This window comes from Lissotriton helveticus, chromosome 1_1, assembly GCF_964261635.1.
Source record: "Lissotriton helveticus chromosome 1_1, aLisHel1.1, whole genome shotgun sequence".
Lineage (NCBI taxonomy): Eukaryota > Metazoa > Chordata > Amphibia > Caudata > Salamandridae > Lissotriton > Lissotriton helveticus.
Genome location: NC_136057.1, coordinates 1,884,048,080 through 1,884,336,437, shown reverse-complemented (window position 1 = coordinate 1,884,336,437; position 288,358 = coordinate 1,884,048,080). Strand labels below are relative to the sequence as shown.

Genomic DNA, 288,358 nt, shown 5'->3' with positions numbered 1-288,358 from the left:
CCTTCAGTCATTTTGTATTAGTTTGTCTAGGAAAGATTAGAAAGAAACATGTTTAAATGTACAATAACTTAGTTATAGTTTGACACATTTATATTTCACTGTTATACTTACAGTTGGTATAGCTTGTTTTGTGAAATGCAGAAACTGTGTTTTCAATTTATTTCTTTTCTGTTCTTCTTGTTTTCCTGTTAGTATGAAAATTTATCAAATATAAGTGAATTTCAAAAAAAATAATGATTATTTTCGAGGAGAAAGCTGTATTATATTAAGCTTTTTAATCTTTTTTGTGAAATTATTCGATATACTTACTTGTTTAAATTGTTGAGTGTTTGCCTTTGGTGGAGTAGATGCAGGTTGTAATGTGAATATCTGTAGAGAAGGTAGAATAAACAAGAAATGCTTATGAGTAAATAGATTTATAATTTTAGGGACTTTGAAGAAGTAAATACATAAACTTACTTGTTTAAATTGTGTAGTGTTTGCTGTAGATAGAGTAGATGTAGGATGTATTCTGAATATCTGTAGAGAAGATAGAATAAATATTAAATGGTGTTTTAAAAATAGCTTTAGCAATTTAGGGTCTTTTTTATGAAATGTAAAATATACTTACTTTTTTTAATTATATAGTCTTTGCCTTTGGTATAGTAGATGTAGGATGTCTTTAGAATATCTGTAAGGAAGATAGAATAAACAAGAAATGCTGTTTAGAAAATAGCTTTAGTATTTTAGGCCCTTTTAGGAAATGTACACATATACTTACTTGTTTAACTTGTGTCATTTTTAAATTTAGTCGAGTAGAAATAGGATGTTTTCTGAATATCTGTAAAGAAGATAGAGTAAATAATGAATGGCTATTCCAAAATAGTTTTTAATAACAGCAGTTGGTGTATTAGAGAACATTTATATATACTTACAATCAGTAATTAGTGGTAAAGAAATAGCAGCACGTTTTTTGATGTGTTTAGGAGATGTCTATATAAGAAATGCAGAATGAGAGAAATAAATGTTATTAAAACAGTTGGGAGATATAGTTACATTTTTAGACTACTACTTCTGTATTCCCACAAAAAAGTTTAACTTACTTGATTAATTTGGTAGCAATCTTCTTTTGTAATGTAGATTCATCAGGAACAATTTTGCCAAAGTGTTGCCTTCTTCTTTCGATAGAGTTAGCAGCAGCAAATGGTAGTAGGCATGTACTTCTTATATAGGTGTTGATTCCGATCCGGTAAAAAGCGCTCCGAATTGCTGTTCGGAGCGTTTTTCCCCGTACGAATCGCACCTGTAGGCGTCCCCGTACAATTCAGCAAGTACGATCACAAATTAAAGCGTCACTCTGTACGACTCGTAAAAAACACCGTACAAATCGGATATCCATACGAATTGCATTTGGCTGACGCACCACGCAGCGTCCGTACGTAAATAGACCGCGCCTTCCGACCCAGGAAGTACGATCCGTGTCGAACACACTCCGTACGGCTCTTTTGCTACGAGAGCTCTAAACTACCGTAAACCCACACTCCGGCAAAACCGGCACCCGGTACACGACAAGCAGGACATGAACGCCATCGTCCGTGTCATCCCTGTCCTGTACGCCCACCACCTCGTATTTAGAAACCGACGACGGCGCAGAAGGTGAGTACAACGAACTCCAACATACCTGTACGTGTTGCCACACGGGCACATCTCCATTGCACGACTGTCATGTCTGGGTACGTTGCACCACACACTCCCGCACATCACTAGTGTAATACGGATAGAGGCCGCACCAACGTCATTGACCACGGGGTACGTTACGTCACCACACAACACCATTGTAATACGGGGACGGGCCCACCTACGTCATCGACCACGGGGTACGGAACGTCACCGCACATCACTAGTGTAATACGGAGACGTACCGCACCTACGTCATCGACCACGGGCTACGGAACGTCACCGCACATCACTAGTGTAATACGGAGACGTACCGTACCTACGTCATCGACATCGGGGTACGGTACGTCACCGCACTCCACCAGTGTCATACGTGCCGCATGTACGTCATCCAGCTCGGGGTACGGTACGTCACCGCACAACACCAGTGTAATATGGAGACGTACCGCACCTACGTCATCGACCACGGGGTTCGGAACGTCACCGCACAACACCAGTGTAATACGGAGACGTACCGCACCTACGTCATCGACATCGGGGTACGGTACGTCACCGCACTCCACCAGTGTCATACGTGCCGCATGTACGTCATCCAGCTCGGGGTACGGTACGTCACCGCACAACACCAGTGTAATACGGAGATGTACCACACCTACGTCATCGACTTCGGGGTACGGTACGTCACCGCACAACACCAGTGTAATACGGAGACGTACCGCACCTACGTCATCGACATCGGGGTACGGTACGTCACCGCACTCCACCAGTGTCATACGTGCCGCATGTACGTCATCCAGCTCGGGGTACGGTACGTCACCGCACAACACCAGTGTAATACGGAGACGTACCGCACCTACGTCATCGACTTCGGGGTACGGTACGTCACCGCACAACACCAGTGTAATACGGAGACGTACCGCACCTACGTCATCGACATCGGGGTACGGTACGTCACCGCACTCCACCAGTGTCATACGTGCCGCATGTACGTCATCCAGCTCGGGGTACGGTACGTCACCGCACAACACCAGTGTAATACGGAGACGTACCGCACCTACGTCATCGACTTTGGGGTACGGTACGTCACCGCACAACACCAGTGTAATACGGAGACGTACCGCACCTACGTCATCGACTTCGGGGTACGGTACGTCACCGCACGTCACTAGTGTAATACGGTGACAGGCCGCACCTACGTCATCGACCACGGGGTATGGTAAGTCACCGCACATCACCAGTGCAATAGATGTATGGGACATACGACTGCCATATCAACGTTTGTCTAACTGGTTTAAAGTAAACACATCCACCACTTCCCCCCACTGCCCAGCATCAGAGTGCCCACCATTGCCCAGCATCAGAGTGCCCACCACTGCCCAGCATCAGAGTGCCCACCACTGCCCAGCATCAGAGTGCCCACCACTGCCCAGCATCAGAGTGCCCACCACTGCCCAGCATCAGAGTGCCCACCACTTCCCACCACTGCCCAGCATCAGAGTGCCCACCACTGCCCAGCATCAGAGTGCCCACCACTGCCCAGCATCAGAGTGCCCACCACTTCCCACCACTGCCCAGCATCAGAGTGCCCACCACTGCCCAGCATCAGAGTGCCCACCACTGCCCAGCATCAGAGTGCCCACCACTGCCCAGCATCAGAGTGCCCACCACTTCCCACCACTTCCCAGCATTAGAGTGCCCACCACTGCCCAGCATCAGAGTGCCCACCACTGCCCAGCATCAGAGTGCCCACCACTGCCCAGCATCAGAGTGCCCACCACTTCCCAGCATCAGAGTGCCCACCACTGCCCAGCATCAGAGTGCCCACCACTGCCCAGCATCAGAGTGCCCACCACTTCCCACCACTTCCCAGCATCAGAGTGCCCACCACTGCCCAGCATCAGAGTGCCCACCACTGCCCAGCATCAGAGTGCCCACCACTGCCCAGCATCAGAGTGCCCACCACTGCCCAGCATCAGAGTGCCCACCAGTGCCCAGCATCAGAGTGCCCACCACTGCCCAGCATCAGAGTGCCCACCACTTCCCACCACTTCCCAGCATCAGAGTGCCCACCACTGCCCAGCATCAGAGTGCCCACCACTGCCCAGCATCAGAGTGCCCACCACTGCCCAGCATCAGAGTGCCCACCACTGCCCAGCATCAGAGTGCCCACCACTTCCCAGCATCAGAGTGCCCACCACTGCCCAGCATCAGAGTGCCCACCACTGCCCAGCATCAGAGTGCCCACCACTGCCCAGCATCAGAGTGCCCACCACTGCCCAGCATCAGAGTGCCCACCACTGCCCAGCATCAGAGTGCCCACCACTGCCCAGCATCAGAGTGCCCACCACTGCCCAGCATCAGAGTGCCCACCACTTCCCACCACTGCCCAGCATCAGAGTGCCCACCACTGCCCAGCATCAGAGTGCCCACCACTGCCCAGCATCAGAGTACCCACCACTGCCCAGCATCAGAGTGCCCACCACTGCCCAGCATCAGAGTGCCCACCACTGCCCAGCATCAGAGTGCCCACCACTTCCCACCACTTCCCAGCATCAGAGTGCCCACCACTGCCCAGCATCAGAGTGCCCACCACTGCCCAGCATCAGAGTGCCCACCACTGCCCAGCATCAGAGTGCCCACCACTGCCCAGCATCAGAGTGCCCACCACTGCCCAGCATCAGAGTGCCCACCACTTCCCACCACTTCCCAGCATCAGAGTGCCCACCACTGCCCAGCATCAGAGTGCCCACCACTGCCCAGCATCAGAGTGCCCACCACTGCCCAGCATCAGAGTGCCCACCACTGCCCAGCTCGTACATCAAAAACATACCATTGTCAACCTCATTACCCTCAGGAGATAGACACATTTTAGTAGACCTAAATGTGAACATCACACCAGCTCCCAGGCACCCAGCAGTCACAGACATCATCACACAAACTACAAATCTGAAAAGGAAAAAATTAGCTTTATTCAGCGGAATCACAAAAGAAAAGCAAATGAGAGTCCTCGCTCATTAAAGGCCAATGGCCAGTCCAATACAGTCTCTGCAACAGTTTGTGCCTCCATGGGTGTCATCTCACCCAAACCTGCCTGCACATGGCGTTTAATCAGCTGTGCTGACTACGGGGGCACCATCTGTGGAATCCTCCGGCACCGCATGGACAGGAGAGGGAAGGACAGGTGGAGTGGGTGCAGGTGTAGTGGATTCATCCACACTGGTTGGGGCATCGCCGAAAGTAGATTAAAAAACCTGGCTGCACACCTCAGCCAGGGCGGAAAAACTACCACCTGAACCCGGGGACACATTGGGGGTGGAGGTACAGGGCTGTGAGTCAGTCCTACTGGGTGTGTGGATGCATGTGTGAGGTGTCTCCCCTCTCCCTGTGGGTGTGCCTACTTGCCCTTGAGACTGTGTGCGTGGTGTTTTGAGCTTCTTATGCTGTGTGTGTGCGCTGGGTGTGTCTGACCTGTGGCGTGTGCGTGTATGCTGTGTAGGTATGTGAGAGGCAGAGGTGGATGGCTCTGAAGGAGGGGGGGGACAGATGCTGCTGGGTGTAGAGAGGTGCCGTCAGTGTTGATTCAATGGCAGCCACACTCCGACGCAGATCAGACATGGCTGATGACATGCCCTCCATGAACGACACCACCTGTGTCATCAGTTGTGTATGTCCATGGAGGACAGACAGCATGGATGTCTGACCTACTGCAATCTGCCGGAGTAGGTCCACTGTCTCAGCACTGAGGGCAGCAGGGGACACAGGGGCAGGGGCTGCGGTGCCGGGAACAAAGGAGACACGGGGGCTAGCACGGACCCTAGGCACCCCAAGGACTGGGAGGTTGGAGATGGGACTGGAGGAGGGGAGGGCAGCCAAAGATGAATGAGTGACCATTGCTGCATATTCCCCCCCCCTCCTGAGAGTCTGTCTCAGATTCGTCGGCATGGTAAGATGTGTCAGTCACATGTCGTCCGGCCTGCAGACTCTCCTCACACTCTGTGCCACTGCCTCCCTCTGACACCTCAAAGCAGGTGGCACTGTCGGTGTGTCCCTCCGCCTGGTCCGCGCCTGTGTCTCCTCCAGATTCAGATTATGATGCTGTGAGCAAGGAGAAGAATGAAAACATATCAGTCACCTGTACACATCAGACATATCAGCTGCAAATCATTTGGCCTCATTCCTCAACATGGCATGCATCATGAGTCACATGACACAGAACTCTGCATAATGACAATTCTACTTGTGGACAAATGTCAGAGACACAACGCTCAATGTAAGGTAGGAGACAAGGTATAGGCAAGGAAAATACTTGTATGAGAGACACAATCATGATCCACTGCCTGACAACAGGATAGCTGATGATGCATAACAGTTCATTAGCCAACCCTGCCACCCAAATCAAGACCTGGTCATGTTTGATTCGCTTTGACTCTGTGCCACATTAGAAAAGTCCTGGGCGAACTGCCATGTGATGCCATCCTGGGACCTGAAACAAGTCTTCCATCACCTCACACTGCCATCACCGCTTTGTACATCCAAAGTCACATTGTGTGGCAGACCATCAATACTATGTACAAAGAACATGCAACAGATGTTGAGAATATGCACACACGCACTGCCCAGTGTGAGTATGCAGAAGCCCAAAATATAGCACATGTACATTGTGCACCTGTAGCTAACACAAGATTATTTGAAAGTGTACCATGGACAAAGGCCACTGAGGCAGACTTGTGCATAAAACACTTGTTGAGACTCAAGAACAGTGCCACAATATGAAGAAGGGCAGACATAGTGCACATGTGGTGCTACATTTAAGGTACGAACAGGTGTCACATACCCCCCTACAACATGATGATGTGCAAAGGAAGATGCAATCTGAGACACTGCACCATAGGAGTACATGTCAAAAACAAGCATTAGCCAAAGCAAAACTCTAATGTGGAGTAGGGCAAGGCATGTAAAGAAGCAGCTGCTGACAGAGGGACAATCAAATTCCAATGCATGAACTGCCTGTCTGACCACACCACTCAAACTATGGGAGAGTGACCATGCCTTAGAGCTCTTCAGGTACCATTTCACACACACATGACTACAAACAGACATGTACATACCCCCTTTGTGCTGCTGTCCCTCCTGCAACTGCCTATGGAGGTCTGGGAACACCACTTCCAGGACCCGGAGCATGTTGGGGGTGAGGTGGCGGCTGCCGCCATGCCGGCGTGGAGCTTCCAGCTTCAGCTGGACTCGGGCGATGCGGCGGCTCCAGCACCGGATGTCCTGCCACCTCTTCTTTATGTTTCAAAGCCTCCTGCAAGGCCCCCCCTCTCTCCGGACAGCCCTGGCGATGTCCACCCAGATTTCACCCATCTCATAGGCAGATACCTGTCACAAATGTAAAGTTACAGAACATCAGTATACCTGGTGCATGTTCCCAAGACACCCATATGTGCACAAAATACATGATGACAACAGGGCATCGTATGCCACACACATTTGCATCATTGTCCAGGAGTATGTGGCCTGTGTGCAAACACAACTGCTTTGCATGACATTGAAAATCTACAGATGACATGAGGGCTGCAAAACACTCTTTGAGCATGGCACTCACTGAACAATATATGCTATATCTGGGTGCAATGCAGCACGTGACATGCTGTCACACACCACACTACAACAAATAACTCTCTTCTAACAACACTGTGCACCCTGGCACTTACTCACAACAACATTGCATCTATCCCCTATTACTACACAGTGGCTATGATGTCACACACACAACAGGTGCACACTCCAAGGTATTGCACAAATCACTCACCTGATCCTCTGGTCTCCCATACAGCTTGCTGAAGTTTAGCAGGAGGGCATCCAGCAGGGCCTTGTTCTCACCATCAGTGAATGCAGGTGCCCTCTCCATGTTCAGCTAATCAGGGTCCAGAGGATTCAGAGACAGCAGCTGTGGTTAGCACACCAATGTTGTGCAGGCAAGTGCCCTCCCACAGCCACATGCTGCCTTATATCTGTGCTGCAGAGGGTCTGTGAGTCCAAGGAGTAGTGTGTGATAGGCCACCATAATTTGCATCCTATGTTCCATCCAATCACATCACACCTAAGCCCATGACACACATATGCATGGTTTGAAAATAGAGCCAGAGCTGAACAACAACTTTCGCAACATTGTATACTTTTTCCCAACTGATTCTTCCAGGACACCTGTAGGAGTTGAAAAACACTCCGTATCCATGACAACCTGGTTGCATTTTGAACAGTACACTGTTCCCCTAGTTGTTCCCTATGCATTTTTTAAAATTCACACACAAGTACGGTGACATTGCCATTGCCAATGCTACACATTGAATGGTGTAACGATGCATACACACGCACGTACCATTGGGGTACGCTTAGGTCGCGTAGAGCCAAAATGCGATAGGGAAACGAGGCCGACACACGCACGTACCATTGGGGTACGCTTAGCTCGCGTAGAGCCGAAATGCGATAGGGAAACGATGCGTACACACGCACGTACCATTGGGGTACGCTTAGCTCGCGTAGAGCCAAAATGCGATAGGGAAACGAGGCCGACACACGCACGTACCATTGGGGTACGCTTAGCTCGCGTAGAGCCGAAATGCGATAGGGAAACGATGCGTACACACGCACGTACCATTGGGGTACGCTTAGGTCGCGTAGAGCCGAAATGCGATAGGGAAACGAGGCCGACACACGCACGTACCATTGGGGTACGCTTAGCTCGCGTAGAGTCGAAATGCGATAGGGAAACGATGCGTACACACGCACGTACCATTGGGGTACATTGCGTCAGACATGGTCAAGTGAACGATTGTGTAGGCTGCGTCCCTGTCCACCTTCATGTCACCATTGGGAGAGTTACACCAGGAAATCACACAGCAGGGATGTAGTCTACACTCATGTCAACGATGTGGATGCATACATCAGCATGGCACACATACATCAGTATGTGCCAGGTGTGGCAGACATTGAAGAAGCACAGGGATTGTGACCCTGTGCCTCAGTTGATGTGTGAATAGCTTAAACAACATGTCATCAATCATGATGCACATGTGCATCACATGCATTCAACAATTTCAACCCAATTAACGTCAGCAACATGTAGCGAGGCACATGAACACTCGAATGGCCCACAATTCAGTACAGGGAACTGGCACATGATGACAGGAACATGCCCACTGTCACAGAGGTGTCATAGCCGCACAGCATGACCCTGTGTGACCACGTCCTGTGTGTGCCATGTGCTACATTGTGCATGCTGTTAGCATATGCCATGAACAGGTCAGTAACGTATTACTCACCTCAGAATATCCCCACATGTCATCCTGGACATGGCAATTTCCGTAATACCGTACACTTGTGTGTTGGTGTATAAATCCTCTGGCTCTGCAAGTATCCTTGGCGTTGTGTGTGCCCTGATGACGTTATCTGAGTAGTCATATGTCACCTCTGCGTGCACACGTCAGGTCCTCTGTTTGTTTCTCAACACCAACGCAGGTCCGGTCTAAGTTAAAGCTTACACATTTTGTACCCTAAATCATTGTACTAACACTTCTGAGCATTTACCTTTTATTGTCATACTCAAGACCGTGCCAATAGGGATGTCACTTACAAAGCCTGTGAGGAATGAAAACGCCTCATGTTGGTGAGTGACCCTCACCGTCTGTGTCTCCACGGTTTTCACGTCAGGCACAACAACAAGAGCTGCTCCAATTGCGGGGAGCAGACATATGAATCCAGGTGTGATATGTCCCACAAGCCACTCAGACTCCAGCAGTTGGCACAGCACCACAATAGCTCATGGTTGGGATGTAGGACGAGTGCATGTGTGTGGGTGTGGAGACATGTGAGCCCCTTATTAGTACATCATTCCCCAGGCCAAACTCGTCAGGTTAACAAAAGACGTCAGAGATGTGTAATTGCATTAACAAATAACCACGATGCAAGTGCAATGCTGCATGGGATTAGGGTGACAGCGACCACACGGCTCTATCAGAATTGCAGCCGTCGTAGCCAGCACCACGACCTACGGTCCCAGCCCTGCATGTGACACAGGAGGAGTAAGTGCACTTCCTCATGTCCATGATGTCCCTCACCCCGCACACTGACTCAGCGTCAGCTTCTGGCCCACCGTACCCGTCTGGGGGCAGTTGCGCCTCTGTTGAAATGCCCCTGACGCCATCACTCACTGAGTGACGGACGCAGGCGGTGCATACGTCCCAGAACCGCTGTGACAGACATGATCGGAATGTTCATCCTGGTCCCCGCTGGTTCAACTCACAACCTCACTGCCAGATCTCCCCCAGGTGTCAGCCCTGGCGCCATTCTGGGGTGGTGCTGGCCCCGATACCACACACTGTACGGCTCCGCTGTGGTAACTGTGTGGCAGAACACCGCTCTTAATGCTGCCTGGGAATGTAAACATCAGTGAGCTGGCCACACCTCATTACAATTGGCACTAATGAGTATTGGGAGGGTAATGAAGACCCACTGGCACTGAGTGTCAGTCCCAAGACCACAGGACAGGTGGACTGGGGGATGCGAGTGTTGTGGACACCTAGCCAGACACTGGTGATGTCTCAACTCAAAAGATGTATTTGGATGATTGGGCAACATTCAGTGTAGTGTTTATGTGGGCGGTTGGAACCATGGCCCTTCATCTCCCTGTTGCTGCGGTGAGGACCAACTTGTCACTCAGGTCCTTCAACTACACTAACGCTACGCTGAGCCTCTGCAGGCCTATCTTGATGAAAGTACTGTATGTATATTGGCAAGCATGTACAGCCACGCAGCATGTTTGTCTGTAGATAGGCACGTTGTCAGACCCCCACTGCCCTACCCGGACTGACCATGTTCCCTGTCCTACCACCCCATCCCAGGAAGCATCTGCATCCAGGCCTCAAAACCACAGAACACATTCCCGTTAGCTACGCTGTAGAGGGTATCCAAGAGGTACAGGCACTGCGCAAAGATGTCATCATCCTCCCTGACTCTGGGAGTGATGTTTAGCTACTTGACATCCATCTTTGCCTGCTACCCACACTCTCTGTGGGATATGTTTGTGTAACAGCTGCCAGTGTATGCGTTGTAGGTACGGCCAAAACGTGGCCACGCCCTTGTCGGATGCCAATCTACAACACTGGTTTTGTTCCGGTGTGGCCTGGATAGCCACCACTCACTGGTCAGATCGATGGCACCCAGGGAGGCTAATTAGTCCTAAGCTATGTATGTATTGAAATGTGACACTTTGCTACTGCCTACTGTTCCTTACAGATATTGGTTTACAAAAGGTAAGTAACTAGTCCTTGAAAGTTCTGTGCATCTGCTGTAGGAGCATCTATGTTGTGTCCTTGCTGTGATGGCAGGGTGACTAATGTACACACACCATGCCACGTGTGTTAATGACCCGTTCACATGTGTGATGGCATCACAGACCATCAGTGACAAATGTAATTATCATGCTGTATGATGATGGTCATGTAATTGTCACTGAAAGTACACACCGCAACATGACTAAGGCTGAACAGTGCAAATGATGGCACATGTGGTGTGTGTGTGTGTATTGCAGTCAGCCGTCTGGATGTGCAGACAACCTCCTACTGACATTGACATGACATGTCTCACTGACATGATACTTTGTCATGCTCACTAAGACCTTTCCATCTGATCGTTTGTATGCATGTCACATCCATTCCACACACTACAGGTATTTTCCTTCTCCACGGAGGAGTGTGTGGGAGCTGGCATCAGTGTGTATCCCACGCCACACTCCAAATTGTCTACATTATTTGAAGCAGTGTTGCTTGTGCCATGTACATTGTTATAGTCTTAGTCAGACAGTTGTAGACATTTCCTTAAAATTGTGTCTTGCAGGGCACCCCCTCTGGAAAGGCCGTTGCCTGACTTGGAAGCCATGAGGGAGCGCAACTGCATCCGTCGCTATCGGTTCGGCAGACAGTTGATCAAGGACCTGACGGGCAGGCTTGAGGCTCACCTACAACCACGCCACAGGTATCCAACTGCACTGACACCCAAGGTAAAGGTGATGGCAGCCCTCCATTTCTTTGCCACAGGTACCTTCCAATTTACCATAGCTGATGTGGGAGGGATGTCTCAGACCATGTTTAGCCGGGTATTGGGTGATGTTTTGGGAGCAATGTTGCTCCACCTTGATGAATTCATTACATTCCCTACTCCAGAAGAGTTGACAGATGTCAAGGGGGAATTCTATGCCCTGGGCCGCATGCCACATGTTATTGGTGCAATTGATGGTACACATGTTACTCTTGTCCCACCACAGGCTCAGGAGCAAGCGTATCGCAACAGGAAACACTACCACTCGATAAATGCCCTTGTGGTGTGTCTTGCCAACATGATTATCTCACATGTTTGTGCACGTTATCCAGGATCGTGCCACGATGCTTTTATCATGAGGCGTAGCAGGGTACCACAGATGATGCTGCAGCTGCACAACCACCGGGCATGTCTAGTTGGTGAGTATACACTGTGAGCTCTGTATGTCAGTATGTCACAACTTCATGATCTGCATCATATGATTCACTCTTGTACATGATGTCAAATTGCAGGAGACGCTCGATATCCAAACATGCCGTGCCTAATGACTCCGCTACGCAACCCCAGGACAGCTGCAGACCAGCGTTACAACAATGCTCATGTGAAGACCAGGCAGGTGATCGAACGGACCTTTGGACTCCTGAAGAGCCGGTTCAGGTGCCTGGACAAGACAGGCGGAGCCCTCCAATACAGCCCACGCAAGGTGTGTGACATCTTCACTGTGTGCTGCATGCTACACAACATGGCAGTGGAGAAGGCCGTGCCACTCTACCTGGATCCTGATGAGCTGGAACATCCGCCCGTTGAGGATGAAGGCCTTGGCCAGGATGCCAGTGACGAGGAGGGTGAAGATGATATCCGCGGTCACCTCATCCGCAACTTCTTTTCATGATGGTGAGTCATTTCATCTTTTATGTAAAAGATGGACTATAGAGTTCCATGGGTAGCATGCTGTGTATGCAACAGACTGTAAGCAAGATCACTTGGATGTGTGTTGTGCTGTGTCACATGTTCAGTTGTAATGCTACACACATACGTGCTATGTGTGCACTTGGAATGTACAGGTGTCATACTACATCTGGCTATTCACCAGACATTGACAAAATGACATTATACAGAACTTGACCCCTTGTGTGCCACTCTCATCCACAGCTCGCCCTGCCTGTTGTCCGTTGGGGTACATCGTGGTCATCCTGCTACTGCTCATTATGATTGCAACGTCAGCCACATCAACGGAGCATGCTTGGACATGTGGAGAAGTCAATTTGGGTAAGGACTCATATGAGGCTGTTTAGCGTTGGTATCTGTAGAAACGTGTGGTACATGTTCATGTGCATGTAGTGTCACCTTGCATACATGCTACTCCATTATGTACCTTATGACATGTATGGCCACTCCCATGACAGGATAGTCACCCCTTCTGTCATCTGTTGTACTTTGATACTCTGGTGAATGCATCAATGTGTGTAGACATTGCCACAGCAACATTGCACATACCATGGCATGACATTGTGTCAGAGGTCACAACCACGGACTCTGTGGGGGATTGCAGCCTCACTGTGTGCATTAGAATGTGACTGGATCCTCACCTCCAGCTTGTGGGGCAGTCCAGTGTGATTACCATGAAACCATGTGGTGTCGGTGTTGCCCAGTGTATGTTCCACATCTTAAGACAACTGTCCTGTGAATCAGTTAACATGGATGACTTGCCCCTTGCAGCAGTATATCATGTCACTGTCATGTCGTTACCTCAGTGCAGGTTGAGAATACTGCTACGCCAGCCTTCACAGTGAGTAGCAGTGATGTTTAGATGCACATGATGCCATGTATGTTTAGCATGACTAAGTAAAAAGTGTGAAAGATGCATATGTGATTTTTTGTGTTGCACCAGTGGAGTGCGGTCATTCACATGAATCTCTGGTCGCCGGCACCATTACTGTGCTATGGTAGGGTCTGATTATGTCGCTTGGATGGACATCACTTGCACTTAATATTTATTGTACATGCATATCATGTTTAGCATTGTGATGCATACTTGACACACCAAAAGACTGGCTACAGAGTGCCTTCATTGCATGTCGATCATTAGCTTCCTCATCATATGTGATACTAACAGCTGTAGTGGATTTGCTCAAGTTAGCCTACATGGCCCTTATGGCTAACCAATATCAGATACAGATACTTATCAAAAAAAGCTCACTTGATCCGACGATAGTTGCCAATTATCGTCCTATCGCCTGTCTCCCACTCCCTGCCAAAATTGTGGAAAAAATAATGAATACACAAATTTCAGATTTTATAGATCAAAACAACTGCCTGGACGAAACACAATTTGGCTTCCGGAAGGGACACGGGACGGAAACTGCGCTTATTAAAGCCACAGAGGAAATCAGGAAGTCTCTGGACAGTGGAGGATCAGCAGTGCTCATTCTGCTGGACCTGTCTGCGGCCTTCGACACGGTCGATCACTCCACTTTGATCGACCGTGTCGAAACGGCAGGCATCACGGGTGCAGCGAAAGAACTCATTGCCTCATTCCTCACCGATCGAGTTCAATCCGTTGCCTTTGGCAACTTCAACTCACCTCCCTTCACTCTTCCTTGTGGTGTTCCCCAGGGGTCCTCGCTAAGTCCCACATTATTCAACATCTATGTGTCAGACTTAGCGAGGACCATAAAAATCCATCACCTGGCAGTTACATCCTACGCCGACGACACCCAGATTGTCCTAGCCATAAACAAAAACGGAGATGAAGTGGCCGCCAACTTTAATCTGGGAATGCTGGCAATAAGTAATTGGATGGCAAGAAACTGCCTGAAATTAAACTCCGATAAAACGGAGGTGATGCTGTTTGGCAATCTCTCCCCTGCTTGGTCTCCCACATGGTGGCCTGATGCCCTGGGACCCCCCCCTTCCCCTGTGACCAAGGCAAGAAATCTCGGAGTTATACTGGACACCAAACTCACCTTCATGCACCACGTCAACACGGTAGTATCCTCCTCATTCTACACCTTGAGAATGATAAAAAAACTCCTACCTTATCTTCCCATGAATATGACAAAAACGTTGATTAGCGCACTCATCATGGCCCGCATTGACTATTGTAATGGTCTGCTAGTCAATGCTCAAGAAGGTGTTCTAAAGAAATTACAACTGGTGCAAAATGCGGCGGCCAGATTGATTACGGGATGTCCTAAGTATGCCCCCATTTCTGGGACACTCCGAGAGCTTCACTGGCTGCCTGTAAAGAAGAGAACTAAGTTCAAGGCCCTCTGTATTGCCTTTAAAGCAATTCATGGTCAAGGTCCAGCGTATTTGAAAGATTCCTTCTGTCCTTACAAACCTGCTAGATCCCTAAGATCCTCAACCGCTGGACTCATGCAGGTTCCCAGGACTAAGAAAGTCTCCTGGGGAGACAGATCTTTCATAGTTACCACTTCTAAACTATGGAACAGTCTTCCACATTTCATCAAAGCCTCCACATCTCTTCTCTCTTTCCGCAAGCAGATTAAATCCTGGCTGTTCACGCAATAACTCCTCATGGACCAGTTCTCTCTCTCAGCGCCGAGACACCCACGGGTAATTGAGCGCTTAATAAATCGCCTAAAATAAAAATAAATAAATACAGACTTTAGAGTTAGCGGTAGTTGGATTTCCATATGTTTACATTTGTTACTGAGGTCCACCTCATCTGTGCCTGGGAATGTGTTTATACTACATAGATCTTTTTGCATGGGTGCTCACTTGTGAGCGTTACACATGACTCTAATGGATGACAGACTGTCCCAGTTTTTATGTGTCTGTGTCACAGCATCGTATCTCATGTGATGGCATGATTAATCATCATTATTTTTCACCAGACAGTACACTTCACAGGTGTGACTGGTACAGTGTAGCTAATGAGGTTTTTGAAGTGTCTGTGACATGAGAATGTTGTCCTAATGCTTATTTGCCTCTGTTTCAGGTCTCCCTCCCAGCAGTTCCCATCCTCTCCTTCCCTCGCCTGATCACCCTTTTGTGTCTGTTGTTTGTACTCAGACCAATGGGCTATTTGGAGGTGGAACCCTTTGAGCATCACACCACTCTGATGAAGAAAGGTACGGCCAGTCGTTGACAGCCTTGTAGGTATTCGTAAAGCGGCATTACAGGTGACATCATGATTAGTGTAAATTGGACTTATTGGCAATGCACATGTATGTTTGTGAAAGCTCCATGGGCTCACAATGTAAATTATCATGTTGTGCATGACGTCTGACTCCTACAGAATATAGTGCCTGCTTGTGGCTCAACACACATGTCCGTCTAATGTGCACATATACTATTTTGAACGTAGTTACCTCATGCTTGTTAGGTGTGTAACTGTATATTGACCACACGCATGGGGTGGGTGAAGGCTAGAATACTATGTTGTGTGTGAGGTAGATGTCTTTGTTGGTGCAGTTTGGATTTGAACACACTAGCTCTTGTATACACCTGCTGACGCTGTGTGTCTTGTGCCCCACTTGACCGTAAGGGCCCTGATCCAGTGACTGTGATGTGTGGTGATTACTGTGCCATTTTGTTGTCAGTGATCCTGAGTGAGGCAGACACTCCTGCCTTCACATCCACATGTCACTTTGTGCATTGCGGGTGCCCTTGTGTTATGTGTTTGTTTAGCAATTAGTCACACCCCTCCTGCCGTCATGTCTTCACTCATTGCTGCAGCTGCATACACCACCACCATGCAGCGCACACTATCCAGGAACACAGACACCTACAGGATGACCCTCCTTCCATCCATTAATAGAGCATGCTCCTGCCACCCTACACACAGACAACACCAGACATTCACCCTCGTGCTATAGAAATGCTTTGTACTCAGCCATAGCTGCTGCTATGCGTGTGTGTGCAACACATACTGGCACGACTATGCAGATTCACATGACATTGGGTCTACGTACCACCAGGTCATGTGCCGTGTCCAACACACACACACACACCTTACATAGGCACAATATTGTACAGTGTTAGCTTGTCAACACCACTAGATCAGAAAACTGTTAGCTTACAGTCACGTGCCAGAACACAACATGCTCACACCACTTCAACATTGCTGTCACAGTCAGTCAAGTTGGCACATGGGACACACACCATGACCCTGTCTCTTGGGTGTTGTGTGATTTGCCCGTTCAGGGGTAGGTATTTGTCTGATGTGTGTCGTTGTTCTGTATGCGTTGCTCCCATTACAGTAGTATAGTACTTGTAGCTCCATAGGGGTAGGTCACCTAATCAGGTGTGCTTGTCTAGAGTGCTCCAGCCCATTGCCCACAGTCTGTCCTGCCACCGTTATCCTGTGCGGCATTAATCACATACACAGTAATGCATCATGCTGATGGTAGCTCACATACCTGAGGACACAGTTGTAGGTACTCCCTACATGGACTACTACTTTTGTGACACTGACATGTACTCCTCAAAGTGACTCTCCTGGGCCTGCCTGTGCTAGCAGTATTGTGATTCAATCCCCCCTCCAGCATTGACTGTCCCACACAGGTGTGTCTTACCATCCATGTATGTAGTTTGTGGAAATTTCTGACCAATGTGTGTCCTCACTTAGATTCTGATCCAAGTGTGTGGATGACTGCTGTTTGTTGTATACCTTGGATTTTTGACATTTGCAGACACATATACATGTATGCTGTTTCAAAGATTACTCACCAAATGCGTATGATGTTTACATTATTTATTGGGTGATCTTGTGCATGAAACGTGAATAGGTGCTGTACAGAAAGAGGGGAATCCAAAATTCACACCTGGAGATGAGATGCCTTACAGTTTCAGTCAACAGAGTCCAAGCCACAGTGACTGACATCATTGGGCAGACTGTGACCAGCAAGTCCATGTGGGAGAGTCTCATAGGGGATGCTGTTGCACCCAGGGGCTATATGCCAGGTCCAGTGTCCTGGGAGAAGTCCATGGGCCACAGGCCCTCAACGTCTTCGCCGTGGACGACCCACCTTCCTTGGGGGACCCTCATGTGCAGGCATGGACGGTGCATGGGACGCTACGTCAGAGGGTTCCTCCTCCTCCTCCCTCTCCTCCCTCCCTGTGGCTGGTGTTGCACTTTGCCGTGATGTTGCTGGCCTTGTGACACAGGGAGGGGGCTGCATGTTGGCAGCCATCTGACGTAGCACATTGACGATGTCCCTATGCACCATCAAGAGCTGAGCCTGGTGTGCCTCCACCCGTCCATAATGCAGGTCTTGCCTGGCTATTTGCTCTGCCTGCTGTTCTCTGAGCTGGTTGAGGGTCTGCGCAAGCTGGCTTACCTCACTGGTGTCCCGCCGGTATGCCTCAAGGATGTTACTGAGTTCAGCCATACCGGTCCCTGCAGCTGACTGGCCAGATTCTCGCCTCCGCCTTGCGCCACTCCCACCTCCCTGACCCACATGAGCATGGCCTGCGCTTGTGGGCACATCCGATCGACGGGCCCCCCGAGTAATGGGAGGGTGGAGGTTGTCACCAACCTCAGGGGCGCCCGACAAAGGGTGTCCCTCATTTTCAGACTGGCTCGATTGTGAATCATGGGCAGGGCTCTGACCTGTCTGCTGGGATGTGGTGGGAATAGGTCCGATGGTTGGCAGAGATGTAGCTGGTACAGTTGCTGCAGGGGTTTGGGATCCAGAGGAGCCAGGTTGGTTGGGGTCATCCACAGTGCGTTGAGGGACGGTGCTGCCGGTGGGGTCTGGGTCCTGCTGAGCCTGGGACTGGGATCCTTGGCCCCCCTGGCTGGGGGGGAGATCCGCACGTTGCCCTGTGTGTGGGAGAGACAGACACTGTTAAGGCAATATCAAGTGACATGTGGTTTGGTTATCCATTATCAGCATCACTGTTCCACAAGCTATACATTGTTGACATTGTACAGTTGTGTATTTAGTGGTAGAAAAAACAATTGTACGATGGGGTATTTACATTCTTCCAATCTCTTGTCAATGACTGACACAGCCATTGCTGTGTCTTGTGTTGCCGGCACCACACGTGTAAAGCATTTGTAAGTTTCACGCAACATCCTGGATACGGTGAACATTCTTATGTGTGCATCAAGCATGCACAGAGTTTAGATGCAGCATGTTGATGTAAGAGACAGAGCATCATTATTTAGCATGTCAGCTACAACTTTGGATGTCTTTTGCTGTTCCATGCTGGCCAAACAATGCCAACACCGCTGGACCTGTACACCCACTTCTAGATCATGGCTTTAGAACTTGGCACTTCTCTAAGACGCATCACCTTGTCAATACCCATGTCCATGTTGGTACTTATGTGCATCCACAAAGGTAATGAGATGGGGCACGTGCTTTTTTAGAGAGGCACAATCGACTGGAGCTTCTGTTATGTGCATGTATGAGTTGTATGCATATTCATATGAGTACGTGTTTTGTTGTGGTACGTGGCAATTGGGACAGTGTTGCAATACGACGCCTGTCCCCCGGGGATGAGTTTCTGTAAGGGGTGTGTACAACAGGCCATGCTATTACTTTGTTTGTGAATTGCAAGCGTCCATTGTTCATGATTTGGCTGTCCCCTCATGTGGCATGCTGCCATAATGGTGGATTTGTGTTGGTGCACAGGATGTGTGACCTTGTCCTGGTGTTTGTGTTTGCAATGAGCACAGGAGGGACTTGTGCTGCCTACACCTGTGCCCATTGTGTGCTACAGAGCTTTCTGAGATGTGTGTCCTGACACAGTACAGTGTAGACAGCAAATGGTGGGTGTCTTACTGGCACATAGCAGATGTTTGCTGGTACTTGTGAGATATCCCTTAACATTCTACTCTATGGAGTTTGTGAGGCCTGTGCAGTGCTTGTGTGCAACTGTGTGTGTGCCCCAGGGATGTGCGTTGAGGTGACAGAGGGACGCACACTGACTGATGGAGACAGAGGGAGAGGGAGAGGGAGACAGAGGGAGAGGGAGACAGAGACAGAGGGAGACAGAGGGAGAGGGCGACTGAGGGAGAGGGAGAGGGAGACAGAGACAGAGGGAGACAGAGGGAGAGGGAGAGGGTGACAGAGGGAGACAGAGGGAGAGGGAGAGGGTGACAGAGGGAGACAGAGGGAGAGGGCGACTGAGGTAGAGGGAGACAGAGACAGAGGGAGACAGAGGGAGAGGGAGACAGAGGGAGAGGGAGACAGAGACAGAGGGAGACAGAGGGAGAGGGCGACTGAGGGAGAGGGAGACAGAGACGGAGGGAGACAGAGGGAGAGGGAGAGGGTGACAGAGGGAGACAGAGGGAGAGGGTGACAGAGGGAGACAGAGGGAGAGGGCGACTGGGGGAGAGGGAGACAGAGACAGAGGGAGACAGAGGGAGAGGGAGACAGAGGGAGAGGGAGACAGAGACAGAGGGAGACAGAGGGAGAGGGAGACAGAGGGAGAGGGAGACAGAGACAGAGGGAGACAGAGGGAGAGGGCGACTGAGGGAGAGGGAGACAGAGACGGAGGGAGACAGAGGGAGAGGGAGAGGGTGACAGAGGGAGACAGAGGGAGAGGGAGAGGGTGACAGAGGGAGACAGAGGAAGAGGGCGACTGAGGGAGAGGGAGACAGAGACAGAGGGAGACAGAGGGAGAGGGAGACAGAGGGAGAGGGAGACAGAGACAGAGGGAGAGGGCGACTGAGGGAGAGGGAGACAGAGACGGAGGGAGACAGAGGGAGAGGGTGACAGAGGGAGACAGAGGGTGAGGGAGAGGGTGACAGAGGGAGACAGAGGGAGAGGGCGACTGAGGGAGAGGGAGACAGAGACAGAGGGAGACAGAGGGAGAGGGAGACAGAGGGAGAGGGAGACAGAGACAGAGGGAGACAGAGGGAGAGGGAGACAGAGGGAGAGGGAGACAGAGACAGAGGGAGACAGAGGGAGAGGGCGACTGAGGGAGAGGGAGACAGGGACGGAGGGAGACAGAGGGAGAGGGAGAGGGTGACAGAGGGAGACAGAGGGAGAGGGAGAGGGTGACAGAGGGAGACAGAGGGAGAGGGTGACTGAGGGAGAGGGAGACAGAGACAGAGGGAGACAGAGGGAGAGGGAGACAGAGGGAGAGGGAGACAGAGACAGAGGGAGACAGAGGGAGAGGGCGACTGAGGGAGAGGGAGACAGAGACAGAGGGAGACAGAGGGAGAGGGAGAGGGTGACAGAGGGAGACAGAGGGAGAGGGAGACAGAGACAGAGACAGAGGGAGAGGGAGAGGGTGACAGAGGGAGACAGAGACAGAGGGAGACAGAGACAGAGGCCGACAGAGGGAGAGGGAGACAGAGGGCGAGACAGGGATGGAGACAGGTAGATTGTGCTTGCTCTCTTGCTACACTGCCTTACTTTGTCACAAAATGATGCATCTCTGTAAGGTGTGTCAGCAAATAGTAAATATTTAGAAGCTGTGGTGTAGTGTCTTGTGTGATATTTACCTATCCCTGTGCATTGGTCATTATGCTTGTGTGTGTCCCTGGGACATATGGCATGAGAGCAGCCTCTTACCCTACACATTGCACCCTATGTGCCTCCCCCTTGCAAATACCACCATTTGGTAGTGTACTGCTTGGACTCATGGCCACCCACCCCATGCTGCTGGGCACTGTTGTTAGTCTACCCATGTAGCTTGTGTTTTTTGTACACTCACCAGACTCAATGGCTCCTTCTATTCCATGTACTCCCACCGCTGGCAGTAGGACCATGACCTTCTCCTCCCAGGGCTGGTATACAGCAGGTCTGCGGGGACCACCGCCTCCAGTGTGGTGTGCATTGGCGTAATCCTGTGCCATCTTCTTCTTCACCATCCTCCGCAGATCGTACCACCTGGCCTGGCATTCATCCCTGGTGCGCCTGATGGGTGCAACAGCATTGACCCGGTCTACAATCCTCTCCCACAGGCGTGTTCTTTCTGCCAGGCTGGTCTGTCTGACCAATGCGCCAAACAGCTGCGGCTCGACTCTGATGACTTCATCAGTAAGTATCTCCATCTCCGGGTTAGTGAATTTTGGATTCTTGTGTGTGGTCATGGTGTGTAGTGTATGTGATTGAGGGGTTGATGGTGTGTATGAATGAGGGTGTTTGGGTCAGAATGTGAAGGGGGTGGTGTGGGTGTAGATGAGATAGGGTGTATGTGTGAAGGTATGTGTCTGCAATAGTTTGTGTGCTCTCAGTTTCCTCGCAAGAATGGGTATGTTGCAAAGGATGATGGGTTGTATGTGTGGTCCCTTTTATTGGTCAAATGGTGGGTGTGGCTTAATTTGAATTGTTGGGGTGGGTGTTATATGGGGTGGGTGTTGGTGTTGTCCTCTGTTTGGCTGTTTGGCTTTGACCAGGACATTGATTGTCAAAGGTGTGTACACAGGAGACATGTTCAGTGTGGTAGTGCGACTCGTTAGCAAGGTCCTTGTGGTCGTTTTGGTGTTGGCGTTATGTGTGCGTGCGGTACTTGTGCGTGCGTTTGAGTAGTACGGGCCGTTGGTGGGTGGGGGGGTTCGCGTAGGCTTGGCCGAGGGGTGTGCGTGTCGTACTTGTGCGTGCGAGTGAGTGGTACGGGCCGTTGGCGGGTGGGGGTGTTCGCGTACGCTTGTTGGGGGGGGTGCGTGTCGTACTTGTGCGTGCGAGTGAGTGGTACGGGCCGTTGGCGGGTGGGGGGTTCGCGTAGGCTTGGCCGAGGGGTGTGCGTGTCGTACTTGTGCATGCGAGTGAGTGGTACGGGCCGTTGGCTGGTGGGGGGGTTCGCGTAGGCTTGGCCGAGGGGTGTGCGTGTCGTACTTGTGCGTGCGAGTGAGTGGTACGGGCCGTTGGCGGGTGGGGGTGTTCGCGTACGCTTGTTGGGGGGGGTGCGTGTCGTACTTGTGCGTGCGAGTGAGTGGTACGGGCCGTTGGCGGGGGGGGTTCGCGTAGGCTTGGCCGAGGGGTGTGCGTGTCGTACTTGTGCATGCGAGTGAGTGGTACGGGCCGTTGGCGGGTGGGGGTGTTCACGTACGCTTGTTGGGGGGGTGCGTGTCGTACTTGTGCGTGCGAGTGAGTGGTACGGGCCGTTGGCGGGTGGGGGGGTTCGCGTAGGCTTGGCCGAGGGGTGTGCGTGTCGTACTTGTGCGTGCGAGTGAGTGGTACGGGCCGTTGGCGGGTGGGGGGTTCGCGTAGGCTTGGCCGAGGGGTGTGCGTGTCGTACTTGTGCGTGCGAGTGAGTGGTACGGGCCGTTGGCGGGTGGGGGTGTTCGCGTACGCTTGTTGGGGGGGTGCATGTCATACTTGTGCGTGCGAGTGAGTGGTACGGGCCGTTGGCGGGAGGGGGGGTTCGCGTAGGCTTGGCCGAGGGGTGTGCGTGTCCTACTTGTGCGTGCGAGTGAGTGGTACGGGCCGTTGGCGGGTGGGGGGTTCGCGTAGGCTTGGCCGAGGGGTGTGCGTGTCGTGCTTGTGCGTGCGAGTGAGTGGTACGGGCCGCTGGCGGGTGGGGGTGTTCGCGTACGCTTGTTGGAGGGGGGTGTGTGTCGTACTTGTGCGTGCGAGTGAGTGGTACGGGCCGTTGGCGGGTGGGGGTGTTCGCGTACGCTTGTTGGGGGGGGTGCGTGTCGTACTTGTGCGTGCGAGTGAGTGGTACGGGCCGTTGGCGGGGGGGGTTCGCGTAGGCTTGGCCGAGGGGTGTGCGTGTCGTACTTGTGCGTGCGAGTGAGTGGTACGGGCCGTTGGCGGGTGGGGGTGTTCACGTACGCTTGTTGGGGGGGGGTGCGTGTCGTACTTGTGCGTGCGAGTGAGTGGTACGGGCCGTTGGCGGGTGGGGGGGTTCGCGTAGGCTTGGCCGAGGGGTGTGCGTGTCGTACTTGTGCGTGCGAGTGAGTGGTACGGGCCGTTGGCGGGTGGGGGGGTTCGCGTAGGCTTGGCCGAGGGGTGTGCGTGTCGTACTTGTGCGTGCGAGTGAGTGGTACGGGCCGTTGGCGGGTGGGGGTGTTCGCGTACGCTTGTTGGGGGGGTGCATGTCATACTTGTGCGTGCGAGTGAGTGGTACGGGCCGTTGGCGGGAGGGGGGGTTCGCGTAGGCTTGGCCGAGGGGTGTGCGTGTCCTACTTGTGCGTGCGAGTGAGTGGTACGGGCCGTTGGCGGGTGGGGGGGTTCGCGTAGGCTTGGCCGAGGGGTGTGCGTGTCGTGCTTGTGCGTGCGAGTGAGTGGTACGGGCCGCTGGCGGGTGGGGGTGTTCGCGTACGCTTGTTGGAGGGGGGTGTGTGTCGTACTTGTGCGTGCGAGTGAGTGGTACGGGCCGTTGGCGGGTGGGGGTGTTCGCGTACGCTTGTTGGGGGGGGGTGCGTGTCGTACTTGTGCGTGCGAGTGAGTGGTACGGGCCGTTGGCGGGGGGGGGTTCGCGTAGGCTTGGCCGAGGGGTGTGCGTGTCGTACTTGTGCGTGCGAGTGAGTGGTACGGGCCGTTGGCGGGTGGGGGTGTTCACGTACGCTTGTTGGGGGGGGTGCGTGTCGTACTTGTGCGTGCGAGTGAGTGGTACGGGCCGTTGGCGGGTGGGGGGGTTCGCGTAGGCTTGGCCGAGGGGTGTGCGTGTCGTACTTGTGCGTGCGAGTGAGTGGTACGGGCCGTTGGCGGGTGGGGGGGTTCGCGTAGGCTTGGCCGAGGGGTGTGCGTGTCGTACTTGTGCGTGCGAGTGAGTGGTACGGGCCGTTGGCGGGTGGGGGTGTTCGCGTACGCTTGTTGGGGGGGGTGCATGTCATACTTGTGCGTGCGAGTGAGTGGTACGGGCCGTTGGCGGGAGGGGGGGTTCACGTAGGCTTGGCCGAGGGGTGTGCGTGTCCTACTTGTGTGTGCGAGTGAGTGGTACGGGCCGTTGGCGGGTGGGGGGGTTCGCGTAGGCTTGGCCGAGGGGTGTGCGTGTCGTACTTGTGCGTGCGAGTGAGTGGTACGGGCCGCTGGCGGGTGGGGGTGTTCCCGTACGCTTGTTGGAGGGGGGTGTGTGTCGTACTTGTGCGTGCGAGTGAGTGGTACGGGCCGTTGGCGGGGGGGTTCGCGTACGCTTGTTGGGGGGGTGCGTGTCGTACTTGTGCGTGCGAGTGAGTGGTACGGGCCGTTGGCGGGTGGGGGGGTTCGCGTAGGCTTGGCCGAGGGGTGTGCGTGTCGTACTTGTGCGTGCGAGTGAGTGGTACGGGCCGTTGGCGGGGGGGGTTCGCGTACGCTTGTTGGGGGGGGGTGCGTGTCGTACTTGTGCGTGCAAGTGAGTGGTACGGGCCGTTGGCGGGTGGGGTGGTTCGCGTAGGCTTGGCCGAGGGGTGTGCGTGTCGAACTTGTGCGTGCGAGTGAGTGGTACGGGCCGTTGGCGGGTGGGGGTGTTCGCGTACGCTTGTTGGGGGGGGTGCGTGTCGTACTTGTGCGTGCGAGTGAGTGGTACGGGCCATTGGCGGGGGGGTTCGCGTAGGCTTGGCCGAGGGGTGTGCGTGTCATACTTGTGCGTGCGAGTGAGTGGTACGGGCCGCTGGCGGGTGGGGGTGTTCGCGTACGCTTGTTGGAGGGGGGTGTGTGTCGTACTTGTGCGTGCGAGTGAGTGGTACGGGCCGTTGGCGGGGGGGGGTTCACGTACGCTTGTTGGGGGGGTGCGTGTTGTACTTGTGCGTGCGAGTGAGTGGTACGGGCCGTTGGCGGGTGGGGGGGTTCGCGTAGGCTTGGCCGAGGGGTGTGCGTGTCGTACTTGTGCGTGCGAGTGAGTGGTACGGGCCGTTGGCGGGTGGGGGTGTTCGCGTACGCTTGTTGGGGGGGTGCGTGTCGTACTTGTGCATGCGAGTGAGTGGTACGGGCCGTTGGCGGGGGGGGGTTCGCGTAGGCTTGGCCGAGGGGTGTGCGTGTCGTACTTGTGCGTGCGAGTGAGTGGTACGGGCCGTTGGCGGGTGGGGGTGTTCGCGTACGCTTGTTGGGGGGGGGTGCATGTCGTACTTGTGCGTGCGAGTGAGTGGTACGGGCCGTTGGCGGGGGGGGGTTCGCGTACGCTTGTTGGGGGGGGTGCGTGTCGTACTTGTGCATGCGAGTGAGTGGTACGGGCCGTTGGCGGGTGTGGGGGTTCGCGTAGGCTTGGCCGAGGGGTGTGCGTGTCGTACTTGTGCGTGCGAGTGAGTGGTACGGGCCGTTGGCGGGTGGGGGTGTTCGCGTACGCTTGTTGGGGGGGGTTGCGTGTCGTACTTGTGCGTGCAAGTGAGTGGTACGGGCCGTTGGCGGGGGGGGTTCGCGTAGGCTTGGCCGAGGGGTGTGCGTGTCGTACTTGTGCGTGCGAGTGAGTGGTACGGGCCGTTGGCGGGTGGGGGTGTTCGCGTACGCTTGTTGGGGGGGGGTGCGTGTCGTACTTGTGCGTACGAGTGAGTGGTACGGGCCGTTGGCGGGTGCGGGGTTCGCGTAGGCTTGGCCGAGGGGTGTGCGTGTCGTACTTGTGCATGCTAGTGAGTGGTACGGGCCGTTGGCGGGTGGGGGGGTTCGCGTAGGCTTGGCCGAGGGGTGTGCGTGTCGTACTTGTGCGTGCGAGTGAGTGGTACGGGCCGTTGGCGGGGGGGGGTTCTTGTAGGCTTGGCCGAGGGGTGTGCGTGTTGTACTTGTGCGTGCGAGTGAGTGGTACGGGCCGTTGGCGGGTGGGGGTGTTCGCGTACGCTTGTTGGGGGGGTGCGTGTCGTACTTGTGCGTGCGAGTGAGTGGTACGGGCCGTTGGCGGGTGGGGGGTTTCGCGTAGGCTTGGCCGAGGGGTGTGCGTGTCGTACTTGTGCGTGCGAGTGAGTGGTACGGGCCGTTGGCGGGTGGGGGGGTTCGCGTAGGCTTGGCCGAGGGGTGTGCGTGTCGTACTTGTGCATGCGAGTGAGTGGTACGGGCCGTTGGTGGGTGGGGGTGTTCGCGTACGCTTGTTGGGGGGGTGCATGTCATACTTGTGCGTGCGAGTGAGTGGTACGGGCCGTTGGCGGGTGGGGGGGTTCGCGTAGGCTTGGCCGAGGGGTGTGCGTGTCGTACTTGTGCGTGCGAGTGAGTGGTACGGGCCGTTGGCGGGTGGGGGGGTTCGCGTAGGCTTGGCCGAGGGGTGTGCGTGTCGTACTTGTGCGTGCGAGTGAGTGGTACGGGCCGTTGGCGGGTGGGGTGGTTCGCGTACGCTTGTTGGGGGGTGTGCGTGTCGTACCTGTGCGTGCGAGTGAGTGGTACGGGCCGTTGGCGGGGGGGTTCGCGTACGCTTGTTGGGGGGGTGCGTGTCGTACTTGTGCGTGCGAGTGAGTGGTACGGGCCGTTGGCGGGTGGGGGGGTTCGCGTAGGCTTGGCCGAGGGGTGTGCGTGTCGTACTTGTGCGTGCGAGTGAGTGGTACGGGCCGCTGGCGGGTGGGGGTGTTCGCGTACGCTTGTTGGGGGGGGTGCGTGTCGTACTTGTGCGTGTGAGTGAGTGGTACGGGCCGTTGGCGGGGGGGGTTCGCGTAGGCTTGGCCGAGGGGTGTGCGTGTCGTACTTGTGCGTGCGAGTGAGTGGTACGGGCCGCTGGCGGGTGGGGGTGTTCGCGTACGCTTGTTGGAGGGGGGTGTGTGTCGTACTTGTGCGTGCGAGTGAGTGGTACAGGCCATTGGCGGGGGGGTTCACGTACGCTTGTTGGGGGGGTGCGTGTCGTACTTGTGCGTGTGAGTGAGTGGTACGGGCCGTTGGCGGGTGGGGGGTTCGCGTAGGCTTGGCCGAGGGGTGTGCGTGTCGTACTTGTGCGTGCGAGTGAGTGGTACGGGCCGTTGGCGGGTGGGGGTGTTCGCGTACGCTTGTTGGGGGGGGGTTGCGTGTCGTACTTGTGCGTGCGAGTGAGTGGTACGGGCCGTTGGCTGGGGGGGGTTCGCGTAGGCTTGGCCGAGGGGTGTGCGTGTCGTACTTGTGCGTGCGAGTGAGTGGTACGGGCCGTTGGCGGGTGGGGGTGTTCGCGTACGCTTGTTGGGGGGGGTGCGTGTCGTACTTGTGCGTGCGAGTGAGTGGTACGGGCCGTTGGCGGGTGGGGGGTTTGCGTAGGCTTGGCCGAGGGGTGTGCGTGTCGTACTTGTGTGTGCGAGTGAGTGGTACGGGCCGTTGGCGGGTGGGGGGGGTTCGTGTAGGCTTGGCCGAGGGGTGTGCGTGTCGTACTTGTGCGTGCGAGTGAGTGGTACGGGCCGTTGGTGGGTGGGGGTGTTCGCGTACGCTTGTTGGGGGGGGGTGCGTGTCGTACTTGTGCGTGCGAGTGAGTGGTACGGGCCGTTGGCGGGTGGGGGGGTTCGCGTAGGCTTGGCCGAGGGGTGTGCGTGTCGTACTTGTGCGTGCGAGTGAGTGGTAAGGGCCGTTGGCGGGTGGGGGGGTTCGCGTAGGCTTGGCCGACGGGTGTGCGTGTAGTATGTATTGGTGGAGCTTGCAGTGAGGCGAATGTCCCGTACGAATCAATGTTGAAGCGTGAATACTTTGGCCCGTACGTATCTCGCTCAGGCATTTCGTTCCGAATCGGAATAGTGAGTTTGTACGGACTGATAACGAATCGTACGGTGGTCTGCCCGAGGCTCATTCGTACGGGTAAACGGATGTCATTCGTACGGGTCGTAGCAAATCGTACGGAAATCAACGGTAACGGATCGGAATTCGCTGGTCGGACGGTAGTTTCCCATTCGTACGGAATCGTCTACGAATACGATTCGTACGCCGGAATTTTTTACCGGTGCGGATTCGACCCCATAGTGTTTATGCTTTGTGTTCTCTCATTTAATTGAATGATTTAACAAAGGGAGCATTTTATTGGCTAGTTTGAATTTTTTTACAATTAATTGGTTTGTTTGTTGATGTGGGAATGGTGATTTGTGAAGAGTTATGCATTAAAGCTGGTTAGTTATTTATTTTATATTAAATATATATAATATTAATGTGATAATATATGTATAATCTTTTCGAAATCTGTATATATTAATTGCAATGTTTTAATGATATGTTGGAAAAATGTTAACACATTTAAATGGTTTAAAAAATATTTATCTAACATGTTTTATGTAATTATGATTGTGTAATGTATTTTATACGACCATTTATATTGTATTTTACATATTTTATGTTTATAATCCTAAGTCGATATTCATAAAATGACGATATTTTTGTTGTCTATATATTTGCTGTCGATATTATTGTAGTGTTAGGTTTATTTAGCTTAAAAACTATATATTTGTAGTCGATATATTTGTTGTCTATATTACTGAAGTCGATATTTTATAGACTCGATATTTTTTACTCTATATTTTTGTCATTTCTTAAATAAGTATATGAACTCTATATTATTGTAGTCGATATTTTGTCAACGATATTTTGGCAACTCGATATATTGTCCGTCGATAATATTTCAGTGATCCGCGTTGGAGACTTATGAGCATCCCCTCCCCCAACATGTTGCTGAATGGCTTCTCCAATTCTAGCCCTATTGTCAATGCTGGGCCTCCCCCCTTCATCTCCCATGTTATTATTAGTATTAATATCAGACTCTACCATCGTAGGGAGCAATGGAGGAGACATACCTTATTTATCCCCGAGATCCCCGAGAACGTCGTCATACTGAGTCCGCGTGCTCAATTCAGGTGCCATACTGTTATTCTCCTCCGGAATCAGTGATTCGGGGCCCCCAGGGGTGCCAGAGACATTTGGGACATCGGCCGATATTGCCGCAGTATCAAGGTGTTCATCCGGTAGTAATGCAGCGGCAGCCAGTTCGGCCGAGTCTCCTGCTTTGCTCTTCCCTCCATGACCCGGAAGTGCTTGCTAACCTCTCGAATTACTTGAAATGAAATGAAAAAGCTTTATTCGATTTTAAAATACATAAAATCATAAAAGCAACAAATTCAATATTGCACATACAATAATTCATGTAGATACATTAAGAATGTTTAAAAAGAACAATTAAATTTAGAGAATATTTAAGCTTTTCCTTTTTTTATTACATTTTTTTTAAAAACTGTCATTACGGCCGCAGTGTGTACATCATTAAGAGATAAAAGAAACAGTAGGGCCGGCCTGCATTGTCTCCATGTTCCGGACTTTTTTAGAAGTGGTTTAATCCACCTCAACCTTTCATCCACATAAAATTTACAGAAGCAGATAACTTGCAATGTAGATTGAACTGACATATTGTCACACGGACAACTACATAACATCCTGTCCCAGTTGTTCATATTTGGGAAAGTTACTAAACGAAAAAAGATGTTAAACCTAAATCTTGTCAATAAATATAGATCGAAACCATTTGAGCACCAGTTTAAATAAGGTTGAATAGAATATGTCACTAGCGTTACTTGATGATGAGTCACAGATTTCTTAACCAGTTCTACTCCTGCCCTTAGGGTTTCCAAATGGTTCCAGCAAAGCAGCTTCAAATCCTTCCTGGAAATATTACACTGTGATTCAGGTGTATGATAAAACTCAGGTCTCCCTAGATCATTAGCGAACTTACGTATATAGGTCAACCAGGGGATTCTAGTAGCCCGATCTAGGCTCATACAGTCAGTAACAATGTCTCTGTTCAGGCTGAGATCGGGTGAGGTCCATACTCGGTGCCACAGCAATAGCGGTTGCATGCTAATAAGATCACTTATATACCGAATGCCCAACTCTGCATGACAGTTAAAATTAGGTGTACTTTGGGGAACAACCAGAATAAATTTAAAAAATGCGTTTTCTATCTTCTGCATGAGTGTTGAGTCGGATATTCCCCAGACTCCCGCCCCATAAATAGCTGTGCTAATAGACTTAGCTTGATAAATTTTCAGCAATATATCTGTGGGTCTTTTCCCCATTTTTTTGAGAATATCATCAAGGCAGATGTTGCTCGTTTAAACATCAAAGACCTGGATCTTATTGCAGGCCCCCAGCTACCCGTATCTTCTAATACAATACCCAGATAGGAAAAAGTTTTGGTAGGGGCGGTCCTCTCTTTCCCTGCTAGCAGACGACACTCTCCATTCCTACGTCTACCACAGGTCATTACAAATGTCTTTTTTACATTTAGTTTCAACCCCCTCATGTCCATAAAGTTCATATATGTATTTAAGGCCGTTGTAGCCCTCTTTGAGTTCTGGCCATGACCACAGCGTAGTCAGCATACTGGAGTGAAACAATTTGATTATGTTTGACCTGGGGGGAATCGTGCACCTCAGCCTTGAAATCTTTCTCTAAATCATTGGTGTATAAGTTGAAAAGAAAAGGGGCGAGGACACATCCTTGCCTGACACCCCGCCGGACATGGAACGACTTAGTGCATTCGCCGTTGGTACCAAATCTAACTTTTGCCCTGGCTCCCACGTAAAGCTGCCTAAGGAAGGAAATTAGGGCCTCGTCCACCTTCAACTCCTTAAGGATCTTCCATAAATGACTGTGATTAACACAGTCGAAGGCAGCGCTTAAGTCTGCAAATACAGCGTAGATTTTCCCCTCCCTTGCCTGGGTGTATTTTCCTAGGATTAATGAGAAATTAAGAACTTGTTCAACTGTGCCCCGACCTTCCCTAAAACCATATTGGACTGGCGACAGAATTTCTGCTTCTTCTGCCCATTGCCGCAGTCGATTCAAAATTACTCTCCCAGTTATTTTCATAAAAGAGTCCAGGAGCGATATAGGGCGATAGCAGGAAGGGATGTTTCGGTTGCCCTTTTTGAAAATAGGGATAATTATTGAATCTGACTATGTGTCAATAAGACCCAAATTGCAACTGGCCTCAAGCACATGTGTAAGGAGCGGGGACCATAACTCATTCTTATATTTAAATAAATCGATGGGTATTACATCTGCCCCCGGAGCTTTTCCTCCCTTACTTTGATTAATAGCCTCTGTGATTTCTTTGGCAGTAATAGATAGAGACATGGGGGCAAAGCTATCCTGATTCCCCTCTATTAATGGCCCGGTGTCCACAATATTGTCTACCACCCCCGGATTGTATACTTCAGAGAAAAAGTAATCCAAAACTTTTCGGGTATTGCCACCTCAATTTTTGCCTGGTCTCCTGGGTTAAAAAACTGTGCCCTGACTGCCGCCCAGAACGCGGAACTATCCCTATTTTGTGAGGCTTCGTGTAAATTCACCCAAGCCTCATTTTTAATTTCTTGTTTACGAGCCTTCCTTGCTGAATTATACTCCTTCCTACACCTCATTATATCTGCCTTGTTTCTTGGGGTTTTATGCAATGCCTTTAGCAATTGTGAGTTAGTCTTTGTGCAGGACGCGTCAAACCACCTAACATTACCAGGTTTCTTCTTTCTTATGGGTCGCTGAAGATTAGCTTGTATTATCCTGGTTATATCAGCAAAAGAGTTTAATATTTCAAAATATGAGACCTCGTCCTGCAAACATTTGGTAATAGGTACTAAAGCTTACTCTATAATTTTTGAGTTCATTACCTCAGGGTTGCATTGTGCCTCACTCAAGGCGTAACCGTTTTGTCTGGCCAATGTGTACCCAGTGGTCCAAGCCAACCTTTCCACCAGTGAGCGGTCTCTAACCTTAGGGAGTAAAATTCAAAAACTGAGTGGGAGATGGTCACTAATTCCTATAGTGTTGGCTGCAAAATCTGCCACCCAAGTTGCATAGGAATTAGAAATTGTTATGAAATCAATCAAGGTACTGTAACCTCTTCCTACAAAGGTGGGGCTGAACTCCACTGGGGGTACACAAAGCAAGTTGGCGAAGCCCAAATTGTGGGTAGCCATCAACTCATTGAGTGCATCGCCCCCATTATGGTGGGCAAAGTGTGGTTGAAACTCAGTTTCATCTTCAGCATAGTCACCACATCCGCTCTGAAAGTGTTGGCAAAGATTATGATTGAAGTCACCTCCCCAGATAAAAATCGAATCCATCCCTGATTTAGCCGCTATATTCCTGATCACCACATTAATGGAGTGTACCATTTCATTTACTTTACCCTTGTCTAAACTGTTATACATGTTAACAATGGTTAGCTCCACCTTGGGGGAGACTTGTATTACAACAATTTGATATTGGATGCACGATTTCACCATGCCAATTGTTACTGCCTCAAGAAGATTGGAAACATATACACAAAGCCCCCCCTTACATCTCCTGTGACTGGAGGGATCTGCAGGGACATGGTAAGTTATAAAACCATCTAGATGGATTTCCTCAAGAGACCAAGTCTCTTGGAGGCACAGAATGTCTACATCTTTAATAAAATCTACCCAGATGCAATTATTGGTCTTTGCACGAAGACCAGCTATGTTCCAGAAGGAGACCCTTAAACCTATCCCTGTCTGTTTGCCTTTTGTAATCGGTGGAACCAGTAACTTATCCTGCTTTCCCTTACTGTGTACCATTACATGATCTGTATGATGTTCCTTACTCTTACGACCCTTTGTCCCAATGTACTTTCTGATAGTCTGCACAGAGGATGAATTCTGTGCAGAGACAGAAACTGCAATAGAAGGTGACCTTATACCCCCGGTATTATTCTCCAACAGGTCGGTAGCTATAACTTCTGTCAGAGGGTGGTTGGGAGGGGGCTCCAGACTATTGTAAATAGAATTCTGCTCAGGGTTGGAGTGGAGTGTGTCAATCACACTCTCGCCTCTGACCAAATCAGTGCCCTTATGGTAAAGTCAATCCACACCCTCAAGGCCTGAAAGGGCCTCATAGCGATTACTAAGAGGGACGGGACGATAGTCCCAGTTACCCATTAGGGGTCTGGGGTTGACTATAGGAAGCATGGAGGGTCTTGGGTAGAAGTAGGTCAGATCACAGGCTATTAAGGGGCTGGTGCCATATTCGGGGGGCCAGTCTAGGATGTGTGTAACTGCTCTGCGGTCTCTAAATTTAATTATAATGATGTCCCCCTGAATGTCCTTTTTTCGTTTACCCATCCAAGGGGCGCGCCGCACATGAAGGATATCACTGTTTAAATTAGGGGGTAAGGGTCGGTTTTGGCTAAGCCAATAAGCGACTTTGTTTTTTAGTTGGAGGTATCCTTCTCTCTGACCCTCTTCCAGAGTGGGGACTCCCCTTAGAACCACCACCAACGGAACAGCTTCCTGAGGTAGATCTGGACACCTCATAGGTTTTACTGCCCTACCTGGACTTTTACTCCCCAATTTAGTTAAACCCTTAGCTGAGTGTGGTTGTTTCTCCCCCCCTGTGTCTCACTGACCTTGTTTTTAGTTGGGTGCTGTGGAATAATTGGAGGCGGCTGCTTCTGGGGTTTAGCTGTAGTTAAAATATTATCTTTTATAACCTTTTGGGTTATGCCCTTAGAAGATGGTACAGCAGGTAATAAGACAACTGGGGGCGCTTGGGCAGTCTTAGCCATATTCTCAATTAGCCCTGTATTTTTGCCTATAGCCTGTTCTAAAATCCCTAGCCAAGTTTCAATTCTCTTGAATCTCTCAAACAATGGTGATGTGAATGATCTAAGCAGCTGCTCAAGGGTCCCCGCTATCTCGGTACTAGGTATCTCCGATGTAGGGCCCTGTTCTAAAATAACCGAACCAGAAGGTGTAACTGAATGTGACGGGTTATTATCGGGAAGTTTGCCAAAGTCCGCATGGCTGACCTTTTTATTTGGTGAAACTTTCCCCCTCCTTCTCCTTTTTCTAGGTGGTGAACCTTTTGCTCGGGATCGATTAGCGCTTATGTCTTTGTTTTGTATGACCTCTTCTACGGGTACCTGTGAGTCAACTAGGACATCGGCCACCATGCTCACATTACGAGGAGAGGGAGCAATGATTATAGGCGTTTCCTTATTAGACCTTTCAAGGAAAGAAGAAGCGATAGTCTCTCTCAAAAGCAGTGGGATGCTATCACTGCATGCTGTGTCTAAGACCTCTGTGTCAGAATGATTGCTCGTGGACAGTAAACTAGCAGACTGCACTAGACCCAGGGGCGAGCGATTATTTTTAATAGATTCCACTGAGCGTCGCTGCTCTGCCCGACGTTCCGCCAACATAGACTCTCTATCAATATCCACGTCTTTAACTGCCCTCAAGAAATAGCTATCAAGTGTTCTCCTACACCCTCCTCTTTTCGGGGACATGACTCCTTTAATAGGACTCAAGGACATTGTATGTGGCGAGAGTGATTGCTCACAGTTTTTAGACTATCAGGCTGGACGGTCTTTGGGTGAGGATGAGGTTAGAAAGTGGGCCCAGCCCGGCCTCCTTCGGCTACTGAGGGCCTCAGAGGGCCCGCCCTTTGCCCGGGCTTAGCCCGGCTGCGCCCGCGCCGCCTCCCGTGACGCATGAGTTCTAGCCTCGTTTTAAAGCGCCAACTGGCGCGGTATCCCTGTGGGCGGGGTCAGCCGCGGGGAGCGCTGGGGGTTGTGCCCTCTCGCACTGCCAAGACACCAGCACAGAGGCTCCACTTGCAGGAAGGCTCCCAGGTAGGGAAAGGCTGCTCTGACAATATGAGAGTTCGAAATTACAAAGTCCGACCGTTCCTCAGCAGTTCTAGCCTCGTTTTAAAGCGCCAACTGGCGCGGAATCCCTGTGGGCGGGGTCAGCCGCGGGGAGCGCTGGGGGTTGTGGTCTCCCCCCTCGGCGGCCGCGCACGGATGGAAGGGTGCAGCAGCGGCGGGGGAGACCAGTAGAACCCACCGGATGTTTTGCACGCGTCCCCCGCAGCCCTCTCGCACCGCCAAGACACCAGCACAGAGGCTCCACTTGCAGGAAGGCTCCCAGGTAGGGAAAGGCTGCTCCGACAATATGAGAGTTTGAAATTACAAAGTCCGCCCGCTCCTCAGCAGTTCTACCCTCGTTTTAAAGCGCCAACTGGCGCGGAGTCCCTGTGGGCGGGGTCAGCTGCGGGGAGCGCTGGGGGTTGTGGTCTCCCCCCTCGGCGGCCGCGCACGGATGGAAGGGTGCAGCAGCGGCGGGGGAGACCAGTGGAACCCACTGGATGTTTTGCACGCGTCCCCCGCAGCCCTCTCGCACCGCCAAGACACCAGCACAGAGGCTCCACTTGCAGGAAGGCTCCCAGGTAGGGAAAGGCTGCTCCGACAATATGAGAGTTCGAAATTACAAAGTCCGAATTACTTAAAGACAGGCACCAACTGTTACCTTTCTGTTCACAGGTATCATCAGTGAGGCTCTGCATTCTTCCTCACCAGACTTTAGAAAAGCGTGAAAGGCAACAGAAGATAAGGCATTGTTCCAACTAAAAACACTAGCAACACGTGCGTAAAGTGTGGCCAGGTAGATCCCTGCTGTGTACTGCGGGCTAGGCCTCTGGATATCATCTTTTCAGGGACCCCCAATGTTTTCTTCAAGTGCTAAGTGATGTCAAATGATGTTAAACCTCTGAAGGTACACAATAAAAGCCTCAACGATTCCTTTGAAAGTATTTCTGGCGCCTGCCTCAAAAGGAGCGCAATGCATGATAGTTATATACAAAGACTAACTGCTTCGCCCAGAAACTTCAAAGTTTTCCAATCCAAGAACTTTTGATAAATGCTAGGACAATGCCAAGAACAAGGAGGGTGGAGAGAAAGTGGCCAGCCGTGCCGACAGCAAAATTGTCCTCAGTTCCAGGAACAATAGTAACTGGAGTCATTATAATTTTTGCAAGGAGCATTGAAATACGGTTAATTAATTGCCAGGTTGGGCAGCTGGGGATAATGGATATTGGTAATTGTAATAGGGATAGCAAGACTAATAATGTTGTATATAATTATCAAAGTTTATTCAGCATCAATTTCAGCTTTGGCATCCAGTTGCGCATGATGTGTGCCAAAATATAGAGTGCATGAACACCACAAACACAGAACTGACCTAAGTTATGAAGGGACTGAAATGATGCTGAGACACAATGCAAATTAGTGATTTGGTATCAGATGGGGTAATGTGGAAACCATATTTTATTAGTGATGCCAAATGTCTAAGATTTCAAGGCCCTGTTAAGTTGACATAACATCATCAGACAAATGCTTGTACTTTTCTACAGCACAGAAGTAAAGCTGCTTTTGTAACGCAAGGCTTTCCCAAGAAAGATACGAGAACAGCACAGGATGCTAGCTTAGCCACAAGTACTTCAGCATATCATATTTATAAATAGTTCTGGTATGTGCCATGGTACTGCAATTATTTGTATGTAATAGTACCAGGGCTAATACATTGCATTACAGTAGAAAGTCCCAAAGCTGTCACATATTCAGGACACGTGGTCAGCAACAGTATATTTCGGACCATAAATGGTATAAATGCAGCCTAGGTCTTTCTTGATAGGACAAATATTGAATGCTTACTTTGTGTTACGTGCATTATGATACTGTTTCCTCTGTGGTTTGTGTCAATAAATGCTGTCAGAAACGTCACCTCTTCGGACACTCAGCGGCTATGCTGACTGTCTCCATACTGCACGTATTTGTATTATCTTGTCTTCTATAATACATTTTCTCTATCATATGTGCTGACTGCTATTTTTTCATTAAGGCTTTCACACTCTTAGTGACAGATGATGGTATGTAAGAGGAGAGTGAGCCTGAGTCAGTGGAAGGTGCTATTTCTCTTCTACCATGACCCCAGAACAGCAAAGGGACTGCTGTCATCTGCTGGGGAAGTTTGCCTCCCTGTGCTCCCTCATCCCTAGGCTTACACATTTGTGTACCCATGATTTTGATACTGGAGACAAAATGCCTGTAAAGAATATAATTTACTAACTGTCTCACAAGGTGAAGGCAAGCATTAAAGAGGTGGTATCCAAGATACTTGAATTAGAGGTGACTGAGCATTCCAGTAATCTCTGGTCCAGCCCAGTGGTGCTGGCACCCAAAGTCATCCTCCAAGTGCTACCCTAGAACTCAGCTTCTGTTAAGTTTACAGGGGGATTCAACTCAGTTACCAAAAACTGATGCTTACCCCATCCCCCAAGCTGATGAGCTCATCGTCATGCTGGGAGCCGCAAGTTCTTGAGCACATTTGCTCTCAAATCAGAGTACTGGAAGATTGCCCTGATTGAGGGGGCTAAAGTTCTACAACATACTGGTTTCCAGAAGAAACATGCACACAAGTAAATTGGAAGTTTGACCACTCCAAGGTATCTGGCAGAAAGGCATTCACCTTATGCGGTCTAGGATAGGTAGTACTAGGTAGGAGTGCAAGTATATGTATTCATATAATCAATGCAATAATGATAATGGTTTAATCATTTATCTTTTTCATCATTCTTGTAATGCAGGTTACAATGCTCTGTTTTCTTCTACTCATCATTACATTATACAAGAATCCAATTGCTTCAATAAATTCCTAAAATGTCAATGTGTGTACTTCTTGTGTCTCTCTTTGGGCTTGCTTGAGTTACAATGAAAGGGTAGATCTGTCTCCATGTTTTCCTTGGGGGAATTAGAGTTGTCATGTTCTCTGGTTGCATAGACCATCAGGTACTCGTGTAGGTTTATGGGTCCAGATGGTGCACTTCCAGTTCCCAAATGCACAGTCTTACTAAATCAGTAGGAACTGAATGACAGCCTGTATTGTCTAAATCAGAGGTCCACTTCCAAAATTGTGTCATGCTATTTGGACTGAAGAATGTCCTGCAACATTTCAGAGGTTAACAGAGTCCTGGCTGGGACGGAGGCATTCCGTGCTGCCTATTTGGATGGCAAAGCTGTCTGCAGCTCCAGCTGGCATGGTCAACTGTTCTGTTAAAAATTGCAGGAATCGCTGTTAGCATGAGCTGAAAGCCATTTTGTTCTTGGCAGCCATTTTAGTTAGCCATGTGCTCACCATGTGCTTTCTCCCTCTTCCAGAGCCTTGCACATGCTCAGAAAGGCTTAGCTGGTAGAATGCACCTGCTCCTAGTGTAGAACTGTCAGGCTATTCTTACTGATGTGTTCAGTTTAGTCTCCCCTCCCACTTTGATGAGCAAGCGAATTTTGTATACCCATATTAGTCAAATAGTATTCTTGTATGCGCCAGAACCTCCCCTTGGTTTTATGCTGACTATGTAACAAATGCATATATAAGGCCCCTGTTCTCTGTACTCCTTAGACTGTCTCATACAGTGGCCTGATGGTACTGCGTGACGCAGTCTCCCTCATGTGAGGTTAATAAATGCCTTGTTTTTATATTACAGCTTCCGTGCCAATTTCTTCTTTGTTGGTTTAAATGACCAGGCGTATCAGTGAACCCCTTAAAAGGTTTTTTTTCCTTCAAATGGCACCCAAAGGTGGACCTCATCGGAGTGAAGGACTGGACTTTTAACAGTACCAGCGGTGCCAGGGAACAACACCTATAACCTTCATGGGATACCTGTTTCGGCGCACAAACTACAGAGACACGGGACACTTCCTTTGGCGTCAAAGATCAGCGTTTATTACTGCAGGGAGGCAAAAGTCACAAGAAGTACAACAGGGTGTAGGTTCTGAGAGTCTGCTTCAATTTGTGTTTGTAGGTCGCTCTCTTTTATACATAATGTTGCCATTGCATAACATGTGGACAAAAGATTACAATCCAGTTCCCACAGTAAACTTCAAAAAGGTCGCTTTCATGTGTTCAGAATCCCGGAACATGATTACAATAGCCATGCCGGTTCCCAACTGTAAAAGTACATCTTCCCACCATTAGGCACACCCATTAGAGTTGTAAATGACAAAGAAGAAGAGACAAGAGCAGCTGCAAGGAAGTCAGACACGTGTAGAGAAAAGAGTGTGGGGGTAATATCAGAAGCATGATCGTAGGATCAAAGAGTTGGATCCATCGCCTGCAAGGCTGTCACAATAAGCCGGCACGACCAGATTACCCTCAAGCTGAGCCATTTGCCTTTGCTGTGTCATTCCTCCGGCCATAAAGACGCATGAAAGGAATATGCGTCTTCCGCAAGGCTTGGGAACTAGAGGGTCAGGGGGCGAACAGTTATCTGCTCGCTGACTACGTGAGGGCAAGAAACAAAATGGATGCTGTATCTAAAATGGAACCCGAGGGTTCAGATGAAGAACACCTAATATTAGACGAACCCTGGCAGGTAGTGTAGCGAAATTTCGCACACTTGCCGAACTCATCATTTGCGGTTCGTAGATACCAAACTCGTCCATATTCGGCAATGCCCAGAACATCGTAATAATTTTTACGGAACCTCAGACGGTCCTTTTGCCCTCATGTAGGCAAGCACTAGTCGGAATCATAATCGATTTCGATACTCATCAGATCATCCAGATGTTGTTGGTACATTATTCTGCTCTTCAATGCTTCCTTGGTGACAACGGGCTGTCTTATACACGTCGTAGCACAAAGGCCACATAAGGCAGGACCACATTGCACACAAAGACAACATGAGAACAGAAATGTCACAACAACCCCTATGATCATCAGAATCTTCCAACCCCAAGTCGATATCAGACCCCAAAACCATCCCAGAAGCGTCCAATTTCCTTCGTCCACGTGTATGGACTCCGAAATTTTGTGCAACTTAGAGATGGCTTGATAAACCGTTGGAGCGTTATCAGGTATGAATATGCAGCAGCTCGAATGGATGCGGTGGCGAGCTTTTAAGCTGCCTCTCACCCACTGATAAGCTGTACTCAGCCTCACTTAGTTCCTTATATGCTCGCATCTCTTCCTCTGGGATGAGCGATGCGTCAAAAATATCTCTATCTAAGTCTGCAATAGCTCTCGCCAGAGTCTTGTGGTACGGGCCAGGACCAGAGTTTGCTGAGCGTGGTTCTCGATGGGGGTAGGAATCTAGTGCGCTACGGAACATAGTTTGTAATGCTCGAGCTGACCCTTGTGCACTATAAGGCAGAACTAAGTACGGAATACCCTTATCCATGGTATGTGGCATTAACCCACACACCCAACAGTTGGTAATGTTTACCACCAACTGATGCTGATGCAGGAGTTGGATAAAAGAGTTGTTTCTGAATTCCGCACGTCTGACTTGTTCGTGTTGAGGCAGAGGATAAAAGGAATGTGGAGAGACAGTAGAAACGAAATATAGATCACGAGATGGGAGAGTAGATGTAGCAGAAGACAATAAGAACTGAGACCCATAATATATTCCTCCTACCAATAGTATAGATATGGTGAGAAACAGTATGATTACTTGTGAGAAAAACCATTTTGTATGACATATTTTCTGCAATCTAGATCTTTGCGCCAACATTTCTTCTCTTTTCGACAGCTCAGACAATGATGATTCCATCCCCTAACGACCGTCCGCTACGTTCTTGACGCACTTCGTTCTGAGTAGCGGTTATCAATTTCCAGGAGTTCCCAGAAATCGATAATAGAAACCATCCTTGTGTCGATAGCTGCTAAACAGAAGGAAGTACCCGCACGGCCTTACGGTCAACCTGGATGGTAGGTTCTAGCTAAATAATGTTCTTGGCTGTACGAAAAAGAAAAAGATACACAATATATAATGTCCACTGTTTTCAGAGCAATGTAGAACCTATAAACAAAAAATCTTTTTATTTATGGCTTGTTCGTGGACGAAGAAAATATCGGCTACTTCCAGGGCGAGTCTGATCTTCAAACAATGGATTGGACGGCAAAGGAGTGTTCAATTGTTCAGGCAATTGTTCAACAGTCAAATTTTCCAAGGTTGACGTGGAGGAAATTGTTTGAGAGGAGTCAGCAACGGTGTCAGATACAAGCCGAGCTTCGCTGAATGGAACGAAACGTGGTGCAGTGTCGGTCTCAGATGAAGAAAGACCTCTTCTTATCCAGGTGTCCGATGGCAAAGGAAGCGGGACTCTCTTCGTGTGGGTAGCATGTACCCAGTTCCGACGTCCGTGTAGTCGAACCGCCGTCCTCGTAGCCAGCTGTACCTGAAACGGGCCCACAAATCTTGGTTCAAGGTTTCGTTTTCGTCCGTAGTTTCTGACGAGGACCCAGTCCCCTGGTTGAAGTCGATGACCAGGACCCTCTGTTTGTGATGGCAGAGCCTCAAAGACCTGTTGATGAATCAAACTCAATTTAGCAGTCAGATCATAGAGATAATCGATCAACATAGGGTATTCAATTCTGTCAACTTCCTTAGGTCTTGGTACTCCCCATATATTAGCAGGACGACCGAACACAATCTCATATGGGCTGAGCCCTACTCGAGAGTGTACAGTTGCCCTGGTCGACAGGAGAGCCAGAGGCAAAGCGTCGGGCCAAGATAAACCAGTTGTTGCCCGAATTTTAGCCAATTTCAGTTTTAGAGTGCCATTATATCCCTCCACCAAGCCTGCTGATTGTGGATGGTTTGCACTATGAAATTTTTGTACTATCCCTAAACCGCGACACACACTCTTCATCACACTCCCAACAAACTCACTTCCGTTGTCCGACCATACGACCCGAGGCATTCCGTAGCGGGGACATGGGACAACAACTTGCATATACCTTTCGTGTTGATGTGCGCCATACCATGAGCCATTGTAACAACAGCGAGCACATACGCATCCGATAGATCAACCCAACATCCATTCTCATCCAATCTTCCCATGCTCTCTCTCCATTTAGTCCTCTCTGTCTCAGTGGCTTCATTCTGTATTCCTTTCACACTTTCAAATGTGTCTTCACACATACCAGTCTCTGTTGGCCATCTCACTGAGCTCGTAACATACATTCTGTTCGTCAAATCTTTAGCCGTCTCTTTAGCCGTTTCATCCGCAAATGCATTACCACGACCCACATCGTCCGTTACTTTCTGATGTGCGCTACATTTGACTATGGCCACTTGTTTAGGCAATGTGAGTGCATCTAAAAGATCATTTACAAGCTGACCATGTTGAATCTTCGTGCCATGCGACGTAAGGAATCCTCTCTCTCTCCACAGTCGTCCAAAACTATGTGCCACACCAAACGCATACTGACTATCTGTAAACACATTCACCCGTTTATTTTTAGACAACACACACGCTCTTGTCAAAGCGATTAACTCGGCAGCCTGAGCAGACTTCTGACTTAGTCTTTCGCTTTCCACAATCGTTCTCAATGTTACTACAGCATACGCAGTCGTCACATCACCGTTCGGCAACTTAAAACAGGAACCGTCCACATACAAAGTACCATCGGGATCTGTCAATGGAGTATCTTTTAAGTCAATACGACCCTTAGTTTCCTCCTCAGTTCTGAGATAGCAGTCATGTACTGCTTCACCACTTGACTCTGTGTCGATCGGCAGCAATGTTGCTGGATTCAACACATTACATCGTTTTATCCGTATGTGACTGGCCAGCAACGTCAACTCATATCCAGACAATCTTGCGCTCGTCAGATGTTGAGTTTTCGTTCGATTCAATAGAGTGTCAACTGCATGCGGAACCATTACCGTGAGCATATTATTCATGACTAAACCTGCGGACTGTCGAATGGACGCCGCAGCTGCCGCTGTTGCCCTTAAACAACTTGGCAAGGCTCTTGCTACTGGGTCTAAAGTCGAAGAAAAATAGGCACATGGGCGTTGTTTGCCACCAAAAGGTTGTGTCAGAACACTCAACGCGCAACCATCCCTCTCGTGAACGTATAGTGTAAACGGCTTACTGTAGTCAGGAGTGCCCAACACAGGAGCCGAACACAACGCATCACGCAATTCCGAAAAACTTTTCCGACACTCTTCAGACCAAGGCAATGGGGATGAAACATCCTTGCACGTAAGGGCTATCAATGGTTTCGCCAACAATGAAAAATTTGGAATCCATTGTCTACAATAGGACGTAATACCTAAAAAGGCGCGAACATCTCTCTGGGTTTTTGGCACAGTCATTCGGGAAATTGCTGCAATTCTCTCTGGGGTCAACCTTCTCCCTTCTCTTGACAATAAGTGACCTAAATAGGTAACTTCTTGACAACAATATTGTAGCTTTGAAGGCGGTACCTTGTGATGTAAGTCATGTAGATAATGCAATAATGATACTGTAGCCGTTTTGCAAATAGCTTCTGTATCAGCTGCCACTAAAAGATCATCGACGTATTGAATCAAAGCTGCACCTTTAGGTAATACAAAGGCATCAAGTTGGCCTTTAAGTGCTTGGCTGTAGATTGACGGACTCTCACAGTAGCCCTGTGGAGCGCGTTTTAACCTAAAACTGCGACCACCTAATGAGAATCCGAATAGGTCTCTGCTTTCCTCGGCAATCGGAATACTAAAGAAGGCATTCTTTAGATCGATCACCGTGAACCAGGAGGCAGATGCCGGAATCATTGTTAGTAGGGCCGTAATGTCGGGAACCACAGGAAATTGTGGAACCACTATTTTGTTCACCTCTCTTAAATCTATTACGAAACGATACACAGGAGGTTTAGTTGGATTAGTTCGTTTCAGAATTGGTAATACAGGGCTATTACACACATTTCCACGAGTTTCTTCAACAACACCTTTTCCAATGAGATCATGAACGATTGCTAACAGCGCTCGTTCGCCCTCAAGAGAAATACGATATTGAGGTAAACGTGGTAATCGCGCATTTGGTTTTAATTGAATCACATAGGGTGGAATGTCTAACAGGCCCACATCGTTGGGACCTGTGGCCCATAGGGACGCAGGGAGAGAACTCAATTCCGGTGGGAATTTATCGACCGACAAATACATGGGAGAGATCACTCTCCGTCCCAATGTAAGCTCCACTCCTTCGGGGGAACAATACAATGTTGCATATAATCGTTTCAACAAATCCAGGCCCAAAAGATTTTCACCACAACCTGTAGATAGAATCAGTGGAGCCGTTAGCTCACGAGGACCAATCATAAGAGGCAAAGGACTAGAGACTGGGTTACTAACAGGGGCGCCAGAGAATCCAACGGAAACGTTCGTTAAGCCAGACAAAGGTGCGCCAGGGAGTTTCGAATGCATGATGGAACTTTTCGTCGCACCAGTGTCTAACAGAAAAGGCTCAACTACACCCGATGTAGCCACTGCAACGTAAGGCCCACTCTGATCGACCGGAACTGACACTACTCCCTCTCTTTGTCGTTGGCTGTTCTAGTAATGGTCATTTACAACAGTCTCATGCTCTACGTAATAATCATCCACATTATACTGTGCAGATCGGACTGACCCCATATTTCGCTGGTCAAAACAATTATTCGCATCCGATTGATTTTGATGACGATCAATCTGATTGTGGGATGAACCACGACCTCTACCACGTGGTGCCTGTTGGAGGTTACCACCACGGTTTCCACGTGTCGACACACCATTCAGGCGGTCCCGTAAGGCAAGACAATCATATTTTAGGTGTCCCTCTTTCCTACAATATGCGCACTGATTATACCCAAGTGAAGATCTATAATCAAAGTTATCAGAACGCGGCTGCATCCTATCAGGCTGTGCTCGTGGTCGATACGGCTGTTGTGAATCAGTTTGGTTTGATCGTGGAGGGTATGCTTGTTGCAACAAAACCTTCGTTTTGAGCTCTTTCGTTTTCTTCTCTACACGATCACTTTCTTCCTTTTCCCTATTCTCATAATACTGGGCCGTTGCTAGTATTTGCGCAGGGGTTGAAACTGCCCACGCACTCTCTGAATTCTTCAATTTGTTGCTTAGTTCAGGCAACAGATTTGATTCAAACTTGTCAACAAATAACCGCTGGCCTCCCTCAGCGCCCATGTCCTGGCCGCTGTGGTCGACAAACGCTTCCTCAAACCTTGTAAAGAAATCCGAGACACTCTCGTCTTTCTTTTGCTTACAAGCTGATAACTTATCCCAGTTCACCTTCATCGCTGGCATGATAGTTTTCATGAGCGTAATGATTTTCTGCGGCAAGTCTAAGATTAGCTGGTCGGGCTTAGCCCCACCAACTTGTAATGCATCAGCCGCTAGCAGTGCAGCCCAATCACCCCCTAATTCAACTGCGTGATTGGCTTGACGAATTTTAGCCCAAACTGGTTGCGGTACAACATTGCCAAACAACATGTCGATGTCGGCAAGGTTCATAATAGAAGCTTCTACCAGTTGTGATAACTCCTTATAATAACCAGCCGGATTTTTACGCGGATCGGGTAAGGATTGCTTCACTTGCAAAACTTCCGATCGTTTCCATGGAAGATGTATCCATACCCTTCGAAAATGCGGTAGAATTGGAGGGTTAGCAGCAGGGTCACCAGGCACCCAAAGTGGCGGAACCTCTCTCATAGGATACTGACCAGGAACCGCTTTCCAATTCTCAGTGGTATCATCTGAGGACACCCGAGAATGTGCTGTGGATCTAAACGCTAATAAGCGTTCCACGGCACGTCGTACATCGTCTCCTATAATCATACCGTTCGAAAAGTGACTCTGCAGTTCAATTATGTCGGACGGTACATTATCTACATCATCGTTATACCATTCTTCCCTCAAAAAGTTACACATCTCTTCAAACACGAATCTCTGCGTAGGCTCATTAAACTGAGAAAACGTGTCAAAGACCACACGAGGAGTGTAGTTGGCAGGATGTCTTATCCACCTATGTGCCATTGTTACTAACGTCTCTTTCTCTTTACCACTAGGGATCTGACTCCGTCTCTGAGGAGTTTCAGATAAATTAGACGAAAATAATGAACCAGAAAGAGGTGAATAAAGGGTAGCAACAGAGTTAAGAACACGCTTACGAACAGAAGGGGAAAGAAAAACAGGGGCAACAACACCAGAGGTGAAGGAAGACATAGTAGGAACGGACAAGGTAGTCGGAGTAGCAGAAACAACAGTCTGCGAAGATACAGGTACAGGAGCAGTAGGAACAAGGACAGGTGGTGGAACAAACGTAGGGTTAACAACGGGCTGACCTGCAGCCGCTGGAGCAACAAGGGGTACAACAGGAGGTACTACAGGAGCAGCTACAGGAGCAGTAGCACCCTGTACATAAGGAGGTGGTGATTTCATCAAATATGACAACAAGGAATCCTCCTTCAAATCTTCCTCTTTCTTTTCTAGATTATTCGGTAAAACCGGATAACATTTATCTATTTTCATGTGCTGCAATCTAGTAGAGATTTCCATTTCCTTTTCTTCTTTGTCCTGTCTACATTCTCGTATAGTTTGCATTATCGGAACGAACCCTTGCTTTTGATCCTTTTTAAGTTGTTTGATTTCTTTCTGCTTGGCCTCTGGCCTAGCTTTCTTCAAAAATAATTTAGCCTCAAGATTGTCTAAAATCGAAAGTTCAAAAGTTCCATGTGGTGGCCATCTAAGGTCACCGTCTTTTTTTGTATAGCGGACCCAGTAATCATTATATATTATAGGACCCACCCCATGTCGACTATAAAGATCATGTATCGGAGTTCCAACTGGAGGTATCGGACACGAGTCCTCCAACCGGGAATCCATTGCGCAACATTGGAAAATACGAAACAAACCACTATGGCTAGGCATCATGCACACTAACCTAGTATCAAACTTCAAGGATTACCGAAGCAATTAAACCTCGTGTAAGTCAAAACCCTCGGTTTTTGGCAATTGCAACTGTCAAATAATACTAAGAACCAATACTAAGAACCACAAATGCAATGGAACCATGCAATACAACAAAGCCTTAAGGCTATCACAAAGCTCGGAGAGTTAACCACAAAGCCTGAGGAGGCTATTACAAAGCTCGGTGAGCTATTACGACAAAGCCTTAAAGGCTAACAACAAAGCTTTCAAAAAGCTAGAACAACCACTAAGGACTGGGAGCGACCCACAAATACTTAACTCAGAACTTCAATGGCGTCACCAGGAAGGCCCGTCTGTCGTCTCGCTTGTACATAAGGTCTGCGCCGGGCGTCGAAGACAGGTCGACAGTCAGGGCATCGGTCCGTCGCAGCCGTCAGGAGGCGGGAATCTTCGCAGGGAAAAACTTCGGGCCACTTATTTCGACAACAGGATCGATGAAGCGGGGTGCACCTTCCCTCGGAGATTTCACACGAAGTTCCTCACGATCATCAGGCTTTGGACCGGTACCGCTGAAGTCGCCCCACGTTGGGCGCCAACTGAAGGACTGGACTTTTAACATTACCAGCGGTGCCAGGGAACAACACCTATAACCTTCATGGGATACCTGTTTCGGCGCACAAACTACAGAGACACGGGACACTTCCTTTGGCGTCAAAGATCAGCGTTTATTACTGCAGGGAGGCAAAAGTCACAAGAAGTACAACAGGGTGTAGGTTCTGAGAGTCTGCTTCAATTTGTGTTTGTAGGTCGCTCTCTTTTATACATAATGTTGCCATTGCATAACATGTGGACAAAAGATTACAATCCAGTTCCCACAGTAAACTTCAAAAAGGTCGCTTTCATGTGTTCAGAATCCCGGAACATGATTACAATAGCCATGCCGGTTCCCAACTGTAAAAGTACATCTTCCCACCATTAGGCACACCCATTAGAGTTGTAAATGACAAAGAAGAAGAGACAAGAGCAGCTGCAAGGAAGTCAGACACGTGTAGAGAAAAGAGTGTGGGGGTAATATCAGAAGCATGATCGTAGGATCAAAGAGTTGGATCCATCGCCTGCAAGGCTGTCACAATAAGCCGGCACGACCAGATTACCCTCAAGCTGAGCCATTTGCCTTTGCTGTGTCATTCCTCCGGCCATAAAGACGCATGAAAGGAATATGCGTCTTCCGCAAGGCTTGGGAACTAGAGGGTCAGGGGGCGAACAGTTATCTGCTCGCTGACTACGTGAGGGCAAGAAACAAAATGGATGCTGTATCTAAAATGGAACCCGAGGGTTCAGATGAAGAACGCCTAATATTAGACGAACCCTGGCAGGTAGTGTAGCGAAATTTCGCACACTTGCCGAACTCATCATTTGCGGTTCGTAGATACCAAACTCGTCCATATTCGGCAATGCCCAGAACATCGTAATAATTTTTACGGAACCTCAGGAGATGCGGCTATTCAAGGAAGTGGTCTTGATGGGAGACAGGAATCTACTGAGGGGGACAAGACAGGACTCTACTGAGGAGGTACCCTGCACACGGAGATTCGTTGTCTCTGCAGCCCAGTATATTTCTGCTTTTTCCGATTTGATGCTGCAAGTGTTTGCCGCTCCCGACTGAGAACCTCTTTGGCGTGTGTATTCTAAAACGACTGTTAGGTCACTCAAAACTTGGCAGTGAGAGGCTGGAGATGTGTGCTTGGTAAGGTCGTCGACATGTGATTTGTTTTGTTTGGCCACAGACTTTGGAATTTGGAAATATATGTAAATTGCAATTTATGTAGGCAGATAATGAGGAGATTTTTGTCTAACTTTTGAAAACTTGAACAGCACACATTGAGTTAAGTGCCACTTGGCAAATAAAATTGTATATGCTGCAATATTCTGGGCATGCCTGTTTCAAGCGCACATCAAAGAAAGTGCTGCTTACTTAGAGGTACCATTGTGAATCTTGAATGAACTCAGCCGGTTTCCCTAGAGGAGATACCTAAATAGGTTTAGGTATAAAAAGGTATTTCTTCCTTGGTGACTGAGAACCCCATGGAACTAAATATGTACATAAAAAGGATCCTGATCTGCGCACTTAGTGACATTTATAAGTGGTGATATGCAGAGCGCTTTTTGAGTGTTCTGCCAGCCAAATTGGCAAATTTGGTGTATTTTGGCTTCTTGAACATGGAACCATCTTTGGGCTGTTTTTGTGCAGTCTTTAGGACTACTTTTGTGAGCTTTTCTTGTAAATATGACTTACAATTAGTATTTACAAACAGTTTGGTTTAAGTAAAGTCTGTGGACTGTCTCTTGGTTTTGTCCTAAGTGTTGATTTGTGGGTTGAGTGTAGGGGTGGGCGGAATTTGTGTAATCGCGTTACGCAAATCTCTGCGAAACGGTAAAAAATCACCGCGAACACGCAGAAATTCTGCAAACACGCGGAATTGCTTGTTCGCGATGCTTTTTCCCTGTTCGCAGTTGCTGTTTGCGTGTTCGGGGGAAATATCTCACGCACACGCATTTTGAGAACGTGAACAAGCAACAAATTTTGCAAAGTCGTGGAACGAAGAATTTTGGGCAATTTCGCGTTCTCCACGGAACGTGAAATTATCCAAATTCCGCAAATTTCGTGAGCAGAATGGAATTTACCACCCAGGCCTAGTTGAGTGTGTGTTTGAATGTCTATGTGGTTTGTGGTTTGACATCGGTGGTACTTGTGTGAGTAAGTAGCGATTGTGCTCTTTGTGTAAGAATGGCTAGCCTTAAGCGCGCTGTATTGTGTGTTCTGAGTGTTTGACTCTCTTCTGAAAATGTCTGGAATGAGCTCAATGTGTTTTTTTATTATCATTCTGTTATGCAAATGTTATTGAATGAATTACATTTTTAAAAAATCCAGAGATGAATTATGTAACATATGCTAAATAGCTGCACGCTACCATTAAAATTCACAAAGTAAGAAACTATAGATATGTGCAAATTGCCACAATGATGAAGATAAATTAGAATTCACATTCAATAAGAATAAAATAAGCCTCATAGAAAATAAGAAAAAAAGGAAATTGTGTGCTTTACAATAACTAGGACTAAAATACAAAATTGTACAGCATTTATCCTTATGTATTAGATATTAAAAGGCATTCACATCATCTGAGTGAATTGGTTGTTGCTGAAATAAACACGACATTACAGAACGATAGATTTGTGCTGACTTGAAAGGCATGAGATGTTAGCACCTGCTGGTCAGAGCACAGCTGTGTCAATAACACATGGCTATTCTTGGTCCCAAGCCACACAAGAAAACTGCTGGGTCAACTAGATCTTAAGTTAGTGCAAACCTGGTATAAAGGCGTGCATTAAAGACTGCTGATTTTAAATGTTAGAACAGACAGTGTCATTATTTTGGATAACAGAGAAACAGATTAAAAGTAGGCATTTTCTTTCTTAAAGCCTTTTTAATAAGCACATCCATGATTCTGATGTTAAATAATTACTGTCCTTTAAAAGTGACGCAGACTTTTCGTGTTTCAGTAAGGCTTTTGTGCTTAGTGTTATAAATAAATGCATTTAAAGGTGATAGGAAGGAATGAGGCTTGCTTTTCCTATGTGGAACCATCAAAAGGGTTGGTGATCATTATTAAGAAAAGAAAATGCTTTGATTGCATCTGGAAATTATTTTTATTAAAAATAAATTGCATGAAAATCGTTTTTGATCCTTAAAATATCTAATAGTCCTACTGTGAATAATATATAACTCCTACCATCAACGTTGGAATTTTAGCAGTATTTTAACCGCAAGGTGAGGAACAATAATGAAATATCACTTTACCCAGGCATACAAAACTCATTTTTTAAGGGTGTACCTTATACATTTTTGATGCCCCATTCCTGGGGTATCTAGAGAACACTCTGGGGGTCCCTAATATACCAAAACATTGTAGGTTATTCATTTTTAAGTGCCCCTACCACCAAAGTCGAATTTGGGCAAATTGTACATTTTAAAAGCAGTTCTACCACTCAGGGCAGTTTTTAAACTGATCTCAGGCTTCAGTAATGCACACATGTAAGTATAGAACGAACAGCTGACCTCTGTACTGCTTGAAAAGCACACCACACACAAATGAAAATAAGAATAAAAAACCGGCAGAAGTTATTATCCTACCTTTAAATTATTGGCAAACAGACAGAACAGGACTGCCTTTCAGCTGTGATTCTCCATAGTTGCTTTGAATTGGAAAGTCCGCATGGCGTAGCCCTTCTCAGACAGGGGACAACAGGTTTAAGGGTCAAAGGCCAAAGTCTGTTTTTAGAACTAACCAACCCTACTGAACGTGCAATTTTCATGAAGGGAGCGATTGTGACAGTATGTGATTTCTTTGTATTACTTAAATATCCTGATTCTCACACTGTAGGGTAAAGCACTATAAGTAATGTTTTAGGTAACATTATCTAAAGGAAATATTGCATATTTTGTTAGGAGCACATGGGGATATCACTGTTTTCCTGAGATATAATACAAGTGTAGGAAATGTGCAGGTGGGGTTATCCTATTGAATAACATTATCAAGGTATAGCAGCATTTGTAAGCCATATGCAGAGAATAGCTCTGCCATGTTTATAGCACTAATGCTTTTAGTTTAAAGATAACTCTGCAAGGGTTGAGATAAGGAGGCAATGGGATTTAGTTTGCATTCATTCGCCCTCATGTTACACTAGTACAATTGCTAAAGGAATTGGTGGTTGGTTATTGATGTTTTCTAGCTAGCTCAATGTGCTATTTACCTCCTACAAGTTTGATTGTGCCCAGGTGCCACAAATAGGGAAAACAGCGTTTACTACGCAACTTTTACAACGCTGTGCCTTTACGACGTAACTTTTACAATGCAAGTCGTTACAACGACTTGCGCTGGGGGGCGCTCCAGTAAAGGGAATAGATTAATTTACTATCCAACTCCTTCCCTACTATCCACGGGGACTGGAGTTGGAATAGTAAATTAAACTATTCACTTTCAAGCGCCCCCCAACGCAAGTCATTGTAACGACTTTTGTTGTAAAAGTTGCGTCGTAAAGGCATGCGTTGTAAATGCATGCATAGTAACGACATACATCCCACAAATAGGGGTAGATAGTGTTGACAGAAGGTAAACCTGTTTCAGGTTTCCTACTGTCGAAATGGGGGAAGGAGGTTAGCTCCTGTGCAAATTAAGGGTAAGCAAATTTATGTTTTTTCTCTCTATTTATCACTCTTTTTTGAGCCTGTCTAAGCTGTCTAGGAAACAGCCATGAGACATTTAATTGGCTATTCAGTAATACTGTTTTAAAAATTGTTAGCATTAATAAAATGAATAAATAAATATGCCATGTTACTGCCCATACTGTCTGATGAAATTATGAAAGGATGAGTAGTCTAGATTGCTGTTCCCTTCTTTGACCTTTAAGGGGAACTATATGTTATTCTCATGTTATATACAGTTTGGAAAGGCATTGTTAGTCTTTTATTAGCTAGTCTGTGTAAATAAGCTGACATCCCTTATTAGAACTGATGTTGCATAGTTTGGATCGTGAAAAGTAGAATGCAGGAAAGATGCCCATGTGATCCTCAGCAAACATTTTTGAAAAGAAAAATATTGTTTTATAGGAGTTTGTTTGTCACATGTTCTGCTGGAGGAATGTATGTACCCACTATGTTGAAGTTTTTTTTAGTTCTTTATGTAATAAGAATCCCTGTTAAATTAGTGATTTTAGATTTTCTGCTTCAAATTGTGTAATAGGTTCAGGGTTTGTTTTACTCTCAGATAGATGAAGTGGTTCTTGGGTGCCTTGCTAATATATTGGGTGCCCCAAGACTAGGAAGTGTTCTGAGAATATCCTCTCTGTTGATAGATTATTTGTATGCCTTGTCTAAAGACCTTTTGTTCTGTCCACCAATAGATATTTGCTGCCTTACAACCATTGCTAGAGGGGCCCAGACATCAGATCCAGCCTGAGGAGTCAGCGCCAATCCAGCTTGAAGCCAAGGTGAAGTTAACCAACACAGGCGTTGCTGTCATCTAGGACCTCAGTGAAGGTAGAAGGCCGGAAGCACTAGGATGTGAAGTGTGAACCCCTGCCACGGTCTTGGGTGAAAGATGGGGTCACAAATCAGAAAGGAGAAGTCATGGATCCAGTTTTTGATGCTCAGCTGAGAGAGTCACAGACCAACAAGGATGGCAAGGAGGCTTTTGCTTGAGGTGACCCCTTTGAAACAAGGGTTGCTTCAGGCCTCTGAATCCTGGCCCCAAAGTGAATGCAAGTCTGCGCCTTTGTTTGTTGATCAAGAGATGCCTGGGCACACTGGGTACAATCTGTGGCCCCAACAAAAGAGCAGTGCACCAGCGGAGCAATACAGGAGTTAGGGAAGAACTTGAGTTTAGGGTACAGGTTCTTTGTCTCTTGGTGCCTGTTAGATTAAAGTGAAGAAAACTGGTGCACTGCCTGAGACACTGGACAGGATCTTTGAAAGACTTTTTCTTCTCAAACTGAGCCATGATTGTTTTCCTGAGTTGCGAGTTGTGCAGCTCCACCATGGGAACAACAAGAGCCTGTCTGAGAGGCTCAAACAGACACAGGGAGAAGACTCCCCTCTGGCTGTTTATACAGCTGCTTCAATTTCCCAAGGACTTCTTTTTGTTAGTGATGTACCCTTTTGGTTGTCCCATTTTTGAGGAGGAGCAGCCCTTTGCGTCTCCTCGTCCTAATTCTCATGTGTGGTACTCCTGGTCCCCTGGAGCCCGGATTGTTTTTGTAATAATATGTCGGACAGCTTTATTATTTGCATTAGGAATAATGTTTATTCTGCAAGAGAAACGTTCATCTGAGCAGTTGACAAATGTTACTTTGCCCTTTCCTTGACTATAATGATTGATACTCTAGCCCTCATAAAAGGAACACTGGAAAAGTCTATTGAAAATGTTTTTTACATAGAATTGGACTAGATGGTTGTAGGATTTTCTTTCTGTTTAGGGTTGAAAGATATTGATGGTTCTGTTTGTAATAATAGCCATTACTCTCTCCTGCTATCTGTATGTTAATTATGACCCAATGCTCTGTTCCATTTGTCCTCCTGCGTATACCTTATATATACCAGCTTAATGAAATATATTTGGAATGAAAAATGCCCAATTAGCAATGGATTGGGATATTGATGAATTCATGAGAATAAACGTGCAAAATATTTTCTATGTTCCTACTAGATCACAGGAATGTCTTTAGCTCATGCTAAAATGACTATCTGTTAAAGATTGCAGGAATCACTGTTAGCATGAGCTGAAAGCCATTTTGTTCTTGGCAGCCAATTTAGTTAGCCATGTGCTTTCTCCCTCTTCTAGAACCTTGCACATGCTCAGAAAGGCCTAGCTGGTAGAATGCACCTGCTCTTAGTGTAGAACTGTCAGGCTATGCTTATTGATGTGTTCAGTTTAGTCTCCCCTCCCACTTTGTTTAGCAAGCTAATGTTGTATACCCATATTAGTCAAATAGTATTCTTGTATGTGCCAGGACCTCCCCTTGGTTTTATGTTGACTATTTAACAAATGCATATATAAGGCCCCTGTTCTCTGTACTTAATAGATTAGAGGGTACTGTGTGACGCAGTCTCCCTCATGAGATGTTAATAAATGCATTGTTTTTATATTACAGCTTCCGTGTTAATTTCTTGTTTGTTGGTTTAAAGGACCAGGTGTATCAGTGAACCCCTTAGTAGGTTTTTATTTCTTCAGTTCCACCCCCAAGTGGTGCTTCGGGATCTGCAACTGACAGGTATGGCTTTCAAGGCCAGCAGGTGCTAGATAGGGCAGAGTTTTTGGTGTATCTGGGCACCTGGTGGGTGGGGGCAAGGTGCAGCCTCTCCAAGCCAAGATTAAGACTATCCTGGTCAGGAAACCCCCTAAACCTCTGACAGAAGTAAGGGCTTTCTTGGGCCTCACTGGTTCCTATAGGTTTGTCAAGGGGATGGCACCATTGTAGCTTCCTTGACAGAGCTGAGAAGCAGCCCACAAAGGTGATCTAGATAGGGGGCTGCAAGTTAAAATTGCAATTGGCACATTTTATTTACTTTTAAGGCCCTAGACAAGTGATACTACATGTACCCAGAGCCTGTAAATAAAATGCAAGTAGTGAGCCTGCAGTGCCTATTGTGCCACTCACCTAAGTAACTGTTTGAAACAGGTCTATTACAGCCTGTGTGCAGTTTTAACTTGCAAATTTGACCTGGCAAAATGACCCTTGTGCCAGGCCTAAGCCTTCCTTTTTAATACATGTCACACCTAAGGTAGGTCGTTCACAGCCCATAGGACAGGGTGCAGTGTGTTAAAAAAGTTGGACAAATACTGTTACGGTTTACATGTCCTGGTAGTGAAAATGTTTTACATTCATTTTTCACTACTGCAAGGCTTACTTCTCCCATGGAATAGCATTGGGTTACTAAGGTACATTGCATAAGTGATACCTATTGATTGGGAGCAGGTCGGCATATCATGCTTACAGTCACAATTTGTAATGTAAAACCCTCATTTAAGGTAAGGTTAAGTAAAACTTCTGAAAATGCCACTTTCAGAAAGTTGGCATTTTATTGCCTTGAACCATTTGGTGGCTGCAGCATGTACCCTGGGTCACATGGCAGGGTGTAGTTTGCACTTGGCCTTTGTGTATCCCTCCCAGACAACAAGACAAAGGGGAACTAGTTGTTGTTGGGATTGGCAATCTGGGGCAGAGCTGTTCCTTGCCCTACTTACATTTCAAAGGAGCTGCCTCAGCACACTCACAAAGAACTTGAAACCAGGCTATTGTCACTACAGGCCCCTCGGACCTCGGGCAGGGAAAAGAAGGAATTCCAGAAGCTGATGTGGGGGAACGTCTTGATGTTTCTACCACTTAATAGCTCACACCAGGAATAAATTGTGGATCCTCAGACCACCTTTCCAATACACTCCAGGACCTGTGGACACTACAGAAGAAGGACTGCCCTATTGCTAGAGAACTGTCTTATTGCTTGAGGCCTGTCCTGCTCTCTGAGAAGGAAGACTGGACCTGGTCCCTTCATCGCTGCCTTCCTGAGTATCTCCAAGGGACAGCAGACTGCCCTCCTGTTCTTGGCTACAGGGACACAACAAGCTCCAGAGGCCTCCATGCGACTGACCTGTTGCAACAGGCCCTGTCTGAACCTGCCTGAGTCCTGCTAGCCTCTCTTAGAGTGGGTCCCGGATCCCCAAGAGGTGTCTTCCAAGGTCCTGGGCTCTTGGCTTGTATAAGAATGCACTCCTCTGAAGAAAAGGAAGAAATCCTGAAGTTTGGTCACTTCGTGACCATGAACAGGCCTATTCGCACTGAGATCTTGCTGACCAAGCCAACTGCCAACACAAAGCTCTGGTGATCCAGACTCTTCACGCTATAGCTCCATCAGCAGCTAATTGCAACACTAGATCTGCACTTCTATCCTCAGCATTGATAGTTCGGAGTGACTGCCAATGCAAAGCTCCAACAGGATCTTCGCACTACATCGCTGACTGTCCGTGGCCCCGGCCTCTTCTACTTAGACCTGGACACTTCAGGCTGGACTTAAGAAGGTAACATTTTCAGCATAACCAACCTGGTCCCTGTATCCAGCCCTCGCACCATTGCAATCAGCCTGAACTTGAGATTTTCCCCCTGTCTAGCATGTCCAGATGACCATAAGTGGTGCTTTATGCAATTAGGCACTATACTTACCTAGGGCTAGATGTAGGTAATAGCAAATTACCGAATGGTAAATACTGAATTTTACCGATTCAGTATTTACTAATCGGTATTTGCTATGTAGGTAAAAAAATCGGTAAAAATACCAAATCGGTAAGATTCGGTAATTACCGATTCGGTAATTACTAAATCAGTATTTGCCATTGATTCCTATGGGCCTTGAAGCCCATAGGATTCAATAGCAAATACCGATTCGGTAATTACCGAATCGGTAAAATTACCAATTTTACAAGGGGGACAGGGTGTCACTTTGACACCCTGTTGCACCCCTGTTTCTGGCTTGTGTGCCATGTGACACACATACATGCCCTTAGAGCATGTCTGTGTGCCACATGACACAGGTGTACATGCACAGATGTGCATGTTCACTGGAATTCTTTATTTACCATGTAATAGTATTACATGGTAAATAACGAATCGGTAATGGCCTGTGGCACTGTTTTTAGTGCCACCTACATCTGTATTTACCGATTCGGTAAATTTACCGATTCGGTATTTTACAGAATCTGTAAATTTACCGAATCGGTAAATATACCGATTCTGTAAATTAAGCCTACCTACATGTCAAATCCCAAAAAACGGTCGGTAACGGCCGAAATCGGCCGTTACCGACCAGTAATTGGTGACCTACATCGGGCCCTAAGTTCTTTAAAACGGCAAATCTCTGGTTTTACTGATTGGGTTTTTGTAATTTTGGTCTCAATGTATCTATTACATTTTACTCTATTTTTCTAAATACGTGTGGGATTTATCTTTTGATTTGTTTTCGCTTTATTAAAGTTTGTGTGTCTCTTAAAAACATTAGATTACCTTTAAATTAAGCCTGTCTGCTTTATGCCAAGCATATGGTTAAGCGTAGGTTAATTAAGTGACTTTTGTGGTTCACCCTGACAAGGATTGTGGTTGTTGCTTGAGAAGAGTTTTCAACCTCCTCAAACAATCACCTTGTTTCTCACACAAAGGTTTTCAAAACATTTATCTTACAAATCCTGACAGGCTGGTTTAACTCCTTCAGCATATTTTCTCGTGTCCAACATGGCTTCTGTCGAGGCTTTTCTAAACTGGACAAGTAATTAAATTGACCCGTATGGCCCCCAAAAAATATACATGCTTTGTAACTTATTTTTCTAGATTTCACAGTGGACTCCAACAGGGTAAACAAAGAAAAGCTGCAGGAACAATGTAAGCATGTGTCTATTGAGTAGCCCTTCATCAAACAGTAAAAAAACACTTCTGTGACAGTGCAGTACGAATTGAATAAAAAGATAGCAGACACATTTATGCAAAAAGGGGTCAAACAAGTCGGTTAGCTATTTTCCACACACATAAAACAGGGACCTATTCACAAAGACCAAGGTAAGTTGCACCAACAAAGCAATAAATGTTCCATGCCTGACACGTTTCAGAATTCATCTTTCTTTCTCTGAGGCAAAACAAGCATCATACACCAAGCATTGACTGCCGATTCTTTCCCTCTTTATAACAGACACATCATCCTCAGGGGAGCAAAAGCATGTGCTAAGCATTATGGGATCGGTAGTCACTTGTTACCCCTGTGTGTTCGCCTCAGTTGTATGTGCCAATAAGTTAGTTTTCTTGCCAGTGCAACTTACACCACAGTAACCTTCAGTCCGTAGCACGGTCAGACTGGCCGTAGCGGGCAGCGGGTGTTTTCCCGGTGGCCGGTTCTGGACTGGTGGAGCCATTTTTGTTATTGAGGGACAGTTTTGCAGCATTGCTGCAAAATCGGCCACCTGCAACAAAAGTGCAGCAGTTGTGTTTTCCGCCAGCACCCCCACATCTCCCTCCGGGAGGGGTCGGTCCAACGTAATTGCCAGGGCTAGTTTGCTTTCCCAGTTTTTATCCCTGTGGGTTTGCCTCAGTTGCATGTGCCAATAAGTTGGTTTTTTTGCCAGTGCATCTTAAAGCACAGTAACCTTCCCGTCTGTAGTGCCCTTTGATCCACCCAATATTGCCTAACTGAGCAAACTGTGGCCCGCAAGGATCTCACAGCGGTGTATTTCACTGCCGGACCAGCCGTGTTAATGAGAAGAAAGAAGTAGCCCCCAGGCGAAATTTACTCCTCAAAAAGGGATTTATATATATATATATAATTTGATACTGCGCACAATCACTGGGGTATCTCGCAGCACAGTCAACTCAAAGAAACCTAACGTAAGATCTAAAACAGTTCTGTTTAAATGCTTTTCTAAATTTGCTGTAGTCAGGGCAGGTTTGGAAAGAAAATGGCAATTTATTACAGAAAGTGGGAGCCAAGTAAAAGAAGGCTCTTCCACTAAATCTAGGGGCCTCATTTATGAAAAGTGACGCATCGCTGTGTGAAAACAGCGATGCGTCACTTTTCACTGCGCTCTCCCTGCGACATGATTGATGCGTCATATTTATAATATGACGCATCATGTCGCAAGGAGTTACAGATACGTCAGTATTTCTGACGTATCTGTAGGCGCAAAAGTGACGCATTGCTGGAGTGTGTCACAAAAGTGACGCAACTCCAGCAATGCTTCCTTTCACATGGGGAAAGCCCCATGTGAAAGGGCTTGCGTCAGTCTTACGCCTGCTGTGAGGCAGGCGCAAGATTTTGACGCAACAGCGTCCTAAAAGTGACGCAGTGAAATCTCATAGATTTCACTGCGTCACTATTACGAGGCTTTTTGCGGGTGAACGCCCCCTCTGCATACATTATACCTGACGCAAGTATAATGTAGCGCAGGGGTTTACAAAGTGACGCATCCGCTTAGATGCGTCACTTTGTAAATAGTGCGCATCAGGAGGCATGTTTTACGCCGCCGATGCGTCACAAAAAGTGACGCATCGGAAGCGCAAAACTCGCGCAAGGGCTCATAAATGAGGCCCTAGATCGTCAAATGCGTGGGACCAACAGAAGCTCCTTATCCCTGTAATGCAAATTCCTAGTAGGGTGATAGTACTTAAGCCTCCGACAAAGATGCTGAGAACCTTTCCCCTGCAGAGCTTTATAGGTTAAGCATATTTTAAAGACTATTCTTTTTTTCTGGCAGCCAGTGTAGAGATTGTAGAAGAAGTGTGGAGGCTGTTCTTGGAGGCTGGTTACAGATCATTTGTGCGGCCGTGTTTTACACTACCTACAATTTAGACAGTAGTGACTCATTGGTGGAAGCCATTAATGCATTTCTGTAAGCCAGCTACCTTAGAGCCTGTACCAAGGTCTTTCTGGCTGTCAGAGGAAAGAACATCAGGGTTTTTTTCAGTAGACGTAACATGTAAAAATAGGTGCCTGTTGAACTGATAAAACTTGTTCTTTCATATTAAGTTCCTGGTGTACCCTGACTCCAAGGATTTTTATTACCTTACTTGGGGTGGGGTCTTTGCCTAACTCCGTCGGCCACCAATGTGGAGTCCACAGATCTTGGACTTTCCCAAACAGAATAATCTCTGTTTTCTCTGGATTCAGCTGGAGAAAGTTATCTAGTATCCACCCTGCAACAGCCTTCATTCCGGCTAAGAAGCAGTTCTTTACTTTGACGATATTCTCATCGAAGGAAATGACCAGCTGTTTCACATCTGCATATGACAAAGTATCAAATCCATTTGCTCTGATGAGTTAAGCCAGGGGTGCCATATAAATGACCCTGCAAAACCAATCTCATGCAAGCTTAGAAGTAACTTAGCATGGGACACCATATTGAATGCTTCTGATAGGTCTTAGAGCAAGAGCATGGCTAGGATGTCAGCATCCAGCGGGCATCTGTCAGTCACGGTAACCAAGTCCGACCAGGTGCTATGCTTGGCTATAAAAACTGATTGTGAAGAGTCCAGGATCCTATTTACTTCAATATAACCAGTCAGTTGTTTATCGATTGGACCTTCCAGCAGCTTACCTAAAAGCTACACGAAAGTCAGTCCTGTCTACTAGGCTATCTGTCGGGGGTGATTAACCCCCAACCGATAGCCTGGCAGACAGAACTGAGTTGAAAAGGATCCTTATGAACTCCAGAGAGTTCCTTTGAAGTCACCCCTATATTAAAAGCACTTTTGGGTACAAGTACTAGGGCTCTGGCTCTACCAAATCAGTGCACTACTGGACCTGGGAAGATCTCTGTTTGAGTTAAGACTGCTATGCTGGAAGGATTGCCACCTTGCTGTGACTGAGTGTTCTGAGGAACTGCTTCTCTCCATTGCTAAGCTAACCTGCTGCCTGCTGATCTCTGCCCTGCTGAGGACAAGGACTGGATCCATCTCACATGAACCCAGAGTGACTCCAAGGTCTTGCTGGCTTGCCTTCTGTTTTCTGCTGTCTCAGGGACGCAAAAGACTTCCTGCAATCCTGCTGGTGCTGCTGGACTCCGCCATTTATGAGTCCTACACTTGCCTGGGGTGCCCCTCCTGCCTTGGACCTCAGAAAGTGGGTTCTGAAGCTGATTTCTGCAAAAACTGATGCATTGCTTGACTGTGTGAGAAATTTCGCTACATCACCCTTTGATGCAGAGGCTGCTCAGCGACAACAGATCCACAGCCTGTGCAGCTCAACAACGACGATTTACGTGGCTCAACAACAACGCATTGCATTCACTTCAATGGAGCTCAACCAAGACGTGAGACCACCTGTGCACGGCTCAACAACGACACAGTAGGCTCTCAATGTTGATAAAATCTCCATCCAAGGTATTTCTTTAAGCAGGACCTGTCTGGGTCCTGTAGCCGGCCTGCCCTGTCGGCCTGAAATTTGAGCTTGCACCAGTTCCTCATGATCTCAAGTAACCTTTTGCCCGCTTGTGACTTTTAAGCACTGTGTTCACATTTAATCTTTAAAAATGAATATCTTGACTTCTTTCTATTGGATTTTTGTCATTGTGGTCTTGCTTTACTCAGAAAAATCTTCCCTATGTTTCTAACATGTGTGGAGTCTTTTTGTGGTGTTATCATTGTGTTACTGTGTGTGTGTGTGTGTGTGTGTGTGTATGTGGGTGTATGTGTGTGTGTGTGTTACTGTGTATGTTACTAGATACCCTATTTCTAACGTCTCAAGCAACAAAATCTTTCAAGTAACTCTTTACTATTCCCCTAAAAAAATCTATCAGGGAGACCTGTCTCTCAGAGGTGATGCTGCTGGTTGGTAAAGTGGTGTTGTTCTTCTTCCCTGGCACTTCTGGAGGAATTTATCGTGATAGTTCATTAACCACAACATAATTAGAGGGGTGGGTTTAGAAGGCAACACCCACAAAAAAATCAATCCCTCTCCTGTGACCAACTACAACCATTCACAACAAGCCTGGAACTTTATGCAGTTATTGAGGTCCCATGAAGGAGTACTTTTAAAGTTCACATAAAATGACTACCAAATGCCTCCATGGTGGTCACTTTCATGCATTCCCGTGGCTGCTGACAATGATACACAGATGGCAAAGAGCCTTGCAGACATCCACTTTGGGTGAACTCTAGATTGAGTTCTGTGCCTCTCACATCTTTTCTCAAATGACCAAATCAATCATTAGTGGATACTGGGGCCAGCATCCCCCTTGTCATATGGGCCTGGTGGGGCAGTCACAAGTGTTTCTTTCTGTTCCTGAAAATGTGTCTCCACTGCTTCTGCTTGTACATTTCACTCTTTATGGCAGAATGGTGCACACATGCTGGGCTTGACAAGATAGTGTAGAGTTGTTGATCTTTCTTTGACCTCGTACAGGTTGAAACTTTTAAATAATGATACATTTTTTCAGCTTCTGGGAACTCATGGGTAAACCACTCCTACTCACCCCATAGGCTTCATAAAATTCAAAAGGTTGTGTTTGCATATTATGCTTAATGACACTATCAAAGATGCTTCAGAGTAATGTAAGCGTGTGAATGACTTGTGGTCAACTCCTCTAAGTCTTCCCAGATCTATTCCATACACCAACCACCCTTCACATAAAATTAAGGCCCCTGTAAGGGGATGAAAATGGAGATGCTGCCATCTCCTGTCACAGAATAGGCTTCCTAATAGTTCCAGTTAACTCAATGGAATTATGACAGATATGGAAACTCTTGGTATCATGTACTGCAGAAACAAGGATATTGCTCATAGGGGAGTGTGACCTACTACTGCATTTATAAACATAATCATTTTAACCATTACTCTACTGGTTGAGACCCACCAGCACAAGTGAGATGCAGTTTACCTTGTTTCACACCACCACCAGGCAAGAGGTAGCATTTGGAACTAACCACAAGTGGTGTGAACATTGCAGGAAGTCCAAATACAAATAAATCATTGCAGTGGTCAATTGTTGCATTAATTGCTTAGGCAAAGAATTCAAAGCTGGCTTGGGATCTGCTTTGCCTATCAAGTATGGTCGATATAGCATTCCCCACAGCTCAGGTTGGAAAAGGAGACCCACAGCTGTAATGTTAATAGGGACTCAGTGATTTTGACTACCCGATCCATTTTCATTTCATGAACACAGTCGTGAAAGAAAGAGTGCAATACATAGCAAAGTGGTTCTCTGCTTTCAGCCTTATTTTTATTCAAGTTGTCTACTCCTTTTTCATACAAAACAAAAACATTTTTTTTGTTTAAAAAAACAATTAAATAGATACATTATTTTATCAAATAAATAGCAAACGAACACCTCTGTCATTCACAGTTATCGGCGTATCGCTGTGTTCAAACCGGACATGGTGGGGGAATGGTTTGGCGACTGCGGGTATCTCTAGGGCCACAGAAAACGGAATGCCAAGGTCATTGGTGGTTCAGCATAGTTGCTTTTAAATCCTGCATTGACCAACTTTGCCTATGCACACGAATGTTGTCATGAAGCAGTTTTTTATTTAATTATTTTATAACATGTACAAAGTTCCCGTCTTGTTTAAAGACTGGTCCGCTCTATTCTACCAGGGTTAACATAATTAGGGTACAACCTAATGAAATATGTTATAGATGCATAAGAAAAGAATGGAGTGTGATATTGTCACAGGAGTCAATGGTGATGATGTCACGGGTCAAGTCATCTAGTTTGGCTGCTGTGCTTTACCGACAGCCAGAAACTAAGGAGCTGCGGGGCATATTATCAAGGGGGTTTACCTCTGCTTTTTTGGCTTTAAAAGCCAAGAAAGCGGAGATAAAATTATCTCCCTATTACCAAGCTGTCGCTAACACCAGTTAGTGACAGCTAATAGGAGATAGCGACCATCTTGGGCCCCGCTTTGCATGTGAGTGATATTTATCACTAATGACATGCAAAGTGGGCGTGCCAAGATGTTAGCGACTGGAAACAGTCGCTAACATCGCTATCTCCTATTACCAACTTTTGGAGATATTCGCGCTAAGCGCGAATATCTCCAAAAGCTAACACCTGCCCTGAGCAGTTCTTCACCATGTTATCCAATGGGAGGTGGATAACATGGCTAAGAGCATTTGCTCGATAATGCATGAATATCGCTGACTTTTCAGCGATATTCATGCATTGCGGCCGTTTTTTATCGCATTTGCGATAAACCTTGCTAATAGCAAGGTTTATCTGCGATAAAAATCGCCGATGTGCGACGATAATTTTTGTCTCTAAACAAGTTAGAGACAAAAATTATCGCTAGTTGTTGGTAATATGCCCCTGCGTGTTTTATGCAACTCTACATATTGAACATGGTCCAGTAACCTGTATGAAGTAGGCCACTAGAAGATAAAGCTTTTAAGAACATGACGAGATTAAAGCCAGATCTGGAACCCCGCCTCAGAAGAAAGGGATGGTGTCAGCAGAGGAATCAAGTATCTGCGATTACAACAGATCTATATTAGCCAAAGCACAGGCAAAAAAGGTATTTTGAAGAAGAAACCGGAAATGAACAGAATAGTAATGTGGGATGTTTTAAATTTGTGAAATTGACGTTTGCTACTATAGCACCCTTTTAATAAACAACTCCATGAATTTCGCAAAGTTAAAAAAATATCGTGCGTGAAAATGCACTAAAATGTATTATTTCCAAGACTGGAAACACACAAAACATACATTTTGCGAAAGAGGTTGCTGGGGAATTAGTTTTGTGATAAAGTAAGCCTGCAGGTGACGTTTCAGAAAGTCACACACTTTGAATTTTGTCAGATTCGCACAACTTCACCAATGAAATTATAATTTGGCACACCCCACAATAATAATACAGTATCGATAATGATCAATGAATCACATGAAGATGACGATAGAGGGGCACAAATACTCTCTTCTATATGAGTGTACAGCAGAAATATTTTTCCTATAGACTAGAAAAAAAAGAAAATACTTTGAAAATTGTGGAATACGAACATTAATGTTAACCAATATCACTGCAGAGTTTCCCAAGAAAAGCATAGCTTGTTTCACTGTGGTGCTTTAAAGCTTGTTAGGTCTAGCCTGGGCAGCACATGCACTGCTCTGCGAGGCATGCTGTATTGAGGTAGGGACTTAAAGCTCCGCCCACATTTTCTATTGGCTTTTGTCATTGTCCACTGTAAACTGTGGCTGTTCATTGGTCGATAGGCTTAGTAGTCCCTCCTTAGTACTGCCTTGTCTCATTTTGTAATCTCCAATGGCGGCACCCCCTGTTTCGTGTGTTGTTACTCAGTAGGCTTTAATTACAGCCTCCAAGCACTATTTTCTCAAATAGCTTTGCCCTGCTAACTGTTGCAGGCAGGACATGCTCTCTCCTAACGCGTTTTATTTAATTTCATAGCACGGAGGGTGGCATTTACAAATGCGAAAGTTCTCACATTTGTGCGAGTTTAAGCTATTGGCATTGTAAATGACAATGCCTTTTATTTATCTGTTTTAACAACAACACATAAATAAAAGGCATTGTCATTTACAATGCCAATAGCTCAAACTCTCGTAAATGCGAGACCTATTGCATTGCAAATGCTTGTTATCTAGGGGTTTCTTCAGAATGGACTGACCACGAGGCTCAGGGGACGTGATTAAAAGGCTTGTGGATAATAAAGTTAAATAATATTTCTGCGAATTATGGTGGTCAGACAAGGGAATTCACAAGCTGAATGGGAGATGCCCTTTCCAATTTATGTTATAGTGCTAGGAGAGGCTGGAGTGGAAGCTCCCACTTTAGCTCATTGGTGACATTTATCATATTAGTAGTGATATAATTTGGTCATATTAGACGGCAGGTTAAATTGTGTAACTGTTCTTGGAGCTCAGTTCAATGCTTTTATCAATCAACCTAAAGACAGTCGAGATAGCACCGTCTTTAGATCGGGTCTGAGGTACTTTGGCTTCTGGAGCTACAGGGAAGAGCCAAGAAAATAACAGGTGTATTAGAACTGGAATGTAGCATGTGCAAGCTGCCATCTTGGTGTTGGGAAGTCACATCTGCCATCTTGGTCAAGCTGTCCCTCATCGTACACCCATCAATGTATAAGATCCTATCTGCCCTTTGGGGCACAAGAATTATAAAGCAACAATAAATAGGGCTGATGACCTTTAACAGAGAGCAAAAGCTGCACCTTGTGTGGAAGAAACAAAATACATGTAATTTGATATACAGAGCTTATTGTTGAAGGTTCATCAAAGAAGAATTGCACACATCTTTGTTCCTTTCATAAATATCTAGCTTAATGTTGAACATCCAATATTAAGAGTTAGCACATTTGAATCAGACTATCTGTGGTATGAACTGTTCATAATGTACAGACATAAATGAATCCTGAGCATGTCTTGTTTTTCAGTGGCACACATGGTTCTTTTGAGCAAGTCTGTTCAGTTTCACGTGCCTTCAGCATTAAATACTTCATTCAATGGGAATGCATGGCTCATGGGAAAAACTAATCTACACCTTGGAAATTTCCATCTACTAAGGTGTAGGGTCAGCCTCATCAAGCGGAATCTCCAACAGGAAAGTTAGCTTTAGGGATAAAATGCCCAGTTTAGCTTCGGAGCCGACTGTGACATTCATTGTGTCTCCCTTATAGAATGTTTGAAGGGTCAACAAATTCATCACTGTGTTGGTCATCTGCTCCTCGAGGATGAGTTCTGGCTTTTCACCTTTTCTGTTCCTGTAGGCCTTGATGTCTGTCTTGTCACCCTCGCTCTCAAGACTTCCACGTACACATATAAGGTAGCAGCCATCTTTGGTGATGTTGACCGAGTGGTTCTCTATGTTGTTTTTGCCAAAGCGCCAGATCAGTTTGCGGGGCTCACCAGGCTCTCCTAAAATAGAAGACAATGAAGAGATTGACACTTTTCACAATCAACCCGAGCTTACCATAGGCATCTTTGTATGAGTGCAATAGCATGAGAATATCTTAAAACATTTGTCTGAAACGAAGCACTTTTTTTTACCCTTTATTACGCTGACAACAGAGATCAATCCACCAACTGCAGTGGAGTATACTTTCTATAATTGAACTAAGTCCTAGTTAGCAAGCTAACCACAAAATGCCTACCAATAGTATATTCTAATAAAAGGATTCTCAACTCTGGCAACCCTTCTCTAAAAGCACTAACCGTTGACAAAAATCTACACCCTTCAGTGTTAGCAATTATATTAACAGAAACAACAGGACAACAAGACCAAGGTTTAGCACAACCGAAACACTAGTCCAAATGAAATTAAGAATGGTGCAGCACACTTCCTGCGCCCGTTGTCCTTGGGCACAAAAAACAACCAAATATAAAACAGAATGGAAGGCGCACTCAAAGGAATTAGGCTGGAACTTGTGATCTTGAGTTTTCTTTTTCTTCATTTAGGTAATTTTACCAAAAAGGACATACACAGCCAACGCGTTTCGTTACGTGTTGTAACTTCGTCAGGGCTAGGTCAATGATGTTCGTTTGGAACCGTAAATGACCAGCGAAGTATAAGTAATTTCAGGTATGAAGCAGGTACCGAGGCCAATGACAGAAAATCTAAGTCATAAACCGGGTAAGGCTGCTATAAATTGACTGGTTCCAAGAAAGGTAGGCTCAGAAAAGCCGCCGTTGTTAAGAGTTGATAACGAAGAATACAAAGATCTTGTCACTACGAAATAATTAATGAAAAACTTTTATCCTGGATGTCACACAGCGACGTGTATAATACTCTCAAGTAGTTTATGTAAAGCGTGCTCCTGGACCGCGTCACAAATAAGGACAACGACCCTCTGGACACAATAATCCCCCCAAATATGGCAAAACAGGCTCCCGGCAAGGTAGCTCGGGTTCGAAGGAGCATGTTAGCAATTATGATGATGTCCTATGAATAAGCCTTTGAGATATTTCTGTGACTGGCGCAAGTCCGCTATGGATAACTTTCATGAGGCCCTTATATGAGTCTTTTGAACCACTGCGGAGCTATGCTCCAATGTTCTACTGGCCACCCTGAAACTAGTGAGCCATTTAGACTAAGTAAAACTATTGCAGTGATATATTTGGACTTAACTGAGGCTAGTCAGCAGAGCCATTAGGATTAACCTAAAGGTATTGTAAAATGAAGGTAATCTACTGATCTAATTCAATTATTCTGAAACTACGGTGTGGACTAATTGAACAAATTTACACATATACCGCTGGCACATTTAGAATAATCTATACCTCTGTCACGGAGCCATTTGCACTACTACTTGTGATAAGTCCACAGCCAAAATACTTAAGCTGCTCAAATTAAAATCCACTCTTTTCTACCGCTGTACCACAATGGAAACCCACACTCCAATAACTGACAAACAAATATATTCGATTATCATTAAATCGGAGTAAAAGCGCCATTGAGATAATCATAAGCACTAACCTCTAAGCCAGTACATCATCCAGAAACCTACAACTGATACATTGTAAAGTAGATCTATGAAAGGGTGCAACAAGGACAGAGCAACAGCCCTGCTGTAAACCAAAGGATACCCTCTAGCCCTGTTTTTGAGACAGTTGGACACAATTCAAAACTCCCACTAAACTGTCAGTCCTGTGACCCTGCAACTGAGTTTCTTGATAATAGTGGTCAAATAATATTTCATAAATGTTTTTAGTCAATCAAAATGACATGTTTATCATCATAAGATACAAAAACGTACACCTATTAAAGCACATCAAAACTAAGGACCTCATGCATGAGGGTATGCGTCACTTTTACGCCGCCGGTTCGTCACTTTTTGTGACGCACCAGTGGTGTAAAAAATGCGCCTTGTTGCGTCATATTTACAAAGTGATGCATCTAGGTAGATGCGTCACTTTGTAAACCCCTGCGCCACATTATACCTGCGCCAGGTATAATGTATGCAAGGGGGGCGTATTGACGCAAGAAAGGGTCGTAGAAGTGACACAGTGAAATCTATGTGATTTCACTGCGCCACTTCTAGGACACAAATGCATCAATTTCTTACGCCTGCCTCACAGCAGGCGTAAGACTGACGCAGGCCCTTTCACAAGGGGCTTGCCCCATGTGAAAGGATACATTGCTGGCGTTGCGTCACTTTTGTGACACACTCCAGCAATGCGCCACTTTTGCGCCATACAGATACGTCAGAAATACTGACGTATCTGTAACTCCTTGCGCAATGATGCGTCATACTGTAAATATGACGCATCATTGGTGTTGCAAGGAGGGCGCAGTGAAAAGTGACGCATCGCTGTTTTCACGCAGCGATGCGTCACTTTTCATGAATGAGGCTCCAAATAAGTAACTGCTTAAATAGCACAAATGGCGCACTGCTGTTCACAGAAGACCAACAAGGGGTCAATCATTGTGTGGGGGTTTGGTATAAAGTGTTTTTTTTTAAGAATATACATTGGAAGCGTGAGAAACAGTAGATTAGTGCAAAATAAGTGCACTGAAGGTATAGCACATCGAAGATATTTAAATGGTGCACCTTCCTGCACAAAAACAATCCTGCATGCAATGCAGGCACCCTTGCACAGGTGCAAGGGTTCCAGCGCTGGCGCTAGGCTGCCGAAAAGGAGCCTGCACAGGGGGAAATGACTGGAATGCTTAGTACGGCATAGATATGCCGCATTCCTGTTCATTCACTTTGACTCGGTGCAGTCCAGCACTGTGGCTTGCTGTGCTTCCCTGCACCAAATCCACATAAATATGCCACGATGAGGTTGGAAACCCAGAATACGTCACACACAATCTTTTACACTCATTCTGAGGACCCTCACAATTAAGTGCAAATTTAATTACATTGCGTTTTCTCCAAAAATCTGATGTCCTCTTCGATGGTTCCATGCCTCCCCCAAATTTTTTTTTAACCTTTCTCAATTCCTGAAGCCCTGGAAAAAGACACACTGCATGGGATACATGTATGCAATCGTGTGAGGCAACCAAACAAATATCAAGCAAAGTCACAAAATAGGTCAGTACAAACGACACAGGTTCAATCTTCTGCTTGCATGTTTTTCTTTATTCAAGCTTTTCTTTTTTCTTTTCTTCACACATAAATAGACAAACGCAGCCAACGCGTTTACCAGCACTAGGCACCTTCAGGGCCTAAAAAGAGTATATTGGAAAAGTTCATCAATTCTGGTCCACACCGTCACGCAGCAATTCAATATTTCAAAAATACCCGAAAATACAGTGTACATTTCCTATATTCCATCTCACATCAAATCGCGTCAAAGTACGCCACACCTATCCGAAGGTCGTTTACTATGCTGAACACGGCTTGACTATTCCACTCATCTGATACTTGGGAGGTATGTTGCTTCAGGATTCACATTGTGGGTTCAGCAAAGAAAAAGATTGACATACGTTAATTTGCGAGCAGCGTCATTTTGATTGCCACTAAGGTGTACATTGAAAATACGTTTGGACTTATTTTTTAATCATTGAATTGCTGTGTGTGACAGTGTGGACCACAATGCTGTACGACTAATGGTGGCTAGGCATTTGAGGTGGGCAATCAGTGTGGCCGAAAATTACTGTGATTACATTGGGTAGTGCTGCATATGTTTCACTTGCTGCCAGAATCTTCTCACACACTGCATTGGTCAGGGTTTGCCCACCCACATTGCAAAAACATTAAACAATTTCTTCCTTCTTCAAATTTTTGTCATGCCCCTGTAAGGTCATGCCTAGTTAAACAGCAGAACCAAAAAATCCCAAAACCATACAGTATTCGAACAGACATTAGTATTGTGAGGTAGCCCAGTAAATTTAATTCATGGTATCTTGCAAACATTGTTTTACCGCCTTAGACCTTCCTACAGAGCTTAAGGTCACCTGAGAAACTAAATAGTTCCTTTGAATTCTTAATACAGTTTTTTCACCCATTTACAACCATTGCAGTCTATTTTCTTTAGTGGTCCTTTATGTATAGATTAGAACTTCCTTTTTGTAGATTCGCTGTACAACCACGGTAGGCTGGTAGTGTGTTCACAGCTAAGTATTATAGACACATATAGTAATCAATTGGAAAGGCAATCTCATTGTTATTTAATGTTACTTAACAGTCTTATGCAGCACTGCTACACATGGTGGTATTAGCAGTGCCTAATTTGATAAACACATAAGTGCCAGGGCCCAACGTTTTGCACACAAGTCAAAGGCTGAAGTTATTGAATGTCAGTATGCCAAATACCAAGGCTGTTCAATCTTCATTCCACCTCTTGCCTCTTTAACCCACCACCAGACAATACCTGCCCACTTATCTCACTTGTGCAAGTTCCTACTTTCTTCATTTGTCATGGTTTTTCCCATCTTTCTCTTCTTCCTTCTTTCTGCCTTGCATAGTTTTTACAGTCTTGGTCTAGGTCTGATGAGCAACAATCAGTGCCAGTCTAAAAAAATGAGTGCTGGTGGCCCCACCTTCAAATACCGGGGCAAATGAAACACTGGAGGGCCGATTACGATGCAGCTCATTAAGGCTCCAACCTACGGTCAGAGCCTTTACTTCCGCATCGTAATGGGCCGCTCAGCTTCCTTTCCGACCACCTCATTACGATGGAGGTGGTCGTAAAGGAAACTGACCAGTCATTCCAGCTGGCTTCCGACAGACTCAGAGAGTCCGTCCGCCAGTCAGAAGCTGGGTAGGAATCTCGAGGGTGGTCCTTTCCACCCTTGAGAGTACGCTGACAGTTTCTGACATGGTTTCCATGCCGGCCTGTATGACATGGAAACCATGTCGGAAAGCGTGTTTGGGGGCCTCCAGCAGGGTATCCTTGGGTACATGGCCTCCGGTTCGAGGCCGATTGGACTCCTATGGTGCCCCCGTCGATCCCTGCACCTTGTGGCAGGCACCTTGTGGTGCCTGCCACAGGGTGCAGGGATGAACCGCACCTCCCATTTCACTATGGGATCATGCATTGCAGCCGATTTATGGCCGTACTGCATCTTCCCGTAGTGAAATATAGGAATGCGGCGGAACAGTGTTTGGTTGCATCCTAATGGGACGAGGGGGACCGGCGACCGGGTGTCGGTCGGTCGGTCGGTCCCATGACCGAGTCGGTGTCGGGTGGAAGCGATTCTGCCCAACATCGTATTGACCCCCTGGGTGTTACAGCACGATACATCATAATAACAGGGTAAATGGAGGCAATAAGAGAATGTTTAGGAGGAGTAAGAGGTGAAGCGTGAAGGAGGAGAGCGATGGAAGGCAAAGGATATAAATTGATCGGACAGATTAGCCTGCCAACAGAGTTGTATAGTAGAGTTTAGTTAAAGTACTGATTGGACAAATGGGTGTTTAATCTCTTTCTGAGGCACAAGCGGAAAGATTGGGTTCCTAGTTGTTTGGGTAACAAATTAATTTTTTTATTTATCACTCCAATACTGAGTACAGTTAAATACATCCAAATTCTAAACAAAGCAGAGCTTGAAATGTAGAACTGTGGTGGGCATGGCTTGGAAGCTCAGGATGGCAAGCACAGTTTAGTGAGGGCTGTGGTGTACAGGACCTTCAGAATGTAGTGGCATTAGGATGACTTGTGACTGCACAAAATAGAATAAGATAATAAGGCAACTTGTGCCACCAGTTTCCTTGAAAAAAAGTTTATTTTCTAGCCTGTTAACTGACATGTAAAAAGAAACAGGATGTGTTTGTTTTAGTAAGTGTGGGCGCTTTACTCCAGTCGGCTTTTCAATATGTTATGACAGATTTATTGAAGAGTGAGCATGTTTATCTATTCTACAGAAATGTGAAATACTTCTTTAAAAAATCCACAAATTTATTTTTTTGAGTGTGTCATGCCTGTCATATTTTGGAAGAAGTGCTGAGGTAATTTACCAGCTTTTTATGCTCTCACTTTATCTCTACTGCTGTCAAAGGCTTCTTTCACACAGATTTAACTTTACAGCAGGACAAAGATAATAATGATTTAAAATAATACTGCTCTGCCTTTCAATTCAATGCATCTTCTAACTAAGCAAATCTTTTGAAAGCCTTTCTGCAATCATTGTAACGCTCTTGTCTTGCTGCTGAAGGAGGTTTTTATTAACAACAACCAATGTTCCCTCTAATTTTCTTCCTCTGTGTGCCGCAGAGTAAGGTCTCTGTGTGCTGCAGCCCAGGCTATGTGCGCCAAGAACCCGACTGCACATGTGGGCCAGGGCTTTAAGTGGGATGAAAAAAGTAGGGGGTCTTTCAAAGGGGCATGACCGATGCAATTGGCTTAAAACCAATTAAGCTAAAAATCTGTGCTTATCATAGTGTGCCACCCGACTGATATTTTGCTTCTTCTGTCATTGCATCCAGATATATAATACAAGTAACACTACACCTACAAGAAGCCAGGACTATTGGCTTTGTCAATGGTTGTTTGTTGCATAAAGTTGCATAAAGTTGCATATAATATTGAAAATGCTTCCGCTCTTGTGGTAGTGGTTGTGGCTTAATGCTGGAGCTGCCGACTTAGGAGATGGGTTTTGAGTCTCAGTCTTGGGTCAGATTAACATCCTGTGATTCTCTGAAAATCAATGAATCTCTCCATGCATATAAACAAATAAATAAATCACGTAAATTGCTCCAATACTTTTGGGATGAGTTTGCACTATATAAAACGTTCTTATTTTTTTTCTAAATGCGGGGCTGGTGGTTTGCCTTTGAAAGAATTTATGTTAACTCAAGCCCATTAATGACGCTGTGATCAGGGGAGCAACTACAAACGAACTTTGAGGGAGGCTAACACTCCCAGCCAGGGCTAGCCCTAGCACTGGTCGCACACTGTGCAACACTCTTTTTTGGAGCCCCCTCCCCCATTTCCTCCTTCTCCATGAGTTCCCTCACTACCACTGACCAACAATGCACCTCATCTCTCTATAGCACCTTTCTGACAAACATTTTTGTTTTATCTACAATCTTTTTATTGAAATATTTCAAAACATATCATATACATAGTGCCATTCCAGCCCCTTCATTCTCTTCACAAAATGGTAGGCTATAAGGTGGTTCAGTTGCTTCCTTTCAGAGAAGAGAAATACAAATAACTTCAAGAGAGACAGCACAATAGCACTATTAATCTTTCTCATGCAATAGTCAGTGAACATTAAAATCCCTCTTAACTTCCTGCTCCACCCCATAGCCCCCATCTTAAGGGTGCACTGAAGTTCACCGAAGTGCATTTGAACATAAGGAATGCCTGAACATTAAATGTTTTAATATTGCTGCTCATAGTTTACTCACACTCAGTTCTGTGATCTGCAGTGTACACGTTCTTTGTAGCAGGCACCTTAACCCTCCGCACTGGAGTGCCCATGTGAGTGCAAGGTAAGCGATGCGACAGTGTAAGAGTAGGGTAAGAGGAGTGACTGCAGTGTGAGTGAGGTGATCATATGAATTTGGGTGCGGATGTAAGTGAAGAGTGGGACGAATTAATGCATGGTTAGTGATGGGCTTGTTTGAGTGAGATTGCAGATTGAACAGTGAGGGGGACAGGTGAGTGAAGTATCACAAGTGCAGGGTGAGTAGTGTGCTTGTGTGACTGCAGGGTGAGGTACAGGGTGAACCGCACAAGTGTATTGTGAGTGCAGAGTGATCACTGTGTGTGCAGGGTGAGCGTGTGAATGATGTGAGTGCTTGTGATCAGTGTGAATGTCTTGTGATCACTGTGAGTGCAGGATGAGCAGGAAAGTGAAGGGCAAGAATGAGGAGTGAGTTGTCTGAATGCAGGGTGCATTCCCTGACACTTGAAGTAACTCAGCTTGTCATCGACAGCGGCAATGGTTTCAGATATAAGTTAAACTATTGCTAGTATAGCATTAATCAGAGATCGAGGGTGGAGGAAATAAATAATGTGCTGATCCTGCAACAAACTACCAATCTTATAATTAGGGTTGCCAGCTTTTTATTTTGATGTCTCAGACCGTACAAAAAAAGGCAGTCACCTAAAGCCATATTTTCAGCACATCGAACAGCAAATATAAATAGAAAGCACTTTTAATTATGTTCTAGGGCTGCCTGAATGATCCATGACTGATGATTAAAGGGAACAAAGACAGAAACGTCACATTACAAATGAATACATACTTTTTTATTTATAACCCTATTTAGTGTCATGGTGAGGTCTTTGCAGGCTCTTTAAACAACACGACTGGCATTTTTCTTTTGACAACCCTACTTAATATTCCTTTTCATTGAATGCATTCTCACACTATGGCAGTAAATGTAAAATACAAATGTAAGGAATAGGCAAAGTGGGGGCCCAGTGGGTACTGGAACCATAAAAAAACTAAGCCTCTATAACCACTTTGTAAAGGTATATAAATATGCAAATGGTCTTTAAAGACCTGTGAAAAACTCAGGCGTGCCAGAGTAAAGACTACAGACACCGTCCAGCTCGAGCTGCAGCAGCCCAGGCTGAGACACACGACTGGGTGGGGCTGAAGCCCTTTTATAACTATGGGCATTGCAGCAAGTTTAAAAGCACAAAGTGTGCTTTCAGGATCCAGGATCATCTGAAAGCACATGTTGTGCTTTTAAACTTGCTGCATTTCTTTTCTTAATGCAGCACAGCTGCAGGGCTGACTGTGGGCCTTTTGAGAGTAGTCATGTTAATCACAGTGTCCGTCATAGGCTGCATTCAACATAAATACTTTCAAAAGGTAAACAATCAGCCCCACAGCTGCGCTCTATTTAGAAAAGAAATGCATCATGTTTAAAAGCACAAACGCGTGCTTTCAGATGATTTTGAAAACACACCTCGTGTTTGTGGACTTGCTTCATTTCTTGTTTGCCTTTTGAAAGTATTTATGTTAAATGCAGCCCTTGACGGGTGATGTGATTAACATTAAATACTTTCAAAAGGCCCACAATCAGCCCGCAGCAGTACTCTAGTTAGAAAAGAAAGGCAGCAAGTCTACCTTTTGACGCAAAAATGCTCTCCAGGGATGTGTCCCGAATGTGTGATTCACACACAGCACTGCGCATTCGGGAGGACAGAGGTGTGCGTGCGTGCACCTTACAGGGAACAGTGACAGCAACACACTGAAACATTTCTGAAAGGTACAATAACATTTCTGAATGCAGCATATTTTGGCTAAGGCCATTTGATTAATGGGGAAAAAATTGTTGCAGCTTGCTTTGTTTTATTTCTCTTTCCAAAGCTAAAGACCTAGCACTTTTGTTTAGCTTATTTATAAAAAAAAAAATACTCTCTGCCTATTTTTTATGAAACTTCAGCAATGATGTGCTTTTACTTCAGTGTCTGACTTGACATGCACTCTCTTAAAGACGCCAGTTTAATTTTTGTGCTAGCGTGTGGAGTTATTTGCTCCTTCACCTACCTGGCAACAATTTGAGGAATATTTGTGCCTACCTTGCTGCAGTTTTATTTCTGGATTGAGAAGTCATTGGTGGTCCTAAATGTTGCTAGATACCACCCCTTCATAACATTGATCCTGTTTCTTCTATTGGCATTAGTTGCCAAGTCCAGATTGAGAGCCCTTACTTAGAATCATTTTGACACCGCTATTAACCTGTTATTACTTGAGCAGTTTGGCACATGCTGTTCTTTCCTGTGACCTTTTGGAGAGATCTCAAAGAAAGATGCCTGCCACAAAACCTACTTCTTTTTCCTTTAAATCTCCATCCCTTATCAAGACTAAAAAGTATCAGAAGGATCTTTATAACATACCTTTTGGGGCCAACATGGAAGAGGAGGTAATTTTCACAAATGTGCTCTGATTCTCCTCAAGTTTCAGGGGAAGATTCTAAAAAGCCTAATGCCTCTACCTCTATTAAAAGGCCCAAAAAGGATGTGGACTCTCCCTTCAAATCACTCCCCCCTTGACCTTCAATGATCTCATGGAAGAGATTAGAGCCCTGAAACATTTTGCAGTTCAAACCAATGGAGCTCTTCAAAGAATTCAGGTAAAATGGTCTTTTCACGATAAGAGAATATCTGTTATTGAACAGAGAGTGAGTGATATTAAAGATTCCATGCCGGAAGTTTCCCATATGGTCAAGGAAATTGAACAATATTTAAAAGAAAACTGGTGAAACAGAAACATGACAAATGATCTTTGCCTGTATGGCATACCAGAGGGATCTGAAGGTTCCAACATGATCTCATTCTTACAAAATAATATTCCCTCATTTGTTCACCTAATAGCTCGTGGTCCAATGAACATCCAAAGGGCTCATTGCTTAGTCCCTTAGGTATGTTGTTCGTCTAGCCCATGGACTAGGGGCCTCATCATTCTCTTCCTGCAGTACACAGTATTGATGGATGTTTTTTCAGCAGGTAAAGAAATCAGAGAATTGTACTGCTCAGGGAACAAAGTATTTTTTCTCAAAATGTCTCCAAAGCTACAGCACTTAGGAGGAACCAACTTCTTGTATATTGCCGACAACTGAAATCCATGAATACTAGAAATGGTTTGGTGCATCCCTGTTTTTTTAATTTAAGGTCACGTACAAAGATAATACTTTAACTTTTGATCACAATGGCAACCTCAGAGATTTTATCAGACAGCACAGACCTGAAGATATGGAAGTGAATTCTTCTATTACTTCATGATTTTGTTGTTCTGCTTAACCACTTGGATGCTAATGACAAGGGTAACTCGTCATGGAGTGCCCATTCATTTCAATGGAAATTACATTGAAGTGGAGCAAGAAGCTTAGCATCCAAGTGAAATGTTTAATTGCATCTTTGGAGGTATCTTTGGGTTTTTTTATATTTCAGACTGGATATTTGTATATTTTCCACCTCCACTTGTTGTTTGTTTCCTGGTTCCGACTTGACCTATCCTTATGTAATTACTGGAAAGTTCAGAGACTTTTGGAAAATTGTCATTATATTATTTTTCAAAGGTTCTACTGTGCTCTATTGAGCCATTTGTTAATCCAGGCATTAAGCCTTTTGTATGTAATGGATGTGAGAGGAAGGTTGTATTATATGCAGACGATTTGATGGTTTATCCCTCAGATTTGGCAGGATCATGCCCCATTATGCAGCAGAAAATGGAGAGATTCAGTGAGGTTTTTGGCGATCTGGTGAATGTGCTAGAAAATGAAATTATGGCTTGAAACATCCTGTGTGATAGTTCTCTATTAAAGAGAGGGATATGGTATCTTGGTGTTTTAGTAGTGCAAAAGTTGGACTGGATGGAAGTCAACTTCAGTAAAGCTATGATGGAGGCAAACAAATTGTTAAAAACATGGATGAGTCTCCCGTTGACAGTTATAGAGTGATCCTTTATTTTATAGATGTTGGTAATACCCAAGTTTACCTTCCTTTTTAATGAAATCCATTATCATTTGAAAAGGAGTGGTTTAGGAAGTTGCAGTGGGGAACTGTATAGTTTTATTTTGGCCTCTGGAGGTATCAGTATTTCATGGAAATACCTGCGCAGGAGAACGGCGAATGGAGGTATAGCAGCCCGATCTTCCAAATTTGCTTTTGGCGCTTCTAACCGAAGAATGTTAGAAGGTTGTTACTGGGTGTGGATCACTCACAGATAGGCCTCATGCACTGAGCAAAGTTAAAAATGCTGCAACTGGGCAATACGCATTTTCTTGACAAGTTTGATGATGCTTTACAAAGGTTCGATCAAAAACTTTGAGCACAGTAATTAGGCTTTGGGAACATATTAGACACGCTTTAGGGATATCATTGAGTTGGGTAACAATAAACATTTGTTATTCAGCGCCAAGATAATTTTGGGTGAATGTGCGCTTTACACATACACATGTTATATTATGTTATATCATATTATAGTGAGTTTGTCGCATTTGAAAATCACCTAGAAATCCGGAGTGTCTACAAGGCTGTTTAGCAAAGCCCCTTAGAGAGTCTGGTATAAATAGGTGGAGTAAAATTAGAAGGAAGTTTGCTATTCTGGGAAGATATCTCATAGATACCAGAGGATGGGTGTCCAGATTTAAATAATAATAATTGGTCAGTTGGGCACCTGGACTGGCCCAGTAAGGCAGAGATAAGGCTGATTTGGAATATTAACTACATGATGGTTCTCCCATAAAGAAGTAGGTGGCTAAATGGTATTGGTTGATACTGGAAGGCTTGGGTGGAGGTGTCACCTTGCCAGAGGAGATCTGGAGAAGGGACCTGCCAAACCAGAGCTAACAAACTTCTGGCAAGTATCAATGTCTACCTTGTATGAATCAGGGAAATCCAAACTTTTAAAGAAGAACCATCCGCTCAAAAAGTCTATAGAGGATGGGTAATCAAGCGGTGAAGTGAAGTCACAAATGTGGTACGGGGAAGGAGGATGATGTGCACATGTTTAAGCAATGTCCCAGTATTCAGCTCTTTTGGCAAGAAGTGGGTAAGGGGATCACTGAAATATTATCGACGGCCAAAATATCGAGTTGCCAAAATATCGTTGACTAATTATCGACTACAAAAATATCGAGTTTATATACTTATTTAACTAACTACAAAAATATCGAGTAAATAATATCGAGTCTATAAAATATCGACTTCAATAATATAGACAAACAATATATCGACTACAAATATATCGTTTGTAAGCTAAATAACCCTAACACTACAAAAATATCGACTTCCAATATATAGACTACTAAAATATCGTTTTTGTGATTTATCGACTTCGGATTATACACATTATATATGTAAAATGATACATAAATAGTCAAGTAAGTAAGTAAGTATTGTAAAGTATATATTAATTTTTTTAATGTATATTAATTGAAATTAATATAATTTAATTTAATTTAATTTAATTTATTTAATTTATATTTAATTTTATTTTATTTTTACCCTGTACCCCTGTACCCCAAAAACCCCAAACTGACCTGGCCTGAACCCTAAAAATACCCCTTTACCCAAAAACTAAAAACTGACCCTGAACCCTAAAAATACCCCTTTACCCAAAAACTAAAAACTGACCCTGAACCCTAAAAATACCCCTTTACCCAAAAACTAAAAACTGACCCTGAACCCTAAAAATACCCCTTTACCCAAAAACTGAAAACTGACCCTGAACCCTAAAAATACCCCTTTACCCAAAAACTAAAAACTGACCCTGAACCCTAAAAATACCCCTTTACCCAAAAACTAAAAACTGACCCTGAACCCTAAAAATACCCCTTTACCCAAAAACTGAAAACTGACCCTGAACCCTAAAAATACCCCTTTACCCAAAAACTAAAAACTGACCCTGAACCCTAAAAATACCCCTTTACCCAAAAACTCAAAACTGACCCTGAACCCTAAAAATACCCCTTTACCCAAAAACCCAAAACTGACCCTGAACCCTAAAAATACCCCTTAAAAAAACCCAAACATATTACATTTTAAACATAATTATATACTTACCAATACTTACATTGTAATGGTATGCGTTGTAAAGGTACCTACGTTGTAAAAACATGCGTTGTAAATACATGCGTTGTAATGGTTTTTGCGTTTATATTTATAAACATTTGTATTTTTTAAATTTTATACTACATTTATAGATTTTTACACTTTTTATTACATATTTTTAAATTACTCCCCACCCTTATCCCCTATTAACCCAACATCCCGCTCCTAAACATTAACATACATTTCTATATTTATATAAATATATATATTATTTTTTATATTTATTAATAATATTTTATTAACATTTTATCTATACTTTTTCGATATTTTTTACTATTACTACATATCGCTATTAATACTACTCGATATTTTGACTCGATATTTTTGTACTCGATATTTTTTTCACATTAAATAATACGATATTTTCTACTTCGATATTCTTTTTTTCGATATTTTCCTATACTCGATATTTTTGACTCGATATTTTTGTACTCGATATTTTTTTCACATTAAATAATACGATATTTTCTACTTCGATATTCTTTTTTTCGATATTTTCCTATACTCGATATTTTTGACTCGATATTTTGGCCTTTCGATATTTTGGAGTCGATATTATGACTAGTTACCGGGTAAGGTTATGTCTGAGATACTGGATAGAGAAATTAAGGTAAGCCTTGTATTGGTGATTTATGGTATCCTGGAGGAAAATGGGTCAATAATTACATCACCCAAGAAACAGAAATTGCTTCTACTTGTACTAATTTTGCTGGTGAAAAAGAAACTGTGTATAAAATGGGTATCTTCTATCCCGCAGGGGTTATAGAGTGGGCACAATCAGCACAATGTGTCTGTACGATCGATAGCAAATGCCCACCTTCGAGAAAGGCGGGATGGGGCTGCTCCTATAGCAGTGGTAGGAGAGGCAGAACTCAGTAAGGGCAAAATAGTAGAAGAGAGATATCTTGCTCAGGTTGAAGTGCGCCTGTTGGATCATGGAGATCAACGATCACTCCGGAGGGTAACCACCACTTGCGTGCGGGACAATGATGACATGCAAAATAAAAGACCAATTTTTTGCAGCAGGTTATCCTAGAATATGACTATAAACACATTCTTGGGATCTGGTATTGTAATTCTATGAGGGATACTCTGAAAATCAATACAAATGAAATAATTATTAAAGTCTGTCAGCTTACACAAAAATAGTCTCCTTTATTTTTTATCTTGGTGGGGTCTCATTGATACAATCAAGATGATGAATCTCCCAATTGTAAACCTTTTTCTTATGATGCTGCGGGTTAAAAAATATGATGTTTTTTGCTGCCTAAGAAATCATAGTTTCTACGTTTCTTTGGAATGGGAAGAAACCTAGATTTTCCCCAGTTAGTGTGAAAAATCTCAAAGTGTGTGGAGGTGTTACATTTCCAGATTTCTCCACGTATTACAGGGATTTTGGAATTAAGAAAATTCAGGATCATTTAATGGATGCATTTCTGTAACATTGGCAAGTTATGGTTCTAACGTCCTTTTTTCTCACAAAAATATTCTTTTTATGGCTAATCCACCCAAGCTTTGGTTGCCATCTACTGTATCACATTCTTGTTCCTTATTGAAACTGTTTATGGTTTCATCTTTGTCAAAATTTCTTCAGTCTGTTTGGTATAGTAATTTGATTAAAAAAATGGTAAAACCATATTGTAGAAAAAGTAGACAGTTACAAGTATTTTCACCATTTCACAATTATTAAAGGATAACTCTAGTGTTTGCTTTTCAGAACAATCTTCCACATACAATCTCTCAATGTTAGAAATGGGGTCTCTAGTTGGGAGAGGTATGCACCCAGTCAAAGTAAGGGCCACCACTCTAGTTAGGGTGAGTGTAGTACAAACCAAACGTTGCCCGTGCTCATCCTCTGATAGTTTGGCACAGAGCAGTCAGGCAAAACTAAAGAGGCAATGTGTAACGCATTTATGCACACACACACACACAGTGGCACAGTGAAAACACCACAAACATATTACACACCAGTTTAGTAGCATAGCCAATGTTTATCTGAGTAAAACAAGACCAGAATGACAATAATCCAACATACACAACTCAAGATATGAATTTTACAAGATTAAATCGAAATACGGTGCTTAGAAGTCAAAAGCTCCAACTGGGGCTGTCTGCTCATGCCTGACGAGGACAAATATAAACGTTCAGTGCGACCGCGATGGAACGGGGTCGGATACAGGAAAAACACAGAACCCCTTGCAGTACCTTGGATGCATCGGAAATCAAAGACGATTCATGGCGCAGAGAAGGTGAGGTATCACGTGTGATGGTGAGGGGTCAGTTCCTGAAAGCAGTGCAAGGTCGTTGAGGCTTTGGCACTTGGAGATGATGCGTTCTGCAAAGGAAGTGATGCATTGGTTGAGAGTGTGAAAGCTCGGTTGATGGAGGCGAATCGGCATCAATGATGCGTAAATGTCAAGGGTGCGATGCATTGAATCCGAGGAATTGAAGTCAAACTGCTGTGCCAAAGGCGATGCATCAGTCAAAAGCATCAGTCAAAAACTGCGCAGAGTCAAGACTGTGTCAGTGTTGGGACTGTGCACCACAGACGTCGGTGATACAGTGTGCAAGACTCACGCAGTGGCCATTCTTCAGAGGTGTCAGCAAAGTCAGAGCTGCATTGAATGTTGAGGTCAGTACATCATGCACTCAATGAGCGGTGACCATGGCTTTGGAGCAGGCAGCAGTGAATCGGCGATTTCAAAGGGATGTGCCAGTTCCAAACTGACACTTTCGGTTGATGCATCAGTTTCTTGTTGCAGCACAAAAACTCACTTCCAACAGCCCAGGACTGAATTTGGCAACACTTGGTAGAGCAGGACTCACAGGAAAGGAGCCCAGGTGCTGGTAGCACGGTGCAGGTGAAGTCTTTGCTGTCCCTGAGACTTCGGCAACAGGAGGCAAGCTCAGTTAACTCCTTGGAGAAACTTTAGATGCAGGATGTAGAGAGTAACGTCCAGTCCTCTCACTCCCAGACAAGATGCAGCAGGCAGCAGGCCAACACAGCAAATCAAGCAGCAAAGAGGCCATCCCTCTTGGCAGCACAACAGCTCTTCTCTCTTTTATAATGTCCTCAGTTTGAAAGTGTTCTGAGTATATGGTGTCAGAGGTCCAGTACTTATAGCCATTTTAGCCTTTGAAGTAGGGAGACTTCAAAGAAAGGTCTTTGTAGTGCACAAGACCCTACCCTTCCTGACCCTTGCTCCAAACTCACTATAAGGGGTAATGCATCTCTTTGTGTGGGGATAGGTACAACCATATTCAGGTGTAAGTGTCAATTCCTCCCACCACTCTAACTCAGGAAGCTTCATCAGCCTTGTGATGGGCAATCAGTATATGCAGGGCACACCTCAGCTCCCTTTGTGTGTGACTGTCTAGAGTGGATTCACAAAGCCCAGTTGTGACCCTGTTTTTAAATTGGGAGTCCAGAGGCACCAAACTCCAATTTTCTATCTGCTCTCAATTGGAAGATACACCAGTAAAGTGTTACAAGGCAGCTGCAGTGGCAGGCCTGAGACATGTCTGAAGGGCTACTTTTGTGGGTGGCACAATCAGTGCTGCAGGCCCACTAGTAGCATTTGTTTTACAGGCAGTGGGGTTATGTAGTGCGCTGTACTAGGGACTTACAATTAAATCAAATATGCCAAATCATGGACAAAACTAAATGCCATTACATTTTATACACAGAACCCATGCACGTTAGCGCTGATTAGCAGTGGTAAAGTGCCCAGAGTACTAAAACTAAAGGTGCTCAGTGTACTAAAACCAGCAAAAATGAAGTTCAGCACACAGTCACAGACAGGAGGTCAGAAGCAAAAAGACTGGGGAAACCACGGCAAAAGATGCCAGGTCTTACACTGAAATAATATATTTACACAAAATAATGAGCTAAAAGGTTCTCTCCACATTTCACTTGGGTCACTCACCTCTTGTTACCTTGCAGCTCCTCATGTGCGGAATAGTCCGATTTCTAAGAATTTGCTCTCAAAAGCTGCTGTCATGTACAAATTGCAGTGACCATTCAATATGGACAGACCGAAGTTTCCTAACAATACTTTATGGGAATTGAAGTTGCATTGTACTTGGCTGGTTTCCATCTGGGATAAAATGTGGGCCAAAGTGCATTCTACAGATAGCTCCACTATTTTAACTCAAACTTTGTTTTTTTTAATATGCTATTATTTTACACTCCAGTTTTCTTTTTAAAACTAAACTCGTTCAACAAGATATTTGTTGGCTGTGTGATACACATGCTGGTTCATACTTACATATGTTTTTTTCTCTTCCACATGTATTCCGAAATCTGAACTCATGTTTGGCAAAAGGTGGAAGTTATTACCAATGTTTCCTCACCTTTTTCATTATATAACCGTTTTTTTCAAAGGGGTATACTCTGGTCTCATAGCATATTGCTAGGAAAACTTGTAGACCTCTTAATAGCAATTGCTTGACAGGTAATTATTCTTAACTGGAAATCCAAAGAAAATATTTCTATTAGTTGTTGGTGGAATTTAGCATGTCGCAACCCCAGATAGGACAGATTAAATCTGAACTCCCTACAGTTAGCATTTAAATATGACAAACTGTGGTTACCAATTACCAATTTTTTATCTCATAGTGCTATTGTTAATGCTACTATGTCTTCACAAGACTAACCAGCTTTTTATGATGAATTTCATCTATGTTATGAGTTATTAATCATGGTATATTACAATAGAATTGTAATAGGATATTTTGTTACCATCTCTTACTTTATTATAATTGTTTCTCAATATATAATTTATATCCTTATTACTTTCCTCTTTCCACTCTCTTCTTTTTCCTTCCCTTTTTTCTCTTTCTAGCTTTCTTTCTTCTTTTCTATTATAATATCATTCAGTGTATTGACTTTTTGGTGACTCATTCATTTTGACCTTTTTATTTGACTTAATTTTAATAATCTGTTCACATCCTACTAAATTGCTGACTAAATGACGTATTGGTTTATATTCTGATTTATTGTTTTAATTCATCAATAAAAAACACAAAATAAAAAAAGAAGTGAAGAACTGTGAAATCCAAATTAAAGGCACAATTACTTGCTTTTAATGAAGCTCATTTTGCAACCAGCTATGTCATTATAGATATTGGAAGCACAGATCAAAATTAAGGACTTCACTTGAAAATGCCCTCATGAGAGGGAACGTCGGTGGATCCACTTTATTACAATTAAAATGTCTTGAGCCAAGTTGACGTTGTCCATCAGTACCACACTCTAGAACTCCCGGTTCAAATTGGGAGTTAAAAGCTACCCCAAGAAGTTATATTGAGATACTAGTTAAATTGGCTATATTATGGTGAATGTTAGTATCAGTGGTAGCAGCAATAGTAGCTGAAGTAGCCACAGTTGTATAAGTATCATTGTTATCACTATCAGCAATGTCATTTTATTATGACTCTTTGTATTATGATGATGATGAGGATGTTTATTATTATCAACAACAACAAACAACAACAACATTTATTATAAAAAATTATTATTAATATTAATATTATTTTATTTTTATTATTGTTTGTGGGTTTCTAACAAGCTAGCTTGAGCAGCGTCAGAGCTTAAGTGTCTTTAAAGCAAAAGTAACATCATCCAACATTTAGATATTAAAATATACATACCTTCCATGAGTTCTGATTCAGTATACAGAATATCTTCTTTTGTCTCCTAAAGAAAAAGAAAACAATCTCCATTTAAAAAACGAATTTTGAAATCTAATGCAACATTCACAACACAAATTTACTTGAAGGAGTACTCCTCCCTGATAACCTTAGAATATTCATATTTCTGCACTCCGAATTCTCGCCGTAACAGTTTTGGTCATTAGTCAAGGCTCACAGTTTAAATCTGGACTCATATGAAGCATAGTAGCACCCTTTTTTGGATCAAATAAAGTGAGTACTGGAAGTGCAATGTTAAGCCTTGATCTCTGCCACAAATATGGACCAACGGGTGCTTTAAATTGGTGAGCAACTCCTTAAAGTGTGGTAAATAGTTGTTGGCACTGGAACATTCTGTTCTGTTTCTGGCTGAAAAGTAACAGCATTTTTGGTGGCTGAAAAGTAATAGCATTGTTGGTATCTTTAATGGAAAATTTCAACATGATAACTCACCACAAAATAAAATAGCAGCACAGCAGAAACATAGCAAGGACAACACACCAAAGCAGTCAAAACAGAACAAAAATCAACAAGCTCAGAACAACACAATGCAGCCTCAATATTAAATATTATAGTAAAAAATAACACAGTATATCATCACCAAAACAAAATGTCTCACAACAAATGTACACAAATATTATTATCACATATTAGTAGGGTCACTGGAATTATGTGATCTTGCAGCTGGGAGTTTTTCATCCTGCATTGTACAGTTTCCCAGAGTATTCTGCTTTTAATCATGCAATAGGGAAGGAGAAATAAAGAGCTTTCAACCTCCTTCCTGTACAATTATTTCTTCGTAGGTTCCCTGTGACTTTACCTCCAGGGAGTTACATTTTTCAACTCCTCAGTGAGAAGTGGCCGATGATGATGCATGTTGCCTCAATGAGTGAGGGCATTCACCCTTTTTAGGGAAGACCCTTAGATTTGGGCTTCTTCCATCTAGGTATCAAATTCTCATAAGCAGGATCCCAGTATCCCATTTAAACTCTTTTTCCAAGTGCTTTGTTTGTGTTATTCTTATTTTTTATTGAGGATGTGCAAGAATATTTACATTACATCACAACATTTCTTGAAAAAACAAGCAAATAATAGCGACATAATTGATCAAAATTCAATTTTTAACAATTTCCGAGACCTACTAACTTTGAAGCTTTAAGCTACTTCACTAAATCATTTTCTCAGGATTTTAAAAAAAGTATTTCATTATGTTGATGCTGAGATGGCTGATCTTGATCATTTTCTCCTATCATTGAAGAAGTTTAGGTGCGGTAAGTAGATTTCCATAACAACAATATAATAGATTGGGCAAGAGTAATAGCTGTAAAGAACATGAGGCCACATAGACAAAGGTAAGTGTTTACGATTACTTAATAGAGACTGTTTGCAATTTGCTTTTTGGTCATCGCAAAGACCCATGTACAAATGTGTGGTTTTCACATTTTGCGATGGGACGCAAATAAATCTACCACATGAGTATTAGCTAGGCCTTGGTTTGCGACCCACTTTTAATTGCAAAAATAACAGGGATAGTGGCCAGCTGGAGTCAGCAGACCACCATGTCTGTGATTGCTTTTAAATAAAGCACTTTTCTTTTAAATGCATCCTGTTTTCCTTGAAGGAAAACAGGATGCATTTCAAAAAGAAAAATGAAAAGTTGTCTTTTCATTTTTTAAGAGGCTGCAGAAGTCCATGGGACCACTGCAGACTCTTAAAAAATCTTTTTGCAACCATTCACAAAGGAGAAGGGTTTTCCTTGGGGACCTCTTCCCATTTGCAAATGGGTTACCACCTACTTACACTAGGCAGTAAAATGCAAATGTTTTGTGACCGCATTTCTGTCACAAAACATTCACTCATACTACTGCGGTTCGGTGTTAGGAACGGGTGCCCTAAACACGCCCCTTCCGAATACCAAAATGCATACACCATTTGCGCTTCAGTTATTGGTTACCAAATTGTAAATAGAGATTTGTACATTTCAAAACATTTTGTGTTTGCAACTGGACCGATTCTGTGAATCAACCCATTTGCGAACACAAAAATGCTTTGTACATGTGATCTATGGTCTGCTTATGAATATTCATCCAAATATCATGCTCTAATGAACCAAAGCAGACAGCTCCAGGAGAGTGGCGTAATTGAACCCCAGATTTAGAACCCAATTGTCTAAAAATATTTTGCCAATAGTTCTGTATTTGGGGACATACCAGGAACATATTCCACCAGTCTTCAATTAAATTATTAGTGCATCAAAGACATGCAGATGGAATAGTGGTGCAAAGAGTATGTATTTGTTCAGAGTGTACTCTAACATCCATTTTTTCATAAATAATAAATATTGAAAGCTGGAACTATGTAAAGCTGTATATGATATTCTATTAAGTCTCAGCCAATCTATATAAGTAAAATATTTCCTTCACCCAACCACCTATTTAAATATTGGCCATCTTCATCACCCCAACTTGACTACAGTGTGCTAGGCAAGTGAAGGATACAACTGTTAATAATTCTTGTAGTTCAATCAGGGGAGTCTCAGAATGTAAATTCTGAGTTTGCCATCTCTAGAATAGTCTAATGTTTTTTTAATGAAAATTAACCAAACTCTTATATCTCACGTTCTTTTGAAGTTTCACTAATTTAATAAAACACTGTGAGCATGCTATTTCCTTGTCCCTAATCATTCTAAGTATAACTGAATTACCAGAAGCTATCACATTTGTAGCAAGGGACCTTAGGGGCCCGTAGTGGGCCCTCCTTCCCCCCAGCTCTCAGCTGTCGGTTTTGTGCGGCACCTATGGTGCCCCCTACATATACAAAAACAACAATTGATGGACAGAATGCAGAACAATGTCATACATTCACCCCAGTACAGAGATCTGGGCCTAAATCCATCAGTTTTTTGCTCACCATGCCATTCCAGTTTGAACCCAGCCATATGCAAATCAGTCTTGACCCTGTGCCCACTGGCAACGTGAGCAAGGGACCCCCGTCCAGCATGCCCAGATCTCTGTATTCGGGTGAATGCATGACATTGTTCTGCATTCTGTCAATCAATTGTTGTTTTTGCATTTGTCACCCCGAGTAGGACAGGTATGCCCAGATGTGGGTCCCTTGCTCACTTTGCCAGTGGATTCAAGCTAGCCTGGCTGATGAAGGGTGTTACCCAGAAACCGGTCCCAGAATGCTTGTTTCTGATTCAGGGAAGACCTGGCTAGGCAGTTCGGTCTGGGCTGCTCCCATGAGGTACAGGGTCAAGACTGATTTTCATATAGCTGGGTCTGACTGAGGTGGTGGAGTGAGCTAAAGAATGATGATGAATTCAACCCAGATCTGTGACTGGGGGTGAGTGTCTGAAAAGTTTCAGCGCTCCATCCATCATCTCCTTGTGTTTGCTTTGTTGGCCCACCTACATATCGCTGCACCATGTGGCATGTACCGCTGTTAGACTTTGGTGTGTTTCCCATGTCTTTTTGCTTTCTGCCCTCCCAGGTTTTGACTCTGTTTTGCTGGTTTTGTGTCTCGCCGCACTTTTTCACTTCTGTTCGGTGTTGAAGTGCAAGTGCTCCTGTTGTAAATTGTGTTATGGATTGATGTTTCCATGGCTGGCATATTTGATTTATTGCTAAGTCCCTATTAAAGTGCCTCTGAGAGTGCCAGGGCCTGTAAATCAAATGCTACTAGTGGGCCTCCAGCACTGATTGTGCCACCCACAGAAGTAGCCCTGTAAAGGCAACTCAGACCTGCCACTGCATAGTCTGAGTGCAGTTGTAAACAATGATCCCTCTAATTTTTCTTTCTTATGTGCGGAAATAGAATGTTGGTGAGCCCTCTTTTATTGCCTGTGTGCGCAACTGAGTGATAAGATGTGCAACAAGGCAAGTCGATCCGCTACCACTTATAGGTAAATAACAAGCATTGGCACTGTCAATAAGCCTTGCTTTTAAATTAAAGTGACTTCTTGCTCACTGATTGGTTTAGGCACTGAATAAGTCATCACACATGCACCCTGTCAATCATCCTTGCACTTGTGCATCCATATATCACTTATTCATTCTTGCATTCACCAACTTACAGAACCACAATACAGACCATACACAAGTTGAGCCACATTTGCAAGATAAATTGAAAGAATAAAAGTAGAAAAAATACAACATGCTATCGGCTAAAAATGGCAGACATATGTGTGCAATAATAAAGTTAAACAAAGCAGCTCATTTCTTGCCCTCTGTTTATGCCTTCTCCGCTCATTTCTTGCCCTCTGTGCCTTCTCTACTCGTTTCTTACCCTCTTTTTGTCTTTTCTGCCCATTTCATGCCCTCTGTTTCTGACTTCACTGCTCGTATCTTGCCCTCTTTTTGCCTTTTTTGCCCGTTTCTTGAACTCTGTTTGTGCCTTCTCTGCTCATTTCTTGCCCTCTTTTTGCCTTTTCTGCTCAATTCTTGACCTCTGTTTGTGCCTTCTCTGTTTGTTTCTTGCCCTCTTTTTGTCTTTTCTTCTCGTTTCTTGCCCTCTTTTTGTCTTTACTGTTCACTTCTTGCCCTCTGTTTCTGCCTTCTCTGTTCATTTCTCACCCTCTGGTTGCCTTTTCTGCGCACTTCTTGCTCTCCTTTTTGCTTTTTTCTGCTTGTCTCTTGCCCTCTTCCTGCCGTTTTCACCCTCCCGCTGCCTAGCGCCCCTCCTTTCCCCCCAGGACACCTTCCATGGCGGAGTTCAGAAACAAACCCTAAACTTGGCTTTTTGACGGAGGCCTTGCATCCCAGCACCCAGATATCCTTAGGGGTGACAGTGCTGCACACTAAAAATGCTGAGTGATTGATTGATTAAAATAAAGATATTTTAAAAAAGGTTATGATTGTTTGAAAAATGTTGATTTGCAATGTTTCTAATGGAGGTGAGTGGGAGAACTTGGTGAACTGGTTTGTGGGAAAAGCCAAAGGCCTATTGTTTGGGAAGTCCATTGCCAGTCCTTGCTTTCTGGCTCACGTTCCGAAGTACTTGACGTTTGTTTTTATAATCAGATAAGTAATATTACGAACTCATTCCTCAAATTCCCCTAAATGCCTGATGACCTTTTAAGTACTTAGTACCTGGGCAAGTAATTTCAGTGGCCACTTAGAGTGTACTCTCTGCTAAGCCTAAAATATTTGCCCTATTTGTTCATCTTTTACTTTGTCATGTGTATACAGTTAGCAATAACCTGTTTCGCTAATAAAAGATATGAAAAGGGCATTCACTTGTTCCTACTCTGTCTGGGCCCCCAAAAACCCTTGAACTAGCCCTGCGGCTGTGTGTGTAATCGCTGCCTAAGTGTCAATGGCACATACTGCAGAGCTCCTGGCAGTTTCGAGAAGTGGAATGAAAAACTAACATATTGAGCAGTTTGAGGCGGGAGACACGAATGTGAATGGCAGCATGCAGTAGGGCGCATTTTAGGAGTCACTGCATATGTAACAGAGTAACAATAACAGCTGAAGGTGCTGTTCTGGATGGAAGCATCTTACAAACAGTAAAAGCACATGTGAAGCCAGTGACGCCACACTGTGCAAAAAAAAGAGAAGAACTGGAGAAATCTAGAGGTGGCCTGGTCGGAGGCAGTGATATAAGGTGCAGCACGCTGGTGAAGAGTGTTTAACAAGTCACTGCAGAGGTGAATGGCCAGCAAAAATAGCAGAGGCTGCTGAACTGAGACAAGCCAGCATACCGACTGATAAGGCCTCAGACAAGCATGTGTGACGCCACAGCCAAACACAGAAGGAGAAAACAAAAGGAGGAGGCAGCTCTGCCAAGTACCTACGCATCAGGCGTTAGACTAACGCATTTCAGTGTGGTGATCCGCATCACCACACTGAAATGCCAACTCATGCATTATGCAAAGCTAAGGAGTTAGGTCCTGGGACATGGAGTAGGCTGGACCGTATATATTTAAAAAAAAAAAAAAATCGCCTATAGCATTGTTACTTTCAAAAATACTTTAAGGAACAAACAAAAGTAATTCTTAGTTTGTCCGGGTACTTTTATTTATACCCTTTGAACTATCCAATTCTTTTTATATTTTCTTTATCGCATTTGTGTATGAAAAGGAACGTGTACGTGTTTAAACGGTACACGTAGGATGTATTTTGTCTAAGTTTCATTAATGAAGATGTGGATTGTAAATATGTGTTTGTAAATATTGTTGTATATATGTGTAGATTTTGTTGAATGTATAATTGTTCCTTTTCATACACAAATGCGATAAAGAAAATATAAAAAGAATTGGATAATTCAAAGGGTATGAATAAAAGTACCTGGACAAACTAAAAATTATTTTTGTTTGTTCCTTAAAGTATTTTTGAAAGTAAGAATGGTATAGGCGATTTTTGTGTTTTTTGAACTCATGCATTATAGCGCTTCAGTTGTAAAGCTGAGAGCACTGCTATAATTATAAAGCACCATAGATGCTGTTGCGGCGGTGCGCAGTGTGCGCTGCTGCCGGCAAATTAAGGGTGCTCTTTGGCTGAGCTATAGCTTAGTTCAGCTGTACAGAGTGGTGTGCTACAATGTTACAAAGTTACAAATACACCACCGTGCCGCGATATCCCTTACGTCAGAGGAGGACGGGTCAGAGCTCAATGGCTACCTAGTGTCTTGACTGACAAGTGACTTTAGGCGGGCCTGGCTCCAGCTTCCTGAGGTGGGAACGGGTGGGCCACCACGCAGATCCAGGTTGGCTGATGGAGCAATCATGATACCGTCCCAATGGCTGACTACCGCAAACAATAACGGCTTACTTTTAGTAGCTTGCACACCTGCGTTATCCGGCAGCTGCTACCGGCCCCGGCCCCACTGGCGCCATCATGGATACAGGTGTGTAATCAGGGCTGAGCAGAAGAATCATTGTCACAGGACTGAGCCAGTCAGTCCACGGTACTCAGCATAATCATTGCTTACAGCCAGCGGGGCCACCAATTGCTGTTGTCCGTGGTCCCAGTCAGGTCAGTGTTTATTTTATATTGATATATCCTCATGGCCTGTGTTTCGCAGCACCTTGGGTGTTTCTCTGTGGAGCCTTGAGAGAGCGGTTATCTGAAGCGATTTGTGGCTTGTTTTATTTCTTGGTCAAGTAGCCCCCTCTCCCCCCCCATTTCTTGACAGCACCAGGTCTCTCTTCCTCACAGGCAGAGGGAAAAAAGTCAGAAGCCGCACATGAAGGTGGATTCTTCACTTAGGTAATCCAGAAACCCTCAGTCTGCCCGGCCAGATCAGCTATCACAGCACAGCAAACCATTTTTCATACGAAACGCATATTTATTAGAGCGTCTTGTAAAATAGCATAGGCTGTGTCTGGTTTATTCTTGGTGCCCAATTAAATGGCACCGTTTACTTTCGATTTATTAGGGCATCTTCTTAAAATACAAAGAATTTCGGGCAATTATTCTAATGGAAATGGACAGTGCAAACATAGGTGCACTGCTCACCCAGTTATACGTGGACAGTGTGGATCATGTCAATCACAGTGCCTTCCCATAAAGTACAGCTGCCTGCTTAGTTGTGACCTAAATGTGTGTCTCCCACTCTCAGCTGATGAATGCAGCTGTGCTTACTGCTCATGTCGCTGTGTGTGAGTCTGCGAGTCACGCAGCTTTCAGTGTGCCTTATCTTTTGTCTGCAATTTTGGTTAGAGTCTGATAAAGCGAAGTTGTTTATATTTCTTACGTTTTGCAGCAGTTAACTTAGTTTCTCGTTGCTCAAATTGGTGATCTTTCTGATATTTATGTGTTCCCCTTGTCTTCATTGCTTGATTTTGCTTGCGATAAACTGAATGCCATTAGTTTAGGAAACAATAACACCTGTTATATAGAGATGTGAGAAGAGCCAAAAGTGCAGTGAAAAAATGCTATATAAAAATCAGCGTATTATTATGGATTCTCTAGTAAAGCACAATTTACTAGTTTCCTTTTCAGTGTGGTAGGATGCTATATTTTTTTATTGGACTTAAAAAATAAGTTTAGTATTGCATCTTAAATACATGAGCTTTCACAACGCTCCTCTTCCTATGCCAGACCAGTAAAATGAATCACATACGAAAACGAACATGCAGGCATCATTTTCAGATCAGTCGGGTGACAAAAAAAATGTATCTGACACAGCATGTAATGCTATCACTATCTGTTACATGAGAGCGATTTAGCAATACACATTTTTAGGATCGATATATTTATTGGAATAGTGGATAAATATCTTTTGTTTTAATTTCTGAATGTAATCGTTTCAGTTAAGGGCACCGCTGTCCTGATTAACGACAGTCTAATTATATTTTACACCACCTTTTACTTCACTTTAAAAGCTTGAAAGATTTCTCATATACTTTCAGCAAACAATATTCTCAATTTTATTTATAATGACATACTCAGTGTCACTCATAGTCATTAAAATTCACTCATAATTACTCTAAAATTATGAAGATGTCACAAGTGGCAACCTGAAACCTTGGCAGCTATGTGGAGGAGCCAGAGGTCCGTGGACTTTGCAAACAAAACTCAGGCTGCAGAGAAAGCTGTGGGAATTCTCTCCTGCTGTTTAATGACAGCGTTGCAGGCATTTAAACATCCCCCATTAGCATTTCAAAAGACGAAAAATACGTCTTTAGAAATGCATTTGGAAGCGCAGCAGCATCACAATGATCCACAATTCAAAGGCTCCACTGAAGTATTTACTGAATGCATGGAATCCTTTGAAGTGCGCGCTGATTGTAGTGTCTGCGCGGAGGGAAACCTAGGTGGGTGCACCCGCTCAGGCACGCAGTTTAGGGGGAACCATGGTTGTAACTGCCATTTTGACCTGGCAAGTGCACGCACGTGACAGGCCCTAATCTTCCATTTTCCTACATGTTAGTCACTCCTATGGTAGGCCCAGGTACCCCTGTGGGCTGGGTGCACTGTATCTGAAAGGTAGGACATGCCCTGGTGTGTGTGGCATGTCCTGATAGTGAAATAATGCCAATCTAGTTTTTCACTAATGCAAGGCTACCTGTTCCCATAGGATCGAACAGGGAGTTTGCTTATAACATCTTATAAAATACCTACCCCTGGCAACCAGGTAGGAAAATAAAGTTTAGTATACCGGAACTCAGAAAGTTAAAATTAATAGGTTAGTGAACATGGCTTTTATATTCTGTGTTTGAAAATACCACTTTTAGAAACTAGGTATTTTCTTTCTTAGCCATCCAGTGTACCTCTGCTAGGATGTGTATTGACTGCTGGCTGTGGGGTTGACAGGAGATGGGGATGTGCAGTGGCTCCAGGGAGTCTGATGAGTCAGGGCTGGGCTGAATAGGCCTGGGCTGCATTTAGAGTAGGGGGAGGAGACATCCTTTCACCTGAATGGGCCTGGTCTGCCTTCCACAATGCTGTCTCCACCACCTGCCAGGAAGCTGGGCCATGGAGGACAGAACTGGTTTGGACTAAGCACAGGCACTCTCTGCCTGAGAGAACAAAGAATTTTGTAGTATACATACTGGGTCCCAGACCCCAGAACTTTAGAACTCGCTGGAATTAAGGAACCGGACAAGAAGAAGAGCTGGAACAGCTGCCAGGAGGAGTACTGCCCCTTTGCTGTGTTGTTGCTTTGTTGGGTTGGCCTGCAGTTGCTGCTTCTACCTTGGGCAGTGAAAGAACTGGACTGGACTGAACTTTCTTTACTTGGGATGAGTAGCTCCAATGGCTTGACGAAGAGCTTATCTCCTGGTCTGAAGTCCCAGGGGTTGCAAAGACTACTTCTGGAAACAATGTTTCAGTTGCCACAGAGAAGGAAAACACAACTGACTCTGTCACCGACTCCGTCGCTGGCTCTGTGTCCTGACAGCATCGCAGAAGGTTATGTGCAAATGCTGTACACACTACCTCTGATATAAGCCTGACTGCTTGTGCCAACCTACCAAAAGGGTGAGCAGGGGTTATCTTAGGAGAGTAACTCCCTTATCCTGAGTAGGAGGAAGGGTCCCTACTTGGACAAAGGTGCAAACCCTTGCCAACTAGAGACCCTCATTTCGAACATTAAATGTCAAACTCCCATTAGAATCCATTCACTGCAAATTGCAGATTAACAGTGCTCTGCAACAGCCTGGAATCACTGTGGTCTCTACTGTAAATAAGGTATTAAAAGGTTGCCATGCAAACATTCCGCTCATGATTTATAAGCAACTGCACAGACATGGAGAAACTTTGCATCCACACTCTTGTGAGCCCACAAAGAGGCTCCCAATCTTGGCAGTCACACTACTGCAACCAGTGCTGCAATGTAACGTGTTTATCTTCTCTTGATGTGGTCCAACTTAAGTGCCTCCCAATGCAGAACCTGGGCATTAAAAGCTCTGCTCAACCGATCAAGAGGTAGAGTAAGATCAGGATGGTGAGGGGATTCTGCAGCTTCCTGAACCTATTAGAGGAATACCAGTGTCTTGCTCTGTCTGTGCAGCAGTTAGCCTCATTGGGTGGGAAGTACTGGGCTGGGAGGTCTGCCTAACAGGAATACCTGTGTACAAAAAAATTGCCAACTTCACCTTACTTGACACCACCCAATTGAGGAAAACAAACCAGTATTACTATATGGTCTGTTTGGTATATTTACTTAATACCTTTTTGCTTTTTATTTCATTATATTAAAAAATGTTTAGGTACAAAAAAGACACTTAAATACATTCAACAATTCCAACATAAACTTTCAAAGCCGAGTATAAATCTGCTGTGTCCATTGGCCTCGCGGCCATCTTGTAACGTGTTATTTATATGCATGCCTACAATAGATGGGGGCCATCTTGGAACGGACTAGTTTCCAAGCTTGATGGGGGCCATCTTGGAACGGACTAATTTCCAAGTTTGCTAGTGTGTTGTCTTGCTGTACCCACGTTTTATTATTCAGTATTCCAGTAATGCCCCATACTTTTCAATGTACATATGGCAGTCTACAGAAGTTAATTTATCAGATTAGTTCGGGGGTCAGTCATTCATTATAATCGCGAAACCTCAGACAATGTATTTAGCCCGGTTAAAGCGCTGTTAAATTTCAAAATCAGATAGGCCTCTTTATGCAGAAGTAGCTTTTCTGAGTCAATCGGACATTTTAACTGATTCAAGATGGCCGCGAGGCCAATGGACACAGCAGATTTATACTCGGCATACACAACAAAGAGGTAAGATGCGTGATACATTTATGCGAATAGATACTAAGCTACATGCATCAGACACTTAATTTGTGTTTCCGTGTAATCACAGGAGAACAGCGACGGAGGGGAACACTGCAATTGCGAAGTAAAACAAGATGTTTTTTTAAATACAGCGCGGGACCGCGCATTTAAAGAAAGCAAGTATGCCTTACCGATTTAGAAGCAATGCGGAAACATTTATATAAAATGAGTGCACACGGGTGATAGAACTTTCCCCCGTTTGTCTTTGAATAATTTGTAGGAACACGAGGACCACTCCTTCCGTTGTATAAAATAAATCCGAGACGTGCAGCACCCCGCGCATGAAGGCGCTGAAGTAAAAAGAGGTATGCCTTTAAAATCGTCTTTATGGGAGAACTAGCAGACAAACAAACTTAGTGGAAAAACTTATATTAAATTAAATGTTTCCATTCCTTCACAGTTATCGTAATTATTACGAAAAAATCTATCAGGGTGCAAACACGAACATAAAGATCGTAAAAGGTAGGCTGTGTAGCAATGCTTTTGCATACGAACTCCCGAGCTCTCAAAGAAAATAAAAATCCTGATAATGATACTTTACATTATAGATAAAGAAACACATGATCTAGAAAGTGAATTCTAGAACATACGACCAGCAACGATTCAGGTACTGGTTTCGTCATTTCGCGAATGGTAGAGAGGTGATTGACAAGAATTCTATTCAAATACTAAAATAGAATTTCATTTTTAATTTTTTACATATATCCTGTAGATAAATAAAAGAGACAGAGCCCTGATGAGAACCCATAAAGTGACAGGAATGGGTTCGAAACGCGTCGGCTTTTGAATCAGGAATGCATTAATTTCAGCACATTTAATGACTTTGACAAATTTAATATGCATTAATTTGCTACTTGTTTAATAATAGTATCTAAATGTTCACTTTGTCCTTTGTTTAGTTAGATATCATTTATGTGAGTCTAATTGTTGATCCAAATGAATATGGTGTTTATATATGTAATGTAATTTATGTGGTGTTTATATATGCAATGTGGAATGTAATTTGCTTTGAAAATTTATGTTGGAATTGTTGAATGTATTTAAGTGTCTTTTTTGTACCTAACCTTTTTTGAATATAATGAAATAAAAAGCAAAAAGGTATTAAGTAAATATACCAAACAGACCATATAGTAATACTGGTTTGTTTTCCTCAATTGGGAGGTGTCAAGTAAGGTGAAGTTGGCAATTTTTTTGTACACATTTAATTGATGGTCCAGCTGACTTCATGGTTAAGGACCTAACTCCTTAGTGTCAGATAACAGGAATACCTAGCATCCCCGTCATGCTATGTACTTTAGTCTTAGTCAGGACTACCCCAACCAATGGCAATTGTTGCTATCCTTATCACCCTTTATTGTGTTTCTATATCTAAGATTACATATCACATCACCATTACCCCTATCATGAATATTGCACAATGGAATTTGCCACTTTGTAGTTATACGTAAGCCAGAGTTTCCATAGGAAGAACATTTTTGGTTCTACCAATAACTTTGGCACCATATGATGAATCTTCAAGAAACTTTCCAAAAACAAAGTTCATCCACCTCGACTGCTAGGAGAGATCCCCACATTGATACACTCAGACCAGATGAGCTTCATGCCCCAAGAAACTACTAAACATAATATCAGACAAGTTTATAATGCCCTAGCCTTGGCGGAAAAACTGAGTTGGCTGAGGGTGGTCTTCTTGGCGGATATCAAAAATGCTTTTGATTAAATGGGATGGGACTATCTGTTTTCTTTTCCCCACCACATTAATTTTTGGCAGTAATTCATTACATGCATTAAATTACTGTATACAAATCTCACTGCCTGTGTCTGAATAGGTAGTGCAACATCAGAGTCTTTCCGGATTTACAGGTGGACAGACAGGGATGCCCGCTCTCACCACTTCTGTTCGCCATATATCTCCTGGCAGAGTGGCTTTGTATTGATGCCCAGGTGTGAGGCTTCAAGTGGGATGCCTGGATTGCAGATAGAGTAGCCATATATGTCGATGATTCGTTGACTTTCCTGATGGATCCTGACTTATTGGGTCCACAGTTGATCCAGAGACTAAAGATTTTTGGGGTAACATCAGCCTTTATGTTAATAAATCCAAGTCACTGGTCTTTCTGGCCAATTCCTACCACCAGTACCTCGACTTGGTGACGGAATTGCAAACTATCATGAGCGGGTTTTGATACTTGCGAGTGTATGTCACTCTAAACGCCACAACAGTGAGGAAAATGAACCTTCAACTGTTGCTGGACAGATTGGCTACAGATTGGCTACGGATGAAATTGTGGCCAGAGCTCTCCTTGTAGCTCCTGGGTAGATCGGGCATTTTTAAAATTGTGTTGCTCCCCGGTTCCTATAGAAACTACATAACAACCCATATGCAGTTCCTATAGAAACTACATAACAACCCATATGCACTTTAACAATCCATCTTTCATAAACTAAACTCCATTCTGTAGCGCATTTTGTGGAATCTAAGGAAATGCTTTGAGTTCACCTTTGAGGGTGGAATTGTAACACGTGGCTTAGAATCATACTATAGGGCATCCCAGTTGGTGATCATCAATTAATGGTGATATGACAACCAAGACAGGTCCACTTAAGCCACTGAAAGGTGGGCACTATAATTCAACACTTACTATACGGAGGCAGGATGCAACCACAACTCCTACGACGACCCAAGTAGTCATACAAATATGGAGGTTTTCCCTAAGATGCATGGAGTGGCTAAACAAACTGATAGAGTCAACCTTTCTGCAGATGGCTGATGTGTTGAGTCAGGTGGTTGCATTAGGGGGATTTCGTGGGTGGGATGCCATTGACATCTCTACTCTAGGGTACCAAATGCAGGGCACAGTACTTAAAACCTCTTGGACCCTGCAGAGGGAGGCGGACCTCCATCATAGCCAGTTTTATCTTTACCTGCAAATTTGGCATGCTCTGACGCAATGCAATTCAAACCTTGAAACACTTCTCAGATTTAGCCCTTTAGAGGAGAAACTACTTAAGGGTGAACTGCCGGACCATAAAGTGACACAACTTTATCAAATACTGGTTCATCATACCCTTTTGAGGCGCTTCTCTCAGCCTAGGAGAGAGATGTTGATGCTCTTGGAGATGAAAACTGGGCTGAGGGTATAGGAACTAAATGTTGCTTAGTGATCTGAATGAATGAAATTAGACTTATAATGCACACAGCTTCTCAACAGAGCATCCCGGTGCAGTAGCCAGAGGTCAGAATTTAGCCAACCATCATTCAAATCTGATTAAAAAGCCACGTTTTTAAAGGCTGATTGATTAGATACAGCACACAAATCAAACGGGAGCTTGTTCCAATTAGTATCACCCAGAATAGCCAAAGAACTGTCTCTGGTTCTAGTTTTCTGTATTCTAGGAATCACAACCTATAATTTATTGGCACACCTCGGATTTCTGGTAGGAGAATGGAAGCTGAACCTGGCTCTGAGGTACACAGCCCCAGATTGATATAGGGCATCATGTGTCAGCACAAGCGCCTTGAACACAATTCTTTTCCTAATCAAAGCCAGTGCAGAGCTTGCAAATATGGAAAAATATGCACTCTCACAGGCAGTTTCAAAAGGAGGTGGGTTGCCATGTTCTGCACCACCTGCAATCTCTCCAGGAGGTATTCCGGCAGGCACAGGTAAAGTGAATTACCATAGTCAAGTCTTGATGTAATAAGAGCTTGAATTATTGTTTTTTTTCATGCAGAGTAATACAGTAGGTGAAAGAACTTTTTCAGTGATCTCAGTCCGGTTTAACCTACACAAATGAGGGATACATCTCACATGACACAGACTGTGGTGGATGGCGGTAATATTGTCCCCTTCTTTTCTCAGATGCTTGCCACAGGCGGGGGTCCTTCTCCACACAACATAGAGCTGTGATACGATACAGCCATACTAAGGTCGGGTTCTCTCCTGCATGGACTTGGTCCTGGGGTGGAATTTACAGTTGGACCTTAAATTAATCCTTTTACATGAAACCCTGACTTTGACGATGCCTGTCTCAAATTGACACTGATTTTGATGGGATTAACTGTGGCAAAGTGTAACATCACTCACCACTGGAAGAGTGAAAAACTCCCTTCACTTGTAGAGTGGCAGTAGGGGTTAGACCCTTGCATGACTGTGGAAAAACCAGTGTACGAAGCTAGGGGCTGCCCCCATAAAACCTGAACATATGGGGGTGGTGGGCAGAATTTAGATGTGGAAATCTGAAATTATGAGGGCTAGCCACCTGCAGTCCCATGCAAACTGCCACAGAGTGGTTCCTGCTATGGGGTAGAGACAAGGACTACTGGTGGGAGGGGATGGGAATAAGGAAGGGTTATGGGAATATGCATATTGGTTCTTCTTCTTGGACTTCTGTCCTGACATTCTTATGTTTTGTTATGACTCTCTATTTTTCAACACAAAATCCAATATAATATGTTGGGGTTTTTTTTTATTGTAAGAGGTGGCATCGCTCGAAGACTCTATAATTCATAACCTGAAGCAATCCGAGCTGCTGTCGTATGGGGAGGAGGCTACCAGAGACCCTGTTCTACCATAACTCTACTTCGTTGTCCTGAGATCTTCCTTCTAGGTGTTTTCTTTTCTTACTGTACTTGGGAGGACACGTCTCAATGCTACAACTAAGTTACACATTAATTCTGACTGTTTCTACCAATTTAACTAGAGGGCGTTTTCATTTGTGTTAGCAATGGATCGACAGATGCTTCTAGGGATGAAGTATAGGGTGGGGGAGTTACGGTTGTGATTATTTTTGAAACATTAGCAGGCTCTTCACAGGCATTTCCGGACAGACCGCAGCGACTGTTTTCCACATTACAATGGAAGGGGGTGGATATATTGACTCATGAGAACGTTAGGCTCCTCTCTTGGAACATAAATGGACTAATAGTTGCACTAAGAGGGATACAGTCATGCAGTTCTCTAAGTGATATACACCACAATTTCTAATACTGCAAGAAATGCCCCTACAGGAACCATTTGCACATTCTTAAGTAGACAAGGGTTCAATAAAATGTCACATACAGGCTTACAATCCAGCTCTGCGGGAGAAGTGATTCTGCTCCATAAACCCTTCTCCATGAGATCCAGAAGGCTGTGGCAAACTAGGGTGCAACATCTTTCTCAGGGGTTTAATACATGGACGCACCTGGTCACTGCTGTTGGTTTACGTCTCATGAACTGTGCCTAATCATACTTTCACTTCGATCAGCAGGGGGAAGGTTTGTAATTGGGGGGGGATTTGAATGCAGTTATGGAACCTGATTTTGACCATGACACCATTGCCAGCCTTCTGGTCTTTGGTCTACTAAACTTGCTTAGTGAGCAGCTTCCATGGGTTTGTGGGACACCTGGCGCCTATGGCATGGCAGGGAATGGGCTTTCTCAGGTAGAGTTGGAGAGAACTTCAGTGTGCATGTCGGTTTGGCCATCCTGAGACGGCCAGCCAAACCCACATGCACACTGAAAGTAGTGTCTGCAACCACTCCCCTCCTTGCCTGTTGTTCTAATCACAACATGACACAAAGGCAAGTCAAGTAATAAATAGGTTTATTCTCTTCAGCACATAGCATCGCAGCGTCCCCTGCGCCTCAACCGGCAGCAACTGTCAAACTGACTGGTCGCGAGGAACACCACACAACTACAGAACGTTAGCACAGAAAGGTTCTACAGAGGCGTGCGGCCTCAGAAAGGAGTGAAATCAAAACATACCCCCCTTTCTTCTACACACAGGTAGAATCCAACAATAAAGAAGATTAGACATAAAAGAATAGGAAAGAAGCAGAGGGAACAAAAGAAGATGAGAAAGAAAGGTACGTGGGGCAAGGGCATTGAGCAATAATGCAACAAGGAATAAGGACTAACCCACCAGGAAATCTTACAAGTGGTGAGGAGGTCTCTTGACCCGCAAAGGTCTCTGACTCACCATGCGCTAACATATAACCTGGACAAGAATCTCTACCCACAATAATCCTGGCTGGTTTGTCTTGTGAGCAGTACTTGGCTACTCTGCGTAGATTCCACTTCTCTCCATTAGTCAACACAACGTACCACTGGTGAACCTCCTTAACTTGGAAAGGACCACAGAACTTACACAAACCCTTGATCGAACGACCAGATCTGACTTTGACCCAATTTCCTGCTAGAAGATTGGTGGGGGACTTCAACGGGGAATAAACGAGAGTGGGTGCAGGAGTAGGTTTAGATAAATCACCTAGTATACACAACAGGGGAGTGATTCGGTTGCGGAATTCAGAGGCTGGAATCAATATGATATGAAGTTTTAAACAAAGTGTTGCCTTAGATTCAGTTTGACTTTGTACCACAGATGTTTTATTAATTAACTCTGGGTTACCTTATTTTTCATCTTTTTTCTATACTTTTTTACAATCAAGGATCCTATTATCGACTATCTTTTGAGTGAACCCTAGTTGTTTTCTTTGTAGCAAAGCAACAGCATATGCAATATTTACAATACTTACATATTATAAAGACATAGACATCCCAATAAACATTTTTTTTCACATAAATACACATATGTCTTTGCGATCAAAATACATTACAAAACCAATCACTTTACAGAAGAATAGTGTTCTTTTAAACACTCTTGTAGTCCTACTTATTTTGATCTAATATAGGGACATTTTATTTTTTCGTCCTCAATATTTGCTTTTCCATAGGTCCTGTAGGGGTCAGAGACTATTTACACACTTCTAATTTGAGCGTATTCTTTCAGCTCAAAAATGCCTTAGCTGTTTGCCAAGAATTCTAGTCCTTGTTTACTCTTGACCTCATATAATGTGGTAGCCAACGCGTTTCGACCATCGTAATAGATGGACCAAGGAGTTTTTTATAAGAAGGTCTTCATCAGGGCGGGACTATTTTTCATGTAGGACATCTAATACGTACTTAGTATTCCATTCTCACTTGGGTGCGGTTATTCACAACCGGCTCATGCTGCAATAGGTACTTTTCATGACCGTGGACACCTTGTCTCTTTTTTATATTTGCCTCCAATATCTCGGCAATCTTGCTCGCAGATTCTTTTACAGTCTTGCGTTCTATATAATTCCTGACATGACCTCTCCTTCACTTCGAAGTTCCTCACCTCAATGTAAAAAAGTATAGAAAAAAGATTAACAATAAGATAACCCAGAGTTAATTAATAAAACTTCTGTGGTACAAAGTAAAACTGAATCTATGGTTTCTGAGGCAACACTTTGTTTAAAACTTTAGATAAATCACCAGCACACACACACTTCCCTTTCAATAACTCACTGACCCAAGAGGGTACTAACCTAGCAGAGGGTTTCCTTCCACGTAAGGCAACAAAAGGAACTACACCTGTAGTAGAATTTTCAGTGGTACGGTAAACCCACACTAATTCATTCAAGGTTTTGTCAACATCCAGGTTATTGGCGAGGGCAAGACCTATTGCACCTTTATTCTTACGGTTGGCTCTCTCCACAATTCCATTGGATTGGGGATAATAAAGTATCGCTCCTCAATCTTTTATTTGTAATAGTCTGCCCCAGGTGTCCTTCATGGGCTATGTCAAATAACCTCTTTCGAATGCCAAATAAAGGAACAATCTTATAACCCCGCTTGACAATCTGGTCAGCAACAATGGATAATTCATTGATAACGACATTAAAAGATCTCACATTACAAGACAAGGTGCTCTCTCTTCGCCCGCCTTTGAGCATGAGGTTAAGAGCGGACTTAAGAACCTCATCTTGCAACATAGCATTCGCCTACTCTTCTTTGCTGACCGCACCACAACTCCATTGAACAACATCTTCCACACTAGAAATTGCTCCTTCCCTTGCACTCTGTGTCGCAGCAATATTATCCACTTTCTCCCACTCCAAAGGCAAACGCAACAAGCAGTCTGCTTGAACATTATGCCACCCAGAAATACACTCAATCTCGCAGTTTGTACTTTGCAACCTGGAGGCCAGGCGAGCTAGTCTGGCTGACCCTTTTCCTGCCCCACCTGGTGACAAAATTTTAAGCAGGGGCTTGTGATCAGTACAGAGAAGAATCTTTCGCCCCCAAACATAAGTTCTGAAATATTCAACACCCCAGGTGGCAGCTAAAGTTTATTTTTCTATTACAGAATAATGACGTTCAATAGTTGGCACGGTGCTTGAAGCAAACGCCACAATTTTTTCTGAAGTACCATCATTCTGAGACAAGACAACTCCAATACCAGTGTCACTGGCATCCACTGTGACAATGGTTTTGGCGTTAACATCAAAAGGCGCAAATATCCCTGCATCACAAATTTCAAGCTTGATGTCTTCAAAACAAGTGTGCTGATCTACTCCCCAAGTAAAGTTTGCACCCTTCCTCATAAGTACTTTCAAAGGTTCTGTTTTACTTGCAAAGTTCTTAACAAACTTGGAATAATACTCGATTAACCCAAGGAAGGAACGCAATTGATCCCTGTTAATTGGAATAGGAGACAACCTTATGGAAGCAAGCAAAACTCTTTTTGGTTGAACACCTTCAGCAGAAAGGGAATGTCCAAAGTATTCGACCTCCATGACCAGGAAAGCACATTTTTCTATACGCAATGTTAAACCAGACTCCAAAAGTCTTATAATAGCTTCTTGTAACGGTAAGTTGTGACTTCTCTCACTATCACCAAATACCAGGATATTGTCCTGGAAGTAGATAATATTTTTCAGACCTTTAAAATCTTCCAACACCATTCTCTGAAAAACACTAGCAGCCGAGGACAATCCAAAAGGCATCCTAGTGAATTGGAAGATACATTCCATGGTAATGAAGGCTGTCAAGTGTTTAGAGGAGTCATGTAACCGTTGTTGGTGATAAGCGTGATGAAGGTCCAATTTTGAGAAAAATTTTGCACCTTGCAACAAAAGATTAGCTTGTTAATGTTAGGCAGGGGAAAGGTATCGGGAATGATATTTTGATTTAAACTCCTCAAGTCAACACAGAAACGTAAATTTCCATCCGCCTTCTCTGTGATGACAAAAGGAGAAACCCAAGCAGAACACTCAACAGGCTCAATAACCCCATTGGATACAATTTTATCCAACATCTTCTTGACTTCACCCCTCACCATGATAGAAACTTTTGTATGTTTATGCTGAACGGGGATTTCTCCAGACTTTAGTTTCATTTTGTGAACATAACCTTCTAGGTTTCCAAGTTGATCTCTGAACACTTCCTTACCACCCTCCAAGATGTCCTCAACAGTGAGGTCATCCACCACCATCACCTGTTCAACACCATTGGGTCAATCTTAATATGCGGGTCATACTGGTGGTACCAATCCAAGATGGGAGACCCAGAGTCAGCCACGTAAACTTTTCCCTTGACAGACCTATTTTTAAAAGAAATTTCCACCAAAATATAACCCAGTATGTCTATCTGCTCTCCTTGATACCCACCTGGATTTATATCTTTGGGCAACAAACTCACATTGGGCCATTCTTGTTGATAAATCCTCTTAGTTAGGATGGTGTATAACGACCCTGAATCTACCATGAGGTCAACTTATTTGTTCGCAATGACAAACTCTGCCTTGTGCCTGTGTCTTCTCTTATCATCTAAATATGAAGAGCTAGTAAGAAGGACCTCTTCATTGTCACCTACTTCAATTTGAGATAATTCAACACAAAGAATTCTATCAGGCCTAGACAAGCACTCACTAAAGTGTGTCTCCTCAGACAACAAGGCCACCTTTCCTTTGTTGACTTCTCTACACATTCTAGCGAAATGACCTTTGCGGCCACACTTCCTGCACTCTTTGCCAATGGCCCAGCAATTTTTTTAATCTGTTGTGTGATAAGTGCTACCACACTTGCCACACATCTTATTACCAAACTTGCTGGGATACAACCTGCTGCCAGACAAGCTCTTTCCACATTTGACAGAAAATCTGGTGGACGCAGCCACCTCCCCTTCACTTCCCTCCACTACAGATGTTTCCCCTTCACCAGTAATGTTCAATTTTGAATCTCTTCAATCCATCTCCTTCATACAGAACTCTGAATCTTCCACTATTTTTGCTATATCAATGGCATCCTTTAGAGTAGGGTCTTTGGAAGCCCACAACTGTTCTTATGTTTTCCTGCTTCTGCATTGCACTATCAGTTGATCCCGTATCATATCCTCAGCCATGGGACCAAATTTACATTTATGGGAGTCTTGTAATAAAGTCCTCAATCGATTCCGCAACCCTCTATAGTTGAGTATAAATTTGAACCTCCTCATGACAACATTAGTCTCCTTCGCAAACATCTTCTCCAACCTTTTACGTGCATCTTGATAGACATCTTCAATGGGTTGACCACGTTCATTAGTGACAACAGGAAGGTACTTGAAAATGTGTTCACCCTCTTTACCCAGATTGGTAAGTAAAATCGCCCTTTTCCGACTGGAGCTAAAATCTTGAGCATCCAACGCTTCCAGGTAGTTATCAAAGATGTCAATCCACTCATCCCATTCTATACTAGGACTACCTGGTTGGGTGAGAAAATGAGGAGAAGAAACCGCTGTGAAATCCAATGCTGTGACATCCATGTTTAAATCTAGAATGTCAACAAAAGGAAAAAGATAAATAAAGGAGTAATGTCTACATTCTAGCAGACCAAACTTTGTTGTCTTTGACTTTTGCGGTAAACTAGCAAAGGTGTCAGCACACAAAGATCAACTTCTCCTTTAGTCACATAAAACAGATTAAATTGCAACTTGAGATAATCTTGACTCAGTTACAAGAAATAGCCACTGGTCCTTCCCAACAGACAGTCAAAGCCTGTCTCTTTAAGAAAAGAAAACTCCTCCCCCGTAGGCGTGTCTCATTCAGCTGCCCCGCGAGTACACACACATTTCCCTCAGAACAACCATTTTCCTCACAAGCTGCAAGACGGTCAGTTGGAACTGCAACAGAACGAACGTTGCGGGGACAACGGGTCCAGACTCACCAGGTATACGCGTTGACAGCGCAAAACATCCTCCATCCATCTTTGTTACGGTTCTACACGCCTCTAAAATGGTGCTCCCCACTGACAGGTAGACACTGATGCAGAGCGTTTGGGGGTCGCTTCACACACTTTCTTACCCCGCAGCACTTCCGCCTTTGTCACGGTGCCATACGCCTCTACTCCGTTGAACAGTGCTCTCCACAAACAGGCAAACACTAATGCGGCACGTTGGGGGTCGCTTCACATACCTTCGTCGCCCTCAGCATAGACGTCATTATCGCAGTGCGTCACGCCTCTTCAACTCAACAGTAGAGTAATAAGGACAAGGCACACGTAGATTCTCCGCTGCGCACTATGTGCCTCACTGACTGAAGCTCGTCGCCAAAAACATGTTGTAATCATAACATGACCCGAAGGCAAGTCGAGTTATAAATAGGTTTATTCTCTTCAGCACATAGCGTTGCAGCGTCCCCTGTGCCTCAGCCAGCAGCAACTGTCAAACTGACTGGTCGCGAGCACCACCGCACACCCATAGAACGTTAGCACAGAAAAGTTCTACAGAGGCGCGCGGCCTCAAACATCAGTGAAATCATAACACCTGTCATCCCCCCTGGCCCCGCCCACCAAAACTCGCCGGGAAACAAAATAAAACGATAATTACCCTGGGATTACCATTGTTTTCTTTTTCTTTTTTTTTAGGCTGCTGGTAGGGGGGGGGACGATGCTCCGGAGGAGCTGTCGCTTCTGATGAGAGGGTCAGGATACGTAGCTGACTATTAAGAGATTCTTGGGAGAGCCAGGTTCTCACAGGCACAAAGCAACACACAGAAGCATGTGTGAACACACACACGCTATAAACATGAGGACAACATAGCTTTGCACAACTCAGACACAGGAGGCACACCAGAAGTGAGGTACAGAGGGACAGCGAAACAACCAGACAGATGAACGACAAACTAATTGATCCTTGTTCTCACTTGAAGCGAGCTGCCAGCAGCAAAGCCTGCTTCCCGGGGGCTGTCCTCCTCGTCTCCATTGTGATGCTTCAGCCCTCCCTACCAATCTCTGTAGGTTTTGGTGAAGACTCTCTAGTTGGACCTTCCCTTCCACCCGGCTGGACTCTAACCACTTCTGATATCTACTTTCAGTGCTTTAAGAGACTGCAGTGATGTGCAGGCACATCAACTCTGTATAAATAAATCAGTCATCTTTGGTCTTGCCAGTATTTAAGATAACACTCCTTCCGGTGCGATCCGGTGTAGTTATGTGATTACCGACTGATTGTGGTAATTCCCTCCTAACCTCCCGTCCTATGGGGAAATTGTTATAACTTAAATGCTACCATTCCTTTTCCTTAGCTACATCTTCCCTACTGCTCAGCCAGGAAGAGTTCTGGAGTGCTTGGTGATGATTGGTATGCTGAATGTTTGGTGATGTCACAGAATGCTTGGGTGCCTGGTTATGTGCTGAGTGTCAGTTGGAGCATGCAGGCTGAGCAGCAGGGAGTTCCGCAGGTGTTGTTTTTTATTTTGATCGATGTTACAGCCAACACATGTTTCGTCAGTAGGGAATGTAACCCTTGACTTTTTCAAGGCTGTTAAGTGAAAAAAGTAATATATTTGTAACACTCTTGGTTCGGTCTGAGCAAGTTATTGTTATACATCACTTTATGTTACATCGGTAGGCGGCACTTACTTCATTCTTATAGCATGCATGCCACTATAGCTTAAATTTCAACTCCACAATTGAAAACATCACCCCAGAAAATAGTCTCACAATGCACAATCACAATTGAGAAGCATGACAAGACGAATCACTGGTTTCTCCATATCTCAATGGGTGCACCTAAGAAAACTCTCAAATTCTGAGGGTAAATCATGTACAATTGAAGTTGATTTCTGAACACAACTTCCCTTGAGTTAACATCCACAAATGTATATGAGCACTGTAAATAAGACCCACCACCGCCTACCGATGTAACATAAAGTGATGTATAACAATAACTTGCTCAGACCGAACCAAGAGTGTTACAAATATATTACTTTTTTCACTTAACAGCCTTGAAAAAGTCAAGGGTTACATTCCCTACTGACGAAACACGTGTTGGCTGTAACATCGATCAAAATAAAAAACAACACCTGCGGAACAACCTGAATTACAAGGACCTCAATTTTTAAATCTTGCATAACCTATGTATGAGTGAAATACACATGTGCAAATCTGTGCTGAATACTGTAAACATGTGCTAAGGAGTGTTCAAATGTTTTTTAGGCACAGCCTATGTTAGAAGAGGAAGTGTGGTTCTCTTCCCCTTATAGCACCGTTCCCAAGATAGAGTAAACAAATATATAAAGGTGTACAGTCCCCTGAGGCGCCGCATCCTAGTACAATACCACCAACCTAACCCTGAGCAGCAGGGAGGGCTATCTTCTATCTAACATTATCTACTTACTTACCCTGTAACTGAATATATGATTATACCACGCTTTCAATTACCACGCATGGCTTTACCACGCGAATTTTTCATCGCAAGTGGCTTTACCACGCTGTAATTTACAACGAAGCATTATACCACGCGTAGAAACGTCTTACCTGACAACTGCACGTCTTTCACCAGCAGCCCTTACTTCCATCCACCATTGAAACAAGCGTCAAAACACGTCTACCAAAATTAAAAAAGGACTACTATTTTTACGTACACGGCACGTCTTTGGGGGAGGCTCTTTCCTTTTACTTCAAAAAAAATAAAGAGGGTTTTTTTTAATTTAAGTAAACCGCTCCATATTTTTTGTTATTTTTGGGGGGGGAGACCCCCCCAGCCCCCCCGAGCCCCCCCAAGCCCACGCAGAACGACTGGAAGGAATATCACGTCTCCCCCCAACCCACGCAGAACGTACTTGCGTGGTAAAGACGGTCGTGGAAGGCACCCGCGTTGAAAAAACGTTTACGTGGTAAGTGTAGCGTGGTAAACGTTATGCGTGGTGATGCCTTCGGAGTAAATGATGTTTCCCCCTGTAACTAAGCTTGAATAAACCAACCTTAGATTATACACCTCGGCTAATGGACTTTCAATAACAACAGAAATGAAGAGATCGCCTCAGATAGCTGAGAGCTGGCTGCAAAGCAGAAAGTGTTGTACCCTAGCACATTGTATGATTGTATGTTCACTGTGTGGGTTACAGCTTAATATGTCTTAATCCAGGGCCGGCTCTAGGCTCACGGAGGCCCTGAGCAGGGAGTGTAGGTAGGGGGCCCGAGGCCGCCAAATCCCTGCCAGGGGCCGCCACGCAAATATGTATCTAAGGATGTATATTGGCGTGGCGGCCCCTGGGGTTTGGCGGCCCTGTGCAGGTGCACAGCTTGCACATGCCTTAGGCCGGCCCTGCTTAATCTGCCACATAAAAAAAACTAGTCTGTCAGAACACAGGCAACACGTGGCTGCCTTTCCCTGCTCACTCCCACAAAGAGGGGTGTGCCTTACTAGAAGTTTTCACCTTTAGATCAAACAATTCTGCGCTTTTGTACCTAGCTGTTCACGCATAGAGTTTCTCGTTGTGAAACTGTGAATGCGTGCACCTCTTTAACAAGCCCTTTAGGTTGGGGGGTAGAGGAAGTATAGGAGAGATGATCACTGAAGCATTTCTGCAGAGGCAGTGAATGTTAAAAGTATGTTCTTGAATGCACACATACCATTAATTTTTCCCCACGCAATAATACTCCTTTATTAAGCAGCTAACTCAATTAGGAAGCTGAAAAATCTGGAAATTAAAACCTGTTTCTAGCAGCGGGTGTCCGCCTCCTGAGAGACAAAGGATTACTGTAAGCCATAACAAATTCAAAACAAACGACAATTGTGCTCCTTTAAGAACAATGTAGCATAGGAAATCACGTTCCAGCTGGCTGATACTTTAAAAGGCACATTGGCGTGCTTCTTCTCTCTTGTGCCCACTGCTGGGGCTCACCAACTCCCATGCTAGGGTGCTTTGCTATGCATGCACAGTTGGACATGTTACCATTTAGTCCTGCTGGTAATTCTGTTCTCCCCCTCAAGCAGCTGTTGACTACCGCGGACATGACTTTTTGGTGTAGGAGTCATTATACTAATATGAAAGAGAACGTTATTGAAGAATGGGCTATATGTCATGTTAGCATTGCCCATCAGTGCTATAAGGATTTGTCTATTGGTTAAATAAAGATGTTTCGAATTTGGCTGCCATGTTATGTTTTTTGCTTTATTTTTTGCTTGCTTGTTTAATAAAACCTAATGAAACAATCAGAATTTTAAGAATAAATGAACTTCAAGAGGAATAAGTAACTAACCAAATATACGTTTGATTTCTTAGAAAAGATCTGGAACTTTAATTGTTGACAGTGGGACCAATAGACTTGGGTTTTAATCCTGACACTCTAACTTGACTAAATTGTGTAATCTTGAGCAAATCCAGTATCTTCATTAATGTGAATCTACCTGAGTATTCTGAAGGAAATGCAGAATAAAGAGAATCGCTCCACTCGCCTTGGTACCTTGTGGCATACCTGGATGTTTAGTGTGACACACAACACCACACAATTCCACACCACACAATTCAACACCACCCAGTTTAATTACACCCCACATAACACCACTCAACACAACATGATTTAACTCCACATAATTACACTATACTCAATACCACATAATTACACCCCAAATAATACCACTCTGTACCACACAACAACAATCCATATGAATATACTCCACACCATGCCACATCATTTCAATCCGGTTAATTTCACTCAACGCCACACAATTCAACTCCACACATTTCCATTCCACAACACATAATTCAACTCAATAGCACAATTACATAACACACCATATACATCCAATCCACCCCCCTCGAAATGCCACATCATGACACAAAATTCAACTGCACAGCGCATAATAAAACTCCACTACATACCACTCCACAACACAAAATGCCATTCCACATAATTACACTCCGTGACACACAATCCTGCTCCACATAATTCCAGTACCCTCAATACCACATAATTACTACCCATAGAATTCCATTGAACACCATGCTACATAATTCCACTCCACAAATCCACTCCACACCACACAATTCCACAACTAACAATTCAAATACAACCCACATATTTCAACTCCACTCCACACACATCTACTCCATTCCATAACACATGGGTAAAAGACATTGTCATTTAAAACGCCAATAGCTTTAACTCTCGTAAAAACTAGACCTATTGATTTGGCCAATGCTTGTTTAAAATGGTGCGAGAGAGAGAGAAAGTAAGGGTATTTAATGGGCAAGTGGGGGTTGTCAGATTTCAGGATTTTGTATTTTGGGCGGATTAAGGGTCAAAAAAGGGTAGTGTAGTGGGTGGCAGGACACAAGGTTCATTTTATTCCTAAAGTGGAGTTGAGGGAGGGCTCTTATAAAAAGGCGACCATGTTGGATTTGGCTTTCCTAGGATAGCTGTTCCCCATGTATATCCTTGATAGAGTCAGCTCTGGAGGGGAAACAGGTTTGGGCAGGGGGATACATAGTAAATATTTCAGATACTTAGCTGTCATTCATGTGGAGATTTTCACTTCTGGATTCCAAGTCATGTCTTAGACAATTTGAGTTTCACCCTTCTCCATCTGATGTTACTTGGAAACCCCCCAGTAGAAAACAATGTGTCAGTCATACTCAAATTATGCCCAGGGGCCGCATACAGCCCCCCTGACCTTTACATGTAGTACCCTGGTCAATAGCAGCACTGGCTGCTGGACTCAGCAGGAACATTACAAAGATGTTATATAAACAGGCAAGTATTTATTTAAAGGTTAATTTAAGTTAACGAAAGGAAGTAACTATGGTGTCCTGCACCGCTTGAATTTAGAAACACCTTCGTTTTTAAAAACATGTTGCAGCAAAGTGTAAATGTATGATAAAGTCCGTTCAGAATTTAAAACGTGTATTTAAATAACATGCACAACCGTTTCACCATAGTACATCAGGTCATATCTGTGCTTTGAGGTGTGTTTTTTTTTAAAGCGCTAGCTTTCAAACATGAATTTAGAAAAAATAATTCTTCTCCTCCCCAACACTGTCAATAATGAACTAAGAGTAAAGGCAGTTGGTGTGAGCCCTCGTTGGATGGCCTGGGTTCTTTTTATAATGAACAACATTATAGCTTATTAAATCAAACACTGGAGAAGGTTTTCTCCAGCAAACATCCTGAAGTCATGTATTTTGAGATCATCTTGTGTTAATTAAGAAAAAAGAGGGAAAGTGAAAAAAACAAATGCCTAGGATCACGCAATTTAGTTGAGTGGAAAAGCCGGGATTAATTCCAAGTTTTTGGTTTCACATTGTGCAATTCAGACACGAGCTGTATACACTTTGCTACTCCTACACCCACCTTACTACCAATCCTCCCCCCCAACAACCCTTGATCGCTACCCTGCTGGCATCAATGCCATTGGCGGCTGCTATTAGAGCTTAGTGGCGTGGGGGGGGGGGGGGGGGGGAATACAACCAAAAACTAAACGCACAACAAAAAATAATTAAAAGCGCACTTACCTTGCGCTCCGACGACCGCTGCCTTACCTATGCCGATCCTGGACTCCGACTGAACAGGCTCCTAGATGCAAAATCCCAGCGCTTCTCTCATGCTCGGAATACTATTCCCCCATGAGAGAAGTGCTGGGATTGATTTGAGCGGGGTTGTTTGCCGTTCAGAAAGTGCATTGGAGCCTTGGGTGTTTTCCCAACCTGGCTGTGCAACTCGGCCAGGTTGGTGACACTTAGTTGCACATGTGTGCTTCGCTGGCCTAGGGCGGCCAGCCAAGCACACGTTACTTAAAAGTGCTCACCACTCCTCCCCCTGCCATTCCTCTCCAACAAGATTTCCCTGCCCTGCTGAAGTCTCGCTCTTATGCTTTTATTATCATTTTATTTTTCCTCTTTTAGCAGGGGGGCTGCGCTTCGCCGCCATTACGGAGGAGCCGTCCCTGATCAATGCGGCTCTCGGTCACATCACAGAGCAAACTTTGTGGTCCCCGGTGATATGTGTGCAAGTATCCATGCTGTATATTTGCAGCTGTCCTCTATAATTCCCTATCATGGTATATACTTGGTCGAGTCAAAAATGTCTTATTTGCACAGTGATTCAGGAGTTGATCTAGCACTTCACAGTACAGGATATACCTGTGTAGAAATATTCATCAAAGTGATCAAGTTGAGTACATAAGCATAATTCACACAATTACAAACGCTAGGAATGTTTCATGTGCCCGACAATATTTCACAGTTATAACCATGCCTGTTGTTTACAGCGCTTTGAAATAGCAGAAATGCAGTTTGAAGCACTATAGAAAAATAACATCATTATTAGCTGATCCTACTTGCTGAAAAAAGTGTGTTGTAAGTCATGTAAAACAACTACCTGTTCAGTCTTGTCCGGCCTACTGTTTGCTGGACTCAAACCACAGTTAAGAAATCTCTTTGTATTGAAAAGGTTACCTACCATGTTTAAAAATCACTGCAAAGTGTGGGTAAATTGAGGAACGTCCAGCACTTGTAAATTACATGTAGGGTATTATTAAATCTGCTGAAGCCCGTGATCACATTTTCTGCTACTGTGAAGTGTTAAATATATAGAAATTGAGAGAATCTACTTATATTGAAAGATATACATTTTCAAACTCTCAAGGAATTTATGAATTATTTGTTTGATTTTAATCTTAGTATGATCTATACATTTGTTTTTCTCCATTTGGGAAAGAAATGTCATGATCTTGAGTAAAATATTGATTTTTATTATGCCGTACGGCTTTCTATTTCCATTTAGAACCAAATCAACTTTTTTTTTCTAAAGTGAAGTGACACCTCTACACACAAAATGGTGTTGTTCGTGCCTTTCTATCAGAATGCTTGCAGAAAATGTCTACTTTTGCAAGTGTAAGTCTGACTTGTGCACTGAAGTTGTTTTGCAATTTGGGTTCCTGTGCAGCCCATCTCCCCCCACCCCTACCCTGGCCTGTTGTGACCTATTAGATGATTTAGACTCCTAAAATGCGGAGGAGATACGTCTACTCTGCCTTGTAAAATCCAGGATTTTGAACAATACAGTGACATTACCCGTGCTTTTTACCAGGCGAGGTTAAGGCGCCACCTAGCGGCGGCACTAACCTAGAATGAAATACTGAAAAAAGCTTTTGGTTTATTTTGATATAGAGCGCGAGCCCAACCGGAAAGTATCAAACCGCTTTTTCACAAGTGCACGGGTTACATTATGCAAGGGCTCGCCATTATGTTTTTGGGCACGGGAGATTAAGTGAGATGCACAAATTATAAAACGTCGACTCTACGCTGAGACTCTAACCTTGTTCTCCTGTTCCAAAGTAGGCAGCTCTGGTCAAAACGCCAAAACCTCACTCCCAATTAGTTTTCCAGGAGGACTCAAAAATGGAAAATGTCTGAATGCAAAAGCATCCTCGAAGAGTTCCTTAATGGATCTAAGGCTAGCTCGCCCCTAAGCCTCATATGGTGGCATGACCGTCAATTCACCTTAAAGCCAGGGGTAACAGAAGTGAATCTCGTGCCCTTTGACCTTCAATTTCACTCACACACATGCTTGCACATTCACATTTACACATGCTCACTTTCTCACGTAAACACACACCATCATGCACGCATACGACATTCTTTTAAAATCAGTTATTGTTTAGCTTACCTCAGCTGCCAGGGAAGGTCATAATCCACCTAATTGTACTCCATTTTTAGGTCGACCCTGGGCAGCGCATCGAGTCATGCTGTATTGGAGAATGGACTTGAAGCTGCGCCCAGTCTCCGCCCATATTTGCCATTGACTTGTGTCATTTTCCTTCGGAAATCATTAATAGGCTTGTTAGTCCCTCCTTTGTACCCACTTGTCTTCATTTGTAACCTGGCCCTTTTACTTGGGTTGTTACACGGTATGTCTTGTTTAGCCTGTAAGCACAATTTTTTCTTTAATGAGTTTCTACTAGAGGCACTAAGTGCTTTCCTGCAACATTCAGTGCGCCATGCGCACTTTCATTTTAATAACTGCCGCTGACCTTTCTTTAGACATGGCTCGTCTAAACAAAGGGGCGTTACCTCTATTAACGGGAAAGTGCAGTATAGGGCACTTGCAAACAACAAGCGTTTGCAATGCAATAGGTCTCACATTTTATAAACTTTGACCTATTGGTATTTTAAATGACAATGCCTTTTATTATTGCAGATTTTTTATACACATAAATTAAAGGCATTGTCATTTACAATGCCAATAGCTCAAATCTCACAGTTGCGAGACCTATTGCATTACAAATGTTTGTTTATTACACTAATAGTGTATAACAAAACATTATTCACTATTAGTGTAATAAATAAAATTGAGAGAAAACAAAGAAAGTGGAGCCCCATCCCACCTTCATAAGGGCGAGCTGCCACTGTGTTCCTGGGACTGATGTTGCCAACTTTGAGGCCAGGGGTTGCAAGGGGCAAGCCAGGGATCGCAGCTGTGACCCCTGGCGACCCCTTAGCCCCTTGCGTGTGCGCGTCAGCCAACGGCCATCGCGAGCACTACCTCGGTAGTGCTGCGCACGTCCGTTGGCTGATGCGGCCCCGCCCATTCGATAGAACTCCCGCACCGCTGCGGAATTTGCGCCGTGGTTAAGGAGTTAATGACGTCCATGTACAGTGGTTGTTCCTTCCATGTCAGGGGCTCATCCGTATGGAATGGTCAACCATTGCAATAAAGACTGGAACCTGGTTGTCTCAAGAGTAACAAGGAGAAATAAAGATATATCTCCTTGTTACTCCTCACCTGGGGATGCATAGCATTTTGACGTATTCCCAGGTCTGCCAGTAATGGTAAATCCGGGAATATGCCAAAATCCATGAGTGGATGCGTGGAAAAACCCATGCTCCATCCATAGAACACCTTCCTGGGGCAGAGTAACGCAAACCAGAGATTTGCCCTGCATTGCGCTACTCTAGATTTATCCAGTCAAGCCAAGATAAGTCAGACCTAAGTGTTGGGTCGCTCTTGCGCCCCGTTGCGCACACATTTTTAATAAAATGCCCCATGCTATATAGGTGTTTTGCAAAGTATGGAAGTCTGCGAGGATTTGTGCTTGCTGCAGGCAATGTTTGGCTTAATATCAGGGAAATCAACAATACAAAACGACCACACCTGTTTAATCTATAGCAAATCATGTTTGTTCCAGGTGCCTCATTTTCCTTAGTAGCCATATTTGAGTGCATTAGGAAAATTGCCAATTTCCAGTTTTAAGAGATGAATTAACTTTAAATATGGTATGAGAGTGCCAGATTTCCTTAGTTTAGTATTTCCTGATAACGTTATCAAATGAGCCCAAAGGTTTTACAAAATTCTTTTTAAAGGTTTCTTCACATAGTTAAAACATTGTTAGTTAATTTACACCTGTATTACAATGCAACTAGGCATGGGAAATGGGCTGTCATTTGTAGTTGGGCCATGAGATGGTGACTGTGGAGCCAGACTTGAAATGGGCGTGGGTTGTTTGTGAATGACCTGTATGAGTGAGGAGTATGTGTCCATGTCAAGGTGCCTACGTGCATGTGCTCCTATGTGTGACTGGGTAGCTCTGGACATGATAGTGCCATCCTGTTTCCTGTAGATCACCATGCCTGCCTGTGAACCTCTACGTCAGGGCAAAAACCTGATTGAACTGCTGCTTTTTTGTATGTTTTTATTTTATTTGTATTTGAACTAACAATCTGTACTTGTAGGGATAATGTAGACATTTCACAAAGTGGAGCATTATGGAAAATGAACACATATCTCGATTTTGGCTTTACTGTCAACCTTGTTTACAAAAGTGCATTACAATGCCATGGGGTTGTGTATACTAGGCCAGAAGTGCATTGTCGTAGGAATTTAGTACCTGGTGAAACCCGCACTTGTTGCTATAGACCCCTTGGCGACCTGCCAAACGAATTACTCATTCAGACCCGGTACTGACTGTCCGACTTGAGTCAACTTTGAACTTTATTTAGCACTGAAGCTGCTTCGTAAGCATAAAAGCTGCCTCTTTGTTCGTAATAAATGTATAGACTGCTATTTACCATGATCTCCTTATTGAGCATTCTAGAACTCTGGATTTGGCTTTGCGAGGCGCGGCCCGCTATGCACAAGGACGCCCGGCTACTTTGGGGAAGATGGGGTGCACCTATCGGTGCAGCAACCATTAAAATCATTGGGCAGCAGCCCAAATGCGAAATATACAGCACCGAATTAATAATAAGATGGCAAGTTAAGGCCAGGTGGCTGGAGATTGTTTCAGGATGGGTGTCAGCGGTTAGGCCTAAATGGCGCTGCAGTCGGATGTATGTCACTACAACGCATGCTTTTACAACGCATGCCATTACGATGCAGGTTTTACAACGCAAGTCGTTACAACGACTTGCGTTGGGGGGCGCTGGATAGTGAATAGTTTAATTTACTATTCCAACTCCAGTCCCCGTGGATAGTACCGAAGGTGTCGGATAGTAATTAAACTATTCCCTATCCTAGAGTGCCCCCAGTGCAATTCGTTGTAATAACTTGCGTTGTAAAAGTTGTGTCGTAATGGTAGCGCGTTGTAAAAGTTGCGTTGTAAAGGATGTTTCCCGCTGCAGTCGGATGATCACCCGTAAGTTAACCCTGCCTGTGCACTGCATAAAAGAATATGGATAAACTTGCAACCGTTTTTCCCCCCAAAAAGTGTGTGGTCTGTTTTGTTAATGATTCAACTGTATTTTGTCACAAAAGTATGTGTATAGACATGACAGAGGACAGAAGGACCAAGGGTGGAAGCGCTAAGGGCCAGCACTTGTACAACACCACAGGGACACGAAAAATGTGGATGCAGAAATTGTTCTCATAGTTTACTGGAGCTCACAGCTACAGCTGCATACAAGAATGTGGTTTCCGGTGCTGAATTCATAGATCAAACATAAATTTCCTTTAATTGGATTCCACCACATGTTCAAGACATGGGTATGTTCCATCTCTAAAGAGAACCGGACAAACGCCTAACCACAACCACCCACTCAGGAGGCAGCGCATCAGATGGTAATCACTTACAGGCAGGACAAGGGGAAACACATTTGTCAAAGTCTGGAAGAGAGCTGAGAAACGTATGCTGACTTCCCTAAAGTTGACCCACAATGCTGTCTCGAGCAAATTCCAGCAAGATTGGGACATAGTCATCTACAACTTCTCAGCCATGCCTTGTGGCTCACTAGGGAGCACCTGTAGGATCCCGCGCTAATAATTTGTATTGTCATGTGTACCTACTGCGGAATGGCTTCATGCCTTGTCTTTACATGTGTTGTATTGTTTGCTTAGGTGCATTTACATTACAGTCATTTGCATTCATTTTCTTAGCCGTGGCTGGCTGCAGAGCTTTAAGGCACAATATAAGCCAATCATACTGGCAGGAGGTAACAGGAAGGGGTTCAGACTGTATACAAGTGGACAAATGCATAGACACAAACATTCATGCACAGGCACACATGCCCCCATACAAATACAAACACACATACAATACAGGTGATGCTGGATGAATGTGGTGGGAGTTTGGGGGATAAGTTCTGCATATTGTGGCACTGTGAGCAACATTTTACTTGCCTGATTCCCTGTTTTAAGAGCTTTAGTTTCTATGTCTGGCTGGGAACAGCATCAGCAACCTCACCCAGTTACTGTTAAACGTCGCTCCTGCTCAATTGTTGTGCCATTCACAAAGCGATCAGCCCACATTCATCAAACACTGCTTGATTCCAACTCTCTTGCATGACATATGGACTATACTCATCGCAATGAGGCATTTGGCATTTTATTGGTGCAACAGTCAGTGCCTCTTGCCTCCTGGTGTGGTTCTCCTCTGTGTTCATTGTGGCCATGTCGAACACTCAGCTCATGCAACAACGTTCCCACATTTATTAGGTATTGTTTGGTCACGTGACTGGGTCTCTGGCACAAAGCTCCCCTTTGAAAACCTGCAGGGTCAGCTCTGCCCAGTGACTGGTTGCAGATCATCCATAGATTCTACACTCCCTCCTCTGCCTTACTTTATCTTGTCACGAATGCCAAATTCCAGAGGTGGCATGGAGGTGGCACTGCTGCAGGACACACAGAATCCATACTACCGCCTTATCCTCCTGTCTGAACCGGACCACCTTCTTCCAGGTTTCTCGCATAGAACAGTGTGTCTTTTCTCTGTCACAGAGAGGCAGCTAGTGCATAGATCCCTGATCTCCTGTTTACCATAAAGTAGCATGCAGTGAAGTTTATGCCCCAAACTATGCCTATCTACCCGCAGCCCTGGCCCGTGCAGCTAGCAGCAGCAGGCGGTGGGCTGGGTGTGGGATTTTAGACAAACGACCACGAGGGAAAATTATTTATTTAATTTTCCCTTGTGGTCGTTCGTCGAATACCCCCCCTACCCGGCCCCACAGCCCCCACCGCCTCACCACTCTTACCTGCACGGGCCACGGCTGTCTACCCGTAGTGCCAATTAACAGAATTGAGTAGCCACCTGAGGCTCAGTATGTCCTTGAATTTAAAATCTCTCCCCTCCAATGACTTCCCTTGTCTGTACGAGTTTTAGTCGATTGAAGGCGAACACTAGGAAAGGTAATGGGCTGGTCCAGAAGTTCCACACTATACACCAGATACAGAACTTTGAGAAGGGTGAGATGGAGATACCAGGCAGTGCAGCCAGCTGCTGAAGGGATGTTTTGGAGCCATGAAACAATATGTGGTGCTGGTGAGGAGGGGAGGACTGGGAATGCAAATCACCCTGCCTAGGCCCATGGGCAGATGATTTAAGAGTTCAGTAATCCAGTGGTAGGAGCACTCTGGGATGAAGCAGGAGGAGGAAACCCAAGAGAACTCATTCATCCACTGTTACTTCCATCCATGCCCTGACCTATCAATTCGGTCTCTCATTCATCCATTCACTCATCCACCCACGTAATCATGTTTTCATTCATCTATCCACTCATTCATCCACTTACTCACATATGTATCCATCCACCCACGTGTTCCCTCATCAACATATTCACTTGGCCCATTCTGGCATAATTTGCATGATTGCAGGGATTTTGGGGCATATTATCAAGGGGGTTTATTTCCGCTTTTTTGGCTTTAAAAGCCAAGAAAGTGGAGATAAAATTATCTCCCTATTACCTAGCTGTCGCTAACACCAGTTAGCGACAGCTAGTAGGAGATAGCGACCATCTTGGGCCCCGCTTTGCATGTCAGTGATATTTATCACTAATGACATGCAAAGTGGGCGTGCCAAGATGTTAGCGACTGGAAACAGTCGCTAACATCGCTATCTCCTATTACCAACTTTTGGAGATATTCGCGCTAAGCGCGATTATCTCCAAAAGCTAACACGTCTACCCCTGAGCAGTTCTTAGCCATGTTATCCAATGATAGGTGGATAACATGGCTAAGAGCATTAGCTCGGTAATGCATGAATATCGCTGACTTTTCAGCGATATTCATGCATTTCGGCCGATTTTTATCGCTTAGGAGATAAACCTTGATAATAGCAAGGTTCCTAAGCGATAAAAATCGCGCAGCTCGGCGATAAAAATATTGCCGCTAAGCCAACATAGCGATAATTATCGCTAGTTGTTGGTAATATGCCCCTTTGTGTTATGCTTTCTTATATGAAATTTCCAAAATGCTGTAATTATTCCACCGTTATAACATGGAAGCGTGCGAACAATGCAAATAACCACAATGCAAGCAGCTGTTGTTTCCTGCAATTGTGTTTTTTGCACCATTATTTCAGAACAAAAATGCATCTTTGTATAAAAAATTCATTCAAGGATGAATTTTATGCTAAAATATAGTGATGATGATGGATTTGCATTTTGTGTAATATATCAAATGCAGGCGATAAAGTTTAAAATCTGCTCCTCAGACATACCCCAGCAAAACCATCTTTGTTGCTGTGCTTTTAGAAACAAGTTGGAAGGGGTGGAAAGTAACATATAACGGGGGCAGGTATATGAGGGAGGGAAGCAACAAATGTGTGAAAGAGCTTAAAAACCCATTATGGAGTGCTGAATGAAAAATAAAAAGGTGATTCCCTAAATGTGAGCAGTGGAAGGATAAAAGTCAGAAAATAAAAAGAATCAAAAAGGGAAGTGCTTCGGGTACGGGACAAACACAAGAAGAGGAAGAAATGTCATTGAATAAAAAGAAAACAAATGAGAGTGACAGTAAAGCCAATAAATTGTAAGGAGTGGGCGGGCTGTAAAATCACTGCAAGTTCACAATAGGTGCATCGCAACCAGGCAGCTTGTGCGGGGTGGTAGGAGAGGCCTAAAAAAAGTCAGGCCATTTGGCATTCACTCACTCATGCATTTATTCGTCGATCCATGCTCTCCCTTATCAATGTATTCACCCATCCATACGTCAGAAATTCATCTATCCATGCACTCACATATTTATCCAACCATTCACTCATTTATCCATTCACAGGCTCAATCTTAAATGCATCCACTTGGTTCAATCAATCAATCAATCATAACATTTGTATAGCGCGCTACTCACCTGGGAGGGTCTCAAGGCGCTTGGGGGAAGGGGTCCGCTACTGCTCGAACAGCCAGGTCTTGAGTTGTCTCCTGAAGGCGAGACGATCCTGGGTCAGCCGAAGGTGGGTGGGGAGGGAGTTCCATGTCTAGGCCGCCAGGTAGGAGAAGGATCTTCCTCTGGCGGTGGCTCTTCGGATCCGTGGTACGGCGGCAAGGGCGAGGCTTGTAGAACGTAGCTGGCGGGTGGGCGTGTAGAAGGTCAGGCGGTCGTTGAGGTACTTGGGGCCCAGGTCGTGGAGAGACTTGTGTGCGTGTGTGAGGAGTCTGAACGTGATCCTCTTGCTGACGGGGAGCCAGTGCAGGTCCCTCAGGTGCGCGGAGATGTGGCTGTGTCGAGGGATGTCTAGGATGAGTCGGGCGGAGGCGTTCTGGATGCGTTGGAGTCTTTTCTGTAGCTTGGCTGTGGTTCTGGCATAGAGGGTGTTTCCGTAGTCCAGTCGGTTTGTGACGACTGCCTGGGTGACCGTCTTCCTGGTTTCGGTCGGGATCCATCGGAAGATCTTGCGGAGCATACGAAGGGTGTTGAAGCAAGATGAGGTGACGGCGTTGACTTGTCTGGTCATCGAGAGGGAGGAGTCCAGGATGAAGCCCAGGTTGCGTGCGTGGTCAGTTGGCTTGGGAGTGGTGCCCAGGGCCGGGGGCCACCAGGAGTCGTCCCAGGCGGAGGGCGATGGTCCCAGGATGAGGACTTCCGTCTTGACTGAGTTCAGTTTCAGGCGGCTGTTCTTCATCCACTCGGCGACGTCTTTCATCCCTTCGTGTAGGTTAGTTTTGGCGGTGGCGGGGTCTCTGGTGAGGGAGAGGATCAGTTGGGTGTCGTCGGCGTAGGAGATGATGTTAAGGTTGTGTTGGCGTGCGATGGCTGCAAGAGGTCTCATGTAGACATTGAAGAGGGTGGGGCTGAGTGATGATCCTTGCGGTACGCCGCAGATGACTTCGGTGGCCTCGGATCGAAACGGGGGGAGGCGGACTATCTGTGTTCTTCCGGCGAGGAACGAGTTGATCCACTCCAGTGCCTTCTCTTGGATACCTGTGTTGCTGAGGCGTTGAACTAGGGTGCGGTGGCAGACAGTATCGAACGCTGCAGAGAGGTCCAGGAGGATGAGGGCCGCTGTTTCCCCGTTGTCGAGCAGGGTTCTGATGTCATCGGTGGCTGCGATGAGGGCGGTCTCGGTGCTGTGGTTGGCTCGGAAACCGGACTGCAAGGGGTCGAGGGATCCGTTCGTCTCGAGGAAGGCGGCAAGCTGTCTGTTGACGGTCTTCTCGATGACTTTGGCAGGAAAAGGGAGGAGCGAGATGGGGCGGAAGTTCTTGAGGTCCGTGGGGTCCGCTGTTGGTTTCTTCAGTAGGGCGCTGAGCTCGGCATGCTTCCAGCTCTCCGGGAAGGTGGTGGTGTTGAAGGAGATGTTGATGATGTCCTGGAGTTGGGGTGCGATGATGGAGTCGGCCTTGTTGAAGACGTGGTGGGGGCAGGGGTCGGTTGGAGATCCGGAGTGGATGGTGTTCATCGTGTGTGCTGTGTCTTCGGTGGTCACCGTGGTCCAGGTGCGGAGGGTGGCGGTGGGGGGCGTTGGTTCGACGGTTGGGTGCGTGGATGGTGCGCCGAAGCTGTTGTGGATGTCGGCGATCTTGCGAGGCGAGAGAGTCGCAGAGGTCTTGTGAAGGAGTGATGTCGTTGTTGCCGGTGCTGGGGTTGGAGAACTCCTTGACGATGCTGAAGAGTTCCTTGCTGTCGTGGGCGTTGTTGTCCAGACGTTCCTTCAGTGATTTCTTTTTGGTGGTGCAGATAAGCTGGTGGTGCTTGCGGGTGGCTTGTTTGAGGGCGGTCATGTTGTCTGTGGTCTGGTTGAGGAGCCAGGCTTTCTCGAGGGTGCGGCAGTTCTTCTTGGAGTCCTTGAGTTCATCGGTGAACCAGGTGGCTTTCTTGCTTCTGGGTCTGCTGGGAGGGTTCTTCAGTGGCGCGAGGTCGTCTGCGCAGTTGGTGTTCCACTGTGTGAAGTTGCGTGCTGCTTCGTTGGGGTCCGTTGTGCTGGCGGGTGGGTTCTGGCTGAGGGAGGTGGTGAGCTTCTCGGCGGTGATCTTGCTCCAGCTCCTGTGAGGAACTTGTTGCGGGTGGTGGTGGGTCATGGTTCTTCTGAAGCTGAAGTGGACGCAGCTGTGGTCAGTCCAGTGAAGTCCGGTGGAGTGGCTGAAGGTGATGTGCTTGCTAGATGAGAAGACGGGATCAAGCGTGTGGCCGGCGTAGTGGGTGGGGGTGTTGACAAGTTGCTTGAGTCTGAGGTTGGCGAGGTTGTCCAGCAGGGCGGCGGTGTTGCGGTCCTTGTTGTTCTCCAGGTGGAAGTTGAGGTCTCCAAGGAGGATGTAGTCAGCGGAGGGGAGGGCGTGCGGGCTGATGAAGTCCGTGATGTCTTCGCTGAATTGTGTGCGTGGTCCCGGGGGTCTGTAGACGAGGGTGCCTCTAAGGGTCGTCTTCGGGTCGGTGTGTATCTGGAAGTGGAGGTGCTCGGTGGCGGAGAAGGTGTCGCCGGAGTCGGTCGTGATGCGGATGGTGTTCCTGTGTACGATGGCGATGCCTCCCCCAGTCTGGTTGATGCGGTCCCTCCGGGTGATCTTGTATCCGTCAGGGATGGCGATGGTGATGTCGGGTGCCGAGGAGGCGTTCATCCAGGTTTCTGTGAGGAAGGCGACGTCTGGTGAAGTTGTGTCGAGCAGGTTCCAAAGTTCGACGGCGTGTCTGTAAACGGAGCGGGTGTTGAGCAGCATGCACTTGAGGTGGCTGTTGTTGGTGCTCGGCCTGGTGGGTGCGATGCAGGTCCGGAGGCAGGTGAATTTGCAGGCTTGGCAGGTGAAGGGTCCATGGGTGCGTCTCGGGGTGGCTCGGTAGCAGGCGGGGGTTCGGCCGGCGTTGAGTGCGTGGAGGGTGGCGGTGTCGTAGGTCCGTTGTGGGGGCAGGCATCGTCGGGGGCCAGGGTTCCTGGCGCTGGGCGGGGGCCAGGCGTGGAGGGGCGCAGACGGGCTTGCCTTTGGCACGCCTTCGGTGCACAATCGGCGCGCCCGCTGCGCGTTCGCCATGCGGCCTCCATATGAGGGGCAGAGGGAGGGAGGAGCAGCTGGGAGGCGGGAGCGGGGTGGCGAATGGGAGTGGCGGGGGGCGGGGCCGCAGGGAGCAGCGGCGGGAAAGCGAGGGCTTTCACTGGTTGTTCACTTATTTCCACTTGTCCTTCCATACACTAAATCATTAATTCATTCTTCTACCCATTTACTCTGTCTCACATTCACCATTCAATCCTATTTTCACTTATTAAAAAAAACTGTCCAAATAACCTGGTGATTTTTGTTATGTGGGAAGGGAGAGCTGTGGGCAGCACTGTCCTAATCCACCAACACTGTGAGATGGGTGAAGATGAGGCAACCGAGCAACTGACTGCCGCCCAGGCCTGCAGAAAGGGACCAGGAGACAACTGAGCAACTGACTGCCTCCCAGGCTTGCACAAAGGGACCAGGGTGGGACTGGGACAGAAAATAGGCCTGGGCATTACCATAAAAGTGGCCCCATTATTGAATGAGATAGAGGCCCATGTTTGAAAACTGGGGTAGTTTTTAACTTGTAAAGACAATCTGTATCAATTACTTTCAAGGTATGGAAAACTGCACAGATTTGAGCTTGCTGAAGGCAATGTTTATTTTAATATCGAAGGAATCAACACAAAACAAGAGTCCAGCAGAGTACAGGACAGGCAGACAAACAGCAAGCAAGCATTTGCAATCCAATAGGTTTCACATTTACAAAACTCTCGTAAAAGTACCCATGGGGCGCTTTCACTTTAATGTCAGCCATGCCACTTTCTTTAGACGAGCCGCATCTAAAGAAAGGGGCACAGCTGCCATTAAAGGTAACGCGCACTATGGGGCGCTTTTACAAAAAAAAGCCTTTGTTTGTCAAATTGACAAGCAAATGTTTTTTTTGTAAAAGCGCCCTATGCCGCGGTTTCACTTTAATGGCGCCCGCGGCCACTGTGAAAGTACGGCATGGGGCAGTTTAAAAAAAAAAGTTAATAAATAGTAAAAAAAAACATGTGGCCACGTTCGGCGCCACAAAAAAACTAAAGGCACATCCGATACTGTATAAGCATGGCATGCCGTGCTATAAAAGAAATATATTAAAATGTTGCTGCAGAGTCTGTCCTGCTTGCTGTTGCAGGCAGGACAAAATAGTGCTCAGAGGCTGTAATGAAAGCCTACCGAGAAACAACATATGTAACAGGGGATGTCCTCATGGGAGGTTACAAAATGAGACAAGGCGGTACTAAGGAGGGACTACTAAGCATATTGACCAATGAAAAGCCACAGTTTCCAAAGGATAATGGCACAAGCCAATTAAAAATATGATCGGAGTGTGGGCGGAGCTTCAAGTCAATACCTGAATATAGCATGCCTCTCAGAGCAGTGATTGTGCTGCCCAGGCTCGACCTAAAAACTGGAAGCCCATTGGGCACTCACTGCCTGATTGCCCTATAGCCCAGCTCGGAACGAGACCAAAGCAAGACTTGGAAACAGGTACACAAATTACTGAAATGAAAGCAGATTTGGAAAAAAAGGACGAGAAGCACACAGGAAGGAAAACATGTGGGAGCACACGTAGGACTGTGGGTGGCAACGAAGAGGCACAGGTGCCGAGTAGGAGCATAAGCAGCAAGAGAATGAAGATAATTTAAATATGATGCAGAGATAATGAAATTTGTCAATAGAGGAAAAGGAAGCCATCAAAGTTGAAGATGAGGAGATGTAACCCGGGGTGAGAAAGGTAACCGGGGAGTGAGAGAGAAGGTGAATTGCAAACATTCTGGACTAATTGTAGCTGGGGAGTGGCAGACTCAGACAGAGATTAGGCCCTGGTACCAAATTAAAGATGGCTACCATTAGCGAATCATATAGCTAAAAAAGTGGCCCACAAATCAGGAGAGTTTTCAACTTGTACTGACAAGCTGCACAGGTAGTTTACAAGATATGGGAGACTGAATGGATTTGATCTTGCTGCGGGCAATGTTTGCGGTGATATCAGGGAAATCAAAAGTAAAACTGGCCCACTGGACCATAAAATAGGCACACAAACAGCCAAATACAAAAACTGCCCATACGCTGATCTGTGAGTCCAGCCCTTCGGGTAGTGTTAGAGTGCCCTTTAGGCCACTCAGACTCTGGGGATTGGAGTATCCGGGTAAACTTAGAAACAAGGAAGAACAGGCATTGAAGTATGACGGAACCGAACTGGGAAGTCAAAGTTTCGGAGCGGAAAAGGAATTTAAAGGTTTAACTTGGAGAATGTTGAACAGATTAAATCGACAGGATTGGACGACAGCAGCAATCTGAGGTACACAGTTGAGATAAGATTTAACAAGCATTGGCATAGGCAACGGGTCTCGCCTTTGGTACCTTTTAAGTGTTTAGCTAGAGCTATTGGCTATGCCAATGTGTTAAGGTTATGTTGCAGAGCAGTGTGGCTGCTGTCCATCCAGTTGAAAAGTTATAATAAAAAATGTTGGTTCCTCTGATCCACTTCCCTAATGGAGTCCCTAACATTATCCTTCTGGCTTTTGCTTATTTCAATGTACCCTGGTGTACATTGGTGTAAGAATTGGTGGTTAAACAGCAAAATTAAATTTTGTGTTGGGGCACTCCTTTACATTGGGTTGTGGCTGTTTTTGTCCTCCTGTTACTCATCCATTTCTACATCCAGTGGATATCTCTTTAGTTGTCCTCATTGTTTGTTTATTTAATTTATGTATTTTGTTGGGAAATAGTTTATTTATATTTTAAATGGAGATTATTGGCAAATAGTTTTTTTTTTACATGCGTTTTACTTTTCAAGTTTAAATGATGTATTGGGTACCTTATTAAAAAAATAAAAACATAAAAAATCTCGCTCAGAGGCAAAGGTAGATCATCTGTGAACTTATCGATCTGTGGGCCCCATAAAACAAGCCTTGAAATTTTGGCACGCAAAAAATGTTTTTCTTGCATCAGTAAGACACAAACAACAAAGGTGGTATATGCTGATTTAAAGCCATCCCTGCATGTGGAGAGTAGTCATAGCAAAGACTGCAGCACAATGGGAAACATAGGTGCAGTATTCTTTGTTACAATTACAGCCTGTACAGCAGAAATAGTAATACAAGCTCTACTGCACATGCAGCAGCTGATCATGGAGTAGTTATTGCCTCCCCCTCTATCCCGACAGATTGAGAGCCTGGCCCATCGGCCCGTCTCTACCAGTCAAGCCCTCTGTTATCCAAAGGCTGGATTTGGGGGCTCTCTCTGTTTGCGAGTTGAATCATTTGAATCCTTGGCAACTAGCATTCCGAAACACGAGGGAGGTCGCGGGAGGTGGCTGAAGGAGGAGTAGATGGTTGGGTAAAATAATAAAGATCAGGGAGGAGGACGTCATGGGACATAGGGGGGGCAAAGCATTGGTTCATTCAAATCAACAACTGAGGGTGAGGGGGTGGTGGGTTCACATGTAGTAAAGACGGCTGCAGAAGCATTTTTATGGAATTCTTGTGTCTGTGTAATGTAAGCAGTGCTCATGCAAAGCGCTTCAGGGGCCTTATTTATGAAAAGTGACGCATCGCTGCGTGAAAACAGCGATGCGTCACTTTTCTCTGCGCTCTCCCTGCGACATGATTGATGCGTCATATTTATAATATGACGCATCATGTCGCAAGGAGTTACAGATACGTCAGTATTTCTGACGTATCTGTAAGCGCAAAAGTCACGCATTGCTGGGGTGTGTCACAAAAGTGACGCAACTCCAGCAATGCGTCCTTTCACATGGGGAAAGACCAATGTGAAAGGGCTTGCGTCAGTCTTACGCCTGCTGTGAGGCAGGCGCTAGATTTGGCGCAACAGCGTCCTAAAAGTGACGCATTGAAATCTCATAGATTTCACTGCGTCACTATTACGAGGCTTCTTGTGGGGGAACGCCCCCCCTGCATACATTATACCTGACGCAGGTATAATGTAGCACAGGGGTTTACAAAGTGACGCATCTGCTTAGATGCGTCACTTTGTAAATAGTGCGCTACAGGACGCATGTTTTACGCCGCCGATGAGTCACAAAAAGTGACGCATCGGAAGCCAAAACTGACGCAAGGCCTCATAAATGAGGCCCCAGGCCCTTTATGTAGAGTTGGTGCTACGTGTATACATGAGAAACGGAAATAAATAAAGGGCAGTTCGGTTCTGGATCCCTGTTTAATGGTCAATACAATCTAAACCACCATATACAAGAAGTAATAATAACACCCATAAATGATTATTAACCTAGAAGCAGACTTGACCATGCTGAAAGAAGAATGCAAATAAATTTAGGCCAACCAAATTGAGTTGTAATAGTGTTAAAGGGCTGGGGATGCTTTTGCATAATTACTTTGTTTTTGACATCCAAGCAAAATTGTACCCAATCGTAAGTCCAGTCAGAGTTCCCGTAACATAAACTCTCCTTTCAACACTCCGAAGAGCAAAACAAAATACACATGCAGAAAGCAGAACTGTCTCTGTAAGCTGCACATGACAAATATAAACGTGCTCCCACAGGAAAAAGTATTCTTTGAAATGACGCGCTAAGTGAACAAATCCTTGACTCGGCGAGCCCTTTCAGACAACAGACAGAGTTCAAAGCTGAGCATCCACAGGAGAAAATTATGCCCCATTAACTCCACAGTTTACCAGCAAACTGTAAACAAGCCAGCCTGTGAGCTCTTCGGAGAGAAAACAAAAGAATGACAGCCACATGGTTGGAACTGAGAGGGACAAATGCTGAAATAAAATGTAAGCAGCTACAGGCTTGTCCACCCACAGTGTAACACGAGGTGGAAAAAATAATAAAATAGTACCCCCACGAACAGATGAACACAACAAAGCGTAATGATATTGTACTTAGTCCCCACTCCTTGGAGGAACGAGGGAAAAACAAGTAGAACAGAAGGCAAAAGGGGCACAAAAACGCGGGAAAAACGAGTGGCACAGAGGGCAGACGGGCATAAAAAACGAGTGGCTCAGAGGCAAAATACAGAATACAGAAATATAGGAGCAGCTAAGAACAGAAGGCAGGATGGGCAGAGAGGCAAAGGGGCAGCGAGGGGAACAGAAGGGAAAACCGGGCAGAGACACGGGGCAGCGAGGGGTACAGAAGGAAAGACGGGGCAGAGAGAGCACAGGGACAGCGAGGGGAACAGAGGGAAGAACAAGCATTTACAATGCAATGGTCTCGTCTTTGTTAAAGTTAGAGCTATTGACATTGCTCATGACATTATTTTTGTTTATGTTTTTGTTTTAAAACATATAAATAAATGGCATTATCATTTACAATGCCAATAGCTTAATCTCTCGCAAATGCGAGACCTATTGCATTTGCACCCACACCGAGAGCCCAACAGACACACAGAGCACCACACACACATGCACAGAGCCCCACACGCAGAGCCCCCCACACACACAGAGCCCCATACACAGAGCCACACACACACACAGCCACACACACACACAGAGAGCCACACACACACAGCCACACACACAGTGAGCCACACACACACAGCCACACACACACACAGAGCCACACACACACACAGAGAGAGCCACACACACAGAGAGCCACACACACAGAGAGCCACACACATACACACACAGAGCCACACACACACACACAGACAGAGCCACACACAGACAGAGCCACACACAGAGCCACACACACACACACAGAGCCACACACACACAGAGCCACACACACAGCCACACACACACACACACACAGCCACACACACACAGAGCCACACACACACACACACAGCCACACACACAGAGCCACACACAGAACCACACACACAGCCACACACACACACAGAGCGCCACACACACAGAGCACCACACACACAGAGCACCCACACACAGAGCGCCACACACACACACACAGAGCCACACACACATAGAGCGCAACACACACACACACAGAGTGCCACACACACAGAGCGCCACACACACAGAGCACCACACACACACAGAGCGCCACACACACAGAGCGCCACCTACACACACACAGAGCACCACACACACACACACACACACACACACACAGCACCACATACACAGAGCCCCAGAGCATAATTCCAAGAGCCAGCAAAGGCTCGAAGCATAGGAACCAGGGACGTTGTCGCCCCATGCAAGCAATGTCTGTGAGGGTGTGTGAGGATGTGTGAGGGTGAGTGAGGGGTGAGAGGGTGAGTGAGGGTGTGAGAGGCTGTGAGAGGCTGTGAGAGGGTGAGTGAGGGTGTGTGAGGGTGAGAGGGTGGGTGAGCGAGTGTGTGAGGGTGAGAGGGTGTGTGAGGATTAAGGTGTGTGAGGATGAGGGTGTGAGGGTGTGAGGGTGTGTGAGGGTGAGGGTGTGTGAGGGGGGTGTGAAGGTGTGCCGGGGTGAGGGGGTAAGGGTGTGAGAGGGTGTGTGAGGGTGAGGGAGGATGAATGCATAAAATAAATAAACACATGAACCCCCCATTGCAGACGAGGTCTACCCCACCCCAACACCTGCTGATGCAGATTCTGGTGACTGCCATGGGGGGCGACCATTCCCGCCCGGTCCTCGAGTGTGCTTCTTCCACAGATCACACGGCGCGTCCGTCTGCTCCCCTACCCCACAGGGCTGTGACCGGCTCTAGCGGACAGGCTGGCCTTTGAAGCGCCTAATCTGCATTTTCCCTGCCCTGCCGGGAGCTTCCCGGGAGGAGGAGCTAGCTGGAGGAGGGGCTGGGGGTGGCCACCGTGCACACAGCCGGGTCCTGCATTGCATCCAGCCTGTTCATGGCGTGGTCCGAGGTTCAGCTGAATAGGATTTTTAATTTGTGAGGTGTGTTTGTTTCAGGCGCCCACCCCGCAGCATGGCTGCCTCTAATTTACTATTGCTAGCGGGTGCCACCCCGCATCATGGCCGCCTCTAATTTACTATTGCTAGTGGGTGCCACCCCGCGTCATGGCCGCTCTATTTCTTTAGCGGGAGCCACTCCGCATGCGGTAAACTGGAGGGAGCCTACCCCTCATTGTCCCACATGTCACCGCCGCAGCCCGGGAGGAGCACTGGAAGCCGAAGTCCGACTCGCCGCCTTACTCTCCGCGCCACTAACTCTGCTTACTCTCCGCGCCGCTACCTCTGTCAGCGGCCGGTTGGTTCTGTTGGGCACTTCTTGGCGCTAGCAGAGTCCTCCGTGCCACTCTTTCATCCGGCTCCACTGGGCACGTTTGTAGATGGCTCTGGTTTGTTTTAGAATGGGGGTCGTTAGTGCTTCGAGAGGCTCAGTGGCACTAGTTTACCCCCTCAGCTGGTTCCAATGCCGCAGATAAGTCACTCCTTAGCGCCTCGTCCGGGCTCGTTGGCCTGTAGGCGCTGGTTAGCATCTCCCCGGGGCCGCTGGCACTAGTTTAGCGCCTGGACCCCTCCAGCTGGCACACAGTACAGGTCGGTGGGCTCCTCCCCACACAGGGGCGAGTTACCGCTCTAACATGCGCCACGAAGCCCCAGCAGGCAGGAGTGGTGCCGGGTGAGAGTGGGGGCTGGGGCTGGGGGTGGCCACCGTGCACACGGCCGGGTCCTGCATTGCATCCAGCCTGACCAGGGGCAGGAGCCCCAGCAGTGAACATGCGGTGACCAGGCGGCCGGGAGTCCCACCGTTGCCTCAAATCACACATTGCATCACAGCCTCCAGCCTGCCTTGAACTCTCACCTGGTGCCGGCCCTGCCTGCTGGGGCTCAGTGGCGCCGGTGATGAAAGAGTGGCACGGAGGACTCTGCTAGCGCCAAGAAGTGCCCAACAGAACCAACCGGCCGCTGACAGAGGTAGCGGCGCGGACAGTAAGGCGGCGGGCCGGACTTCGGCTTCCGGTGCTACTCCCGGGCTGCGGCGGTGACATGCGGGACGATGAGGGGTAGGCTCCTTCCAGTTTACCGCATGCGGGGTGGCACCCGCTAAAGAAATAGAGCGGCCATGACGTGGGGTGGCACCCACTAGCAATAGTAAATTAGAGGCGGCCATGATGCGGGGAGGCAACCTCTAGCAATAGTAAATGAGAGGCGGCCATGTAAATGTAATTTGTACTTGTAAAGCGCACTAATACCCATGGGTGTCCTGGCGCTGTATCTCATACCACTGTGGAACCCTTCCTGGCTTTTTCCTGTGAAATTTCCACTCCTGGGGACCCCCAAGGTGAAGCCAGGCATCCCAGCGCTGTTGGGGCCGTTGTGGAGATTAAGCAAGCTATTGCTCAGAGTTGCAGAGTGGGACCCATGATTAGAATAGGCACCTAGGCGAGAATTATCAGGTCCGAGGAAATTGAGCACAAGACCCGCCGAGGCGGGAATTGGACCCTTGTCCTGGGCCAAACCTCTGCATCAGGGTTTGCCGCTCTAACCATTGAGCCATACTTCTCCACATTTTCAGACTGGGGGCGTGTTTTTCTTTCTCTCCTCTTCCCATTGGCTGGAATGAAACAACGGGTGCGTTTTGACTTGTTGTTGTTTACATTCCAGCCAATGGGAAGAGGAGAGAAAGAAGCGGAAAAAACACGCCCCTCAATTCGAAACGGACGGGGCTTAAAGTGACAGACAAAGCTCTTCTCCAATGGCTGGCCGCCGTTTAGGAAGCCAGCCAATGGAGAAGAGCTGGCTTGTTTAAGCTCCATACTAGAAGACATAAAATCTCGCCAGCGAGACTGCGCAAGCGCAGCCTACGCTAGGCGAGACCTAAATAGGAGGGACAAAGAGGCAGGACTGGCCACTAACAAGCAAGGATGTTAAAGGACATTGAAGCCAACAAATGAGAAGCCTGTTAAATGCTTTAGGCCCACAGAAATGTATACTAAAGTATACAGGAGGTCGTACGCTTATGCTCGACATAAAAAGTATAGAAGAGGCAGTATGCTTACGCTTAACCTAAAAATAGTGCCAAGTTTTCAGGCAGACAAATAATTTTATGGGCCCGTTTTCTGTCGCACTCCAGCCTTGGAAGGAACAAACAGAGCTCTGGAGAGAGGGAAGCTTGAGGGAAAAAGAAAGTCTGAAGCAAGGAGGAGACTGGCGGAGAGGAAGTGCTCCGATAAAGCAGTGGAAATGTACTACAACCAGGCGACATATTATAATCAAGCTTTTCCCTTTCGGTCACTCTGTTTAATCTTCGACAATTCACGTTGATTCACTGTGCCTCATTTTCCTTAATAGCCATATTTGAGAGCACTAGGAAATTTGTCAGGTTCCAGTAATAAGAGATGAATTCACTTTGGAGGTTTCCTTAGTCCAGTATATCCCAATATCGTTATCTAATGAGACCACAGGGTTTACAAAATTATTTTTAAAGAAGGTTTCTTCACAGTAATTGAGAAATTGTCCGTTATTGTACGCCTGTCTTATAATGCAACTAGGCATGGGAAATGGGCTGTCATTTGTAGCTGTGCCAAGAGATGGTGAATGTGGAACCATACTTGAAATGGGATTGGCAAGACTTGTATGAGGGAGAGGTGTGCGTCCATGGCACTGTGCCTAAGTGTGTGTGCTCTTGTGCCTGCTTTGGTGGCGCTGAGCATGGCACTGTCTCTGTGCGCCTGCCTGTTTTCTGTAGATCTGTGTGCCTGCTAGTGTGCCTCTCTGCCTCGCGGACAATGGGACTCAGTGTTTGAGGTGCCACACTGCTATTTTCTTTGTTATTATTTTAAAATTATCGAACTGATGGTGCTATTTTTTACTTTCCTTCCCTGGGACTAGGACATTGTTTTGAAATTTAATAAGGAGTTGTTTTAAAATTGTTTAAAGCGGAACTTAGTGCCTCTTTCCTACCTTGCTATTGAGAACTTTCAAACTTGGGTTTGGCTGTCGGGGTCTTTTTCAGGCCTTTGTTCTCCTTTCCCAGTCCACCACGGCTTGCCGATTGATGTGGAGGGAAGTGAGGATTAGTTCTGGCCCCTTCTCCGCATTTCCGGCATCAGCGCTGCGGGACCCGCTCTAGTCTTTCCCGGTTCCAGCCTATTTCATCACATGCTGGCCCGGACGTGCGCAGATGGTGCGTAGAGGGCGCGCCGGAGGTGCGCCTGAGGCAAGCCCATCTGCGCCCGTCCACGCCAAGTCTGTGCCCTGTGCCAGGAACCCTGGCCAATTCCACCTAAACATAGGAGATCGTTTGATCTATTCCAGGGAGCGGCTATTGGATTTGCAATCTCAGGAGCAGGGGGCCTGTCGGTTTGTTAACACGCTGACTGTAAAGGATGCTCACTGGTTTACATGTGTTAACTGTGAGGCGTCCTTTCCACTAGGGGCTGGCCGTGACTCTTTTAAGGATGGATCTGGTGAGCCTAACCCTGTCCCTGTAAATCATATGTTCACTGGGTATCTTCTCAATGCTAGACCTTGATTAAGCATGCCATTGAATTTAATGAATCTGGAGTTGTCCCACAATGCTGGAAAAAAGCCCTAGTTAGACCCATTAGGAAGAATACATCTATTCCTTGGACCAACATGTCTAATCTGAGGCCTATCTCCCTCTTGCCATTTTTAGGGAAGATTATTGAAAAGCACACCAATAAACATCTATCCACCTACCTAGAACAATCTGGTAGTCTCGATCCATCACAGTCAGGTTTTAGGCCAAAATTTAGCACTGAAACGGCCTTGCTGTCGATAACGGACGATCTGCGGCTGTACCAGGACAGGGGTTACTCCGTTGTCCTGGTGCTGCTAGATTTATCGGCAGCGTTCGATACGATCTCTCATGCCATCCTGATCGAACGCCTGTCTGTGAGTGGTATCGGCGGTAGGGCCCTGGACTGGATCAAGAGCTTCCTCTCCCACCGCACCCAATCTGTCACCATGGGTGAATTTAGGTCAGAAGAAGTGGGCATTAACAAGGGAGTCCCGCAGGGCTCTTGCTTGAGCCCGACTTTATTTAATACCTATGTGGCTCCCTTGGCAGATGTTACTAGAACTTTTGGTTTCCACCCAGTGTCCTACGCGGACGATACGCAGCTGCTCTTCCCCTTCAAACATCTTACCCCAGAAACCATTCAATCATTTTCTGATGGGATGAAGGCAGTTGCAAGGTGGATGTCGTCCAACTTTCTCCAATGTAACGTTGGAAAGACAGAGGTGATGCTTTTCGGGGAAGCCAGGGTTTTATGGTCCCCCGACTGGTGGCCTCCTAATTTGGGTCCAGTTCCTGAGCCAAAGGCAATAATCAAGAACTTAGGAGTCAGATTGGAGCCGGAGCTATCCATGAAGCAAAATGTTAATACTACTGTAGGATCTTGCTTTCATGTGATTGGTCTCCTTCGTAAAATCTTTCCTTTTCTCCCTGACTCTTATAGGAAGACCTTAGTTCAGGCGCTGATTATAAGTCGCCTTGATTATTGCAACGGCCTTCTGGCAGGTGCAAATGAGGAGGTTTTGGACCGCCTACAGGTGGTGCAAAATACAGCAGCTAGGTTGGTGCTGAATGCACCCCCTAGATCCCCATCAAAACCATTACTTCATAAACTTCACTGGCTACCAATACGCTTGCGAGTGAAGTTTAAGACCTGCTGTATTATACACAAGGGCCTAAATCAATTGGGACCAGAATATCTGGCCAGGAAATTTGTCCCTTATGTCCCTACCCGTGCTCTTAGATCCAGGGACCAATTGCTACTAAGTGTCCCAAAGATAACCAAATCAAGGCTAGGTGGCAGGGCTCTGTCCGTAGTTGGCCCCAGTCTTTGGAACTCACTCCCGCTCTCATTGCGACAATGCCATAATCATCTTCAATTTAGGAAATATTTAAAAACCTTCCTCTTTAACTTATCCTAAATAGCATCTGTTGGATCATAGGAGCCTATACTGTATTTAATTTCATTGTTTCTATTGTCAGTTTCTACTGGTCGTTATCAGCGCGGAGATACACACAGCGCTTTACAAACATGCAAATAAATAAATAAAATTGTGGCCCGTCAAAACCCAGATTGGGTGATTATTATAGAAACCTGGGCAAGAGATTGCTCGGGCCCTGATCTAGTAGAGGCAATTCCCTCAGGGTATCTCCTTGTGAGACAGGATAGGGAGGGGAAACTGGGAGGAGGTCTAGGGATAATGTATAAAGATGATTATTCCTGTTTTACAGAGGACCCTAAATCGCCCATAGATGTCTATCAGGCTCTTTATTTTTCCCTAAAAGTTCTTCCGACTGAAAGCTTTAGTGGAGTGATTATTTACCGACCTCCTGGACCAAGAGCCTTGTTTCCCCAGAATTTTAGTAACCAAATTGAGCCTTATCTAGCTCTTTCAAATGTTACGTTTTTGGGGGATTTTAACTTTCATTTAGAGAAATAGGTGTGCCCTTAAACACAGGCCTTTCTGGAAGTCATTGAATCTTGTGGTTTCCCTCAGTTAGTGAAGAGTGCCACACATACGGCAGGACACATCCTTGATGGGATTTTTTTCCAATGACCCGAGGGTCATGGTATTGGATCCTTTTCCCCTCTCCTGGTCTGACCAATTCGCTATTCCTTTTACCCTTGTAATGGCAGCACCTGCTCTGGATACCTGTGGCAGGAAAAGGGTTGAATGGAAGAGAAATCTAAGAAGGGTTAGTAAAGAGGCTATTCTTGATAAACTCGGTTAATACTGTTCCTCTTCCTATGCCAATGTTAATGTCATGTACAGCGAGTTTATCAGCTGGCTGATAACAGCCTTGGACTCTCTTGCCCCCTTTAAAAAGCATTAAGAGGCCCCTTAGTTTTCTGAGAGATTGAGGAAACTCAGGCAGGTATGCCGACAACAGGAAAGAAAATGGCTAACGGGCCTCCCGAGAGTAGAAAGGGAACTGCATAAAAGCCTGCTAAGGGAATATTAGGTAGCTATTAAAGAGGAAAAGGTTTCTTATTTTTTAGCCATGACCGAATCCACTAGATCCCATAGGGAACTTTTTGCTATTATCAACTCCCTCTTAGTCCCTGTGACTAGTGCCAGCACAGAGGCTTCCCAGGATTTCTGCGATAAAATGGCAGACTTTTTTCATACCAAAATTACGGACATTTATACCTCCCTATAGAATTCAAATCTGGGTAAGGATAAAACATCTCTTCCTCTTTATTCGGTGAAAGTTCCTATGGGGAACTGTCACTTACGATCTTTTCCACCTATTCTTCAAGAAGAAACTGATTCGCTGTTAAGTGTGATTAGGTCTGGGTCCCCACTTGAACTGTGTCCTCTTAAGATCCTGAAACTGGGAAAAGAGGTAGTTATATCTCCTCTAACGACTATTATCAACTCTGCTATCTCGGCTGGCCAATTTCCTACCGCGTGGAAAACTGTAGTAGTAAAACCCCTGCTCAAGAAGACCTCCCTTGATTCAGCTGAATCCAAAAACTATAGGCCAATCTTGTTGTTGCCTGTCCCTGGCAAAATCCTGGAAAAACATCTTAACCCCCATCTCAGTTGCTACTTGGAGGAATATCAACTGCTTGATGGTTCACAGCATGGGTTCAGGAGGGAGCACAGCACCGAATCAGCACTAACCGTTGTCTTTAACAACATTCGGCAACAGGTTGATGCTGGTCACACCACCTTGCGGATCCTCCTTGATCTGACTGCAGCCTTCGATATGATCTCCCCGAGTAGGCTGGTTGGTAGGCTCCAGGACATTGGGATAGAGGGATCTGCACTTAGCTTCTTGTCATCTTTCCTTATGGAGCGGTCACAGATAGTCAAGATGGACCAATTCTTGTCTGCTCCCCAAAAATTGTTTTGTGGAGTACCCCAGGGATCCTCATTGAGTCCCACTCTCTTCAATGTCTATGTAGCCCCGCCCGCTGCTGTGGTTAGGTCTTTCGGTTTAGAAGTCCTGTCCTTTGCTGATGACACTCAGATTCTGATTTCCATCACAGAGAGTGTCTCAGCCTCAGCAGCAAATTTTAATAATTGCATGCAAGCGGTGGCTGTGTGGATGGTGGAGAATTATCTAAGACTCAATGGGGATAAAACTGAGGTTATAATTTTTGGAGACAAGCTTGATATTTGGTCAAAGGCCTGGTGGCCTGTTTCTCTAGAAGCCTGCCCTGTTCCATGTCTAAGTGCCAATAATCTTGGCATTATTGTAGACTCCTCTCTGTCATTAAAGTCACAAATAAATAGAACCGTCGCAACCTGCTTCGGGATGCTAAGTACTCTTAGGAAGATCTTTCCTTTTCTCTCCCTTGCAGCTCGGAAACAGGAAGTGGCATGCCCTTGTGGTATCTAGGTTGGATTATTGCAATGCCCTTTATTTAGGAATAAATGGGGGACTTCTGCATCGACTCCAACTAGTGCAGAATGCAGCTGCTAGGCTGGTGAGGTGTCTCCCTAAATTTCATGCCATCTCATCCACCATTAAGAGCCTTCACTGGCTCCCCCCGGGGAGGAGAATTGTGTTTAAAGCACTGTGTATGGTACACAAGGCCTTGCACAACAAGGGTGCTGAAGGCATTAAAAATCTGTTTCACCATTATATTCCGAGTAGGAACCTGAGATCTGCTGCTAGGAATTGGGTAACAGTTGCTAGGTTCAGGAAAGTCAGATGGGGGGGCTTTTTCGATGTTGGGCGCCAATTTGTGGAATCTGCTTCCTCTCTCAATCTCTAATTTGAACTACATTCTGCCTTTAGGAAATCTTTGAAGACCTGGCTTTTCTCTTGCTCCAGTCCTCATCTCCCTTAAACCTTGATTTTTAGTAATCTGTGAACTTTGATATACTGACCCTGTCTGCAGCGCCTTGATGCCTTTGGGCTAAGTTCGCGCTTTAAAAGTTTTATATTCATTCATTCATTCTGCTTCAGGGCATAAACCTCAATGAACGTCTGCTTTTTTGTATATTTATTTTTGTGTTTGAACTTACAATACGCGGGTGTAGGGGCAATGTAGAAATTTTGCAAATGTGAGACAAATTTGGATATTAGCTTCCCTGTCAAGCTTGTTTACAAAAGTACATTACAAATGTCATGGGGATTGTGTAAACTAGGCCAGATGTGCATTGTTGTAGGATAGTAGACCCCTGTGAAAACACTCACTTGCTGCTACAGGCATCATGGCAGTCACACAAGTTACGCAATTTGGATCCGGTAACTGACCGACTGATCTTGAGTCAACTTTCTTTGGAAAGTGCCAGCACTACAGCTGGTCCGCAAGCCAAAAAGCTGCCTCTTTGTGACTCTATTCGTTGTAGTAAATGTATAGACTGCTATTTACAGTTCACTCCTGTTTAGCACTCTGGGATCCTTAGGGGCCGATCTCTGCCATATAATACTATTAAAAAAAATTAAACCATTATGAAACATAATCCCCTAGCTCTTTGCAGTAGGGTTTCAATAAAACCTAATTTAACCAAAAAATAATCACTTTAGTCACATATTACAATCGAAAGACAAACTATTTTGGGCTTCCTCTATAGGCATTCTTTGCTGGCTGCTGGCAATGACTATTGTTTCCAATACATAACATATACTTGGATTGGGCTTAGGGTCAGCCCCTTACTAATGATCGGAATCGTATGTTGTCTATTTCAGTATGCAGCTCACGATTTTAGGGCTTTTCTCCATATTTCTGTGTTTGTAACGCTCAGGAGCATTTTGGTCTCACATTGTCATGACTGAATGGATTGTATCACTCCGCTGTGTACTTGAGAGGACTCTTTTTATTTGCTACTGAGCACTACATTGGAGTGCACGCCTTTCCTTGCTTTACTTACGTCCTTTTTGGCATCCATGTTCTCTTTTTGCCCCGAATGCTCTCCGAGTCACTCCGAGCCCTTTCCCCATCCTGCACCCCATGGCACTTTCTGTGTTTTTTCTAGACCGTGGCAGCTGTAGCGTGCTGTTGGCTTTCCTTTTTTGTGCTTTGGGTTTCTCATTTTTTAACAATTTTATTTACTGCTCAGAGCGGTAAATGTGTTAATTTTAATATCGGCGGAATCAACACAAAAAAAACAGCCTAGCAGACCATAAAACAGGCTGACAAACAGCAAACAACTGGCCCACACACTGACCTATCAGGAAACCCACTGGGCACCTCCTGATGGGCAATCAGGAGGGGCTGTATTTTAAAGTCAAAAGTGAAATACACATTTTGCTCGACATACTCTTTATGCATATTAATAGGTGTGTCCCCTGAATTTCGAATCAGCAATATCGAGGGACGGAATATTGATGACAGAATATTAAAAATAAAATGTTGACAGGTGAGTAAGTCTAGATTTTCTATGCCTAACATCACATCAACGTACCTATGCGGTGCATTTATCTTCAAAGTAGGTAGATGTGGAGTTAGAAATAGTAAATCTATACTTCCCTATATGCACTAACCTTTTGATATTTTGTCCCTCTATAGTCGGTCCTTGATATCAGTATGTCACAATATTGTTCATGTCGATATTCACTAGTAAAGTCATATAAATATATTTACTTTATACAATGTACCATATTATAGACAAGCTACATATTCCTAGCAATAACTTATTGGTCTGCCACTGCCACAGGGTGAATGTTTGAGGGGATGCAGGAGCCTACATTTAAGTACATGCATTTATAAATATTCAATCATACCTGTCATACAAAAAAATATGGAATACAATGATTGCTATAAATTGTCCTTTATATTTGTAGCTGAGCAAGTTGATAAAAGTGACGACTTAGCATGTCAAATACATGTATTGGTGAAACATTGTACTGTGACTTGAGGCATGAGTATAGATTCCGTCCAGGTCCTCTTGAAGTTCATCAACATGCTCTGTTTTTATTAGCGCTATGAGGCTGCCCCCTGACTGTGAGAGCACTATATAAGACAACAAATAAACTAGATAGTGTCAAACACAGAAACTTTTAAATAACTTTAAAAAATAATGAAAACTTCTGCAAATATCTTTTCAGCATATTAAGGAGTACTTAACTTATAAAGAGTGAGACAGGGGGATACGCTTAATTCCACATTTAACCAACATTTTTAATGTATGTATTTTAGGGGTTAATGCTGATGCTCTGATGGGTGTACTTTCTAACCTATACCTGCTACCCCTCCTGGGGCATGGGCCATCAAATAAGACTCACCAGCCATCTCTGTCCTGAGCATTTCTTGCAGTCTGACTCCAGGTGTAACCCACCTCCTTTCAGTCAGCCTCGAGGCCTCAGTGCCAGGTTTTTCTTGGCCATCCTCTTTTCCTTTTATCCTTAGGGTTCCAGGTCAGGGCTTGCCTGGGGGTGTTTGATGCGGGCTTGCAGCCAGCGTCTTTCATGAATTCTTCATGAGCAGGGAGTTGAGAAGTATGCTGCCAAAGGTCATTACTGCTGGTGGTGTTTGGCAGTGGATTTGGAGTATTTTCCTCAAACAGGTATTGATGAAGGTCTGGACTTGGTTGGAGGTGGTGACTGTTGTTCTTCAAGTTTCTGCTACATAGAGAAGCACCATTTTTATGGTGATGTCAAAAAGCCTGGTTTTGGCTTGCAACATTGGGTCCTTGGAGCTCCATATCTTCTACAGCTGAATTTAGGCAGCCTTTGCTTTGCCAACTCTTGCCTTGATGTTGGCATCTATGCCACCCTGCTTGCATATGACACTGACCATGTAGATGAAGGCCTCAACCTCTTCTAGTGCATCGCCTGCAAGAGTGACTGTAGTTGTGCTGCCCATGAGAGCCTTCAGTATCTTTGTTTTTTCCCTGTGGATGTTTAGGCCTAGTTATACTGATGTGACTGCCACATTCTCAGTCTTTTCTTGCATCTGTAAATGGGTATGGGCGAGTAGGGCCCGTTCCTCTGCAAAGTGCACGTCGTCGAGCAGTGTCAAAGTGGTACACTGGATCTGATTTCTTCTCCCTGCTGTGGATGGCTTCATCATCCAGTCTATGGCCAGCAGGAAGGGAAAAGTAGAGAGCAAACAACCCTGGCAGACTCCGGTCCACACTTGGAAGGCTTCAGTGAGTTGTCCTCCATGGACTATCTTGCAGGTAATTTCCTTGTAAGAGTTCCTGATGGTTCTTATGAGATTATCTGGTACACTGTAGTGGTAGAGGACTTTCTAAAGGGTCTTTCTGTTCACGCTGTTGTATGCCTTCTCATAGTTGATGAAGTTGACATAGAGAGGGAAGTCGATTCCATTGACTGCTCAGTGATGATGCAAGTGTTGCTATCTGGTCTGTGCAGGATTTATCTTTGTGGAAGCTATCTCACTGGTCTCGCAACTGAGTGTTGACTTATTCCTTCAGTCTGTTCAGGATGAGCTTGTTGAAAACTTTGACTGGGGTTGATAGAAGTGTTATCCCTATGTAGTTCGTGCAGTAACTCGGGTCACCTTTCTTGGAGATTATGATGTGATATCTCTCTTTCCAGTCTGATGGCACCTTTTCATCTTCCCAGATCCTTACAAACATGGGATAGAACATGTCTACTGATGCTTCAATGCCTTCAGTGCCTCTGCAGAAATTTTGTCAGGTCCTGCTGCCTTCCCATATCTCAGATGTTTTTATGGCTTGCTGTATTTATTACTTGGTTGGTCTGCTGCAGTCGATTGGCAAGTATTTGTCAGCTGGCTGTATGTCTGGCAGAGACTGCGGCATGGGCTGATTGAGCTGTTCTTCAAAGTGCTCCACTCATCTTCGTTGTTGGCCTTTGTTGCCCATGAATGTCTTCCTATTTTTGTCTTTAACAGGTCTTTCTGACTTGCTGTATCTGGCGAGGAGTTTCCTTGTTATGCCATAGAGTTCTCTGTAATTTCCATGGCTTGCTGTTTCCTGGGCTTCTATGGCAAGACCATCGATAAATCTTTGCTTGTCTGCACTTAAGCTTTTCTTTGCTTCCTTGTTGGTTTTGGTGTATTCGCCTTGAGCTTTTGCTTTTTCTGCTCTTGTTTGACTGGTATTGACTGCAACTTTCTTCACCTTTCTCTCATGGATTTTGGAGAGAGTATCAGTGGAGACCCATTCTTTATGTTGATATTTCTTGGGACCCAGTACTGCCTGGCAGGTTAATGTCACAATTTCTTTGATCTTCTCCCACTGACCTCCTACTGGGTCTCTTTTGTCCTCTAGTTCTTACTTGAAACTTGTTACTGAGGGTGACTGAGTATTCACCCCATTTCTGTGCATCTTTGAGGAGTGTGGTGTTATGTCGCTGGCTTTGATTTATCGGTTCCATCCATGCTTTTTTCAGCTTTAGCTTTAGCTTGGCCATGACATGATGATGGTATGACCCCATGTCCACTCCTCTCATCACTCTCCCCTTCTGCATGGACCTCCAGAACATCTTAACAGTGCAGACATGGTCAATCTGATTCTATATTGAATGGACTGATGACCAGTGGTGGCTGACACAAGAGGTGGTTGGGTAGGTGGAGGGGTTGCAGGGAAGCACAGGAGGGGGAGCGCATGGGGGAATAATTAAAAAAGAAAAAAAACACTTACCTTAACCTACCAGCCGCCTCCAGCATTGTAGCCTGCCTCTGTGAACTTCCTTGTCCCAGTAGGCACTGGGGCAGCATCGCAGACCTTCCTGAGCAGTCCTATCCTATTCCCTCCTCCATGGATGATTAACTAGAAGACACTGACGCCTTCACCTGCAGTCTCGGTAGATAGGGACATATATAAGGAGCCCCAGACAAGAACAAATGCTAGGGCCCGGGCTCCACGGGCCACAGGTAGGGGAAAGTAGTATGGGTTCACTCCAGTTCCCAGTCCCCTCTGCCAAGCATATAAACACACTCTTATCTCACCCGAGGTCAAAGAGGGTGAAGATTATAATTGAGATATTTTACCTCCTCAGACACTTACCTTGGGGTCTGACCACAGGGGTTTGTGAGTTCCGGGTCCCTGGATTAGGCTAGGGCCGTACAACTTCTGCACATTTTTTTTCACAATATCTAGGTCAATAATATCGACCTGTTCATACATCGACTTCACAATAATGACAACACGAATATTATGAATGTATCCATCTACAGGGACAGATGAGATGTGTGCATTCGGTGTGGCATGGCTGTAGGCAATGTAGTCATCTAGAAGAAAGTATAGATTTAATATTTTGAATCCACATTTATTTACTTTGCTTTACATTGTCCAAAGTCAATACTGTGGCGACAATATAAGTATGGCTCAATATTAAAACCAAGCAACCTTTCATTATCAAACTGCAGGTTTGGGAGTGGGCAGTAAAACACAAGGGCTGTGATGAATAGAACATAAAACATACATGCATAAAAACCTTGAAATTCTTGCACTGGACCAAAAAAACGTTTCCAGTGGCAAACAGATGATGCAGTGATGCAGATGGATTCTGACTCTTTTTGGTTGTCACAAAAGTGACAAATAGAGCATTTGTTTTAGGGAATGCAGCTGTGGGCTCTAGGAATATAAGAAGTGCTCCCAGCACACCCAATGTATGAAACCAGAACTTTAAGTCTGGTTTTAATTTTGAATAAGGACATTAAGCTCAAGTCCTGATGTAGGTGAAATATACGTATGGCCTGAGGTCAACATGAATGCCATGGACTGAGCGTTAACTAGTCTGGGAAAAATAAAAGTAGAATTTATGAGCGACGAGGGTATTTGAGTTACCTGCAAGAGGGTTTAACGATTGAAGCACTCTTTGATAACATCTATATAAGCCTTGAAAGCCATGAGATTAGGTTCTAGGAACTCCACCAAAGGCCAATAAACGGAGTACTATTAAACTTTATGGGAGTAGCACCTTGTTATTATTGTGCTTAGAAACAGCAAATAGCAGCCAGAAAAAGCACTATTTCTGCCAAGCTATGGATGGTCATGTAAGAGGAAAGGACGATTAAATGCCAGGACTGGAAAGTGGAGGACTTTTCTCCTTTGCTCAAAACTACATTGGAGTCAAGCAAGAGGAAGCTCAATCTGAAGTTTGCTTCCACAGGTTTCAACAAACATCCTTGATGGCTCGCAACAGACCTTTCAAAGAAGAGCATGAATCGACTCCAGAAGAATTCTAAAATGAGCCGAGGATCATGTTTCTGAATTTAAAGCCTCTGAAAAAAGTGATAAATTGTTCTGTGGAGTTGGGGGAGGTTATAGATGTATCGCCACCTTTAACTGGTGAATTTCAAAGGTATTTCACTTGAATGTCATAACTATAATTGTCCACTTTTAGGGGGGGGGGGGTAATTTTTTGATTTATATCATTCTTTGAAGTTATTTCTATTTTTCAATAATTTACATGAGTTTCTCCAGTGAAGTTTTAGATTCTGTAATGATATACTGCCAGAAGGCCTGCTTTTCAATCTTCAGCAACCAACGAACAATCTAGTAATGTACTGTTGTTTTTTGTAACTTTTTATTATTTGAAATACAAAAAAAACAAAACATCAAACAAACAAGCAAGGCATACAATATGAATACAGACATTAGACATGTGCTCAAGGAGGACGGGGGACACATGTTAACAGGAGAAGAAAAGTCTTTGAATACAGATGTGGGGAGGGAGGCACAGGCAGAGTAGCATAGGAACAATACAGCATATCACAGCTGGAAGGGATGTAGGTCAGGGTGACTGAGGAGGACTCTGGGAGGCGGTGAGCGGGGGTGTACAAATATCTCCACGGTATGTGTTCCAAGGAGTCCAAATCTTCCCCCATTTTCGGGGTCTGCCTCTTGCAATATACACTGTTTTCTCTCGAAACATGCACCAATCCAGACTCTGTTTCCAAGCAGTCACTGTAGGCGGCCTCGGGGATCCCCACAACTGGGCAATATCTCTCTTCGCAACCATATTGGCCAAGGTTACCCACCGAAGCTGTGACACGTCATAATCATTCGGACCCCATACATTCAATAAGCATTGCCGGGCCTCCGGCATCATAGCAACACCCGTGACATCATCCATAATCTCATGTATACGTTTCCAGAATCGCACCACCTCAGGGCATTCCCAAATGATGTGAAGATAGGTGCCAATGAGACCACACCCACGCCGACACATGCCATCTGTAGAAAAACCAATATGAATTAGACGGGGGCCAGTGACATAGATTTTGTGGAGGATCTTGAGTTGGACCAGACGGAGGCGGGCCGGAATCGCCACCTCCTTGGGAGAGGAGATCGCGGACTGCCAATCCTCATCATCCAGTTCAATACCATCAGCAATCCAGGCCTCACAAAGGCGATCAAGCAGACCCGATCTATCATTAATCATTTTTTTGTAGAACAGTGAGATAGTGCTATCCGGCACATAGCCGTCTAGTATACGATCTTCGAGGGGGGGAGGAATCCGGAACAGCACTACCCACTGGCAACACAGAATTCAGAGCATGACGCACCTGGATGTAACGAAATCTCTCCCTGTCACTCAGCTTGTACTCTGTTTGCAGTTCAGAGAAGGTCTTAATCTTTCCTTTAACCCAGAGATCGCGCACTTTACTTATACCAATCACGTCCCACTTATCAAATCCCTTCGTCCTCCAGAGGCTACCCAACTTCGCAGAAGCATAGAGCGGTGTAGCACCCGTCAATTTATCACTCCAGCCCATAGCCGCCGTTGCGCTATGCCATACTCGCACAGTTATGGCGGTAGGTCCCGTGAGTTGTGAACGGGAGGGTCCCGAATAAAGTGCCCTATAGTAATCACCCCCCGGGAGCAGCCATTTGTCCATTTCAAATGCTGGGTTCAACGCCGGGCCATACATCCCGTGGTTGATAGCCGCAAGGTGGGAAGCCCAATAATACCTACAAATATCCGGGAGCGCTATACCGCCATCATACCAGGGGAGTGTCAATTTCGGAAGAGCTATACGCGAACGTCCGTCCCATATTAGTTGCCTCTGTAGCGATTCTATTTCCCGAAAATACGTCGACGGGATGACATCAGGACTATTCTGGAGGGCATATAGGAACCGAGGTAGGGACATCATCTTAAAAAGGGCCGCACGCCCTAGTGGAGACAGCGGTAATTTACGCCAACGCGCTACATCGGAGCGGAGCCGCTGAAGTGGGGGAAGCAGATTACGTTCGTAGCGAACCGCCGGATCCATAGAGATAAACACACCCAGGTACTTAAAGCCAGATTGCGACAGCTGGATGGGACAGCCCCGTGGTAAATGAGGGACATCACCCGCGAGTACATAAATGTAGGATTTCGACCAATTATTGATGAGGCCCGAGTTCTTCCCAAAGGAGGTAAGTACGTCAAACAACACATTAAGCGATTTTTGGGGAGAGGTAAGATACAATAAAATATCATCCGCGTATAAGGAAATACGATCCTCAAATTCCGGCGTCCAGCGTATACCCTTCAGCGAGGGCTCCCACCGCAGCCAAGCAGCAAGAGGCTCCAACGCCAAAGCAAAAAGGAGCGGGGACAACGGACAGCCCTGTCGCGTGCCCCTACCTAGAGTAAAAGGCACGGAGACGCGGCCATTAACCACCACCTGGGCTAGTGGTGTTTCATACAGGAGTTTGACCCAACCGATAAATCCGGCGCCGAAACCAAACTTGGCAAGTACCGCCCAGAGATAAGACCACTCAATTGTATCAAAGGCCATCGTGGCGTCCAAGGACGCCAAGATGGCCGGTTCACGCAGCGTCGGGGCCCACGCGAGAACACCATGCAGACGTCGTAAATTTAGTGCCGTGTTACGGTGCGGGATAAAACCGGATTGATCCGGATGAATCAAGTCGCCGATAACCGTAATCAAACGATTAGCAAGCAACTTGGCGAGGATCTTGGGCTCCGCATTTAAGAGCGAAATGGGTCTATAAGACGAGCAACGATCCCGTGGTTTACCCTCCTTATGGATCACCACAATGGTCGCAAGACGCTGATCTCTAGGGAGGGAGCCATTGTCTCGCGCAGCCAAAAACATAGCACGTAGATGGGGAGCTAAAGTATCAGGGCGTAACTTATACAGTTCCACAGGAAGGCCATTGGGACCCAGAGCCTTGCCAGAGCGAAGGGAGCGCAGCGCGAGAGCCACTTCATCCACCGAGGGCGTGGCATCCAGGCAATCACGCTCCGAGTCGGACAAACATGGGAGCGCTATGTCCCGAAGCAACAAGTGCGAATCCCCTTCAGGCCTGTCGGACACCGAAGTATATACCTCTCGAAAATACTCAGCAAAGCATTCAACAATGTCAACTGGATCAGTTACACTCACACCATCACACGTTACGATCACCGGAACCACTCGATTCGCTCTCTCCCTTCTGTCCAGCCAGGCAATCAATTTTCCTGCTTTATCACCCACTTCATAGAACCGTCCCTGCTGTTCCCTACTCATCGTCTTTGCCGCATCAGTAACCAAAGTTTTATATTCTAGTTGTTTAAGGCGGAGGACATGTAAGGCTTCTCGAGATACCTCCCGCTCCAATGCAGTTTCCAGGTCCGTGATTTCAGTCTCAAGCTGAACAATTGCCTCGTTCTTACATTTCTTAGCACACCCCACCAAAGACAATGCCTGTCCCCTGATCACAGTCTTAAAAGCTTCCCACAACGAGACAGGTGATGATACAGAACCAACATTTTCAGCAAAATACAAATCAAATGATTTATTCAATTCAGAGCGCGTCTTGGGGTTGAGAAGATACCATGGATTAATCGGAGCCACCCTGCCCTCGGCCCCGATGCTAAGATTAAAATGAAACCAAATAGGGGAATGGTCCGATATGCCCCGGGCCAGGTGTCTAACCTCTCCAATCGAGGGGGACAGTGCCGCCGGTATCAGGATGTAATCTAATCGAGAAAGACTGCCATGAGCTCCAGAGTGGAAAGTAAACTGTGTTTGTTCGGGGTGCATTAGTCTCCAACAGTCTACGAGGCCCAGGGTTTCCAGGAAGTTGCCTAACCAGGATTTTGCAGAAGGAAGATCTCGGGGGGGATAGCGATCGATCCTGCCAGAAATGACGGAGTTAAAATCACCACCCAGTATCAAAACACCCTCAGGGAGACCCAGAACCATCCGCCCCAGGTCCGTAAATGTCGTGGATTGCAAGCCCGGAGGGACATAAACTGACACCAACGAGATTGGCTTTCCCTACCACCGCCCGACTAGTGCAACATATCGACCCCTGGCATCGAGGATCACATCATCAACTTCGAGGGGGAGGGAAACCTTAAGCAAAATACCCACTCCTCTAGAACTAGACGTGAATCCCGAATGGGCAGCCAGACGATAACCCCTCCTATTAAGAGCATGACAAGTGTTCCCTATCAAATGCGTCTCTTGTAACAGTACGACATCAGGCGAAAGGCGCCGCAACAGCTGCATAACCACCCCTCTCTTTATGCGATCCCCCAACCCATTCACATTCCAGCATAATACCTTCAACCCTCTACCCCCCATCCAAATCCAAAATGAACTCCCATCGCAAAACGAGCATCACACAAACGTCAATGATAATGAAAGTACCTTGCCTTGAAAAAGAAAAAACAAACAATCCCTGAACTTGTCCCTCCATCCCCCCAAGATTCCCAACACAACTTCCCCCCACCCTGCACCCCTGCACCAACTCAAAAGCCACCCCAATTTGCAGTGTGCCTGTCGCCCTAGCAAAGACAAACATGAACTAATCTACACAAAGAAAACCCCAGAGGAGGAAAGGGTCCCGCCATCCCTGCTACCTCCGAGGATACGAATGGAATGATCAAAGAAATTCAGTGAAACTCCGGCTGATCACGCTGAAAATGGTTCCGGACACAGTCACCGTAGTCATTCTTGGTCCATCAGTCCCCCTTCCGCACCACCAGCATGGTCTTGGCCAGCGCGGCGTGTCGGCAAAGTGTCCAACCAATCACTCACTTCCTCAGGCCTGACAAAGAAAAATGTTCGATTGTCATACTCAACACGTAGTCGGGCCGGGAATAACATAGCATATTTAAGTTCCATGTCCCTTAGTCGCCTTTTCACACCTTGAAATCCCATACGTTGTTTCTGGACCGACTGAGAAAAATCTGGATAAAAATTCACAGCAGCGTTTTCGAACTGCGTAGGGCCGCTTGTCCGTGCCGCCTGCAAAATGGCGTCGCGATCTCTAAAATTGAAGATCCGTGCAATAATCGGACGGGGGGGGGGAAACCGGGCTTCGCTTGTCCCCCTGGCACACTGTGCGCACGTTCAATGGCAAAAAATTTGCTTAGGCCCTTTGGAGCCAGATGATTTAGAATGAGGTCCTCCACTCGAAGATCAATGGCGAGTGGACTAGATTCTTCCGGGACCCCAATAATACGCACGTTATTGCGCCGCGCACGACCTTCAAAATCCTCCAAGCGACGAGCAAAAAAGTCATTAGCAGATCTTAAGTTGCGCACTTCCGTTTGCAAGTCAGACACGTCCGTGGTGAGGCTGGATGTCTTCAGGTCTAATGACTTCACTTTCTCATTCGTCTTGGCTAAGTCAGTGCGAATGAGGTTGACATCGATAGCCACCGTGTCCAACTTCAGAGCCAGGGCTTCATATTGTTTGCCAATGGAGGACTGTATCCCAGCAATGGCGCCCATCACGTCTTGTAGCGTTAAGTCCGCCAACACAGCAGGATCATCGACAACCTCCTCCCGGGTCTTAGGTGCACCACCGGGGGATCCTTTAGAAAGCGTATAGCGATCCATGACGTTCGTCTGGGTAGAACCTCCCCGGGTGGTGGTCTTAACCTTCCGTTTCTCATCCTCAGGCTTGCCCGTCATGGCGAGTCGGGTGCCCCGGAGGGAGGCTTGGGATCTGGTCCAAATGGCTCCGTAAAAGTCACACACGGGAACACAGGAGACCAAGTTGAGCCAAGTGGAGACCACAGCCAAACAGTCGTCTGCTCGAAACTCAATGAGGTGGCATCAGTCCGATCAACAGACACACAGCAGATCTGATGCAGTGCACCGGAGAAATGAAACCGAAAGTGAAGTGAGGCCGAGGGCCGACCTTCTCGAGCCGTTGTTGTTGAATTACGACCCGGGCACTGCCACCACTCAAGGTCCAGGCTGGTCCATGGAGAAGGCCGCAAAGTTCAAGACGGCAAAGCTCGGGTACCCTGCGTCCGATTTCGATCGAAAAACCTGCTAGTACATCAGCCGGGTTGTGCCTTCAATGATCTTCCATCAGATCAGGATATCGGACAGGATAAATGTGGGAGGCAGCGAGGGTCCTCGGGAGCCCTGTGCTCACGCGGCCATCATGGATGCGCGCGAAGCTCCTCCTCCCTAGTAATGTACTGTTGCACTGCACTGTTTTCATTATATTTTTTGTGGGGAGTGTCGTGCACACTCATAGGGCCTGATTACGAGTATTGGTGGTATTTATCACACGTGATAAATAACAATACCAAATGGTATGCTATCTATGGAGTGCACTAAATACCACCTATTCTGAGTTGTTGGGGAATAAGATGTGGATGGTGGTGTTTACTGCACCAAAATCTGCATGATACGGCAAATATTGAATGGTTTGACCTGCCGAAATTTAACGAGGATTGAGTTATTAAATGCATCCGATAATAATCAGATGCATTAATTGCCTAACAACTCTTAATTCCAACCCGTGCATAAACAGGAGTTTATGCATGAGTCAGAATTAACCAACCAACTCATAATCAGGGCAATAGTCTTTTTAATGGCACTATTTTTTTGTTACCCTAAATTTTTCCATTGGAGAGAAGCAGGGAATGTTGCTACCCAGCTTCATAATTTTTTCTCCTGTTGCCCACACACTTCTATAGTTGCTATGCTTTACAGCAGGGAAAGGCAGGTCTCCAAATACCTTTTTTCCAGTGGCGGTTCCTGCATAGGAGATGAGGAGCTTCACCCCCAACCACACTGCTGCGCAGAAGGTGTGAAAAAGAAAATGGTAATAAAATGACAATTTTATTTTTTTAGTCTCTACCAGCCGAACGGAGTGCAAGGGCAGGGTGGGGCCAGTCCAGCATTGCTGCAGATTGGCAGCAGTGAGGAGTGGCCACTTCAGTTTGAAGAGCGCATGTTGGTTGGGTCGGCTATCTTGCTACGGCCAGCCTGACATGCACAATTCAAACCTCTCCAATGGATGGAGAGCATCCACTGGCCTCCAGTGCCTTTAGGAGGGCTGAGCCAGCATGCTCAAGTCAATCCAGACACTTTGCTCATGCTGCTTAACATTGTTAACAGCATGAGGGCAGCCTCTGGAGTGGATAAGGGAGTTGGCTTTAGGACCTCGTGCACGGAGTCTTGAGCCAGGGAGTGGAGAACATCGAGGAGCTCTGTATTTTTTCTTCTTAAAAATAATTTTTAATGTGTGCTCATATAGCTTTCCACCATTTTTGTATGCCACCAATTTAGCTGCTTTTTTTGGGTGGATTGACACCATTTCTAAGGGGGTCACTTAAGATTTGGGAAGGGGGTTAAGAGTGGCACCCCCTTGAAAGCCACTAATGGAAAATAAAACTGAATAAGCCTTCAACGTGGTGAAAGCCATTCTAAAAGAATAAATTGTCAAGAACAATTTAAAGAAGAAATTAGCCAGAACATGTTTATACATGTTGGATAGTTGTCTCTCCTGAGAATGGTGGGAGGATGTGTCCCTTTTTAGTTATGCTCCCTCTTCGGTGTAGCTTTCTAACGAGGCCCAAACGGCCACATGCATCATCCCGGCCGTTTGCGACTTCCAAATTGCAAAAAATACCGAATCGCAATTTGGAAGTCGCAAAACGGGATGCATGATTATTTTTTCTTAATATTTGCGATTCGGTAAAATTCGCTTTTTTTGCCGGTTCGCAAATATTATGCGACTTCTAATTTGCAAATTCGCATTTCCCATTGATTCCTATGGGCCAAAAGGCCCATAGGAATCAATGGGAATTGCGAATTTGCAAATTAGAATTCGCATAATGTTGATGCATTCCATGGGTGCAGGGGGGGGTCCACAGGACCCCCCCTTGCACCCCTGAAATGTATTTTTAAGTGGATGTTTCACACACACATGTCCTAAGGACATGTGTGTCTGTAACATGTCAGTTTTAAAAATGCATTTTTTTACGTTTTTGAGGATTTTCGCAAATTAACACGAGGCTCAACCTCGTGTTAATTTGCACTTCCAATTTTCAAATTCGCTATTTAAAAAAAAATGATGCATTGCATTTAAGGAATCGCACAAATGCGATTCCTTAAATGCAATTGCATTTTTAAGAAATGCTAAAAATAGCGAATTAAGCACAAAGGTTTGATGCATCCCAAAAACGGATTTTGCATTCGCAAACGGCCGATTTTTCCGAATCGCACCGTTTGCGAATGCAAAACTTGTTGATGCATGTGGCCGTAAGTTCACCAATGGAAGATCATTTCACACTCCAAAGAGGAACTTGAAGAATGCAAAATTAAAATGTGCGTTTTTTGCTTTTTCAATTTCTGTATAGTGTGCATCACCCCCACATGCCCTTAGATTGGTTTTCTTTTGAGGTCCCAAAACATCACAAGATGGCTGATGGAGTAAAAGGACTGTCAATCAAGTCAATACATTACATGTCAATTCATGCTTTTTGACACCTGTGAAGTAAGAGTACCAAAACCACAGAAAAAAATATTACTTAATTTAGACCATTTAAAAAAAGCAGCTCACAAAAACAACTGGGCTCTTTGTGCATGTCAACCTTGCTATAATTCCATCCATCTGTTTTGATGTCACTCTTTCCAAAGAGCTGTTAGTTGTGAACATGGAGCAACCTCACTTTGTCACACGCCCCACAAAAAAGTTGACCCCCACACTCTGACATAGTCTGCAAATATCATTCAATATTTCAAGGCTGCGCCTATGTTATTAGCAAGATAAATGGGCCTTTAAATACAGAGATACTATTGTCACCCCTGTAATACACATATGAGAGAGAGAGAGAGAGAGAGAGAGAGAGAGAGAGAGAGAGAGAGAGAGAGAGAGAGAGAGAGAGAGAGAGAGAGAGAGAGAGAGAGAGAGAGAGAGTGAGTTTGGGGTAGGGCTTAGGCTTGTGAAAAAATGTCCAATTTGCATAATTTCTAGCATTTTGCATTACGCTCTTTCCATGAAATTCCACAAAATGACATCATTATCCCTCATGGGGTTGTTCAGGTAAAAACAATCTGATTGAGGGGATACTGGAACCATGCAAAAGGACAGAACTCAAGTAGCTCATTTGTGGCTTTTGTGTTTTTTGCGCTTTTTTTTGGGACACTCCTTTTACTTGCTAGGCAATTGGAGGCTCATTGGAGTGTGAGGCTTACCTTCTAATTCTCACTTGTTGTTTTTAGCGTGACGTGTGTCCTTGTGTCATTTGTAGGTGCAAAGACGCGCTTCACATATGACAAAGAGCACAAAATGTCAGATTTGTATTTTCATCAAATGTTAATTTTTCTGACACATCGCATAGCTGCACATTTCTCACACACTTAATGTGCATTCACAAGTGTGTGCATGTGTGTGTATCATAAATCTTTTTATGGAATGAAAAGAAATCATTAAAAAAAGTTTTGCAAACATTTTCATTTTCTTTTTTAAACGCCTTCCCTTTTACTTTTAATAAAACAGAATTTAGAAAAAAGATTGCTTTATTTAAAATCAATCATAAACATAATATTCTGCAGACCCCAGCAGGCCAACAAGCATGTGATTTTAATCAATTGTAGTCTGTCGCAATTTGCAACCTACTTCATTAGCATTTATGTAGTAGGTCGAATTGTGACCCACTAGGATTCTGTATTTTGTGAACTGACCTATAAATACTTAGGTTGGCTTATAAAATAAGGGCCTCATTTACGAGGCCGTAGATGCACTTTTGAGCTGCCGGAGTGTCACTTTTTTGATGCTCTGGTGGCGCAATGTACTGCAGCATATTTACAAGGCCATGCACAACAACTTTACATTGCTTTTCATGGCCTTGTAAACATAGACCCCTTTTACGCAGGACACTGCATGAAAGGAGCATTCCGTGTGTGTTCCCATGCAACACCCATGGAACCTGAAGCATTCCCAGATTTATGAGAAATCGTAAACCTGGTATGCGTCAGATTCCTACGCATTCCGAGGGGAGGTGTAGGAGTGGCTCTTTAAGGAGAAATACTTTTATTTCTCCTCATTTTTTCCTCTTTCTAATGTGTGCTGCATTCTGCCATGGTGCATACCCGGTATCTTGTAGATACGCCAAATTCCTGCCCTTTTCTTTTGTTGGTATAGGAGCCTGATGATCGGTTGCAGGTTTATGAGCGCTCATCAGAACTGAGGTCACATTTCTTCTGGGACGAAGGGGTCGTTTGGGAGGGCAGTGTCAGTGGGATAGTTTAAATTATGGAGGTGGGATGATGTTGCATCACAGGTAGTGGCCTTTTGGTAACTGATAGTTATGGTGAGGCCTTATGATCGCTCAGGGATGTCCGAGGACAGTTTGTTATTTGCGATGTTGAATCTGATGGTGTTGATTTTGTACATACAGAATTGAATGTTGTTGATGGCTTTTGATACTGAATTGGGGACATGGGAAAAAGGGTGGAGATCCAATGACAGAGTGCATTGGAAAAGGGTTTGATAATTGTTGTTGGTTACATGTATGGTTTTGAGATATCAATCAAACTTTGCTGTGGTGATGGTATATGTGTGCTCTCTGCAAGCAAATTTGATTGGAGAGACTTTTGAAAATGTTGACTTGAATAGTGTGAACTGGAAGCTACTCTAATTGTTTTCCAGTTTGCTAATGCGTCTTTTGAAGGTATTAAATGCTTTTGTTTTTCAGGGTGGCAACAGTTGAGGTCTGAGTTTTTTGAGTGAGTGAATTGGCTATGTCAGTTAGGGCCAGAAGTCAATTGTTTATGTTGGTGAGGAGTTAAATGGAGTTAGTGGATGTTGGAGAAGAGAAGTGCGGGTGTGGTAGGATATGTCTGTGGTGAATCACTTGTGAGCTGCCCTGAATAGGATGGTTTTTGGGTTCTTGTGTTGAATGGAATGGTGTGGTGGTCAGACCAATGTAGATTACCCCAGACAGGTCAGAGATGGTGGTGCTGGGACGACCATGTTTAGCTGGTTGATTTTGGAACAGGTGTGTCCTGTTACACGTAAGGTGAGTTTTAGTGAGGCAGTAGTATTTACCAAGCTATCTTTCATGGCTTTAATGTTGGGGCAATCAGGGTGGTTGAAGTTGTTCAGTATTAGTGGTGCTGGCATGAAGCTAACTGTCTTCCTCTCTACTGTTCTCCACAAATGGCAGTGGCAGCGCTGATGGTTGGAAGTGGGGAAGAGAATTAGCCTGACGTATCTTGTAGTCGCCAGTCAACTCCAGTAGTGCTAGAGTGGGGGTGCTAACATTAGTGTTGCATCACTGACCTCATGAGAATTGTGAAAAATCCAAGCGGCACACAAAGAACAAGCGCAGCAAATGATCCACGGCCATTCGCAGTAAGGATGTCGTATGTAGCTGATGGTCAGAAATATATTACTAAAGCATGGTGTGTTGGTGGACTGGCCTTTACATATATGGCACATTCTTCTTTAAAACAACCATTAAATTTGCAAAGACTAAGGGTAAAATGTACAATGCCTTTTTTCACAGAATTGGGCCTGTTGGGGATGCAAAAAGCTATTTTCTAATGTATAAACCCAAATTGATGCGGTACAAAAGAGGGTGGTGATGGACCATCACCACCTCCTTTTGTACTGCTTTTGACCGCCATAAGTGTGGCAGGGTATGCTCAGACGTGAGTCCCTTGCTCACTTTGCCACTGGATTCAAGCAAGCCGGGCTGAAGACGGCTGGAATGCCAGAAACCGGTCCTCGGAAGCTTGTTTCCGGTCCAGGGAAGACATGGCTTGGCAGTTCGGGCTGGACTGTTCCCATGAGGCACAGGGTCAGACTGATTTGCATATAGCCATGTCTGAACTGGGGTGGCAGAGTGGGCTAAAGAATGGTGATGGATTAAACCCAGACCTCTTGACTGGGTGTGAGTGTTTGATTGATTCAGATGCTCCGTCCATCACCACCTCCTTTTGTACTGCTTTAAACCCAAATTGAATCACAATTAGTTTTTGCAACCACTTATCGATTCAGTATCTAGAAGGGGCGTGTTTAGGGCACCCCTTCCAAATACAGAATCAAAGTGGGATGTATTAATGTTTTGTGACGAAATGCAGCTGCAAAACATTCAAATTTTATCAACACCTCAAAGGAGGTGGTAACCCATTTTCAAATGAAAAGAGGTAGCTAAGGATCCTTTCCCCTTTTTTATTGTTGAAAAAAATAAAGAGTAGGCAGTGGTCCATAGGACTCTCAAAAAACCAAAATTACACTTGTCATTTCTTTTGTTTAAAAGCATCCCATTTTCATTTAAGTAAACCGGGTTGCATTTGAAGAAGAAGAATTGCTTTATTTAAAAGAAATCCCAACATGGTGGTCTGCTGCTCTCAGCAGGCCCCTATCCCTGTAATGGCTGAGATTCTTGATGGGTCACAAATTGCAGCCTATCTCATTAACATTCATGAGGTAGGTTGAAGTCCGATCTACTATGAATCAGTAATTTGCAAAGCGACCTATAATTGCATAGGCAGCTTTGTAAATTCCAAAAACTGGTCGCAAAAATACTGGTCATAAATTGCGAACATTATTTTGTGACCAGTTGTACGTACATATGGCCCATAAACTTTTTCTGATAAAACTAACAAAGCATAAATGATTACATGTGGTTTCAGTGAAAAGTTGTCATTTGCCCACCACAAAGAAAAGTGTCATGATTTGTTTTAAGCCTTCTAGAATCGTTGCTTCCGTTACACATAAGAATTGTTAAAAAGCGCTTCCTTTGTGCTGTCTTAAATGCTGATCTATTTTGAGAAGCATATACAGTTCATTTATAGGTATTTAAATGTTATTACATTTAGTTAAATTGTATTCCTTTCTCACCATTATGATTGTCACATTTCTCATTTTACAAAATCCTCTCACTTTACAGTTAATGGAAGAAAAGTAAACACCAACTTCCATGTTAAAAGAAAAAACAGCAATTTGTCAGAAGACACAGCCTGACATTTGACCTATGTCTTTAAAGACACAGCTAATGTGACACGATTTAAACGAAATGTCAAGACATCTTTATTGCTCACCCCCAGCCCACAGACCCTTACTACCAGCGCCTATGATCAACTCTGAACTCTTGTTAACAAAAAAGTTGAACTGCGGGTCTGTCTGTTTGTGGCCTTGTAGTTGGATAAAACAGTGGCAAGCTTGAGCATGGCATCTGCATGTATACATTACCAGGCATGTGACATTTGTACTGAACACTTCTGGGCATGTCATATTAGCAAGACCATTCTCAATACACGTACACACTTGGAACTCATAGTGAGTGTCAGAACCACAAGATCTTGTAAAAGTAGCACTACAGTAGTCCAATCTAGGATTTCACCAGACCCCCCCCCCCCCCCCCCCCCGAAACAAAGCCTTATCCAATGGCACCTGAACCTAATCTCATGTCTTGCTAGAGATATGTTCAATAAAAATGTGTGGAATAGTTGCCCGAGACATGGTGGCTGACATCTTCCGAACTTTTTAGTAGCTGTGTCAACATGAAACTTTGGATGGTCTTGCCATTACCGTAAAAACTGATGACACATGCTGCTTTCTTCTCAACAGTAAAACAAACGGCCAAAGAGGACACATTAGTAGTAAAGCAAGCTGGGTTAGCCGAAGAACTGATGCTTAAATGAAGTGTCTGAATGAAAGCATACTCGTGGGTAAGAAGAGACCAACTCAGAATATTACATGAACTCAATGTCCAATACAGTGGTGATTACCCTAATCACCTACATATATGAGGAGAGACATAAGGTACAATCCAGTAACTCTTCGTTAAAGAAAATATATGTAAATTACAGATACTTTTGAGTAATAAAGCCTTTTCCTATGGCTTGTGCATAAGTTATGAGTCCACTGAATCAGACAACTACTGGAAGAATGTCATAACTCTCAAGAAGTTTAAATACACCATAACAATCGCTTTTCAGAAAGACTTCTGTATCACATCTCCTTGTGAGCCTTTTTTCAAACTTGTTATTGTCAGTTTTCAAAATTCAAACCATAGCACATACAGAGATGCATCAGACTAGTGTCACTTATTTTCAATGGATATTGCATAATTACAAAATGTAATACATTGCTTTCAGCAGTTTCATAAGATTTATATCGTGCTTTTAGAGCAACCTGTGAAAATCAGATTAATAATGCATGAACTAAACACTGGAAGCCCAATTGAGGCAGGTCAGTGGGATGTAGGACTCTAGCTCAATAGCCTTCATGTAAGCCAATAGATGTGGGTTTCATTTGTTAACACAAACAGTATTAGCACATTAGAGCGAGACACACAGGAGGGAGCCAGCGGAAGTGAAGAGAGGATTATAGCTGTAAAGAAATTATGAGAAAAGTCATCCATTTTGCCCTGATCACCCGCATTTTTGCTTGGTACTGGTGGTAAAGGACTGTGACTGTGCCCTGGGCTCTGCTTACCAAACCCAGGGCCAGTTCTCTGTGGGTAAAGGCATATGGTCTAATTACAATTGGTAAGGACAGACCCCTGTGAGTCCCTAGCAGATAAGAAGGCAAGGGTGATACAAACTACCTATAAATCCCTAGTATATAATAGGGCAGGGAAGTTGAGAGGCCCAGTAGATTTACTACACTGGAGTGTGCACTGTTGTGTTTCCTGCTGTCATTTTAAATGCAGCCCTGTTGTGCAGACTGTCTTTAAAAATACATTATATGCAAATTTGACGTTGTAATTAAAGGTACTTCCAAAGTATTAATCTACCTTATGTTTACATATGAGGCACCCCTAAGGTCTCCCCTAGGTGTCCCAGAGGTAGGGTGCCTTGTAACTATAAGCAGGGGCAAAAAATAAAAGATGCTGTATAAGCCCTGGTGAGGGAAAAACTGCCAATTCAGTTTCGCCTTGTAGTGAATAGCTCCGTAGGCATACATTGTAATATTTTATTTAGGTATATATACTGATAGGAGCCATGTAAAAAATATACTTCAAGGTATCAAATTAATAGTTAGGATAAATATAACAACTTGCCACTGTTAGAGTTATAATAACCATGACAGAAAATAATTTACTAAATGTTCTTTCCTGTGAGCCAAAATGCAGCCTTTCAGCTGCTCTCTCCTGATCGGCCAGCCTCTGCCCATGCTAGCCAGGCTTCTCTAACAAGGTGTGAAAAGCCCTTCTAGAGAGATAATGGGTTTCCTGTTGGTGAAGAAGTACAAGCTGCTGAGCATATGGTAGGAAGGTGGTGAGGAGTAGCCAAGCTGGTCATCAAAACGAGAATGACACTTTAGGACAGCACAGGCTGACCCCGATATCCTACCACCCACATAACACAGGAGCCCCTGTAATCAAATTAGGGAGAGGATTGGAAGTGAAGTGTTTAGGAAAGTTAGGCTCACCAGTAGGTAGGTTTGGTGAGACTTTCTCCATGTTGGATTTTGAGAGAACAGTGCTTTCTGGGACAAGAATAGGCCACACTTTGGAGGAAGTGGTCACATACCTGGGTGGCAGCCTGCAACCCATTAGTCAGGGGTGTCCACCTGTTTGATGCCCAGCAACACTAGATACATATGGAAGAACTGCATTCCTGCTCAGATCTGCTGCCTGAAACTAAAAGGAGAAGAAGGACTGCCCTGCTGGAATCAGGGTCTGCACCGATAGGATGTCACTCTGAAGTACTGCACCTGCTGCACAATCTGGTACTACCACTTTTAAGGATTTGGTCAGGTGCATTGTAGGAATTGTAGTCCAGACAGTCCAAGGGACCGTCTAGGAGATTCCTGACCCTTGGGTTGTTTTTTTGGACATATTGGCCCCTCAGGGAGACCTTCTATAAGGTGACTGACTTGACGTCGACTGTCAAGCCAGCTATGGTCAACTGCGACCCGGCCTGGATTTCAAGTTCGTCCCGCTGAAAGCTCCAGATTTCCAGGATTTGACAGAGGCCTAGCGGAGAAGCAGTCCGACGACATTGCATTGAGAGAAAAATCCTCCAGAAAAGTTTCTAAGTCCGAAGGTAAAATTTTAACTGAGGCCTCCCACTCAGTGTATACGAACAGGGTTACATCGCAGTTGGCCTCAAACGTTGACTTTGTCCTAGTCAAGCGTGACCAGAAGTCCCAAAGTGGTCCTATATGTTTGTAAGCACTGCAATGTGTTTATTCTTTAAAATTTCAAATCTTCCGTTCCCTACATTGGATTTCTGTCATTTTGGTGTCTATTTGTTAATAAATATATCATCTATTTTCATAAATTGGAAATGGATTTTTATTGTGTGTTGTGTCTTACTTATTGAATGTATCAGTATTCTTAAATGCGTTATACACCTGTCTCCTAATTTACACCTGCCTGCTCGTTGCCAGCTACCAAGGGTTGAGCAAGGGAATAATTTTTTGAGACCTTGTCTGAACCTTTTATTTTTTATTGTGTTTGTGGCCTTATTACTAGTGGTAAGTTACTACTTATCACTACTAATAAACCACTTTCCAAAAGAAGTCCCTCATGCAATTCAATGCAAGGACTGAGTGGAGGCAGAAGCATACACCCAAGCAGCCAATAGCATTAGGTGAGAGACTAGCACTCCACTGGGCTGAGTAACGGCCTGATTATCACAGTTTAAATACAGTGGTTCAAAGGTGCTGATTGAAGAAAATAAATGGTTAAAAGGGGCAGATCCAAAGAATACTGTATATATATATATATATTGCTATTAATAGATCAATTTTAGAGCTGTGCTTTCAAAAGCCAGACCTACACAAACCCATAAGGGAAAAAGATAAAACCTTCAGCGGGTATGCCAATCAGGTTTGTTAGTCCCTCAGGAGTAGCCTCCATATCTATTACTGGTTCACTGCATGTAAGCTGCCCATTGCATTCTCACAATTCAGGAACAGGGCTGCCTGCAGTGCACCATTGGCATCAATAAGCATCCTATTAGCCAGTCGATTTATCAGTCACTAATACAGCAACCTCATTGGAGTGTAGTTTACAACGTTTTTGTTGCGAGTTCGGGGCTTCTGCCTTATCATTTTTGGATTCTCGTCATTACTTGTTTGAGTGAGGTTTGACACTAATCTCGCCCTTTGGCCACATAGTACTCCACCCACTGACCTATATCTTACTATATGAAGCACTGACCATTCCAACTCAGCCCATGTTTTGCCTCTTTTTTCCATCTTATGACATCGGGCACTCTTGTTGATTGCCAATTCATTACTATACTTCTCTTGATTAATACTAGAGCCGAATCTATAAATCGACAGTAAACTTTTCTATTCTTGTGGCAAGGTAGAAGATCTAGTCAATATATCTCTAGCTTTCGTAAGTCATTTCTTACTGACACCTCAGTAATCACATTAGCAGTCTGTTTTCAATAATCCATAATGATAGTACATGCCCAGACCATTGAAAGAAATCTGCCTCAGCAACCCCAAACCTGGGGCAAGAGGCAGGTGATGTAGGGTATATTTTGTTCACTCCTCTATGAGGTTGAAGTATAGTAACTGAAACTTTGCATTTCTTGAAATCTTTGGGATATAGCTATTAGTTTCCAATCTTTCTCATTTAGTTCTCCTATTGGGCCAATCCCCATCCGACCAACCCTTTAACCTCCGAATCACATTGTATCCTCTTAGCTCACATTCTTCTTAGTGGGATTTTGGAAGAGTATGTTGCTACTGAAGTTTCCTCTTGAGGCACCTGGCCCAGGTCTATTTGGCTTTTTTTAAATAGTTTGGTTTTTCTTTCTCCTAATCGCTTTGGTTGTATTAATTAACTTTTCAGTTTTGCTCTACCATGGCTTGTTAATATATATATATATATTCTGCTTCAAAGAATGGGGGAATACTGAACCATCCAGGTGCCCAATGTAACTAAGCTGTCGTATATTAGAGCTTGTAATCTGGTACCCTTAAACAAAAGCCTCAAAAGCACCACCATTTAGCTAGGTCTGTCTTGCCCATTAAAGACCGAAGGAGATTTATCGAAGATACCAGGCTACCTCCTATAGCATAAATAGTTGTCTGAGTGATACTACAGATACTACAATGTCTATGTCTATATGATGAACTAGAGCTCCGAGACTAACAAACATGTATTACTTCATCCGATTCCTTCCATGTTTCCTCCCATATGGGACCAATAGGAAATACAAAAGACTTTGCATAATTCACCTTTGTTCAGGAGTCTTGACCAAATTGCTCCAATTCCACTATTGAAGGGTTGCTAGGTTGCAGTTTTTAATGATACTGTGTGTTGAGTCTGATATTTGTATTCCTCTATTTCTGCATTCAAGTCACATTATGATCACCAAGGGTTCCATGGCCAACACAAAAATCAGCGGCAAGAGGGGACACCGCTGTCTTGTGCCATCCACACAGCACATGGACTTGAACTCTCTCTAGTATGATCCTTTGCAACCGATTGAGTAGGTGCAAGGATATCCATTTAGTCATATTGATGCCCAGTCCTAGCCTTTTTGCTACAATGAAGAGATATCATCGGCTAATTGTATTGAAGGCGTTTCTAAGTCAACTGCTAATAAAGCGGACCAGGAAACAGATGCAGGAAGCTCTTCTATCTCTCAAGACCACTTCGTGGATCCTGTAGCCTCATTCACTCCCTCTTCTTTGAAAACCAGACACTCAGTTGTAAAACTTCTTATTCCAGCAATTTCTCACGCTATGCACCATGCACAATAAGCCTTTGTTCTCCCTTAGGAAGTCTTGAAAAAGTAACATTTTGAGTCATGCGAAATTTGCTAAATTCATCAAATTTCCAGCTGCAAAAAATCACAAAAATTGTTTTCCACAAGAAACTTTCAAAGGAGGCATTTCTTTTTCAAATCGCTCCCTCTGCTAGTAACTCATGTGATTTTTTAATGCTACGTATGCCCTCACAATACATTTTTATTCAGATTCCTGTGAAGTGAATTGCAAAAAGATTCGAGTAATTTCATGTAATGTTTGCGAAATTTCACTAAAGTACATTTCTCACACCTCTACTTAAAAGTACACAAGGCGTAACTGGAAATTTCCGAGCTTTTCCCAGATGCAACAGCTTCTCCTTGGTGGGTGTTTTGAAAATCAAACATCCATATGTGTTGGTGATGCTGTGCAACTATATTAAACTGTATAGAGAACTTGCTTTTCGGGATTTACCAAACCTATATCACCTACGCGAGAAATAGGAAGCCTTAGGGCCATAGGACTGTCATCTTTTTATAAAGTTATAGCAATGTTACATTTCAATGGATAATGGGATGCAGTCAAATAGCCTACAGCTTTGTTAGCACGCTTTCTGTTTTGTGGGTTAATGTTACCCTGTTGAAATTAAGTTCCAGTGCCAAGGGAAATTGCTAGAGTTGTTGCTCAGCTTTTGAACAACTCAACTTATTTTTAAAAGAATTATGAAATTGTTAAAAATTAGTTTAGTGAAAAAGTGAAACAGAGCTACCTTTGGCTTTGCAGTGGCCAGTGGCTGCATGTAGCTATGTTGCCAGTCAATGAGTGTGCTCTGGAGTTATTATTATGTTGTCGCCAATGGACATAGAGAGCACACACTGAGGACTAACAACCATCACAGCACACTTTATTAACATTGTTATTCGGACAGTTCAGATCATGGGTTGTTTGATACTTATTAGGGTACTGCATATTTCCAGAACATTGCAAACCATGTTTGTGTCTGGAGATAGTTAAAATATCATCTTATAACTTGAAATGGGGACTTTCTTCATACTGGGTATTTTAACCCTGGCAATGTAAGTTATCCAACCTTTTAAGATGGGAATATTTACTGCTGGGCCCATAGAAACTAGAATATATATATATTTTTTTCTGTGCTTGTTGAAAAGTACAAAACCGCTCACTGGGCAAAGTGGAAAAATCCAATATTCCAATTTCCATGGTAATATGAAAAATTCTGAATGCCCTTTGTGAACCTATCACAAAACAATTGATGTAATTTGCCAAATATGCTTTAAAAAACACTTTTATGAAAATAGGTCTAAATGTTTTCTCGAGGGAGATCCTCCGCCCTCAAACCAGAGGATGGTATTTCCTCACAGAGGAATCTCTAAATATAGCAACCGGTCCTCCACAAGAGAGCTGGGGCCTTGCAGGAGGCCGGCCACACTTTAAATAGCTACATTAGTCACCAGAACACTTTAAATAGCTACATTAGTCACCGGAACTCCTGAAAATAGAGAATTGGGCGTTGTTGTTTTATTGGAACTGAAAGTTTCCAGCTGGCATTTTTAAAGAGTAGAGAAGGAAGTCCTAGAGCAAGCCATAACCTGAGAAAAACAAATGGAAATTCATAGAGAGAATGTGGCACAAAGAACGGTATTAATGAGAGGTGATAGACTGATAAATGGTACATCAATACCCTACACTACCTCAGAAGCATCTAACAAAATAGAGCCACCCTTACAGCCCTGTAAAAGAAACCAGGTGGGGAAGTGATTGAAACAGCGATGGTTAAACCCTTTAACACATGTTACTGACTCCCCCTTTAGAGACTTGCATTTTTCGTATTTTATACCTGAAATCTTTTATTTCTGGAAGACATGAGGGCTTCCCAGTGAAAAGTCATTTTTCTCCTCCTTTCCCTGACTTGTTCAATTTGAAAGAAATAATTCCTTAATAAAAAGCGGCTTGTGTAAAAAATAGAAATGCAACCTTACGGAAATGCTAAAAAATACAGAAATACATTTTTTTACAAAACTACAACAAAAAATAAAAGCAAATAGAAATACACAAGATATAAAATGCCCAGAGGGAAAAAAAAACAAGAAATACATACGGACATACAAAATAAAGTGTAAAAAGAAAAAACAAAGGAAGCTGATAGCAAACGTACAGAAATGCAAAATCAGAGCAGATTACTTGTCACGTTAACACCAGTTCTTTAAAAAAAATGTAATGAACAAAAACAACTAACAGTGTAGGGGAAAACAACAAATCATTTATTTAGATATGAAGTAGACATTCCTATGTTTTTCACTAATTTAATTGCTAGCTTTAACTGTTTTTAATTTGAATTAGCTATACAACTTTCTCAAACCTGGCTGTCCTTTCAACCAATCTTCCGGAGTCGCTTATGTATCATCAATGTAGACTTGTCTGGAATTTTTTATAATATATATGATAACGAACTTTTGAATAGCACACACTACAAACTGGACTGTCTCTAGGCGCTTCACTAGGAGATGTCATAATGCAGGATATAGACGCATTAGTCTGCTGGGGGCTCACGGACGAACGGATCTACTACAGGAATCTGTGCTTGACCAGGTAGTCACAGATTCAAATATCATCAGCTCCTTCTGAGGTTGATGAATGAGCGTCTTTAAACTGGGTAGCAGTAATTTGAATTGAATTTAAAAGTACTTTTAGAGCGCACGTATACCAGCGTTTTCTTGGCGCTAAGCAGTAAACATGTTATTCATCCAATGTACCGCTTTACAAATACTTGACTTATGTTACCCAGCGACACTAATTTTCTCACCCAGGGGTGGAGGAAACTCTGAGTCATGTCACCATCTAATCCTATATCGTACAGGGGCACCGGTCTCCGCAGCATTTGTTCAACACGCTGCGCTAGTCTACCTGGGGCAGTATTATGGTTAGGGTGCACTTTCCCTGTTTGTGACCCTGCACACCTTAAAACAAGGTGTGTCGTGCACAAACAGGGAAAGTGTGCCCTATTACATAGAATGCGCTGTACTGAGGACAGCCGCAACCTCGCACTGGGGCAGTGCATTCAAGTGAAAAACAGAGCGGCTTTGAAGCCGTCGCACTGTGTTTCACTGTGCAGGCGGCAACCCGCCTGCACTTTTAAGAGGAGAGAGAGATCCCCTTGCATGTGAGTGCAGTGAGTGACTGCACCTGCCTGCAAGGGAATGTCTGGGGGGCCCATATGACCCTCTTTCCCCTCTCCAGAGGGCTGCCATCAGGAGGCGCACTGACACTGACAATACATTGCTAAAACTTGTGGCGTGGACTTGAGTCAGAAGATGTGGGGGTTTTTCTGTGCAGTTTTATATAGCCCAAACTTAACCCAAAGGTATTTGAGCACTTTATATGAGCACCAGTTGCACATTCATTTTCTTTTTAGGTATGGAGAGTTTAAGTGATTTGCCCAGAATAACAGGATGTTGAGCAGACCCTAAGACTCCAACCTGGTTCCCCAACAGGGGTAGCTCCTCCGCTAAGCTGGAGGCGCATCACCCCACTGCTATTCAGCTGTGCAGAAAAGGGAAAATATAATGATAATAACACAATTTTATCATCATTTTATTTTTCTCTGCTGAAGCCAGATTTGGGGTAGGGCGGGACTTGGCTGTCGTCACAGCACAACCAGCTGGGCGAGAAGTGGTGAATGCACTTAAGTGCGCATGATGATTTGGCCGGCCGTCCTAGGTTGGCTAGTCATGCGCACTTAGCATGTTCTCCAAGCAGCTGTATTGCACAGCCTGGGTGGAGAACATGCAGGTACACAAACCAATCACAACGCTGCTGTCATGCTGGTGCTGCATGAGCTTCGTGATTGACTACAGGAGTCTGGGGGTCCGTGTGCTTCCGGTTCACAAAAGGAGAGGATGGAGGAGAGACGGAGGAGGGGCGGTGGTCAGTCAGCCTTCCAGCTGGCAAGTAAGTTTTTTTCTTCTTGTTTTTTTAGCACCCCCTTTCTCCGTCTCACCACTGCTGCCCTGGAGCAGCTGTCACTGTTCCCCAGTACCATCACTTATGGCATTTTCAAAGCAGGGAACAACACTACTTAATAAGCACAGAGGGCACAGTGTGAAATTGTAAAAATGTTATGTTTTGTGTATTTGTACAGCACACAACTCACCCAAAGAGCAGGTATCCTGGAGCTGAAGCAGGAGCTATATGGGCTGAGCCAGGGCCGGGGCTAGGTCTTCAGTTCTTGAGGAATTCAAGAATTAAGCAGGCTGTTCTGATGAGGTGAGGCAGTATGTTACATGCTTTAGAAGCGAAGTAGGAGAAGGATCTGGTTCTGCATATGCTGAGGAGGGATGCGAGTTGGAGTCCAGCTAAGCGGTCTGATTAGTTTGTGGAAGTTGATTTAGTAAGATTGCTACACTTAGATTTGGAAAGTACCACTTCTCATAAGCTTACACTTTCATGAGACTATGATAGTGCTTCTCTTTAGGAGTATTCCACCTATAGCCTATTTACCTTAGGTAAAGAGCTATGATGGAGAGGCATTAAAAGTCAGTAATAGGTATGCAGTGGGCTTTTCACACTTCTGACCCTGGACACCAATACTCCTGCTGCACTAAAGATAGCTGTGCCCCACTCACTGGGCGGAAGAGATAGTGCCTTATTTGGAGGCCATAATGTTCTCCAACTAGTGGGATCCAAACTCCTTGCAGAGGGCTGGGCAGTGCTTAATTTGAGCCAATGGTTAAAGATGACAGTACCCAAAAAAACTGGTTAAAAAAGCAAAAAAGAGAGCGGCTAATAACAACAGAGAGGCTTTACTTGAACCCAAAGTGAGACAGGATACAACAGGTGAGAAGAGACCTACCTGTATCACCACATACAATTTTGCCTCCGACAGAGTCACCAAAATCATTAAAAAACATTGGCGCACTCTGAACTGCGGAAACCTGAACATTCCCACACCAATGTTCAGTCTTGAGAAAGGCAAAAATCTAAGAGACCATCTAGTTCACACCCGTCCTAAACTGGAAAACAAAATCAACAAACAGAGGACTATCACAACAGTACCCACAGGACACTATCCATGCAGCAACTGCAGCGTTTGCCACTTGTCTTCCGCCACAAAAAAGATTGAATTTAATAACAAAATGACGTGGGAAATTCGCAACTTCACGAACTGCAGTAATACAGGCGTAGTGTATATGATCACTTGCATTTGTAATCTTCATTACATTGGTATGACCACGAGAAAGGCAAGTACGCGGATAGTGGAACATAGAAGTAACATTAGATGTAAGAAAAATACAACTAAGATGACTTCCCACATCATTGAAAAACATCACACACCCAATGACATGAAATGGGTGATACTTGAACACCTCAGCGGCCATGAAAACCTGGAACAACGTCTATTACAAAAAGAACAACGCTGGATGTAGAAACTGAAAACTGACATCAATGGATTCAATGATGCCATTCCACGGGGACAGTTGTCAAAACAACCATAAATCCAGATTTAACTATGATGTACAACACGATCCTGATTCCTTTAGAACCCTAACGAACCTTTGTCAATTTTGGTTTATTCTGGTTTAACTTCAGGATATTGCCTTGCCTTACAGGATGACAAGTTTTTTTTTTTTTTTTTTTTTTTAAACCACCTATCCGGGGAACTTAGTCAGTCCTCTTTATAATAATTTTTATGACTTCTTTCCACCTCATCTTTTTATTTACTAGGATGATACTATGGTCGACTGTATATTTTTTTTATTTTTTAGCGACCTTATCGATTTTCCCATTTATTTATTTCATTTTTATTTTTATTTATTTTTATTTTTATTTTTATTCACTACTAATATTGATTTATAACCATCCGGTCTTTTTCCCAATGTCCCAACATCATGTGTGTGTCAATCTTGTTGGGTTTTTATTGTCGTCTATAGTACCATCAGCACATCGGAATATCTTCCGTTTTTTCAACATGGCCCCCACGTTGTTCCAATGTGAGTTGGCCATCTTGTACAGAGCCCAGCTCCATGCTTCTAAATCTAGCAGGGCCGGGACGTCCTTCTCCCGCATATTACCCAGCGCCCCCGATCGACACAGAATCCACCGGTCGCGAGGGACGCCGAGTAGGTTTACCGGCAGGGAGCATGCCCGCACCAAGTAAAACCTTTCTTTTTCCCTCCATCCAGGCACCATGGAGCAAGGGAGTGACTGTGTTTAAAACACACAGCACGCCGGTGTGACCCCTGTTAGAACAGAGTCGGAAAGTAACATGACCTTTTTCCCACTAACAGATGGACCACGCGGACCTCCCCACCCCCCTTATATGACCTTGAGGCTTATTTAAGCCTTCCTATACGTATGTGAAATGTTTTGTCTTTTTGTGTGTATTCTCACGTGATTTTATATGTGCGTGTGTCACCTTAAGCAACTTACATTTTTCGGGTCCTTTTTAACGTTACTCCGCACTCGTACCTCTGAATATAGGAAGCACGAAGCATGCGGCATGTATAAGGGAAACTATGTATATATGGTGTTTTAATTCAATCACACGATATCATTATATCCACAGGATCGACACTGAGAAGTACGACTCTTTGACTAGTCGTTTGCACATTTAGCATCTAGAATGAGGGGGAAATTGAAATGCGGCCAGTCACTGCAGTATAACCTTGTTTTTTTCCCCTTTCTTTTCCATCAACAGATTCACCACAGAATTTCTGAAGAGTCGTATGTATATATAGCATTTGAATGCTCAGCGTTAGGCATTATTTTCACGGTTTTGGAGTGGAAATCACAGGGCTGGTCCTTGTGATGTCCTGAGGAAGAACTGAGGGGTACAGCTCGAAACTAGTTGGCTATCTACTAGGTTTCCGGTCCTATTAGACAGCCGGCCTTACCTAGAGACCCACCCCACCTTTTAATATATCTGCTAGGAGCACGAATAAAAGTTTTTTTTCGCCCACTAGCAAAATATTTTTAATTCACACCACTCCACTCACTTTTTCACATTACACCACACATAGGGGCCTATTACGATGGCGGATTTCCCGCATCCACCGGGCCGGCGGAAGCCACCGCCAGCCTGGAGGATGCGGGAAAACCGCCGTGGAGGCTTGAAAGACCCACCGCCAAATTAGGATGGCTGGTGGGTCTTACTATCTGTCCTCCGCTTTTCCGCCGCGGTCACCTTCTGACCGCGGCGGAAAAGCATTAACATGGCTGGCGGTGTCTATCAGACACCGCCAGCCATATTAGGATGGAGTACAAAGTATGCTTTTCCACGGCGGCTTTTCCGCCGTGGAAAAGCATATGGACCTTCACTTCGGGGGCCCATTGCGGGCCCCCTGGGTGAAAGGGGGGTGGGGGTTGCACATGGGGGGTACCTATGGTACCCCCCTGCATTTGCGTGTACAAAGCGGCAGGCACCGCGCGGTGCCTGCTGCTTTGTGTACGCAAATGCCGTGCACGCATTTTTAACATTGCGGCGGGTGCAGCTTGAAGCTGCACCCGCCGCAATGTTAAAGATTGAGGATGTGACCGCCATCCTAATCTGCACGGAGGGACCGCCGCAGCCCCTGCGGACAGTTTCTCCTACTCTATGGTGGCAGACGGACTCAGGTCCGTCCGCCATCATAATCGGCCCCTTAGTCTTCACTAATAGTGCTCCTACGTATTTCGCAAGTCGTAGCACGCCTCAACCCGCAGCGGGTTGGGATGGCCCCTATGATGAAGCATGTCACCGTGAGGCAACTCCGGTGAGTGAGGGGACTCAAGAAAAAGGGTATTGTTCCCCTTTTCTAAAATCACATCTATCTATGATTGTGACTCTGACAGTATAGCCCGGTTCCTTATCCGATACCCCGGATTTTTTTGACACATGTATTAGTTCTGGAGGGCGAACCTAGTCAACATCCCTCTGCCTACACCCCCCCACCCTTGGTTTTTCTTGTAAAGATGGGGCCCACCAACACTAATTTTTGGGGACCTGCACTTACTTTTCCTCAACAGACCAAAGAGAAAGAAAAACACAAAAGAAGGAAAGGTGGAGGAAAAAATTGCTGGAAAATCAATGACAAAGAGGGAGAAAGTAGGAATGAGAAAAGGCCTGCAAGGGTGAGAAACCAGGCAGGGAGTTAGATGGTGGAAGATAGAGGCAGAAGGTGGAAGCAAGACTATGCAGTCCTTATACTCGTCAACACAGGCTGGGCGTTTCTGAGAAAAACTATGTGCCTCAACACTTTTTATTTTACAAATTAACCACTGGGACTGGGGAGGGTAATGGTTGGGCCTTATCGATTTGCCTAGTGACATTGGAAGTAGGGGTGCTGGGGGTGCTACCGCGCCCCTGAAAACAGGGAGGAACGCTGCTGGAAAATGGGCATAATGTCGTCTTTTAAATTATTTGTTTTGTTCAAACGCCTTATGCAGCAAACTATCCATAAATATGGAACGTTTTCTAATAAACCGCTGCTCGTTTCATGAGTCTGACAGCAAAATGTGAGCATTTTTTAACATTATATTGATGTCACTCTCTGACTGGGACACAGGAGTAAGCATAATGAGAAAGTCATGGCAGTGACTTCTTAAAACAGGGAAGTGAAAACCACCAACTTCTTGTTTTATTAACTCTATAAATGTTTTAAAAGGCATGACCTTCAATTCATGAGATGTTTCCTCCTAACATCTAATTATGGTGGGAAGAATATTTTTAAATTAGGACTTAAATTAGGACACATTTCACCAGATCTACTTTTGGGGTGCAAAGAAACACTTTGTTTTTTTTGCTCTGAATGATGCATTGTCATTTCCATTCTAAACGTACATAATGGCATGTTAGCACAGCACTGCATTTTGTGGCATACTTTTAAGTTGCATCATAGCAAATCGAGCACATTAATAAATATATTTTACATGATCTGTGGTGTACATTATGCTATTGTAGGCCAGATGTATGAATATCTGGTCACATAATGCTGGCTGAAAATTGTGACCAGTATTAAAGTGACCGGTAAAAAAATTTAAGATCCGGCCTATGTATAAATAGGTCAAGTTCTAAATTTCCAAACAATACTGTTTCGGAACCTGGCCTACCTCATGAGTATTAATGAAGTAGGTTGCACTTTGAGACTCACTACAATTGGAGACCATCACAGGTATGGTGGCCGGGTGTTGTCAACAGACCTCGTAATCAGTGGGTGCTTTTAAATAAAGCAATTGTGAGGCCTGTTTTTTTGTTTGTTTTTTAAAGGCAAAGAGACTACGTTCAAAAAGAAAAGTTTTCTTTTTTGAATGGACCACTAACTACTCTTCAACAAACTCCTCCTTTTAGGTCTTGATAACTTTTCAATGTCATGCGACTGGATTTCTGTTGCAAAACACTGACACATAGCATATTGATTTGATATTTGGAAGGGCTGCCTACAACACACCATTTCCAGATGGCGAATCACTATCCAGTCACAATTCCAAATGAGAAGCTGGAAAAACTTTTGGGACACATAAAAAAAGGATCTGAAAAAGCATTTTTATGGCTGCAAATGTCAAATCAAGAATTTGCAGACATAAAAACACTAAGTACATCTGGTTCCATGAGCGTATTTATGATATTAAACCAGACTTTCAGAGATTGTGGAGTCCATGCAACATGCACATGACATAAATTACCTTTCCGCGTAAAATACGAATTTTTACTCATCTGCCGGTTAGTTGAGCGCTCCTTGTTCATCTATTGCAACCAAAGTTCTCATTATGCATAAGATGTCGGAGACAAAGTGCCAATATAACAAACTACATTTTAGGTACACAAAACTAAAACAAATAATTGCCTCCAAGCTGATGTGGAAACATTAGGCATCTATTTTTTAAACTATACTATTGAATAGAAATGTCAGTCATATAATATTAGAGGATTACAAGTTCCCAATTTTATTACATATAATAATTGATAGCACATGTCAATTAGCACATATTTACCATATGTAGGTAGACAAAAGGCAATACTTGATGACATTTGAGTGATCTGCAGATTTCAGCAAGCCTGATTTCAGTAAAGCTACAATACAATGTGGTAGATGTAGCTCTTTGCATTTTCAATATTTAAAAAAAAAAACGAATCAATAAACAGATTGTCCAGTACATTTTTCACTAAGGTGAAGTCTTTGTTTAGTGAGGTATTTGTGGTACAGCCATTAGAGCTAAGAGCACAAACAATGCAAGAGGTGGAGAATGGAAACAGTGTATAAGACTAAGGGCCTCATTACGATGGCAGTGGGACCGATACCGTCATACTTTTGTTGAATGTTATATTATGTTAATGGACATATAGTATAGCGCTAGCGACACCCCAAATGGGTATCTCTGCATTGTAGCTGAGTGAGTTTAGAAAGCGGCAAATCAGAACAACCAGGCTTTAAAATGTTTTTTAAATCTCGTGAAGTCTGTGAAGGAGTGAATAAATAAGGGAAGTCTGTTCCAATGGTAGGGGGCAAGGTAGGAAAACCTGGTCGCCATATTTTGATGTACAGATGCGGCGGGGACTTAATAACAGTTTGTTTTTCCACCTTAGATTTCTAACAGGACAGTAGAAGGTGAGTTTCTCTTGTAAGCCTTTGCCAATCAGGGACTTGTGAATTAAGCAGAGCAGTTAGAACAACGCTCTTTCCCTGACTGGGAGTCAGTGTAGGGGGCTGAGTGAAGGTGCCAACAGCACGCCTGGCGGTTGTTTGCTGACCAGGTGGGCAGCAGTGTTTCGGACAACCTTCCTTATAGAAAGAAGAGAATCATTGGACTCTAGTACTAGGACATTTCCATAGTCAAGAGGACTAATTATTCGTGCTTGAGTAAGAGGTTACCTTGATCCCAGAGAAATATTCTCCTGACTTTCATCTATACAAGATTCACCATCAACCCTTTCAAGGACCTGTACAGAAGTATCTGAAGATCACCACCTTTGACCATTCATTGTCTCAGCAATACAAATTGCTCAAATCACTCTTAAGTCTTAACACCTTTATCCAAAATAAGCCTCAGAATCTGTTATCATCGGCATATAGAGCTTTACAACAGGATGAGAAATCACCTGAAACATGAGCCCAGCCAGTCCCAGAATGAACCAGAGCAAACATTAAAATTGTCCTCTGGAAAAAAGCACAGAATAAGAATGTAATTCCTAGTGGACGATTTTGCAACCAAGCCAAACTCTGAGGTGGAGTAGATAATGTCTGAAACATAACCTGAAACTCTGGGTGATGAGAGAGTTGGTTTGTACATTGTCAACATTTTTAGAATTACACTTCTATATGACTCTATGTTTTTGAACAACATCTGCGAGCACAAGCTCTGGTTAACTCTGGGCATTCTCAGAGAATCGAGCAAAAAGCTCTGTGAGATTGAATTTATCTACAGGGCCGGACTGGCCGTAGTGGGCACTGGGCGTTTTCCCAGTGGACCGGAAGGGTGGGGGGCAGTTTTGGACTGGTTGGGGCCTTTTTGTTAATGGGGGCCGGTTTAGCAGCAGTGCTGCAAAATCGGCCCCCTATAACAAAGGCATAGAAGCAGTGTTTTCCACAAAATATATCCCCCCTCCTGCCCCATCAGGGGCCGTTCCGATGTAATTGCCAGGGCAGAGCAGATCTGTAAGTTTATCTGGGTATTATCCAAAACCGAGCTGTGGGTGACTGCAGAAAGGAGATCAGTGCTCTAAATTCACAGGGGCAAATGTGCACATTCTTTAATGAATGCAGCAACTAAATGTACTACTTTGTGTTCAGCAAGGGGCAAAACAATGAAGAGCAATATTTACTAAATTGGCCTGCTGCTGCTGTCATCCCTTGTTCTGTCACTCTATTTATGCTGTCTTGCACAAAGCACAGCCCCACAGTGTGGTGCAGAGGTGAGTGTATGCTTTCTAAGATTGTACTGGAAGCATACCCTTCCATTAAAATTTCTATGCCTAGAAAAACTCAGAAGGATTTCAGACATTGCTCACTGCGCCACTGGATTCAAGCTAGCCTGGCTGATGAGGGGTGATGCCCCGAAACCGGTCCCAGGATGCTTGTTTCCGGTCCAGGGAGGACCTGGCTTGGCAGTATGGGCTGGACCGTTCCCATAAGGCACAGGGTCAAGACAGATTTGCATATGGCTGGGTGAAAACTGGGGTGGTGTGGTGAGCAAAAGAACAATGGATTAAACCCAGATCTTTGTGAGCGGTGGTGAATGTTCTTATTGTTCAGCATTCCATCCATTATTTGTTCCTTTTGCATTGGATGTGTACTGTGTATTTCAACACACTTGCAAACTGTGTTTTTTACGGAACTACAGTCCCCTGCTAATGCCTGCTGTTTGTGCTGATCCAATCAAGTAATGTCCCAAGGGGTCTCCTCTTGAAGCAATGTGACACAAAGCAGCACAAAGCACTTGTATAGAATCTTGCAGAGTTTGTTCATATCAGGAATAGTTTCAAAATACTCTAACAACTTTCAGTCTTCAGTATTAATCTAGTGTCTTACAGGTAAAAAAAGATGGCCTGGTGTTTCTTTTGAGGCTGGCACTGAGAAAACAGTGTTTTATTTCAATAACTACGATGAATATATTCTACTGTACATTCGGAGGCATTAGTCTATAGCTAGGCTGTCCTGTTTTTGGTTTAAACCCATAATAACGGATAAAACCCCACTGAAAGGGAAATAGCCCTCACCAGTGTAAGCATATAAACACTGAAAAAACACCCGCACAACCATAAAATAAATACCATTCAAGAAAAAGAAGAGTGAAAGAGTCATTTTTCTAATTCCTGAAGGGGCCAGTACAATATAACTTTGTTATACAAGCTAGCAGCAAGAAAGACTGGGCTAACATCAATCTGCTTGGGTTTGTTGTTTAGGGATGTCAATAAATATTGTTTCTTCTACCTTTTGCTTTTTTCAGTTTTGTGGTCTTTGGTCTAAATATGCCGGGTTAAAAAGCATGTTTTGGGTCTTGTTCAATTCTTTTATAAACTGAAGAGAATCTGGACATATCAAAATCATTTTTGATATTTTGGCTGATTTTGAGTCTTTTACTGATAGTTAAAATGGCTGGTTTCATAAGAATGTTTCACAATATGTTCCATCACATTTACCCACAGAAAATGTGTAGAAACCCTTGCTACATCAGCCCCCAGTTTCTAGTGAGTCAGTATTGATAGTAGGTGAATTGCCAACACCTTAGGCTTTAAACATTCAATGTAAGGTTTAGTGACAAGTATATGTGAAGAGAGTGCTTTCACCAAGCATATGGGAGAGTGGTGAAAACACACCAGACTTTTGGAAAACATGAAACGCAGTGTCACTTTGAATGCTGCTGCTATAAAGTTCTTTGCAAGTTTAACAAAGATTGGAGTGATATTGTTTGTATTTGCAGTGATTCAGCTACGTATATGAAAGAGTTGTGTGATGACCTGACAAAATCGATACCTGAGCTGAAGTGCTTCCCTGTAAGAGATCTTTGCCACTTATTAGATGGTATGCTGAAAGCATGAAAGCATCTTTACAATCTTCGGAGTTAATGGAGAACATAACAAACCAACAGGCGGAGGACGGCCCTTACCGGCACGATCTGTCCATGTCTCCATCCCCGGTACAGCGACAAAGCTTATTAGTAATTAAAAGATTTACCTTTAACCAAAGTTCGCCCATAACGGACGATGACCGGAGAGAGTACACCTCCCTGGGGGAACAGAACCTAACTCATATAACACCTTATAAAGAATGCCACAGCCAAAACTCCCTGTTATCCTAAATAAACTCCACATTAACAACGGCGGTTAATGCTCTCACTTGGCAAACACAGAAATTAGAGATACAAATGGATACAATACAGGCGCTTGCGACAGCTATGATTAGCACTGAAGCCAAAATCGATGCCCTAACTGAAAAACTGGATTCAATGAGGAAACAACATATTGGCAGATGTTTGTGTCTTCCAATTGTGGAGAAGCTTAGCTCATTACCGGAGGTTCTAACATCTATTGTCACAGAACTAAAGCAAAGACAACAGGACAACATAGTTCAGCCGAATCAAAGAACAACTGAAAGCCTGTCAAAAGAAGGCAAACAGAAAGGAATGTATAGTTATGCGGGCATAGGTAGCTCCCCCAAAACGATGTCGCAAATTGTAGCAGAATTGAGGGGGGTATACCACTATGTGGGGAAGCTTGATCCAATGGAAATGATCCAGACACCAGTAAACACACAAATCAGTAAACAACTCTCGACGTCTAGGAACACCCAAGCGAGCAAACAGGTTCCGTGCAAGGACACTCCGCAATTACCTTCGAAACCGGCACCATTGCTCAGTCAAAACATAGCCACTAACGAGGAATCCATAACAGGCAAGACTCTACGCAGTAATGTAGATGGGGACACCAGTTTGGAGAACACCTCAGCTCCTGGTAAAACCCTCTCCAGAAGGGCTAAGAAACATAAAACAACAAAACAGGGCAAAGGATCTAATATCAGACTTGAGAGATACCCACGATACTCGGCTCCAGAAAACAAACGTCAAAAAGGCTTTAACTCAAAAGAACTCGGGTCTTCAGAAATTATTCCAGATTTTTCTAAAGGAAAGCCAGATAAAAAAGGAATTTGAACTCAAGCTAATTACAACTGCGATTAGCGATGAAAGTCCATTACTATACATAAATTCAACTTCCGAGAAAACAACGGTTTCCACAACCATCGAGGAAAACCCAGCATTACTGATAACTCCAACTTCAGAGAAACAAACGGTCAATACCATAGATGAACGACCACAGCAAGAATTAAAAATTATCTTGCAAAACATTACCCCCAACATCCACCCTGAAGAGCAATACCAGGAGATCCACCGTAAAATTTGGCAGAGGCCCCCAGAGGGGCGAATAACAACAACCATATTAAGGGACAAAACCGAGCCTTGTGGCCCACAGGAATCCAACAATGACTCAGGAGCAAAAGCAGTACCTGCACATTGCAGGGCATCACATCCTGCTACCATTAACCAAATGCCCCCAGAGTTTAGGAATGCGGAGAATACCTCCATAACCCTTACACCAGAATATACCTCACGGGGAATCTCAGACATCCTAAATAGGCCTAACATTTTACAAATTTTAAAACATATCCCAGAGCTCTTCTCTATCGTAACAGAATATCTAATCCAAGTCCAATTCAAAAGGCTAGACAATAACACATCAAGAGAATCAACCATATTAAAATGGAACAATGGTACCATCCCACAAATAATTATGAAGGAGAGAGATCGATTTGCAAACTCGGGTATTAATGTCCACATGCCTAAAGAAGAGAAATACCCATTTATGTTAAAAAGTGGATCTCACCCGAAACCAGTACAGAGCCCACGGAAGTCCATCTTAAAAGGAACAAATTATGTTGCGCGAACCACTACATTTCCTAACTTAAGAGTTCACGTCTCACCCAACTACAGCCAAACAAGGCGAACGTGTTCCTAGCACACATGGAAAGGGCCATTTTAACAATAGATCAAGCAAACCCCTGAAAATAATATCCTGGAACGTTTTTGGGCTAAAAACTACATTAAATAACAGGGAAGCATTCGAATTTCTACAGTCTGGGGACCTATTATGCCTTCAAGAAACTTGGCTACTTGCCCCAGAGGTGATACCTGGCTTCATGGAAATCCAGCAGCCAGCAAAAAAATTCAATATATTTGGAAGACCTTCAGGGGGCCTATCGATATACACGCGCATCAGTTGCAACATAAAAACAAAACCCCTACTTAAAACGGACATGGTTCAAGCGGTTCTATTGCAAGGCATGAAAATAAACGGCGGTCCAATAAAGATTGTCCTCTTGAACATCTACTTTAACAGCAAAAAACTCCAAGATATATTGATATGAGGTCATTAGTGGACACTCTTGAAGACCTACTAAGCACCCAGCCAAACTGTGGGATCATAATGGCTGGGGATTTTAACACCCAAAATCTTGGAGCGGGTCCAGATGAAGCATCTCCAACTGATTAAACAGGATCGGTAATGAATGCATTTTTAAATACGTGTAGACTACGATCAATACAAAAGAATCAGCAGCCGGTAATAGCTATGAACAACGACCTGCAGAGGACCACCAAATCAACGATCGACTATATCTTTGTGTGTAATTTCTTGTTGGGAGAGGTGATGGAATTTCAAAAGCCTTTCATCTGTAGCAGTGACCACCTCCCTCTGGCCATAACTATTACTTTACAAGCAAATCTGCTCCAGCCCATTGTCCTTGCGGGCAACACAAAAGGGGAAGAAATTCATGTTTTGCCAAGGAGACTAAAGTGGAATAAAGTAGATACATCAGTCCTAAACAGCTGGAAAAGCGATTGGCCGAAAATAGCGGATAAATTCACAAGTGGTAAAATCCCTGAGAATTGGATCAATCTGTCGACGAAGGTATACGATCTTTTAATAGGCAAACAAATAAGGCATCCTCCAATACTCAGAGAAAGGCCTTGTTGCCAATTCCAACCGCGGTGTAAAAAAGTGGAGCAAAGCAAGAGGCTACTTAGAACCGCCTCACGCAACCATAAGCAGGGGGGAAATAATGAAACACATCAAATCCTACTTTCAGCAAGGATAACACACAGAAAAAACATCTGGGAGCACCAAAGAAAACAACAAGATTCCGAATGGCTGCACGTCTTTACGCTGCTGACTCCAAGCAAACAGGCGGAATTTTGGACATATATTAATAGGCTCTCAGGGCACGGCCATGATTGACGCAATGCGGTCGACAGTGACAAATGGATAGGTTACGTAACCTCACTATACTGTGGAACCTCTAACCCACCATCAACAGGCATGCAAAGGCCCTGTACCAACACGGGTTGGAGCAACACACACCCCGCAGACACACCCGGACCATTTGTGGAAGGGAAACTGACAACCATAGAAGAAATGTCTGAAGCATTGATCAGTGGGGACCGTGTGATGACAATCCTAAAAAACATTAAAAAAGATGGAGCTCCCGGTCCGAATGGCCTACCAGGCCATCTTTTCAAAGAAGATTGCGACTTCTGGGGAACCGTACTCACGCCACTCTACCAGTACTGTATGACAAACGCAATAGTCCCGGAGACTTGGAAAGGATCCCTGTTGCAACCCATCCACAAAAAAGGAGACATTGGGGACCCTGCCAATTACAGGCTTATTGCCTTACTGGAAATTGAGGCGAAAGGATACGCCAGCCTCCTCCTGCAAGATCTACAGGACTGGGTAGATGAAAATGAAATTCTCCCAGGGTACCAAACCGGTTTTAGGCCAGGAGCAGCTACAACGGATTACATTCTAGCTCTGGCCTACTTAATACATGAATCCGGGCAGAAAAACTCGCCGCCTCTCTTTGCATGTTTTGTGGATTACTCTGCTGCATTTGATGGGGTCAATCGGAATATGCTATGGCAGAAACTGCAAGACTGGGGGATACCAGCAAACCTGTTGCAAGCCATAATCAGTCTCTATACAGGAACTTGGGTACGAGTAAAAACTGCGGCACATTCAGCCACTAAAAGGATCCCAACAGAGAGAGGGTTAAAACAAGGCTGCGTACTGGCTCCTCTGCTTTTTAATCTCTATATGGCAGATCTTGGAAAAATGTTATCTAATGCCAACCTTTTACCGCCCAAAATCGGCCCAAATAGATTATGTTTAATGCAGTACGCAGACGATATGGTTTTATTAGACCATACAAAAACAGGCATGCAAAGACTACTAGACACTCTAAACATTTATAACAACTACAATAAATTACGAGCGAATGCAGAAAAAACAAAAGTAGTCATATCTGGGAAATACACTAAAAAACTCAGACAAAAATGGAAACTGGGTAATTTCAAAATAGCAACTGTGACCAAATATAACTACCTGATGGTGTGGCTGATGAGCAATGGGAAACCCACAGCACACATCGCCTCAGTCAAAACAAAAGTTAAAGCAGTAACATTTGCGCTGTGTAAACTGAACTCTAAGCTACACAGCCCGACGACCAAGGCAATGAGATTTATTTATTTATTTATTTATTTATTTCGAGGGTTTTATATAGCGCTGCTGGACCCTGGAGTATCAGAGCGCTTTACAACAAGGTAGAACAACAAAATATAGGATAACAATAGGTGCAAAATTAGCAACGTGATACAGTATTGCAATACGTCATTTAAAAGGGGGGAGAAAAAGGAAGGTAAACTTACAAAAGGGCGAAAACAGCAAAAAGTGATAAAAAGTTGCATTCAGAATGGAAGGGGGGATAAGAGAGGAGAGAAGAGTGGACAAGCTCAGTGACAATATTGTTATATACCCCAATATTTGTTGCGGAGAAGTGCTTTGAGTTCACTTTTGAAAAGGGAGTAAGAGGGGATGCAGCGAAGGTCCTTGGGGAGAGAGTTCCAAATGGTAGGAGCATTACCAGAGAATGCGCGTGATTGGGTTTTTTGACATTTAAGTCTAGGTGGGATCAAGAGGAGGGAGTTGGTGCTTCTCAGGGACCTGAAGCAACCTGCTTTTTTTAGTTTGGTTGCAAGGTAGGAGGGGGTGTTTTGGTGAAGAGCTTTGTGGGTGATACAAGCGGTTTTGTAAGCGGATCTTCCTTCAATTGGGAGCCAGTTAAGATTTTTGAGGACGGGGGATATGTGGTCAAATCTTTTGCAGTCAGAGATAAGTCGTGCAGCTAGATTGAGGACAGATTTAATCGGAGCAAGATGGGTTTTAGGAGAGCCGGTAAGCGTGGCGTTACCATAGTCAATCCTGGAGAGGACAAGCGATTGGACAACGATTTTGAAATCATCGGCTGGAATGAAAGGTTTGATCTTCTTGAGGTGGTGAAGGGTGAAAAGAGCACTTTTGGCTGTGTTTTTAATGTGGGGGATGAGATTGAGATTCTGGTCGATGCTGATGCCTAGGGATTTAACAGAATTAGAGGTGGAGAGGGAGCAATTTAGAGCTTTGATATCGTCGATCCAGATTTGGATGGAAAGGGTATTGTTTTTGGGGGTGAAAAGAATGATTTCAGTTTTTTTAGGGTTCAATTTGAGATGGTTGAGGTGGAACCAGGCTTGTACTCTAGTCAGGGTGTCATTGAGGTGAAGGATGTCATTGTGGGATTTGATCTTGTAGTATAGTTGGGTATCGTCAGCGTAGAGGTGGTAACTTATTTTAGCTTGTTTGAGAATGAGGGTGAGTGGTTCCATGAAAAGGTTGAAAAGGGTTGGGGATAGGATAGAGCCTTGAGGGACACCGAGGGAGACAGGTTGGGGTTTAGAAAGGAAGTGGCTAAGCTTGATTTGCTGAGATCTGTTTTGAAGGAATGAGCAGAACCATTTATGTACCGTGCCTTCCAAGCCAAATCGAGCTTTGAGAGTGTTGAGAAGGGTGGGATGATGAACAGTATCAAATGCCGCCGATAGGTCAAGGAGTATTAGCAGTGAGGATTCACCTTTGTCAAGGGAGCGATGAATGTCGTCTGTGATGTTTAACATTGCAGTTTCTGTACTACAGCCTTTTCTAAATCCAGATTGAAAAACATCAAGGAGATTGAAGGCGAGGATATGGTTCTCTAGTTGAGATAGGACACATTTTTCCAGGGCTTTAGAGAGGAAAGGAAGGTTAGAGATAGGGCGTAAGTTGTTAAGGTCATTTGGGTCGGCAGAGGTGTTTTTCAGGATGGGAGAGATTTGGCCAAGCTGAAGGGAGGCCGGGACGCAACCAGTGGCAAGGGAGGAATTGATGATATTGGTCCATATAGGGGCAATGGTAGATTTGAGGTCTTGGACCAAATGAGCGGGAAGAGGATCCTTGGAGTGGGAGGAAGGTTTGAGTTTGGTGATGATGTTAATGATTGATGACTCTGAAACTGGACAAAATTCACTCCATGAAGCATTGTTTTTGGCTGTGAGTTCAATAGGAGGGGGGTGTGGATGAGCGGGGGTAGGAAGGGTTATAGAAGGGTCGCGAAGAGTGGGAAGACTGGACGAGAGTGACTTAAGAGTGTTAGGGAGGGTGTGTTGTGTGTAGGAGGGTTGGAGTGATGGGGGGAGAGAGGAGAAGGAAAGTTCGATCTTATTGACTTTGTTAATAAAGAAGCTGGCGATTTCTTCGCATTTGTCAATAGAGGCTGATATTTTAGGGGGGCCAGTAGAGGTTTGTTTTTTAACAATGCTAAAGAGTTCTCTAGGTCTGTTTCTAGCCTGGTCAAGTTGTGAACGGAGGAAGGAGGCTTTTTCGTTATAGATGTGTTTTTTGTATTGGGCTCTAGCAGTTCTGAGGAGGACCAGATTGTCAGCGGTGGGACGATTTCTCCAAATACGTTCAGATTGTCTAAGGGACCGTCTTTCATTATTGAGTTCAGAATTGAACCAGGATTTGGGAGGGTTGTTTTTTTGTTGTTTGAGTTTAATTGGAGCAATTACATCAAGGGCTTCGAGAATAGAGTTATTATAATGGTTAGTTAGGTCACTGGTGCTGACAGAGGGAGGGGGGAGAAGTAAGCGGGTTTTAATTGTGGATTCCAGTTCACCAGTAGGAATAAGGTGAAGGTTGCGTGTAGGTTTCTTAGGTAGGGTGTTTATGGGGGCGGGACGATTAGAGGGTCTGTTCACGTTGAAGAGGATGAGGTAATGATCAGACCAATCGACAGGAAGTATACAAGAGAGGGAGGCCAGGTCGTTGCTGGTTATGATAGCATCTAGGGTGGAACCTTTGTTGTGAGTGGGGGAATGGCAGAGTTGGGACATGTTGGTGATGTCCATGGTATTCTTCAATGTGATGACAGCAGGGTCATCACTTTTGTTCCAGTGGATGTTGTAGTCACCAAGGAATAGATTCTTAGAGTGTGAGAGAGAAGCTTGGATAATAAGGTCAGACATCTCTTCAGAAAAAGAGATACAATTTCCAGGGGGGTGGTAGATGGTATGCAGCCGAGTGGTGGGAGAGTCGTGCATAAGGAGATCTGCGCAAAGGTATTCAAAGGATGAAGGGTTTTGTGATTCGACAAGCGAGATGTTATGTTCAGCTTTAAAAATTAGTGCAAGGCCGCCTCCCGTTTGCTCTATTCTATCTTTCTTGATGATAGAGTAACCTGGGGGAATAAGAAAGTCGAGAATCGGAGTGGAGTGGGCGGTTAGCCAGGTTTCGGTTAGGAATGCTATGTCGATGTTTTCGCTGAGAATGGTTTCAGCAATCTCAGTGGCGTGGCAGGAGGCGGATCGGCAGTTTATCAACATGCAATGTAGGGGAGAGGGGTCAGGTTGTTGAGTTGAGGGACAGGGGGGACAAGGGGGGATAGGTCTCAATTGTTGTGGAGGTCTAGGGGAGGTAGGAAGAAGGGGGAGTCTGCTTATACCTAGGAGAACTGGGATAGTAGATTGATGAGTAGAGTGCTTAGTGTCAGAAGATTGGTGAATGAGTGGTGTAGCGGATGAGGGTAAACAGGGGGCGGAAGGTAAGTTCGTGTAAGGTTTAGTTTCAGAGGTTCTTAGGCAAGTATCAGGTTGTGGGTGGGGGGGCGTGATGGAATTGTGGAGTGAAACGATTGAGGAAGGTTGAGCGGGTGAGGGACAGGTTGAGGAGCTATATGCGGGCGGAGAAGAGTTGATGTTGGTAGTCTCAATTGTGGGGCAGTGTGATGGTGGGTTGGAATTGGTGTTAATGAGCGGAGATAGTGTGTATTGGGAGGGGGTGGGAGAATAGGTATGGGTAGAGGCGATGGTATTAGTAAGGAGAGAGATAGCGTTTCTGAGTGAGGAGAGTTCAGAAACGAGGGATGAAAGGAGGGGTTCAGTGTAAAGGGGTGTCAAAGTGTGGGTTGAGTTTGAGTTTGGAAGAACAGTATTAGTTGGGTAGTTGTATGGGTTAGGATTGGTCCGAGGGGGGATCAAGTGAGGAGTAAGGGGAGGAAAACCAGGAGGGGGGAGGGGGGTGGAATTATAGTGTGGGGGAGGATCATTATTGGAGAGTGGGAGTGTATAGAAGGTGGATGTGGGAGGGGTAATCCTATTAGGGAAGCAATTAAGTGAAGATGGCAAGGGGGCAGTAGGAATTGGCGTCGTTGGAAGAATGTGGGTTCTTGGGGATAGCAAGGGTGTGTGTGAGTGGGGTAAGGTTTGAGGAGGTGTGGGGGCAGTAAAAGCAGTTTGGGGGATGCATGAGAGTGGGGTGAGGGGAAGAGGAGTGAACGGAGGAGAGGTGGTAATTGAGTCAGCGGAGATAGGTCTTAAATGCCAAATTACTACCGGCAATTACGTATGGCCAGATAGCATTCCCAGAAATTGTTATAAACACTATGGAACGCGCTAATTGTCGCACATATAAACAAATCTTTCAGATTCCTGCCCACGCTCGCAACGCTTTGGTGCAACTGGAATTTGGGCTGAACAAACAGAGTTATGAGCACTGGGCCTCAACGGTGTGGTTTTATAGAGGGGTCTGCGCAGCCCCCCCGCATACAATGAAGGCAATTTTAAAGACAATTTTCATTAAAGGGACCAATCCGTGGCATGACGGCCTGCATACCGCCTGTAATGAACTGAACCTTGACATGTCCAAATGGCAGGATTTTACTCACCAGCCCGGCACCCTAAAGTCCATACTGAAAAAGCAAGTCAGGTTACTATCAAAGGCAGGGGACTTGAAGGAACTGAACTCTTCCAGCAGCAATATTGGGATACTTGCAAGTTCCTATGAAGCCCATTTACAACAACCATACCTTAATACAGCATTAAATAAGGTGATTTTAAAACAAATCTTTATGGTGAGACTGATGGCCTTGCTGATCAAAGACATTAATAGGCGCTGGAAAACCTTGGAAGCAATAACAACCTGCAAACTTTGCCACCAATATAAAGAATCCTTGGCTCATCTGGTTTGCACATGCCCTTGTTTGTTGCATGCACAACGCACTTTATTAAAGCCCTTGTTTTTAAAACATGGGGCGCAAACCTGTACTGAGGCCATGAAACTGCTATTTAATCTGGAGATTCCAATGGAATTGGCAAGGTTTGCTAAGTTTGCATATAAAGCCAAAGAACTTTTAGGTAAAAAAAGCACAATGCACCTTTGTAATTGCAATTATTAGGCCTGAAGAACGTATGCTTTATAGAGGATTGTACAACTCTCACCTCCTTGAAATGAAAACTCATATGTATATTTAGCATTTAGCCTATTTATGCCACCATCGGACCTATGTATTTTATAATGATATCGGAACTCTTAGTTTAAAATTTGGTTCAAGTATCTCAAAGAAACGTCTGAATGTATACATGCCTCTTTGACCCTAAACCCTCCCCTGCAAGACTGGCAAAGCCTGCATATAAGGGGAAGGAATCCACAGGACTGAATCGATTTATTGTCTACACCTGTACTTCACTGATTTTATCTGTTTTTTAATTGCTCCGTTCAGAAAAAATTATATTTGATAGTTTTAGTAAGATATAACATATCACAACTTCCTCGGTACGAACTAATTGAAATGAAGTACGTGAGATTTTATTTAAAACTTTGTAACAATTTTTATTAATTGACACAATAAACATTGAAACAGTAAATAGTAATGAAGAATTCTATTAACTTTTGAGTCCATTCTGGTGCACTGTTTTGTTATGCGCTGGAATTAAAATGCTAACATTTCTCATTTTGTGCTTTGTGTGGCTTCAAAGAAGGAGTCATCCCAACTGTATCACTTAGCTGATGGTCCTCAGTACAAGGGGCTGTGAATGCAATATTATCCATGTGGCAACCGATTACAGAATTTATGATGAGTGATAATGCCAAATTCAAGAAATGTAAGGATCTTTGGTCTCATATTGATAGTGATGTAAAAAAAATACCCTGTTCTGCATTCTGAGATTTTTACAGGTAAACATAACTGCTGTAGTGTTCATAATAAAAAAAACTAGAGTCTGAAAGAAAACACCTTTGTTTGCCAAGTGTTCAGCTTAATTGGTGTATGTGTGAAACATCTCCTTGAGATTAGGCTAGGCGACACACTTAGTGACTTTAGAAGTGAAACATGTTCTGTGTTAGAGTGCTTGCCACTTGGTAAGCAAAGCAATGTTGAAGAGCAATTCAGGAACTTTTATTTTACAATGTATGAGAAATGGCTTGCAACGATACATAGAAATTTCCCTTTACCAACCATGGCATTTGAAGTCAAGTTCTAGATAGCTTCCATGAAGATTAATTTTCTCTGTAGTTTCAACAGTGTTGCTTAGTTTTTGACAACTTCAATAACTCTGAGGGCATAAGCACCACTTCAACGCAAATTTGCAGAACCTGCCCAGAGAATCTTCAAGCACACCAGTATTGGCATGGAAAGCTATGTCAGTGGCCAGAGATAGAAAATTGTTTACTGGCTGTTTTGGCTTTGTCCGTCTCAAGTGCCAATGTTGGGAGGGCCTTTTCACAGAAAAAGGTTTACATGGGAAGTAAAGAGCGAGTGCATATGACCAAAGACTCACTGAAGAAGTATTGTATGGTATACTGTAGGAAGGTAGATCCCTGACTATGGTTGCCCCCAACTTTTTGCCTGCTGTTTTGCTGGTTTTCTGACTTAGTTGACCTGGGGCCCTGCTATTCAGGACCCCAGGCCTACTGCTCTCTCTGTAAAATGGATTCCATGTACCTTAGGTACATATCTAATTGGATACTGAGTCACCTTATCAGTCCCTGTACAGTGTACCTTAGGTACCCAGGGCATAGGTGTACCCAGGGCCTACCAGGGGCTGCAGCATGTATTATGCCACCCCTGGCTGGCCATCCAAATCTGACACAACTGGCTGCACGACAGCTGGGGCAAGGTGGTGTAATCACCCTTTGCTTTAGATATAGTATTCCTATATCTAACCCTAAAATGGACACACAGATCTCCTATCAGTCACTCCTATGGCAGGCCTTGACAATCCTGAAGGCAGAGTGCTTGGAATCGTGTGAGATAGTGCTCTGGCATGAGCTGAGCCTGTCTGCGGCTTTCGAGATCCATCCCTTAGCCGTTTCCATGATATTGCATACCATATACTCTTAAGTGCATTATAATCCTCGCGGTTATATGCCAACTCTGGTATCGCTTTATCAAAACATGTCGAGTAAGGTGTCATACGAATTGGAATACTAACCCCTCGCCAATTCTGGCGACGGGGTTAGCATTCCACCCTTCTAGAGGGACACGACATGTATGTAGCCTGTAACCCCGGTTAAAGTCAGACATAGCCTCAGCTCCACAAGATGGATGCTGCCACCGAGACACAAGTCTGCCCTCCTGCTGCTGGGAGTCCTCCCAGCACAGGAGGCAAGGACAAAGGGTTTCCTGCCAGGGGCGGTGCCAGCACCGTCCCAGACAGGGTTTTGTGTATTCTAGGTAGGCAGGGCTTTAGAGGAAGGTGACTGCAAGTGGCACCCCGGTGCTCACTGTGCATAGGCCGGCTTGAACCAGTTCCAGGGGCACACCAGCCCCTGAGCTGGGGAAAGCCCGCCAAAGGAGAGGGGTGTAACCACCCCCCTCCTGGTCCCACCCATAGGGCAGGACTTAGTCGCGTGCCAGCCCCCTTTTCCAAGATAAACGTAGGATCAGGCCCCCTTCCAAATTAGATCATCTTTGGAATCAAGACACGACTTTCTACGAAAGGACATCAAGATTTCTTCTTCAAGATTCTCCCTTGTGACTAAGGAGTAGTCACCCTGCATCCGCAGGCACCATCTTAAGAACACTGCGGTCTGCTGCAAGTCCTTCCTCCGGAATCTGACTGCCCAGCTCGACGAGAACCGGCTTCCCTGGCACCTCTGACCTCTACCCACCTCTACAGCTAAGCTGAGAACCGTGGGTGCCACGAGACTTCGAGGGACCGGCCATCTTCAAGACTGCACGACTTCTTTCCAGCACGACCGCCGAGGGATCCTCTGGTGAGTGCTTTGGGGTCAGAGAAGCCCCGACCCTGAGCAGCCCCAGCACCGAAGTTCAGCCTCCCAGCATCTCCACGATCTGCGTGGGGCCCTTCTGCTTTTTGCTGCTCACCGCGTTGTTTGGCTACTAGCCCGCTGGCTTGTGGCCTTCTTAACGACGCCCGACGACATCACTGTTGCTGGTCTGGTTGCGCCAGACTGGCCCTTGCTCCCTTCCAAGAGAGGAACACCCCGGACCCTCCTGGTCCACCCCAGACGCCATTTTAGGTCCACCGCGTGGGCTTGAATTTGCCAAGACTTGTTGCCCCAATCCTGGGTCCAGCGACGTCGAGAGCATCATCCATTGTGGGACAGCTCGTACCTCCATCCTGGTCGCCGACAACGCCTCCTGGTCCGTGAGACTACAGAGCCCAGCATCGCCCACTCACCTAGTCGAGGTGACTACCATCCGGTGCCCTCCTGGTACCACCTGACTACTGGCTAGTAGTCACGAACTTGGTCCCCTCTGCTTTCAGGTGTCATCTATCTTCGATCCAGGCTTGGATCACCCGAACAATCTTCACTGGTCGCCTGCCAGCAACTCCTTTCCTTCAGGCTCCTGGTTCGTCAACGGAGAATCCCGACGTCTTTTCAGACCTATGCAGCTGCAGCCCCTGGGCTAGGTAACTTTGGCATTTCGGTGCCTCAGCATAGCCTCACTATCCAAGGGTCCAGATCCACTTTCGTTTTTGACCTACCTAGTCGGGTTCGCCCGAGAACACTAACTTTGTGAATTCTAGCTTCCATAGACTTTGTCCCGCATCCCGCGTGAGAGTGCACACTCTGCACCCGAGTTCCCTAGGCCTCCTGCTAGAAATCTAAAGGTTCAGTAGTCCAGCCCTAGCGATCCCAAAGCCTCTGAGAATCGTTACTTACCTGCTAGTAATTCGCATTCCACTTTTGTAGTATATGGTTTTTCGTGCCCCTCGGGCATTTGTGTAAATTGTGCGACTTGAAGTATTTTTATAAGAGTTTTGTTGTGTGCTTAGCTCCCTGTCTCATAAAGAACCAGGGTAGTCTTGTTATAAATAAATACACTGTTTATTTCATAACAACTTGTGTGGTGTCCTTTCACTGGGTGTTCAAGGGGTAATGTGATGGTAAAACAGCTGGCTTAACACGCCCTCTAGAGTCTTAGCCTTAGACTGCTCGTATCCATGCTACTAGGATAGCTGGTCTATAAGGTTGACTTACAACCAATCATCAATAAGGGTTGTTTGGACTGATACATAGTGATCACTAGAATAGTGAGCACTGCATATCAGGCCAACTTCTCACATTGGTGAGCAGTGGTTGGGATTTGAGCTTGCTGTTGTTTTACCTCACATATCCTAAGAATATCATTTGAAAGATCACATAAGTACTAAGGTACATATAACTTAGCTTAGAATACTCTGAGTTCTACTGAACCAGCTGTTGTAGCTCCTAGGGCCTAGCACACCCTAAACTACAACTCTAGCAAGGGATCAGTAGGTAAACATATAGTGTAGGTAAGTGCACCACTTACACCTCACTAGAAAAGCATGTCTACCCAGGGAGAGTCTACTGTGACTCCCCTTGTGGCAGTTGACCCTCCACAGGTCACTTCAAGATATGCAGCTCTCAGTTTCCAGGAGATGAGACAAGTGTGTACCTCCAGGAAACTGAAACAGGGGTCTAACCCCACCATTCCCTTTCTGATAGGTCTCTTAAAGACATATGATGCGAGAAAGATTTCTCAGCTAGATGGGAATATGCCAGCCTTAGAGGGTACCACTGGGGATCCAGACCTCCACAACACTGTAAATGCAGTTGAGGAGGAGGATCCTGAGGAACTCTCTGGGGATGAGGCAGACAAAGGTCTTGAGGTAGTCAGAAGGCTAACTAGGGCCAACATAGACTTGCTTGGGCTAGGATCTGGGGGACCCCCAGTACTGACCCTAAGTAGGCCTAACCTTGGAGTTAGGAGACATAGATCTCTTTCTAGGGACTCCAATAGATCTCTGCACTCTAATGCCTCTTCTCAGAGGAGAAGGAACTCTCCCCAGAGGAGATTGACTTCCCCTCAGAGAATAGAGCATGAAGCCAGAATGAGACAGGCTGCTCTGAGGATTTAAAGGGAAGAACTTGCCCTGGCCAAAGAAAAGCTTGCCTTTGCTAGAGAGCAGCAGATGAGTGGGCTAGCTCCCACTGGTGGCAGCAATCTCCCAAGAGATAAAGAGAAGGGTTTAGATACTAAACACCTGACAAAGATAGTGCCCCCCTTTAAGCAAGGGGATGACATTCAGAAATGGATGGCTGCTCTGGAGAGGGCCTGCACTGTGCAGTGCATTCCCCAGAGTCAGTGGGCAGCTATACTGTGGCTCTCCTTTGATGGTAAAGGTAGAGATAAGCTCCTCACTACTAGAGTAGAGGATGCTAACAATTACCAGGTCCTGAAAAATGCACTGGTTGATGGGTTTGGCTTAACTACTGAGCAGTACAGGTTGCTGTTCAGAGACACCCAGAAAACTCAGTCTCAGGACTGGTCTGACTTTGTTGATTGTGCCACTAAGGCTTTGGAAGGCTGGCTACTGGGTAGCAAGGTTACTGACTTCACAGGATTGTATAATCTTATTATGAGAGAGCAAGTCTTAAATAATTGTCAGAACCAGTTATTACACCAGCACCTGGTAGACTCTGATCTGACCTCTCCACAAGAATTGGGTAAGAGGGCAGACAAATGGGTCAGAACCAGGATTAGGCCCAAGAACCAAGGTGGTGACCAGAAAAAGGAATCAACCAAGCCTCAAGAGAAGGGTGGGAATAAATCTCCAGATCAAACCACATCAGGGCCCCAAAAATCCTCTGAGGGGGGTGGGTCCCAGAATCCTTCTAATAACCAGAAGAAACCTTATTGTTATCCCTGTAAACAGGTGGGTCATTTGAAAACTGACAGCAGTTGCCCAAAGAATAACAATAAGGAGAACATACCCCCAAGTAACATTCCCAAACCTCCTGTTACTATTAGTAGTAATCCCCCAGGTGGTGGGAGTGCCCCCAAGAATTTGGGTGCATTTACTTTGGGAGTTCCTGGGGACTCTGGCCTAACCAGGTCCCCAAACTTAGATACTCTTGTCTGTGAGACTGGCATGGGGTTTGCCAACTTCACAACTTGTCCCAACACTTTGGGCAAGTACAGACAGGAGCCCCTCATCAATGGTATAAAAGTTGAGGCCTATAGAGATACAGGGGCTAGCATCACTATGGTGACTGAGAGTCTAGTCCCCTCAAGGCAACTTTTACCTGGTGCCACATACCAGGTGACCAATATTGATGGAGTACAGAGAGATCATCCCATGGCAGTGGTCAATCTCAGCTGGGGAGGTGTCACTGGCCACAAGAGAGTGGCAGTGTCACCAAACTTGCCTGTAGATTGCCTACTGGGGAATGATTTAGAGCTCTCAGCCTGGGCTGAAGTAGAGCAAGAAACCCATTCTAAAATGGTAAACATCCATGGTAAGGTTAGTGGGGCAGTGATAGCCACAGCCCCAGTCCAAGATGTCCTCCCTGAACAGGTCAGGAGGGCTGTGCCAGTCACATCCCAATCTCAGACAACTTCCTTCCCAGAACAGGTTGTCAAGGCTGTGATGGTCACAGCCCACACCCAAACTGAGCCCCCTCCTGAAAAGGTTGGGAGAGTTGTGATGGCCACAGCTCAAACTCAGACAGATGATAGTGTTGTGAAGCCTGAAACTATGGATCACTCCACTCAGACAGAGAGCATTGAGGAGGAAGAGAAATCTCCCTCCCACCAGACTTTAGGAAAGGGTCAGCCTCCTCAGGGAACTGATCTGACCCCTTGTGAAGAAACTGCCACAGAGGTAGTCAGGCCTAGCCTGGCAGAACCCCTGATGTCAGTGGACCCTTCCAAGGTGGGACCCAGTCTGGAGCAGGTAACCTGCCCCTCTCTACCCTGCCTCAGTCAGCCCAGGGCTGTAGAGGTCAGGGAGGCCAGTGTTGGACCCCAAAGGGCCCCCTGTCCAAAAGAATTCCCCAATCAGCAGATTAAGGGCACTGAAGCTAGTAATCCTAGCCAAGTGAAAATAAAATCAACTCCTGAGGGATCCCCCTTAAATTTAGTTAAGGACCTCCCACAGATGGACACTGTTGGGCACAGCCAGACCTGGGACCTAAGGGCCCCAAACCTGACCTGTCCCTCCAGTAAGCCAAACAGAGGGACCCAACCTCCAGCTGTAGGTAGCCAGAGGTTGACCCTGAGAGCCCAAAACAACTCAGTCTTGGAAAGAAAGGCCTTTATGGTGGAAAATGATTGGAGGAAGCTGAGCCCAAAATTAGTGGAGCCTCACTTCAGTACTCCATTTCAGCACCAGCCTTTTCCTTTGCCAAAACACACCACAGGTAGAGATTCCCTATGGTGGAGACCCTCAGATACCCTTAGGGCGAGGGATTGCTTAGTGGACCATGAGATAGGGGGTAACCATGCCAGTGCTGGTACTTCCTTATATGGCCACTCAGGCAATATAGGCTTACCTGGCAAGGATAGCCTTATCTCCTTTCGTTTGGGGGGGGGTTATGTAGGAAGGTAGATCCCCGACTATGGTTGCCCCCAACTTTTTGCCTGGTGTTTTGCTGGTTTTCTGACTTAGTTGACCTGGGGCCCTGCTATTCAGGACCCCAGGCCTACTGCTCTCTCTGTAAAATGGATTCCATGTACCTTAGGTACATATCTAATTGGATACTGAGTCACCTTATCAGTCCCTGTACAGTGTACCTTAGGTACCCAGGGCATAGGTGTACCCAGGGCCTACCAGGGGCTGCAGCATGTATTATGCCACCCCTGGCTGGCCATCCAAATCTGACACAACTGGCTGCACGACAGCTGGGGCAAGGTGGTGTAATCACCCTTTGCTTTAGATATAGTATTCCTATATCTAACCCTAAAATGGACACACAGATCTCCTATCAGTCACTCCTATGGCAGGCCTTGACAATCCTGAAGGCAGAGTGCTTGGAATCGTGTGAGATAGTGCTCTGGCATGAGCTGAGCCTGTCTGCGGCTTTCGAGATCCATCCCTTAGCCGTTTCCATGATATCGCATACCATATACTCTTAAGTGCATTATAATCCTCGCGGTTATATGTCAACTCTGGTATCGCTTTATCAAAACATGTCGAGTAAGGTGTCATACGAATTGGAATACTAACCCCTCGCCAATTCTGGCGACGGGGTTAGCATTCCACCCTTCTAGAGGGACACGACATGTATGTAGCCTGTAACCCCGGTTAAAGTCAGACATAGCCTCAGCTCCACAAGATGGATGCTGCCACCGAGACACAAGTCTGCCCTCCTGCTGCTGGGAGTCCTCCCAGCACAGGAGGCAAGGACAAAGGGTTTCCTGCCAGGGGCGGTGCCAGCACCGTCCCAGACAGGGTTTTGTGTATTCTAGGTAGGCAGGACTTTAGAGGAAGGTGACTGCAAGTGGCACCCCGGTGCTCACTGTGCATAGGCCGGCTTGAACCAGTTCCAGGGGCACACCAGCCCCTGAGCTGGGGAAAGCCCGCCAAAGGAGAGGAGTGTAACCACCCCCCTCCTGGTCCCACCCATAGGGCAGGACTTAGTCGCGTGCCAGCCCCCTTTTCCAAGATAAAGGTAGGAGCAGGCCCCCTTCCAAATTAGATCATCTTTGGAATCAAGACACGACTTTCTACGAAAGGACATCAAGATTTCTTCTTCAAGATTCTCCCTTGTGACTAAGGAGTAGTCACCCTGCATCCGCAGGCACCATCTTAAGTACACTGCGGTCTGCTGCAAGTCCTTCCTCCGGAATCTGACTGCCCAGCTCGACGAGAACCGGCTTCCCTGGCACCTCTGACCTCTACCCACCTCTACAGCTAAGCTGAGAACCGTGGGTGCGACGAGACCTCGAGGGACCGGCCATCTTCAAGACTGCACGACTTCTTTCCAGCACGACCGCCGAGGGATCCTCTGGTGAGTGCTTTGGGGTCCGAGAAGCCCCGACCCTGAGCAGCCCCAGCACCGAAGTTCAGCCTCCCAGCATCTCCACGATCTGCGTGGGGCCCTTCTGCTTTTTGCTGCTCACCGCATTGTTTGGCTACTAGCCCGCTGGCTTGTGGCCTTCTTAACGACGCCCGACGACATCACTGTTGCTGGTCTGGTTGCTCCAGACTGGCCCTTGCTCCCTTCCAAGAGAGGAGCACCCCGGACCCTCCTGGTCCACCCCAGACGCCATTTTAGGTCCACCGCGTGGGCTTGAATTTGCCAAGACTTGTTGCCCCAATCCTGGGTCCAGCGACGTCGAGAGCATCATCCATCGTGGGACAGCTCGTACCTCCATCCTGGTCGCCGACAACGCCTCCTGGTCCGTGAGACTACAGAGCCCAGCGTCGCCCACTCACCTAGTCGAGGTGACTACCATCCGGTGCCCTCCTGGTGCCACCTGACTACTGGCTAGTAGTCACGAACTTGGTCCCCTCTGCTTTCAGGTGTCATCTATCTTCGATCCAGGCTTGGATCACCCGAACAATCTTCACTGGTCGCCTGCCAGCAACTCCTTTCCTTCAGGCTCCTGGTTCGTCAACGGAGAATCCCGACGTCTTTTCAGACCTATGCAGCTGCAGCCCCTGGGCTAGGTAACTTCGGCATTTCGGTGCCTCAGCATAGCCTCACTATCCAAGGGTCCAGATCCACTTTCGTTTTTGACCTACCTAGTCGGGTTCGCCCGAGAACACTAACTTTGTGAATTCTAGCTTCCATAGACTTTGTCCCGCATCCCGCGTGAGAGTGCACACTCTGCACCCAAGTTCCCTAGGCCTCCTGCTAGAAATCTAAAGGTTCAGTAGTCCAGCCCTAGCGATCCCAAAGCCTCTGAGAATCGTTACTTACCTGCTAGTAATTCGCATTCCACTTTTGTAGTATATGGTTTTTCGTGCCCCTCGGGCATTTGTGTAAATTGTGCGACTTGAAGTATTTTTATAAGAGTTTTGTTGTGTGCTTAGCTCCCTGTCTCATAAAGAGCCAGGGTAGTCTTGTTATAAATAAATACACTGTTTATTTTCATAACAACTTGTGTGGTGTCCTTTCACTGGGTGTTCAAGGGGTAATGTGATGGTAAAACAGCTGGCTTAACACGCCCTCTAGAGTCTTAGCCTTAGACTGCTCGTATCCATGCTACTAGGATAGCTGGTCTATAAGGTTGACTTACAACCAATCATCAATAAGGGTTGTTTGGACTGATACATAGTGATCACTAGAATAGTGAGCACTGCATATCAGGCCAACTTCTCACATATACTGCAATAGGTTTGATTTGTAAAAATGTATTTGGACCTCATATACGCTGTACGTACACTGTCTATATACCATGCACAATCAGTGCAGAAAGCAAGCAATAATAAAAGCAAAACTTTCCATAAGCACTGGAAAAACACTGTTTCTGTTGTTTTTAATGGCACAAAAATGTGTAACCACTGATGACCACTGTTTTTTTAAAGTATTGAAATCACTTGAAAACACTGAAAAAAAAACTACCAAAATTTACCAAAAATAGAAACTGAAAACAGGAAAGCTTACCTATAGCACACCTTGTTTTGCTATATTGGTACTTGTCACAATATTTTGAATGCTCACACACCAATGCACAGGAAAACTATGGCATTTTTCCCTCATGAGGCACAATGTTGCTCAGGAGTATTATTTTTTCTTGCATAATATGTAAGATAGTTATTACATCTGCTGTTGCCCAAATGTTTGAGTTTGACAACTTTTGAGTTGTTATACAAGATTTAGCATCTTGATCACCCAAGGTTCCAATCAATCACACAATGTTTCTGATGGGCATATTAAAGCTTTGTCTTGCTGTCTCTACTGAAAGTACTAGATAAGTTCATGAGGATATGATCTGACGTAATTAGACCTAGAGCCTTGAACGAGTCTTTGTATTATCAAGAACAGAACCATGGGTGAATATATAAAGGTGCTGTTAGAAAAGCTATTTTAATATGTTTAGTATTAACAGGAGGCATGCTTTATGTGTAGATATAAATTACCAATATCTTAACACTGAAGGAGCTTGGGTAATATTAAGAAAAGAGTATATGGTATTAGTAGGCGCACATTTCTGAGTGACTAGCATTTTAGTGCAGAGCTCTGGGTGAGTGTAGGTATCAGGGCCAGAAGTTTGAGTGAATCTGTATTGTGCATCTATAGTTCCAAATAGGCACATACATTTTTATGATTGGCATTCAAATCTATATTTAGTAAGCATGGGCGTAAAATCCGTTCCGCTCGCGGATTTTTCGGATTTTCGGTATATCCGCAATCCGCGAACTCTCGCGGATGTAGCGAAAATCCGAAAATCCGCAAATCCGCGCGCTGCGGATTTTTTGCTTGTGTTCGCACTGCTCGCGGTCCGCGGCGCGGGCAGCAACAATCTCGCACTCGCGAAATTACAAAAATTACAATTGGGGAGGGGTGAAGGAAGTGGCCCAGTCTCCAACTTCCTGTTCCTGTCCAGCAAGCTCCTCCCATAGGGGTGGGGTGAAGGAAGTGCCCCAGTCTCCAACTTCCTGTTCCTGTCCAGCAAGCTCCTCCCATTGCTTAGTCCATTTCCTGGCCACTTTGAATTCGATCTTGACTGGGAAGGATTACTTTTTGTGGATGCTGCTGGATATTTGGCTTTGAGGCCTTTTGGATTACTTTTGGATTCGAAATTTTTATTTCACAAGTAAGTTGATGTTGTTTGTTTGTGGTGATTTTTGTGTGTGTTTTTCAACTTTTTGGGGTGGGGTTGGGGGCTGGCTATGTTGGTGGGAGGCCATTTTGAGGCATGGTCCTGCAGGTCCAGGCCATGTGGATGGGGTCAAGCGGCCATTTTGAAGTCAGGCAGTGTGCTTTGTGCCCTAGGCCCACCCAGTCTGCTCTGATTTCTTTCATTATGCCCAGGGGGCCTAGAACTCTCGCGGATTTACCGAAAATCGGATTTTTAAAAAAAAATGTTGCCTGTGTTCGCACTGCTCGCGTCCCGCGCAGCAACAATCTCGCACTCGCGAAATTGTAAAAATTACAATTCTGCACATGAATTGAAAACCACCAGGCTTAGTTATGGGTGCATGCATGATACAACTGTTTTGTTGAATTTTAACATGATTCTGGCCAGGGCATGGATGGCATTGGATTGTGGTGATTTTTGTGTGTTTTACGACTTTTTGGGGTGGTGTTGGGGGCTTGCTATGTGGGTGGGGGCCATTTTATTGCCTGGTTCCCGTGTGGTGGGGGTCTAGGGGCCATTTTTAAGCCAGTTTGTGTGCTTTGTGCCATAGGCCTGCACCCAGTGTGCTCTGATTTCATCCATTATGCCCAGGGGGCCCAGAATCGGTCTGTTCCCGGATTTTGCTGGTTTTTCGCCACGTTCGCGTCGTGAAGCAACAATCTCGCACTCGCGAAATTGCAAAAATTGCAATTCTGCACCAGAAAACCACCAGCAGGCAGCATAAACCTTCTGAAACTTGATGGATGGCATTGGATTGTGGTGATTTTATTTGTGTTGTGTTTTTTGACTTTTTGGAGTAGGGGTTGGGGGCTGGCTATGTTGGTGGGGGCCATTTTGAGGCATGGTCCTGGCCATGTGGATGGGGGTCAAGCGGCCATTTTGAAGGCAGGCAGTGAGCTTTGTGCCATAGGCCTGCACCCATTTTGCCTTGCTTTCACCCATTTTGCCCAGGGGGAGTCAGTGGTACATGAAACTACAACCCTCTCTGTGTGTGCTCTCTTGGATCAATGTTAAATTCCTGTTTCCCAAAAATTTAGCAATTCTTATTTTTGATATTTCCATATTGTGTGGTGTGCACGTGTGTATTCATAAATGCCTACTTGCAAACTATTAATTGAAGCGCTACATATGCAACATATATTTAACTGATGTTCCTCTGTCTTCGTTTGCTTTTAGGTGCACAAAGTCAATAACTCCGCATCATCGTTGAGCATCAGTGCCAGGAAGAAGTCCTGCTGCGGCCTGCTGTTCCGACATCTGAAGAAGATGGCTCCAAAAAGAGGTGCCCGTAGCTCCTCTTGCAAGAAAGATGTCTCTACTAAGGAGAAGAAGAAGTAAGTGGCACCACTTACCAAGGAGACTGGTGGCTCGAGCACTAAATTTTTGTGGAAAAAACAAAGGTCCACCATGAGTGCTGCACAGGTAGCCTGTTTAGTGGTTTAATCACCAACGACCAGTGATGTTGGCTCATCGCAAGAAAGTAGCAGCACACCATCAACACAGGTTGTAACTCATCTCACAAGTACTATTCAACAACCAAAGCCGCAACAACAACTGCATGGGCTACTAGTACAAGCACAAGTACATGCGCAAGGAGCTGTCCGAGAAGGAGCTGTCCGAGAAGGAGCTGTCCGAGAAGGAGCTGGCCGAGAAGGAGCTGGCCGAGAAGGAGCTGGCCGAGAAGGAGAAGGCCGAGAAGGAGAAGGCCGAGAAAGAGAAGGCCGAGAAGGAGAAGGCCGAGAAGGAGAAGGCCGAGAAGGAGAGGTCCATGGAGAGTTGCAAGTAGAGGTCAGTGAAGAGGCCAATGTAGCGGCGCATGGAGCGGTGCAAGTGCCCACAATGGTTGTTCTTTCAGAAGTAGGGGCACAGGAGGAAATTGACTTTGGAGCCGGGGTATCATGTCAGGAAGACGAAGGCACTCCTCCTGATGATTCATTTTCTCCCAGCTCCCCAGCAAGGAAAAGATCAAGGAGTGTGTGTAGAAGTTCCTCTTCAAGCCCCGCTCCATCAGATGATCTGGATCTAGATTGGCACCCATCTCCGACGTCTGAGAGGGAGGCACACCATGAGCTGCGAAAGGTATCAAATGTTAAAAGGAAGGGCCCCGGAAAGCTCATACTTATGGATCCGAACGTCGGACTTGATGAAGTGGTGCATTCTGATGTTGTTGAACAGGATGATAGCAATGACCTAGTCATCACACACGTCATTCCAGCCACACCGGCCATGCAGCAGACAGACATTTATACCCTATCCCGACGTCATGCTGAGCGTGACCCTGGCGACGTGGCACTGGTAGCACCACCAACGCAGTCAAGTAGTACAACAAGTTCAACAAAACCTACAGCTCCCATATTTTCTCCCCAGAGGGGGACTCCATCCAGCTCGACTCCCTCAAGTAGGGTTGCTGCAATAATTGCACAACCCAGTAGATGTCTGCAAGGCTCATCCACCACTGCTTCATCTGGCATTGGCAGTATCATCTCGTGCGGCAAAACCAGAAGTTTCCAGTCCCCAGTTTGGAACTTTTTTAGTGTCCATGCAAAGTATGATAACATAGCCGTTTGTTGCATTTGTAAGACTAGAGTTAGCCGTGGTAAGACTGGTACCAACTATGGAACTGGAGGCCAGATAGGTCATCTTAAAAGAAGGCACGCTGTCGAATGGTTTGCGCACCTAGCAAACATCAAGGGAAAGCAATCCCAAAGGGCAAGTGGCCAAAATGTACCCATACTAGGTGTTTCATCTGAAGATGACGGGGAGGTAGAAGAAGCGTCAGACATTTGTCCGGTTGCACCCAGTACCCCTGGCAGCACCACACCCTACGGAACACATAGGAGGCACACTGAGAGTCTGGGAGACACACCAATGCGGAAAATGTCAACACTGAGCAGAAGTGGGTCGAAGAAGGCATCAGCATCATCCAGTAAATTTGTCCAGCGCACCATTGCAAACATGTTCTCCTCAGATGCGCAATTTCAACGCAACCACCCAATTGTGCGCCTGTATAACACTAAGCTGGCTAAAATGCTAGCGGTGGACCTTCTCCCTTTTTCGTTTGTCGAAGGTGTGGGTTTTCTTGAACTCGTGGCAACACTGGCCCCTAAATGGAAGGTTCCTATCCGGTTCTATTTTGCCAGGGTTGCTGTTCCAGCACTACATAAAGAGGTGCTTGAGTTGGTTGGGGCAGCTTTGCAGAAGAGTGCTGTTCACACTATACACCTGACAACAGAAATGTGGACCAGTTGCCAAGCCCTTGATTACATGTGCATCACTGCACACTGGGTCTCTTTTTCAGGGGTTGCAAAAGAGATAAATGCAGGTGGTGACTTGGTCGAGATTTTTAAGGGTGCTCGTAAACATGCAACATTAGCCATGTTTGGCATGGAGAAAACTCATACTGCAGCCAACATTTTGGATGACTTTAACAAAAAGGTCTCGCAATGGCTTCCCCCAAGAAATTGCAAGGTTGGTTATGTTTCTACTGATAATGGCAGCAATGTAGTTAAGGCCATGGAGAACGGTTACTATTTCAGAGTGCCGTGTTTGGCGCACTGTATGAACCTTGTCGTGCAAAAGTTCTTGAAAAAAGAACTTGCAGTCGACAAAATACTGACCATCTGCAGAAGAATATGCACACATTTCAACCATTCTTTTAAGGCCCGGAAGGAGCTGAGGCGCCAGCAAAATGTACGTAGAATGCCAGTGAAAGCACTTATCCAGGAGGTGGCAACACGTTGGAACTTAACCTTCTACATGCTTGAGCGTCTGCATGAGCTGTTTCCAGTAGTCAATGAGTATTTCTACAACCTGGGTGGTGATACGACAGAAATGATGCTAGCGGTGGAGCAATGGCAGCTAGTTAAAAGCCTGACAGACATGCTTCGTCCTTTTGAGGTCTTCACGCGTGAAGTCAGCAGGGAGGACTGTTCTTTGAGCAAAGCTATCCCATTGTTGCTGAAGCTCGAGCACCAAGTCAAGGTGGTGTCTTCAGAATTAAAAGATGCTGGAAAGAATGAAGCATATGAGTTGGCGCAGAGATTATTACAACGCCTAATTAGCAATAAACGGCTTGTAAATATCAAGAAACAACAGCACTACATTTGTGCTACTATTCTGGATCCACGCTACAAAAAGCCATTGTTTGGCAAAGTATTAATTCCTTTTGAAACATCAGATGTTACAGAGTACAAAGGTTGGCTAGCTCAGTCAGCCATTCGTTTTGAAAGAGAGCGGAAGGAAACTGTAGGAGAAGACAGTACTACTAGTGAATCAGCAGGCCATCAGGCATCCCAAAAAAGCACTTCTGCATCTGTGCCTGTGGCAGAAGTGAGTGACTTTTCCTCTGAGCCGTTAACCACACCAGCAACCGTATCATCTGCACCAGGCCCAGGCGATATGTCTGAAGCGGATTGGCTAAGTGAGCTAGGGTTTCCTTGTCCCAGAAAGGACACAGAAGTGCAAAGTACAGGAATCCGGAAGAACATTGTTTCAATGGTGCAGGCCTATCTGGATGACTCAACAGCGGTCAATATTACTGAGGACCCATTGGCGTATTGGCATGGGAAAAGAAACATATGGCGAGAGCTCACCAACCTGGCTATCAATTACTTGTCTTGCCCACTCGCAAGCGTGTCTTCAGAACGTGTTTTTAGTTCTGCTGGTGGCATTGTGACTTGCAAAAGGTCCCGCCTCTTGCCCGCAAATGTGGAGTGGCTCACCATGATAAAGATGAACCAGTACTTCATACCACCAGATTACAAAGTACGAGAATGCACGCAGGAAGAAGAGGACACCGACCTACCTGAGGAAAGTTCTCCTCAGTTACCAGAAGTACTACCGACTGAATTTGCAGAGTATGAGGACGAGTTCTGCTTCCCTGACAGCGAGTTCTGAAAATGAGTCAATGAATCATTAACTTTATTTTTCGTCCTTATTCACTTTTATTCCTGTGTGTCTGTCTTTCTTTGTTTAGCAAGTGCTTCATCACATTCACAACAAAACTGTAATCACCCAATCAAACAACAAGCCCATCAGCAGAACTGTCTTGATTTTGATGCCGCAGCATTCCTCAGGTTCACAACAGTTAGTTGACAAGAACTCAGTCCTGGTCGTCTATCCTCCTCCTCCAGACTCACCCTATCCATTTCCCGTAATGCTGATGCCTGGATTCTGCACAATGAAGAAACTTACGTTGACGAGTCCCCTAAAGATGGACTGGAAGTAGTGAGTCCTCATTTAAATGCATTTTGCTAAGTGTGACTTTTTTTCCCCGATTTGCTTTTTGGCTGTTTGAGGGGTGTCAAACTTGTTTGCGCTTGGGTTTACGGGTCTTGGCTGGGCCATTGCTGGCAAGGTCTATTAAGGGATGAAATTGGTTAGGCATTTACTTTGGAAAACATTTGGCCAATTACACGTGAACGTTTAGGCGTTATTATTGCTCGCTTGCCTGTCTTAGGGGTGCTGTCTGTGGGGCTTCTAGGTTTTTGGGGTCTGTGAGCACCGCTGCCACATTTCTAATGTTGATTGCTTTTGTTTTGCAGAAAATCCACGCCGGGAAACTCCAGTTGGGGCCCTGCTGCAGAACGCTTTAGGACACTGTGAATTCCAGGTGGAGCTAGCCCTCAAACACAAATTACAGGTAAGATAAGCGTTTGGAGGGGAGGTAGTATAATGGAGTATTAGGAGAGGCGAGAGAGTGACAGTGGTACTAGTAGTAAAGTCCTAGGACTCTTGAATTAACAAACTCTGTGACAGGCATTTACTTTGGAAAACATTTGGCCAATTACACGTGAACCAACACGATGACAGTGTTCAGTAAAACGAACTTACTGCAAAACCACCACCCACCAGGCTCAAAAGTAGTAAAAAACAGGTATGCTCAGATAAAGTTTGAAAAAGTATATTTTTATATCCCTAACAAAATAAACTCCCGCAAGACCCTCCCTAACCCCAACAAATAAATAGTCCTTCAAAAGTCCCCAAAAACCCCAACTCCCAATTCCCACCCCCCAAAAGTCTCTAAAAAAGGGGCAAGGGACACTCTAGGGATGCATGGTGTTGACTTTGGCCTCCAGGGCATCATGCCTTAGGGCCAGGGCATCGTACTGCTCCCGGAGGGTGGCGTGGTCTAAGCGGAGGCCCTCCAACAAATTTTGATATTCTTTCAATTTCCGGACCTCCGCCTCCAGGTCGGACACTCTGTGGATTGCACGGCGCAAGCGAGCCTTTAGAGTACTGTGAGGGGCAGCCTTTGCTGCTCGGCGGTGGCGTTTGCCAGCACGGCTCCGTATCGCCGGAGCACTGCGCTGACCGGCAGAACGTGGGGTCACGGAGGAGGATGCAGGTGTCCCATTCGATGTACTGGACTGCGTGTCCTCCCCCTCCAGTTCCACCAGCCGCCGATATTGGGCAACAGTAGCATCCAGCCTCCGTTGCCGGGCCAGTAGAGCCTGCATACTCCTTGTTGGTTTTGATGTTTTAGTATGACCAACTATATGAAGAAAGAAAGACATAATCTGTAACCAATGCTCTTTAAGAATATGATTAACACAAAATGATTCAGCAGGAAGTTGTGTCACAGTACAACTAGCAACTAGCCAGCGCAGTACAAAACTATTCAGGCCAGTATCATGGGTGTCCGCAGGGAGGGGCAAGGGGGGGCGCTTGCCCCCCCCGGATCGCAGGTCCATCCAGTGCTGGCCCAGTGACAAATTACAATATGGTAATTACAGCAGGCTGGGACCGACAGACAGATAGAGGCAGAGACAGGGACAGAGAGAGAGGAAGACAGAAGGAGAGAGAAAGAGGGAGGGAGCCAGAGGGTGACAGAGGGAGGGTGAGGGAGGGAGACAGAGAGAGAGAGACAGCGAGGTAGAGGGAGACACAGGGAGACAGAAAGAGGGAGACAGAGAGAGAGAGAGAGAGGGAAACAGAGAGAGGGAGGGAGACAGAGAGAGAGGGAGGGAGACAGAGAGAGAGGGAGGGAGAGAGACAGAGAGAGAGACAGAGAGAGAGAGAAAGAAAGATGTGTGTAATGTGTATGCCAGGTCTGGTGGCTCAGTGGACGAAGGCATCCGCTGCAGGGGCATGAGTTCAACCTCATGGTCATAGTTTTTTTTGTTGCTCTAGATCCACCCCCCTCCCCCACTGACCCTGCCCCCTTTGGTGCGGCCCTTGGCCACAAACCACACTGTCAATTTGGCCCCGAGAGAAAGTTTGTGAGGACCCATGCTCTATAACCACATCCTCCTGATTTAGATTGAATTGTTTTTTTCTGGCATTTTTTGTTTTTCCCTCTGTTTTAATGTAGTTGCCAGGTCGTCTGCTGTGGTGCCGCACAAGATTTTTCTCTTTTCCCTATGGGGTTCTTTGTTTATGTAAGCTCTATGTCGTGTTAGATTTAAAAAAAATGTATTCAATACTTGTGCTCAATCATGTCAGGAGTAGGACTCAGGAGATGGTGATGATGTTGCACCCCCCCCCTGGAAACATTTCATAGTATTTTCGTAGTTCATCCAGTGACCGTCTACTCTCTGTAGATACACATCATATGCTATCTAAGAGTCAGATAGTACCATGATCCAGCTTACCTCTACCCGCCACCACCACTGTCTGCTTCCTCACAGTCTGTTCTTGGGCCACTTGCGCCGCCTCCTCCCCAGAGTTGTCCTCGGAGTCGATCACCACCACCACATCCGAGCTGGCCCCGCCACCAGATGTTCCACCTACAAAGTAGATTTAAGAATGTTAGATTACACCACTCACTAGTATTTGGTCTAGGAATGAAGAAATGTGAAAACAACAGAAAAAGTAATTGACTGTCTACTCTAGTCTAAAGTAAAAATGTCCCTCCTTCCAGGGAAGGCTGTTGTCTTGCTGCACTTTTTTGTCACAATTGATGAAGCTTGCTTAATTTTAACACACACCATTTTTCTCTGAACAGACAGAAGCTGGACTTCTAAGGACAAGAGCAGCATCAACTTCAAACCAGGTGAAAGCTCGGCTCGACCACAAGAAATGGGTTCCATTACTCATCAACTCAGCACCAAGCACTTTTCCATTTCCAGCTAACTTTATTTTAATATATGTGTTTACTTAAACTTTTAATAAAGCTTTTAAACTTGAATAGACTCTGTGGTTTTTGGTCCTCCAGACTAGAGTGACTGAGCGAAAGGTTTTGCAATTTTTGCAAGGAGGAGTCCGTGCCGCTGACACTACCAGGTTTATACAGTGTGCCAAACACGCCACTCTGAAATATTATTACTCTGGTGTTTAGTGTCCATAGTTCGGTTTGTGGAGAATTGTCCCTGCAACAGTAGTATTATGGATTTTGCTCCTATCTAAACACTATTTCGAAAAAATTAAATTAGGAACGCTTGGACAACAATAGGTCCTCTATATTTAAATGAAAACTTACTGGGGCCAGCAAAGGAGCACTCACCGCCCTGGCCTGCATCCTCCTCCTCTGGAGCCACAGCATCCTCCTTTTCCGTCCGCTTGCCCCTGGGCGGACCTGACGTACAACATGAAAGAAAGAGCAGAAAACATTGATGATTGCTGCTTGTCGATGTCCTTGTCAACCAAATCAAACATTTAGAAAGAACAAGAACCAACTATTTCAGCCAAAAAGAGGGCTACAAAGGAAGGACTGCACCTGAGCCTCTACTCTAGGGGCAGATTTACAAGCCCCTTGCAGCTCTTTTGCTCCGTTCTTGCGTCACTTTTGTGACGCAGCACCACAACAAGAGAGGCGCCATGGTGTGGCGTATATTAACAACGTGACGCATATGGGAGATGCATCCCATTCTAAAGCCCTGCGCCATAAGGGAGCGGTCCAGCGCAAGGGAGGGCATTCCTGCGCAGGAACGCATGCTAAAAGTGGCTATGGGGAATATATACAATTTCAATCAGTCATTTAGGACAATGATGCGTCACTGAAACCCTGCGCCTGCATGAAGCAGACGTACGGCTTGACGCAGCATTGCTGGAGCTGCGCCATCGTTGCAACGCAACTCCATCAATGAGCCGCCTTTACGGCACCGATGCATAACGCTTCGGTGACGTTTTGGGACCCTGGTGTGCCGCATTGTAAATACGGCGCACTATGGGTGGTGCTGGCGTGCCGCACACTTTGCAGGGATATGCAGGTAATTGCTAATCTGACACTTAGGGGCATACTTACGAGTTCTGGGCTGCACACCTCCAGAGGTGCACCAGAACAAATGCGTAACGCAAAACTAACCTTGCGTCACGGCAGATGCGCCGCAATTACAATGCGGCAAACCCTGGCGCAAGGGTAGGCAGATGCGTGACGCATCTCGTGACGAAAGAGGGGCGCATCTCTAGAGTCGCGTCGCAGGCGCGATGCAACTCTAGCAATGCTCAGGGCTGCCCAATACTCAACATACCGCATCAGTTCTTACGCCTGCTTCAAGCAAGCAGGCATAAAGAATTGACGTAGCAGCGTCGCGGAAGTGCCTGCCATAAATCTTGTAGATTTCACGCAGGCACTTTTGCGAGGCGCACAGCTGCCTGACCCCCAAACACCCCCCCCCCCCCCTGCGTGGGAACGCACCCATTGTGGCGCAGGCCCAGGCCTTAACGTGGCGCATCTCCCTAGATGCATCACGTTGTACATGACTCGCAGGGATGCGCCACGTTTACGTCGCTGTGCGTCAGGTAAGGCAGCGTAAACGTGGCGCAAGGGGCTTGTAAATCTGCCCCTTTGTGTCTAGCATTACGCAGTTCTGTAAAGTACACTCATACATTACTCAGCCCAATTAAATGAACACAAAATAGAAAACAAATAAGCAGTGGCACCGCCACAGAGAAGGAGAGCAGTGCACCTGAAATGCACAGAAGATTTTGAAATATTAATTTACCTCTCCTATCAATGTAATCGGCAGCATTATTGCTCTTTGTAAAAAAGTTAAAACAAACATTTGCAATATAACACACAGAGCAGGAGAAAAAACAGAGTAGTGAGTGATGAAAAAATTGCTACTACTACTCACCAAGCCCGGGGACCTCCACTCCCAGCAGGTCGAGCAGGTCGCGCTCCCGGTCCAGGATATCGGTCCAGCGGTGGGTCACCTGGTTGTAGGTGCGCTGGACCCCCGAGATGTCAAACAGGGCCCGGCACACCTGCTCCCACCGCTTCCGTCGCTCCTGGCGGTTGGTGTAGCCACCAGCGATCCTGCCGCCTGCCGCGATGATCCTGGGGAGGCGGCGCTGTACATAGAAAACGAGTGCGCCCACCTCCTCAGGGCTGAAGATGTCCCTGGGCACCACCGTTTCCGCCCTAAAACGGCCACACGGGAGCCGGGCACGGGCTGCGGGGCCCGTCTTGGGCAGCTTCACAGCTGGCTTCACCATGGTCTGGGCAGGTGGTAGGAACAAGGAGAAAAAATGAAAAAGAATAAGACTAGGGAAGAAGAAAATAAAAGTTTAAAAAAGTAGTTGAAAAGTAAACAAAAGTAGCCTAAAACACAAAAATATAAAGCTAGAAAACTAGAGGGATAGATAATAATTTAAATAGATTCAAAAAATATTATAACAAGCAAAGGATGGCAGAGATATAGAAAGGATTAGAAACACCATGCCCAGACACATAGGAATGAATGAAAAACAAGATGGCGGCCCGATCACGTGCGCGTAAGTAAGTTCGCACGCGATTTCTCTCGCGAACTCGTGCGAACTTGTATTCGCAAGGCGCTCATTCCGCGAGATTACACTTCGCGGGCGGAAACGGAAATACGTCACGCAAACAAAATGGCGGCGCCCATGCTCGACCTTGGGGTAATTCGCACGAGTTCGCGGCTTCCACGGTCGATTTCGCACGACGCCGCGCCTCGCGAATAGCGCGAAATTACAGAACAACGATTTTTGCAAAAGCAAAAGCAATGAGCAGGTGCAAAAGTTCAACCTCATCATTTGTAACCATTCCCTGTAGTGCTTCCTGAAGGGGCCCTCCAGAATCCGGTTGCCTACTTGCAACTACTGTGTGACCCTGCTCTGACAGTCACAGAATAGTTAGAAGTATGCCATTGCATCCTGTTAAAAAAAATTTACATTGCAACAAAAAGGAAAGGGAGCAGACAAGCAGGTGCCAGCCTTCATTAATGTCAGTTGGGGCAGGGCAGGTGTTGTTGTTTGCAAAACTTAAAGCACTTAGCAGGTGTGCTTTGCTTTGCCACAATAATGTACACTCACTGGTCAACCAGAGGGTGCTGTGATGACACCGAGGGTGGCATGGGTGTGCCAGCCAGAGGGTGGCATGGGTGAACCAGAGTGCCAGTGTTGACAGAGGATGGCAGTGCTTTGCTTTGCCCCAATAATGTACACTGGTGAACCAGAGGGTGCTGTGATGACACAGAGGGTGACATGGGTGAGCCAGAGGGTGGCATGGGTGAACAAAGAGAGTGCCAGTGGTGACAGAGGGTGGCAGTGATGAAGAAAGCCTTGCAAACAGGCTGGGCACGTAGAAACAACAAGTTCGCAAAACTGGCGACCCGACAAGTAAGTTCGCAATTTGCGAAATTGTACAAAACCCTCGCGAACTTGCAGAAACCCGTGCGAACACACACCCAAAAAAAATCTGCAAAATCCGCGAGATTTTGCGGATTTTGCGGATTTTCGCAATCCGCAAATTCGCAAATCCGCAAATTCGCGGATTGCGAATCCGCAAAATCCGCCCATGCTTAGAGGTTTAGTCGCGGCTGGTGCAGGTAAGAGCGGTGGGGCTTTTAGGGAAGTCAACAGTTGACGACGAGGGAAAATAAAATGTGGAAAAAAAAGAAAAACACTTACCTTGGATGTGGCAAGCACAAGGTAAGTGATTTCCTTTTTTTTCATTTTACTGTCTCTCATCGTCGTCTGTTTAACCCCGCCCTCCCCACGCTCTTACCTGCATTGGCTGTGACTGTATAGGATTCCATCATACTGAAAACTGTAGTAAGTGATTTGTTAACTGATTTTCATGTCAGTAAGACTTTGGAATATCTCTCCAGTGGTTGGGTTTGCACATTTATAGGTCGATTCCGATCCGGTAAAATGCGCTCCGAATCGTCGTACGGAGCGTTTTTTCCCCGTACGAATCGTACCCGTAAACGTCCCATACGTACGACGAAGTACGATTCGTACCAGGAGCCGAACCCCGTACGAGTCGTACAGGACTCCGTACGACTCAAATCTCCGTACGAGTCTCACTCGGAACCCGCTGTACGTGACATCACTACGGTTCGCGGCTGGTTTTTACGACCCAGCAAGTACGATTCGTGTCGGGTACGCACCGTACGACCCTTTTCCTACGGGAGCCGAAAACAGTCGTAAACGCAGAGTTCGTGCCGAAACAGGTACGAAACGCCCCCCCCGCGTACGGCACGTACCCCCCATGATCGCAGGGGTACGCGCCGTACCCCTGTGATCATGCGGGGTACGTGCCGTACACCCAGCGTACATGGGGTACGTACCGTACCCCATATACGGTGGGTGTACGGCACGTACCCCATGTACGCTGGGTGTACGGCACGTACCCCGCATGATCACAGGGATACGGCGCGTACCCCTGCGATCATGTGGGGTACGCGCCGTACGGTGTGTAGGTGATCGTGCGCTTTTCCGTATGAATCGACGTGTACCGTACGAATCGTGCCCGGGTCGGACGATCGGGATCGGAATCGTCCGGTCGTACGGCGTCCGTACGAGTCGTACGGAAACGGCTCCGGATACGAATCGAACGGACGGGGATTTTACCGGATCGGAATCGACCCCTTAATGGGATCAAGAAGCCACTTAGGTAATCGTTATTCATGGTTTGAGGGAAAAAGTCTTAGAAGGCCCACTGTACCCCGATTTTAAAACACATGTCATGGTGGAGTTGAGACCAGAGTGCCAATCCAACCCCATAGGAAGGAGTTTACATTTCTCTGCCAAGTAACACATATTTGAATTTGGTGACGTAGTGACACTGGTCAGTGCCATGATGCCATCACGACTGGCGTAGGCTATATCTACAATCTCCTACTTCCACAAACTAGACGTGCTTAGAAGTAGGCTAAACTGGCTGTAGGAAGCACTGTGGAGAAACCAGCTATTTTTATACTTTGAAGGGGTAGTAGGTAGGCTAGATGCATTGTCAAACCTCTCTTATCCCAGTCTTGTCCCTTAATAATTTGACAAACTCTTGAAGAGCCTCTAACTCTGCAACTTTGAAGATTTCATCCACAATTATAATGAACCTTATGCCTCCACTGAGTGTTCTGGGATGCCCGCACACATCTATGGACACCCCCTATTCTGTAAAAAGGATAGCTGCATGGCCTAGTCGCTCTGCTGTATTAGGACAGACTCAAGGGTTTAGAATTCTATGACTGCCCAGGGATGGTCCCTGGAGCCTCTGACTGTTTGAAATACCTGCTGTGCAGGTTTTTGGGGTACCTGGAGCGAGGTAACGGCAGCGGTCCCCTCAAACTCAAATTGTTTCTCAGTTAGATAAATACACCTCAATGGGGGCAGTCGGTAGCTTAGCAAGGATGCTAAGGACCCCGATGCAAGCAAGCAAAATGGAGCCTTTGCCTGCTGATGGGGTAGTAAATACAGCAATTCTAAGGTTTCAATGGGCACGCAGGGCTCTACTCCTGGGTGCCACTGCACCTGTTGCACCAATGGTAGCTAAGCCCGCAATGGCAGTACCAGTCCTCCTCAAAAAGAGTAATACACTTTACTGTTGATGTACCTTTTTAGAAGGACGGGTTAACTTTTACAGAGTTTTATTACTACTTGTCGGTAAGGCTGATACCCTTCTTCTATTGTTCAGCCCCAGCACTTCTTAAAATACATACTACACATTTAATGAGCCAGTACTAGCTCTTCCAGGAAGTGCTGATTCACATTAATGGGCCAGCAGCACCCCCGTTTCCTCGGCTTAACATTTTTGGGACAGAACCACCTATATCTAAATGTTCAAAGCAATTTTGAACAGACACTTGACACTTTCAAGAAACAGCTATACACTTTAAAGGGGCAATATAGCACTTCTTAGGGAAGCAAATTTACCTCAAAGGCAAAGTACCAACACTTCTCAGGATACTTGGTATTCTTTTCATTTTAAAACATCTCCACTTCCCGCGATTGCTGATATACTCTCTGGGACGTAGTGCCATTACTTCCAGAAGAACCTCTGCACTTTTAATGGGACAGTACAAACAATTATCAGGTAAATTGCTTCACTTCTAGTAGGACAGTAAAAGGACTTTTAGGTGTGGCTGCTATACATTCTTCTGGAAAGTATCAGCAGTGCATTTTTCAGTTGGATTAATATATTTTCAATGGTTTAGTGCACGCATTTCTGAATAATATTGCTATTTTTTTTAAGGGAAAATCTGAGCACTTTTCAGTAGGGCTGCTAAACTTTGGTGGGGCAGGATGAGCCTTATCAGGAAGGAATAAGCACTTTGGATAGGACAATGCAGGCACTTTACACAGTGACTGATATACTTTGAATGAGACAGTCCACGCACTTCTCAGCTGGTCAGCTATACTTTTAATGAGACAGTAGGGCTATCCCAGCAATTTTGTTATGCTTTCAGTGACTTAATAAATGGTCTTGACAGCACGGCTGCTTTACATTTAATGGAGCTATACATGCTCTTCACATCGGGGCTGCTACGCTGAGAAACAGTACATGCACTTCTCAGCAGGACTGCTTTAATTTGAATATGATTTAACCTGCACTTCTCAATAGGGCTGCAACCATTTGAAACAGTACATGCACTTCTCAGCACGGCTGCTACACTTTGATCGAGACAGTACATGCACTTAGCAGGGTTGCTATACTTTGAACGAGACAGTGCAGGCACTTGTCAGCAGGGCTGCCACACTTTTAATGGCAAAAAGAACAATTGATGGACAGAATGCAGAACAATGTCATACATTCACCCCAGTACAGAGATCTGGGCCTAAACCCATCGTTTTTTAGCTCACTATGCCATTGCAGCTTGGACCCAGCCATATGCAAATCAGTCTTGACCCTGCACCCAATGGGAACAATTCAGCCCGAACTGCCAGGCCAGGTCCTCCCTGGACTGGAACCAAGAATCCTAGGACCGGTTTCGGGCTTTCAGCCCTCATCAGCCAGGATAGCTTGACTCCAGTGGCATGGAGAGCACGTACTGTTCCCTATGAGGCACAGGGTCGGACTGATTTTTATATGGCCATGTCTGAACTGGGGTGGCGGAGTGAACTAAAGAATGATAATGGATTAAACCCAGATCAGTTTACTGGGGGTGAGTGCTTGCAAAGTTCAACACTCCGTCCATCATCCCCTTTGGGTTTGCCTTGTTCGCCCTAAGTTGGCCCCCACTCACTTTGCCACTGGATTCAAACTACCCTGGCTGATGATGGCTGATTAGCCAGAAACCGGTTCCAGGATGCTTGTTTCCGGCCCAGGGAAGACATGGCTTGGCAGTTCGGGCTGGACTGTTCCCATAAGGCACAGGGTGAGACTGATTTGCATTTGGCCTTGTCTCAACTGGGGTGGCGGAGTGAGCTAAAGAATGATGATGAATTACACCCAGATCAGTTGACTGGGGGTGAGTGCTTGCAATGTTCAACACTCCGTCCATCATCCCCTTTGATTTTGCTTTGCTCGCCTTAAGTTGGCAGGGTATGCCCAGACGTGGGTCCCTTGCTCACTTTGCCACTGGATTCAAGCTACCCTGGCTGATGATGGCTGATTAGCCAGAAACCGGTTCCAGGATGCTTGTTTCCGGCACAGGGAAGACATGGCTTGGCAGTTCGGGCTGGACTGTTCCCATGAGGCACAGGGTGAGACTGATTTGCATTTGGCCTTGTCTCAACTGGGGTGGTGGAGTGAGCTAAAGAATGATGATGGAATAAACCCAGATCAGTTGACTTGGGGTGAGTGCTTGTAATGTTCAACACTCCGTCCATCATCCCCTTTGGTTTTACACTTTTAACAGGACAGTACATTCACTTCTCAGCAGGACTGCTTCACTTTGAACGAAATAGTACATGCTCTCTTCTGCGGGGCTGCTACACTGTGAATGCGACATTACATGCACTTCTCAGAAGGGTTTCTCCAAAGGGCTGCTACACTTGAACGAGACAGTACATGCACTTCTCAGCAGGACTGCTACACTTTGAACGAGACAGTACATGCTGTTCTCAGAAAGGGTTTCTCCAGAGGGCTGCTACACTTTGAACGAGACAGTGCATGCACTTCTCATCAGGACTGCTACACTTTGAACGAGACAGCACATGCTGTTCTCAGGAAGGGTTTCTCCAGAGGGCTGCTAAACTTTGAAAAACACTGTACTTGCACTTCTCAGAAGGACTGGTGCACTTTGAACGAGACAGTACATACAATTGGCAGAAGGGTTTCTCTGAAGGCCTGCTGCACATTGAACGAGACATTACATGGACTTCTCAGAAGGGTTTCTCCAAAGGGCTGCTGCACTCTTCATGAGATAGTACACACACTTCTCAGCAGGGCTGCTACAGTTTGAATGAGACAGTACATGCACTTCTTAGAAGGACTGCTACACTTTGAACAAGACAGTGTATGCACTTTACAACAGGGTTTCTACACTTTGAGTGGGACAGTACCTGTACTTCTCAGAAGGGATGCTAAACATTGTATGAGACAGTACATACATTTCTGAACAGGGTTGCTTCACTTTGAATTGGACAGTACATGCACTTCCAAGCAGGGCTGCTACACTTTAAATGAGAACGTATATGCACTTCTCAGCAGGGCTTCTGTACTTTCAACAAGAGTGTATGCGCACTTTACTGCAGGACTGTTATACTTTTAAAGGCACAGTACTCTGCAGGGTTGTTTATGCGTGTGGGACATTATCAGAAACCTTTACAATAAGTTAGATACTTTGAGTGGAGAGATGCAAGCACCGCTCCATAGTGCTGCCGTACACTCAAGTGAAAATGTAGGCACTTTGTTGTTTTGGCACCATCTGTGCAGTACTACAATAGGGGAGAACCTGCATTTCTCGTGTTTATTTCCATTGTATAGACTTTCCTGCACATTTGCACTTTTGATTTAGAGGTGCAGCGGGAAGTGTATTCAATAAAAGTACCTCAACTGCTCACTTTTCCCAGTTCCGAACGGTCATTTCTAGCAGTGGCAGCTGCTTCGGGGCAGTAGTGGTGGGGCTTAAATGAAAAGTAAAATATCACTTACCTGCTGTCTGTCGCCTCTCCTCTCTCCTTCTGTCGACGATGCATGGAAGCAGGAAGCACACAGGCTCTCCTAGACCAATCACAACGCTGCTGTCATGCTGGTGACAGCAACGTCGTGATTGGTCTGAGCGCCCTGGCTCGGCATTCAGTCATGGGGTGGGAGCCTGTGCATGTTCCCCACCTTGCCTTGCAATTCAGCTGGGTGGAGAACATGCTAAGTGCGCATGACTGTTTGGCTGGCCCAAGACGACCGGCCAAACCGTCATGCGCACTTAAATAGTGCCCACCACCTCTTCCCAGCTGTCTGAAAGCCCACCCCACCCGCACCTAAAACAAAACAAAACTGGGTCAGTATGGGGAAAATAAAATGATAATAACCTTGTGTTATTTTCATTTTATTTTTCCTGTGGGGAGATGCTCCCCCGCCTTAGTGGAAGAGCAGCTGCTGATTTCTAGGTGGCTAACAAAAGACATATAATAATAATACTAAAGATTATAAAGCGCAACAGCTACCTCAAGCAGATGTGTGCCGGCGCTGTAGTAGCAGACATAGCGCGCAGGGAGGCCAAGCACTTAAAATCCAAGCCTAGATAGCACTGAAGAGCCACCTCTTCAAGGTCTTTCTAAACAGGTCTCTGATTTGGCCTGGCCAAGGTTCCCCGGAAGGGCATTCCACATTAGGGCCGTTCTAACTGCGAGTGCTCTGCCACCCAGCCGTGCCTTCTCAAAGCGGGGGCTGCAGAGCAGGTCCTTAGAATTTGACCTTAAAGAGCCATTTTGTTTGTAGCGGCAAAGTCTTTGTTTAAGATATTCAGGGCAGTTCCCATTCAAGGCCCGGTAGGCCAAGGTCATGGCCTAGAATTCAATTCTTTTGGCGACTGGGAGCCAATGGAGCTCGAGTAAATGCGGAGAGACATGGTTTCGAAACGGGATGCGTCTGACCAATCTCGCAGCCGCATTCTGTATCATCTGAAGATATTGGATGGAGTATTTGGGCAGGCTGAGGTATAAGCAATTTGCGTAGTCAAGCCTAGATGTCACTGTGGCATGGACCACGGCTTTATGGCAGTCTTCTGGTAAGAAATGTAAAAATTTCCGGAGGTTTCTTAGTTTGCTGAAGCAGGTAGCGGAGACCTGTTGGATTTGGGCCGAGAAAGCGAGATCAGGCTCCCATCTCACCCTTAAATTTCGGATACAAGTGGCAGGAGAGGGAGGTGGCCCCATTTTCGGTGTTCTACACATTTAAATAGGACCGCACACACAACCATTGGTTGCAGGGCGCATCTTACACCATTCCCCTGGAGTCAGGCGGCTCGACTTCTATCCCTGCTTGCTCCTTAGACCACATTATCTCTCACGAAGCTCATTCCTCATGAGTGCTAAGGCACAGTTGGAAATCGTGAGTGTGTGCTCTGAAAAAATAGTAACATAACATCTTCAAAAAGTATTGACAAAGGCTGCTGACCTTTTTGTCTTTGACAATGACTATTTTATTTAGGAATTTTTTGGTGTACACACAATCACCTAGTTGTGCTAATGCGTGCATTGTGCAAGAACAGAATGCTGTCAGTCACACTCAAATGGGCTGACCAGTACCAAGTGCTTTAAGTGGGGCGGGTCCCTCCGTGTACGAGACTGAGCAGTTTTTAAAAGCTGGTGCCAAAACAGGTCACTATTTCACCTAATATTCTGTCCTTAATTTTACAGTGAAGAACACATTTTTTTTATCAATGGCTGTACAAACTGTTAAGACAATCCATTAATAGAAAATGCCTGTTTACATTTCACAAGTTGAACATAATTTACTTTCCCCAAGAGTATTAGCTTATTCCAGTATGTTGTTTTTCCTGTGGTTTTCTTTCCACACAGCGTTTTTACTTTTTAATAGTGTGTAGATGTCTGTATGAGTCAGGTTGTGGGCGGACGTTTATAACGCTGTGTTTCATTTCTACATTTTACTGATAATATAGTGCATTCAATTATTGTCTATGGTCCTTCCAGATTGTACTCTATTGTCTGGATGGTTATATTTTTCACCAGCTGTTCCGCGCTACCAAGTGAGCGCCTCGCGTGCGGGTAGGTTCGCAAGCCTTGGGCTGCACTTGCAAAAGGATATTATACCTTTCTGTGCTGCCCCACGGGAACAGACTGCGAGGCCCTTTAGGGACTCCTTTAGGGTCAACCCTTTACCGCAGAACCACTTGGCCTGCACCCTTACAGACCCAGAGAGGTTGTATTGATCCTTTTTATCTTTTATCTTCACTTTTGGTTTTTCACTGTGTAGTACTGTGTACTTGAGGTCCTGAGGAATTGCGATACTAAGCAAGAAACATGTCGACCTGATTAGAGGGTCGAGGTAGTTCCACTGTGCCCCTTACAGCCTCTATCTCCCCTCCCACCTTTTAACCAAGGGAATCAGTCACGCGAATAAGATCCTTGTGAATTTGTTCACCTTTTTTAATATCACCTTCCCCACATGACTACACCCCTTACTCTCCCCCTCACACGCACACAACAATTGGCTTGAACTAAAGATCTCCGACAAAGAGCGCCTTTTAGGCGCCCGTCAGGCATTGCAGCGCCAGTCTGACGAGGAGCAAGAGGCCAATGATGAAGCTTGACATCTAGCTCGCTGGGTGTGTGAGGCCTCTCAGTTCTAAAAAGGGAGCCTGCTGCTCCCTGACTCCACTCTCTTATCCTGTTTACACACTCCTTCCCTCTCTAGATGCTCCCGGTGAACTTTGTACCCTCTGTGTTTCATGTTCGACTGGACATGTACACTGGACCCCGCTAAATATTGTCCAGAACTGGTTCCCTCCATTTGTACTGTATATTTTTCAATTAACAGTTATAGTTTTTAGGAAATGGTTTCACAATTACCCTGAATTTCACAAAATCCAGTGGAATGTTTTTCTGCCATCACTGCAAGCTCAGCTAGGGTGTCACGGGTTTCTGGTCACGTTTGAGAGCTCTGGAGCTGAGGCTGAAGGCAGTGCAAGCTTCTCACAGTTCCTGTTGATGGGGCACAAAGGTGGTCAGAGTACATGCTCATCCAGTTCTTGGCCTCTCCACAGAATGTACAGAGCAATAACCCAAATGCCAAGATATATACTGCAACAAGGTGATGGATGGAATGCTTTAATTAATCTCAGCCGCAGGCAGTCGCTTCAGGGCCACATTCCAGTCCATTGTCTTTTGTCCACCATGCCACTCTAGACAAAGGTCCACCTTAAACAAGTCAGTACTGACTGCTTCTCACCGAAGCAGTCTGTCCTGAACTGCCAGATTAGGCCCCCTCCAGAAGGGACCACAAGCAAGACTGATTTTGTCCTACTTGTTGCTCCTCAGTAGGGTGTATCTTGAGTTGTATGTAGCAGCGTAGCAAGGGGGGCGGGGGGTTGAGTGGTCACAGGAAAATCTACAGCCCCCTCAATCCCCTCTGCTCTTAAATTTGTCCGCTGCAGGTGGCAAACACAGGGGGCGCCACAGGCGGTAGAAGGCCTAGCTACACCACTGGTTCTATGACACAGTGATCCCCCTTTATTTCATTCAACTTAAAGCCCTGACTGCACCTCATGCTGTAGTGGGCGGAAGCAAAAGATAAATGGCACCACAGTGGCCCATGGATGAAGAGGTCTGACTTAAAACGGGCCTCTGGGAAAGGAACGCATCATGCGTTGTATCAAGCGTGACATCAAACGCTGCATTATTATTGATTCAAGGGCCTACTTTTGACAAGAAAGGTCTAGAAGATATATACTGCAAACACACTGCAAAAAAACATTATTTCCTCACTGCTTACCTTACTTTTCAAACCCTAATTTGCAATCTGCTGGTACGTACTTCTGGATACATCCCTGATTGTGCAGCAATTCATGCATATACATTGTCCCCAGCTCAAAGGCATTCTGGGTTACGCCATATTGCATAGCGTTAACAATAATACAAATGGCAGTAATGATGATAATCACAATAATAACAATAATAACAACAACAATATTAGCCTCATTGAACTCATCTAGATATAAAAGGTTGAGTTGGCCCCACAGCGATTTGAATTTGTGACCAGAGGGTAACAAACAAGCATTTGCAGCAGGCATATGAGCCCATTGAGCTAGCTTCTTTCCTGCTGTTAAATGCACGCTGCACACAGATCCCTTTAGCGAGAGTATCCTCCTTATAAAGCCATCTTCCTGGGATTTCGGTTTATGAACTTCCGGTATATGTGCAGTAGAATATTAGCCTAAATGAACTATTTCCAGGAATGTTAACATGGGACCAGCTGGTTAATCACAGAGAGGGACAGCAAAAGCATTCAACTGGGTTCCAAACCTGTCACTCTAGATCACACACAAATCTGTGCAGTAGGTGTATTAACCCAGCAAACATAATGTCGGAGATTAAAAGCATTTACTCAAGGGCGGTTCCTGAATGAGAGCATTAGGGCGTTGTACCGCTGAACTTGAACCCCCCCCTATTAAAATAATAAATAATGGTAAAAGGTGCACGTCGTTTTTTTTCTGCCACCGTACTTTTATTCGTGTCACGATGCACACTGCAGGAGGCTGCAGAATCACGAGCTTGTTAGTAAGGTGGGACGTAAATATTGACAGCACAGCAGAGCGGGCTGGCTGGGTCTGGTCTAGTGTAGTGCACATGTCTGGTTGGATGGGGTTCTTTCGCAGACCAACCCGACATGCGCACTGGAGGCCTCAGGACCTGCGCAATTTAGGGAGCCGGGGAAACACAACCAAGCCTCCCCGGCCTCAACACCTGTAGATTACACAGAAACACCAGCCAGTGACTCAATAACCACCCGACCTACATTAGTCCGAATTTTCAATCTGTATCTTCAAATAATCTGGGCATATCTCAGCGCGTGCGCACAAACCAACTGGGCTGTCTTTCTGTGATTCAGACTTTTTAATGAATACATTTTACACAAAGATCACTGCAGCGTGTACATTATCCCTCTAGGTTGTCCTGCTATCTGTGCTGGAACCCAAGACACGTGGTACACAAAGATCCCTGCAGCAGTTGCGTGACACCCTCCGGTTATTTCATCACCAAGGTTATTTTACTGTCTGCTCTGAAAGCATAAATGGCAGCGGCCTGTGGTGAGGAGTGAGGGGCAGGGGAGCGGGGTCGCCGGCTCTTACCTGAGCCCGGGGGAAGTGCGCTCCCATGTACACCAGACAGGCCAGTATTAGCAGCCACTGAGCAGTGGTGGAGACCAGCAGCAGCCTGTGTCCGCCATGGGCCCTCCGGGAGAAGCTCTGGCAGCAGGTGCATTGACCCGACCGGCTTTCCTCCTCCATTCCACCGCCGAGAGTAAACAATACATGCACCGCTGGTCCTCCGGGGCGAGGAAGTACTGATCACCGCAGGGGTTACTCAAAGTAAGGCTCTGAAAGCGCGATGCCTCTTGGTATTATAAAGACCTAGTGGGCGGGGGACTTTCATGACTAATCCGAGTTTCCCGTCTCTCGCAGCTCTCCAGTCCTGCCCGGGATCGGGCCCTGTAGCGGGGACCGCTCTGTGCCTGGGCAAAGCACCGGCGATCCGAGCGGGGAAACCCCTCCTTCAGAACCCTGAACTTCGCTGAACATCAGGGGGCACAAGATCACGCAGGATGTCCGCGTGGGAGATGGGACGCCGAGACAGGTGCCTCTCGACCCTGAACCTGGTGCCCATTCTGCACAGTCAATTATCCATTATGGGGTATGTCTGGGTCTGTAAGGGAGTTGTCTGTGTAGAGATGTAGACTGCAGCAGGGTAGCTTCCTTTGGTGCAGCAGGTGCAGTGGTACCGATGCCAGAGGGCCCAATCATCCCTGATTATTGCTGTATTTTATAACTCAAACAGCCGCCAGGGGACCCATTTCCTCCTTGCACTAAGGCCCATGACACACTGCCTACGCTACTGGTAGACTGACTAACTATATGGGTGCGATTTCCCCTGTTCCAAGAGTTCTCACACTGCCTTAGCAGAAGGACCCACAAGAGTAACTAGGGGCTTCACTAAGGGAATTATCGGTGCACCTTTTGTAGCCCGGGCTAACCAGAAAGGCAATCCCTAGATCAGATTAGTGTTGCATATAACACACCAATTGGAGTAGCGGTCGCTCGTATTGTGAAGTGGTGAGGCGGGTGGAGAGGGAATGCAAAGTAAAAAAGTCAACATTATATAAAACTACACTTACCAGCCCTGATGGCCGCCTCCTTGCTCCCGATCCTCACCTCCTGGACGTCCTGGAATTGCGGCACACTGCACAGGCTCCCAGATGCCAATCCTAGCGCTACTCTCATATTGGGAATCCTATTCACTGCATGAGAGCAGTGCTGGGATTGGCCTGAGCACCATGGTTTAAGACTCAGTCATCGACTGGGACCCTGTGTTGGTTCTCCACCCAGCTGTACAACACTGCTCGGTTAGCAGAAAGGCTAAGTGCGCATTACGGTTTGACTGGCTCCAGATGGCCGGCCAAACTGTCATGCGCACTTAGCAGTGCCCACCACTCCCCCTCTTCCCTGGTGCTGCAGCAGCAGTAAGGATGACCACGCCCTTACTTCGGCGGGCAGCCTGCCAGACCAAAAAAATAAATTATAATAAAGATGTTTTATTATCATTTTATTTTTGTCGTTTGCCTCTGATGGCTTTCAGCAGGTGGGGCGACGCTCCGCCGTTATAACGGAGGAGCTGCTCCTGACCAATTGAACAACAATCACATTCACCAACTAAGGAACTCCACACCTGTGTTCCGACTGTCTCATCTGAAATCTGGCAGTGCCACAGGGACTGGTCTGATGAGTCATTGTGTGGGAGTAGTTTGTGGCTGTGTGTGGGCTGGTGTTGTGAATTTTATTTTTATAATTACCAAGATGCACCAGTAGACAGTAGTGTGTAAGTGATTGTGAGGTAGGCTAGTCGCATACAACAGGACCGTGTTAGCAAGGAGACCATGGACCCTGGTGCAAGCAAGAACAAGCATTGGCAATGCCAATTGGTCTCGGCATATTAATGAGTTTAGTGGTGTAGTTGCTATTATAAATATATTAATATACTGTGTTTAGTATCAGATGAATAAGTTGGCAGGTTAGCAATGACTTTAGAAGTAGCAGAATAGTAATGCAGCAGTTTTAGTAGTAATGCAGTTACAGCATGAGCAATAGAGTAGTGATAGCAGTTAAGTTACCAGGAGAGCAGTAATAAAAGTTAGCAAGAGAGTATTAATAGTGACCCGGCTCGCAGGCAGTTCGCTCCCCACGCTGATGCACGGCCCTGCCTGCATTGTTTTTGCCTAATCTTGTATTTTTTCCCTGTGCCTAACTTGCTTTCTTGCCCAGACTTGTTTTTATTCCCCTGTGCCTGTACTTGCTTTCTTGTCCAGACTTGTTTTTATTCCACTGTGCCTGTACTTGCTTTCTTGCCCAGACTTGTTTTTATTCCCCTGTGCTTGTACTTGCTTTCTTGCCCAGACTTGTATTTATTCCTCTGTGCCTGTACTTGTTTTCTTTCCTAAACTTGTTTTTCCTTCCTCTGTGCCTGTACTTGTTTTCTTGCCTAAACTTGTTTTTCCTTCCTGTGCCCAGTTCTCCTGCGGCCCTGCCTGTTTTTACCGCCGCTGCGTCCCTGCAGCCCCGCCCCTTGCAATCCCATTCGCCGCCCCGTTCCTGCCTCCCAGCTGCTCCTCCTTCCCCCATACCCTCATATGGAGGCCGCGCAGTGGGCGCGTGCGGTGGGCGCGGGGCTGGCGCGTCGAAGGCGTGCCTAAGGCAAGCCGGTCTGCGCCTGTCTGCGAATGGACCGCGTCCAGCGCCAGGACCCCTGGACCCCGCGAACCCCATGACACCCGACACCACTAGGATGCCAGAACCCTCCACGCACTCAACACTGGACGATCACACACCTGCTTCCTGCCGCCCCGAAGTGCACCCACAGAGCTTTCTCCTGCCGGAACTGCAGCTTCACAAGCATCCGCCCCACCATGTTGCCGACCAGGAAAGAACCCAAACACCTCAGATGCATCCTTCTCAACACCCGCTCCACCGGCAAACACGCAGTTGAACTCTGGGACCTACTCGACTCAACCTCCCCAGACGTTGCCTTCTAACGGAGACCTGGCATAGCCATAGCTGTCCCGGTAGGCTACAAGATCACCCGCAGAGACCGCACCAATGGAGCAGGAGGAGGATTTGTCATCATCCACAGGAACACTCTCAGAGTCTCGACCTACACTGACGACACCCTCAGCACCGCCGAACACCTGCACTTCCAGATCCACACTGACCCCAACACCACCCTCAGAGGAACCATCATCTACAGACCCCTTGGACCCCGACCACAGGTCAGCGACTCCATCTCCGACTTCGTCAGCACGCATGCCCTCGCCTCCACGGACAACATCCTCCTCGGGGACCTGAACTTCCACCCCGAGTACAACAACGACACCAACTCCACCACCCTGATTGACAACCTAGCCAACCTTGGACTCAGACAACTCGTCACAACACCCACCCACTCCACCGGTAACACGCTTGACCCCATCTTCTCCGCAACCCCCCACGTCTTCTTCAACCACACCACCAAACTCCACTGGACCGACCATCGCTGCATCTGCTTCACCTTCAAGAAACCCACCACGCAGCACGCATCCAACAGATGCCTCACCAATGCTGGAGCAAAGTCAACAAAGACCAGCTAACCACCACCCTCGCCCAGAGCCCACCTGCCAAGCCCACAGACCCCGACACTGCCGCCCGCAACCTCAGACAGTGGATCAACGACTGCGCCAACACCCTCGCCCGATCAAGAAACCCTCCAACAGTCACACCAACAAGAAAGCCAGATGGTTCACTGAAGACCTCCGGGCCTCCAAGCAAACCTGCCGAAAGCTGGAGAAGATCTGGCTCCGTGAACGTACACCGGACACCCACGCAGCTCACAAGAACGCCACCCGTAGACACCCTCACCTCATCAGATCTGCCAAAAGGGCCTCCTTCAAAGACTGCCTAGACAACAATGCGCACAACAGCAAAGAGCTCTTCAACATTGTGAAGGAACTCTCCAACCCCAGCTCCAACACCAACGACGTCCCAACCCTCGCAAGACCTGCGTGACTCGCTGGCCACCTTCTTCCATCGCAAGATCGCAGACATCCACGACAGCTTCAACGCCAAGACCGCCTCGACAACCACTGAGACCTCCACCCCCACGACCCCCATCCGCACCCACCACCTGCTCTCCTGGACCAACATCAACGACGACGCCACTATCAAGATCATGAACACCATCCACTCCGTATCTTCGTCAGACCCATGCCCACAACACATCTTCAACAAAGCCAGCACATCAATCGCACCCCATCTCCGGAAAGTCATCAACACCTCCTTCGAGACAGCAACCTTCCCGGAGAGCTGGAAGCACGCCGAGATCAACGCCTTACTCAAGAAACCCAAGGCGGACCCCAAGGACCTCAAGAACTTCCGGCCCATCTCCCTGCTCCCGTACCCGGCAGAGGTCATTGAGAAGACCGTCAACGAACAACTGACCCGCTACCTCGAGGAGAACAACATCTTGGACCTTTCCCAGTCCGGGTTCCGCAGCAACCACAGCACCGAGACTGCCCTCATCGCCGCCACCGATGACATCAAGTTCCTGCTGGACAACGGAGAAACGGCGGCCCTCATCCTCCTGGACCTGTCAGCCGCCTTCAACACGGTCTGCCACCGCACACTACGAACATGCCTCCACAACGCCGGGGTCCAAGAGAAGGCCCTGGACTGGACCACCTCCTTCCTCTCCGGCAGAACACAGAGTGTCCACCTTCCCCCCTTCCACTCCGAAGCCACCGAGATCATCTGCAGGGTACCCCAGGGCTCATCCCTCAGCCCAACTCTGTTTAACATCTACATGGCACCGCTCGCTCATGTCGCCTGTCGGCACGTCCTCAACATCTTCTCCTATGCCGATGACACCCAGCTGATCCTCTCCCTCACCAAGGACCCCCACACTGCCAAAATCGACGTTCACAACGGAATGAAGGTCGTCGCTGAATGGATGAGGAACAGCCGACTGAAGCTGAACTCGGACAAGACGGAGGTCCTCATCCTCGGATCCACCCCTTCAGGTAACTCCTGGTGGCTGACCACACTAGGAACCGCTCCAACACCAACCGACCACGCACGCAACCTAGGGGTCATCCTCAACTCCACCCTCTCCATGACTAAACAGGTCAACGCCGTCTCCTCCTCCTGCTTCAACACCCTCCGCATGCTTGGCAGGATCTACAAGTGGATCCCCACTGAAATGAGAAGAATAGTCACCCAGGCCCTCGTTAGCAGCAGGTTGGACTATGGAAACGCTCTCTACGCAGTAGCCTCGGTCAAACTCCTGAGACGGCCACAACGCATCCAGAACGCCTCTGCACGCCTGATCCTCGACATCCCTCGCTGCAGCCACATCACACCCCACCTGAGAGACCTGCACTGGCTCCTGGTCAACAAGAGGATAACCTTCAAGCTCCTCACCCACGCACACAAGGCACTTCACAACACCGGACCAACTAACATTAACAGACGACTCAGCTTTTACACTCCCACCCACCAGCTCCGCTCTGCCGACCTCGCCCTCGCCCTCGCCACAGACCCCTGCTTCCTAAGAGCCACCTCCGGCGGCAGATCGTTCTCTCAGGTTGTTCAGCACGTCGCCTGGTTCCCTCCAGGGCGAGCAGTTAATGGTGCATGATGAAAGATGCGCCCACCAGGCTCATAATTACAACTGCGGCAGTGGTGGTCCTTTTCAGAAGCCCACCGCGGCCGCCTGGGGCAAGTTGCCGCGCACGGCTGGGTAGGTCGCAGTGCATGGGGTCAGGGGCTCAGGGGCTTGGAGCATGTGAAGCAGTATAGGGGGTCGGGCACACTCTAACAAGCGTTCTCCTACTTTATGGTTATCCATTCATAATAAATACAATAAGATTACATCGCTTTGAGCACCACATCCCCGTAGATAACTGTCCAGGGGCTCATTACGAAATGGAATCAGAGAAAATAGTTTTCTTCGCTTTAAAATACTTCTTAAAAAAGCTGCTGTGCAGTTGTAAAGCATGGCGTGCAAAATGTGTGGTAGTGCAAGGCTGGGCTTTAGGGGTGATATTTAAGGAGGGTGGGGGTATTAAATGCATAATTAGGTGTGTGCATTTGGAGAATAGGGGGTGCTGTCTGCGGCGTCAATGGAGCCCTGGATTAGTGGTTTGTAAAACAAGCCCACAGCTTTCTCTGTGTATAACCCCTGGAGGTAATTTCATGCTACTTGCCTCTGTTCCATGGAGAGGTCAAACTAGGAAACAAAAAACATCCTCCCGGGACTTTATTAACAGGGATAATGAAGGCGATGGAAGAGGGTGGGATGGTCGGTATGGACCAGGCGAGAAAAATGGTACCAGAGTTTTATATAAGATCAACAACCCGCACAGATGTATCATTCGTGTTTTTAGTAGATGAGTGGGGGCAGGAGAAGCAAGGCTGTGGCAAAAGGTGTTTAGGAGTCGGTGGATGACACGAGTGTGGGCTCCTCGCAGAGGTCTGAACCTCTTGCCCTTACCTGGCACGAGTCTGGCTGGTGCATGTCTGGCGCAGGGCTTGCTACAGAGCCATCTGCCGGCTTTACAGCGCTGCCTTTCCACTTAACCCAACCTAACCGCATGAGAGCCGCAGCCCTGTCCCCACTTCTGTCCATCCGTTGAATCTCTGGGTGCTACAGGTTGGCGGAGACACCTCACCGCACTGGAGAACTCCCTAAACCTTCCAAACGCTCTATCCCTATCTATGCGTGGTTCACGGACCTCAAGTAATGACTCTTGTCGCAGGGCTCGAGTCGGGGTACCACGCGAGTGGACGGCGTCCCCCCACCTATTTTACCGGGAGCTCGGTAACTAAAAACTTCAACTGAGTGCAAGCCACCTTTTGTGACGTCACTTCCTGTCGTGACGTCGGCGTCCCCCCACTTCTTTTTTTTAAGACTTGTGCCCTGCTCTTGTGTTAATCAACATCGTGTGCTGTTCACATAGTGCCCACACCGCCATTCACTCCCGCCTGCTTGTACATATACACAATTCCTACCCAAATGAAACTCTGGAGACATATTTATGGGAAAGAACTGCTGCAGGTTTATTTCATACAACACACGTATGACGTTTTATGGTGGGTCATCTTACGGGCGATCCAAAGCAGGCAGCCCCTCGCTGTCCCGCATGCCTAAGGAGCCATCTTGCACGGCGAGTCGATGCTCTGACGGTGCAGCACATTACCAACTTCGTTATACTCCCGCCCCCCCTGTCAGGGCGGAGCGGTGTGGCACACCCCCGGTCGGTTCAGGCCCCCTGACCGCCCGAAGGACTAACGGGGCGCCGTCACGGTTTCCCGGAACCTCCTTCGGCTCCTGGTCCTTGGCTCAGGCACCCTTACTGTGCCAGGCAGAGGTACTCTTACTGTACCCTTCTGCCGCAGAGGTACCCTTATTGTACCCGTCTGCTTCCAGATCGCCCTGTAACTCCGCCTGCAACACAAAGAAGAACATTACAACCATCTATTACTTCGCGCCGCTGCTCAAGCTGCTGGGTCAGGGTTCAGGGTGGGAACAGCGCTTGAGCGGCGTGTGGACAGGGATGGAGAGAGGCCGAGCCTTGGCCACCGCGGTGTATATAGCGGGTTCGCCCCACAGGTAAGCCCTCCCCTGGCAGGTGAATGGTGGACGCGGGGAGGGGCGCCCCATAGGTGTTGGCTGGAGCTTGCCGGGTGGGACTAAAGCGCTGCCCCGCCCATGTTCCCCTGCGGGTCACGCGGTCAGCGGCATAGTGCCCACACCGCCATTCACTCTCGCCTGCTTGTACATATACACAATTCCTACCCAAATGAAACTCTGGAGACATATTTATGGGAAAGAACTGCTGCAGGTTTATTTCATACAACACACGTATGACGTTTTATGGTGGGTCATCTTACGGGCGATCCAAAGCAGGCAGCCCATCGCTGTCCCGCATGCCTAAGGAGCCATCTTGCACGGCGAGTCGATGCTCTGACGGTGCAGCATATTACCAACTTTGTTATACTCCCGCCCCCCTGTCAGGGCGGAGCGGTGTGGCACACCCCCGGTCGGTTAAGGCCCCCGACCGCCCGAAGGACTAACGGGGCGCCGTCGCGGTTTCCCGCAACCTCCTTCGGCTCCTGGTCCTTGGCTCAGGCACCCTTACTGTGCCAGGCAGAGGTACCCTTACTGTACCCTTCTGCCGCAGAGGTACCCTTATTGTACCCGTCTGCTTCCAGATCGCCCTGTACTCCGCCACAGCTCTGGAGGAGGCTCCCGTCGATGGCAGAGCCCCCCACCTACTTAGCTACTTACATCCTGTCGCTGTTTAGTGCCTCTTGTACGTCCAGGAGGAATATATCCACTCCCAATCTAGGCAAGTGTACCCTGTCTTTATTGTAGTACCCTTCAGTTTTCTCTTGCATTGGTACTTGCCTAATGAAACCCAGGCCTCTCTTCCCATGAACATCTGCATGGATCTGTTGACCCTCCTGCGGGAATGTTCTACTGTTACCGGTGATCTAGCCCTGCGAGGGACAACCTAAGACCACAGTAGCTCGCCCGCTCCTAACCGGTTGCCCATCGCTACCAAGGCCTTCTGCATGACCTGAATCAGTGCCCTCCTTCCAATGGTGACTAAGTTGTTCCCCCCCCCAGATGAAAGATGAGGATATTGGGTGGGGGCCCCCCGAAGCAAGGTGTTGGTCTAGCTTGAGCCTCAAATTGCCCCATCTCCTTCCTGGGTGGCCCAACCCGGCTCACAACCAGGTATTCGGGATCTCACATTTTGTTTGTCATTTTAAACAGGATCAAAATACAGGAAGGGGCAGAAAAAATGTTACTGGAATAATTTCTAGGCACGTGTCTTATCTTTTGGGAATCTCCCCCTGAATTAAAATCATTCCATACTCTACGACTCTAATGGTCTTCCTTCCAGATATATTCACATAACAATCAAGGGAGCCTTCAATACAGTCCACTTGTGTTTCTACGTTTAGGCCTTAATGAGCCTACCCTGCAAGTGTGAGCACAATAAAGCTAACCTACTGGTTTTGCCAATACTTTCTTAAATCTGTAAAGGTGTCCTAAAGTGGTTTATTACATAGGGATACAAAGATTATCGCATAGTAATGACCCCTCCTGAACAACTGCTTGCACTTGCCATGCTACAAAGAGCAGGTCTCAATTCTAGTCAAGACTAGTTACCATCAATGTTCATTAAGATTACAGAAAGTCTTAAACAGGATCAAAATGCAGGAAGGGAGTGGAAAAACGCGAATGCGATATTTCTACACACGTGTCTTATCTCTCGGCCAGATATATTATCTCAGTTATTATGCAATAGCTTAAACCTGTAAGCCAGGGTTATTTCCCAGACACCTCTTTGGTCATTTTAAGACGCTGCCCGGGTCTAATCTAAAGTGGCATGGTGGTCAAAAAGCCTGTGGCTTAAAATACTACCCCGGGCGACTGCCAGTGGCCACTTGGGCCATGTGTTCCACCCTTACAACATCACTAAACTGTTTACTTCAGATCAAGAGGACCTCCTATATGCCAGATGTTAGGGCCACCTATTGATTTCATTACAATTTGTTGGCTGTTGCTGCGTTACCGTATTGCCAACAAGTCACCATCCCTGGGTCTAGAATGTAAAATATTTGAGAAATTTGAAGCGATGACCTTAAGCCTCCTTGCAACGCTTCACTCTGCGCCACTTGGGCCATGTGTTTCACCCTTACAACATCACTAAAAAGTTTCCTTCAGATCAAGAAGACCTCCTATCTGCTAGATGTTGGGTGACCTACTGATTTCATTACAATTTGTTGGCTGCTGCTGCGATACCGTATTGCCAACAAGTCACCATCCCTGGGTCTAGAATGTAAAATATTTTAGAAATTTGAAGCAATGACCTTGCACAGTCTGTAACTCTCCCCAAGGGCGGCATGAACGAAATGTACTGTATCAATAGCAAGCTATTCCTAACCGAGTCCCTCGAGTAAGTCCCTACCAAAGGCAACACGTAGTAACAGTCACAGGCTGCAAGCTTAGCTTAGTCTCAGGTACCTGATCCAAACGTGGTGACCACAAAGATAGCGTGACTTCAAGTACACATATACCATCAAACCGTACCACCCCGCGACACCGTCATAAGGACGCGTGCCCATTGCCAAGTTTAGAGAACCAACAACCCTACTTTAGCGATGTGGAAAGTGAACACACTGGTGTTGCAGCTGCCTGTTCCCTATCAGCATCCCCCGGAGAAGCTCCCAACTGCAGAACGAACAACCATGCCAGCAACTCCCCGTTAAATAGTATCTCAGCCTGCACACGAAGTTGCCGCTGCGCTGGTCGCCTACCGACAATGGATTCGCTATTCCACAGTTCACCAGTGAGTAGCCTCCCAGGTGCCCAGCCACGAGAGCGTAGCTGCGCTGTACGCCCCAGATGAAAAGTTCTGTCTGGACATCCAGGGGCGGGGGGCATTGCAGGGACCTAAACGCTAGATATGCAGGGGCAGGCCCCCCTCCCAAGCCGCGCTTCCCCCGAAGAGAGGGTGAATCCACCCGCTTAAGGCTTTGCTGCAACAGTGAATGCCCTCAGTCTAATTTGTTGAAGTGTCGATGAACATCTGGCTCGCTAAATAATTTTCACGTAAGCAAATTGACCACGCTTCTCCTAGTCGGGCGACATATGGGCACCTGTGGGGTCGTACACTACATTGATCAAGGCCCACAGAAAGGTGACGCGATGGGCAGAATACCTAGTAGCATGTGTAGGAAGCTGGCGCCCCTCTTGCCTGTGCCGCCCGCCTTCCCTCTCAAAAGTAATCCAGGAGCCCCAGTGCCTCGTGGGATAACCAGCTGTAACGGACACTGTGTTGCCCAGGGGATAGAAAGTTATAAGTATGCGGAGCCCGGCGCCCGCCTAAACACCTAAAGAAACCTGTAATGGCCACCAAAGCTTGGAAATAGCACAGATAAGAAATCCTAAATTAATGAACTCAGTGCTTGTAGTAAGGCGTCTGTACAGGGTCGAGACGTCTGTAAAAGGGACCATCGGGCGAAACCTTACCTATAACACTAAATATATGCAGCCTAACAACTGCACATTGCGGAATGCACGCAGCATATGTGCGTTATCAAATATATCTGTGGGGCAGTGACACGTGTAGAGACTGTACCAAAGTAGAAAGTATATCGTAAATAAGGAAGCATCGGTGCTTGGATGGCTCTTCTATGTCCAGGGGAACACTACCCGGACCTGGCCTTCACCCTATCTGAATGATTCTCAGACCATCCCAACAGACTGCTGCTGATAGATCAAACTCACAGCTGTAAGTCCCTTTGGCGAATAATAGGCGCTATGCAAGGCCATGTCCGCTAAACCTATACAGGCAACTATGGTAAAACATACAGAACCACAGCTCATCAGAACACGCAATGCGCATACCCGCGGTCGAGACACTAATCCACATAGTCGCTGCAAGAATAAACTAATGTGTTTCCCCGTGCCCTAGGGGATCCGTTTAGAATATGGAGGGCAAAGGATCTGGATCAAAACACATAGAACAAAGCTGCCAAAGATTAGATTGCTATGCGTGGCCGATTCTTACTAAAGTGTAAGTGCAATTTACAACTTAAGTGAGACACTTGTACCCGAGCGTAACCAAACCAAGACGCCGATGAGAACATAATCTAAAACGGCCGTGCAATTGCGGCATTACTATTAGACTTATAATAGCACGCAGCCATACCAACGCCCGAGTTGCCGCCAAGCGCCGCGAAGATAAAAGTAAACATGTTGGCAAAATCGGTTACTGGTCATGCAACATACCTACCGGATTATAGGACACCAAATAGTTGCTTGCCAAATTTCTGCCCTAAGACATGATAACCAAATTCTTTTGTTCCCCTTTCTACCAAGCTCCACAACCCTACCCGTAATTAACATCACATGAGGGGCGGTCAAGATGACGCGGCACCATGCCGCCGGATCTAACCCGTGTTCGATTCCCGTAAATGCACCTCACGTGGAGGGAGGCCATTATTCCTTGTTTGTCGCCCACACAGCATAAAAGCGAGACCACAGGCAAAGCTACTGTGCATCACCTTTAAATCGCATCCTCCTAGTTATCGTTGCAATGTTTGCCCAAGCCTAAACAGCTTGTCCCTTCCAAGCAATTGCATGGGTCTTGAAACCCATCATAAATGGAGTACACTACCTAACTTGGTTAACAACGAAATGACAAACACACCATGAGAACCGCGCTTCACTTGCAAATATTCCTAACATTCTATAAGCTAGTTATGCAATCTCATGGCAGCAGTGCTGTGCTCTATTTATCATTTATTTCTTCTCCGAGCCTCTCCTCTACTCATTTAGCTGGTTCTTACTCTACTGAGGGGCTGGTGATGCAAGCCTCCACCACATAAGACCTAATCCATACCTCAGCCATTATATGCAGACATTATTTTCTCTAATGACATATCATTTTGGACAGCAATGCTCTTTTCCAATGTAACCTCAGACCCACACGATATTTAGAACGAAACAAAACATATAGTTTCCTGAGCCCAGCTTTGGAGCTGTCATCTTGAAATGTTAATTATAAATGGTGCCATTCTCGCCAAGCGCTGTTTATTTGCCACATCATGATTAGACGCAGCAATGTGTGCGAAAGAGATCTGCAATCTGTTGTCTCCATTCCCCTATTGCTCTGACATTGTAGCCATCTTCATCAATCTAATGGTTTGCAATATGTTGAATTTACATTTGGCAGGTATGAATCCACTTAATTGCAAGAGAAAGATATTGATAGAATAAAGTAATTCATTTAACTAATTTTCACATCTGTCTACCTGCAGTAAATCGTCAAAAGATACAGAGTGGACAATGGCAGTGTTAAGTAGTTTACATATGATATGAGAGGTATACTGCCGCGGCCCGCATGGACACTCACAAGTCAGACCGAAGCTGGGACCACCCCAGAGCACGGAGCTATACAAGTCACAATCACGAAAGGCGCAAAAGTTTAACTTCTCCAGGGAGGATAATCGATTGTGTACCCAACGGCAAAGAAGAACACATATGGCTTGCCAAAGCGTCATGATCAAAACGGTCGCCCCCTCCCAGCCGAGTGATAGAGAGCCGGGGCAACAGCAAACAGGGCCTGCTGCCGGTCCCAGCCTGCCCCCTGCATAGCCGGTCGCGGCGCAGGACGAGCTGAATGTGAAGGGTGTAAAGGAGGTTGGAGGCCCTCAGACGGACTGCATCGGGATGCCCCGCATGGAATAGGAGGGCAGTACAGCCTCCACCGAGCATCTAGATGCGTGACACGTCCCAAGAACAACGACGACCTGGAAACGGCTAAATTAAATGTACCCGAAGGGGGGCTTGGGGGGGGGCAGCCGACCGCAGGGAGGTCCCCACCCCCGGGCTGATTGGGAGGGGCTAGTGGGGGGGGGGTTGCATCAGGGCACCGGCCTTGGGCTGTTTTTGGGCTGGTTTTGGGCTCCCTCGGTTCCTACTGGGGGAGCCCACCTATATATCCCTCTGGCCCCTCCTCCCGGCCACCATTTTAGGTTGAATGACCTGGTGGCCGGGAGCTCATAGTGATATTGGAAATTTTATATTGGAATTTTATTGTTGTGTGGTGTTAATTCGTCATGTCTGGTGAGGATTATCGCGTTTTAGAGGCGATCCGCCTCTTGAGCGAAGCGGGACGCCTGGACCTGGTTATTGGAGACGTGGCTGGGACGTCGCGTCCTCGGCGACAGGCCTCGGCGCGTGTTGCGGCGGTGGTGGCAGCGTGTGCTTCGCCGAAAAAGTCGCGCAGGGAAGCGGTAAGTGAAAGGGGCCGCCCGCGCTCTAGGAGGGCGGCCCCTAGTAGTGTGTCGCTTGCGGAGGGGGAAGCGGTTATGATGCGCGAGGCGGGGTTGGGGGAAGGTGAGGCGTCGGCTTCCTTGGTATCCATGGTGCCGCTGCGGCGCTCGCTTTCGGTCCCCGCTGCCAGGGGCAAGCGGGCCGTCAGGCGGGGGGGTAGAAAGCGTTCTGCTTCTATCTCCGCCTGTCAGGCTGAGGGAGCGGCGGCCGCGGCACCGGCGGTTGGCGCGCATGCGCAGTTTGAATATATTGCGCCGCGCATTCAAGTTGAAAGTTGTTTACCGGCGGCAGCGCCGGCCGGCGCCTCTGGTCAACCCTCGGTTTCTGGGACACTTGGTGTGCGTCAGGGGGCGGAATTGTTGACTGTTCGTAAGGGACCTATAGATACCCGAGTTTCTACGCCAGCTTGCGCTTATGGGCCACAATTGTTTGATGACGTCGAGCTTCAGCCTACTGTGCAGCCTGCACATTCAGGGGCTGGGGAGGTTTTTGTGCCTTTTAGCCCCCTGTTGTTTTCCCCCCCTGTCTCTACTCGGGGAGAGGTGCTGTCAGTTCTTAGTGGTTCTGTGGGGGAGGGGGAGTGGGCGCAGTTGGAGAGAGGGTCAGGGGCAGGTTTGCTGGGTCAGCAGTCTGGTTGTGTTATGTTGGGTGTCCCGGAGGATGTTTCTGGGTCTGGCAAGGGGTTCATTGAGCCTTTTGAGGGTGGTGCTTTTACTTTTCCTCTGCAGGAGAGTGGCGAGAGGCAGGTGGGTGTTAGATCTTGGGAGGGCCTAGATGTTTTTCCTTCCTGGGCAGAAGGGGTTCGTGATGCGGGCAGGGCTACACCCATCCAGGGCACTGATATGCTGAGTGGTTTTGGGGGCACTTTGAGTTTTCCGGGTTTGCCTGTTGGGGTCAGATCACTTGGGAGGATGGAGCAGCCCCGCGCTGATATCCAGCAGAAAGGGCAGGGTGGACTGGCATCGGGTCCTGCGTCCAAGATTGTTCAAGGGTTGCTGGACTGGAGTAGTGGAGATGAGGTGGTGGAGCCTTCCCCTCCTCGGAGGGGCTTATCGGTTCAATATAGGGGGTCTGTTGCTAGGGAGGTTGGTAGGGTGCAGTTTCAGGATTCTGGTTTTTGTATGGCTAGTGGTGTTGATAGCTTTGGCCGTTCTGGTAGTAAGGGTCCCGGCACATCAGTTCAGCCTTTTGCTTTGCAGGTCGGGGAGCGTCGTGGAGAGGCAGACTTGGTAGGGTGGAGTGCGGCCCAGTTGCACCGAGGAGAAGGGAGGGTGGAGCCTGGCGCGGCATACCCCGTACCGGCGAGGGACCCCGGCGCGGTCAACATAAGCAGGTCAGGCGCGACCTCGTTGGCCCCAACGTCTTCATTACAGGATCTCGGCGCGGTCAGCAGAAGCAGGTCGGGCGCGGCCTCGCTGGCCCCAACTTCTCTTTCTACAGGTATCGGCGGGGTCGGCAGAAGCGGACCCGGCGCGTCCTCGCTGGCCCCATTGTCAGGTTCTTTGGATATCGGCGGGGTTGGCAGAAGCAGGACCGGCGCGTCCTCGCTGGCCCCACATGTTTCTTCTCATCAGCAAAGGGATTCATCGTTGGTTCAGTTGCACAAATCTGGTCAACGTTTGGGGGAGTACAGACGGGTCCAGTCGGCTCCCCCGCCTCAAATGTCAGTACGGGCTGGTAAGGCCCGGGTTGGTTTCAGAAGTCCGTCAAAAGAGTTGGCCCCTCCGAGGTTGGAGGAATCTTTGGTTTTAGATTATGATGAGGAGAGCCCTGAGGAGGGCGAGATACCTGCTAAGGGTGCAAGGGGGGGGCTTTTTCACGCTTATGATGATGTTTTACAGGCACCGGTGGTGGTGCGTCCGAGAGCTACAGTTTCCAGACCAACTCGAGAGAGCGGCCCCGTGGTGAGGGTTCCTCGGTCAGGCGTTGATGTTGAACAGATGGCATGGAGAGAGAGGCCGGCCCAACTGCCTTTATTGAATCCAGGTGAGCTTGCTGGGCCGCGGAACAAGCCATTGATGGTTTCTGTTGGAACGGGGGGGGATCCTCCTTCAGAGGGTGTGGATTTTAAGCTCCACAAGGGTCGTTATGTTAAGGATCAAGGAGTGGGTACGAGTGACGGGGGGGTGGGTTCTAAGGTGGATTCCGGGACTGTTACGGAGCCCATGGAGGTAGGTAAGGACCCCCCACACAGCAAGGAGCTTAAAATAAAGAAATTGCCTTACATGGGCGTCACAAAACCTTTGGGCGCTCATTTAATGCTGTCTACTAAGGAAAGGATTTGGAAAGGGGAGTACGTTGAATTATTGAAGCTTTTACATAGGGAGGTTAGGTCTAAGGAGGGGTCTAAGGAGGAAGAGTATGAGTTGGCCAAGCGCCCAAAGGTTCCTTTGACCATAGAAAACTGGACAGCGGCATTTCTTATATACGCTAGTGTGTATTGTGAGAAATTCCCTGAGCGCTGTGTGGCACTTTTTAAGTATATGGATGTGATCAGGAAAGCGCAGATTACTGGCAGTGGTTATGCCTGGTCACAGTATGATGAGGAATTCCGGGCTCGGATGGCTTGGGATCCTGAAGCGAAATGGGGGGAGTTGGATAATGACTTGTGGCAACACACTATGGGTGCCTCGGCGGTTGGTAAGACAATTTTCACAGCTAGTGGGTATCCATTACCTTCACGGCCCTTTCAGGGTAGGCCCACTCGGGGAGGGGTGGGTGCAGCTGTGTCAGTACAATCTGCCAATGGGACATGTTGGGATTTTAACAGAGGATATTGCCCAAGAGACTATTGCAAATTTCGACACGAATGCTCCCAATGTGGTAAACCGCACCCACTGTCCAAGTGTTGGGGGCCTCGGGTTACAGGGGGTAGACAGTGGTCACAACAGACAGCCAATGCCCCTGCTCCTGCACAGCAGCCTCAACCTTACAGGGGGGGGAAGAACACTTCTGGAACTGGGCCCAAAGGCTCATACGCCAGTTAATCCTTTTCACTTGGCTGTGGCTCTGAGGGGCTACGGGAATGTCGAGGCTGCTAAGTTGTTGTTGGATGGTTTTCAGGAAGGTTTTCGTTTGGGTTACACAGGGCCGCGGTTGCGGCGGTGGTCAAAGAATCTAATGTCGGCCAATGAACATCCAGAGGTGGTGCAAGACAAATTGGATAAGGAAGTGCGGGAGGGAAGGATGGCGGGTCCTTTTGATGATTGGCCCTTGGAAAATCTTATTGTCTCCCCAATTGGTGTGGTGCCTAAGAAAGAGCCTGGGCAATTTCGTTTGATTCAACATTTGTCATGGCCGGAGGGCTCATCAGTTAACGATTTCATTGATGGTGAGGCTGCTTCAGTGTCTTATTCTTCAGTGGATGTGGCCATGGCCCTGGTTGTATCTGCCGGCACTGGTGCGGCGATGGCAAAATGTGACATCAAATCGGCATTCCGTTTATTGCCTGTACATCCTGGGGATTGGGATCTTTTGGGGATTCAATTTCAGGGGAAGTGGTATGTGGATAAGGCTCTACCAATGGGTTGTTCCATATCCTGTGCGTTATTTGAGACCTTTAGCACATTTCTCCAATGGTTTTTCACCGACACGTCAGGACATCAGCTTGTGACTCACTACCTGGATGATTTCTTTTTTGTAGGTGCTCCCAATTCCTCAGCATGCCAGAATGCTTTGCGAACATTCCAAACTCTGATGGAATTTTTAGGTGTGCCGTTGGCACCGGAAAAGACAATGGCCCCCTGCGCGACCATGTCTTTTTTGGGAATCGAGATTGATTCTAATGTTATGGAGGCACGTTTACCAGTGGATAAAAAAGAAAAAATGTTGGACCTCTTACATGTTATGTTGAACAAGGCAAAGGTGACAGTGAAGGAAGTTCAGGTGCTGCTGGGCCATCTTAACTTTGCTTGTAGGGTGGTCCGGGCAGGTAGAACGTTTTGCAGGCGTCTGGGTAGAGCTCTGTCTGGTCAGTTTTTACCTCACCATCACGTTCGCTTGTCAGCAGGTGTTAAGGAGGATCTGCGGATGTGGGTAGCTTTTCTGCACTCTTTCAATGGCATTCCTCTGTACAGAGAAGAGAATTGGATTTGGGACGTCCAAATTTTTTCAGATGCTGCAGGCAGTGATGGTTTCGGTCTTTACTGGCAGGGCAGATGGTGTGCTGAACAGTGGCCTGCTGCGTGGAAGAACGGAGGCAGGAGTATTGCCTTCCTGGAGCTTTTCCCTGTGGTGGTGGCGTTGACTTTGTGGGGGCAGGAGCTTTCTCACAAAAAAGTGCTGTTTCGAATTGATAATAAGGCTGTGGTGGACATTATCAATCGGCAGTCGGCCAGGGATGCTCACATCTTGAAGCTCTTGCGAGTCTTTGTGTTGGGGTGCTTGACGTATGACATCAGTTTTAAGGCCTTACACATTCCTGGGGTGGACAATGACATTGCGGATGCTTTGTCTCGTTCACAGTGGGAGAGATTCCATGGGCTAGCCTCGGAGGCGGACAGGACGCCGACCCGCATGCCGGAACATCTGTGGACTGTAGGCGAGACAGGGTTTTGCAGCTGGTGGTAGGTTCGCTTGCAGTTTCCACTAGGACAGCGTATGAATTGGCCTGGAAAGAGTTTTTAGAATCTGGGGCCGGCTGGCGCGCTCCGGGCTGGAGACGATCTGAAGATGTGGTACAGTTCATTCTTCACTTGATAGACAGGGGGCTGACACGTGTGACGATTGCTGGAAAATTGGCTGGTATTGCGTTCATGGGCAAATTGCTGTGGGGCTATTCTCCTTCGGCAGGGGAGGTGGGTAAGCGCATGCTAGAAGGTTGGTCTAGGGAGAGGGGTAGGGAACATATGGTTCGCCGACCTTTGTCTTGGCAGACGTTAGCCCGAGTTTTGCAGGTTTTGCCCTCGGTTTGTCTGAATGGGTTTGAGGTTTGTCTGTTTTCTACTCTTATGGTTTGGATGTTTTTTGGTGCTTTCAGAGTTTCTGAGTTACTGGGGTCGAAAGTTACTTTTGGGGTGGGGTGGGAGAATGTGCGATTTTTGGAAGCGGGGTTGCACGTTTGGTTGGCTCGGGCAAAAACTGATCAACACAGCAAAGGGAGGGGCATCTGGCTGGAAGCTTCTTCCCCTCCTGAGACGTGTCCTTTGAGGTGGGCCAGGCGTTTGCGGGACTGTTCGGGGGCCGCCTTTGAGGGCCCTGTTTTTCGACATATGGATGGTTCCAGGGTGACGGAGTACCAACTGCGCATGGTTTTGCGTAAAGCGCTGCGCTTCCTGGGCTTGGATGAGACACAGTATGGGACGCATTCTTTCAGGATTGGGGCAGCTACAGAAGCTCATAACAGGGGTTGGTCGCAGCAAGACATTATGTCTTTAGGGTGTTGGTCCTCCAACTGTTTTAGGCGCTATGTGCGTACTGATCCTGTTATGGCGCCTGCGGATGATAGTTTTGCTTGAGTTTGATGCTGCTTTTCTTTTGCAGGTTCAGTGGCCGGCCCCCGTTCGACTGTCATGACGATCTGGATAGTGGGACATTCCTTCATTAGGCGCGCGGAAGATCAAGCTATAAGAAGCTATTTTGGTTCCACACTTGGTTTTAATTCTCGTCTTTTTAATGTTGTATGGAAGGGGAAGGGAGGTATGATCTGGAGGGAGCTTATCCCGGCCTTGAATTCTTGGTTGGTGGGAGGTATTTGTCCTGACGTGCTGCTCTTACACCTTGGGGAGAATGACCTTTGTGGGGTGAAAGGGGTGGTTTTATTGAGAGCGATGAAGAAGGATCTTTCTCTTATTCGTCAACAATGGGCGGGTTGCCATGTTTTATGGACAGAATTGGTCCCTAGAAGAACCTGGAGGGGTGCGATCAAGCCTAGGGCGGTTGATAAGGCGCGAAGGAAGTTGAATCTGGAGGTTTCCCGTTTTTGTAGAGATCTGGGTTTTGGGCGGGTGTCCCATAAGGACATCCGTTATGACAATGTGGAATTCTTTCGCAGCGATGGTGTTCACTTATCTCGTATAGGGATGGATTTATATCTATTGGAATTGCGAGAGGTGCTCTCCAGGTGTTTGAAGATTCAACATTTCTTGGGTTGAGGTTCTGGTTCCTTGGTTGGTCGTTTTTGGGGGGCAGAAAGAGAGGAGGGTAATTCCTTCCCCCTCTTTTCTGGGTGGCGGAAATTGGGCGTTCTTGGTCAGCAGGGACATGAAGCTTGTTGGGTTTTTGCTAAAGTTGGGCTATGGCTGGAAAAGTTTAAATAGTTGTTTCGTGGGGTGGTTACAAGGTTTTGGGTAATGTAAGTTGTTGGTGGGTAAGTTTTGCAATGTGATGTTTTGCCGTGGGTTGGGATGATATTTAAATGATTATCAGGTTTTGGTATTGTTTGAATTGTAATTATGTTGTGCTGGGTGGGGGCGGGGTTTGTGACGTGGTAGGGGCGGGCCTGACGTTTGGGGTTGTAAGGTAACATTTTATTTAGTGAGGACTAGTTTTGTGAGGCGGTTGCCAGGTTGGTATTTTTGTAAATATGCACCTGTTTCAATAAAAGCGGCCTTTTGCACACTTTCAATTTGTCTGGTGTCTGCTCACCCCCCTCCCCCCTCCCTCCCAAGGGGGGCTTGGGGGGGGGCAGCCGACCGCAGGGAGGTCCCCACCCCCGGGCTGATTGGGAGGGGCTAGTGGGGGGGGGTTGCATCAGGGCACCGGCCTTGGGCTGTTTTTGGGCTGGTTTTGGGCTCCCTCGGTTCCTACTGGGGGAGCCCACCTATATATCCCTCTGGCCCCTCCTCCCGGCCACCATTTTAGGTTGAATGACCTGGTGGCCGGGAGCTCATAGTGATATTGGAAATTTTCCCTCCCTCCCTCCCTATTCTCAGTTAGTTTTTTCTCTTACTTTCCCCGGGTTTTTTATTTATTCATTTATTTATTTATTTTCATTATTTATTTGTTTTATCTTCCATAATTTTAGGGTCTTTTGTCGGAACAGGTGGATATGGGGTAACAAAACATGTTGTTCATTGTCGCTTGGAACAGGTGCCGTGCGGAAATTGGGCGTTCTTGGTCAGCAGGGACATGAAGCTTGTTGGGTTTTTGCTAAAGTTGGGCTATGGCTGGAAAAGTTTAAATAGTTGTTTCGTGGGGTGGTTACAAGGTTTTGGGTAATGTAAGTTGTTGGTGGGTAAGTTTTGCAATGTGATGTTTTGCCGTGGGTTGGGATGATATTTAAATGATTATCAGGTTTTGGTATTGTTTGAATTGTAATTATGTTGTGCTGGGTGGGGGCGGGGTTTGTGACGTGGTAGGGGCGGGCCTGACGTTTGGGGTTGTAAGGTAACATCTTATTTAGTGAGGACTAGTTTTGTGAGGCGGTTGCCAGGTTGGTATTTTTGTAAATATGCACCTGTTTCAATAAAAGCGGCCTTTTGCACACTTTCAATTTGTCTGGTGTCTGCTCACCCCCCCTCACCCCTCCCTCCCAATCAACCGGACACCGCTAAATCCAATGTCCGCGAATTACCGGAAATTGAATTAAAAGCCAGAAAGAAACAGTTTAGCTCCCGCAGACAGCCTAAACGAACATTTAACCGCATGCCAAGAGGTGTACAAACTCACCCGAGCATCCAATCCCGCCACATTGCAGAGTGATCATACCGCCTATCTAGGGCAAGAGCCGAACCCTATGACCACCGCCGCCGCCTCCATAACTGGCAGTCTTAACCCTTTTGTTATTGCCATTGCGCCGGATGCATACCCTAACTGCCGCCCCCCTGGACCTTGGACCTGCACCCGCACATGCGGCCATCTGCTAGCTGGTCCCAATAGAGGAAGGTGAGGGCCCCGACTATGAGCGGTGCTGATCCCAATTGCTATTTTCAGCGCTTGAGCCGCGAGTGGACAGGGATGGAGAGAAGCCGAGCCTTGGCCACCGCGGTGTATATAGCGGGTTCGCCCCTCCCACAGGTAAGCCCTCCCCTGGCCGGTGAATGGTGGACGCGGGGAGGGGCGCCCCATAGGTGTTGGCTGGAGCTTGCCGGGTGGGACTAAAGCGCTGCCCCGCCCATGTTCCCCTGCGGGTCACGCGGTCAGCAGCAGTTTCACCTCTCTTGGGGACTTATGTAGGAGCCCCTGACGCCGCCGGTACATCACTTTTTCCATTTTTAGAAGTGACGCACCTGCTGCGGAAGCGGCCTGTATGTAAATAAGACCCTTGGTTCCTTATGTAACCAACATTTCGATGTGTAGCTTTTCTTCTTTTAACCGAAGTTTGTGTGTTTTAGAGCATGGTTGTGGACGGTACTCATGTGCAAAGTCCGTCAGCCTTATGTGACCATTGCTCTGCATTATCTTAGACTGCTGGGAGTGTTAGATACCCAATCAGAAAAGAGGGGGCTTGTCTGTTTGATCTGATGCAACTTCGTGGAAGTGAAAACCCTTCCAAATATTGCTTGCCTGCCTTGTGGTCAAAGCATGTCTGACGAGTCCGCAGCACACCACCTTTCTTGAGCTCGTTTAGGTAACTGCGATGTGTGTTCTGCCACATCCAGTGCGTTAAAGGAGAAAAAAATAAGTGCAGGTTCTCATTAAAATTAGCTAGAGGTGTAGTGAGGGGGTGGGGCTAGAGGCGGGGCTAAAGGCAAGACATGAGGATACTTCATGACTTCTGTATTAGTTGCAGCACACACCAAAACACATGAGAAATGTGTTTATATAAACAAAGCAAGTTAACTCCTTACACAAAATGAAAGAGAAATGCTATAATATGTTAACATTTCGTTTTTTTGCAATAGATGCACCTTCTTAATGCGATACTGTTAATTGCTGTTGTTTGGCACAAAACCATATATTTTTCAGCACATGAGTAGGAAGAAACTGAAAATAGCCCCACGTTGCGCCAAAGCTCTTATGGCACCAAGCAAATTAAGCAAATCATCATGACCTTCCCCAGAAGATATCTCTTGTCTCTTCCATAGATCTATCCATACATCCTTTCATCCTACCATTTACCTGCTGATGTCCACCATTTAATCTTTACATTCTGTTGTTTATTCAGTCTTTCATCCATCATTCAGTGTTTCACCTTTCCTTTCTGTCTTTTCATCCTTCACATACAAACCTATCCATCCATCCAACTCAAAACCTATCCATTCATCCTTTCGCTCATCCATCTCTTTATCCACCCTTTTGCTCCTTCATCAATACTTTCGATCATCTGTCCATCAACCCTTTCCCTCCTTTATTCCATCCGCCCTTTCATTCCATCCACCCTTTCACTCAAACCCTCCTTTCACTCATCCATCCTCCCTCCCTTTCATTCATCCTCCCTCACTTTCATTCATCCAACCAATCTTTCACTTATCCATCCATCATCCGCCCTTTTATCCAATCATCCACCCTGTTTCACCCAGCAACCCATGCTTTCACTCATTCATCCATCTATACATCCACCCTTGCTCACTCATCCATCCACACACTCACCCACTGAAAATACCCCCACTTCGACCCAAAGCTCTTATGGCACAATGTAAATGAAGCAAATCATCATGACCCCCCTCCCCCAGAAGATAGCTCTTGTCTCTTTCATAGATCTATCCATTCATTCTTTCATCCTACCATTTATCTGCTGATGTCTGCCATTTAACCTTTACATTGTGTTGTCTATTCAGTCTTTCACCCACCATTCAGTTTTAACCATTCTGTCTGTCCACTCTTCATATCCAAACCTATCCATCCATCCATCTCCAAACCTATCCATTCATCCTTTCACTCATCCATCTCTTTATCCACCCTTTTGCTCATTCATTAATCCTTTCGCTCATCTATCCTTCAACCCTTTCACTCTTTTATTCCATCCACCCTTTCACTCAATCCCTCCTTTTACTCATCCATCATCCACCCTTTCATCCATCCTCCCACCCTCCCTTTCATTCATCCATCCAATCTTTCACTTATCCACCCATCATCTGCCCTTTTTTCCAATCATCCACCCCCTTTCGCCCAGCCATCCATGCTTTCACTTATCCATATATTCATCCATACATCCACCCTTGTTCACTCATCCATCCACTCACTCAATCACCCACCAACCCTCCATACTATGCTATTTATGAATTGTTGTCACAGAGCAGACATGTACACACAAAGTGCCACCCATTCTCTTTAAAATACCTCCTGCGAGTGTTTTGATTCTCTCTCTCTTTCTCTCACTTTTTTCTTACAAAAAACAGGCATACGAATGCAGGCAAAGGCACAAACATAAGCAGGCACACAAAAGATATGGGTATGATGAAAGCCATGTTATACTCTTCACCTACCATGCCTTTTTTAATTGCCACCAGGGCCGGACTGGCCGTAGCCTGATTGCCACTGCCAGGGGACTGCCATTTTATTTATTTATTTATTCATTAATTTATTTGAAAGGTTTTATACAGCGGGAACATGACCCGTAAGGGTATCAAAACGCTGTACAAAAGAAATAGGATATGATTTGTCAGTAAAAAAGCAAACACGATAAACATTTGTAGTTAACCAGCACAGTTACAGAAAGGGCAAACCAAACAATTGGAACAAGTAGCCTGAACATAAATTGCTTGAATAATTGCCACAATGAATGATATGGGTGTGCCCTGCTCTCCGTCTACACTGGGTAGAGGTAATACAGACCCAATGTTACCATGTTTTATGAGAGAGAGCACAAACACTTAAGCACTTAACACACTAGCGCTGGTTAGCAGTGGTAAAGTGTACAACAAAAATGAAGTCAGAAAAAGGGGAGGAGAAAGGAAAAAAACTCATAGGTGACCCTTCAAAAAGGGCCATTTCAAACAATGTGTTATTTGAAGTCCATGCTAAATTTATTCGGGCGACTCGGTGGAGTTTCAAAAGCAAAGGCATATCAGAAGCCCCTTTCAAATCTATAGTATTCAGAGACACTATAGAATAAGTAGAACAAAACCATCTGCATTACAAGTTGGTCGATAAATTGGTAAAGTAATATAGTACTCAATATGTCTTCTACCGGCTGATAAAACCAGGTGTGACCTGGAATTATAGCTTTTTCTGTCAGTTAGCATCTATTTAGAAAGTCGTGATAATGCACCAAATTACAGAGGCTGTTTTTTGTGATCAGTAATACTGGGTACGGTTTTACTGGTTATTATTATCTGTAATACCAGTTGGCATTACTGGCATAGTAATGCCAACCGGTATTACCGCACACTTGCAAAAAAAAAAACATGAAATAACATAAAAAGGCATAAGTCCATCATTTTTGTGAGACAGCTTCACAGTCTGGGAAGAGAGTCTGCCTTATTAGTCTGCTTTCTACACTACGCCCTAATCTTACCCATGAAGTTTGTTCTTTAAAGACTGAATATCACTTGCAGCCTCCTGAAAATTCAGTTAATTTCCATTCTCATATTCTTACAACCATGTGGAAAAAACAATAACCTCATTGCACATATTGGCCACAGTTCCACTTAGGAAAGTTACATTTCGTCAACAAGGAACTACAGTTCTCATAGAAGAGGTTGTTAAGCAGGAACCTACGCTCATAGCCCATCTGCAAGGCATAACTACTGCAAAGGTCTTACTGAGAGAATATGTGTAAGAAGTAACAAAAAAAGAAACCCAGTCTATTCTCACCCTGATACTGTGGAGACAGACCTGCACTTGGCTTGGGACTGGACCACAGGAAGGGGCAGGTGCACACAATCATCAGCTTCACCAGCATAGAGGCTATGATGCGTGAAGCCAAAGCAAGAGGTGCCCATACAGCACATTTCAAGGAAAAACGGCATGTGCATGAAGGTAATTATCATGCATGAGATGGATCCCTGTGAGTGACAGAGGAAGTGGGATCTGCCAATGCCAACTCTGTGTTTGCACTTAATCCAGGTCCTCCAGATCACAGCCCATTTCAATGTTTGCAAGTGACACTGCACAGGAGTGCAGTGAACTGGCTTCATGAAAGTTGTGACTCGTATCATGCTCTTTTTGGCTACTGCCTCGTAAATCTCTGTCATCTGACACTTGTTTGCACAAATGCACAGGATAGTGTGATGGTGATTGACAGCACAGGGCCTGAATGGACCCTGCTCTGTCAAACACAGCGTGATGTTGAGCACCCGCGAGCCCTGCTGAATAGCTCAGCTGGGGCTCAGATCGGTGATACAGAAGTGGTGCCTTGGCTGCCAGTGACACCTTCCACTCCAGCTCACCAGCACCCACAGCTAATAAACCTACCTTTTCATGAGTACCGGTACTCTCCTCGCAGAAGAGAAGTGCTGGTACTCATAGTGATAAATCCAAGAGTACCAGACCATTTAAAGCACTGGTCACATCTGAAAACGAAATACTCGCCATTCTGGGATGTGCTTCAGTTTCTGGTGCATGCCGTTTGCTGTACAACCCGATGATCCTTTCCCCTTTCCAAGTGTGAATCACTGTGGCTGAACTGGAGCGATAGAGTGGGAATCAACCTCGTTTGGGGTCGGTGGGCCTCCAGTTGGCCGGGAGAAGTCCAGGGTAGGGTGGAGGGCACGGTGCCTGCCCAGTGAGAGGGGTTCCACAAGCTTTCCAACAGGCTTGCAAACTTCGGCAAGTGTTTTGAGGAGGGCGAGTGATTGCGTCTTTCTTGTTCATATCATCTGACCATTGCCCTTCTATTTTTATTGGAGGTGGCTCTATTGTAGCATTCTTTAGACTTTTCGCTGATACTTAAAGGATAACGCCTCCAAACTATTGGCGGTTTATAAAGTAAATGAAGCGGAGGTGGTGACAGCGAGAGTGCGCCGAAGACGTGTGCTTTACCGCGCATCCTTGACGTAACGTCTCCCTCTCGCAGCCATCGATTACTGAAAATTGCAATCAATTAGTAAGACTTTTAGCGCACATGCGCACGATGTAAAGCAAAAAAAAAAGTGCTAATGCAGGCAACCAATCATATAAAAAAAGCATTTACAAATGCAATAGGAATCGTTTTTCTCGAGTCCTATTGCATTGTAAACAAAAATGCGGGCGCCGAAGAAGGCAATCACAGGAGTGGGTGAGGGGTGGGGGGGTGGCCAGAGAAGTTACAGACTGCGGGAGGGAACAGGGAGAGGCAGAGGAACAAAAAAGAGTTGCTGAAGTAAAAGGGCTGATAGCCATGGAAGGATAAACAAGACGTCATGGCAGTAAGGAGGCGGGACTAATACCTCGGCAACCAATTAGAATGCAGCATTTCAGATTTGAGCAGCAAGTGGGCGGAGCTTCTCACACAATACTGTATACAGCATCTCTTGATGAGACAGCATATGCGCTGCCTAGCCGAGACCTAAAAATGGCCTCTTTCACTGCATTTGAGATTGTAAATCCAGAAATTATCAGGATTCAATGAGCCTCTGTGCCACTGCACTTCTGCACGAGTGGTAGTAACGCCCCTGATGTTATGGAGGGAGCTGAATATTGTCATTATGGGTGTGCTGTGACTGGTTGTGAGGCTGAAATTTGGAAAAATCTACTGCGACATGCAGTTTTTGTTTCCAAACGTCCAAAGCTTGCGTTGGGTGTAGGCCCTCATCTCTGCACTCAACACCCCACTGGCACCCAACCACTCTCTTGCGCATGGCCCTCTGCCATTTGTGGTGTGGATTTGGTGCAGACCTGGCCTGTAGCTAGGCCCTGCACCCAAAGCCCTGCAAGCTTCCCTCTTCCGACAGCAGACAGCTTTTGGAGGTTGGTTGCAGGGCCTGGCCATGGTCAAGTAGACTTATTGACTTTGTCAAAGGGTTACAACACCAAAATATTAAAAAAATACCTATTGGCTTTATCAAGGGGTGAGTAGAAATATACAAATATAAAGCAGATCTATCGTCTTTGTTAAAAAATCACAACTATAATTAAATGTATATTTGACTAATTCACACAATGCAATGTTTAATAAAAGTGATTGCTGTGAAAAATGTTTAATAAAGTTGCATAAAGAATAATCAACATGTCTTCGAGTGGTCATCTAAACACTTTTAGCCCACACAATGCAATCATTAAAAAAACCACAAAAGAGCCTCGCACTCCAGCTAAAGGCATAGAAGGACAGTTAGGAGGGCTTAAAAATATGGTAGTACTCCTCCAGTCATAGATTTAATGGCATAGAAGACTTACTGTTTTTTTAATGTGTGAGGGGGGGTGGTTACTGCAATTTCTGTAGCCCTAAATCATTAAAAAAATATTTAGTGGTTTCCCTTTGGAGAGGCACCGCCAGCAAGCAAATATTTATTTTAAAAAAAGTCCTAGGGGATTATGAGGCACTCTTTGCTGGAGCAATGAATAATACATGACCCGCTCTGGCTACCAATTATTCACTTTTTCTTATTTTTCTTAACATTTTTGTCATTGTCTTGGTACCTACCCGACACCCTTATCTTTATTAGTGGTTGAGGGCAGCAGGGGGAGTCCCAGGGCCCCCGCAGCCCCAGCCAGCTCCTTAGTTGGCACCCATAATGGGTGATGGGGGAGCCGCCATTTTTTAATGAATGGGTACTCCCACAGCTCAATTTTTTGTTGTGGGCCGTGGTGGCCATAGGACTCTCCTCATAGCCCCTAACTAAACATTGGAGAGAGCTGGACATTGAAACATTTTAAATAAGGGGAACACCATAATCATAATACATGGGAATCCATTTAAAGGGATGTGATCAGTGAACATGCCGCTTGGAGCCCCAAATACCACATTATAATTATTCAGGAAATGGGTATTTGAAGCACAATTTCAAGTACCACTATAATCATAACATGTGTAGTATTACTTTTTTATGTCTAGTTGTACTGTTACATGCAACATTGCCCTTGCTGTACATTGATGCAGTCTCTGTTCATGCAGTGCAAGCAATGAAGAACGTGATGGAAGTACAAGACCTAGAAAACAGACCTGCTTATATTCTAACAAGAGCTGTTCAATTTGTGCATGCGAATAAAATATGTGAGTATTTGACTCATGTTAGCTGTAACCAGAGAAGGAGCATTCCCCTACTAAGAGCTCTTTATTAAACACTGCAGATGAAATGTGCTCCTAGGAGAAATAAGATTGCAAATCCCATCTTGAAGGAATATGATGGGGCATCTTTCACTTATGATAAGAAATTATTTTTTAGGTTTTGTCTGACTACTAGTACCACTCCTCCTACGATGATACCTCAGGGTGAAGGTATGAGAGACACCTTACAATCTTCTTTTACTCTGAAAAGGTATTACGTTTCCTTTGGGGATAAGTAAATCTAACAGGTGTGATCTTAATAATTGGGGGTAACACAACATGGCACCAGTGTGGAGCATGACCTCTAAGCACCCTTGAAGGCTTAGGCCCCAAAAATGTGTTGCATACACAAACTGCAATAGCGATATCAAGAGTTATTTTATAATCTTACTTTGCACTAGGAAGGTGTCCCTTTGTCCAACTGGTATTTCTTGAGCTACTAAGGATGTATCTAAATCATTAGTACCTATTCTTAAGTCTTTGTACCTTATGGCAGGCAAAACATAGGAAGTAAAAAACAAACAGTGGATATTACTGAGAATGTTCACCCCACCCAGACCACTCATTTGACAGCAAGGGGATGATTCGATTACAAGGCGGCAAAATTGTTCGTATGGTGAAAGCAAACCTTTTAAAAATGGACAGAAATATAAACAGCAGACACAGTAAGGCTATAACAAGGTATGCTATTCTAAATCCTCCAGCTTGTTCTGATCCTTATAGGTTCAGTGAAGTATACTATTTACCTACAATACATTATTTCAAGAGATTGCCACATAAGACGCACATATTTGGGACCATTAACATTGCCAGGACAGACATTTCCTGCATTAGTTACACACCACCTACAAAAGGCTACACAAGCCATGAGAGAAATTAAGGACATTTTGACACAGGTATATTGTTAGAAACGGGGTCTCTAGTTGGCAGAGGTATACACCTTGTCCAAGTAGGAACCTCAATTCTAGTCAGGTTAAGTCAGTTACACACTTAAATCAATCAATCAATAAATCAAAAGATCTTTATTTCGGCGTTATGCCATAAAAGAGAACAATGGTGTATAAAAACAATGCAGAATAGATTACAATATAATTTAATTGTAGAGAAAACAATTTCAGCAACATTTTACCACAGAGGCGATTGGCCGGGTTTCATAAGTATTAAACACAATTAAAATTGTTAAAACAATAAATAAATTTCATATGACAATTTAAGAACAAGTAAGAAAGACAATATGTGGCCACTGGCTAGAAGACCAGGCTTAGGTTCGTGCAATTAATAACCTGCGCTTGTGCCACATGGCAACCAAGAATTTTGAAACGGCAAATACAATCGGACCAGTTGTGCCAGTTTTTAGTATTCTAAATGCCTGCATGCATTGTCGGAAGCCTAGATTTTGCATCGAGGAACAAGCCAGTGCTTCCTGGCCTTATGATATCCAGAACAGAAAAACAACAGGTGGAGCTCCGTTTCAGTATCATATTTGCACGCTGGGTAGTTTGTCGGGGCAGAAGGTGACCACCTACTGCTAACAGCTCGCAGTGGTAAAACACCATGCCTCCATTGGACATATAGTTTTTTTGCTGAAAGAGGATAAATGTCATCAAAGAATTGCTCGAATAGGTAAAAATCTTTAACCAGCAGGAAAGAGGCTGTTGTAGAGCCAATTTGTGAATTGCGTTGTGCAGCATTAAGTCTATCTACACGAAATATGTTCGTGAGCTGGGTGCGTGAGAGTTTGTTACAGCCCCGATCTGGGTAAGACCATAAATCAGAGATTTCTAACCTTATAAGTTCTTTCCTTATGTAAGCAAGCCAGGGAATGTTCCCCGAACCTGTAAAGATCAGAATCTCCTTGAGTTATTCTCTATATTGTAACAGCTCCGGGGTAACCCAGAGCCTGCGCCAAAATCTCAGGGTTTTTAGTGCTAACTCTTCATTGATCAGTCTAATTCCCAGGTCAAACCTTAGGGGGAAGAGTGGGGTACTGGACGGTAGTGCTAGTAACCCTCTTAAGAATTTATTTTCGGTCCTGGTAATTTCGGACCTGACGGAATAACCCTAAAGTTCACCCCCATACATAATGGCACCCCTAGCTTGTGCCTTGTAGACCTCCAATAGGGGCCTCAGAGGTTTAATTGTGGACTTATTAGATAATTTAAGAATACCAACGAGAGTTGGGCCAATTTTAACTGTGACTTAATCTGCTGGGGGCCCCACGTAAGATTTTCATTAATTGTGACCCCGAGATAGTCAAAGGTAGTTACCCTTTCTAGAAGTGTAGCCCCTAATCTTGGGTTTGGCCGGGTAGTTCTCGGAGGATTGAAGATGATAAATTTTGTTTTTAAAGAGTTGATCTCCAGGCCTCGAATAGTGCAGAATTCCTGAAAACCATCCAATATTCTCTGTACCCCCATGGGGGTTTTAGACAACAAGAGGGTGTCATCGGCGAACATAATTGCAGGGACCCTATTACCTGACAACTTTGGGGCATCATTATGAGGGACTCCATTAAGGTGCTTGATCACCCCGTTGACATAGAGGCAAAACAGGGTTGTTGCAAGCACACAACCGTGCCTTACCCCCCTGCCAACGGGGAATCTGGATGAAAGTGTACCATTTTTCCCACATCTGACTTGGCCAAAGTTGGCCTTGTACAGCCTCATCAAAACAGACAAAAGATGCATGGGAATACCAAGGTCGAGAAGAACAGCTCAGAGTTTGACCCCTGGGAACAAGGTCGAAGGCGGAGCGAAGGTCAACGGATACCATATAGAGGCTGCCACCCTATAATCTCACTGTTTTCCAGTATAAGAGTTGTAAATGAAAAATTTGGCCCCAGTGGAGGTATTCTTCCTAAACCCCACCTGATAGGGACTGAGGATTGCAGACTCCTCTATCCAGTTCTGCAACCGATCCAGAATGAGTCTTGTGAAGTTCTTCTGGGGGATGTCAATGAGGCTGAGCGGTCTGTAGTTGCCTGGGAGCAGAGAAGAGCCCTTTTTAAATATGGGCACTATCTCTGCGTCCAGCCAAATGCAAGGAACCGTCATGCCTCTCAAAATCGCATTGAACAGAATCTGGAAATATGGACCCGAGATTTTCGGTTCCTGCTTAACAGCTTGGCTGATAAGGCTTTTCCCGTCCTGTGCTGACTGATTGATAATCCCATTATACATGACGAGCTCACCTTGTCATGAGCACAGCTGCAGTGTGCCTCATGACGAGCTGACCTTGTCATTAGCATAGAAGGGGTTAAAGAGATCCCCCGGAAGTTTTCCCAAGCCTGGGGCTTTACCTGAGGCAAGTTTGGAAATAACATTACAGACTTCTGGCACCGTGAACTCAATCACCTCAGGATGTGAAGTTAATGCGGCCTGGGCGACTAAGTCCTGGGTGTGATCAATAAGTCCCTCTGTAGAATATAGGGCCCGATAGTGACCTTCCCAGACTTCTGGGGCTATGTTCGATTCTATTGCTGCTCTCGGCTCACTGCTACCATTATTAATTATAGTCCAGAGTTTGCGGGAATCTTTAGTTTCAAGCGCCAGAGATAAGCTGGACTATTTTTCATGGTCCCACTCTTCCTTGGCGCAGTTAGTCAGCCATTTATAGTGCGCCCTCCTAGTTTTAATTGCAGTTCTGTCATTGTCTTTTATGGCCTGCAATAGCTCTTTTTTGGCCTTCCTGCATGCTGGGATATACCACGAGCAGTGGGGCACCCTTTTTATCCTCCCCGACACCCGAGGGTTAAGTAACTCAGCCAGATTTAGCAGAACGCCCTCATTAAGTACCTCCAGCTTGGATAGATAATCATAAGATGGTGGTTGACTAGTTAACATTGCAATGTCGGTGAGCAAGGGGATTATTGAACTGTAAAGTTTCCCTAGTTGTTCTGGGTGTTCCACTAATTTATGCCAGCTGACTCTGCGCCTATCGTTGGAGACGGTAAGATTGCCAACATTGGCGTCAGAGGATCGAACATCACTCCATCTGCTGTAGGGTAAACCCAGATAAGGGCATTATAGTCACTGTCTGCTCTTATGACAACATTAAAATCAATGACCAGTGGCCATAGCCTTGTCCCAGCCAATATGTAGTCAAGAAGAGACATTTGACCTGGTTTATTGTAAGTGTATTTGGCTGGGATGTCGGAAGGAGTTCGGCCGTTGCAGGCTCGTAGAGAGTGATTTAGGGTGAGTGCCATAATTTGAGTGGTTAACGAGGACCATGCCTTGGGGGCGGGAGCCTGAATCGCAGGTATAGACCAATGCTCATCCTCTGCAGTTAGGGCTTCGTCATTAAGGCCCTTGAGGGGTTCGTAGTTGCAGTTAAAATCCCCGCCCACCAGCAAGCGGGCACCAGTCGGGATTGTTGGAATAAAGAGGGATAAATCCTCAATGGTACTAGACTCCCTGGCTGGACTTACAGGGCGTGAGTAAACATTAATCAGCGCAAGTTGAACGCGTTAGGCCAAGTAAGAACCACACATTGGATATCTTTGGAATAAGTGTTTAGAGATTTGGTTGTGCAACCAAGGTGAGTGCCAACCCAGATAGTAAGGCCACCGGATGGATGACCTTTCCCTCCCCAGACAGCCGGAACATGAAATGTAGCAAAGCCTATCCGGTGTAGCTCAGTGCGAGCCCATGTCTCCTGAAAAAGGCACACATCACTTTCGTCCACAAAGGAGCCCCAGTCAGGACAGGTCAATTTGCTTGCGAGCCCTGCCAGATTCCACGATAGTATTTTAAATGAATCTGGCCCAGGGCCCCCAGCATTTTCCTTAAAGGGAACCATGCTACCTATATTGGTCCGGGTCGCTGTGTGCACTAGGGGCGGCAGTAGATTATCAGCCACCGCTACAAGGATACTGGACTCACTACTTTTACCAGTAGGGTGCTGGCTATTGCTAGGAATGGATTGTATTGGTGTAGCCTCCCTATTTCTTCCCACCATCCTAGCCCCGCTGGAGCTGTCTCTTTCCTTTCGTTTGCTATTCCATCTGCTACCTTATCAGCCGTATCTGGGTCAATCGCTTCACCTTTAGTAGGCCCCTGTATACCCCACAGTCAATCCACCTGGTCCAGGCTACTGAATCTATTATGTAGGCTTATTGCCACTGGACCTGGAAAATCTCTGTGCTTGCACTGGCTAATTCCATCCGCCATTGGACGCCCTACCAAATTCCATGATTGTTCAGGACCTTTGCTAATGCGCAATTGCCCCGGCGGATACAAGTATGACAGGGGGAGAGACTGTATAGCTGCCACAGAGCAGGACTGACCCCATTGGCAAATGTGAGACACCGTCCGTGTGTCTCTGAAATTTATTAGTACACAGTCACCAGTTAGGTCCTTTGCCCTGTTGCCCACCCATGACACCCTACGGACAAGTACGATTTCGCTAGTTACAGTTGGCGGCAGGGGCCTGTTTTTATTAAGCCAGTCTTTGACTTTATTCTTAAGTGTAGTATGTGTCTCCTCACTTCCATTATTCAATTCAGGGACCCCAGCTAAAACCACCACATAGGGACTAGATTCAGGTGGTAAATTAATTTGAATGGGCCTTAAGTTACCAGTGCGTTGTAGCTGTGTAAATGTATTCCGATCATTGCGTGGTATGGGTATATGTCGTACATTTGAGCCCTGGCCAGCATTGGGAGCAGCCACGGCGTGCCCTGTTGTACCCATTACCGCGCTGCCAGGCCCTTGTGATTTAGAATCTGGTACGAATGACCCGGCCGAGCCCGCCGCACCTCGATCTAGTGCAGCTCGATTGGCCGGACCCACAGTGTTTAAGCCATTTGGGATAACAGGAGGGGGTTTGTCATCAACTCTTGATCGTTTCGCTACAACTCCTTCGGACTGATTGAGAGCATTAGTTAAATTTAATAAATTAGCTTCAATTACAGCCAGTCTATGAGTGAGGGGAGATAAAAGATCAGAAAAAATGGCCCCCACTTTGACCCAAAAATCATTGGTCACGATGGGTGCTTGGGCATTTTGCATGTCAATAGCCGTAAATTCTACGTCAAGTGTCACTTGCTCAGTCTCTTCACGGGATTCCAGCGATTGTTGCTCAGCCTCCTCCAGCCTTCTTCTCTTTGATTTGGTAAGGCACCTTTTCGTTGGATATCCCGTGTCCCGTTTCTTTTTAATGGTTCCTTGTGACTTTGGTGAAGGATCTTTTCTACTCGTTACAGGGGCAGTCATCGACCTTGTTTTCGGGTAGGATGGCTCAACTGATGACCTTGACTCTATTACGGGGTCAGTCAGGTCATTTGTCGAAATATTAGTCGCCCTGGGGGTGGAGGTGTTACTACATTGCGCGCCCTGTACAGCTAAATTAGCCGGCGAATATCCATCCCCCGGCTGGCAGGAATGTGCGTGTGCATCGATTGACAGCCGCTGCTATCAGTTACTGCTATCTCTGGCGCAAGCACGTTCAACGCTTTCGTAAAGAAGTAGTCCAGTGTTCCCATCATGCCCCCACTTTTCATGCTTATCTTGTCCTTAGTAGCACCCAGCGCCATCTCTGGTGAATGGAAGATTTAAACCCCCTTAAGGAAGACTTTAGTGCTTGAATTAACAAACAGCGTTGGTCATCCGTCTCCAAGGCTGGAAGTTAGAGAGTGGGCCCGGCCCAGCCTTCTCTGGCCTCGGGGCTTCGCCCGGCCCACGTAGCGGTGGGCATTGCCAGCAATATAGGCTGTCCATAGCAGGGGGAGGAGCGCGTTGGTAGTGAGTGCGGGGGCTCCTGGGCAATGGAGTCCCACTGGCTCCCTCTCTCCCATCCGGTTTCCTGGTAGGTAAGTGTCCCCAAACAGCCGCTGCGAGCGGCAACCGGTATTACTTGTCACTCCTCAGCCACCGTTGGTGTCCCGCATGCTGTGTGTCGCCTCCAGTGTATGTAGCAGGACATGTCATGCACGAGCAAAACCAAGGGACCGATCTTGCGACTGTATTTCACCTCACAGTCACCCTTGTTATCTCATGTATAAGCATTCGGTAGTTCAGCACACCTCCCGCACCTGCGTGTCTCCTGTCTTTAGCACGTGCATCCACTTTGAGCTGCTCAGTTACACTTCTCCACAATCACACAGCCCCGGTGTGGCACAGCAAGTTAAACATTCTCCCAGGGGGATTATAACAGAAAGGCCTGATCCTCTGTTCTGGGAATGTATACCTCATGCAGTCCCCAGGTCTGTGCCTATCTGACCTGGGCCAGTATGCATTGTGCGGGTTCTACAGCCCCACCAGCCACCCTTTCACTTCTCGCTGCCAGGCTACTGCGCTGGTTCGCAAAATGTCGGGTGCGACCTCCCGGGTCTCCCCTGTCCGGGCCACACAAGCAGGTCTCCGACCCTCGATGCGCCACACCGTGCCTCGTACCCGCAGGGGGTTCCGCCCGTTCAGCCGCGGCCGTTGGATACCGGCTCAATCCTCCGCTCCCGCGCAACTCACCTCAGAGTCCCTGGGCCGTTACAGCCGCGGGTTCAATTTTCGGGTCAGCAACGCAGCCTCGGAAGACGAGCTTCAGCAGGTCAGCCACCGCTCCACTCGATTTACTGCAACCCCTGGCTGGTGATCCTCCTTGCTCATGAAACTTGCAGCGATGTAAGATTAGGTGTTCCCGCTTCACGAGAGGCTGTTTTCACGCTGGTTTAGCCCTCCGTTCTTAGGAAAAGTGCAGGATTTTCTCGCGGCCGGTGGAGCACGCTTACAGAGCGGCCATTCCGTGACTCGATTCGTGCACTAGAACGCTGATCGAAAACAGACTTAAATCAGCCTATGCTCACCCTCTGGTAGCTTGGCACAGCCACAATGACATGACAATTGTATTTCTTTTACTCTTTAAAACAAGATAAAAGCGATAAGAAATCAATGAAATCATCTCAAGTTATAAATACTTCAAGCAGCTGCTAACACTCACGAAGGCACAGGACTGGTAGAGGGCAAGTCAGGCAGAGTCAGACTCTGGATTAGCAGAGCCTAGCAGTAGTCATTTGTACAAATAAAATCTTTGGTGGCCTTGAGATTTCCTGAACAGGGGGCAAGCCAACAAGCCCTTGGAGTGACTTAGGTTGCAAAGGTTGTAGAGAACATATCCAGTCCTTCTTATTGCCCAGGTCAGAGGCAGCAGTCCAACACAGCAGAGCAGATAGCAAAGTGGCAGTCCCACATTTAGCCCAGTAATCAGCAGGCAGCAGGTCAACACAGCAAAGAAGTTATCAACGTGTCAGTTCCTCCTGTGGCTCAGCTCCTCTACTTAGGACCCCAAAATGGACTAATGAGAAGGGGTCATAGACCCTATACTTATACCCAAATGTGTGCTTGAAGGTGAGGTGACTACAAAGCAAAGCCTTTGTTGTGCACAAGTCTCCTTTCACCCCAGCTCTGTCTGCCAGATGATCTGTAGGGGGTAAGTCAGTGTTTTATGTGAGGCCAGGCCACTACCTATTGAGGTGTACGTGTCAGCCCCCCCCCCACCTCTTGCCAAGGAAGTCCCATCAGTATGCATATGAATGCAGATGAAGCTGAGTGTCCTATACTTGTGGCTGTCTACTCTAGACAGAATGCACAAAGTGTAGATGTCACCCCACCCCAGAAGTGTATTGGAGACAGAATGTAAGGCACACAAGAGAGCGAAGAGCAGAGATATGTCCAAGTCTAAAAGTAGCATTTCTAGATTAGTAATACCAGATCCAATGTTACCACTAAAGAGGATTTGTCATTACAAATCCAATGATGTAAAACATAAAGCAGCTGCTCGTCTGCAATCTGGAATCAAGCTTAAAAAGGATTTAAAGAATTCCCAATGTTAAACTATGAGAGGAGCAGACCTCACGGTAGTGAAAACGAACTTTGGTGGTTGTCACTACCGGGGCATGCAAAACAAAAAGGAACATGTCCTAACTTTTGCTTACAAAGCGCTCTGCCCTTAGGATTACCTAGGGCCTACATTAGGGGTGAATCATAAGTAATAAAAGGAAAGTATAAAGCTTGGCAAGTAGTTGGAAATGCCAAGTTGAGGTGGCAGTAGACTGCACCCACAGACCCCGCAGTGGTAGGCCTGAGTCAAGTTTGAAAGGCTACTTCTGTGGGTGGCACAATCAGAGCTCTAGGCCCACTAGTAGCATTTGTCATACAGGCCCTGGGTATATGGTATACAACTTTCCTAGGGCCTTATAGGTAAACCAGATATACCAATCATGGATATACCAATTGTCATCACATTTTAGATACGAGCACATGCATTTTAACACTGGCCAGCAGTGGTAAAGTGCTCAGAGTCCTAAAGACAGCAAAAACAAAGTCAGAAAAAGAAAAGGGTAATTTCCGACACATATACAGACATTTAAGACAATACGTGTTGTTGCAGTATTAGGGCACTGAAGTACTAGGTACTACTCAAACACATACACATAGCACAGCCAACTACCTTAAGTCTTCAAACCATGAATACAATAGTGGTACTTTGTCCAATGAAGTGGAATAAAATTCCATTCTGGAATACTAGAAGGACCTATAAACAAGAGGCAGTCATTTCTCATTTAGCACCACAGATAAGCAATGGATAATAAATATATGCCTTCCAAAGGGGATGGTACCAAATCCTCAGAAATGCTAGTCTCACACCTATGCCAACTCCAAGCCATTAATAATAACACACCTGATAACCTCCAGAACCTGCCGTCCAGGTGGGAAAGAGAAGTAGTGTTCGTGAAATATGTGGATTAGTAGGTAGCTCCGATGCACCAGAGGGAAGTAGTCATCAAAGCGCTACTAAGGCTAATACAGTAAAAAATATTTGATAAAGCCCATTTTTAATAAAAGCGAGCTTTTCAAAATGGGGCGAGCCGCCACATCCAATTGCCTACGGTGCGCTCCGGCAGAGGGCACGTTCCTTCACACAATTTGGGAAAAAGTTTAACTGGAACCAGTGGTGGCACACAACATTCTAAGGACTATGAGGAGACTGATTCTCAAGGACAGACACCAAGATGAGGAGTGGTGGGTTGAATAGGTCTGAGTGGGAGGGGTAGGGTCTGGTCCCTGGAATGCTGAAGGGGAGGTAGTCTGAAAGGAATTTGAGAAATTCATGCTGGAAAGGAAGTATGCCTAAACAATTGTACTGTATGCAAAGTTATGTGCCATGCAAAAACAATAACTTAAAATAATATATTAGCAGATACCCATGAATATAAAGAAATAAATTATATATTCAAGCAATAAAAGAAACAACACTAGTCATTGCCTGCAAACTACCGCACATGGAATTCCATATGTAGCAGTGCTACTTGAGGTTCTAAAGAAAAGAGGATGAAGATGGCACTTATCCTCAAGTAGACCTTGGCAAGAAACTGATAAGCAACATAGAGATCATTGCCAAATAGTTATGAGTGATGCAGCTCTTTTGGCCACAAGGTAGAGATATGCCACGACTTTACAAGACCAAAAAGAAGTAGAGTTACAAAACACTGTCTCTCGTGTCCATGTGTCCAAGAGAAGAGATATCCTGGGAACAAAACAAGAGAAACCACAATCAAAGCTTAAATTTAAGAACCAAGCAAGTCCTAGAAAAATAAGTAATATACACAGAAATCCCAAGGGCAGGTCTAAAAAATTCAGGGTGGATTCTGAAAAAAGTAATTTTAGTGTCACTGCAAAAATAAGCAACATAGGGGATATAACTTGAGAAGCAGACTAACATATTACAGCTGCAGAGAGCTATCAATCCTCTTATGTGAATTACTCTTACTCTTCACAGTATCACGGAAAGAGGAGAGTGTCCCATTCCAGTGATGACTCTTTTAAACTGCAGGTGCACCCCGATCCTTGAGTAGGGATCCCACTAGCCATCAGAGATCTGTTTTTGTTTGGGGGGGGGGGGTTGGATAGGTCAAGGGGTTCCCATACAAAATTTGGAATTTTCCCCTTTCCTTGGGAGCCGATCGAGTCCCAGTGGGTAGCGCGATTGCCCGCCGCAGGGAAGAGAACATTTGGTGACCTTTTGTTTTTTACTGCTGCTGCCCCGCACCTTTCTGGTGCCCGTGGACAGCATGGTAAAAAAACATAGCAGGCCCATTAGCCCATACTTTTAATCTGACATGGGTGGAAAGAAAATGTTTGTGGCACAATAACTGATCAGTGGCTGATGTGGACCGACACCTTGCTCTATGCTGTGATATGCAGAATCAAAATCTGAATGACTGATCAATGGCTGAAGCAGGCTCACTCATTGCCCTATAATGTATATTGTGGTGGGTAGAAGTAAAATGTGAATGACACTATAACTGATCAGTGGCTGAAGTGTGCTGATAGATTGACCCATGATGTGGTGAGTGGAGGAAGGTGGCACATAATGCACGCAGCTAACTTCATTGCTAGTCACCCGCACTCTGTTCTTTCACAAGGAGCATGTTGTCTCAGAAATACGTTTCTCCTGGAGACTATGGAAGTATTTACTTCAGCCTTATTAGATGTGTTGCAACTTCAAATATTTATTTTTGTTCTTTTTCTCTTTTCTTTTCTTTGAAGAAGTTCTTCACATCACAGCGTGGAGTCAGATAAATTCTTTTTTCCTTTTGTGACTGTTGTTGTTATTACATTTTACTACCGTCTCACTCTCATAGCAATATATTGCATTCCTTTAGCTCATAGCACACATACAGTATTCATTTCTATGAGTACCTGTGCATTCTACCTAGGATAGAACATTTTAGTTAAAAACAAAGACGGCATCTCTTTGATTGACCAGTTTCCAGACTCTAACTCAAATAATTGAGGTGAGCTCTGAGTCATGGTCTAATACTGAATCAGCATTTGCGGAAGAGGGTCAGAGAAGAGAATAAAATTTTTTTTTCCAGTTAGAGTTTCATTTGATGATGACTTATCTTCTACTGATTCAGTTGAGAATGCCCCTGGCAGTCATGATGTTTCTTTTCAAACACAATCAGTGCAGTGGAGAGACAATGGCAGTGTAGCCTAATCAAGAGTGCAGATGGGCACCTGGCCAAGCACAGGCACAGTGCTCACTTGGCAGCCTCTCGATTTAGTTCAACCACAAATTCTTCTTTTTACTGTCCATACTGGATGGAAAGTCAGTACTGCAAATTTTTGGCCTTTTGACTACTTCCAACTTTTTTAGAAGAAGACTTCCTTGAGGAAATTGTGCACCAAACACATTTGTGTGTCAAACATTTTTTCAGGGAGCATGGAGGCACTTTGGGGCCTCACTCTAGGGCACCATCTGTGGGCTCCCACTTAATTTGGGGAGTTATAAATATTTCTGGGCCTGATGCCCACAACATGGGGATAGTGTCCAAACTACTGGCCTACTGGTACAATATGGCAACCACAAACTTCCCACCAGTCAATAGTAGAGATAGTTGTTTGGTTTTGCAGTGTATTCCGCACTTCAATGATAAATCTGCTGCATTACCCCAGATCCATGACTGGTTATTCAAAATGTGGTCTGTCATACAACATTTGTTAGCCAAGTTTCCAGAGATTGATACCCTTTGAAAGATTATAGTGGTTGACAAGACCATGGTCCTGAAAAAAGGGAAAATGCTCTTCAGGGAACATGCCAAGTAAAGGAGCTTGTTACTTCATCAAAAGGCACATGTTGTGCAAGCACTCTATATACAGCCTGAGAGTGTATAAAGGAACAGACTCCACAATAAATCCTCAGGTTGCTCTTCCACACTAGGAATTAGTGAAAAGATTGTATGGAAGCTTACCCAATGTCTCCTTCCTGAAGGATTCATTCAGGGGCTAGTTTGTAAGACATTTCAAAGAGCCAGAACAGTTCATTGCATTGCAATGAACTGCTCACTGTCAAATTCTCAGAAGTATATATATGCTCACCACATTGCTCAGTAAGAACACTTCTTCAGTCACATTTTGGGGTCAGTTGATAGAAGTCCTCCACAAGCCTACCTGTATATTTGACTATGACCAGCACATGGGTGAAGTGAATAAATCTGACCGGTTCTTTAACTTTATAATGCAAGACATAAAACCCACACACTGTATGAGAAGTTGGCTGGTCCAGCTGACAACATACAATGCATATGTTGTTTATTGGCTGTGAGGGAGAGTATTAATAATATCGAGAACATAATATAGTTTATAATAAATGTGCAGAATTAACGGGTGGGTTTTAAGGAAAAGTACAATGCTCATAAATGCAAAAAGTGTAGTAAGCAACTATATTTATTCGTACTAGGCCTCAAAAGGCTGAAGCAACATTGCCTGACAAGCTGACATGACTCGAAAATGTTTAACATACATAAAGGGCCAGATTTACAGTGTTTTTTGCGTGCGCAAACATGTCTTAAACCCGCTTGCGCATGCTAAAAATCATGGGCCCATGCACAAACAGTATTTTGCAAGTCGCAAATAAATTGCAACTTGCAAAATACTGTTTTGCGACTCGGTATTTGGAAGGGGCGTTCCCTTCCAAATAGCGACTCCATAGCCATGTACAAAGGTTTTACGACCACAATTGCGGTCACAAAATACTCGCAAAATACCACCTACTTCAAGTAGGTGGTAATGCATTCGCTAATAGGGAGGGGTCCCCAGGGGATCTCTTCCCCTTTGCAAATGTATGCAAAATTATTTTTTAAGGGCAGGCAGTGGTCCCAGGGACCACTGCCTGCCCTTAAAAAATGAAACAAAGACGTTCCATTTACATTTTTTTAAATGCATCCCATTTTCCTTTAAGGAAAACGGGCTGCATTAAAAAAAATTGCTTTATTTAAAAGCAGTCCAAGACATGGTGGTCTGCTGAGCCCAGCAGGCCACCATCCCTGGGAGGGCCAGCCATTCCAACTGGGGTCGCAAAATGCGAGTGGCTCATTAATATTCATGAGCCTCAAATTTTGCGACCTCATTGGGAACCGCAAACAGTGTCCAAGAAACTGTTTTACATGCCAAATAGTGAATCACAAATTGCGAGTCGTAAAGCAACGTAATTTGCGAGTCGTTATTTGGCAGGTCATACATCTGGCCCAAAATTTTTATTTCTTTACCATTTCCATGAACATGTGTTTCTCATAAGGGATAATAGTTGCATAAATGTTTTCATTCAATTCTGCAAATATTTCTTCTTATACAGTGATTGCTGCTAACAATTAAATATGTTTTGATATTTAGAATGATGATTATGAAAATTTCCTCATCCGAAAGTAATTTAAACAAGAAAACTGCATTGCAAGTAGACCATTTGTAACCACTAAATGATAAGACATAAGCGACATTGTAAGCTGCTATGTAGAGTCATTGTGTTTTCTGTGAGAAAGCAGGTGTTCCCATGAAAGAAATAAATGCTGATTGGCCTTCTGGAGACGGAAGAAGCAACATGTTGTAAAAGCTTCGGAATGTGATGTCTATCATAGTGCGTGTTCCTAGAGTAGGCTAACACACTACACTTGAGACTATCACTCTCCTTATTGCACACTGCTTTAAGACTCTCCTGAGTTTCTTGAACCTCTCTCAATGGGAAGTTCTGCCTTGATCGATTTGATTTATTGAGCCGACTTAATGCTGAAGATTTGGCTTGCACTCTATCGCTCTAGAACTCTTTATGGGTTCTAATTGACAACATTTACCCCTATTTCTAGAATAAGGATTTTCTTTCCTTTATGGAGCGCACTTAAATGCATTTTTATTGCTTATTGATTTTGAATCATATTCTAATGACTGAGAGTGCAGAATTTAACGTGTGATCTAAATAAGATGATTTACTTAAAGATTTGAAAAATAAAACCCTTTAACTCATACTAAATTCTAATTAGTGACTAAAAATAGATTAGAAATTGTTTTGATAATTTTTGTGATGTACAGCTCCTGATCTTCTCTAAAACAACGTCAAAGATCCATTGCCTCACTATGAGCGGAATTAAGCTTGATGATGGTAAACTGAGATTTTTTTTTGTTGAAACTGATTCCCGCTCCAGCAAACTTGGTAGCAAGAGTAGCCCAAAGCCCAGTATTTGAAGAATAAAAAGGGGCAGTTTTGAATGCTATATTGTAGGTTTCAGAATCAATAGGTTTATGTGTCGTGAAATGTGTGCATTAATTTGTTTTATTGGTGAGGTATTTAAGTACATGTGTTCAATGAATGAGTGATGTTTATGTGATTACTGTGAAGAAGTTGGAGAGATAATCAGACTCCGAAGTGCTTCGAGATCCCGAGATAGATAGATGAGAGTTGATTTATGGTTTTCTTGTCTGCTAAAGATTTTTGGTGTAGGTCGTGAGGTACCACTGACTACAAAATTGAGATTATAACAAATGGTTGTGAATGTACTAATATTGATTGGTGTAGGCAGAACCTAATTGCGTGAAAGATTAAGCTACATTGATTAGGGTGATTTCCAGCTGGTTGAGATTTCATTCATGTGTGTGAAAAATCTTTCTGTGTTGAATAGCTAGAGGGCGTAAAAACCTTAAAATTCAGATTGTTGAATTGCTTTTGTTTCTTTAGAGGAGCAGACAAAAATTGTTTTTTTATGTTCACTTAAAGTTGTAGATTTGTGTGTATGAGAGAAATTGGAAAGGAGGATGAACAATTGCAAGGAGTGAGAGCATAGGTCATAGCGAGCCGCACTGCGATTGGATGGTTGGTGTACTATTGTGCTGTCTTGGCGTAGAAGAGTTCAAATGTTAGTTTTCCGTACCAGTTCAACCTGTGACTTACAAGAATGGGCTGCAACTGTCTCCATATATCTTCTTTCTAGACTATGGGTCTTTGCCATCGAATTTGAATGAAGTCTGAATCAAATCATATCATTTTGCATCCCTATTAACAGTTCTTATGTCCAGTAAAATAATGAGAGTTTAGGATTGTTTTCCAAACCCTTTTCTCATGAAGACATTAATAAAGTATTTTTATCTTTTTATTAGATAATAAGTCAGACAAATCCATTCACAGAAATATCAAGAAAAGCATGGTTAGAGTCAATATTAACGTGAAACTGATAAGCGTGTTTCATAAAGGAATGAATCTCTATTCTAAATAGGAAGTTAGTGGAACCCATAAAGAGTTCCTGGAAAGAGTGAAATCAAAGGAGCATTTAAATCAAATTAAATAAAGTAGTGGAACTTGCCATAAAGAGTAGTTCATGAAACTCAGCCGAGTCTCAATGTCCAAGGAGCATCCAAATACTGTTTGAGTAGCAATCTATAAAAATCAGCTTGATAAAAAAGGGAAAATATTATGAAGCAAACAGATGCAGGAGTAGCTATACCTGTCTGAGAAGGTGAGCAAGGGAAGGTTGGTTAAAATTGTATAAAAGATTCTCTGGGAGCATCTAATTAAAAGTGGGGCTAACAAGTAAATCCCAAACAGACCTACGCTTTACTGGAAACATGCACCAATAGAAAGACAAGAACACATGTTTCAACAACGCTTCTGGTCATTTCACTCCAGTCCAATCGGAAGACATCTTTCGATGGTGAGCAGCTTCTTCCTCCTTTCCCATGATAAACACATGAAGTTGACAATCTACTATCAAATATGTAACAGACATTGCTAAACATTTGCATAGCTGAAAAACATTTAACATTGGTTCCCAGGGAAGGTTCATGTAGTCTAGTCTTTTGTTTATTCAGTGTTTTGCTGTGTTACAATGAACTATACTATATCATTTACTTGCAGGTAACTAGTTAGGCAATGCCTTTTCGATTTCATGTAACTGAGAGTTATTATTGAAATATACAATTCTCTATTGAACATTGTATGACCAGGAGATAGAGGGGAAGTTCAGGCTCAGTTAAGCAAGAATATGTAATTAAAGAAAATAATACTTTTGTAAGTGGGAACATTCAATGGTTATGACGAAGATTCTAAGCAAGTCACTTTGAGGTCTAACTATCAAACACATATATGCAGGGTTTAGCAATTTCTGAAAGCTAAAGAGAACAGTTAACTGAAGCCGTCCAGTGAATATGACTGCCTGGTGCATTTTGCAAATTTTTCTTAATGTCATTTTACTGTTTGTTTTTACGTTAAAACCTAAGACAAATGATTAGCTATGTTATACATGTTTAAGTTACATTTGTCCTCTCTATCAATTCCTCCATCTGATGGTTAGCTTAACCATCACACTAATTGAATTTCACATATGGATTCGTTTAGAGGGCACCTTCATCATCTGTTGAGTCTCTGCTTTTTCTTTTCTGACCTCGATATTTTAACAACTTAATATAACCCTCATTTATGATTCGATTTAATCCTAATTCTTTTTCAAATATTTTATTCTGTTTTTTTCCTCTTCTTTTGTGTAAAATAAATCTATAGCTCATGAATAAAACATAAAGTAACAGCATACAAAGCCCTATATTTTTTTTATTGGATAAGAACAGCTTTTAAAATACCCCTTCCTGTGGGTGTAAACTAATTTCCAACCATACAAACTCCCTTTGCAAAATTTTGTAAGGCACTAAGGGGGACATTATGATTGCTGTAAATCCAAAACCGGCAGCCTGCCGGTTGCGAGTTCACCACAATCGTATGGCCAAATCCTGCCCGCCAGATTGCGATGGTGGGCGGTGTGCGTGGCAGACGGAAAGTACGTCTGCCCCTGTCCGTCTGCCCCTGGCGGGGGCAATCCGCCCGCCATCCTTGCTGCAATGACCCCACGCCATATTAACATGGCTGGGGGGTCCGCGGCGGACGGAAATAAAAGGTTGTATATGGTGGTGGTGTCTGTCAGACACAGCCAGCGATATCAGGATGGGCATTTTGCAATGTCTTTCCGTGGCGGCAATGCTGCCACGGAAAGGCATGCGTTCTTTACTTTGGGGGCCCGTTGCAGACCCCCATGGTGAAGGCGAGGTGGGGGGTGCACATGGGGGGTGCCTGTGGTACCCCCCTGCATTTGCATACACAATGCGGCAGGCACCGCCGATTCATGTATGCAAATGCAAAACATGCATTTTTAACATTGTTAAACATGCATGAAGCACCTGCCACTTTGGTGAGCGCATCCTAATACCCCCCACGGGACCCCCTTCCTTATGGCAGGCGGTCCCATCCTAAAGAACCCCCTATATCTTTAGAGTTCTAACAAACCTTTGTTAATATCTTGCCACCTGAATTCCTAGAGTTGGTTATGGCTATTAGTAACGGTGAGGGAGCCTCAACAGCTTGGAGGAATACTAATATAGTGGTCTTTCTTTAAAAATTCAAGCCTCCTGAAGAGCGGAGAACTTATCGACCGATCTCCTTGATTAACGCAGATACCAAGGTCTTCTCTAAGATTCTAGCTCAGCGTCTTGCTCCAGGCATACACAATGTGGTCTCAGAACAACAGCATGGGTTTATCCCTGGCAGAGATACTACGGTCCACATCAATACGGCAATTGCGGCATTTGATGTGGCTGTTAAGGCTAAGGACCATGTTGATATGATTATGCTGGACGCGGAGAAGGCTTTTGACTGTGTCACTTGGGATGCATTGTTGTTGATCATGGATAAATGTGGGATAGGCAAACGAATCATCACCCTCGTTCAGAGGCTGTATAAAGATCCTGTAGCTAAGGTAATGGTCACTGGTCATTTCTTTCCATCTTTCTCAATTAGCCGGGGCACACAACAGGGCTGTCCACTTTCTTCCTTGTTGTTTGCTTTGTACATTGAGCCCTACATTAGATATCTGAATCAGAATCAGAACAAGGGGTTACAACCTACTCGATTGAATAGAATCAATCTGAAAGTAATGCCATATGCGGATGATGTTGCAGTGTTCTTTAGCAACTTTTATGCACTTTTATGGCCTAATCGGCCGAAATAAAGTTTTTACAACAACAACAACAACAGCTTTAGCAATCCCAAGGATAGCTTGGATTTAATAGCCAAGGAAGCTGAACAGTTTGGCCTATTTTCTAGTTACAACCTCTCCAAGACACTGATCATCTTAAACTTTGAGCCAAAAGACCCTCTGACTTGAATGGCGGAGGTTGCTACTAACCTCTGTACATGCCTTTGTAGTTGTATTGAGAGGATTATATCCTGAAACTACGAAGTCCTTTTGAAAAAAGTCATAGGGCAATTTTATCAATGGCATAAACTCTGGTTGAGTATACTTGGCAGATATAACATCGTGAAAATGAACATTTTGCCAAAGTTTCTGCATCTGTTCAATGCAATACCACTCTGCGTTCCAGATTCTTTTTTTAAATGTCTGGACCGGGCGATTAGTAGTTTATATGGGGATATAGGAGACCAAGGCTCGCTATCCGATTGTTGAAGCTACCTTATGCACAGGGAGGGTATAGACTGCCGGATTTTAAGTTATTTTTCTGGGCATCATTTACTGGCCCTATCCGAAGTTTATTAGTAGGGTATAAGACTGACACAATAGAATATGGGTATCAATTAGGTTTAGGTATAGATTCCCGTGAGTTTTTGTATAAATCAATGGACCCCAATTATTTTAAGTGAGTGAGGTTTAAAGTGGTGAGGTTCATAGTCCGAATCTAAAGGAGTCATTATTAACCTTTTTAGATCATTCAATTAGTTCAACTAATCTAAAATTACAACATCTTAAAACAATTTGTACGTTATATTATACGCCTGAGAGTATTTCGAAATGGAATGCGGTCAATAACACAGAACGCTCATTTTGCCCCAAGTGTAAGTTATACGCAGCAGACGTAGTACACATGTTTGTCAAATGTCCTGAGCTGAAAAACTATTGGGAGAGTGTATTTGAGCTGGTCACAGTGCATACTCGGATTCAAACTAAGTGGAGGGATAAGGATATTATTGTGGTAACTAAAGATGGTCTAACTCCCAATCTGAGAGCGTTGATATTGATCATTATTGTCAGCGCTCGCCTTTGTGTGGCCAGGGCATGCATCAATTCTCAGATGCAAGCCCTAAGGTGTCTGAATTTTGGTCTATTCTGTTGTCATATATGCAAATCTGCTATTGCAAAAGCATGGGGATCTCGCTCAATAAATAAAGTGGGAAAGATTTGGTCTCAATGGCATTGATCATGGCCAAATTTAAGCTGATCTATTTTGAACTAATTTATCAATTCTTAAATCTTGTGTATGTTATCAATACGCTACCTCTTTTCACTTTCTCTTTGTTTTCTTTGTAAAGCAGATTGGAGTAATTGGTATGTACAAGCATTTCTGTTGATTATTCTGACTCTGTTAAAAATGTATTTTTTTTAAAACGTACAATTTAAATAAGGCAATTGTGTAATTATTTTGATGTGTGAATTGTGGGGGTTATAGTGGTAAATAGTGGGAAGGATTAAAAAAAATAATTATGATTTGTTGATAATTGATAGTTTATTAATGTAAAATTAGTTATGGAAATAGTGTAAATATTTTAGGTGTGTGTTTTGGTGATTATTGGGGTAGAGGGTGAAAAGTAATTTAGTTTAAATTAACTAATCATTACTTGATCATTAATATTCATTTTTTAATTGAAAAATATTTTTGGTAATTGTTAATTTTTATTTTGTTTGGGGATTTAGGTTCTATAGCTGTAACATTTGGTTAGTACATTAATTTTAACCATTTAAATGTGATTTTTAATTATTAATATTTGTTTAATTGATAATTAATTGTGTTAATTATGGAGGTACACTTTTTTTAAATGTAAATGTGTGTTGCAAATTATAGGGTGTTATAGGGTTGGACAAAAAAGATTATATTTATTTAATAATTATTTTTTTGGGTTGAAGTTAATTTCTATTACAAAATATTTATTTGTTTGTTCATGTTTTGTTAATTTAAGTTTTTTCTACATTATAATATGTTTCTATGTTTTGTAAATTTTTATATATTCATATATGTTTTGTTTTTGGTTTTTTAAATATCTTTTGTATTGTAGTTGATATTTTGTTTGTTTTTAAATTTGAATTTTCTTTTGTGGGAATAGTAATTTTTACCCCTCCGCTGCCCAACACTTTCCCTATTGTTGCACTCGCTGTTGGACTCGCTGGAGTGGGAATAGTAATTTGTACCCCTCAGCTATCCAACACTTTCCCTACTGTTGCACTCACAGGAGTGGGAATAGTAGTTTTATCCCCTCCACTATCCAACACTTTCCCTACTGTTGCACTCATTGGAGTGGGAATAGTAAATGATTCCCTTCTGCTACCCAACACTTTCCCTACTGTTGCACTCACAGGAGTGGGAATAGTAGTTGTATCCCCTCCACTATCCAACACTTTCCCTACTGTTGCACTCATTGGAGTGGGAACAGTAAATTATTCCTTTCTGCTACCCAACACTTTCCCTAATGTTGCACTCATTGGAGTGGGAATAGTAATTTTTACCCCCCTCCGCTATCCAACACTTTCCTTCTATTGCACTTGCTGGAGTGGGAATAGTAATGTTTTCCCCTCAACTATCCAACATTTTCCCTACTGTTACACTCGTTGGAGTGGGAATAGTAAATTATTCCCCTCCGCTATCCAACACTTTCCCTACTGTTGCACTCAAAGGAGTGGGAATAGTAATTTGTATCCCTCCACTATCCAACCCTTTCCCTATTGTTGCACTTGCTTGAGTGGGAATAGTCATTATTTCCCCTCCCCTATCCAACATTTTCCCTACTGTTACACTTATTAGCGTGGGAATAGTAAATTATTCCCTTCCGCTATCCTACACTTTCCCTACTGAGCACTCCTTGGATTGGGAATAGTACATTATTTCCCCTCTGCTGTTCAACACTTTCCCTACTGTTGGACTCGCTGGAGTGGGAATAGTCATTTTTTCCCTTCGCTATCCAACAGTTTCCCTACTGTTGCACTTGCTGGAGTGGGAATAGTAATGTTTTCCCCTCCACTGTCCAACACTTTTCCTACTGTTGCACTCGCTGGAGTGGGAATAGTAACATTTACCCTACTCTATCCAACAGTTTCCCCACCGTTGCACTCAATATAGTGTAAAATGAAGGTTTTAAAAAAAATATTAAATAATGTAATATTTTAATTTCTAATATAATTTTAGTTTTTAATAATTGTTATGTTACAAGTATATATATATATATATATATATATATATATATCTTTAAACTCGTCTCACACCACTGGAATTTCGTTTTGCAAAGAGACAAGGCGAACCCAGTATCGTGCTGAATTTTTATTGATTTTTCTTACCCAGCACCGCCGCCATGACGCGTTTCGGTCCCAACTCGGACCTTGATCACATGACACATTACATGGGGCAGGCCACACATTTAAAGTGACAGTGCAACAATATGTGAAATAAACATGGACAAAAGACTATACAACTTGTCATGTTATGAAGTAGCTGTGTAATACATTGCATATTTTGTGCAAAACAAAGCAACTCCTATGTGCAGTTCATCAATAAATATTTGTAATAAATATCCATGATAAAACCTGATTTCATCCATTCGCCTTTTAAAAGCAATCCTATTTATTAAACATGATTAAATAAAATCTGTGTAAAAATTACTAAAAGGCAACAATGGAACCTATCTCAAAATCGTTAAAAATTGAGATAAAAGCATAGTGTACACAATAGATAATAGCAGCTTCAAATGTAAACATGGCTGTAAACAAGTTGAGATGAAGCCCAAGTGGGCATTTCACAGTTATCAGTCCTAAATAAAGTGCAAAGGTGTTTCTTAAAATATGTGCCAACCCTAAAACCAGATGTGTATAAAAACTACCATAAAACTACTGTAATTTATTTGTTGTGTGCGGCAGGCTTTGTTCATTGATGGACATTTGACGAAGATTATTATCAAAAGAACAAATTTTAAAATAATTCATAAATAAGTATAAAAATCTTCGCTGGAATTTATATATATATATATTTCTAACATTTTATAATAAATATAAATTATTATTTATTAATTATTTTTAAGTATATATATATATTACATTTTATATGTAAGTTTAATTTATGTTTAAATTAAATGTATTACTTATAATTGTTAAAATTTACAAATAAATCTAAATATATTTTTTAAGGTAAATACATTATTTAATTTATTTTACATTATTTTTTACATATAAAAAAAACGCAAATTTTGTACTTCGATATTTTAAACAACAATATTTTTTTCCGAATTTTTTGTACTTACCATTATAAAGATAGGAGGTCTATTTTTTTTACAACGATATTTATGTCCCGATATTTGTGTAACTCGATATTCTGGTATTCGATATTCTGTCAGTGATTCAACAGGAAATAAGCATATTGTCCACAAATAAAGTAAACGTCTTTTCTAATTTGCCATGGTCCCCCTATTAATTTAAATGTGTGTTCACAGCTACTAATTCATACACGTCTAGTTCTTTTGGGTATTTTCCTTCTATAAACACAAATGTTTCCTTTGTACTGACCTTAGCTTGGGTTAAACCATTTTCTTTCTAAACTCTTCTTCCTCCCAAAATGTTTTTAAAACATCACTATGTTTATGTTAGTATGTGTTATGCTTATATTTCATTATTCTAAAGCAATTTAGAAAAGTTTCTATAAAGGTCTCATTAAGCAGGTTAAATCGTTTTTATAAGCCTTAACACTATCTATAGGTCTATGGGGACAGTAGTGTCCATTTGTCCAGGCTGTGTCCATTTCTTATGCTTGTGGTTGTAAATTCATGCTTTTTATCAAAGGTACTCTTGAGAGTATCAGATCATAATTGAAGTAGAGGTATTCAAAATGTTTCCACCAATAAACAAGTGAAAGCAAAATCTACAAGATCTAGCACTTGATAAGGGCATGTGATAATAAGTGACGTCTTCTAATGCAGATGTTGGTATATGTGTGGAAATGCAGCACTCCTTTGTGTCTATAGCATGAGGGTATTCTTGCACTAATCATGAGTAGACAGTAGAAATATCTTTCTGGTATCTTACAAATGAAGATTTTATTTGATCTTCATCACTAATGTATGTATGTGGTTTAGTTGCATTCTTTCGTTTGGGCTTAATTTCTGGTGTTAAATAAAATCTTATTTGTATTATAGTGATCATTATTACTGTTATTACGAAGATTGAGCGCATAATTTATTTACATTAGACCAGTACTCAAGTTCTTTGATGCCCCAACCAGGCAACTGGTGATCCAGGCTACTGTCATCTCTCGCCTGGATTATGCCAGTTCTCTCCTGGCTGGGGCTAACCAGGCCGAACTAACCCGTTTGCAACGGGTTCAGAATGCCGCGGCGAGAGCGATTGTTGGCCTGCCCAGATTTAGTTCTGTGGCAGGTGTCCTTCGCTCTTTACATTGGCTTCCGGTTAGGAAGCGCATTCTCTTTAAGATCTTGTGTCTTGCTTTTAAGATTCTGAGAGGTATCGGCCCGGAAATTTTGTCGAGCTGCCTTTCCTTTTATGTCCCCACCCGCAGTCTCCGTTCCCAGGGTTTGGCCCTTGCAGTGGTCCCCAGATTCAGGCTCAGCCGTATGGGAGGCCGTTCTTTCAGGGTCGTGGCTGCATCAGCATGGAACTCCCTCCCTGTTGAAATTCGTTTGATGGAGGACCTTTTGACTTTTCGGAGGGCGATAAAAACTTTCCTGTTTTAGTGGCTCTGTCTTTATTCTCTGTTGTGTTGTGTTTTGCCTTGTCCTTGCGCCGGGACGCTCCTTGGCTGGAGTATCTGTGCGCACAATAAATCACCTTAACATAACATAACATAACATAACATAACTTATTTCTAATGCAAAATATTTCCCATAAATTAGACGAGGCATAACTAAATTCAATAGGTCGAATATAGACCTTAGTAAGTAGCTTTTATAGAATGTTTAGTTTTCAGTAGTTCACGTTTCTAATTAGACAATCCTTCACCCTGCTCCGTGTTCTTCTAAAATGTTGTCCCTACTTTTGTACCACAGACTCGGGTTTAGGTTGATCTTCTGTAAAATAAGTAACTAAAATAACAAAGGTCTAGCAGCGCAATTCTTGTTTAACAATCAGATATTGTTTCTCTTTTCTAGACACTAAACACTTTTTCAATTATCAATGTCAGCTTTACCCATTTTATTCTAGAATTGCTTTCATGGAGGTTCAAACAGTTAAGATGTCACATCACACAATTCATCTATATGTTACGTTCAGTACTTTATCCACATAATATGGAGTTTAATACCTTCAACAAGGCATTCTTGCTCTCTTTGATTTTCTTAGGGATTGTTTTGTTCTACACTATTTTCATCACTTGACTCAGTCTCTTCAGGTATAGTTTGTGGTATTCAAGCAATTGAAGTGCTTCTTAACCTTTCTTGCTCACAGCTATGTGGCCATTCAGCTCTGTGGGTGATTCTTCGTATCCCAGTGCTTGTTCTTTCACCTTGATCATCTAGCTGCACTGATGATGTATCAGTAGTGTTTTCATTTAGAAAATGCAGCCTTTGTTTATTTTGTGCTAGATAATTCAATACCACTTAGTATAACTTCAGGCACTTGAACTCATTTTTCAGTTTGCAAATCTTCCCCCCCCTATCTTCTTCTTGCCGCTGTAGTGATAATGGTGCCACTGGTCTTGGTAGATTCTCAGGTGATGGTGAAGTCACTAAGGCTCTTCGTTCATGATCAGTGGTCACAATTGTGTCTTCAAGGTTTCTCACTTTCTTAGTGTGAGAAGCATGAATCCAATTTGGAACTCCAGCACACTTGACAGCAGTATTGTTCATCAGAATTATCTGGTAGGAGCCTTTCCATCTTGGTTCTAAAAAAAGTATTTCGAAAGTGCTTCTTGATCATGACCTAATCACCAGGATTGCGTTTGTGGCACTGTTCTTGATGAGGTTCTCTTGTGGCAGCTGTAACCTGGTAAGAGAGAGAACAGTCCACATCAGCAATCCTTTGCAGTAATCAAGTATAATATATACTTGGATGTTCAAAAATGTATTTACAGGTACAACAGGCTGTCTCATTGCCCTGCCAATCAATTATTTGTGTGGTGACAAACCAGTCTTTCTATCTGGGATACTTTGAACACTCATCAATACCAAAAGCAGTGCATCTGGCCATTTCAGTGATGTTGAAGAACAAACATTTGCTAATTGAGACGTAATTGTCCGATTGACCTGTTTGACAATTCCAGAAGCTTCAGGTATGTAACTACAATGTAATCTTTGCTCAATCTAGAGTTCTCTGTAAATTATCTTCAGAATTTCATTGTTGAAATGTTTTCCCCTAGATGATTCCAAAGAAACCAGCATTCCGTACCTTGGTATCAATTCTTGCAATAACAGTTTTGCAACAGTAAGGCTATATTTACTTCTGGTAGGGTAGGCTTCCACCCATCTCGAGAAGACACATAATACGACCAGGATATATCTCAGCCCATTGTAAACAGACATTGTGATAAAATCCATGTGTGTTCTGGTGAAAGGGCCACTTGAACTCCCTAGGTGAGTTATTTTAACATGTGTTTTCTGTCCTGCTTTCATTTGTTGGCATATTACACATCTATGGCAAACTTTTCAACTATTATTCAGAATGTGGGAATGAACCATTTCTGGCAAAAAAAGTCTGATCAAGGTGTCCCTACCTAAATGTTTGTACCCATGAAAATACTGTGTCATAGGGAACAACAAGCTATCTGGCAACACGGGTCTCCCATAAGGTTACATCCAGGTGACATCCAAATGTCATTGTTTTTTAGTCACATCCTGCTTTAACCCAACAGTTCTGTTTTGCTTCTGAAATATTTTCCTGTACCCTCTTTAATGCATTCCGAGTAACAGTCACTTTAATCAACAAGGTGAATGAAGTTTCCTCTTCCGACTCACATGTGAAATTTCCATTAAATCTACAGGATAACAATACCCAATACTGTAAAGGTGAATCCACATATCTATTGCCCATGGCTATGTAGCCATTCCCACTTTGATAAGCTGCACATTTAACTACTGAAATCTCTTCGGGTAACTATAAGGTTTCCAGCAAGTTTTTGACATGCATTCCATTTCTGTTTGGTGTACCTGAGGAAATTAAGAACCTTTTTAGTCACCATAATAAGCCAACATGATGGACGACACCAAACCCATACTGGTTATCGGTAAAAATAGTCACTCTCATGTGAGCAGTTAAAGTGCATGCTCTAGTAAGGACATGTAGGAAACTGGCTGTCTGTTGCAGTATCCCCACCACAATTGTTGCCTAGTTTTTGATGTAACCTCAGCTGGAAGTGCACAGGGTCCCTGACAATCATTCCACCTGTGCCAGAAGCTCTTTCCTTAACTGTATTCTTTGTTTTCCAATTGGCACACACTCAGTCCCCCATGTAAGTCCCTGTAAACCTTACCCCTGGTACCTAGGATATTGGCACTGAAGAGGGACCCCAAGGGTAGCAGCATGAATGGTGCCACCTTAGTGTCCCCTCACCAAGGCTATCACAGACTGCATGCCAAAACCAAAGAGGGGATATGGCACACATCCCTGTGTTACATGTCATGCCCACAAACACTGCACGGGATATAGGTAAGACACCCATCTGGTAGACATATAGCCATAAGGCTGGGTGCACCATATCTCATGTGAGGACATAACAGCATGAGCAGATATGCCCCTACAATATCCATGTTGATTCTTGGATATTGTAACTGAATAGGGAAGCCATGAATAGTACATGGGCTTAAGACTCATCATTGCTAGTTTCCCATCTCACTGTAGTATGGGATGTTTGGTACCAAACATCTTGTCTTAATAAACCTGCACTATTTCCAATGTCAGATTTATTAATAATTGTACACAGAGGACCCCTTAGTGTGGCCACAGACTGGTCTAAGCCAGCCTGTCACCACCAGACATAGTTCTGACCTCATTGGGGTGAGCACCAGTGTGCTTAGAGGTCAAGAACAAAGCCTGTCCTGGACAGAGGTGTGAACACCTTTCCCTGGTCAGGAAGAGCCATCTATTTTGGGAAACTTCAAAGGTCTTGTCGCATTTGAAACTGAGCCCCCAGGCTCCCCTGATAAATGGAGTAGGCCCCCTCCTGTCCTTAACCCCTTTTGGCGGGAAGACAGGCGGGGAAACTTAGAAAGAATAGGAGGTGTGTCTCCCTCTGCCAGCGGGATGCAAGGTGAAGCACATTTTTCAGTGCCCTCCATCTTGAAGATGGTGGGACTTCTCCAGTGAGGGCTAGTGTTATATCCCTCTCCCATGGGAGGTGGGCACAATAGAGGGTGTAGACACCCTCGTAAAAGGCCCATTGCCCACTACCTGTCACTCCTTGGTTAACGCCCCTAAATTTTGTATTTAGGTGGCACTCTCAGACCCTGAACTCAGAGTCCACAGACACAAGAAGAAGACGACTGTAAAAATGGTGTTGGACTGAGAACTACAGACCTCATGCTGGGCTTTAGGTGCAAACTCCTGACTGCTGCCAAATAACTTGACAATCGCCATTCTCCAGCTTGCCTCATCACTGTGTGGTCTCCATAAATCCTGGATGGTCACCCCCACTTCGCAAATCCCCAAAGAACTCCAGAGAGATAGAGGTACTATCTCCTTGCAGCCGTCGGTCTCCAAAACAGCAGAGTCCGGCCCAGTGTAATCCAACTCTTCAGCCCAACTGACGTCTCTGCGTGCCATCCAAAGGTACACTTGGTCTAGATGGTCAGCTCAGCCTCTACACCAAGTCTTAAGGCCCCAGGACCCCCAGGACCGACAGGAGCTACAAGGCACCAAAACCCAGGGTACCAGACCCTTGCTGCAAAAACCTGCAAAACTAAGTCAACGCGGACTCCAACTTTATGGTGAACTAGCACCCAAATAGGGGACTTCAGGACTCTGGCGAACAACCTCAGCAGTGGCCCAGCAGCTCCAGAATCATCACTTAAGTATGCCAGCCCCTGACCAGAAGATTCTTCTTTGCACACCGTTGCGCATCTGTACATCTTCACTGCACCCAGCCCTCTCAGCCGGATCATCTTCAATCCAGCTATTACCCCCACAGCCCCCAGAGCCCTTGCAACCCCTACTTTCCCTCGAGAGCCTTCAGACTTGCCTAAAAGTTTTCTTTGCTTTGCTTTTTCAAGTGGCCCTTGTCTTCATAGCACGCCAACAACAGAGACCCGTTTTGCCTTGTCTGGGAAGCTCCAGAGAACTTGGCTTTGGCACTTTGGATCTTTGCCCGAACCTTCTGATTTCCAAAAAGGTAACCATGCCAATACCTGCATTGCATTTCCACTTCACTTTTTCCCTCAATAGGAAATGTATTGTGCATAATTACACACAACTGTAATTATTGCATTTCATTTCAAATTATCGTATTGCTAAAAGTATTTAACTTGTACCCGAAGTTCTTGGTCTAAATATTTATATAAAAAGAAGCACTATTTTTTTCTAATTTGATCTTGATTACATTCCTTCAGTGTGTGTAATCATTTATTACCTTGGTGCGTACAACAAATGCATAGCACACCCCTGTGATAAGCCTAATTACTCTTCCACTCTGCTAGAAACATAGAGCATTAATATTATCTACTTTTGCCTCCATAAACCAATAATGGTCTCTTCGACCTACCTGCACAGTATACCCCATTGTGGTGCACTATATAGAGAGGTGGGTTTCCTACAGGGCAATTAATTCTGCAATGTGTGATGAGGTAACTCTTTTGAACCAGGAAGCTTCCACAACATCATTTATAGCTCACACAGCATATACTGCTCTCAATGTGCCTTCATTACCTCGTAGACATGAAAGTGCTCAATCAGAGGTTCATCCTCCATTACAGGACTTGGTTTTGTGCATAAATCCGTGACATCTAGGCAATCATGTTCTTTTTCATCACAAACAACATAATTTCCAGGCAATAATGTCGAAGGGTTGAGTATCTGCCACCTTTTTAAAACAACATTATCAGACGACGATATGGTCTGCTCATACCTTGTACATAGATTACGTGTCATGTATTGGGTTTTTGTCCTTGTCAATAGAAGCTCACCTGAGCGTGGGAACATAACAGTTAACGGTTATCCCATCACTATGTTCTCATTCTTTTCCATACTAGTGCTCACTGCTGCAATCGCTTTAAGACAACCAGGAAGTATTGCGGCCAACAGGGCCAAGGGTGGTGGAGGAATAGGCCACAGGTTTTCGGGCATCAGCATGCATCTGAGTCACCAATTAGAGAGTGCAGCCCTCTTGCTCCATGCAAAATAAGGTACATTCTTTTGAGTAATCTGGCATTCTTAGTGCTGGGGCATGACCATTTTTCTTTCAACTCTAGATAGGCTTTCATGCAATCATTGTACCATGGCATTAGATTAGACACATCTCTGTGTATCAGCCTCAGTAAAAACGTTGCCACTAAGGAAACATGTAATATCTAATGTCTGCAGTAGCCAACCATTCCCAAAAACATCCTGAATTCCTTTTGTGTACAAGGTGAATTAATTTGTAGAATTGCTTCCACTCTCTCTGGCAAAACCTTTCTAGCTCCATTCTCAATGATGTGTCCCAGATATTGAATTTCTTTTTGACAGTACTGCAGTTCTCCTGACTGACACTTTGGGGTCGATTCCGATTCGGGAAACAAATCCGTACGACGATTCGTATTCGTAGCCGTTTCCGTACGAATCGTACGAATCCATCCGAATCGCGTAGTAAGATTCGTTGTGAGAAAATAGGCCCGAATCATTGCGAACCGTATGAAAATGAAGGGTAAATCCGTACGACACCAGCCCGCACAGTGAACCGTACGATTCGTAAAAATGCCGTACGACCCGCCAAGTACGATCCGGACCGGGGAATGAGTACGTGATTCGTACGGTAAACGTCGCGTATGAGCAATTCGTACGCACCGTACCCCTAAAATCAAGGGGTGTTTGCACGGGGTGTACGCACCGTACACCTACGACCTTGGGGAGTACAAACCGTACCCCTACGGTCCGTACACCTACGATCATGGGGTGTAGGCACAGGGACATACGCACCGTACCCCTCAAATCCAGGGGTGTACGCACTGTACCCTGATGCACCGTACCCCTGCAATCCTGGGGTGTACGCACCGTACCCGGGAGGGTTCGTTTCGTATGCATTTCGAGGCAAAATCTGCTTTTACAGACGTTTTAAGCTCCCGTAGAAAAAGAGTCATACGGAGTGTTGTCGATACGATTTGTACTTGCTGGGTCGGAAAATGCAGCTTCGATCCGTACGGACATCGCGTACTGTGCGTTCCGAATGAGATTCGTACGGATTAGTGAGTTGTACGGTCTTCGGTATGATTGGTACGGAGAACTGCTTTGGGTACGCATCGTACTACATCAAACGTACAGGTACCGTTCTGCATACGATTCGTACGGGAAAAAAGCTCCGTACGGCTATTCGGAGGGCATTTTACCCAATCAGAATCGGCCCCTTTATGTCCATTCACAGTCAGATGATTTAATAAAGCAATGGTATCTTGTTCACAAGCTTCTCATGTTTCTGATGCTACAAGAAGATAATCTATGTATTGTACAAGCACTGATCTGTGGGCATTTGCAATGTCTCAAGATTTCATTTCAGATTCTAGTTGGAAATGAAAGGACTCTGGGCCAGATGTATCAGGGCTTTTTGCAGTCGCAAATCGGCCTGTTTACAAATGCAAAAATGCCTTTTGCATTGTATGAAAAATTTAGCATTCACAATATGAGTAATCGTAATTTTTTGCGATTACCTACATTGCGAATGCAATTAGGGAATCGCAATGTGGGATTCCATAAATGCAATGCATGAAGCAATCGCTAAATGCGAATTTGCATTTAGGAATCGCAAATTACCATCAACTTCAAGTTGATGCTAATTTGCGATTCCTCTGAAAAATGCACAAAAGTGCATTTTTCAGAGTGCCATGTGGCACGTACATATGTGCTCACTTACCTTACTGGTGGTTGCATCAGGGGTACCCATAGGCCCTCTGGCGCCCTTGGATTTGCTTTTGCAAGTTGCGATTACCTATTTGGTAATCGCAATTTGCGAATGCACTCCCATTCATTCCTATGGGCTTACAGGCCCTTAGCAATGAATGGGAATGTTACATGGGACACGTTACATGGGGCCGGCCACACATTTAAAGTGACAGTGCAACAATATATGAAATAAACATGGACAAAAACTATACAACTTGTCATGTTATAAAGTAGCTGTGTAATACATTGCATATTTTGTGCAAAACAAAGCAACTCCTCTGTGCAATTCATCAATAAATATTTGTAATAAATATCCATGATAAAACCTGATTTCATCCATTCGCCTTTTAAAAGCAATCCTATTTATTAAACATGATTAATTAAAATCTGTGTAAAAATTACTAAAAGGCAACAATGGAACCTATCTCAAAATCGTTAAAAATTGAGATTAAAGCATACTGTACACAATAGATAATAGCAGCTTCAAATGTAAACATGGCTGTAAACAAGTTGAGATGAAGCCCAAGTGGACATTTCACAGTTATCAGTCCTAAATAAGGTGCAAAGGTGTTTCTTAAAATATGTGCCAACCCTAAAACCAGATGTGTATAAAAACTACCATAAAACCACTGTAATTTATTTGTTGCGTGCGGCAGGCTTTGTACATTGATGGACATTTGACGAAGATTATTATCAAAAGAACTAATTTTAAAATAATTCATAAATAAGTATAAAAATCTTCGCTGGAATTCATATATATATATATATATATATTTCTAACATTTTATAATAAATATAAATTATTATTCATTAATTATTTTTAAGTATATATATATTACATTTTATATATGTAAGTTTAATTTGTGTTTAAATTAAATTTATTACTTATAATTGTTAAAATTTACAAATAAATCTAAATATATTTGTAAGTTAAATGCATTATTTAATTTATTTTACATTATTTTTTACATATAAAAAAACCCAAATTTTGTACTTCGATATTTTAAACAACAATATTTTTTCTGAATTTTTTGTACTTACCATTATAAAGATAGGAGGTCTATTTTTTTTACAACGATATTTATGTGCCGATATTTGTGTAACTCGATATTCTGGTATTCGATATTCTGTCAGCGATCCAACAGGAAATAAGCATATTGTCCACAAATAAAGTAAACATCTTTTCAAATTTGCCATGGTCCCCCTATTAATTCATATGTGTGTTCACAGCTACTAATTCATACATGTCTTGTTCTTTTGGGTATTTTCCTTCAGTAAACACAAATGTTTCCTTTGTACTGACCTTAGCTTGGGTTAAACCATTTTCTTTCTAAACTCTTCTTCCTCCCAAAATGTTTTTAAAAGATCACTATGTTTATGTTAGTATTTGTTATGCTTAAGTTTCTTTATTCTAAAGCAATTTAGAAAAGTTTCTATAAAGGTCTCATTAAGCAGGTTAAATCGTTTTTATAAGCCTTAACACTATCTATAGGTCTATGGGGACAGTAGTGTCCATTTGTCCAGGCTGTGTCCATTTCTTATGCTTGTGGTTGTAAATTCATGCTTTCTATCAAAGGTACTCTTGAGAGTATCAGATCATAATTGAAGTAGAGGTATTCAAAATGTTTCCACCAATAAACAAGTGAAAGCAAAACCTACAAGATCTAGCACTTGATAAGGGCATGTGATAATAAGTGACGTCTTCTAATGCAGATGTTGGTATATGTGTGGAAATGCAGCACTCCTTTGTGTCTATAGCATGAGGGTATTCTTGCACTAATCATGAGTAGACAGTAGAAATATCTTTCTGGTATCTTACAAACGAAGATTTTATTTGATCTTCATCACTAATGTATGTATGTGGTTTAGTTGCATTCTTTCGTTTGGGCTTAATTTCTGGTGTTAAATAAAATCTTATTTGTATTATAGTGATCATTATTACTGTTATTACGATGATTGAGCGCATCATTTATTTACACTTATTTCTAATGCAAAACATTTCTCATAAATTAGACGAGGCATAACTAAATTCAATAGTTCGAATATAGACCTTAGTAAGTAGCTTTTATAGAATGTTTAGTTTTCAGTAGTTCAAGTTTCTAATTAGACAATCCTTCACCCTGCTCCGTGTTCCTTTAAAATGTTGTCCCTACTTTTCTACCACAGACTCGGGCTTAGGTTGATCTTCTGTAAAATAAGTAACTAAAATAACAAAGGTCTAGCAGCGCAATTCTTGTTTAACAATCAGATATTGTTTCTCTTTTCTAGACACTAAACACTTTTTCAATTATCAATGTCAACTTTACCCATTTTATTCTAGAATTGCTTTCATGGAGGTTCAAACAGTTAAGATGTCACATCACACAATTCATCTATATGTTACGTTCAGTACTTTATCCACATAATATGGAGTTTAATACCTTCAACAAGGCATTCTTGCTCTCTTTGATTTTCTTAGGGATTGTTTTGTTCTACACTATTTTCATCACTTGACTCAGTCTCTTCAGGTATAGTTTGTGGTATTCAAGCAATTGAAGTGCTTCTTAACCTTTCTTGTTCACAGCTATGTGGCCATTCAGCTCTGTGGGTGATTCTTCGTATCCCAGTGCTTGTTCTTTCACCTGGATCTTCTAGCTGCACTGATGATGTATCAGTAGTGTTTTCATTTAGAAAATGCAGCCTTTGTTTATTTTGTGCTAGATAAATCAATACAACTTAGTATAACTTCCGGCACTTGAACTCATTTTTCAGTTTGCAAATCTTCCCCCCTTTCTTCTTCTTGGCGCTGTAGTGATAATGGTGCCACTGGTCTTGGTAGATTCTCAGGTGGTGGTGAAGTCACTTAGGGCCCGATGTAGGTCGGTCGGTAACGTCCGAAAATCGGTATTTTCGGCCGTTACCGATCGGAATAGAGGCATCGGGATGTAGGAGGCCGAAATCCGACAAAATCGGCGAAATTACCGAATTTTAAAGTCACGAATCGGAAAAAATAAGGAATCTGAAAAATCTCCGAATCGGTAGAATACCGAATCGGAGATTTTTCAGATTCCTTATTTTTTCCGATTCGGAATTCTACCGAATCGGTGACTTTACATAATCGTGAACGTACCGATTCGGTATAATTACCGAATCGGTGAAAATCCGATTCGTTGTGAAAAGCTGAAGATTGAGATGTAGGTAAGCACTGAAAAACCGAATTTGCTCCGAATTCGGTCTTTCAGATTCGGTAATTACCATGGATTGGAATCAGGTGGTAACCAGGTGCAACCTATAAAAAAGGACCCAAAATACAGTTCTACTTGCAACATGGCAGCTTTCTATGTCATAGCAAGACGGCTACGGCTACAGCTGGAAGGAGAGAGGGAATGGCTGAGACAGGAGCAGGTGTATAGACAGCGGATCACCCTGTTCATGCTGACAGATGCAGAGATCCTACAGAGGTACAGGCTGGACTCAGAGACCATCATAGACCTCATTAGGGACCTCCAACCCCTGTTGCAGCACCCCACCCCAAGGGCACACGCAATCCCTGTGCATGTGCAGGTGCTATGCTGCCTACACCTGCTGGCGTCTGGCAGCTATCAAAGTTTAGTTGCTGTGGCAGGAGGGGTGACCCAGAGCAGCCTGTCAAGGTTCTTCCACACGTTCCTTGACGCCATGATCCAGAGGATGGCCCAGTACATTTCCTTCCCTGCAACCCATGCAGAACTGGTACAGACTAAAGCAGACTTCTACCAGATGGCAGTATTCC

At 45.3% G+C, this 288,358-nt stretch overlaps 1 protein-coding gene across 1 annotated transcript; it reads right to left on the bottom strand.

Moving 5' to 3' along the window:
* Positions 1 to 65,679: 65,679 nt before the first annotated feature.
* LOC144775420 (tumor necrosis factor ligand superfamily member 4-like) lies at positions 65,680 to 224,128 on the bottom strand. Its single transcript, XM_078659227.1, has 3 exons — positions 223,933 to 224,128; positions 86,174 to 86,219; positions 65,680 to 66,973 (listed from the first exon to the last, which is right to left on the bottom strand). The coding sequence occupies exons 1-3, from the start codon at positions 224,089 to 224,091 to the stop codon at positions 66,618 to 66,620; spliced, it is 561 nt and encodes a 186-aa protein (XP_078515353.1). The 5' UTR covers positions 224,092 to 224,128; the 3' UTR covers positions 65,680 to 66,617.
* Positions 224,129 to 288,358: the final 64,230 nt, after the last annotated feature.

What these genes read in the sequence shown, in the direction of transcription:
- LOC144775420 (XM_078659227.1), bottom strand. Translation starts at nt 224,091, where the DNA reads ATGGAGGAGGAAAGCCGGTCGGGTCAATGCACCTGCTGCCAGAGCTTC. An exon ending in CGCACTTCCCCCGGGCTCAG is followed by an intron (nt 86,220 to 223,932) that starts GTAAGAGCCGGC and finishes CTTTTTCTTTAG; the next exon opens with GAGACAAAAGAAGATATTCT. An exon ending in TGAATCAGAACTCATGGAAG is followed by an intron (nt 66,974 to 86,173) that starts GTATGTATATTT and finishes CTTCTATTTTAG; the next exon opens with GAGAGCCTGGTGAGCCCCGC.